This window comes from Mesoplodon bidens (assembly GCF_964165515.1).
Source record: "Mesoplodon bidens genome assembly, chromosome: 9".
NCBI classification, from domain to species: Eukaryota; Metazoa; Chordata; class Mammalia; order Artiodactyla; family Ziphiidae; genus Mesoplodon; species Mesoplodon bidens.
The window spans coordinates 44,725,081-45,013,438 of record NC_138166.1 but is presented as its reverse complement, the minus strand read 5'-3'; the positions used below and the strand labels follow the sequence as shown (position 1 = coordinate 45,013,438).

Sequence of the window (288,358 nt, the reverse complement as noted above, 5' to 3'; positions counted from 1 at the left end):
GTGTGTGTGTGCGCGTGTGTGATTTTATCACGTGTAGATCTGTGTAACCACCAGTATAATCAAGATACAGACCTGTCCTATCACAGATGTCAGGTGCCACTCAGATCTCCCTCGTGCTGCCAGTTGTAGTCACACCACTCCCTCCCCCTACCACCCTGACCCCTGGCAATCACTGATCTGTTCTCCATCTCTATAATTTTGTCATTTTGAGAATGTTAGATAAAAGGAATCATACACTATGTGACCTTTTGAGCTTGCCTCTTTTTTACTCAACATAATGCCCTTGAGATCTATCACAGTTTTCAGAGTATCAATAGTCTGTGTTCCCCTTTATTGCTGAGCAATATTCCACAGTATGGATGTACTACAGTTTCCTTACCCATCACTTATTGGAGGACATTTTGGTTAAGGTTGGGTCTATTACAAATAAAAATGTTAAAAAAATTTGTGTACAGATTAAAAGAAAATTAATTGGTCACCTAATTTGATTATACCTAAGGGCTACACAATATCTGTGTGCATGTGTGTGTGTGTGGTGTGTATGTATGTGTATAAAAGAGAGAATGCTGTAAAGTTCACATTCCTTTCTCAGCAATCACTGGATAATCACTGGCTCCTGATACTTTCTCCATATAGAGTAGAAATTCATGGTCATCTTTTCATAATGCTATAGGTAATTTTAATATACTAAGTGGTAGTGACTTAGGGACTTTACTTATCTCATGTAAGATAAAACCAATGGACATCTAACTAGATGAGAATTCTGAACATCTTCCTTGTGGTTATGGGGAAATTTGCTATTTATAATACAGTTATATTTCCTTCTGGAGGCATGTCTTAAATGCTGAATTCTTTGAAGTATTTACTTAAGGATTATTTGGTAAAAAGTTGTTGGATGGGTTTGGAGAAACAAATTAATCAGTTTACATATAAATTCCCTTTTCTGAATCATCTAACATAATTTAGAATGACAATCCAGTTATCTACAGTTTAATTTTCTTAGTAAGTGTATGATCATTTTCTCTGTGGGAGTTGGCTTTGTGATTTTTGAGCAGAATATTATGTTGGTATTTAAATTCAAAGTTGAAAGAAGTGTTGAAACCTGTCATTATTGCATTTCTACTGACTGGAGTGGGTATTCTTATAGATGGTAACTGTATATAGCAAATTAAAACAGACATAATGCTTACATCCTGCAAGTTTACTTAAACTATCATTATAATTGTCTTTGGATGTCTTGCTCATGCTCTTTACCTTCTTGCTGATCTTGTTACCATCTGTATAAAAAGTTTTAATTTAAAGTATATTCCACCTATGTTTCACGTAGAATAAATCATATTCCCTTACGTAACATGCTTTGAAAAAGTGGCCTAGTGTATTTTTCTATGCTACTAACAGAAAATCAATAATTTATTAATAAGACTTTCAGACCCAGAGCACCATTGGCTTGGGTTCTTAACTTCCTTGCAGCGTAATTATTAACTTTTCCTCCTCCCTCATTTCTCTCATCCTACTGATCACTATATCTTATCCCATCTCCTTAGAATTATGTCCTGAATCTGGTAGCTTCTTTCCATCCCCTCATGGCTCTGTTATTATTTATTGCCTGATTTGTTAGAACTGCTGCCTCTTAAGTGGTTCCCCCGCCATTAGTCTCCCCTCTCTAATTTACCCATTGCACAGTCTTTCTTTATAAACATAGTCTTTATTTAAAAAAAAAATTCTGAAGTTCACAATCCTTTCCTTGACATAAAAGACTCATCTCAGCATCCTCGATTGCGTACCTCAAGTTCTTTGTAAACTGAACTCACTTTGTATTGAATATGCTATTATCTTTCAATAGCTCCATACTTGTTCCTTGTCAGGCAAGGATTCCGTGTCAGTGTAAGGTAATCTACTGATTACTGTAAATTAGATTAAATTAGATCATTCTATTTATGGTGACAATTGTAATAATTTAGCAAGACTTGCTCTAAAATTTGGCTCAAACTATCTCCGAGGTAATTCAGACAAAGGGAGTTAAGCCCTTCTATAGTAGAGACTTCTAAGTATTCACCAAACCCTGTTTTGTCTCCCTCTGGGCCCACATCAAGACTCTTTTTCCTACCCCTCCTTGCAATTAGATAAGGCTTTGTGATATACAACATTTTCATCTGTGTTCAATAAAAAAGCACTAGTTTGATCCTCGTCATTCATTCTCTTCCCTTATCTGCCAGCTGGAAGCAGAGAATCTAGCAGAGGACTCCAACCAAGGCCCTGGGGGAATGGTGGAGCCATAAGATGAAGGAAGTCTGAATCCCTGAATGATCATATAGAAGGCCATCTGTCAGCCAGGAAGATACACATTGGGTTTTTATTGTAATAAGCCACGAATTTTAAAAAATTGTAGCTGTTAGCATTAGCAACTTTACTGCACCTCACACTTTAAAGAAAGGTGGTCTACCAGCTGCTACTACTGGAGCCACTTTGAAAATTCACCTTGGGAGTCTCACTCTTACCTCGTGTGATCCATCACATAGGCAAGTGTGGTTCATTGTTATCAGTGCTTCTGTCAGTATGCAAGAGATACTTCATCAAGTTCGATTGTGTGATCTTGGTGGAATGTATTTAGTTTTATATAATTTGCTATTTACTTTCATTAACTGAAGATGCTATAACTACTCTTTGATTAAAAATTTAAGAGACTATTTTCAAAAAAATTTGGAGACATTTTAAGAATTGATAGCCATGTGGAAATAAATCCATGGTCTCCCAGAGTGCCTGGCAGGACACGAAGTTTAGTGGTCTTATTAAGTGGTCTTGTTATTTTATATAAATATGTTATTTTTCTTGGATATGCACTATATGAAGTTATTTATTAATATGAACCTATCTTAATGACCTGTTTGTGAAATACCTAAGCATGGAAATCATAGGCTTTTATGTAAATGTGGAAAATGGGATGATAGAGATCTGAATTCAAGTTATTTTCATCACTGTCTTGCACTTTATTCACAATGATTTTAGATGAGCCTCACATACAGAATATTAAAAAGAAACGTGGAGCCATTCTATTTGAGGCTCTTCCAGAAAGCCTCCTTTGCTAATGAGTTCCATAATATATGCCAGGTGATTTCTAGTTTTTGAGTATTAATTTCATTAAAAGTAAGGAAAGGATGGATAACTGATATCCACAGGTTCACCAAAACTTGAGTAGTTGTGCTAGGTGTTAGAGAAACAAACAGAAAAAGACAAGAGCTTTACTTTTAGGAAGGAGCCCACCCTCTAGTAGATAAGTCTTACATTTATCATTTAAGTATAAACTAAATAGATTAGTGAATCATATTAGGTTTCACTTTCTTATTTCATCCTTAAAGTAAAATAGCTAAAATATGGGGGGGGGGAAGAGACAGATAAATGAGTGATTTGACATATCCATGAAAAAGAAGTTAACTGTATTATTCATAATGTTTGACTATATATTGTTCGTACTTGTCCTGTCTCAAACACTACATAGAAAGGATTTTAAAAGTTCTGGTCAGAGGTGAAGAAGGAAAGAATGGAGAAAAAAGGTAGACAAAAATCCAGTTGACCCCCCCCTCTTTTCTATAGTGTGGTTTTGTTCTCTGCCCATGTTGAGATGAGTCTTTTTAGTACATCTGGAAGTGTTGTTCAGGTTTTTATTACAAATGCCCTAGCTATTGTAGGTATTGTTAATGATTCAAGCTATATCCAGAAGTGTAGTCTGATATTTGTTCACTCATTTCTTGGGCTCTTGGATTGAACAATGTTTTTTCATCATTTAACGGAAAAAATTAACTTAGATGCTAATAAAAAACTCTGGAACTTTGTGACTTCAGTCCATTTGTAGCTCCTGGGCAGTGCCATTTTGACTGAAGTACAGTTCAATCAGTAATATCAATAGACTATTTTTGACTAAGATTATAATGGCCAGTTCTATGCCTGTTCTGGAGGAATAAAATATGATGCTCTTCTAAAATATTTTATGACACTTTTCCCCTACACTTAGTCATGCCACTAGTAGTTTTATTTTATTTTTTCTGAAGTTGCTCCCAGTCCTTGGCAGTGTTTCCTGGCAACCTTTTATGCACAATATTTGTAGAATTGTTGAGGTGGAAGGTGTCCTGTGTATGCAAACACGGAACTGGTTTTTACCATGTTCTGTTTTACTCCATGGCCTCTACAAAGGTATCATTTGTATAAGACCTTTTCCTTCAGGATGTTTCCTGCAGCTTTGGGCCATATCCAGCTTTAATGAAGCATCCAACTTTGGATAAATTACTGCTTCACAGCTACATATTTGATTCTTTGATGTCAATATTTATGAAAGTAAATGCTAGAATAAACGTCTGTGTTTCCTTATTTCTGAAGCCTTCATTCTGTTGAGCCTATTGATTTTGGGTTTATTCTACAGAAGCGTAGTTATATATTTCCCAGTCAACAACATATTCACCATTGCTGGATTTGGGGACACAATGTGGGGGAAAATGCAGCTAGTCGGCTAGATTGAATTAACTAGATTCTTTTGCATGAAGCAAATCCATGGTATCCAGATGTATTTTCAGTTCAGAGTACTGTTTATCATTTGCCTACCACCAGTAAATTAGCTTGACTAGCAGTCATATCTTATTGAGGTTAAGCAGTTACTCTTTTCCTAAACCTTTCTCCTTAATCTTTTCTACTTAACCATGGAGTTAACTGTTTACCCTATTATTATGCTATTATGAGCTAATCTGTAGGTTTTATTACCTAAACAAAATGTTTATAACTTAGACTTAAATGCTTGAATCTTATTTTCATTATAAATTGTATGTTAAAATGTATTTGGATTTAGAATTCTACAAATTTTCAGTATAGATTTAAGAAGAGATATTTACTTGTCTAGGAGACTGTTGTGCTTTCTCTGCCATATTAAGTCAGTATTCTTTATTCAAATAAGAGATGAGAAAGCTGATAATTTTCAGATTCTTTTTCAGGATCAGAGGAACTATAGTCATCATACAGATTTCATCATAAAGATCTTGTATTACATGGTAAAATTTGGTTGTCCTTTTGTAATAGTGGCAAGACCCTGATTCCATAACGTTAATAGTCAATCAGTTCTTTCTTGGTCTTGAAAATTATTTTAGGACTTTTTGTTCTTTATTGACCTTTCCCATAGATACTGGGATGATGTGGACAGAGGCTGCTTACTTTTGTTCCTTCAAAAAGCAGATCCTTATAGATTTAGCTCCTTGCAAGGTGAAGGTCCTCTTCAAGGCTTCTTTCCATCTTGTTTTCCAAATGACTCTCTTTTCAAGCCCCTCAGCCCATTATTCTACCTTTTCCCATGGTAAACTCCACCTTTCCCCATAAGAGGAATTCCCGTTCCTTGATCCATTCCTGGTTCTTGCTGCAGGCTTCTGTAGGACTGACTTTCAAACTTTACTCTGTAATTGCCAGCTCTAGAGGAAGGGGATGGGCAAAAATTCTATTAATGGGGTGACTATGGATGCTCCATTTCAATTAGTTTCTTCACTAGGTTGGGCAGGAGCTAATTTCTCTACTAGGTTACCTCTCTAAGACTAACATTAATTTTTCTCAGAGTCAACACAATAAAATATTGGAGGAATATTAAAATGTTTAAAAATATATGTATATATATCTGGTTCTATAAGAAATTTAATAACTACATTTGGTTATCAGATATTCTGGAAATTCTTAGTCTTACAGATGTGCTGAGTGAATAACTATATGAATTTCCAATCCTTCTCTGGTCATTTCTTTCATGTAATGATGGAAGACTTACCTTAGAGATACTGAGCATTCTGCTACTCTCTTCCCCTTTGAAAGTTACTACCTGAATGGCTCACACATTCCAGGAGCCCTTATGTTAATTCCTTTCCAAGCTGTTGGTTGTTTGAAGCTTATTCTCTGGTAGATTCTTCAGGACAGACTTATGGGAACAATATTCCTTGAGTTCTCATGTATTGTGTAGCAAGAATATACAAGACTATAAGAAGTTTTAATCTATGGGTTTTTATACTTGAAGGTCACTTTAGCTTCATTAAAATGTGTTTGGGGCTTCCCTGGTGGTGCAGTGGTTGAGAGTCTACCTGCCGACGCAGGGAACATGGGTTCGTGCCCCGGTCCGGGAAGATCCCAAATGCCGCGGAGCAGCTGGGCCAGTGAGCCATGGCCGCTGAGCCTGCGTGTCCGGAGCCTGTTCTCGTCAACGGGAGAGGCCACAACAGTGAGAGGCCCGCGTACTGTAAAAAAAAAAAAAAAAAAAAAAAAAAAAAGGTGTTCGATTTGGGCTGTATCAGCTGTATCATTTTCTCAGATACATGTATAGTCCTACAATATGTAGTTTGAAGTTATCTTTTATTCCTGGAGAGTTTCATTATAGTTTTTAGTATGCTTTGTTGCTTTGGTCTTCTTCAGGGACTCCTACTAAACATATGTTGGACAATCTTGCTTATGTTACATATTAATTATTGTCTCTTAAAATCTTTTTATCTCTTCTTTTTTTTTAATTCTAAAATTTGTCTTATGTTCCATTTTCTACTTTTGGTAAGGCATTAACCCACTGTGCTTCTTGTTAACTTAGTCTTCATTTCTGAAATAAGTTTTTCTTTTATTTCTAAATCTTTCCTGAGTTTTATCACCTCTCTTTTCATATCTTCCTTGCTCTCAAACACATCATTTTTCAGTTTTTCTAATTCTGAGGTTTTTCATTTCTTCTGTCATTTAAAGAAGATTTTTAGCTTGTTTTGAACTATTAGATCAAAGTTTTCCCTACTTTAAAAATCAAGGAGTTTGGGGCTTCCCTGGTGGTGCAGTGGTTGGGAGTCCGCCTGCCGATGCAGGGGACACGGGTTCGTGCCCCGGTCCGGGAAGATCCCACGTGCCGTGGAGCGGCTGGGCCCATGAGCCATGGCTGCTGGGCCTGCGCATCCGGAGCCTGTGCTCCTCAACCGGGGAGGCCACAACAGTGAGAGGCCCGCATACCGCAAAAAAAAAAAAAAAAATCAAGGAGTTTGATCAGTAATATTGGTTGTCATACTGTGGTAAAGATATAGCCCATTCTGCAGCCTTTATTATAGTCTTTTTTGTTAGTTTTTTTTTTTAATTGGGATATAAAAGTGGATCTGTCTCATTTGGTTAAAAATTTTCTAAGCTCTACCATTGCTTTAACTGGAAGTTAAGTGCTTTGAAACAAAATTTTGTTAAACATTTTGTCTTCTGGTTAAGGAATATTTGCTTTCCTTTCACTTACTATATTAATATCCATTTTTGGTCATCTTATTTTGGTTGTTTTATAGTTGCTAATACTTTGTGATTATTTCTTTAACATTTGAGACCATTAGTTATATAAGATTTTAGATGTTTGGAAGCTCTATTAATCAAATTCATTGGAAGTTCATAAAGTTTATAGAATGTTCTTCTACTAATTATGAATTTGCCAGGGTTCCTTAAAGAAATACCATTTTCCACCAGAAAAAAAATGAACTTAAAAATCTTTAGCATCTCTGCTGCCATGTATGTAATTTCTTTATAGATATATTCCAGATGTCAGAACTCCATCTTAATTTGTTGTGTATTTCCAGTGCTTGTCACCAGCCTTCATGGCCATCTTGGTGAAGTTTTCTTTTACAACCTTGATACAAGAAGATACTCTCTTGGGTTTTCTTTGAAAACAGGCTGAAGGCCTTCCTCCAAATGTCGTATCTCAATTTATGTATCATTTGACACAAATTTGAGTGAGCTATAACCTAGAGAAGAATCATTCCTAAATGGCTGCTTGACTACATTTTTTTGTTTGTTTTTCTTGACAGACCTCAGGTTACAGGCTGTGTCAGGCCTCATTTGGTGAGAAGCATGTTTGTTTCTCTTGTCAGCTTCTTGACTGGTTCCTTTCCAGATTTCTGCAGGGCAGCCATATGGTCATTTCGGCATGTTTTCTAGATTGCTTCTATGGCAGGATTCCAGGTCTTGATTAGTGTTTCAGAATCTACTCACACTGAGAGGGCTTTAGTTTTTGCCCTTTAGTTTTATTTCAGATAGCATATTCAGATCTGGTGTCCTTCCTGTCTCATCTGAGGTTCATTTTATTTTGACGATTTTATTTTATGTGGCCCATGTATTTGGCTAACTTTTTATCTTATATTTTAAGCAAGAAAGGCCTGTAAAGGCTGTTGGTGAGGTGCCTAGACTGTGCTGATTTTGGAAAACTGAATCTAACAATAATTCTATTAGATGATCAGTATTAATGTGCATTAGATTGGGTAGAGAGGTATACCAGTCTCCTCCTTTCTACTTTTTTTTTTTTTTTTGCAGTACGCGGGCCTCTCACTGTTGTGGCCTCTCCCGTTGCGGAGCACAGGCTCCGGACGCGCAGGCTCAGCAGCCATGGCTCACGGGCCCAGCCGCTCCGCGGCATGTGGGATCTTCCCAGACCGGGGCACAAACCCGTGTCCCCTGCATCAGCAGGCGGACTCTCAACCACTGCGCCACCAGGGAAGCCCTCTACTTTTTTTTTTCTTAGTTACATAGTTATTTAAATTTGTTTTTTTCTTGGTGTGGGGGGGAGAGATTTATTTTGAAAATTTCTCTCTGTAACCATGAGGCAAGGAGAAAATTACTCATAATATTGGTAGTGATGTTTAAGAAAAAATTGTTCATGACACTTATAAAGATTAGTAAAGCAGACTTTATTCAGGGAGGCTATCACGATAGTTGTAGGGACCACTGCAATGTGATTTTGTAGTGGGGGAGAGAGATTGGGCTCAAACTTGGAATACAACTAGGAAAACTGGGGATGTATAGCCAAGCAGAAGGGTGGGGTAAGTAGATAAAAAATTACTAAGAGGAAAGAAACATCAAAGTAAGGGGGATTCTGGCTAAACAGACCTAAACAGGATTGTTGATGAAGGCAGGCCAGGTGGTCAGATATTACATGGGGGATGGTGGAGATGAGGAACCTAATCAGATATCCAGCGTGATCAATATTGAGGGTGGGGGATTCTGGTTAAACTGACATAGTAGGATTCTTGCTAAAATTGGACAATACAGAGATGAACACAGAAGCCCAAAAGTTAGGGTCTAATTGGAAAGAGTTCAGAGGAGCCTGACTAAAGTTTGGTCAAGGAGAGACTCTTCAACAGTGATAATACATTTAAAACTATAACTTTCAAGGAAGTAGCTCTCAATACAGAAATACTGAAGCAAATTTCTATTAACAAAACAGACCTTTAGGGCCTCCCTGGTGGCGCAGTGGTTGAGAGTCCGCCTGCCGATGCAGGGGACGCGGGTTCGTGCCCCGGTCTGGGAGGATCCCACATGCCGCGGAGCGGCTGGGCCCGTGAGCCATGGCCGCTGGGCCTGCGCGTCCGGAGCCTGTGCTCCGCAACGGGAGAGGCCACAGCAGTGAGAGGCCCACATACCGCAAAAAGAAAAAAAAAAAAAAAAAAAAAAAAAACAGACCTTTAGGAGCTTCCCTGGTGGCACAGTGGTTAAGAATCTGCCTGCCAATGCAGGGGACATGAGTTCGAGCCCTGGCCCGGGAAGATCCCACATGCTGCGGAGCAACTAAGCCCGTGCGCCACAACTACTGAGCCTGTGCTCTAGAGCCCGTGAGCCACAACTACTGAGCCCACATGCCACAACTACTGAAGCCCACACACCTGGAGCACGTGCTCCTCAACAAGAGAAGACACTGCAGTGAGAGGCCCGTGCACTGCAATGAAGAGTAGTCCCCGCTCACTGCAACCAGAGAAAGCCCACACACAGCAACAAAGACCCAACACAGCCAAAATAAAAATAAAAAATAGATTTATAAAAAACAAAACAAAACAGACCTTTAGTTAAGTTCATGCTTAACCTCAGTGAACCAATAGCAAGATATTCTCTACCCATATTTACTTTTGGTTATTTTTGATCACTACATTAGGAACTATATCATTTCAGGTTTTTTTTTTTTTTTTTTTTTTTTTTTTCTTTTTGCGGTATGCGGGCCTCTCACTGTTGTGGCCTCTCCCGTTGCGGAGCACAGGCTCCGGACGCGCAGGCCCAGCGGCCATGGCTCACGGGCCCAGCCGCTCCGCGGCATATGGGATCCTCCCAGACCGGGGCACGAACCCGTATCCCCTGCATCGGCAGGCGGACTCTCAACCACTGCGCCACCAGGGAGGCCCAGGTTTTTTTGAAGTTGAAGAAAAGCAACTTAATGTCTTATATTCAGTCTCTGCTCCATGAATTTGTTATTTTGATTTCAGTGATAAGGATTGAAATTATAATATGAAGGAGCAAATTCAGACATCATGAAACACTTATTTTCTCTTAAAAGATAAAGGTTTTAAATAAACAGTCTATAAAATACTGTAATATTTGGAGACTCAGGCTTAAATTCTTTAATCAAATTAATTATTAAAATCTAAATTTTACTTTGCTTATATATTTTATTTAATCTTTCTTTGACACTTTGATTTTATAAAAAGGAGCCTACTTAATGTATTTTTTCAGCATTTCTTGTATTTTTTAGGAAGGAAATTTTATTGTAGTTAACTTTTGTGTGCAAAATGCCCTGTTTGGGTGGGAGGGAATCTTTCCAAAGAAGCTGTATTGAACTTTTTGTCTGTTATCTTTCTAAGAAAGCATTCCTAAGCATTCTGTCTAGAGTGCTTTGTATTTAGGTTTGAAGGTTCTTATTGTCATGGCTGGCACTCAGTTTAGAAAGTGACCTTTTTGAAGGAGATGACTAGAAGTTTAAATTTACTAGATTCTAGAAGGTTAGCTGCTAAGTGCAGATTTCGAAGAATTGTTTGACTTTTTTGCAGCAGGATATTTTCTTGGATTTATATTCAAACTTTCAGTGCCTCTAAATGGAGTAGATTATAATCAACAAAATGATTTTATTTTTGAGCACCTGCAACTCTAAAGGATCTAGTCCCAATCCTTTAGACATAGGTTCTTAAGCTTTTAGTACCATTAGATTCACTTGAGATAACGTATTTAAAATTCACAGTTTGGTCACACTAGCAGAGAGTCTCACATTGTTGATGAGAAATTGGGCCCAGTATTGAGCATATTTAACAAATGTCTAACATTTGTCTAACAAATGTCTAAAGCAACATTGAGAAACGTTGCTTTAGGACCTCAGTGGTTCCCAAGGCTGATGATGCATCTGAATCAATTTGGTCTGTTTTAAAAAATATGTTGAGGGCTTCCCTGGTGGTACAGTGGTTGGGAATCCGCCTGCCAGTGCAGGGGACACGGGTTCGAGCCCTGATCCAGGAGGATCCCACATGACGTGGAGCAACTAAGCCCGTGCACCACAACTGCTGAGCCTGTGCTCTAGAGCCTGCAAGCCACAACTCCTGAAGCCCGTGCGCCTAGAGCCCCGTGCTCCCGAACAAGAGAAGCCACCGCAATGAGAAGCCCGCGCGCTGCAACGAAGACCCAACACAGCCAAAAATAAATTAATTTAAAAGAAAAATTAAAAAAAATATGTTGATACCTGGTTCCACCCTATAGCTACTAAATTAGAATCTCTGGGAGTGTGGCCCAGTAATGTGCATTTTTAACAAGCTGCCTGGTGATGCTTATACAGAGAGCCACATCTCAGGATCCCATCTTTGAGATCCATTGCTTAGTTCTACCTATGCCTGAGGGCCTTGAACCTTTTTGTTCTAGGATTTCCCAAGATCTAATTTCTAGGTGACACACTGTATTAGAAAGCTTTTGCTACTACTTCTCAGACATGCCCAGATGTTGACACTGTACTGACTAAAAAGTATTGCCTTTTTTTTTTTTTTTACCATTCTTTAACATTTTTCTAATCAATACTAGGTGATTTAAGGCACACACACACACACACACGTACACATTATGGGATTTAATGGCTGCTTCTTTTTGAACATAATTGTTAAAACATAAAAAGATTTTACACACTTTAGGAACTTAAATTCAAGACAAAATATTATTATATATGTGTGTTTTGATACTACTGACTAACATTGTTAATGTGATATTTTTATGTAAAACTAGTTATTTAACTTGAGTTCTATGTAGAAAGGTCTGGAAAAATTGGTATTTGTTACTTAGTTATCTTAAGCGTTTTGCTGAATTGTATGGCTTGAGGATTCTTTAGAGTTGTAATAAATGTATGGCTTGAGGATTATTTAGAGTGGTAAATAAACTTTGAATAAAGTAAGAAGCAGTTCATTCTTGGTGGTGTTACAATGGCTAAGTTTCATGCAGTTATAGTCTTTACACAGTAGTTGAAGGAATAATAGCTCTTTTTCAAAAGGTTTAAATGCTTTCTTAAGTTCAGATGTGCTTTGCTTGTAATAATCAGTGTTTAATGGAAAGCTTTGATGAATAATCTTTCTTGAGAGCTAGACACAGAGAATCAACAATTTTTATTTTTTAGTTACTTATGCACACTGAACCTATGAAAAAGGTTGAAGTGTGTTAAAGCCCAAGAAAAGAATGTGAGCACTTTTTATTATGTGTGTTAGTTTACATTCTGTATGGCTACATTATGTCACTCAAAAATATTGCATCCTCTTTACCACCTGGTAAGGTTGGTTTAGAAGGTGTAGTGGCTTGTTTCATATTTCTCTGTAGCTAAAGTTCTTAAAGTTTCTAATAATAACTTTTTTTTTTAATTTGCAGAAATTCCACTTAACTTTGTTACAATTTTCTCCTTCAGGTTAGCTTCTTCATACATCAGATTTCCAAACTCACTAACCAAGTCAATCTTCATTCACTGCTACTAAAGTAAAAATTGTTGGGAACAATTAGTTTAACGTCATATTACAGTGCTCTGGCAGTTAGATATTAAGCAGTTTTGCCTATTTAGAGTAATGCCTTGTATGCTATTCAGATGCAGAGTTATCTAATACAGCCCCTTGTTTTTAAACCTATTATACTATTATCACTTTAAAGTTAAATTTCCAATTGGCTGTTAGAAAGCAATAATTATTTTGTATAGTCCTCAGTACCCAGAAGAACCCCAGGCCTACCACTGCTCCCTCATCAGGGAGGGGAATTGGAGGGGGAAAGTACAACCTGTAGATGGATATAATGAGCAAGTCTTTTTACAGAATGCTACATGAGGAGTCATTTTCTGGTCCTAACAGTGATGATAGTACTGGAAATAGATGTGATTTTTTTCTAACCATCATATTTTATTGCTGAATTTAGTTATTCTCTATTTTATCCTCAAATATTTAAGTAGGCGATGTTAGCAACAGGATTATAAGTGGCATGGTAAGAGTCTTACTACTTGAAAGTTTCCCTTGATGTAGTTAGAGTACATCATTCTAGCTATCTGCTGCCTAATTTATTTTTTGCATTGTTTGCTTCCTGTCCTTCATTGGTGTGCATGTGCCATAATATACCACTTTATATTGTAGTTTAATTATACATATTGTATCTCCCTCAACCAGAATGTAAATTCCTTGAGGAGAGTCTGAAACTTATTTTGTAATTCCTCTTGGTACACAGAACAGTGCTTTTCTTTTTTTTTTTTTCTTAAATATTATTTTTTTTTATTAGTTTCTGCTTTATAACAAAAGTGCTTTTCATATATAGTAGTAGACATTCAGCAAGTTTTATTTAGTGGTAGTGATTACCTGGTTTCACTACATATGAAATTACTATTTTCCTGATGCCTGTTTAGCTTAAGTAATGATAATAAGTATTTATTTAATTGATTTTCTTTCATACTTTAGAATATTTATTGTAGCAATTTTATTGCTAATATTAATTTTTTATTAAATTTTATTGTTATTTAAACTCTTGTAAATTCAAAGACTGTTTGAGTATACTAATGTATGTTTCTAATTGATAAGGTATCCTCTTGTTTGATCTACTTGAATTGAGGTAATTTTGTAATAATTAGTAGAGAAATACTGTGATCAGTTAAAAACTAAATACATATTCTAATCACAACTGTAATCATGAAATAAGAAACAATTTATTGTGTTGAATATATAAATAGTGTAGACCTCCCTTATCCACAGGGGATATGTTTCAAGACCTCCAGTTGAATGCCTAAACCTGCAGATAGTATTATACCCTGTATATCCTATGATTTTCTTATACATACATACTTATGATAAAGTTTATTTTATAAATTAGGCACATTAGGGGTTAACAACAATTAATAATAAAATAAAAGTTATGTGAACATGGTCTCTTTCAAAATATCTTATACAAATATAATGCCTTTTCCATTTTAACTAAGTACTTATCACACACTGTGGCCCTAACTTTTGCAGTTTGAGGTGCAACAGCAAAGCAAGCCAAATTTCTTTTTCCTTCTTCACAATTTCACAGATAAAAGATTTGTTCTGGGCTTCCCTGGTGGCGCAGTGGTTGAGAGTCCGCCTGCCGATGCAGGGGACACGGGTTCGTGCCCCTATCCCGGAGGATCCCACATGCCGCGCAGCGGCTGGGCCCGCGAGCCATGGCCGCGGAGCCTGTGTGTCCGGAGCCTGTGCTCCGCAACGGGAGAGGCCACAGCAGTGAGAGGCCCGCGTACAGCAAAAAAAAATAAATAAATTAAAAAAAAAAAAAAAAAAGATTTGTTCTTACCATAGATCTTAGCAACCAGAGCATTTAATTTTTTTCTTCATTTTTTTTTTTTTTCCCCCACTACGTGGGCCTCTCACTGTTGTGGCCTCTCTTGTTGCGGAGCACAGGCTCCGGACGCGCCGACTCAGCGGCCATGGCTCACGGGCCCAGCCGCTCCGCAGCATGTGGGATCCTCCCGGACTGGGGCACGAACCCGTGTCCCCTGCATCGGCAGGCGGACTCTCAACCACTGCGCCACCAGGGAAGCCCCTCTTCCTTTATTAAGTTGAGAACTTTGACATTTTCACTTCAAGGGAACGCTTTTACAGCTTCGCTTTGGCATATCCAGATTGCCAGCATCACTGGTGCTTTGGGCCATTATTAAGTAAAATAGTTGTTATTTACACACAAACACTATGATACCAAGACAGTCAATTTAATAACTGAGACAGCTAGTTAAGTGACTTAACATGTGGGATATGCTGGACAAAGGGATGATTCACGTCCCAGGCTGGATGGAGCAGGATGGTTCTCATCACGCTACTCAGAATGGTGCACAATTTAAAACTTATTATTATTATTATTATTATTATTTTTTGCTGTACGTGGGCCTCTCACTGTTGTGGCCTCTCCTGTTGCGGAGCACAGGCTCCGGACATGCAGGCTCAGCGGCCATGGCTCATGGGCACAGCCGCTCCACGGCATGTGGGATCTTCCCGGACCGGGGCACGAACCCGTGTCCCCTGCATCAGCAGGCGGACTCTCAACCACTGCGCCACCAGGGAAGCCCCTTGGTTGGAGCATTTAATCCATTTACATTCAAGGTGATTATCAATATGTATGTTCCTATTACCATTTTCTTAATTGATTTGGGTTTCTTTTTGTGGGTCTTTTTCTTCTCTTGTGTTTCCCACTTAGAGAAGTTCCTTTAGCATTTGTTGTAAAGCTGGTTTGGTGGTGCTGAATTCTCTTAGCTTTTGCTTGTCTGTAAAGCTTTTGATTTCTCCATTGAATCTGAATGAGATCCTTGCTGGGTAGAGTAATCTTGGTTGTAGGTTTTTTCCCCTTCATCACTTTAAATATGTCCTGCCACTCCCTTCTGGCTTGCAGAGTTTCTGCTGAAAGATCAGCTGTTAACCTTATGGGGATACCCTTTTATGTTATTTGTTGCCTTTCCCTTGCTGCTTTTAATATTTTTTCTTTGTATTTAATTTTTGATAGTTTGATTAATATGTGTCTCGGCATGTTTCTCTTTGGGTTTATCCTGTATGGGACTCTCTGCGCTTCCTGGACTTGATTGACTATTTCCTTTCCCATGTTAGGGAAGTTTTCGAGTATAATCTCTTCAAATATTTTCTCAAACCCTTTTTCTCTTCTTCTCCTGGGACCCCTATAATTCAAATATTGGTGCGTTTAATATTGTCGCAGGGGTCTCTGAGACTGTCCTCAATTCTTTCATTCTTTTTTTTCTGCTCCCTGGCATTTATTTCCACCATTTTATCTTCCAGCTCACTTATCCGTTCTTCTGCCTTAGTTTTTCTGCTATTGATTTCTTCTAGAGTATTTTAAATTTCAGTTATTGTATTGTTCATCACTGTTTGCTTGCTCTTTAGTTCTTCTAGATCCTTGTTAAATGTTTCTTTTATTTTCTCCATTCTGTTTCCGACATTTTGGATCGTCTTTACTATCATTACTCTGAATTCTTTTTCAGGTAGGTTGCCTATTTCATCTTCATTTATTTGGTCTTGTACGTTTTTTTACCTTGCTTCTTCATTTGTAATATAGTTTTTAGTCATTTCATTTTTTTTTTGATGGGTGGGGCTGTATTCCTGTCTTAATGATTGTTTGGCCTGAGGCATCCAGCACTGGAGTTTGCAGGCAGTTGGATAAAGCTGGGTCTTGGTGCTGAGATGAGGACCTCTGGGAGGCCTCACTCCGATGAATATTCCCTGGGGTCTGAGGTTCTCTGTTAGTCCAGCGGTTTGGACTCGGAGCTGCCACCACAGGAGCTCGGGCCAAACCTGTGGCCTTGGAACCAGATCCCATAAGGCTGTGGCATGGCAAAAAAAAAAAAAAAAAGAGAAGAAGAAAAGGAGCAATACAATAACAAAGAATAAAAAACAATAAAATTAGAAAGATAAAAAATATATTAGGAAAAATAATATAATTGAAACAACTGCAACAAGGTAAAATAAAACTGTAACAGAAAAAAGAAAAAGAAAAAAGGGGTGTGGGGGAGCAGAACAAGCCAAAAGGAGCAGAACAATAACAAAGTATAAAGAATAAAATAAAATTAGAAAAGTAAAAGATTTATTAGAAAAAACTAAACATAAATGAATGAAGAACAATTAATCAACAAGGTAAAACAGAACCCCAATCTAAAAGAGGAAAAGAAGGGAAAAAAAAGCATTGGCTATGCGGGGAGGAGTTTAGGCAGGGGTGGAACTTAGGCAGGGGCAGGGGTTACGGTGGGGCGGGACCTAGGCTGGTGGCGGGGGTGGCTTGTTTGAGCATGGGGCAGGGCCTAGGCTCAGGACCCATGCAGCCAGAAAAGGCTTTGGGGGTGGGGCCTGGGCGGGTAATGTTCAAGCATCGGGCAGAGCCTCTACTTAGGACCTACAGAAGGGGAGAGGCAGCACCTCCAAAGGAGGGCCTTCAGAGTGTGGAGTTCTGGGGTTTGGAGGCAAGGCCGTGGGTGAGGGTGTGTGGGTGTGGTTTAGGTCCAGCTCATTGGAGGGGTTCTCTGAGTGTAGAGGTAGGGCCCTGGGTGGGGGTGTGGGGGTGGGGCTTGGGCCCTGTGCAGCAGGAGGGAGGCTCTGAGGGCAGAGAATTAGGCTCGGGAGCCCAACAGGCTCTCTGGTGCCTAAGTGGACAGGGAAAGCACTGGCCGCGTTCCCTTCCATTCCTCCACGCCCCCACTCCCCATGTCCCCCGGGGTCTCCCCAGTCCCCGCTGGACCCCTAACCATGGGTGTGTCCCACTGGGTGTAGGAACTCTTCCCCCAGCCACCCCTCAGGGGTTCCAGTCCCATAGGTCTGGCCTTTACTTTTGCTGTCCCTTCCCTCCCTCAGGACCCATGCAGCTGGAGGGGACCTTCGTGGGCAGAGGATCAGGACCGGGATCTCAGCAGGCTCCCGGAGGCCCAAGTGGGCAGGGGAGACCTGGCCATGCTCCCTTTTGATCCTCTGCCCTCCCAATGGTCCCCCAATTTCCCCCTTTGGGGGTGGGATCCCTTCCCCTCCCCCAGCTACCTCTCAGGGGCACCAGTCCCATCCCACCTCCACTTCTTCTCCCCCTCACTCCTCTCATGCCCCACGTTCTACCTGGTCACTGGAGGTTTCTCCCGTCCCCTTAGGTGTCTGTGGTCCCTTACCGGTGCCTGGTATGTGCCCTAGTTGTGCGGAGACGTGAATTCTATGTCCTCCTAGTCTGCCATCTTGACTCTGCCCCCCAATCTTAAACTTATGAATTATTTCTGGAATTTTCCATTTAATATTTTCAGACCATGGTTGACTGTGGAAAGTGAAACTGAGGATAAGAGGGGACTACTATAATGCAAAACCAGTGTTGATTTTTATTGTTGCACTAAATTGTAAAACCTGAATTGGTAGGTGATAATACCACAAATTAAATAAATAAAAATTTGGGAGAATCAAGGCTTAGATGTTGAGGCAGTTAAAATCTAACTCATTGCCGTGATAGTTTGGATAATAGGAATAACTCATCTTGTTAAAATAGAATCGCACTGCTTATGATGAATCTGTTGGTAAATAAGGCCCTACTGATATTTGGTTAAGTGGGGTTATTATGGCTTATCATATCTTGGAAGAGTACTATCCTTTCCAATTTTTAAACTTATTTTGAATTTTTACCCTTCAAATAATTTACGTGGAAATTATTAACAAGTACATATCTTTGAAATTTTCCTTGTATGAGCAATGGTGAGAATCTTTTAAAGCATATGTTTGAAATATAACCTTTCAAGTATATTTACTTCATATACTATAATTTTTTAAAAAATCATGACTGGTAGAGCGAATTTTATAACAGGATATCGATACCATGTTGTCCTACCTTATTCTTTCTATTTAAGGCAGACCGTTTTTGTTTTATTGGTATTGGTAATGTGTGATGCTTGTTTACACATTCTTAACACAATTAAGCAATAGCATTATATCACAGAATTAGAGCTAACTGGCCAATCTGTAGATTGAATTTAGCACCCAATTCATATTTTTCCCTTTTATTACATTATGTTTATGGTAACCGCATGGAGATATAAATTTCAGGAAGTTTCCAGTTCAAAAACCTCAGGCTCTCACCCAATATAACACATTTATACAACATTTAAAAGTACAAAAGCTCCTTTTGGTTAAGGGACAATACAAGAAAACTCATGAATTTAATGACACCAGAAATGCCAGTCCGTGCTGTCCCAGAAAATGGTTGCCAAATCTGTTTCTTGGCTCTCTCATTGGTAAGAATGCCCCCCTCTGATACTCAGCACAAGGTGAGTGTTTCTACACCAAATGTTGGAGCCTAGGTTTTCAGAGTCCAAGTTGATGGCTGCCACTGGTCCTTGGGACTTGGGAGCACCCAATTTAAAGTCCCTTATCCCAGTGGTCTTCACACTGAAGTAAGGCCACTCACTTATGAGATACAGGAAGAAAATGTAACTTCCATTTTTTTCATACATATTTTTATTTTTTATATCATGTGTAAATTTCTACTTAGGTTTACACTATATATAACATATTAGTAATATAATATATACCTCATTTATAAATAAATAACTGCACATATTGCTGCATACTTAGATATTTACTATTAGGAGTACTCAGTCAAAATAACTTGAAGACCACAGTTCTGACAGTAGCTAATCAGAGAGAATGGACACTAAGGGGAGAAATGGGATCCTTTGAAAGTGATGGACAAAGGTCCAGTGATGAACAATATAATAAAAAAGTATAGACTAGAATATTATATGTATCAAGGGATTTGTTTATAGATTCTTTATATACTTATTATAAAACATAAAAATGATCCCTATTGTTCACCAAGTTAACGGGTTTTAATAACTATAAGTAGACTACATACAACTTTCATAATAGTTTGGAGCAGTTTAAAGTTCAGGCACAAGTTTTTCGCATATAGTGGCTTTTCATTTTCTGGTTGTGGCTGACCTTTATGTAGGCCTTTTTTTACTGCTATAAATGTTCTTTTTCAAGGGATAAACTGTTTTTGTCTTTTTTTTCTTGGTGCAGGGAATGTAAAGTAACTTATAAAAGTTTTAAACAAATTATTATAAATCAGATTATGAGAGACATGTTAATTTTTCGTGTTTCCTAAAGTTGCTAAAATTTGTGCATATTGCTTTTATAGCCAGAAAAAATATTTAAAAGAATTAATAGAAGTAACTTCGGTGGAGCCCCCGGGTGGCCGGAGCTTGGAGAGGAGAGATTGGGAGTGCCACGTGGAGGGGAAAGAGGCAGTTTGTGAAAGGGGCTTTTTTGAAAAGCTGCACGCGACCAACTTTCCAATGATGCAAAACAGCTGATGTGGAATCACAAGAGCATGGGTCAACTTTTGCAAAAACAATGAGGTTCTTCAGAACCTTTTTTTTAAGATTCCATCTATCGACTTCCGGGTAAGATGGCGGAAGAGTAAGACGCGGAGATCACCTTCCTCCCCACGGATACACCAGAAATACAGCTACACGTGGAACAACTCCTACAGAACACCTACTGAATGCTGGCAGAAGACCCCAGACCTCCCAAAAGGCAAGAAACTCCCCACATACCTGGGTAGGGTCAAAGCGGAGAGATTCCCGCACAGAGGATCGGTGCCGAGCGGCACTCACCCGCCCGAGAGGCTTGTCTGCTCGCCCGCCAGGGCGGGCGGCGCTGGAAGCTGAGGCTCGGGCTTCGGTCAGAGCGCAGGGAAAGGACTGGGGCTGGCGGCGAGAACTCAGCCTGAAGGGGGATAATGTGCCACAGCTAGCCGGCAGGGAGTCCGGGAAAACTCTGGAGCTGCCGAAGAGGCAAGAGACTTTTTCTTCCCTCTTGGTTTCCTGGTGCGCGAGGAGAGGGGATTAAGAGCGCTGCTTAAAGGGGCTCCACAGACGGGCGCGAGTCACGACTGAAAGCGCGGAGCCCAGTGACGGGCGTGGGACGCTGGGGCTGCTGCTGCCGCCGCCAAGAAGCCTGTGTGCGAGCGCAGGTCACTGTCCACACCGCCCTTCCGGGAGCCTGTGCAGCCCACCACTGCCGGGGTCCCGGGATCCAGGGGCGGCTTCCCTGGGAGAACGCACGGCGCGCCTCGGGCTGGTGCAACGTCACGCCGAACTCTGCCACTGCAGGCTCGTCCCGCACTCCGTGCCCCTCCCTCCCGCCCGGCCTGAGTGAGCCAGAGTCCCGGAAGAGGCTGCTCCTTTAACCCTGTCCTGTCTGAGCGAAGAACAGACGCCCTCCGGCGACCTACACGCAGAGGCGGGACCAAATCCAAAGCTGAGACCCAGGCGCTGTGAGAACAAAGAAGAGAAAGGGAAACCTCTCCCAGCAGCCTCAGAAGCAGCGGATTAAAGCTCCACAATCAACTTGATGTACCCTGCATCTGTGGAATACATGAATAGACAACAAATCATCCGAAATTGAGGAGCCAGGAGTCAGTGCTGTGCCTCTGAGGTGGGAGAGCCAACTTCAGGACACTGGTCCACAAGAGACCTCCCAGCTCCACATAATATCAAACGGCGAAAATCTTCCAGAGATCTCCATCTCAACACCAGCACCCAGCTTCACTCAACGACCAGCAAGCTACAGTGCTGGACACCCTATGCCAAACAACTAGCAAGACAGAAACACAACGCCACCCATTAGCAGAGAGGTGGCCTAAAATCATAAAAAGTCCGCAGACACCCCAAAACACACCACCAGACGTGGACCTGCCCACCAGAAAGACAAGATCCAGCCTCATTCACCAGAACACAGGCACTAGTACCTTCCACCAGGAAGCCTACACAACCCACTAAACCAACCTTAGCCACTGGGGACAGACACCAAAAACAACGGGAACTACGAACCTGCAGCCTGCAAAAAGGAGACCCCAAACACAGTAACATAAGCAAAATGAGAAGACAGAAAAACACACAGCAGGAGAAGGAACAAGATAAAAACCCACCAGACCTAACAAATGAAGACGTAATAGGCAGTCTACCTGAAAAAGAATTCAGAATAATGATGGTAAAGATGATCCAAGATTCTATTTCCCAGATCCAAAATCTTGGAAATAGAATAGACAAAATGCAAGAAACAGTTAACAAGGACCTAGAAGAACTAAAGATGAATCAAGCATCGATTAAAAACACAATACATGAAATAAAAAATACTCTAGATGGGATCAATAGCAGAATAACTGAGGCAGAAGAACGGATAAGTGAGGTGGAAGATAAAATAGTGGAAATAACTGCTGCAGAGCAAAATAAAGAAAAAAGAATGAAAAGAACAGAGGACAGTCTCAGAGACCTCTGGGACAACATTAAACGCACCAACATTCGAATTATAGGGGTTCCAGAAGAAGAAGAGAAAAAGAAAGGGACTGAGAAAATATTTGAAGAGATTATAGTTGAAAACTTCCCTAATATGGGAAAGGAAATAGTTAATCAAGTCCAGGAAGCACAGAGAGTCCCATACAGAATAAATCCAAGGAGAAATACGCCAAGACACATATTAATCAAACTGTCAAAAATTAAACACAAAGAAATCATATTAAAAGCAGCAAGGCAAAAACAACAAATAACACACAAGGGAATCCCCATCAGGATAACAGCTGATCTATCAGCAGAAACTCTACAAGCCAGAAGGGAGTGGCAGGACATAATTAAAGTGATGAAGGAGAAAAACCTGCAACCAAGATTACTCTACCCAGCAAGGATCTCATTCAGATTTGATGGAGAAATTAAAACGTTTACAGACAAGCAAAAGCTGAGAGAGTTCAGCACCACCAAACCAGCTTTACAACAAATGCTAAAGGAACTTCTCTAGGCAAGAAACACAACAGAAGGAATATACCTACAATAACGAACCCAAAACAATTAAGAAAATGGGAATAGGAACATACATATCGATAATTACCTTAAATGTAAATGGACTAAATGCTCCCACCAAAAGACACAGATTGGCTGAATGGATACAAAAACAAGACCCATATATATGCTGTCTACAAGAGACCCACTTCAGACCTAGAGACACATACAGATTGAAAGTAAGGGGATGGAAAAAGATATTCCATGCAAATGGAAACCAAAAGAAAGCTGGAGTAGCAATTCTCATATCAGACAAAATAGACTTTAAAATAAAGACTACTAGAAGAGACAAAGAAGGACACTACATAATGATCAAGGGATCGATCCAAGAAGAAGATATAACAATTGTAAATATTTATGCACCAAACATAGGAGCACCTCAATACATAAGGCAAATACTAACAGCCATAAAAGGAGAAATCGACAGTAACACAATCATAGTAGGGGACTTTAACACCCCACTTTCACCAATGGACAGATCTTCCAAAATGAAAATAAATAAGGAAACACAAGCTTTAAATGATACATTAAACAAGATGGACTTAGTTGATATTTATAGGACATTCCATCCAAAAACAACAGAATACACATTTTTCTCAAGTGCTCATGGAACATTCTCCAGGATAGATCATATCTTGGGTCACAAATCAAGCCTTGGTAAATTTAAAAAAATTGAAATTGTATCAAGTGTCTTTTCTGACCACAATGCTATGAGACTAGATATCAATTACAGGAAAAGAGCTGTAAAAAATACAAACACATGGAGGCTAAACAATACACTACTTAATAACGAAGTGATCACTGAAGAAATCAAAGAGGAAATTAAAAAATACCTAGAAACAAATGACAATGGAGACACGACGACCCAAAACCTATGGGATGCAGCAAAAGCAGTTCTAAGAGGGAAGTTTATAGCAATACAATCCCACCTTAAGAAACAGGAAATATCTCGAATAAACAACCTAACCTTGCACCTAAAGCAATTAGAGAAAGAAGAACAAAAACACCCCAAAGTTAGCAGAAGGAAAGAAATCATAAAAATCAGATCAGAAATAAATGAAAAAGAAATGAAGGAAACGATAGCAAAGATCAATAAAACTAAAAGCTGGTTCTTTGAGAAGATAAACAAAATTGATAAACCATTAGCCAGACTCATCAAGAAAAGAAGGGAGAAGACTCAAATCAATAGAATTAGAAATGAAAAAGGAGAAGTAACAACTGACACTGCAGAAATACAAAAGATCATGAGAGATTACTACAAGCAACTCTATGCCCATAAAATGGACAACCTGGAAGAGATGGACAAATTCTTAGAAATGCACAACCTGCCAAGACTGACTCAGGAAGAAATAGAAAATATGAATAGACCAATCACAAGCACTGAAATTGAAACTGTGATTAAAAATCTTCCATCAAACAAAAGCCCAGGACCAGATGGCTTCACAGGCGAATTCTATCAAACATTTAGAGAAGAGCTAACACCCATCCTTCTCAAACTCTTCCAAACAATATCAGAGGAAGGAACACTCCCAAACTCATTCTACGAGGCCACCATCACCTTGATACCAAAACCAGGCAAGGATGTCACAAAGAAAGAAAACTACAGGCCAATATCACTGATGAACATAGATGCAAAAATCCTCAACAAAATACTAGCAAACAGAATCCAACAGCACATTAAAAGGATCATACACCATGATCAAGTGGGGTTTATTCCAGGAATGCAAGGATTCTTCAATATACGCAAATCAATCAATGTGATACACCATATTAACAAGTTGAAGGAGAAAAACCATATGATCATCTCAATAGATGCAGAGAAAGCTTTCGACAAAATTCAACACCCATTTATGATAAAAACCCTGCAGAAAGTAGGCATAGAGGGAACTTTCCTCAACATCATAAAGGCCATATATGACAAACCCACAGCCAACATTGTTCTCAATGGTGAAAAACTGAAATCATTTCCACTAAGATCAGGAACAAGACAAGGCTGCCCACTCTCACCACTCTTATTCAACATAGTTTTGGAAGTTTTAGCCACAGCAATCAGAGAAGAAAAGGAAATAAAAGGAATCCAAATTGGAAAAGAAGAAGTAAAGCTGTCACTGTTTGCAGATGACATGATACTATACATAGAGAATCCTAAAGATGCTACCGAAAAACTACTAGAACTAATCAATGAATTTGGTAAAGTAGCAGGATACAAAATTAATGTACAGAAATCTCTGGCATTCCTGTACACTAATGATGAAAAATCTGAAAATGAAATCAAGAAAACACTCCCATTTACCATTGCAACAAAAAGAATAAAATATCTAGGAATAAACCTACCTAAGGAGACAAAAGACCTGTATGCAGAAAATTATAAGACACTGATGAAAGAAATTAAAGATGATACAAATAGATGGAGAGATATACCATGCTCCTGGATTGGAAGAATCAATATTGTGAAAATGACTCTACTACCCAAAGCAATCTACAGATTCAATGCAATCCCTATCAAACTACCACTGGCATTTTTCACAGAACTAGAACAAAAAATTGCAAAATTTGTTTGGAAAAACAAAAGACCCCGAATAGCCAAAGCAATCTTGAGAACGAAAAACGGAGCAGGAGGAATCAGGCTCCCTGACTTCAGACTATACTACAAAGCTACAGTAATCAAGACAGTGTGGTACTGGCATAAAAACAGAAAGATAGATCAGTGGATCAGAATAGAAAGCTCAGAGATAAACCCACGCACATATGGCCAACTTATCTTTGATAAAGGAGGCAGGAATGTACAGTGGAGAAAGGACAGCCTCTTCAATAAGTGGTGCTGGGAAAACTGGACAGGGACATGTAAAAGTTTGAGATTAGATCATTCCCTAACACCATACACAAAAATAAGCTCAAAATGGATTAAAGACTTAAATGTAAGGCCAGAAACTATCAAACTCTTAGAGGAAAACATAGGTAGAACACTCTATGACATAAATCACAGCAAGATCCTTTTGGACCCACCTCCTAGAGAAATGGAAATAAAAACAAAGATAAACAAATGGGACCTAATGAAACTTCAAAGCTTTTGCACAGCAAAGGAAACCATAAACAAGACCAAAAGACAACCCTCAGAATGGGAGAAAATATTTGCAAATGAAGCAACTGACAAAGGATTAATCTCCAAAATTTATAAACAGCTCATGCAGCTCAATAGCAAAAAAACAAACAACCCAATCCAAAAATGGGCAGAAGACTTAAATAGGCATTTCTCCAAAGAAGATATACAGACTGCCAACAAACACATGAAAGAATGCTCAACATCATTAATCATTAGAGAAATGCAAATCAAAACTACAATGAGATATCATCTCACACCAGTCAGAATGGCCATCATCAAGAAATCTAGAAACAATAAATGCTGGAGAGGGTGTGGAAAAAAGGGAACACTCTTGCACTGCTGGTGGGAATGTGAATTGGTACAGCCACTATGGAGAACAGTATGGAGGTTCCTTAAAAAACTAAAAATAGAACTACCATATGACCCAGCAATCCCACTACTAGGCATATACCCTGAGAAAACCATAATTCCAAAAGAGACATGTACCAAAATGTTCATTGCAGCTCTATTCACAATAGCCCGGAGCTGGAAACAACCTAAGTGTCCATCATCGGATGAATGGATAAAGAAGATGTGGCACATATATACAATGGAATATTACTCAGCCATAAAAAGAAACGAAACTGAGCTATTTGTAATGAGGTGGATAGACCTAGAGTCTGTCATACAGAGTGAAGTTAGTCAGAAAGAGAAAGACAAATACCGTATGCTAACACATATATACGGAATTTAAAAAAAAAAAAAAAGTCATGAAGGACCTAGGGGTAAAACGGGAATAAAGACACAGACCTACTTGAGAATGGACTTGAGGATATGGGGAGGGGGAAGGGTAAGCTGTGACAAAGCGAGAGAGAGGCATGGACATATATACACTACCAAACGTAAGGTAGATAGATAGTGGGAAGCAGCCGCAGAGCACAGGGAGATCAGCTCGGTGCTTTGTGACCGCCTGGAGGGGTGGGATGGGGAGGGTGGGAGGGAGGGAGATGCATGAGGGAAGGGATGTGGGAACAGATGTATATGTATGACTGATTCACTTTGTTATAAAGCAGAAACTAATTAAAAAATTAAAAAAAAAAAAAAAAAAAAAAAAAAAAAAAGAAGTAACTTCTAGTAATAGAACTAAAAACAATCTGCATATCTTCTAAATTACCTATGGTAGGGGAAAAGGTAAGAAGGAGAAAAAGAAGTAAACAGTAAAACATAGAAAACAAGTAGCAAGGAAGAATTATAAGAGGAAGAAAAAAGTTATGTGACAGGTTTAATCAAGTTTGTTATAACAAATATAAGTGGGATGAACATACCTTTTATAAGGAGAAGACATACTCTAAAGTTTTTTCAAAAAGCCTAATTGCATACAGTATACAAGAGTGACACCTAAATAGCATGATTGAAAGAAATTGAAAATAAAAGAATAGGCAAACCAGATGCATTATAATAGAAAGAAAGCATAAAGGGGTGATAATGTTCAATTTGACAGAGCTTAAAAGTAATAGATGGAACAGACTACAATGGTGAAGCATATAAGCCATAATGATGATGTCATGAATCAATATGTAACCAAATTATACAGAACTAAATTTCTATAAACTTTTTTTTGTTTGTTTCTTGTTTTTGGCCACACGGCACAGCTTGCGGGATCTTAGTTCCCCCGATGACCAGGGATTGAACCCATGCCCCCTGTAGTCGAAGTGCAGAATCCTAACCACTGGACTGCCAGGGAATTCCCCAGAACTAAATTTAAATGATAAAAATTGCAAGAGATAAAGAGAATTGTTATATCTTAAGAGTAGTTTAGAAATTTTAGAGTAGTTCTCTAAGTCTGTGACAGATAAAGCTAATAATTTTATTATTACTATATTCCATATTTTTATTTCAGCTGATGTACAAGAAAAATAACTATTCTGAAAACAGAAAATATATGTTCTCCATGACTCATGAAATATTTATAAAAACTGACCATGATTTTTGGTTACAAATAAAATTTCAGGTGATTCCAAAGAGTAGAAATAGATTGTCCTGACTCTCTGCCTATGGCAAAATAAAATTAGAGCTAATAAAGATAGGGAGGAAATTTTGTAATTCTCAGATCTTCTCTAACACTCTTGGGTCAAAGAAGAAATCAGAACTGCAGTTGTAAGATAAAATTGGCCCTCCAGCCCTCTGTGTCCAAGGATGTGGAACCTGGAGAGGTGAATGGCCAAATGTAAGGGACTTGAGCTTCTTCAGATTCTGGTATCCGTGAGGGTCCTAGAACCAGTCCCGCACAGAACTGAGGACGACTGTATGTAAATAACATGATAGTTCACAGTATGCTGCATTTTCTTTTGTTTTCCGATTAAAAAAACCCAATTTTGTATTTTGGTTTCAGAAGGTTAAAGGACAGTATTCAATAACAAATGTTTCTTGGCCCTCTGTAATGTGCAAGACATTTTGTTTGATGTGAGATATAACTCTGAGTAAGACTGAGCCTTGGTGCTTGTAATCCACTGGATTTTATTATTCAGTGCACATTAGTAGTAACTTATTTGAGATGCGTATATGAAAAATCCTTTGTAGTTTCTTTGTAAAGAAACTATAGAGTTCAGTATGATCATTTTAATTTTCAGCAGAGGTACCTATGGTACCTACATGGAGAGGAGAAGTAGATTATTATAGTAGGTTGATTGAACTGTGTAGAATGTCTGGAGATCTTGGTTCCTTTTTACTTCTATCACCTGTTAGCAGTTCTGTTTCATTGGACAATTTAATTTTATCCCCCTGGGCTTCAAATTCTTCATCCATAAATGAGGAAGCTGAATTAAAATGTAAGATTCTTAATACATGTTATTTTTGTGTAGCTGTGAATAAATTCATTCATAAGTATTGAGCATCAACTTCTTTTCAATCTGTAGGGACCAAACTTATGCTCTAGTTGGGGAAGAAAGACAAATTTAGGGCTCCACGCAAGCAGAGAGTGCATATATCTTTAAAAAGGACAGAGATGGAGAAAAGAAGGGCATTGGGAAAGGTTTCACAGAGGCAGTGTGACACCTGAGCTGATCTTGAAGATAAGTTTTTGTCAAGTGAACAGGGAAGGAGAACATTTTAGGTGCAGGAGATAATAGAAAGTATAGAGGCAGAGAAGTGAGTGTTTTACATTTGGGAAATTGCAGTTAGTTTGTATGGCATTTAGTAGTTAACATGGGTTTATGGAGGAGTAACAAGACATCAAGTATTGATGTATATGGGAGCTGAATTGTGAAAAATAATGGGCTTTAAGTTAAAGACAGTGAATAACCATGGAAATGTTTTTAAGCAGTGGAGGGAGGTGGCACTGTAAGATTTAGTTAGGGTGGATGCAGAGATAGCATTTAGTTACTGGCAGTTGAGACATGATGAAGTCTTAATTAAAGTAATAGCAGTGGAGATGATATACAGGTTTTAGAATAGGTCTCTAAAATGGATGGGCTTTGTAGGGTGTGACAGCCCTGGAAGTGTATGCAAAATTTAATATGTGAATGTATTTTCCTTTGGGAGAGGGTCTATAAATTTCATCACATCATGCAGGAGGGCTATTAGGGTAAATATATATTGTAGGAAAAATTGACAGAGTGATATTTTACAAACTATGAAGGTTAAATAATTTTAAGTTTTACTTTATTCATTAGTGACTAATCTTTTTTCACTTTTTTATAGTGGACAGGCCAAAATCTCATCAAGTTCGAACCTCTGGTACAATAAGGCGAACCTCTTCTTTGGATACGATAACAGGACCTTATCTCACAGGACAGTGGCCACGAGATCCTCATGTTCATTACCCTTCATGCATGAAAGATAAAGCTACTCAGGTAAAATAAGCAAATCAAAATCAGTTTTATTATCCTGCAGTTCTCTTTTGATCACAGTAAAGAAAATTAATTTAATCAAATTTTCCCAGTTATTAAATACATTCAACCAAAGAAGAAAGCCATTTCTTTTTTTGCGGTACGCGGGCCTCTCACTGCTGTGGCCTCTCCCGTTGCGGAGCACAGGCTCCGGACGCGCAGGCTCAGCGGCCATGGCTCGCGGGCCCAGCTGCTCCGCGGCATGTGGGATCCTCCCGGACCAGGGCACGAACCCGTGTCCCCTGCATCGGCAGGCGGACTCTCAACCACTGTGCCACCAGGGAAGCCCGAAAGCCATTTCTTTTAATAAACTTTAGACTAAGTATTTTTATCATCTCGGTTTTGAAAGTTTTAAAATTATTTAATATTTAATAAATAGCATATCAGTCTACATTGTGTGGTTTTTGAGACTTATAGTTTTAGGAATTATTTTCCTACAGAAATTAATGACTAGTAACTGTATGAGAAAATACAGGCATGACTCGTTTTACTGTGCTTTGCTTTACTATGCTTCTCAGATATTGTTTTTTTTACAAATTGAAGGTTTTTGGCAATCTTGCATGGAGCAAGGCTATCGGCGTCTTTTTTCCAACAGCATTTGCTCACTTTATGTCTCTGTCACATTCTGGCAATTCTTTAAATATTTCAAACTTTTTCATTCTTATTATATTTGTTATAGGGATCCGTCATCAGTGATCTTCGTGTTACTATTATAAAAAGATTATGACTTGCTGAAGGCTCAGGTGATGATTAGCATTTTTTAGCAATAAAGTATTTTTAATTAAGGTATGTATATTGTTTTTTTAGGATGTAATGCCATTGAACACTTTAATAGAATACAGTAATAGTATAAACATAAATTTTATATGCACTGGGAAACCAAAAATTTGTGTGACTCTTTATTGTGATATTTGCTTTATTGTGGTGGTCTGGAACCGAACCTGCAGTATCTCCAAGGTATGCTGGTATAAGTAATTTTTGAAGAAAAGCTTGCACAGTTCCTGGAAATAATTTATAAAGTATTAACACATGGCTAAGGAAATATATGTTAAAGGATTTTTTTTTCTGTTTAAAGCCAAAACTAAAATCCTTGAGAGAGAAATAGAAAATTTCCTGTTTTTCACACCTTCTCTATTTGTGGATCAGAGCTTTTGACTTGAAAAGTCTTCCTTCCATGTCAGAAAAAGATCTGAAAGCATCTCAATTTATAATTTCTGAATTCTTGACCATATCTGTATAGCAGTAGTTGATTAGCATTATGAAGAATACTAAAAGTATAAGAGATGGTTATTGGCCTTACAGCACAGTTAGGAAGATAAGATGTAAATGTAAGAAAATTGGTAATAGAAGATAGAGTATTATTAGGTGTTAGATGAATGGAGCATTTAAATGTAAGGGAATTCAATGGAATGAGAACATTTTTGGCTTTGTGGGTTAGGGAAATAGAAGGATTAGAGTTTCATGTCTGAAGAACGAGGAAAAGGGGAGAAAATTTTGGACATGATCTATGAGAATCTTCTCCAGTTTTGTAATTTTCTCAGGCAAGCTTGAAACCATAAAACTAGCTTCTTTATCATGCATCCTATCAGTTTTGTCTGTGTAATATTTTATGTCACTCACTCCTAGTCTTTTGCTTTCCATTCTTTGTGAGGGAAAGGAGCAGTTTGATATGGTAGGCAGTGGGATTCTCAAGTAGAAAGAACTAGCAAAACTTAGAGATGTGGGCCTGCACACTTAGAAATGGTCACAGATAATTCAAAACTATCTTTCTGGAGGAGTTGGACTCACAAGTGTGAAGAGTGTAAGGTACAGAGTATAAAGAAAGAAGGTCAAGAGATCAAGGACTTAGTTTTTAGAAATGCACACAAGGGAAGGATAAAAAATTAATGTATTCACCTGGTAGCAACAAGAAGAGAAAGGAGTTTAACATTTACTGACTGTGTACCATGTACTTTGTGTTTTTATATCCTGTGTTTTCATTTAATTCTCACAAGAACATTATAAAATTACACGATGGAGAAGCAGAAGCTCAGGGAAGTTAAGTGACTTAGTATCATAAACCTAGGAATTGTTGGAGCCAGGTTTCTAATACAGGTTAATTTGTCAGCCAATCTGAACTTCAATTTTATGGTGCTTTTAGGATAAATGGAATAGTGTGTGTGCATGTGTGTGTATCACCTAGTAGAGTAATTGACATCATTCTTAAAAATGGTAGCTATTCTTTTTAGGTTAAAAAGAAACCCTACCTTTTATTGAATATATGCTTTATGCTGACACTCTCCAAAAACATCATCTTATTCATTCTTCACCAAAACTCTAACAAGAGGAGACAGAAAAAGAGCAAAAGCTAAGAGAAGAAATAGTCTAGCCTTAGAAACCAAAGGGAAAGTTGTTTTAAGAAAGGAAAAATTATTAACAGTATCAGGTGCTACCAAGAGGTCATAGAAAATAGGGACTAGATTTAGGGATTAGGGGCATATTGTCTTGGAGAGTAAAATATTGATAATATGTTAGAGGAGAAAGCTCAGATATTTGGGAGTTAAGAAGAGAGTGATATAGTGATAGAAGATAAGGGCGCTGGGTAGGTTTCTTAACCACATCTGTTTCTTTATCTGCACAATGGGATTAATGAAACCTAACTCATGATAATGTTGTATGACTAAATAGGGTAATATTTGAAGTGAATATGGCAATACACATGTTAGATTATTAGTAGTAGATACAGACAGGCCCATTTGTAACATCTGCAGGATCTGGAGCAAATATAAATGTAGATCTACATACCATATACATACTAAGTTAAATTAACAAACTGTTGCATAAAATTCCCCCAAAAGCCTGAAGTCCAGGGTAGGGGCTTCTCTTGCCTGGGTCTGCTCATAGATCGTCTATTTGAGAAACCTGACATTGATAGGAAGGCCAAATATAGGCCTCATTTTACATATGATATACTGAGGCTTAGAGAAGTTTAACTTGTACGTGGTTATATAGCTAAATAAATATGAAGAGATCTGAATCCAGATTTGGCTGATTCCAAAGGTTTTGTGTTTTCTCCAGTTCCTCACTGCCTCTCATAGTAATCACTAAAGTGTATTGCACTTGACCTAGTACTTGCCTTACAAGCCTAAGAAATGGTCTTGCCCGGAAGCATTATTAGTTTAATTGAAGGTATAAGAGATGAACATATGTAATGGTTGTTATTGTCATGTCCATACCTACTTGACTAATTCTTTAACTCTTGGGGAAGGAAGTAGATATTTTTATTTATTCAGTGGAAATTAGTAAACAGAAAGTGGTACCGTCATTGTGCTACAGATATTAAATACCTAGGCTGTCTGGCTTTAGTGGAGGGAATCTCTAGTATTTTCTACCTTTCATATTTCCATATTTCAGCTACCTTAATTATTGAGGGTTAGAAATAGAATTCTTATTGTTTAATGTATTTATACATTGGGCCTTTTTAAAAGAAGTAGCATAGTGTTGTGGGAAAGACTATGGACTTTAGAGACAGATCTTGTGTTCAAATCAAGGCCCAATGTGAGGGAACTTCCTGGGATAATGGAATTGTTGTATATCTTGATAGAGATTTTGGCTACATGGGTGGATGTATTTATTAGAACTTACGCAAGTATACAGTTGTGCATTCTAATATATAACTTAACTTTTAAAATATAGAATATAAATACTGAAATCTAATTAAGATGTTTAGAGGTGAAGGATACTGCTATCTGCAACTTACTTTGAAATGAGTAAAAAATGAGATCAATAGATGATAGATAGATGAATATATATGTGATGAAGCAAACGTAGCAAAATGTTAAATATAGATTCTAAGTGTTGGCTTTCTGAGTATGCACTGAGAAGTTTTTTCAACTCTTCTATCTGTTTGAATTTTTTTTTTTTTTTTTTTTTTGCTTCATAACAAATTAAATCAGTTATACATATACCTATGTTCCCATATCCCTTCCCTTTTGCGTCTCCCTCCCACCCTCCCTATCCCACCCCTCCAGGCGGTCACAAAGCACCGGTCACAAAGCACCGAGCTGATCTCCCTGTGCTATGCGGCTGCTTCCCACTAGCTATCTACCTTACGTTTGGTAGTGTATATATGTCCATGCCGCTCTTTCACTTTGTCACAGCTTACCCTTCCCTATCTGTTTGAATTTTTAAAATAAAATGTTGGGGGCAAAATCATGGCCCATTGAATTAACTGCTATGTGTCTCACACTTCAGTTTCCTTTTTTACAAATTGCAGTTAATAGTACCCAGGTTGCACATACACATATTTATTCTGAGGACTAAAAGAGACAGCTTCACATTTTTGAGGCCAATGGGGAGATGGATAATTGCCAGTTTATTAGACTAATCTGTGTAGCTTAATAGAAAAACTAAAAACCATTTGTAGAATTTGATGTTACTTTATTACATTAACCCTGCTGATACAACCTTTTTAAACAAGTTTATTACTGACACTTAAAACTGAACTTGTAGTTAAGGTTACTATAATCAGACAGTAGCATTTCCTCAGTTTTCACCCCACAGTCCAAAGTATAAATCTTCATCTATGGACAGATACGAAATCTACATGTGAATGTGTTTTTAAATGATAAAGTAACATATGCTCTTTGTAAAGTGGTCAAACAATAAAAGTAATATAGAGTAATAATCAGAGGTGTTTCCTCTGACTTCGCAGGTATAGTAATGATTAGAGCTGTTAACAAATATTCTCATCCTCTCTCCTTGACATATGATAACGTTATACTTCTCTGCCCACTTGAAGTTAAGTGTAGCCATGAGACTTGCTTTGGGAAGAAGCTTTAAAGAGCTGGTGCACCAAAACTAGACAAGTAACACCACAAGAAAGAAAATTACAGGCCAGTATCCCTGATGTGAACATCAATGTAAAAATCCTCAGTGTAATATTAGCAAATCAAATTCAACAATACATTAAAAGGATCATACACCATGATCAAGTGGGATTTATTCCAGGGATGCAAGGATGGTCCAACATCTGCAAATCAGTCATTATGGTACACTACATTAACAAAATGAAGGATAAAAATTATACAATCATCTCAATAGACGCAGAAAAAGCATTTGACAAAATTCAACATCTCTCAACAAAGTGTGTATAAAGAGAACATACCTCAACATAATATAGGCCATATATGATAAGACCACAGCTAACATCATACTCAATGATGAAAAATTGAAAGCATTTCCTCTAAGATCAGGAACAAGACAGGGATGCTGAATCTTGCCACTTTATTTGACATAGTATTGGAAGTCTCACCCAGAGCAATTAGGGAAGAAAAATAAAGGCATCCAAATTGGAAAGGAAGAATTAAAACTGTCACTATTTGCAAATGATAATATACTATATATAGAAAACCCTAAAGACTCCACCAGAAAACTGTTAGAATTAATAAATGAATTTGGTAAATTTGCAGGATACAAAATCAAGATACAGAAATCTGTTGCATTTCTATACGCTAATATCAAACTATCAGAGAAATTAAGAAAACAATTCATTTACAGTTGCATCAAAAATAATAAAATATCTATGAATAAATTTAACCAAGAAGGTGAAAGACCTGTATGCTGAAAACTATAAGACATTGATGAAATAAATTGAAACAAATAAGTGGAAAGATATTTCATGCTAATGGATTGGAAGTATTAATACTGTTAAAATGTCCATACTATTCAAAGCAATCTACAGATTCAGTGCAATACCTATCAAAATTCCAGTGGCATTTTCACAGAACTCACCAAGTCTGAAATTTGTATGGAACCACAGAAGATCCATAGCCAAAGCAATCTTGAGAAAGAACAAAGCTGGAGGCATCGTACTCCCTGATCTGAAATTATGTTACAAAGCTGTAGTAATCAAAACCGTATAGGCATAAAAACAGACACATAGATCAATGGAACAGAATAGAGAGCCCAGAAATAAACCCACATATACATGGTCAATTAATTTATGACAAAGGAGCCAAGAATATACAGTGGGAAAAGGATAGTCTCTTCAGTAAATGGTGTTGGGAAAACTGGACAACCACATGCAAAAGAATGAAACTGAGCCACTGTCTTACACCATACACAAAAATTAACTCAGAACGGATTAAGGATGTTCAACATACGCAAATCATTGTGGTAACACCACAGCAACAAGAGAGAAGACAGAAATCATGTTCATCTCAATGGATGCCGAAAAAGCATTTGATAAAATTCAACATTCATTCATGGTAAAAAGAAACTCACCAAAGAGGGTATAGGGGGAGTATATCTCAACATAATAAAAGCCATTTATGACAAACCCACAGCCAATATAATACTCAACAGTGAAAAGCTGAAAGCCTTCCCTCTAAAATCTGACACAAGACAAGGATGCCCACTGCCACCACTTCTATTCAATGCAGTATCGGAAGTCCTGGCCACACCAGTCAGACAAGAAAAAGAAATAAAAGGTATCCAAATTGGAAGGGAAGAGGTAAAATTGTCATTATATGCAAATGACATGATACTTTATGTAGAAAACCCTAAAGACTCTACACAAAAACAATTAGAACTGATAAACCAAATAAGCAGGGTAGCAGGGTACAAGATTAACATACAGAAATCCGTTGCATTCCTTTACATTAACAGTGAAATATCAGAAAGGGAAAGTAAAAGAAAAATCCCATTTAAGATCGCGTCCAAAAAAGAAAAAAAATACCTAGGAATAAACCTGACCAAGGAGGTGAAAGACTTATGTGCTGAGAACTATAAAACATTGATTAAGGAAACTGAAGGTGATTCAAAGAAATGGAAAGGTATCCCAGGCTCTTGGATTGGAAGAATTAATATCATTAAAATGTCCATACTACCCAGAGCAATCTACAGATTGTATGTGATCCCTGTCATATTACCCATGACATTTTTCACAGAATTATAACAAATAATACTAAAATTTATATGGAACCACAAAGGACCCAGAATTGCCAAAGCAATCCTGAGGAAAAAGAACAAAGGTATAGGCATAACCCTCCCAGACGTCACACAATACTGCAGTGCTACAGTAATCAAAAAAGTTTGGTACTGGCACACAAACAGGCATATGAATCAATAGAGAGCAGAATAGAGAGCCCAGAAATAAACCCACACACCTACGGTCAATTATATCTTTGACAAAGGAGGCAAGAATATACAATGGAGAAAAGACAGTCTCTTCAGCAAGTGGTATTGGGAAACTTGGACAGCCACATGTAAATCAATGAAGTTAGAACACTCCCTCACACCATACACAAAAATAAATTTGAAATGGCTTAAAGACTTAAATATAAGATGTGATGCCATAAAACTCATAGAAGAGAATATAGGCAAAACATTCTCTGACATAAATCATACCAATGTTTTCTTAGGTCAGTCTCTCTCAAGGCAAAAGAAATAAAAGCAAAAATAAACAAATGAGACCTAATGAAACTTAAAAGCTTTGCACAGCAAAAGAAACAATAAAGAAAATGAAAAGACAACCTATGGAATGGGAGAAAATATTTGCAAATGATGTGACCAACAGAGGCTTAATTTCCAAAATATACAGACACTCATACAACTCAATAACAAAAAAACAAACAACCCAATCAAAAAATGGGCAGAAGACCTAAATAGACATTTCTCCAAAGAAGACATACAGATGGCCAACAGGCACATGAAAAGATGCTCAACATGCCTAATTATTAGAGAAATGCAAATCAAAATTACGATGAGGTATCACCTCACACCAGTCAGAATGGCCATCATCAAAAAGTCTACAAATAATAAATGCTGGAGAGGGTGTGGAGAAAAGGGAACCCTCCTACACTGTTGGTGGGAATGTAAATTGGTACAGCAATTATGGAGAATAGTATGGAGGTTCCTTAAAAAACTAAAAATAGAGCTACCATATGATCCAGCAATCCCACTCCTGGGTGTATATCCAGAAAAGACAAAAACGCTAATTCGAAAAGATACATGTATCCCAATGTTCATAGCAGCACTATTTACAATAGTCAAGACATGGAAGCAACCTAAGTGTACATCAACAGATGAATGGATGAAGAAGATGTGGTATATATTATATAATGGAATATTACTTAGCCATAAGGAAGAATGAAATATTGCCATTTGCAGCAACGTGGATATACGTAGAAATTATCATACTAAGTAAAGTAAGCCTGACAGTGAAAGACAAATATTATGATATCACTTATGTGGAATCTAAAAAATTATACAAATGAACTTATTTACAAAACAGAAACTGACTCAAAGACACTGAAAGCAAACTTATGATTACAAAAGAGGAAAGGGGGGAGGGATAAATTAGGAGTTTGGGATTAGCAGATACAAACTACTATATATATATATATATATATATATATATAAAAACAACAAAGTCTTACTGTATAGCACAGGGAACTATATTCAGTATCTTGTAATAACCTATAATGGAAAAGAATCTGAAAAAATATATATGTATTTATGAATCACTTTGCTGTACACCTGAAAATAATGCAATATTATAAATCAACTATACTTCAGTTTAAAAAAAAAAACAATGGGGCTTCCCTGGTGGCGCAGTGGTTGGGAGTCCGCCTGCCGATGCAGGGGACACGGGTTCGTGCCCCGGTCTGGAAAGATCCCACATGCCGCAGAGCGGCTGGGCCTGTGAGCCATGGCCGCTGAGCCTGCACGTCCGGAGCCTGTGCTCCGCAACGGGAGAGGCCACAGCAGTGAGAGGCCCACGTACCGCAAAAAAAAAAAAAAAAACAACACAACAATGTAAGACCCATTTTTCAAAAGCATGGCTTGGCGTTTTTTTCCCTCTATGTATCAGATTCAACATCAAGTAGTTCAAGAAAATAAAAGAACCAATAATTGGTGATATTCCAAAAGGGCAAAAAAAAAAAAAAAAAGGACTTGAATGTAAGATCTGAAGCCATTGAAATCCTAAAAGAAAACATAGGCAGTAAGACTCCTTGACATGAGTCTGGGTGATGATTTTTTGATTTGAACCTTAAAGCAAAGACAACAAGAGAAAAAATAAACAGGTGGAACTACATCAAACTAAAAAGCTTCTGCACATGAAAGGAAACCATTGACAAAATGTAAGGCAACCTACTAAATGTCGAAAAAATACTTGCAGATTATATATCCTATAAGGGGTTTATATACAAGATACATAAAGAACTCATAGAACTCAACAGCAAAAAAACCAAACAATCTAATTAAAAAACAGGCAGAGGATCTGAACAGACATTCTTCCAAAGATGTACAGATGGCTAACAGACACATGAAAATGTGTTCAACATCACCAATCATCAGGGAAACTCAAATCAAAACCACAATGAGCTATCACCTCATACCTGTAGAAAGGCTGTTATCAAAAGCACGAGAGGTAAAAGTATTGGTGAGGATGTGCACTGTTTGTGGGAATGGAAATTGGTGCAGCTACCACAGAAAACAGTATGGCGGTTCCTCAAAAAGTTAGAACTACCATATTATTTAGCAGTTCCACTTCTGAGCATCTATCCAAAAGAAATGAAAACAGTAGCTCAAAAAGATATACATACCCTCATGTTCATTGTGGAATTTAAAATAACCAAGATAGGGGTACAACCTAAGTGTCCACTAATGCATGAATGGATCAAAAAAATGAATAGATAAAAAATATTATTCAACCATAAAAAAGGAGGAAGTCTTGCCATCTGTGACAACATGGATGGACCCTGAGGGTATTATGCTAAGTGAAATAAGTCAGATAAAAAATATGGTATTATATCACTTACATGTGGAATCTAAAACAAAACAACAAACCCACCGTCTCATAGATGCAGAGAACAGATTGGTGGTTTCCAGGGATGGAGGGGGGTTGAGAGTAGTTGATATGGGTGAAGGGAGTCAAAAAGTACAAACTTCCAGTACTAAAGTCATGGGGATGTAATGTACAGCATGGCACCTATACTTGATAATATTGTATTGCATATTCGAAAGTTGCTAAGAAAGAAAATCTTAAAAGTTCTCATCACAAGGAAAAAACTTTATGTAAGTATGTATGGTGACAGATGTTCACTAGACTTACTGTGGTGATCATTTAGCAGTATATACAAATATTGAATTATGTTGTACACCCAAAACTAATATAATGTTGTATGTCAGTTATACCTCAATTTATAAAAAGGTAGTGTGTTCACTCTGACAAGGGTAGCATCAAGCATACGTGCATATTTTACCAATTGTTTTTCTTTTTTTTTAAATGAAGAGTGATTCATTATGTTTGAAATGCCATTTCATCTTTGAAATGAAGGTTGTTTTGACTCATAACCTATAATTTGGTGAATTTTTTAATAGATTACTTAATAATTGGTCATAATTACATTTCTGGAATGAATACTATTCATTTATGGAGTTCTTTTGTAAAATATACAGTGGCAGTTGAAGTGTTCAAAATTTATTATATTTGTTTCAATATTCAGAAATGAGGTCTGAAATTTTTTCTTTCTCATATTGTAATCCTTAGATTTCTGTGTTATATTTGCTTCATAAAAAGATTTTGCAAGATTTCCTTCCTCTGCTCTGGCATGGTGTAAATATCATCTCTATTATCTGTTACTTTGGTCTGAAAGAATTTTCCCTGTGAAGCTGACTAGTATGATTTTGGCTTATAGCTCTTTAGTAAATCTGTTTATTCCATGGCTCTTGGTCTTTTTTGATTTCTATTTCTTTTGTTCAGTTTTTTGTTTCCTAGAATATAATCCACTTCATCCAAATTTTCAAGTGTATTTTCATAGTTTCACAAAGTACTCTTCTATAATTCTTTTAATTTTTTGTATATCTGCAGTTGTTTTTCTATTCTCATATTTATTTATTTATTTCAATTTATTTATTTTTGGCTGTATTGGGTCTTCCTTGCTGTGTGTGGGCTTTCTCTAGTTGTGGTGAGTGGGGGCGACTCTTCATTGTGGTGCGTGGGCTTCTCATTGTGGTGGCTTCTCTTGTTGCGGAGGATGGGATCTAGGCACGCGGGCTTCATTAGTTGTGGGACACGGGCTTAGTAGTTGTGGCTCACGGGCTCTAGAGCGCAGGCTCAGTAGTTGTGGCACACGGGCTTAGTTGTTCCATGGCATGTGGGATCTTCCCGGACCAGTGCTTGAACCTATGTCCCCTGCGTTGGCAGGAGGATTCTTAACCACTGTGCCACCAGGGAAGCCCTCTATTCTTATTTTTAATATTGTATATTTGTGTTTGATTAAATTTATTAGGTTATATACTATATTAAAATTTTTTAAGGTGTTGAATTAATTTTACTGTGGTTTTTTTTTTTTTTCTAGTTCATTGCCCTCTGATTTTGCTCTGTTTTTGCCTTTCTTCTGCCTTCCTGGCATGTGTATTGTTCTTTTTCTGGACTCTGAAGATGAATGCTTAATTTTGTATTTGTGATATTTACTGTTTAGTGTTTTATGCCAAGATTTATCTTCTGAGCTTAGCTTTGGCTAGTATATGTTTCCATTATTTGTATTTTCAAGATATTCAGTTTCAGTTTTGATATCCTGTTTAGCATATGAGAGCATTTTGTTTTGTTTTTAACTTCTAAATGGTTAAAGTTTCTTTTCCTAGTAAAACTTTAATTTCTAGTTTTATTGCATTATAGTATAGACTAATAGGTTTTTGGAAACTTCATTTAAATTTTTGTTGTCGCCTTTGATTTGTTTTTTTCTTAATTCTCTGTATTTGAAAATGAGGTACAGTCTTTACTTTTAGATAAAGAATTCATTATGTATTAATTCAGCCTTATTAATTATATTATTCAGTTTCCATATAGACCACTTTATTTATGTTCATTATGTCTTTTTTTTTTTTTTGCGGTATGCGGGCCTCTCACTGTTGTGGCCTCTCCCGTTGTGGAGCACAGGCTCCGGACGTGCAGGCTCAGCGGCCATGGCTCACAGGCCGAGCCGCTCCGTGGTATGTGGGATCTTCCCGGACCGGGGCACGAACCCGTGTCCCCTGCATCGGCAGGCAGACTCTCAACCACTGCGCCACCAGGGAAGCCCCATTATGTCTTTCTTATGGTTGATATTGTTACAGAATGCTCAATGTCTTGATTAATATTTTTTTCCCTGACCGAACCTTTTCATGATATAAATTAATATTGTAAACTCTCTTTTCTTTTCATTGGCCAAGAGCTCTGGTTTTGAATCAGATGGCTTGGTTTTGAATCTTGGCTCCACCATTTTTTAGCTTTGTAATTTTGGGCACATTACCTCTTTGCCTCAGTTTCCTCATTTGTTAATGGGATATTATACCTCATAGGATTGTTGTAAGGGTTAAATTGGGGTAATGCATTTGAAATGCTAAGAATAATGACTGAAACACTGTCAATAAGTAATTACTATTAATTATTTACATTTACTAGCAGAGGGTTAAAGATAGGTGGACATCTGGTTATTGGCCATGGCACTCTTAATTCACAGCTGAGAAGGGGAACTTCAAATAGAAATTTCTTCCTTCTTTCTTCCCACCTGTTTCCCATGGTTTTTACTTCTTAGTGTTTTTGTCTTTTGTCTTTCTGTTCTGATAAATCTTACTTATTGCTGGAATTAATTAGCTTTAAGCCATTTATATGTATTTTTGAGTCATCTGCCATACTTCTCCTTGTTAGGGAAAAATGACATGGTAAACCTGACAGTTTTTTTAAAATGTCTGATGGCCAGTTGAGGTGAGAGTAGCTTTTACTCTATATGAGTCCTTCCACTTTGACTGCTTGTCTATCCCCCTCATTCATCTTCTCTGAAAAGTTGGTATCAGAGAAAGATTTCAGAACTTTTCATTTACCTCTTGTATTTTTTGAAGGGTAAGAAATGGAATAGTTAGATTTTTAAATGAAATTCTGTATACTTCTGCTTTCTTTTCTCCAGGTGATATTTTTTCTTTGATATTTTATTGTTTTTAATTAATTTTCAAATTTTACAGTATGAAACATTTAAACATGCCAAAAAGTACATAAAGTAACTTTTTATTTTTCTTCATTTCATTAAGTTTGAGTGTATGGAGTTTTGTGATCCTATCTCTATGCCAGCATTTTTCCCTAGAAATCTTTTTTATATTTAAGAAACAGATCTGGAATAAGTACTTAGCATTTGACCTTAGCCAACATTCGATAAAATTAACAACTCCTGGGCTTCCCTGGTGGCACGGTGGTTGAGGGTCCGCCTGCCGATGCAGGCGACGCGGGTTCGTGCCCCAGTCTGGGAGGATCCCGCGTGCCGCGGAGCGGCTGGGCCCGTGGGCCGTGGGCCGCTGGGGCTGCGTGCCCGGGGCCTGTGCTCCGCAGTGGGAGAGACCACGGCGGTGAGAGGCCTGCATACCGCAAAAAAAAAAAAAAAAAAAAATTTAACAACTCCTAACTAAAATCTATAAATTCTTTGCTATTGAAATTAACACATTTAAATACTCTATTCTTTTCTTCCCTTCATGAAAGGAGCTTGGTTGGGGAGGACTTTCATCAAAGGAGTAAATAGTATATCTCAAATTAGTAATAGGTATAAAAAAGAACTTTCAGTTTACCACTCTGATCAGAAACTCATTTCCTGACCAAAAGTCATTCTTGATACAGCTGTTTGGGTTTCCTGTGCCCTTGTTGAAGAGCTTGCTGTTAAAGTTTAAGAAGTGGTAGTTGCTGGAACAATTTTGGACGGTGGTGGGAAGCTTTTCTTGAAATGAAAGCAAGTCTAAAGATTTGGCCATCTTGGCCTCCTATATTGTATTCCAGGGACCTAAATTGTTATTTTTATGGAGCTGGTCTCCAACTGGCTCTTGAGTAAGTTTATAAAGATTCTATCTTGTACAGGATCGCCTTTACTTTTTTTTTCAGCCATTAGCTAATTAAAAGACAGGATTGTATAATTCTAGAGTTGAACAGTCCACATGATAGTAGTCATGTTCCTAGTTTAGGGAGTAATATTTTTGGTTGCCAAAGGAATATACTCAGCGGTACTGATGAAAAATTTAAATCCATAGCTTAAATATTTACTGTTTTACTCATCAGTTTCAAATACTGTCTTTAAAACTAGCAGAAACTCAAAATTCTACATATTAATTTTTAATTGTTAATGTATTGATTTAAATCAAAAGTATATGGTAAATAGCAAAGAGGCTTCCCATACTCCTGTTGCCCATATACCTAGTTTTCTTCCCATTACCAGAAATATTTTACAGGTAACAAAAGCAGCCTGTTTTCCTTTATCTCCTCCCTCACCTTTACCCCTAAACTAGCTCTAGGTAAAGTTGTGAAATAGGTTGTATTTATTTGGAACAACCCTCTCACTCTATCTTCTTGACCTTTGTTGTCTGGTACATCGGTTCTCAACCTTTTATATCTTAAAATCCATCAATTTTCTATCAAAAATCCTGTGATATAATAAACAGCACTTATTTAGAAAGACATTTATTAGAGACATTAGCTTTAAGAATTTAAGAGTCAGAATCAGATCATAGTTAAGGGTGGGTGCAGTATGAGAAAGCAGTATGCCTTTCAAGTTGTCAATAACTTGGTATAAATTTTTTAATAAATGATTGTCATAGAATACATCATATTGGTAGGAAACATTAGAATAAACCAAGTGAAAACAGCTTTTTTGTGCTGTTGAAATTCTTAAAGCTTTTGGGAGATAACACTAGTACCTATTAAAATGAGGATCACATAGTAAGCTTCTAGCACAGTAAATAGGACACAATAGATGTTGAAAAATGTTACCTGCTTTGTATTGGAGTCTATAGTATTTTACAGTCAGCAGGTTTAAATATAATAATACTGAATTGAGTGGACAGTATTACTGGTATCAATAATTGATTATGCAATTATGAACATTAAATCTGGATTGGTAAGAAATGGCATAGAAATGATGCAGCTAACTCCAGGGCATGATAGGGCTCTGAAACATGGTTAAACATTTTCTGGTGGGTTAGGGTTCATTCAGTCAGAAGTAGCTATTGTTTTCCACTGTACATTCTTACAAGTAAGGTACTTTAGATTTATAGGTCCAAGTATGGGACAGTGGACTTATATTGCTACAGAAACTCCTACTCCCTTCTCATTACTTAGGTATCCCATTGATGATATTTATGCTATCATCAGTTGAACGCTACTGGTTTTTATGACTTCAGAATGGTACAGAAACATTTTTGGCAGATATCTAGTAGTCACCTATGTTGCTGATTTTCTGTCAGGTGTGAGAGATTAAAGAAACATTAAAAGCTATTAAGAGACAATAAAAAGTAATTTCTTGGATAATACTGAGGCAGCTATAATCCAGTGCAATTGTTAAATGTATTTTTTTAAAGTGTTTGGAAATATCACTTTTGAAAAAGTAAAATTACTCTCATTTTTTTTTACTAGTGGAATCAGTTTTCTGAAACACAGCCACCAAAGCAAATTGTAATTTAAAAAATTATAGCACAAAAGAATGAATATGTTTTAATGCTCTCTAAAAACTGAAAATTAGATCTCATCATTTGGTTTTAATTTTATCCATAATAATAGTGAGAGAACTTGTCAGAATGGGTATTATTAAGTGTAAATACTGAATAATAAATGTAAATATTGTTTATACTTTTAATTCCTCATAGTACCATCTCCTTTTGGTTAAAGCAGAAACTGTCAAGAGTCAATTTAATAACTGTTTCTGTAAGAAGCCAGAGAATAGTATTTCTGATATACAGTTTTATTTTATGTTACATTAGTTCCTTTGTTATCTCACAGTGACTTGAGAAACCTGACTGGGTAGATTATTAATGTACAGTGCCTCCTACTCTTTTCTGTTATATTACTCGACTAGTGCCGCTCTGTGATTTGAAACTTGGCAAGAAAAGCATGACAGAAAATATCAATTATTTTTGAGAAAATGCAAACAATGCTTGGGACTTTCAGGTTCAGCAATACATGGCTTTTTTTAAATTGAAAAATGAGATTGATTTGTAATTTCCTCTTTGGCATAAATATTTTTAATAACAGTTTTATTGAGATATAATTTATATAGCATACAGTTCATCTATTTAGAGTGTACAATTCATGGTTCTTAATATATTCATAATTGTGCAACCATTGCCATAATCAATTTTAGAATATTTCTGTTTTTACGAAAAGAAACCATTAGCAGTCACTCACTATTTCCCCCCAGTCTTCTTTTCCTCAGCCATAGGCACCCAGTAGTCTACCTTCTGCCAGTCTACATTTGCATTTTCTGAACATTTCATATCAATGGACTCATACAATTTGTAACCTTTGGTTTCTGCCTTTTTTCATTTAGTATTTTTAAGTTTCATCCATGTGGTAGCATGGTATCAGTACTTCATTCCTTTGTAATGCCAAATAATATTTCATGGTATGGACATACTACAGTTTATTTGTACATTCATGAGTTGGTGAACTGCTATGAACCTTTGCACACAAGTTTTTGTGTTTACATATGTTTTCATTTCTCTAGGAATTGCTGGATCATATGGTAGCTCTATGTTTAACTTTTTCAGGAAAACATTTTTATAGATATTTTTTCCTCCATAGAATTAAAGTACAACATGAAAGACATATCCAAACTGAATTATAATTTCCTGTCAATATTCTCATCAATAACTTTCCACTAATATTTCTAGGTGTTGGACAGTTCAGTTACCTTCAGTTTTCAGTTACTCTAAACACTTAAATATTTCAGCTTTTCTAAAGTCTCCAATTCCATTCCCATAGCCAGTGATAAACTACATACAGGCACTTGCAGCTGTGAGAGAACCCCAACCCCTAGTCAAAGGAAATGCTGACTAGGGAAAAATATTTTATGTGATGTATACTAACATCTTAGCTTACATGTAACCTGTCTTCCAAGATAGATTTGAGGTTTGCATCTAAAGTTAGAATTTTTGTAATTCTATGTTGGGCTTTCTCAGAGTAGATATACAACCCCACTTACTGATTCTATTACATAGCTATCTTTCTCATTTTTAAAAAATCCTGCTTCTAAATTTGAAACAGGAGTCACTGCAGAAGATTTGGAAAATACCAAAAATCTCAAGATAAATTGTTTATAATTCTAATATCCAGACAGCTATTTTTAACATTTTGATGCATATCCTCTTATATTTTGATTATCTGCCTTTAAAAAATAAAAATTTAAAAATTACAGACCATTTTAAAAATAGAGTTCAGATGATACTGCAGGTAGTAAATATGATTTTATTATTTATTTTTTATGATTTTAATAAATCATAACATTTACTCATGCCATTAAGTATTCCTAAACATGACTTTAAGTCTTTTTTTTAATCTTGATTTTTCTCAGCTGGAAAAAAAAAAAGGGTTTACTGTAGAATTATCTAGAATTCTTACCACCATTTATATTTTGAAATAGCTCTTTAAAGTCTTTTTCTCTTTGTGTGTACTTGCTTACTAAAGTGGGATTACAGTCCATGTACTGTGGTTTTTTGTATTATAAGAATGTGCCACAATTTTTCTTTTCTCTATTGACAGACATTTATTTCCAATGCTTCTCTTGGTGTACATCTTAGGTTAATTCTTAGAAATAGATTTACTATGAATATTCTTAAGATTTGGGACACATTTATGATTGCTTTTTCTCAAATTAACATTTCTTATAGAGTAAGGCAAATACTTTTATCATGTCTAGCACAGATGCAATAGTTGATTTCTGTGGTATTTCTTATTTTTAAAAATTGCAATCCAGAGATTTACCACCAACACCCTCCCTCCCCCTCACCTTGAGATCTGGAAACAGAAATACAGCTTCTTAACTCTTCTGAATAAGCTCCCTCATTCATAATCTAGAAAATCACAAACCATTACTTCATAGACTTCCATTCAGTTGTGTGTTGAACACTTTTAAGGCCTAAATAGACATGGATTTTATAAATTTTACTTAAATATTCAGGCATATCTTAGTCCTTGCTGGAGACTACTGTTTAATGTTCCTTGGTAAACAGAAATTTCTCTCTAGCAATATAACTTTCTACATGGCTCCAAACAATATTCACATTAGTTTATGTTAATTTCCAAAGATGTAATTATATGCAAATTGATATTATACTTGTAAATGGTTATTAGCCTATAAGAAAAATGAGTGAGTATATGGTCAGCTTCTTAGAACACAGATTGCTGGGCTTTATCTAAGAATTCCAGATTTGGTAATTCTGCTATTGAGCCTGAGAATTTGCATTTCTAACTTGTTCTCAGATGATGCTGATGCTGCTCATCCAGGGACTGCACTTTCAAAGTGATCTAACAAAATGAGCACACAAGTTAGTATATAGCTGGAGCATGATGAAAAACTTTGAGTGTGTAACTGCTATCACTGAATTCCTAAAGCTTTTTTCAGCTGAACTCTTCCTTTTCTTTACTCCTTGTTAACTAGTGAAGAGGCTATTTATGCTTATATCTGGTTATAAAACTGTATATACTTATATACTGTTACCAGAAAAGCAAAGCATAATATTAGAATCACAGGGAGTTCCCTGGCAGTCCAGTGGTTAAGACTTTGCCTTCCAATGCAGGGGGTGTCGGTTTGATCCCTGGTTGGGGAGCTAAGATCCCACATGCCTCAGGGCCAAAAAACCAAAACATAAAACAGGAGCAATACTGTAACAAATTCAATAAAGACTTTAAAAAAAAAATGGTCCACATCAAAGTCTTAAAAAAAAAAAAAAGAATCTCAGTTTTTTGTGCTCCTTTTTAATCAGGATAGTCTTTTCAAGACGATCTTTTAAGTTAAAAAGTTTTTAAAAAGTTAAAAAAAATTTATTAGTCAAAAGAAAATCAAATCTCTAAAAGACAGTTGTAAACTCTAAAAGACATAGTTGTAAACAATGAAGGGTTTGTCATCTATTTTTAAAACTTTTCTGTAACTTAAAATCAGACTCTAATCTTAATTATTAATTTAATTATCATTGGTTTTTCAAGTAATTCTGTTTCATTTATTGCCAGCTTTATCAGTACCTTAATATTAAGGATCATCTATGTAAGTACAATAAAATAATTAGCAGTCAGTAATCATATTTCCGTAATAGATTATAAACTATAATAAATTTCAAGGCTAAGGGTGAACCATACAAAAAATACATTTTAAAGTTTTACATAGGATTTAAGTAAGTTTTAAATAAGATTAAGAGAATTTTATGATGATTAGTTTTTTTGTTTTGTGGGGTTTTTTGGAACTGACTCTAAGCTCTTGCATGTTGAAAAAGAATATTTTCTTGCTAGGGGTTAGTTTGACCTGTTCTGAAATTGATAAAGCAAGAAAGCATATTTGCCCTTGCTAGTCTGTGAATAAAGATATAAATAACAAAAGCACCCACTGTTCACATCTGATAAAGGACTCGTATCCAAAATATGTAAACAACTCTTAAAACTCAACAATAAGAAAACAAACAACCTGATTAAAAAATGGGCCAAAGACCTCCTAACAGGCACCTCACTAAAGACAATATACGCATTGCAAACAAGCATATGAAAAGATGTTCCACGTTATATTCATCAGGGAAATGCCAGTTAAAACGAGATACCTCTGTACATCTGTTAGAATGGCCAAAATCGAGTACACTGGCAATACCAGATGCTGACCAGAATGCAGAGCAACAAGAACTGTTGTATGTTGCTGGTGGGAATAGGAAGTGGTACCGCCACTTTGGAAGATGGTTTGGCAGTTTCTTACAAAACTAAACATACTCGTACCTTACAGTCCAGCATTCATGTTCCTTGGTACTTACCCAAAGGAGTTGAAAACTTATATTCACACAAAAACCTGCATACAAATATGTATAGCAGCTTTATTCATAATTGCCAAACTTGCAAGCAACCAAGATGTCCTTCAGTAGGTGAATGGATGAATAAAGTGTGGTACATCCAGACAGCAGTATATTATTTGCACTAAGAAGACATGGAGGGACCTTAAATGTATATTACTAAGTGAAAGAAGTGACTCTGAAAAGGCAACCTACTGTATGGTTCCAACTACCTGACATTCTGGAAAAGGCAAAACTATGGAAAGAGTAAAAAGATCAGTGCTTGTCAGGGGTTTGGAGATGGTGAGGAATGAATAGGCAGAGCACAGACTATTTTTAGGGCAGTGAATATACTATGTATGGTACTATAATGATGGATATATGTCATTATACATTTGTCTAAACCCATAGAATGCACAACACCAAAAGTGAACCCTAATGTAAACTATGGACTCTGGGGATAATGATGTGTCAGTGTAGGTTCATCAGTTGTAACAAACGTACCACTCTGGTGGGGGATGGCTGTGCATGTGTCGGGGTGAGGGATATATGGGAAATCTCTGTAATGTCCTCTCAGTTTGGCTATGAACCAAAAATTGCTCTATTTAAAAACAGTCGTAAAAACAAGTGTGTAGTCCTGTGCAGTAGGACTGTTTTCTGTTTATTTCACTCAGAGAAGAAGCATTTGTCACCCAGGAAACCAGAGCTAGGAGGATGGGCCTGGGGGTTGGAGAAGAAGCTTCACGGGCTGGACTTTGGATGATTTTGAGAGGTGAAAATTAAAAAATGGCTTCTTCCACCTGTAGGTATCCTTTCCATATAGAGGGGACTTTTTTTAGCCAAACACCTTTCTGTCAGCAGTCTTAGAGATAGACTTTGGTTCTGCATTACTCAAGTGTATGAAAGGTTCATTTTCTCTTCCCTGGTAGTTTAAATGGAGGCAGCTAGAAAGGAAGAATCCCCTTAAGTATGGTGGCTGAAGAGCAAGCTATTTTATACAATACCAATTACTGAAGATTACAGTGCTTTCCAAGCTGTCTGTGGAGGATGTTAATACACATAAAATGAGTGTTCTGGGGTCATATCAGTAAGAAAAAGAAAAGCAGGTTTTTAAAAAAGTATTTGTGTGTGTATTTGTATATTTTTATTTTGAAATGCTAATTGCATTGAGTAAAGGAGTACAGAATGTAATATTTTCCAAATTTATTTGACCATGGAATTCTTCTTCATATATTTTTCACTAATACCCAGTGTTATAAGTAGCACCACTCATAAAATTCTACTCTAGATTAATGGACAGAATAACAGGCCAGTTGGAAGGAATCACTTGCTGATATGAAAGCAAAGAACTTTTGCTACTTTGTGGTGGTGTTTTCCTAATTTAAATGGTAAAACATTTCTCAAATACTCAGATTTAACAAACTGGATACAAATTAATTCATCCTCTGTAACTTTACAAGCTTGAGCTTTAAATAGATTTGAAGACCAAGTAGCCATCTTTGGTTTTGCTTTGACTAAAATAATTTGTTTAAAATCAATGATTAGATCAAGCCTCTTAGATAGCCTCATCAACCAGAGGGCAGAGAGCAGAAGCAAGAAGAACTACAATCCTGCAGCCTGTGGAACAAAAACCATATTCACAGAAAGACAGACAAGATGAAAAGGCAGAGGACTATGTACCAGATAAGGGAACAAGATAAAACCCCAGAAAAACAACTAAATGAAGTGGAGATAGGCAACCTTCCAGAAAAAGAATTCAGAATAATGATAGTGAAGGTGATCCAGGACCTCGGAAAAAGAATGGAGGCAAAGATCGAGAAGATGCAAGAAATGTTTAACAAAGACCTAGAAGAATTAAAGAACAAACAGAGATGAACAATAAAATAACTGAAATGAAAGCTAAACTAGAAGGAATCAATAGCAGAATAACTGAGGCAGAAGAATGGATAAGTGACCTGGAATACAGAATGGTGGAATTCACTGCTGCAGAACAGAATAAAAAAAAAGAATGAAAAGAAATGAAGACAGCCTAAGAGACCTCTAGGACAACATTAAACACAACAACATTTGCATTATAGGGGTCCCAGAAAGAAAACAGAGAGAGAAAGGACCAGAGAAAATATTTGTAGAGATTGTAGTCAAAAATTTCCCTAACATGGGAAAGGAAATAGCCACCTAAGTCCAGGAAGCTCAGAGAGTCCCATACAGGATAAGCCCAAGGAGAAACGTGCTGACACACATAGTAATCAAATTGACGAAAATTAAAGACAAACAAAAATTATTGAAAGCAGCAAGGGAAAATGACAAATAATGTACAAGGGAACTCCCATAAGGTTAACAGCTGATTTCTAAGCAGAAACTCTACAAACCAGAAGGGAGTGGCATGATATACTTAAAGTGATGGCAGGGAAGAACCTACAATGAAGATTACTCTACCCGGCAAGGATCTCATTCAGATTCGATGGAGACATCAAAAGCTTTACAGACAAGCAAAAGCTAAGAGAATTCAGCACCACCAAACCAGCTCTAAAACAAATGCTAAAGGAACTTCTCTAAGTGGGAAACACAAGAGAAGAAAAGGACCTACAAAAACAAACCCAAAACAATTAAGAAAGTGGTAATAGGAACATACATATCGATAATTACCTTAAACGTGAATGGATTAAATGCCCCAACCAAAACACACAGGCTTGCTGAATAGATACAAAAACAAGACCCATCTATATGCTGTCTACAAGAGACCCACTTCAGACCTAGGGACACATACAGACTGAAAGTGAGGGGATGGAAAAAGATATTCCATGCAAATGGAAATCAAAAGAAACCTGGAGTAGCTATACTCATATCAGATAAAATAGACTTTAAAATAAAGAATGTTACAAGAGACAAGGAAGGACACTACATAATGATCAAGGGATCAATCCAAAAAGAGAACATAACAATTATAAATATATATGCACCCAGCATAGGAGCACCTCAATACATAAGGCAACTGCTAACAGCTATAAAAGGGGAAATCGACAGTAACACAATAATAGTTGGGGACTTTAACACCTCACTTACACCAATGGACAGATCATCCAAAATGAAAATAAATAAGGAAACAGAAGCTTTAAATGGCACAACAGACCAGATAGATTTAATCGATATTTATAGGACATTCCATCCAAAAACAGCAGATTACACTTTCCTCTCAAGTGTGCATGAAACATTCTCCAGGATAGATCACATCTTGGGTCACAAATCAAGCCTCAGTAAATTTAAGAAAATTGAAATCATATCAAGCATCTTTTCTGACCACAACACTATGAGATTAGAAATGAATTACAGGGGAAAAAACGTAAAAAACAAACACATGGAGGCTAAACAATATGTTACTAAATAACCAAGAGATCACTGAAGAAGTCAAGGAGGAAATCAAAAAATACCTAGAGACAAATGACAATGAAAACACGACGATCCAAAACCTATGGGATGCAGCAAAAGCAGTTCTAAGAGGGAAGTTTATAGCTATACAAGCCTACCTCAAGACACAAGAAAAATCTCAAGTAAACAATCTAACCTTACACCTAAAGGAACTAGAGAAAGAAGAACAAACAAAACCCAAAGTTAGCAGAAGGAAAGAAATCATAAAGATCAGAGCAGAATTCAATGCAATAGAAACAAAGAAAACAGTAGCAAAGATCAATAAAACTAAAAGCTGGTTCTCTGATAACCAAAATTGATAAACCATTAGCCAGACTCATCAAGAAAAAGAGGGAGATGACTCAAATCAATCAAATTAGAAATGAAAAAGGAGAAGTTACAACAGACACCACAGAAATACAAAGCATCCTAAGAGACTACTACAAGCAACTCTATGCCAATAAAATGGACGACCTGGAAGAAATGGATAAATCCTTAGAAAGGTATAACCTTCCAAGACTGAACCAGGAAGAAACAAAATATGAACAGGCCAATAACAAGTAATGAGATTGAAACTGTGATTAAAAATCTTCCAACAAACAAAAGTCCAGGACCAGATGGCTTCACAGGTGAATTCTGTCAAACATTTAGAGAAGAGCTAACAACCATCCTTCTCAAACTCTTCCAAAATATTACAGAGGAAGGAACACTCCCAAACTCATTCTATGAGGCCACCATCACCCTGATACCAAAACCAGACGAAGACACTACAAAAAAAAGAAAATTACAGAACAATATCACTGATGAATATAGATGGAAAAACCCTCAACAAAATACTAGCAAACAGAATCCAAGAACACATTAAAAGGATCATACGTGGGCCTCCCTGGTGGCGCAGTGGTTGAGAGTCCGCCTGCCGATGCAGGGGATACGGGTTCGTGCCCCAGTCTGGGAGGATCCCATATGCCGCGGAGCGGCTGGGCCCGTGAGCCATGGCCTCTGGGCCTGCGCGTCCGGAGCCTGTGCTCCGCAACGGGAGAGGCCACAACAGTGAGAGGCCCGCGTACCGCAAAAAGAAAAAAAAAAAAAAAAAGGATCATACACCATGATTAAGGGGATTTATCCCAGGGATGAAAGGATTCTTCAATATAGGCAAATCAATCAATGTGATAAACCATATTAACAAATTGAAGATTAAAAACCATATGATCATCTCAATAGATGCAGAAAAAGCTTTTGACACAATTCAACACCCATGTATGATAAAAACTCCAGAAACTGGGCATAGAGGGAACCTATCTCAACATAATAAAGGCCATATACAACAAACCCACAGCAAACATCATTCTCAATGGTGAAAAACTGAAAGCATTTCCTCTAACATCAGGAACGAGACAAGGATGTCCACTCTCACCACTATTATTCAACATAGTTTTGAAAGTCCTATCCACGGCAATCAGGGAAGAAAAAGAAATAAAAGGAATACAAATTGGAAAAGAAAAAACTGTCACTGTTTGTAGATGACATGATACTATACACAGAGGATCCTAAAAATGCCACCAGGAAATTGCTAGAGCTAATCAATGAATTTGGTAAAGTTGCAGGATACAAAATTAATGCACAGAAGTCTCTTGCATTCCTATACACTAATGATGAAAAATCTGAAAGAGAAATTATTGAAACACTCCCATTTACCATTGCAACAAAAAGAATAAAATACCTAGGAATAAACCTACCTAGGGAAACAAAAGACCTATATGCAGAAAACTATAAGACACTGATGAAAGAAATTAAAGATGATAACAACAGATGGAGAGATATACCACGTTCTTGGATTGGAAGAATCAATATTGTGAAAATGACTCTACTACCCAAAGCAATCTACAGATTCAATGCAATCCCTATCAAACTACCAATGGTATTTTTTACAGAACTAGAACAAATTGTCTTAAAATTTGTATGGAGACACAAAAGACCCCAAACAGCCAAAGCAGTCTTGAGGGGAAAAAAACGGAGCTGGAGGAATCAGACTTCCTGACTTCAGACTATACTACAAAGCTACAGTAATCAAGACAATATGGTACTGGCACAGAAACAGAAACATAGATCAATGGAAGAAGATAGAAAGCCCAGAGATAAACCCACGCACCTATGGTCAACTAATCTATGACAAAGGAGGCAAGGATATACAATGGAGAAGGGACAGTCTCTTCAATAAGTGGTGCTGGGAAAACTGGACAGCTACATATAGAAGAATGAAATTAGAACACTCCCTAACACCATACACAAAAATAAACTCAAAATGGATTAGAGACATAAATGTAAGGCCGGACACTATAAAACTCTTAGAGGAAAACATAGGCAGAACACTCTTTGACATAAATCACAGGAAGGTCTTTTTTGATCCATCTCCTAGAATAATGGAAATAAAAACAAAATAAACAAATGGGACCTAATGAAACTCCAAAGCTTTTTCACAGCAAAGGAAACCATGAACAAACGAAAAGACAACCCTCAGAATGTGAGAAAATATTTGCAAACGAATCAATGGACAAAGGATTAATCTCCAAAATATATAAACGGGTCATGCAGCTCAATATTAAAGAAACAAACAACCCAATCCAAAAATGGGCAGAAGACCTAAATAGACATTTCTCCAAAGAAGACATACAGATGTCCAAGAAGCACATGAAAAGCTGCTCAACATCACTAATTATTAGAGAAATGCAAATCAAAACTACAATGAGGTATCACTTCACAGCAGTTAGAATGGGCATCATCAGAAAATCTACAAACAACAAGTGCTGGATAGGGTGTGGAGAAAAGGGAACCCTCATGCACTGTTGGTCGGAATGTAAATTGATACAGCCACTATGGAGAAAAGTATGGAGGTTCCTTAAAAAACTAAAAATAGAGCTACCATATGATCCAGCAATCCCACTCCTGGGCATATACCCAGAGAAAACCATAATTCAAAAAGACACATGCACCCCAATGTTCATTGCAGCACTATTTACAATAGCCAGGTCATGGAAGCAACCTAAATGCCCATTGACAGACGAATGGGTAAAGAAGTTGTGGCACATATATACAATGGAATATTACTTAGCCATAAAAAAGAAAGAAATTGAGTCATTTGTTGAGATGTGGATGGATCTAGAGACTGTCGTACAGAGTGAAGTAAGTCAGAAAGAGAAAAACAAACATCGTATATTAACGCATGTATGTGGAACCTAGAAAAATGGTACAGATGAACCGGATGTAGAGAACAAGCGTATGGACACCAAGGGGGGAAAACCACGGTGGGGTGGGGATGGTGGTGTGCTGAATTGGACAATTAGGATTGACATGTATACATTGATGTGTATAAAATTGATGACTAATAAAAAATTAAAATCAATGATTAAATGTATAAAACACTATTCTCAATAGAACTTTATGCAGTGGTGGAAATGTGCTGTATCTGTGCTGTTCTATATGGCAGCCCATAGCCTCTAGCCACATGTGGTTACTGAGTATTTGAAACGTGCTAATGAGATTAAAGAACCGAATTTTTTGTTTTATTTTATTTTCATTAATTTAAATTATTACATGTGGCTAATAGCTTTTGTTTTGGACAATGCAGTCTTTAGAATATAATTATATATATGTGCAATTAAAATGAAATTTTCCTTTGGGGAGTATTTTTTGGAAAAGTTGAAACTATGATGAATATACTTAAACAATTTATATGCATGTAATTTTATAGCCACAAGACTGAGAGGATTCTTCCAGTGGTTTTGTACTTTAAAAAAAACTATATTTTACTAGATAGATTTCAGGAACATAAATATTCTTTTGTAGTTAGTTTTTATGTATTTCTTTTGTATAACCAATACTACATTCTGAAATAATCAAATAGGTTTTCACATTCAATTTTAAAAAAAGAATGACAATAGGAAGAAAGAAGATACTCTGAGATGAGAGACCTCAGATTTAGTTTCATTTGCCATTGGTGTGCTTGGCAGTATTAAGGCATTTGCAGAATTTTTGTGGCTACTGATTTAACTCTAAGTTGGAGATACAGTTTATGTAAATTTCCTTTGAAAAAGTTAGAGCCATACAAAATGAAAATAGTGTTATAAATGTTTTTGTTAATTATGGAACATGCCAGAAATTTTATTCATTTTCTGTGAATATGCTTTTGAGTTTTAAACATTGTGATCCTTAATCATTTGATTTTTGATGAGAGCAATGCCTCTGCTTGGTAGAAAGGTAAAAGTATTAAGGGATATAAATTCTCGAAATAAAAGTTTGACTAAAACAAAGTCATAATTGAATAATTTTAGCATAAATTATTAAAGATATGACTACTTGGGGGATTATTTTCAGAGTAGTTTTTCTTATCTAGGACTGAGATTAGGAAAATTTAATAACTAAATAATTATTTGCAAGCAGTTTATTTAATATATTAATACCTCTTATCTTTGCAATTACTAGCTGAATAAAATATTTTACTCAGTATTATGACTAGTTTCACTTTAGTATTTGAACTGTTTAAGCAGTTTATGTGTATTTTTATTCAACTAGCATTCAATTGTTATTGGTTTTATTTTGCAGCATCATTACTTTTAAGAGGTGGTAATTATTTAAAACTTTGTCCACAAGCATTTTGAATTGTATAGAACTGATGGCTTCTTCATAAGTTGTGTATTATGTAAAGTCACAGGTGCAGCCTCAATATGAATGATGAACTTTTCTGTATGTAATAAAAATAATTTTTGAAGCAATATATATTTATATTGGGTTGGCCAAAAAGTTCGTTTGGGTTTTTTCCCTAAGATGTTACAGAAAAACCCCAATGAACTTTTTGGCTAACCCAATATTTATATATGATAATCATTACCCTATATCTGTCTTAAAATAGTGGTTTTAACTTTCCCTAAGTTGCATTACACTAAGAGTCTTCTCATATATTAAGGATGGTAGTTCAATATTTAAAAATTTTTAATACAACTACTAAATGATCTTACTATTTGGCATTTAGTGTTTTGTGTTATGTTTGGATGTAGTGTCTTTTATAGGTTAAATCACTGAAAATGAAGTTTTAGGTAAAAGCAATTCTGTTTTATGCCATGTAGCTCAGGTTTTCTTTAAGATGCATTGTTTTAAATTATAGTCAGTTTAGCTTAATCTTGTTTATCTTTATAATAACTTTTTCTATTTTTATAGTAACTTTATATTTTTATATAAAGATGCTTGATGTTTTTCAAAAAAGGATACTATTATTAACACACTCTTTCCTGAGTATAGAAAGAGTAGTACATTCAACCCTTTACCTAACTAAATATTTGACATGTAGGTCATCTGTAACCCCACTGCTTCTAAACATGTTCTGTTAATCTTACTTCTCTTTAGTAAACATAACATTTCATAATTAGTTTGCCTATTCTCTTTAAAAACACCAATATGCATATTTCACAATTCTCTTTGAATTTGATAAATTTAATGTTGATGTAAACAACCAAATGTTTTGAGTAACATTACTCAGAGACATCTTAGATTGATCATATCTAATTCAGAATAATAAACATTTCACAGCATCATGAAAATCTTAGCTTTTAAGGCATTCTAGTATTCAGTATAACCCTTTAATTGGTATGTGCTAAGATTTTGAAATATGTTTGATTTGCTGTGAAATTAAGGATAGAGGCAAAATTCTTTATTTTTTATTTTACTTATTTTTTTAAAGACACCTAGCTGTTGGGTAGAAGAAGGCACAGAAAAGAGATCACATCAGCGTTCTGCATCATGGGGGAGTGCTGATCAACTAAAAGAGGTAAGTCACTTCTGTTTTCAGTCTATGTCCTGCTTTGGTCCTAGCAAATTATCTTAACTATTTCCTGAATATAATGATACTTCCTATATTTGTGATAAACTTACCTCTCTCAGAGTTTTAAGGGTTGCCTTCCACATTTTGGTGAACAATTCTGAGTTTACATTATTTGTGCCTTTCATATTCTTTATAAATATTTCTTATGTACCCACTCAGCTTTTGCCTTTCCAGAATGAAGTCTGATTTTATGTAATTTTGTCTTGTTTATTTGTTATATTTTGTTCCCACTTCAGCTTTCTTATTCTTGAGTTACCGCAACTAGAACTATAGATCACAATTTTTACAAAGGTAGGATAGTGTTTTCTGCTTCTTATAATTTTTTAATGATATGCAGCATATTGTCGCCCTTTGAGACCCGATAGTACAGTGGAATCCATGTCTTTGAGAAACAGTTATTATAACCTATTTCCTTATTATGAATAACCCAAATTATGATACTTTTATGTATTAATATATTTTTTGATTATTTTTCTGTAGTGTTATCTTTTATCCATCTAAATTCTTATTTACTTGCTTTTATAAAATTACAGAAACTTAGAGTTGGAAGGTCATCTAGTCCATCTCCTATATAAACACTCCTTAGAAAACATTCATCTAGTCTATTACAGTCATTCTCAGTGAGAAAAGCTTATCACTTTGCAAGAAAACCAAACCAGTTCTGTTTGTTGCCACTTAAGTTGTTAGTTTATTTTGTACTATATTGAACTCAAAATTATACCCCTAAGTTTTGACTCTGCCCTCTGTATCAATATTGAATAAGTCTAATTTAAATATTTGAAAGGCTTGCGATATGTCATTTTCCTCCAGGGTAAACACTGACATTTCTCTCAAATATATTTCATATGCCATAGTATCCATACCTCTTAGTATCCTTTTCATATACTATAGGTTGTCAGTATTTCTCATATACTGTGGTGTCTGGACTGAATAGATATAGTAGTCTATTAGCATGATTTTGCCTGTGATTGTATTACAGTTTTAGGAACTTCTTTATATTATTGATGTACAGAACTCTTCAGCTCCTATCTACGCACACAAACACATACGCACAAAATCAGTTTTTCCCAACAGCAACAAAAAACAAAGGAAGCTGGGTCTAATATATCTAGTCTAAAATAGGGGGCCTCCCTGGTGGTGCAGTGGTTGAGAGTCCGCCTGCCGATGCAGGGGATATGGGTTCGTGCCCCGGTCCGGGAGGATCCCATGTGCCGCGGAGCGGCTGGGCCCGTGAGCCATGGCCGCTGAGCCTGCGCGTCCGGAGCCTGTGCTCCGCAACGGGAGAGGCCACAACAGTGAGAGGCCCGCATACCGCAAAAAAAAAAAAATAAATAAAAAAAAAATAAAAAAAAAATAAAATAGGTACATATCTATGCATAGAATATTGAGTAATATTGAATAAAAAGTAAATTTGCTCTTTTATCTTAGAGGTAAATACAATCTCAAAGTTATAGCCAAGATTAGGTATAGTTGAACTTTGGACTACAGCAATACATGATATACGCTATTAAAAAAGGAATGGCTGACATGACTGAGTGAGAGATTTAATTACTTTCCTCACAAAGCAATCATAAAGCTGGACAAAACTGTCAAAATAAATTCATCACTCTGGAAATCAACCAAATAAATTGAGAAACTTTATTCATGAAAAGTACTGAACTCAGGGTAAGAATCTTAGTTGCAAACAAATAGGGAGGACCAATGGCTCTGCTAGTCTGAGATTGTGGTCTAATTTGTGACAAGCAACAGACTCATGGAGTAGCAGGATTTTATAGAGAGTTCTAGGAGGTAAGACAATCTTGGGGGCTTGATAAGTTCACCACATATCACAGGTTGATTGGAGGCTGTAGATAGGCACAGCAGAATATCAAGTGGGCCCACTCACCCACGTATCACTGGTTAGTGGAGCCTAAGAATATCTGGAAAGGAGATCAAACAGGCCTAGTGGTAATAAAATCTGAGGCCAACTTTTAAAAGGCCCAAACTTTGAATGCACTCCTCATTTCACACACAAATCCTCATTCAAATACACACAGATCCTGAGAGTGGAAGCTTTACTGGATTGAGATGTTTGAGTAAAATCTCTGAATAGTTTTTGGCTAAACACTAAGGTGACACTGGAGACCAGCTTAAAAAGGTCTTAAAAAGCCAGTCGTAGAAAGAAAAATGAGGGGGGGAAAATGGAGTAGAGATATCAGCAACCACACATGGTGGGGAAAACAGACTTTCAGTCCATCAGCCACCCTCAGAGAAAATCAGAATCTAGAGTTGCTCCAATATATTATCTAAAATGTCCAACATTCAACAAAAAATTTAGAGATATGCAAAGAAACAAGAAAGGATGACCCACAGTTAAGGAAAAAAAAAACAACCAGTCAATAGAAACTGTATCTAAGTGTCTCCATATGTTGGATTTAGCAGACTAAAACATCAAAGCAGCTATTATAAGTGTGTTCAGAGAACTAAAGAAAACCATGTTTAAAGCATCAAAGGGAAGTAGGACCACAGTGACACAATGAATAAAGAATTTCCACATAGATGTAATTATTATAAAAAAATATACAAACAAAAACTGTAGCGTTAAAAAGTATAGTAATTAAAAAAAATACACTAGATGAGCTTGATAGAAGATTTAAAATGGCAGAAGGATCAGTGAATTTGAATATAGGTCAGGAGAATTTATATACTCTGAAAGAGCAAAGGGAAAAAGATTGAAGGAAAGTCAAGCCTCAGAGGCCTGTGGGGAAACATTACATTCATACATATACATATAATGGGAGACTGAGGGGAGGAGAGGGGAGTTAAAAAATATTTGAAGAGATAATGGCAGAAAACTTTCCAGATATGATGAAACACAATCTATATAGATTCAAGAAGCTCAACAAACCCCAAGTAGGAAAACACACAGAGCTGCACATAGACACATCATAGTTAAACTGTTGAAAGCTAAAGGAAAAGAGAAAATCTTGAAGCTGGAAGAAGAAAATGACTCATTACACATAGGGGACCAATAATACCTTTAACAACTGGTATTTTTCATCAGAAACAGTGGAAACCATAAAGCATGACATATTCAAAATGCTAAAAGAAAAATATCAACCAAGGATTCTATATTCAGAAAACCCAGTCTTTTAAAATAAAGGTGAAATAAAGTATTCCTGGATAAACAAAGATTGAGAGACTTTCCGGCTGCTAGACTGTCTTACAAGAAATACTGAAGGTATTCACTCCATTTTAATTCAAATCAATAGGAAGAATTGAAGAGTGTTGGCAAATATGTGGGTAAATATAAAACAGTCTATAGATAGATTTTTCTCATTTTTCTAAGATTATATAAAACAATAATTCTAACACTGTTGTGTTGGGTTTATAACATATACATTTAATATATATGAAAATAATAACACAAAAGAGAACAAGGGAAAAGACATTTTGGAATATAGTTTCTCTTTTACTAGAATTAAATATTATTTTGAAGTAGATTATAATAAATTAGAATTCATGTTATAATCCCTACAGCAGTTGCTAGCAAAATAACTATAAGAATAGAAAATAAAAAGTATCAGAAATGGGTTAAAAAGATACAATAAAAAATATTTATCACAAAAGAAAGCAGTATAGGAGGAAGAGAGAAATAAAAAAGGTGTGACAAATAGAAAAATAGGAAAATGGCAGGAATAAATACAACTATTTAAATAATTACATTAAATGTGAATCGAGTGAACATTCTATTCAAAAGGCAGAGATTGTCAAACTGGATAAAAAAGCAACACTCAGCTATATGTTGTCTATAAGAAACACATGTTAGATTCAAAGACACAAATAGGCTGAAAGTAAAAAGATGGGGAAAGATACACAATGAAAACAGTAATGATAAGGAAACATCAAGACAAAATAGACTTTAAGACAAGAAGTATTACTGAAGACAAATAGAGACATTTCATAATGATTAAAAGGTCAATACATTCAGGAAGATATAGCAGTCAAAAATTGTATGTACATCTAACAACAGTCTCAAAATGCATGAAGCAAAACTGTGGAAGGAGAAATTCAGTTTCTCTCATTGGGGATTTCAATACCTTACTCTTAATACTTGAAAGAACTACTAAGTAGGTAGAAATCAGAAAGGAGATAGAGGAGTTCAACAGTATCATCAGTCCGTTTGACCTAACTGACATACATAGAAAACTCTACCCACTGACTGCAGAATACACATTCTTTTCAAACACGTGTGAAACATTTTCTGGGTGAGACTATATACTGGGCCATAAAACAACTCTCAGTAGGTTACACAGGATTGAAGTCATATAACACAAAGAAATCTTTAACAAACCCAAATATTTGTCAATTAAAGAACACTTACCTAATACCACAAGGGAAATTTTAAATATTTAAATAAATGAAAGCAAAAAGACAACTTAGAATTTATGTGTACAGGTAAAGCAATACTTCAAGGAAAACTTATACCTTAAGTGCGTATATAAGAAAAAGAGAAAATTCTCAGATCAGTACTTTAAGCTTCCATCTTAAGAAACCAGACAAAGTAGAGCAAAGCAGAGCAAAAGCAAGCAGAGGAAGGAAATGATAAAGAATATAGCAAAAAACAATGAAACAAAAATGCTGGAAAAAAGCCAATGAAACTAAAAGTTGGTTCCTTGAAAAGATCAACAAGGTGGACAAACCTTTAGCTAGACTGACCAAGAAAAAAAAAGACACAAATTATTAAAATCAGCAGTGAAAGGGGTGACATTACTACCAACCTTACCTAACTTAAAAGTCTTATAATGGAATATTATCATCAAATTTATGTCATCAATTTAGAAAATAAGACAAAATGGATAAAATTCCTGCAAGACACAAATAACTAGAAACAAATTACCAAGACTGATTTAAGAACAAATAGAAAATATGAGGAGACTTGTAACAAGTAAATAAATTGAATGAGGAATTTTAAAATCTTCCCACAAAGAAAATCCCAGGATTGGATTTGGTGAATTCTATCAAATATTCAAAGAAGAAACAATGTTAATTGTTCACAAACTCTTTCAGAAAATAGAAGGGAGCGTTTACCAATTCATTTTATAAGTCCAGAGTTATCTGATTTCAAAGGCAGGCAAAGACATTAACATTTCAGATCAATATCTCTCTTGAACGTAGATGCAAAAATCCTTAACAAAATATTAGCAAACCAAATCCAGCAACTTATATTATAAAGGATTATACACCAAAAGCAAATGCGACTTGTTCCAGAAATGCAAAGTTCTTTTAAGATCCAGAATTCAATTAATGTAATAAACACTGTATTAATAAAATAAACAAAACTGCATAATTATCTCAGTAGAGTCACAGAAAGCATTTGCCAAAGTGCAGCATCCATTCATGATAAAAATCTCTAAACAAACCAGGAATAAAAAAGAATTTTCTCTGCCTGTTAAAGAGCATTTATGAAAAACGTAAAGAGAATATCATATTCAATGGTGAAAGCAAGAATGATTTCCTCTAAGATAAGAAATAAGGTAGTGATGTCCACTGTCACCTTGTCACCACTTCTATTCACTTGCACAGGAGGTTCTAGTCAGGCAAGAAAAATGAATAAAAGACATCCAGATTGTTAAGGAAGTGGTAAAACTGCCTTCATTCACAGATACATGATCCTATATGTAGAAATTATAGGGAACATACAAATATATTACTAGAACAAATACAAGTTCAGCAAGGTTGCAGAAAAAAAGATCAACATACAGAAATCAAGTGTTTGGTTGTTTGGCCCGAGGCAACCCACCACTGGAGCTTACAGGCACTTTGGTGGGGTCAATGGCGGACTCTGGGGGGGTTCACACCAAGGAGTACTCCCCAGAACTTCTGCTGCCAGTGTCCTTGTCCCCGCGGTGAGCCACAGCCACCCCTTGCCTCTGCAGCCGACCTTCCAGCGCTAGCAGGAGAACCTAATGTGCTGTCACAGTTGTGAAAACTGATTAAAGGTAGAGTCTGTGTGACCAGAGGGCAGACAGGAGAAGCAAAAAGAACTAAAATCCTACAGCCTGTGGAACAAAAACCACATTCACAGAAAGATCGACAAAAGGAAAAGGCAGAGAACTATGTACCAGATGAAGGAACAAGATAAAACACCAGAAAACCAACTAAATGCAGTGGAGATAGGCAACCTTCCAGAAAAATAACTCAGAATGATGATACTGAAGATGATACAGGACCTCGGAAAAAGACTGAAGGCAAAGATCAAGCAGATGCAAGAAATGTTTAACAAAGACCTAGAAGAATTAAAGAACAAACAAACAGATGAACAATACAATAACTGAAATGAAAAATACACTAGAAGGAATCAATAGCAGAATAACTCAGGCAGAAGAACAGATAACTGACTTGGAAGACAGAATGGTGAAAATCACTTCCGTGGAACAGAATAAAGAAAAAAGAATGAAAAGAAATGAAGACAGCCTAAGAGACCTCTGGGACAACATTAAATGCAACAACATTCGCATTATAGGGGCCCCAGAGGAGAAGAGAGAGAGAAAGAGCCTGAGAAAATATTTGAAGAGATTATAGTCAAAAACGTCCCTAACAGGGGAAAAGAAATAGCCACCCAAGTTCAGGAAGCACAGAGACTCCCAGGCAAGATAAACCCATGGAGAAACACACCGACACACATAGTAGTAATCAAATTGACAAAAATTAAAGACAAACAAAAATTATTAAAAGCAACAAGGGAAAAACAACAAATAACATAAAAGGGAACTCCCATAAGGTTAATAACTAATTTCTCAGCAGAAACTCTACAAACCAGAAGGGACTGGCATGATATATTTAAAGTGGTGAAAGGGAAGAATCTACAACCAAGATTACTCTACCCGGCAAGGATCTCATTCAGATTCGACGGAAAAATCAAGAACTTTACAGACAAGCAAAAGGAAAGAGAATTCCACACCACCAAACCAGCTCTACAACAAATGCTAAAGGAACTTCTCTTAGTGGGAAACACAAGAGAAGAAAAGGACCTACAAAAACAAACCCAAAATAATTAAGAAAAAGGTAACAGGAACATACATATCAATAATTGCCTTAAATGTGAATGGATTAAATGCTCCAACCAAAAGACACAGTCTCGCTGAATGGATACAAAAACAAGACCCATATACATGCCATCTACAAGGGACCCACTTCAGACCTAGGGACACATACAGACTGAAAGTGAGGGGATGGAAAAAGATATTCCATGCAAATGGAAATCAAAAGAAACCTGGAGTAGCAATACTCATATCAGATAAAATAGACTTTAAAAGAAAGAATGTAACAAGAGGCAAGGAAGGACACTACATAATGATCAAGGGATTGATCCAAGAAGAAGATATAACAATTATATATGCACCCAGCATAGGAGCACCTCAATACATAAGGCAAATGCTAACAGCTATAAAAGAGGAAATCGACAGTAACACAATAATAGTGGGGGACTTTAACACCTCACTTACACCAATGGACAGATCATCCAAAATGAAAATAAATAAGGAAACAGAAGCTTTAAATGACACAATAGACCAGATAGATTTAATTGATATTTATAGGACATTCCATCCAAAGACAGCAGATTACACTTTCCTCTCAAGTGCGCACAGAACATTCTCCAGGATAGATCACATCTTGGGTCACAAATCAAGCCTCAGTAAATTTAAGAAAATTGAAATCATATCAAGCATCTTTTTTGACCACAACACTATGAGATTAGAAATGAATTACACGGAAAAAAACGTAAAAAACACAGACACATGGAGGCTAAAGAATATGTTACTAAATAACCAAGAGATCACTGAAGAAATCAAAGAGGAAATCAAAAAATACCTAGAGACAAATGACAACGAAAACACGACGATGCAAAACCTATGGGATGCAGCAAAAGCAGTTCTAAGAGGGAAGTTTATAGCTATACAAGCCTACCTCAAGAAACAAGAAAAATCTCAAGTAAACAATCTAACCTTACACCTAAAGGAACTAGAGAAAGAAGAACAAACAAAACCCAAAGTTAGCAGAAGGAAAGAAATCATAAAGATCAGAGCAGAAATGAATGAAATAGTAACAAAGAAAACAATAGCAAGGATCAATAAAACTAAAAGCTGGTTCTTTGAGATAAACAAAATTGATAAACCATTAGCCAGACTCATCAAGAAAAAGAGGAAGAGGACTCAAATCAATCAAATTAGAAATGAAAAAGGAGAAGTTACAACAGACACTGCAGAAATACAAAGCATCCTAAGAAACTACTACAAGCAACTCTATACCAGTAAAATGGACAACCTGGAAGAAATGGACAAATCCTTAAAAAGGTATAACCTTCCAAGGCTGAACCCAGAAGAAACAGAAAATATGAACAGACCAATCACAAGTAATGAAATTGAAACTGTGATTAAAAATCTTCCAACAAACAAAAGTCCAGGACCAGATGGCTTCACAGTTGAATTCTATCAAACATTTAGAGAAGAGCTAACAACCATCCTTCTCAAACTCTTCCAAAAAATTGCAGAGGAAGAACACTCCCAACTCATTCTATGAGGCCACCATCACCCTGATACCAAAACCAGACAAAGATACTACAAAAAAAAAAAGAAAATTACAGACCATTAGCACTGATGAATATAGATGGAAAAACCCTCAACAAAATACTAGCAAACAGAATCCAACAACACATTAAAAGGATCATACACCATGATCAAGTGGCAGTTATCCCAGGGATGCAAAGATTCTTCAATATACGCAAATCAATCAGTGTGATACACCACATTAACAAGCTGAAGAATAAAAGCCATATGATCATCTCAATACATGCAGAAAAAGCTTTTGACAAAGTTCAACAGCCATTTATGATAAAAAGTCTCCAGAAAGTGGGCATAGAGGGAACCTACCTCAACACAATAAAGGCCATATCCAAGAAACCCACAGCAAACATCATTCTCAATGGTGAAAAACTGAAAGCATTTCCTCTAAGCTCAGGAACAAAACAAGGATGTCCACTCTCGCCACTATTATTCAACATAGTTTTGGAAGTCCTATCCATGGCAATCAGGGAAGAAAAAGAAATAAAAGGAATAGAAATTGGAAAAGAAGAAGTTAAACTGTCACTGTTTGCAGATGACATGACACTATACATAGAGAATCCTAAAGATGCCACCAGAAAACTACTAGAGCTAATCAATGAATTTGATAAAGTTGCAGGTTACAAAATTAATGCACAGAAATCTCTTGCATTCCTATACACTAACAATGAAAGATCAGAAAGAGAAATTAGGGAAACAGTCCCATTCACCATTGCAGCAAAAAGAATAAAACACCTAGGAATAAACCTGCCTAAGGAGGTAAAAGATGTGTACTCAGAAAACTGTAAGACACTGATAAAAGAAATCAAAGGTGACACAAATGGAGAGATATACCATCTTCTTGGATTGGAAGAATCGATATTGTGAAAATGACTATACTACACAAAGCAATCTATAGATTCAGTGCATTACCTATCAAATTGCCAGTGGCATTTTTTACAGAAGTAGAAGAAAAAATCTTCAATTTGTATGGAGACACAAAAGACCCCGAAATAGCCAAAGCAATCTTGAGGGGGAGAAAACGGAACTGGAGGAATCACGCTCCCTGACTTCAAACTATACTACAATGCTACAGTAATCAAGATACTATGGTACTGGCACAAAAACAGAAATATAGATAAATAGAATAAGATTAAAAGCCCAGAGATAAACCCATGCACATATGGTTACCTTATCTTTGACAAAGGAGGCAAGAATATACAATGGAGAAAAGACAGGCTTTTCAATAAGTGGTGCTAGGAAAACTGGGCAGCTACGTGTAAAAGAATGAGATTAGAACACTCCCTAACACCATACACAAGAATAAACTCAAGGGCTTCTCTGGTGGCACAGTGGTTATCTGCCTGCCAATGCAGGGGACACAGGTTCAAGCCCTGGTCCGGGAAGATCCCACATGCCGTGGATCAGCTAAGCCGGTGTGCCACAACTACTGAGCCTGCGCTTTAGAGCCCGCGAGCCACAACTACTGAAGGCCACATGCCTAGAACCCATGCTCTGCAACAAGAGAAGCCACCGCAATGAGAAGCATGTGCACCACAATGAAGAGTAGCCCCACTCCCTGCAACTAGAGAAAGCCCGCATGCAGCAATGAAGGGCCAATGCAGCCAAAAATAAATAAATTAAATAAATTAATAAATTTAAAAAATACCCAAATCTCAAAATGGATTAAAGACCTAAATGTAAGACCAGACACTATAAAACTCTTGGAGGAAAACATAGGAAGAACACTCTTTGACATAAATCACAGCAGGATCTTTTTTGACCCACCTCATAGCATAATGGAAATAAAAACAGAAATAAACAAATGGGACCTAATGAAACTTAAAAGCTTTTGCACAGCAAAGGAAAACATAAACAAGACGAAAAGACAACCCTCACAATGGGAAAAAACACTTGCAAAGGAATCAGCGGACAAAGGATTAATCTCCACAATATATAAACAGCTCGTGCAGCTCAATATTAATAAACAGCCCAATTAAAACATGGGCAGAAGACCTAAATAGACATTTCTCCAAAGAAGACATACAGATGGCCAAGAAGTACATGAAAAGCTGCTCAGCTTCACTAATTATTAGAGAAATGCAAATCAAAACTACAATGAAGGTATCATGTCACACTGTTTAGAATGGGCATCATCAGAAAATCTACAAACAATAAGTGCTGGAGAGGGTGTGCAGAAAGGGAACCCTCTTGCACTGTTTTTTTTCTTTTTCAAACACATAGACTTTTAAAAATTTATATTTTTATACAGCAGGTTCTTATTAGTTATCCATTTTATACATATTAGTGTATATATGTCAATCCCAATTGCCCAATTCATCACACTACCACTGCCCCCCACCACTTTCCCCCCTTGGTGTCCATACGTTTTTTGTTCTTTCTCTAATTGCTTTAGGTATAAGGTTAGGTTGTTTATTTGAGATTTTTCTTGATTCTTGAGGTAGGATTGTATTTTTGATTTTCCTTTGATTTCTTCAGTGATCTCTTGGTTATTTAGTAATGTATTGTTTAGCCTCCATGTGTTTGTGTTTTTTACGTTTTCTTCCCTGTGATTCATTTCTAATCTCATAGTGTTGTGGTCAGAAAAGATGCTGGATATGATTTCAATTTTCTTAAATTTACTGTGGCTTGCTTTGTGACCCAAGATGTAATCTATGCTGGAGAATTTTCCATGTGCACTTGAGAAGAAAGTGTTATCTGCTGTTTTCAGATGGAATGCCCTATAAATATGAATTACAGCTATCTGGTCTGTTGTGTCATTTAAAGCTTGTGTTTCCTTGTTAATTTTCTGTCTGGATGATCTTTCCACTGGTGTAAGTGAGGTGTCAAAGTCCCCCACTATTATTGTATTACTGTCGATTTCCTCTTTTATAGCTGTTAGCATTTGCCTTATGTATTGAGGTGCTCCTATGCTGGGTGCATATATAATTGTTATATCTTCTTCTTGGATCAATCCCTTGATCATTATGTAGTGTCCTTCCTTGCCTCTTGTTACATTCTTTCTTTTAAAGTCTATTTTATCTGATATGAGTATTGCTACTCCAGGTTTCTTTTGATTTCCATTTGCATGGAATATCTTTTTCCATCCCCTCACTTTCAGTCTGTATGTGTCCCGGGAGGTCTGAGGTGGGTCTACTGTAGATTGCATATATATGGGTCTTGTTTTTGTGTCCATTCAGTGACCCTGTGTCTTTTGGTTGGAGCATTTAATCCATTCATGTTTAAGGGAATTATCGATATATATGTTCCTATTACCATTTTCTTAATTGTTATGGGTTTGTTTTTGTAGGTCCTTTTCTTCTGTTGTGTTTCCCATTTAGAGAAGTTCCTATAGCCTTTGTTGTAGAACTGGTTTGGTGGTGCTGAATTCTCTTAGCTTTTGCTTGTCTGTGAAGCTTTTGATTTCTCCATGGAATCTGAATGAGTTCCTTGCCGGGTAGAATAATCTTGGTTGTAGGTTCCTTCCTTTCATCACTTTAAATATATCATGCCAGTCCCTTATGGCTTGTAGAGTTTCTGCTGAGAAATCAGTGGTTAATGTTATGGGAGTTCCCTTGTATGTTATTTCTCATTTTTCCCTTGTTGCTTTCAGTAATTTTTCTTTGTCTTTAATTGTTGTCAATTTGATTACTATGTGTCTTGGTGTGTTTCTCCTTGGGTTTATCCTGCCTGGGACTCTCTGCGCTTTCTGCACTTGGGTGGCTATTTCCTCTCCCATGTTAGAAAAGTTTTCGACTGTAATCTCTTCAAATATTTTCTCTGGTCCTTCCTCTCTCTCTTCGCCTTCTGGGACCGCTGTAATGGGAATGTTGTTGCATTTAATGTTGTCCCAGAGGTCTCTTAGGCTGTCTTCATTTCTTTTAATTCTTTTTTCTTTATCCTGTTCTGCAGCAGTGAATTCCACCATTCTGTCTTTCAGGTCACTTATCCGTTTTGCTGCCTCAGTTATTCTGCTCTTGATTCCTTCTAGTGTATTTCCATTTCAGTTATTGTATTGTTCATCTCTGTTTGTTTGTTCTTTAATTCTTGTAGGTGTTTGTTGTTTAATTCTTGTAGGTCTGTGTTAAACATGTCTTGCATCGTCTTGATCTTTGCCTCCATTCTTTTTCCAAGGTCCTGGATCACCTTCACTATCATTATTCTGAATTCTTTTTCTGGAAGGTTGCCTATCTCCACTTTATTTAGTTGTTTTTCTGGGGTTTTATCTTGTTCCTTTATCTGGTACATAGCTCTCTGCCTTTTCATCTTGTCTGTCTTTCTGTGAATGTGGTTTTTGTTCCACAGGCTGCAGGACTGTATTTCTTCTTGCTTCTGCTGTCTGCCCTCTGGTGGATGAGGCTAAGAGGCTTGTGCAAGTTTCCTGATGGGAAGGGTGGATACAGCTGGGTGTTGCTCTGGTGGGCAGAGCTCAGTAAAACTTTAATCCACTTGTCTGATGATTGGTGGGGCTGGGTTCCTTACCTGTTGGTTGTTTGGTCTGAGGCGACCCAACACTGGAGCCTACCTGGCTCTTTGGTTGGGCTAATGGTGGACTCTGGGAGGGCTCACGCCAAGGAGTACTTCCCAGAACTTCCTCTGTCAGTGTCCGTGTTCCCACGGTGAGCTACAGCCACCCCCCGCCTCTGCAGGAGACCCTCCATCACTAGCAGGTAGGTCTGATTCAGTCTACTCTGGGATCACTGCTCCTTCCCTTGGGTCCCGATGCACACACTCCTTTGTGTGTGCCCTCCAAGAGTGGAGTCTCTGTTTCCCCCAGTCCTGTTGAAGTCCTGCAGTCAAATCCCGCTAGCCTTCAAAGTGTGATTCTCTAGGAACTCCTCCTCCTTTGCCAGACCCCCAGGTTGGGAAGCCTGACATGAGGCTCAGAACCTTCACTCCAGTGGGTGGACTTCTGTGGTATAAGTGTTTTCCAGTTTGTGAGTCAGCCACCCAGCAGTTATGGGAATTGATTTTATTGTGATTGCACCCCTCCTACAATCTCATTGTGGTTTCTTGTTTGTCTTGTGGATGTGGGGTATCTTTTTTGCTGAGTTCCAGTGTCTTCCTGTCGATGACCGTTCAGCAGTTACTTGTGATTCTGGTGCTCTCGCAAGAGGGAGTGAGCGCACGTCCTTCTACTCCACTATCTTCTCCTCTTGCACTGTTGGTGGGAATGTAAATTGATACAGCCACTATGGAGAACAGTATGGAGGTTCCTTAAAAAACTAAAAATAGAGCTACCATATGATCCAGCAATCCCACTCCTGGGCATATACCCAGAGAAAACCATAATTCAAAAAGACACATGCACCCCAATGTTCATTGCAGCACTGTTTACAATAGCTAGGTCATGGAAGCAACCTAAATGCCCATCGACAGATGAATGGATAAAGCAGAGGTGGTACATATATACAATGGAATATTACTCAGTCATAAAAAGGAATGAAATTGGGTCATTTGTAGAGATGGGGATGGACCGAGAGACTGTCATACAGAATGAAGTAAGTCAGAAAAACAAATATTGTATATTAATACATATATGTGGAATCTAGAAAAATGGTACAGGTGAACCGCTGTGCAAGGCCCAAATAGAGACACAGATGTAGAGAACAAGCATATGGACATCAAGGTGGGTAAGCGGGGAAGGCCTGGTTTGGGAGATTGGGATTGATATACATACACTAATATGTGTAAAATAGATAATAAAAAAAGAAATAAATCAAGTGTTTGTCTAGATATTAGATATGGACAATCCCCTAAATCAGAAAACAATTATAGTTGCATCAAAAATATTATAATATTTAGGAATAAATTAAACAACAGCAGTTCAAGATTTATACACAGAACAAAACACTGCTGGACAAAATTTTTAAAGATTTAAATAAATGGACAGACAGTTTGTCCATGGATTGGAAGACTCAGTATTATTATTAAAATGGTAATTCTCCCCAAATTGATTCAGTATAATCCCTGTTTTCTTCCCAGGGTTTTTGTTTTTGGTAAAAATTGACAAGCTAATACTAAAATTTATGTGGAAATGTGAAGGGCCTAGATTGGCCAAAAGTAATTTTGAAAAGAAGGAAAAATTTGGAGGACTTGTGTGGTACAATTTCAATACTTTCTTATAAATCTGTATTAATAAATTTGGCAAAATATTAGCATAAAGAAGAAAGAAATATAGATAAATGATTCAAAATTGTGAATCAATGAATAAACCCTTATATTTTATGGTCAGTTAATGTTCAACAAAGCTGCCAGTGCAATTCAGTTGAAAAGTGTTTCTGATAACTGGTACTGGAATAATTATATATTCATATATAGGAAAAATAGTTAGGTCCTTGATGCTCACTGTAGAGATAAATGAACTCAAAATGGATCATAGTCCTAAATATAAGCTCTAAAATTTTAGATCTTCTAGAAGACCTTGGATTAAGCAAGGCATTTTTAGATTCAACACCAGGAGTAAGTCCATAAAAGAAAAAAAAACTGAACTTCATTTAAATGAACGTTTACATTACATGACTAAAGGAATGATAAGACAAGCCCCAGACAGAAATATTAGCAAATCATATCTGATATAGGACTTACATCTGGAATATATAAAGAGCTCTTAAAAATCATAAGAAGACAATGAACTTAAAAGGGGAAGACTTTGATATAAGTATTTCATCAAAGATGTATGGATGGAAAATGACCACATGAAAAGGTGTTCAACCTCATTAGACATTAGGCAAATGCAGATTTAAACCATGAGATACAACTACACACCTACTACAATGACTGTGATTTAAATGACAGAAAATGCCGAGTGTTAGCAAGAATGAAGAGCATCTGGAACCCTCAGACATTGTTGGGAATATAAAATGATACAGCCAACTTTGGGAAACAGTTTGACAGTTTCTTTAAAAGTTAATCAGAAACTTTGCATATAACCTAGCAATTCTATTCCTAGGACTCTGTATAAGAAAAATGAAAACACATGTTTACATTGAATCATATACACAAACATTTATAGCAGAATTACTCATAATAGCTAAAAACTAAAAAATATTGAAATATCCACTGTTTGGTAAATGGATAAACAAAATGTCATGTGTTCATGCAATAGCATACTGTTCAGTAATGAAAAGGAACACTGTACTGAATACTGATACATGCTACAATGGGAATGAACTTCAAAAACATTTTACTAAGTCAAGGGTCAGCAAATTTTTTTCTCTAAAAAGCCAGATAGTAAATATTTTATGGTTTGTGGGCCACAGAGCCTCTGTTGCAACTACTCAACTCCACTATTGTAGTGTGAAAGCAACCACAGACAATATGGAGTGGACATGGTTATGTTCCAATCAATTTTATTTACAAAAACATGTGGCCTGCTAGATTTGGCTTGCAGACTGTAGCTTGCCAATTCCTGCTAAGTGAAAGAAGCCAGATGAATAAGATTACATATTGTATGGTTTCATTTATATTGAAATGCCAGAAAAGGCAAATCTATAGAGGGGAAAAAAAGCCCATTAGTGGTTGCATGTGGCTGGAATGGGGTGGGGGTAGGGGTGATTGGCTACAAATAGACTCAAAGCAAATTTGGGGGGTGATGAAAAAGTCCTAAAACTGAATTGTGATTATTTTGTACAACGCTACAAAGTGATTACAACTTATTGAATTTTACCCTTACAATGGATGAAGTTAAGGGAATGTAAATTACATTTCAATAAAGATGAAAAAAAAGGAATAAACATAAAAGACTAGTAGGTTTTCCATGTTATGTCCATGGTAGATATTAAATTTTAAGTGATATATAACTGAGGCTGGAAAAATGAGTACATGGGTAAAGACTAAAAGTAAAAATAAGAATAGTTATAAAAGATGACAGAATTGGAATCTGAGGAAATTATGAAAGCCAAAACTATTATTGAAATAGTAATATATTTTTTCAGTTATATGCTACTAAAGTTCAGTGTTTTTTTTAACAAACAACTTTTTTTTTTATTTTTTTTTTTTTTATTTATTTTTTTTTTTGCGGTACGCGGGCCTCTCACTGCTGTGGCCTCTCCCGTTGCGGAGCGCAGGCTCCGGACGCGCAGGCCCAGCAGCCATGGCTCACGGGCCCAGCCGCTCCGCGGCATGTGGGATCTTCCCAGACCGGGGCACGAACCCGTATCCCCTGCATCGGCAGGCGGACTCTCAACCACTGCGCCACCAGGGAAGCCCTTAACAAACAACTTTTGACCTGCTTCCTTGTCTCGGCACCAAATTCAGCTGTATCACATCCGTTCTTCCTGAGTCACATACATGCTTTTCCCCTCAGATAGTTTGCATCTGGATTTCTGATTTAAATGTCAGTGAAGCACCTGAATAGTCTGCTTCCACTCTTTTCCAAGCTTTTAAGACTACAATGTGAAAATTTTTCAAAGAAATACGTAAGTAAATATATTTTAGCTACATTTAAGACAAGGAAAACCCCTGCAGACCATGAATAGAAGGGAAATCCTTAGTGATGAGTGGATGTTGATGTTATCTGACTCAGAAATCTGGATCGTGTTGGCCAGGTTTCTGTGAGTTAAGCCAAATTTAAGAGACTACACATTTTAAGAGAGTCAAATATATCTTGCAAATGGGAGATTGGAACTGGGCTGTCTGTATAAAGCAGGGAACTGGGACCATGTTTCCAGGCAGTAAAACTAGACCTGAAAAAACTCCACCTGACACTGTTGGTGTTCTTGTGGGCCAGACAAGCCTCTATACAAAAATGGAAATAGTAACCAAATATGTTGTGTGTAGATATGGCATCTGGAATAGAGCTCTACCCATGCAGGAGCAAAGCCCCAATCTTCCTGACTTAAGACTTTTGCTCTGAAGCTATGCAACTCTGAAGCACTAGTCTAAGCAACCATGAAACAATATGGCAGTAAAGAGTTCACAAAATATAAAACTCCCACATACAGAGAACTTGCAAGTAAGTATTTTAGGGTATGTAAGGAAATCTATTGCCATAAGAGACAGCAGGTACATTAGAGTCATATCTGAGAAAATAAGAATAAGAACACAATCTCAAAAAAGAATTTAGAAATAAGAATGTAAAGAATTTCAAAGGAAACAGCTCACAATGAGAACAGAAGTAAATAAGAACAGGCAGAAAGAGAAAGGATCCTAAGTCTTATATGTAATAAAAGTTGGTGAAATTAAAAATAAACTGTTTGATGGCTTAAATTGACACAGCAGAAGAGAGAATTAGTGAATCAAAAGTCTCAACTGAGAAAGTCTGGATGAGCAAATCATCTAGAATATAGAATAAAAAAATAGAGGTTGACAGAATGGCCAGCATTAAAAACTCTACAAACAGGGCTTCCCTGGTGGCGCAGTGGTTGAGAGTCCGCCTGCCGATGCAGGGGATATGGGTTCGTGCCCCGGTCCGGGAAGATCCCACGTGCCGTGGAGCAGCTGGGCCCGTAAGCCATGGCCACTGAGCCTGCGCATCCAGAGCCTGTGCTCCGCAACGGGAAAGGCCACAACAGTGAGAGGCCCGCGTACCAAAAAAAAAAAAAAAAAAAGTCTACAAACAATAAATGCTGGAGAAGGTGTGGAGAAAAGGGAACCCTCCTGCACTGTTGGTGGGATTGTAAATTGGTGCAGCCACTATGGAAAACAGTATGGAGGTTCCTTAAAAAACTAAACATAGAACTACCATATGATCCAGCAATCCCACTCCTGGGCATATATCCAGAGAAAACTCTGATGCGAAAAGATACACGCACCCCAGTGTTCATAGCAGCACTATTTACGATAGCCAAAACATGGAAGCAACCTAAATGTCCATCAACAGATGAGTGGATAAAGATGTTGTATACATATATACAATGGAATACTACTCAATCATAAAAAAGAATGAAATAATGCCATTTACAGCAACATGGATGGACCTAGGGATATCATACTAAGTGAAGTAAGTCAGACAAATATCATATGATATCACTTATATGTGGCATCTAAAATATGATACAGATGAACTTATTTACAAAACAGAAACAGACTCACAGACATAGAAAACAAACTTATGGTTACCAAAGGAGAAAGAGAGCAGGGGAAGATAAACTAGGAGTTTGGGCTTAGCAGATACAAACTATTATACATAAAGTAGATAAGCAACAAGGACCTACTGTATAGTACAGGGAACTATATTCGATATCCTGTAATAAACCATAATGGAAAAGAATATGAAAAAGAATATATAGATATATAACTGAATCACTTTGCTATACACCAGAAACTAACACATTATAAATCAACTGTACTTCAATTTAAAAAATTAAAAATAATTTTTAAAAAGGTAGAGGTTGGGGGCTTCCCTGGTGGCACAGTGGTTGAGAGTCCGCCTGCCGATGCAGGGGACACGGGTTCGTGCCCTGGTCCGGGAGGATCCCGCGTGCCGCGGAGCAGCTGGGCCCGTGAGCCATGGCCGCTGGGCCTGCGCGTCTGGAGCCTGTGCTCCACGGCGGGAGAGGCCACAGCAGTGAGAGGCCCGCGTACCGCAAAAAAAAAAAAAAAAAAAAAAGATAGAGGTTGAAAATATGAAAGAGGAGTTAAGAAACAGGAAAATAGACTGAGTAAGGAGTTCCAAAAGGTAAGAATAGTAGGCATCAGGGAAGAGATATTTCTTAAAGGTTGAAAATATGCTAGATTTGGAGAGTGACGTGTCTTCATATTGAAAAAGCCCATCAATTCCATGAAGGATAAACAGGACAAAGAAAAAATTTCCACCCTAGGTAAACTGAGTTGTAGATCAAGGACACACACACACACACTTACTCATTCTTGCAATTAGAAGAAAGATTACCTACAAAAAAATGGGAAACAGATTATCAACACATTTGTCAGAAACTAACTGATACCAATATACAGTGAAGTTATGGGTTGTGTCCATGTTAAGGAAATGAATCCAAGTGAGACATCATTTTCTTTTATGAAAAGATTATTTTTCCTCCTTTGAATTATGTTTACTGGAGGGATGTTAACCCAACATTTATTTAGATTTAACAAACCAAACAAATGTTTAAGTGTACTTTTCCATTGGTTAGATATGTGGTTCCCTGTTTACATAACACAATTTAAAATTAATTTATAAAGCATAACTACAGTTTAAGAAGTCTGCTAAGCAAATGATAAGGATTTAATTAGTACTTATCATTTTTTTATTGTTGATGGTGCTTTTATTTTTAATTTTTATTGGAGTATACTTGATTTTACAATGTTGTGTTAGTTTCTGCTGTACAGCAAAGTGAATTAGTTATACATATGCATATATTCACTCTTTTTCAGATTCTTTTCCCATAAGTCATTACAGAGTATTTATCTATTTTATATAGTAGAGTGTATATGTCAATCCCAGTCTCCCCATTTATCTCTCCCTCCACCCTTCCCCCCTGCCACTGCTTTCTCCCCTGGTAACCATAAGTTTGTTTTCTACATCTGACTCTATTTCTGTTTTTATGGTACTTGATTTGTATACATTTAATAGAGGTAAAAGAGAAGACAGGTAAATTTTAACTATATATTTTAGCATACATCGTCAGCCTGTAGTGGCACTGCATTTGTTCATGGAATAGCATCAAATGCATAAGTCTGTATGCTCAATATTGTGTAAAAGCATCTAGAATTTCAAAAGAAAGAGTAGATACAATCTACTTTTTAAACAGCTTAATTACATATTAGGAAAATCAAGATAAGACTTTAAGGGATATTCACAAAAGGACTTTATATTAACTCCCACTATCCTTATTCAGTGAGAGAAGTTCATCTCTTGTGTATGGTGCAAAACCAGAAGCTCTTACACACCTATGATTCCTCCAAGTGAACGTGCTTTCCAATCTCTCATAACAGTTAAAGCTTCCTACTTATTTCATGGTTGCAGCTACTCCTCTTCTAGCTAGGGCCTACTGCAGATGAATGACTTCATGGGTGAAGGGATCCCGGAGGCTCCTTTTGTCTTTCTTGCTTACCTCTTTCCTAACTCCATAGCTACGATTTCTGACCCCTCTGGAGTTGGAGCTTGGGGGAGAGAGGGGAGAGGTAAGGGGAATAGAAATGTTCCTACTTGACTGGTACTGTTATCAGATGCCTGTCAATTAGCTGGGCTTGACAGATTTTTAAAACTGACCTTTTGTAGAGTAATTTCATGGGTTCTTTGGACATCCCTTGTTGCTGCACATCTCTTACCTACACTTCTATCTTACTCTCTCCTTAGCCTCTAGAATTCTAGAAATAACATTCAGTTTCTCAGGTGCTGAGCTCTGTTTACCCTTCCAGGTGGTCCTCTTAAGTAGGACCTAAGACAACCCTCCACTATGACTCTCACTTTCAAATTTCCCAAATGGTTACTGGGAAGCTTGCACATTAAAAAAATCTGGTTAATATCTGGGAGTTTAGGCTGATTCTAAAGCAAAAGTAAATCTCCATCATCCTAGCTCAACATTTTCAGTATCTGGGGTGGAGTCAGATTCCAGTCCATCCGGTCTTCTTATCTGTGAGGAACAATCAGTCCTTCCAAGTTGTTCCATTAAAACTCCTTTCTCTTCATTTGAGGCAAAAGAGGAAGTATACCCTCCGCATCTTGGATTTGATTTTTTCCTACTTATAACCTAATAAGTTAGCTTTTTACTATTCCATGGGTGCTGTCAGAAGTCATGAGGCTCGTGGTTTAGAGACAATGGACTTTATTATTCACTGCACAGCAGGTATCAAGACTATCGAGTTTGCATTAGTTCCCCTGAACCCCAAGTCCAGTGGGGGTGATGGGGAGGGCCTAAATGGATGCCTACACATATAGTAGATCACGTTATAGAAGAGAAATAGAACTTGGAGAATCCACTGTTTTTATAGTAAGCAGTAAGTAAACCTACTCTTTATCCCAGAGGGTGACGTTCCCAGAGAGAATATAAATGATATTACTGTATTGTTGTTTTGACTTTATACTCTTTCTGATTTTGATAAAGATAAGTTGCAAAAGGTGAGTTTTATTCTTAAGTCCTTCAGTGGATAAAAGGAAGAATCATGGATTGCTTCTTTATCTCACCAATAAGCCCTCTTCTCATTACTGGGATAGTTTTTCTCTAAGTGAAATAATTAGGGAAGTTCCTTGCTTCTGATCAAATAGTGATTAATAAATATTGTTGTGGTCTTCCTTTTTTAAGTAAGAAAAATAAAAGTTTCCTTATAGTTTTAGTAAGAGTATACATTCTGCCCTAATGAAAAAAAATTGTTTTATCATACTATACTAGGGGAAAATTGCAATAATATTTTCTCTGGACCTAAAAAACAACAGTCTGAAGAATTTTATTTAGTTATGTGGTAAAGTCTTTTAAAAATACAAATATTTATCCAATAAATTCTGAGTCCATATTAAATTGAATTGTAAAGATGTTTTATAATATTTTCATTGTTTAAAACTGGATCCAATATGAACAATATTTAAGGTTATTAAACTGCTTATCAAAAAAGAAATATATCATTAAGTTAGTATGTAGTCAGTTAATTGCTTCATCAAGTTTTTGTTCACCTTTATTGCAGTTTCACATCTTGCAATATCTCCAGCATTAAGAAAGGAAGTTACTTGGCGAAGTGGTTGAGATTATGAGCCAATACATAGTGACTGGTAGTTATTTGCGAACATTAACACAGTATTACTTTCAGCAGCCCTGTAGGTAATAGGAAGGGGTTACGAACTAAAGGCTAAAGGACTGGGTCTGCCATTTATTAGCTGTGTTACCCTGGGAAAGGTACTTTATTTTTCAAAGTGTTTCCTCATCTGTAAAACAGTTACAATATATCTGTGGAATCTAGTGAGTTTATGGACCAAGTGTTCTTTAAATGTTAGTCTGATATTGTTGTCAACATTCCTCTGTTGACAAATATGCCTTATTGGTAAATACATGTCTATATTAAAAACTATTTTATGTGTATAACAATTGTCCCAAAGCTAGCTATATTTGTGGGGATGGATCTGTGTAAATCTCTCTGTTACTGGGGTGGGGGCTTCTGTGAGTCTGCATGTGGGCAAGCATGTCTGTCCATGGGCATGTGTAAAGGTGATGTGCATGCAGGTGACAACTCCCTGTGCATGTGTATGTGCTTACATATCTGTGTTCTTTATATATGCACGTTTGTGCATATGTATGCCTATGTTTGTGCATTTGGATATCAGAGGGCTGAATAAACAGCATTTATTTCATTAGGGTTTCATTAGAAAAACAGGAAAACAGCATGAATTATTCATATTTATATTAAACAAAAAGAAGTTTTAAATTTTTATTTTTACTATTAGAGTAGGTAATGTTGCATTTTAAATTCCTTTGAACACTGTGAAAGGATATAATATGTAAAATTTGTTTTTAGACTGCAGAACCTTTCTTTTGACACACTGATCTTTACAAGCACTAAAGTTTGTCACATATTCTCTTTTTTTCATATAAAAGAGAATAACAGCTTGAGATTCATAACCTCTGAAACTAGATTTTCAGAAAAATTTGTTGGGTTAATATCTTTAGTAATTGTTTGGGGGACTTTTTTCTTAACAGTTCAACTGTTGTCATTTGTATGTTGTTCCCATTTGTATGTCTGTCTTCACTTTTTGTAAGATTTCTTTATCTCCTTACGAGTTATTAACTTGATCCTTTAGGCAATACAGAATAGTGATTAAGAGAGCAGACTCTGGAATTCCACTTCCTAAGTTCATATACTTGTTTTACCACTTAACTGTGTGGCTTTCAACAAGCTAACCTTCCTACCTCTCAGTTTCCTCACCTATAAAGTGGGGATAATAGTAGTACCTATCTCATATGTTTTAACTGAGAAATGAATGAGAGAATTCATATAAACGCAAGTGACAAAGTGCCATTCCTGGCGTTAATCGAGCTCTCTTCTCACTTTTTTTTTTTCCTCTTTCAAAAGCCCCAGGATCCTGCTTCCCTTCCTACTGCAGCCACTTAGTCTGTTTAAGATGTTTCAGTTCCTTGGCCTACTATAGAATTCATTCTGAGAAATGTTACCCTCCCTCCCTTTCACTACCTGAGGCAAAACTACTCAACCAGTCTTTTGAGGCTCGGATTTTAGGTTTTTTCTGTTTTTATTATTATTATTATTATTTATTTATTCATTCATTCATTCATTCATTCATTTATAGCTGTGTTTGGTCTTTGTTGCTGCGCTCAGGCTTTCTCTAGTTGCGACGAGCAGCGGCTACTCTTCGTTGCGGTGCACGGGCTTCTCATTGCGGTGGCTTCTCCTGTTGCGGAGCATGGGCTCTAGGTGCACGGGCTTCAGTGGTTGCGGCACACGGGCTTCAGTAGTTGTGGTTCGTGGGCTCTAGAGCACAGGCTCAGTACTTGTGGTGCACGGGCTTAGTTGCTCCACGGCATGTGGGATCTTCCTGGACCAGGGCTCGAACCCGTGTCCCCTGCATTGGCAGGCAGATTCTTAACCACTGCCCTACCAGGGAAGCCCTTTTTTCCTGTTTTTAAATGTTAACAATAGTGGGGGAAACTAACAGGACAAAAATAGCAAATAAACAAGGGTGATGTTATCACATTTCCAAAAATTTACAGTGAAATGTGTTCCTAGTTCTCAGCTTTTCAGTGGGGCCAGTCTCTGATTTTACTTCATCTAATTCCACAAATATTTTAGTCATTTTTTTGTATTTATGCTAATTCTTCTCTCTACAATATTATTTCTTCTTTGTGACCCAGGCTTACTTAGTCCCTAACTTTTTCAAACTTTGGAGCCCATGTGCCTAGGACCCCTTTCATGTTTAAAGAATGCTCCTATCTCCTTCCCTCTTAATTTTTTTTCTTTAAGCTTCATTGAGATATAATTGACATATAGCAGTATATAAGTTTAAGGTATATACAACATAATGATTTGATATATGTATATATTATAAAGTTATTACTACGAGAAGGTTAGTTAACACATCCATCACCTCAACATTTTTATAATTTTTGTGTATGAGGAGTGAGAACTTTTAAGATCTGTTTTCATAGCAACTGTCAAATATACTATGCTTTACATTACATCCCCAGAATTTACTCATCTTATAACCAGACGCTTGTACCCTTTTAACCACCCTCACCCATTTTCTGCCCCCCACCAGACCCTGTTCTCTGGTTCTGTGAGTTGGTTTTGGTTTTTTCAGATTCTATATATGAGTGAGATCATACAGTATTTGGCTTTCTTTGTCTGACTTATTTCACTTAGTATAATACCCTCAAGGTCCATTCTTAATTTTTTCCTTAAGGCCACGGCATTGCTAATGAATATTTAGAAACACAAGTAAGATTCATCTATAGTTTAAGAAATCCAGTCAGTATAACTTAGGGTTCCCTTTGTAAAGGAAGGTTGTATGGGCATTTCACTGTAGTAACTAGGGTGGGTAGGCCCACTGAAGTGAGGACCAAGAGCTTTGTGTGATGCATTGGAACATAGGATTGATTAGAGAGGTTGTCTTAGGCAGAGGTTTGGAACTACGGCTGAGATGGGAGGGGTGTGTGAGTGTAGGGTGGAAATTACAACCCCCTCTGCCCCTTCCTCCCAGAGATACCTTTGTGTCTACTGTCTACTGGTACTGAACTTAGGGAGAAGAGACGGCTTTGGATGACCATGGGCTCTTGAGCATCAAAGGGAAAAGAGAAGGGAAATTCTAAGTAAAAGCTGTGGGAGGTGAGAATATTTGCAGTTGTTATATAGGTCAGCCCCTCTCCTGAATGTGGTATAAATAACACAGGAACCTCCTATATTCTGAAGCAAAGGAGGATTTATTATATCTTTTTTTTTTTTTTTTTTTTTTTTGTGGCACACGGGCCTCTCACTGTTTTGGCCTCTCCTGTTGCGGAGCACAGGCTCCGGACACGCAGGCTCAGCGGCCATGGCTCACGGGCCCAGCTGCTCCATGGCATGTGGGATCTTCCCGGACCGGGGCACGAACCCGTGTCCCCCGCATCGGCAGGCGAACTCTCAACCACTGCGCCACCAGGGAAGCCCTATATCTTGTTTTCATTTTACATGGTTCTTGAGTAAGAGTTGTAATGTTTTTAGTATATATATTTAGTAAGATGGGCTTCCTTTTTACTCTGATCTCTTCTAAGTTGTAAACAAAAGCAGAACTATGTTATAATCCAAAGATAAACAGTAATGTGTGGAAACTATAAGGTTGCATAGTTTAAGTTGATATTCCAAGCAAAGTAAGGTGTGTACCATTATGTATGCTTTTTGTTTTCAGGGGTTTGGTAAAGCTATTTAGAACAAAAACTTTTCCGGCTTAATATGATATCTCAAAGGCCTTTAAAAAGAGTGATTAGGATTGATTAATTTTCAGATTATTTTTGTCTGTTTATTTTTAAAGATTATTTTTAAAAATTAAAAAGTACAAATTGCTTTGATTAATCTGTAAGCATTATGGGCTCTTCTCTGTAAGCTCTTGCCAGTTTTGAAAACCACTGAAACATCATTAATATTCAGAAAACACTTAATTTTATACCCCTACCCTAATTAAATAACTTGTACAATTTGAAATTCTATTTATTTTTATCATAGAGTATAACGTCTTGATTTATAATGATTACCTACTAATTTTGATTCCTTTTCTCATGAAAATTAATGTTCTCTAGAAGAAAACAATGTCATTTCAACAGAGAGCAAGGAACACAAATATTAACATAGATAATCTTATTTATATATCTTTGCAAGGAAATTGTATGGGATGTCCATAAGCTACAAAGAGTTTCAAAAACTAGAGGATCTTATTTAAAAGAAAGGGTATAGATTATTCTTTTAGGTGCTTTATTTTCTTCCATGCTGCTTCTCTTCTGTTTGTAAGTTTTCCCAGCAACCTATATACATTTCCCCTCGACCATTAACATGCTTTAATAGCAACTATTTTGCTTTTCATTGCCATGGTTATTCCAAATAAGCATTTTGTTAACATCTCTTTGAGGAAATCAATATATTTTACACAGTTTACTTTGTATTTGCACTTTGCTTAGTAGGTAACATAAAACTGAGCTCACTGTATATGTTCAAGGAGTACCTATTAATTGATTAATGTCATCTTTTCTACAAGGAAAGTAATACCAATATTAAGTAACTTCCCCCAAATTGCTACTGATTCCCTTTGAAAATGCTCAGGTATATTTTACTTCAGGTCTAGCACAGTTTAAGAAGATTATACAGCACCTAAAATATGTTAATAGTTTAATGAATTCCAAGCCATATTGTAGAAATGACTTTTCTCTTAAGCCTTAAGTCTGGGAGTTTTACTGTTCCATTTAGGAGAATACACTCCTAAGTTATATTTGTCTTGAAAAGTTGTGTCACTGTAGCCAAGTATCTGTCAATGGAGAAGTGGATAAAGAAGATGTGGTGCATACATTCAGCAATGAGGAAGAAGGAAATCCTGCCATTTGTAAACAACATTGATGAACCTTGAGGGCATTATGCTAAGTGAAATAAGTCAGACAAAGAAAGACAAATACTGTATGGTATCACTTGTTTGTGGGATTTAAGAAAAGCTAAACTCATAGAAACTGAGAGTAGAGTGGTGGTTGCTAGACTGGAGGGTAAAGGGGAGTGGTCAAAGGGTACATACTTCCAATTATAAGATGAGTAATTTCTGGGGATCTGATGTACAGAATTTTGATTATAGTTAATAATACTGTATTATATATACTTGAAAGTTGCTAAGAGAGTAAATCTCAAATGTTCTCACCCCCAAAAAGAAATGGTAATTATGTAATGAGATGGAGGTATTAACTTACGCTACAGTGGCGTCATTTTGCAATATATAATAGCATCAAATCAACATGTTGTATAGGGACTTACCCGGTGGTGCAGTGGTTAAGAATCCGCCTGCCAGTGCAGGGGAACACAGGTTCAATCCCTGGTCTGCGAAGATCCCACATGCAGCAGAGCAACTAAGCCTGTGCGCCACAACTACTGAGCCTGCGCTCTAAAGCCTGTGAGCCGCAACTACTGAGCCCACATGCCACAACTACTGAAGCCTGTGCACCCTAGAGCCCATATGCGGCAACAAGGGAAGCCACCGCAATGAAAGCCTGCGTGCACTGCAATGAAGAGTAGCCCCCGCTCGCTGCAGCTAGAGAAAGCCCGCCTGCAGCAATGAAGACCCAGTGCAGCCAAAAATAAATAAATAAGTTAATTTTTTTAAAAAATTGTACACCTTAAACTTACATGATGTTATATGTCATTTATGTTTCAGTAAAGCTGGAAAATAAAGATTTTGTGACTAAGAGTAATATATTAGTAAGATATTAAATACTAACAAGTAACTAATGCTAAATGCCATACGATTTACACCATGGGATTTACAATTTTAAAGTGTTTAGTAATTGGTCTACCAGATCCATTTTGTTTATATAAGATGGGAACTTAAAAACATAATGAGGTCCCTATATTAAGAGATTGGGTTTGACTTTAATAGGTATGTGAAATACTAGTTTTTCATCTTAGAAAAAGTGTTTAAAGGGGAAGATGTTTCTGGTGTTACAAAGGTAAAATATGAAATAATCTGGGGAAATTTAGTCTATGTATTTACCAACAATATTTAAATCGTATAAGTGAAGCATTTGTAGCATATATTTCTTATTTTCAACAGTTTTAATTATTAAAACTTGGAGAATAAATCATTGTAGTGAAATATTGTCTCTTCTTGAAATCTTTGATAAAAATTTTATTCTTTAACATCTAAAATTAAAGAAATAAATACTTAAAGCTTGGTATTCACTTCTGTTTTCTTCTTGCTTCTCCTCCCTTCTCCCCAAAGCAGATTGCCAAACTGAGGCAGCAACTACAACGTAGTAAGCAGAGCAGTCGGCACAGTAAGGAGAAGGATCGTCAGTCACCTCTCCATGGCAACCATATAGCAATCAATCACACTCAGGTAGGCTAACTTCTTGTCCAGATTGGAATAATTCCTTTTAAAGGGTTCATTATAAAGGAGAAACCATCATTTTAGGATTAAAACAAATTAATGTAAATCTCTAGCTCTGTTACAATGTTTGTTTTAAGAAGTTTTTGTTTTTGTTTTAGCCATATGTGTAATCTTTTAATAACAGACATAACAGAGTGTAGTGGTAACAAGGATGACTGTTACTGGCCTGGGCTGAAATCCTAGCTCATTCACGCTACTAAGCAACTCTGGGCATTATCTTATTTAATCTTCCTCATAGTACCTTAACCCATCTCTCTCTGTGTCTCTTGATGTATTTTACCCCTATCTGACTTAGGAAGAAATTGACAATTCATTTTTTTGTCCTCCCACCCCCACCCCAAACATGTACTCACATACCCCATGGAACAAACTTCGGGAAATGCTATTCTAGACCAAATTTACTTACAAATGTTAATGTAAATTTTAGTAAATCAAATATAGTCATATAGCAGGAGAAACCCAAGTAGTGTATCAAAAAAATCTCATTAGGGATTGTTTCACAAATGTAAGGATAATTCAACATTAGGAAATGTATTAGGTTAGTTCATTGCATCAGAAAGTCAAAGTAGATGCTGAATAACATAATAACACTTGATAAAAACTCAGTATCCATATGTGATAAAAACTTATCCTAAAATAGGACACTTCCTAATGGGACTAACTGCAAATGTAGTTAGATCCTAACAATAAAATACTGGAAGTATTTCTGTTAAAATAAAAATGAAGTCATAGATGTCTGTAATTATTGATGTTATTTGCTAGTAGTTTAGAGGTTCTAGACAGAGCAGTAAGAAATGTTATCACTATGTGCCTACGATATTGTTGTATATTTAGAAAATCAAAGTGAATTTACTAGACTATTAAAAAACTAATGATAGGATGGCTAAAATGGAAGATATTGACAATACCAAGTGTTGATAAGGATGTGAAGCAACCAGAACAGCCACACATTGCTGGTGGCAACACAAAATGGTACAGCTACTTTGGAAAGAAGTTTGGCATTTTCTTAAGAAGTTAAACATACACTGATCATATAGCCCAGGAATTCCACTCTTTGGTATCTGTCCACAAGAAATAAAAACATATGTCCAGACAGTGACTTCTATATCATTGTTCACGGCAGCAGTATCTATAAGAGTCAAAAAATGGAAACCAACAAATATCCATGAACTGGTGAATGGATAAACAACCCTTCATACATCCATATAGTGTAATACTATTCAGCAGTAAAAAGGAAGGAACTACTGGTACTTATAACAACATGGTTGAATCTCAAAAACATCATGGCAAGTAAAAGAAGTCAGAAGCAAAAGGCTACATACTATATGATTCATTACATTAAATCCTCAAAAAAGCAAAATGATGCAAAGTATTAGGGGTGGGAATTGACTGTAGAAAAGCCCTAGAGAAATTTTTTGGATGATAGAAGTTTCTAAAATGTGATTATACTGATAATTGGATGACTATATATTTACAAAGCTCAATGAGCTACATACTTAAAATGGGAGGATTTTATTGTATGTCAGTTATACCTCATCAAAGCTGTAAAACAAACATGTAGTTGGCAAGCAAGCCTCAGACATTTCAAGAGAAAATTCACATATGCCTTACTTTTTCTTCTTAATCTGGTAGAATTATTATTCATATTCTGTTTCTTTCAAGCACCTTTTCTATAAGAGCCCAATGCATTTATAATATATCTATTGACATATTGATTTAACAGAAAAAATTTATACACTTGTTCCCAATTTACATTGAATTTTTTGGCATTGTAGTTATGTTTAAAAATAATTATCTTTTGCTATACCTACTGAAATAGTTGTAGATGAAATATGAAGTCTAGAATGTGCTTTAATATACTCCAAGAACAAAAACAAGTGGATGTTTAGATAATATAAAGTTAGAAAATGTTGATAAGTTTTGGAACTGGATGACGTGCACCTGAGTGTTCCTTATACTATTCTGTTTAATTATGATTATAATTTTTCACAATAAAAAGGAGAAAAACTGAGAACTTAATGATCAGATAAAATGTAAACATAAAAATCAGTTGTTTCCTCCTATACTAGTAAAGGTAAACTACTGTTTCCCTCTGCTTAGAACATTCCTGACACCAAATGTGTGAGATTTTTTTCCCATACCAACCAATTCTCTGACTCGCCAGACACCAACCAAGTGTCCTACAATTCAGTTATAACACTAACTACGTGGAGTTAGCACAGACCTCACAGGTGAAGGACCCCGCCCACAAAACTGCCCCTCTTCAGATGCCAGTTGAAAGGTCCAGATTGTCATTGTACTTTTGACCTACTGGCTATAAAGAAGGGATTCCCACAGCCCCTTCTTCAGGTTCAGTAACTTGCTGTAACGGCTCAAAGAACTCAGGGAAACACATTTCCTTGTTTATTACAAAGGATATAATAAAGGATATATACAGATGAACAGCAGGATGAAGAGGTGCACAGGGCAAGGTCTGTAAGTAACTCACGTGCAAGAGCTTCTGCTCGCATGGAGTTGGGGTGTGCCACCCTTCTGGTACATGGATATGTGTTCACCAACCTGGAAGCTCTCTGAACCTGTAGCGTAGGGATGTTTGGGGAGGCTTCATCACATAGGCATGATTAATTATTAACTCAGTCTCCAGCCCCTCTGCTCACCAGAGGATGAGGGGGATGGGGGTTGGACTGGAAGTTCCAAGCTTCTAATCATGGCTTCTTTCTAGTGACCAGCCCCCCCATTTGGAACCTATTCAGGAACCCACCAAGAGTCGCCTCATTAGAACAAAAAACTCTTGGTCCTATCTCCCAGGAAATTCCAAGGGATTTAGGAGCTATGTGTCAGGACTGGTGTCAAAAACCAAATATTGGAACAAAAGATGCTGCTAGTGCCTCTGTCCCTCAGGAAATTACAAGATTTTAGGAACTCTGTGTCAGGAACCAGGGGTAGAAACTAAGTACATATTTCTTATTATGTTACAACTAGCAATAACTTGTTAGTATATATATAATGAAAAATATAAAATGCCTAGGCTTAAAAGAAATATGGAAACTATAAGACTTTATTGAGGATATGAAATATAAAATAGAGACAAATGGGAAGTCATTCATGCATGGGAAGACTCAATAATTTTCAAATAGTAATTTGACCAAAATTAACATACAAATTGAGTTCCAATGGAAATGTAAAAGGAATTGTTTTATTACTTTAAAAGTTATTTTCAAAGGTAATATGGAAAAGTAATGCCAGTTAAAAAGAAAATTTGAAAAGGCTTTCCCTATAGGATACCAAAATGCAAAATGTAACTGCTATAAAGTTAGAGCAGTTAAAGTGGAGCTCTGTATAGGGATTATCAAGTAACAACTCAAGGAAATCAAATACAGAATCCATAAAGAAATGTTGGGGCAGTTTGATTACTATGTGGGAAAAAATACTACTTCATAACATACACAAAAATAAATCATGGTAGGTTAAATATTTAAATATGAAAAACCATAAAAGTACTGAAAGATATTTCATACTAAAGTAAACAGTAAATGTATGACAAAGAGTTACAACTTTAGTATGAAAAAAGCTCATGCATTAATAATGAGACAAAGGACATTCGTGGGCAGCAGTTTACAGATGGCAGGAGCACAGCACTGAGTGTGGGAAATATATTATTCATTTAATCAATGACTAGCTGTCTACCTCATTATGAATCATATATATCAACTTTAATCATTCAGAATAAGGTAGAGATCATATACTGTTCTTTTTTACCTTGTTCATCTTTATTTTTCTTATTTCCTTTCTGTTCTTTAAGTTCCTTGAGCATCAAAAGGCTTGTCTTACACTTTGTGGTACCTCCTGCAGGACAGCTATGAGAGGTGGTTAATTTTTGACAACTCCTCCAAAGGACTTTTGAAAGCAACCTTATAGTTGTTAAGTGAGTGTTACTGAACTTAACATGATATTGTTGCCACACTACTTAGTAATCCAAAAGCCTTTCTTAAATGGTTGATAAAATGGAAATGAAAAATACTATAAGGTAATTGTCACAGTGCAGGGAACAAATGTTTTAAACACATACACAAGCACAGAGCAGAGCTGAAGTGTCACGTGATACACTCAACTTACATGATTTCAACTATGCTTTTCCAGTAAAAAGAAAAAAAATTAAACAGTGTAGAGGACACTCGATTTCTGCCATTCTACTGGAAAAGTGTGTACAGTTTACAATCATACCTTTATACTTACATTACTTTGACTCTGTAATTTTTACCTTACTTCCTTACTTTGGAACCTAAACTGCTGTATGTGTATCTGAATTTATATTGTATTTGAAATTTCAAAATAACTCTGCTCATTGAGTTTCTCTTTTAAGATTTACCATGCTCTTTAGTTCTTGATTTCTTTGGCCACAAATAATTTGATAACACCTATCTTCTGTTTTGTAGGCTACTGGATCAAGATCAGTCCCTATGCCACTGTCAAATGTATCAGTGCCAAAATCATCTGTTTCACGTGTGCCCTGCAATGTAGAAGGAATAAGTCCCGAATTAGAAAAGGTATTCATTAAAGAAAATAACGGGAAAGAGGAAGTGTCCAAGGTAAGGTTACATGGGATGTTTGAATCACTTTTTTCTTTAATATTGTGGACTGTCTCAAAAGTCTTTTTTTGGGGGGGTTACAGCTTTATTAGATATAATTCACATACCATACATTTTACCCATTTAAAGTGTACAAGTCAGTGGTTTTTACCATATTCACAGAGTTGTGCCATCAATGCTGCAGTCAACTTTACAGCTTTTTCATCACCCCAAAAAGAAACTCCATACCCTTTAGCAGTCATCTCTTATTTTCCTCCAATGAGGCAAGAACTAATCTACTTTCTCCGTCTATGAATTGGCCTGTTCTAGACATTTCATATAAATGCAGTCATGCAATATATGGCCTTTGTAACAGGTGTTTTTCACTGAGCATAATGGTTTTAAGGTTCACCTACAGTGTAATATGTATCAGTACTTCATTCCTTTTTATTGCCAAATAATATTCAATCATACAGATTTTATTATCCAGTCATTAATTGATAAACATTTCCATTGTTTCTACTTTTTGGCTATTATGAGTAATGCTGCTATGAAGTTTATATACAAGTTTTTGTGTGAACATGATGTTTTCATTTCTGTTGAGTATATACCCATGAGTGGAATTGCTTGTATGGTAACTCTTTGTTTAACCTTTTGAGAACCTGCCAGACTACTTTCCAAAGTGGATGCACTGCACCATTTTACATCCCCACTGGCTGTGTATGAAGGTTCCAATTTCTCCATCTTGAGCAACACTTGTAATTATGTGTCTTTTTTATTGTAGCCATTCTAGTGAATGTGAAGTGGTATCTCATCATGGTGTTGACCATTTGTATATCTTCTTTGGAAAACTGTCTATTTAGATCCTTTGCCCATTTCAAAATTAGGTTGTCTTTTTACTGTTGATTGGTAAAATGTCTCTATAAAGTTCTTACCTTCTAGATAAAAATCCCTTATTAGATATATGATTTGAAAATATCTCCCATTCTGTGGGTTGTCTTTTCACTTTTCATTTTCTTTTCGGTCGTATCTAAAAGATTGCCTAATCTAAGGTCACAATGATTTATTCTTGTGTTTTCTTCTAAGAGTTTTATGGTTTTAGCTTTCTCTTATATTTAGGTCTCTGATCCATTTGAATTAATCAAAAATACTTTATAAATTACCTCTGTCCCAGAAAAGAAATCTGGACACTCCTGCATATGAACCTATATTTGACCACATTTTAAAGATATACTCAACAAAAGAAAACATCAAGTAGCATTTGGCTTAATTATCTATCTGATGGTTTTTTAGAACTAAAATATGATTTAACTTATGTCAAATGTGTATCTAATTCCTTCAAATAATGTGTAGATTTTAAAACTGATTTACAGTTCATCTCAAAATTCACACAGTTCAATTCTATATTTATAAAATTGAAAAAGAAACTTTTTCCAATTCTGAATATTGCTTAGCAGATATAAGCATTAATCACAGTTTATTGTATATGCTTCCAAATATGTGTATGTATGCTAATATATATTGAATCACTGTATGAAAGTACCATAATTTAAAAGTCCCCTACTGATGGGCATTTAGATTGTTTTCAGTTTTTGTCATCATAAGCAGTGCTTTAGAAAACATAGTGTACTCTTGGCAGACAATTCCCTGGCTGTGAAACTGCTGGGTCAAAGCATTTGCACGTTTTAAATTTTGATGAATATTGCTAAAATTACCATCCCAAAAGGTTGTGCCATTTCACTCTCCCTAGAGTTATATATATATATATATTTTTTTTTTTTTTTTTTGCGGTACGCGGGCCTCTCACTGTTGTGGCCTCTCCCGTTGCGGAGCACAGGCTCCGGACGCGCAGGCTCAGCGGCCATGGCTCACGGGCCCAGCCGCTCCGCGGCATGTGGGATCTTCCCGGACCGGGGCACGAACCCGTGTCCCCTGCATCGGCAGGCGGACTCTCAACCACTGCGCCACCAGGGAAGCCCTAGAGTTATATTTTTATGTTATATTTATTAGGCCAAAAAGGAATCCTTTGGAAACTGTTCTGTCTCTTAGCTTAGCTGTGTATACCATTAAAATGTTTCCTTTATACATTAAGTAACATTTAAGAACAGTAATGTAAGGAAGTAAAATTGGTCCAATTTTTTGAGGATGATATAATCAGACACATATTTGCTAATTCTTAAGAACTGCTAAGCAAAACTGTACTAGAAGATGAAACTTAGTAACATAGTTCTGCTTGAATACACTTTCTTCTCATGTGCACACAGAACATTCTCCAGGATAGATCACTTCTTGGGTCACAAGCCTCAGAAAATTTAAGAAAATTGAAATCATATCAAGCATCTTTTATGACTACAACACTATGAGACTGGAAATCAGTTACAGGAAAAAAACTGTAAAAAACACAAATACATGGAGGCTAAACAGTACGCTACTAAATAACCAAGAGATCACTGAAGAAATCAAAGAAGAAATTAAAAAATACATAGAAACAAATGACAATGAAAACACAGTGATCCAAAATCTATGGGATGCAACAAAAGCACTTCTAAGAGGCAAGTTTATAGCAATTCAATCTCACCTCAAGAACCAAGAAAAATCTCAAAAAAACAATCTAACCTTACACCTAAAGCAACTGGAGAAACAAGAACAAAGAAAACCCAGTCAGTAGAAGAAATCATAAAGATCAGAGAAGAAATAAATGAAATAGAAAAGAAGAAAATAATAGCAAAGATCAATGAAACTAAAAGTTAGTTCTTTGAGAAGATAACCAAAATTGATAAACCTTTAGCCAAGACTCACCAAGAAAAAAAGGGAGAGGACACAGATCAATAAAATTAGAAATGAAAAAGGAGAAATCACAACTGACACTGCAGAAATACAAAGGATTATAAGAGACTACTACAAACAATTATATGCCAATAAAATGGACAACCTGGAAGAAATGGACAATTTTTGGAAAGGTACAATTTTCCAAGACTGAACCAGGAAGAATTAGAAAATATAAACAAGTAATGAAATTGAAACTGTAATTAAAAATCTTCCAACAAACCAAAGTCCAGGACCAGATGGCTTCTTAGGCAAATTCTATAAAGCATGTAGAGAAGAGCTAACGCTGATCCTTCTCAAACTCTTCCAAAAAATTGCAGAGGGAGGACACTCCCAAATTCATTCTACAAAGCCACCATCACCCTGATACCAAAACCAGACAAAGATGTCACAAAGAAAGAAAACTACAGGCCAATATCACTGATGAACATAGATGCAAAAATCTTCAAAAAATCACTAGCAAACAGAACCCAACAGCACATTAAAAGGATCATACACCATGATCAAGTGATCAAGTGGGATTTATCCCAGGAATGCAAGGATTCTTCAGTATATGCAAATCAATCATTGTGATAAACCATATTAACAAATCGAAGGAGAAAAACCATATGATCATCTCAACAGACTCAGAAAAAACTTTTGACAAAATTCAATACCATTTATGATAAAAAACTCTCCAGAAAATGGGCATAGAGGGAACCTACGTCAACATAATAAAGGCCATATATGATAAACCCACAGCAAATATCATACTCAATGGTAAAAAATTGAAAGCATTTCCACTAAGATCAGGAACAAGACAAGGATGTCTACTCTTGCCACCCTTATTCAACATAGTTTTGAAGTCCTAGCCACGACAATCAGAGAAGAAAAATAAAAGGAATACAAATTGGAAAAGAAGAAGTAAAACTGTCACTGTTTGCAGATGATATGATACTATACATAGAAAGTCTAATGATGCCATCAGAAAACTACTAGAACTAATCAATGAATTTGGTAAAGTTGCAGGATACAAAATTAATGCACAGAAATCTCTTGCATTCCTATACACTAACAAGGAAAACTCAGAAAGAGAAATTAAGGAAACAATCCCATTTACCATTGCAACAAAAAGAACAAAATACCTAGGAATAAACCTACCCAAGGAGGCAGAAAACTTTTACTCAGAAAACTATAAAACACTGATGAAAGAAATTAAAAATGACATAAACAGATGGAGAAATGTACCATGTTCTTGGATTGGAAGAATCAGTATTGTGAAATGACTATACTACCCAAAGTAATCTACAGATTCAGTGCAATCCCTATCAAACTACCAATGGCATTCTTCACAGAATTAGAATAAAAAATTTTACAATTTATGTGGAAACACAAAAGACCCCGAATAGCCAAAGCATCTTGAGAAAGAAAAACGGAGCTGGAGGAATCCCTGACTTCAAACCCTACTACAAAGCTACAGTAATCAAGACAGTATGGTACTGGCACAAAAACAGAAATGTAGATCGATGGTGCAGGATAGAAAGCCCAGAGATAAACCACACACATATGGTCACCTAATTTATGACAAAGGAGGCAAGAACATACAATGGAGAAAAGACAGCCTCTTCAATAAGTGGTGATGAAAAAACTGGACAGCTACATGTAAAAGAATGAAATTAGAACATTCCCTAACACCATACACAAAAATAAACTCCAAAAGGATTAAAGACCTAAACTAAATGTAGGACCAGACACTATAAAACTCTTAGACGAAAACATAGGAAAAACACATCTTTTTTGACCCCCCACCTAGAGTAATGAAAATAAAACCAAAAATAAACAAATGGGACCTAATGAAACTTAAAAGCTTTTGCACAGCAAAGGAAACCATAAATAAGAGAAAGAAACAGCTCTCAGAATGGGAGAAAATATTTGTGAATGAAGCAACGGTCAAAGGATTAATCTGTAAAATATACAAACAGCTCATGGAGCTCAATATTAAAAAAACAACCCAATTAAAAAATGGGCAGAAGACCTAAGTAGTCATTTCACCAAAGAAGACATACAGATGGCTAAGAAGCACGTGAAAAGATGCTCAACATCACTAATTATTAGAGAAATGCAAATCAAAACTGCAGTGAGGTATCATCTCACACTGGTCAGAATGGCCATCAAAAAAATCTATGAACAGTAAATGCTGGAGAGGGTGTGGAGAAAAGGGAACCCTCCTACACTGTTGGTAGGAATGTATATTGATACAGCCACTAGGGAGAACAGTATGGAGGTTCCTTAAAAAACTAAAAATAGAACTACCATATGACCCAGCACTCCCACTACTGGGAATATACCCTGAGAAAACCATAATTCAAAAGGACACATAATACCCTAATGTTCATTGCAGCACTATTTACAATAGCCAGGACATGGAAACAATCTAAATGTCCAATGATAGATGAATGGATAAAGATGTGGTACATATATACAATGGAATATTACTCAGCCATAAAAAGGAACAAAACTGGGTCACTTGCAGAGATGTGGATGGACCTAGAGTCTGTCATACAGAGTGAAGTAAGCCAGAAAGAGAAAAACAAATATAGTATATTAAGACATATCTGTGCAATCTAGAAAAATGTTACAGATGAACCTATTTGTAGGGTAGGAATAGAGACGCAGATATAGAGAATGGACATGTGAACACGGGGGGAAAGGGAAGGTGGGACAAATTGGGAGATTAGGTTTGACATAAATACACTACCATGTATAAAATAGATAGCTAGTGGGAACCTGCTGTATAGCACAGGGAGCTCAGCTCGGTGCTCTGTGATGACCTAGACGGATGGGATGGGGTGGGGGGGCGGGAGGGAGGTTCAAGAGGTAGGAGATATAGGTATACATATAGCTGATTCACTTCATTGTACAGCAGAAACACAACACTGTAAAGCAATTTTACTCCAATTAAAAAAAATAATAACATAGTTCTGCTTTTAAGTAAGTCATATTCTAATTTCACAGTAGCCACTTCAGAATTACTCTGGGATAACCTACACAGTTCTAAAATACTAATTTTAAGAATTTTTAGATTTATGATTAAGTGTGCCTCAAAGTTTTAATAAATCAAAATGTCACCATCAGTGAACCTGTCAGTAGCTTCCTAAGCCTTTATATTTCCCATCATTATTTTGTGTAAATGTGTAAACTTCTGAAATCTTTTTTGTTATTCTAATTCTTCTGAACCCCCTCCCCAAGAAAACAGAAGTTGGTTAAGGAAATATATTATCCAGTTAAAGATTCAGAAATAGGAATACAAAGTGATTGTATCAGATAGGACATGAATAAAAGATAACTCAAATTCTTAAACTTTTTTTAGTTATAAATTGATACATTATTCTTTTACTAATTACCAATATTGACATTTTATTAAAGCAGCATTTTCCTTGACTTAAATATCTAAGTTTTAAGAAAGACCTCTGTCATGAAACCCTCATATATATTCCGAAATGATCTTCCTTTATGGGTGGTTCTGAAAACCTCACACACCTATCACATAATTTTGTCCAAAAAAACCCCCAAAAACCTGCACCAATGATTTATTCTTAGAATTGTTCATTCTAAAATTTAGTGCAGTGTTGTAAAAATCTAAATTTAGTTAAGTAAAAGAAAAATTTTAAATAATAAATAATTTTCTTAGCGTTTGACCAAGTAACTTAATATTCCTTTGGGAATCTTTCTTTCCTAAATTGGAAATTTTTACTCTTTTCGTTTGTTGACAAAATTAACTAATATTCCATAATTGAATATTCTCTTTACAATAGCATGGTCATTGTCAGGTTGTGAAAATGGTATAGTTTTGGTTTAGCAACTCTGCATAGATAGATGAAGTTTTTATTTTAGGTTTTGACCTTCACTTAATTTGTTGTAGAAAAACATTGATATATTTTGAGTCTTGCCTAATTTTTATCTTACTTCATTTTCCCTCTGGCAGTGTTTCTAAAATCTCTGAAATGACAAAGCTCAGAGTAATAGCAGTAAACAGTGAAAATAAGTTGTAAATAAACTAAGAATATATTGGTTCTTTTTTCCTAGCATTTCAATCTTGTCTATGTAATGACAAAAATACTGTAAACATATACAATTGTATTTGTTCACCTCACTTTGTTAGCATGCTGATGAGCAAGATATATCTTTACAGCAGAAGCAGAGTAGAAAGAGTCCACTGCAACTGAAGCTCTGATGCCATTTAATTGACCATGTCACCAGGAGCTCTAAACTTTAAGTTCTTGGGGTTTCCCTGGCGGTGCAGTGGTTAAGAATCTGCCTGCTAATGCAGGGGACACGGGTTCGAGCCCTGGTCTGGGAAGATCCCACATGCTGCAGATCAACTAAGCCCGTGCGCCACAACTACTGAGTCTGCACTCTAGAGCCTGTGCTCCGCAACAAGAGAAGCCACTGCAACGAAGAGTAGTCCTCGCTCGCCGCAACTAGAGAAAGCCCGCGCTCAGCAAAGATGACCCAACGCTGCCAAAAATAAATAAAATAAATAAATTTATTAAAAAAATAAAATAAACTGTAGGTTCTTTTTTTTTTTTTTTTTTTTTGCTGTACGCGGGCCTCTCACTGCTGTGGCCTCTCCCGTTGCGGAGCACAGGCTCCGGACACACAGGCTCCACGGCCATGGCTCGCGGGCCCAGCCGCTGCGCGGCATGTGGGATCTTCCGGGATAGGGGCACGAACCCGTGTCCCCTGCATCGGCAGGCGGACTCTCAACCACTGCGCCACCAGGGAAGCCCATCTGTAGGTTCTTTATTGGTAAAAACATTGTGCTAATGAGGTCTAGGGTCTTCTCGGGTCAAAAATACATGATTCATATATGATTCTATGATTATAATTTCATTTCTGTTTTTTATTTTTGCCACTCAGAACAATGCATTAGAACTAAGCAAAATTCATTAGTAGTCCTACTCAGTTGGATACCAAATTAGAAGAAATGTTCTCAGTTATCTTAATATCCTCCCTTGAGTACTAATAGAATAAACCTTTTATTATAAATTTTGGGTAAACTGCAAAATCTGTTCCTGGCTTGTAAAAAAATAATAATAAGAAGAAAGAATGAACAAATGGAAATCCATACCTGTGAATATGAGATTTCTCTTGTTTTATTATCAAGTCAAAGTGACTTCTTGTGCAGTTTGACTAATTCTTAAAGCAAATGTTTATTGAATGTCTGCTGTGTGCCAGACACAGTGCTAGGGATACAGTGTTAAAAGAAACCCCTGTCCTTGAAGAGTATTACTGGGAGTGCTGACCTAAAAGTGACTGGCAGAAATTAAGACACAATATTGGTATCTTTATTCTCTGAAGAATCAACTGTGGTGGCGATAATACTGCAAAATGAAATCAAAAGAAACACCAGTGCTTTCTATGTGGATGGAGTATATGAACTGTCACTGACGGTGATGGTTGTTGCTTTTCCAGCCTTTGGATATCCCGGATGGTCGGAGAGCCCCCCTCCCTGCTCACTACCGGAGCAGCAGCACTCGCAGCATCGACACGCAGACCCCCTCTGTGCAGGAGCGCAGCAGTAGTTGCAGCAGTCACTCCCCCTGTGTCTCCCCCTTCTGTCCCCCGGAATCCCAGGATGGTAGCCCTTGCTCAACAGAAGATTTACTCTATGATCGTGATAAAGGTGAGAATGAAATCATCCATTTAGAGGGTTTGTTATAAGGCCTTGGTCATTCTACTTTCTTTGTCTTAGACCATTACATCACCTTTTTTCTTTCATTAAATGGTGGGATTGTAAAGGATTGGTTGATCTAGGTTGGTTTGTTCATTGGTTTCATGTACCCCCTTCTTTGTGACTTTCGCAAACATCTTCCATAAATGTGTCAGAGGAGCACAGCGCATGGTTATAACAGCTAATGAAAGCTATAAAATGAATGTGTACAGCTTCACATCATATAACACAGTTTTTTCCTTGGTATTGTCCAGAGTTAAGGATGGTTATGGTAAAGTTTATGTTCCTCGTGCCTGAGGTTAGATTTCGTATTCAGATTAATTTGGGAGGAAATAATTTCTAAAAAAATCTGTTGGAAGAATGAGTATATTTTTAACCAAGTGGGATAAAGTTTAAAAAGTACCTGCAGCACATCAGGGAATATATATTATGGTATGTAGATGAATTATTAACTAACACCAATAAGAGTGCAGAACCCGTGGGGTTTCTTATTGCCTGTCAAGCCCTGTCTGCCCATTTCCTCCTGTCTTCGTGCCAGGCACTTGGCTACCACTGTTCACTCTCTTCTTTCAGTTTCTTGGCCCCTCAGACTCAGACACCGAAGGTACCGCAGACTGCCCAGCTTCCACCTTCCTAGCTACTTACAAAGAAACACTGAACTTCCTTTGTAACACATTTATTGCTTTTCACCACAAGAAGATCATAGGCAACACAAATTTTAAAACATGAAAAAATTAAAGTTTATAGAATCTTACAGGATTTTTTTAGGGCCTTGTCCTGACTTGACCCCCAACCCCCTCAATTTGTTTTATTTTGAGGTATTAATACATTTAAAGTACCCAAATATTAAGTGCTAAGCCCCCTGAATTTTTACACACATATGCACTCATGAAACCACTACCTGGATCAAGATACAGAACATTTTTCGCATCCCAGAAGGATCCCTAGCCCCCTTCACAGACAGTATCCTTCTCCTCTCCACCTAGAAGTAACCACCGTAGACTTCCATCATCATAGTCTAATTTTTCCCTGTTACTGGATTTCATAGAAGTGGATTGATGCAGTGTGTATTCTTTTGGTCTGGCTTCTTTAAGTCATCATTACGCCTAACTCTCTGCTGAGATGTTAGATGGAAGCTACTTTGGACTTTGTCCTCTGCTTTTATTTCTGTGGGTGGATCTTAACAGTTCTCCCCTTTTCACCTTTTCCTTATTGGAAGCCTTGTGAACTCTCTTCCTCCATTAAGGATGTACTGAAAGCAGTACCTTAGTTAGGCATCTCTCTGCTTCAAGTGGAATGTCGATTTTGTAGAATGCAGACTAGGAAACTTTCATTTCACTGAGGCATCCTACGACAGCAGTCACTGCCTCGCATCTTTAGTTTGGATGTTACATAGTAAAACAAACAAGAAAACACCTTGCTTCTAGTAAAAGTATTTGTTTTGAAGGTAAATGGAAATGTTAAATAATCATAATTTATTGTAGGCTGCAGAGGTGGTATATGGTGAAACAGATCTTGTAAAACCCGTATTTTTTTAATTATACCACTACAAAAGATAAGTGCAGACCACTTTTGCTACTTATTAGCACTTACAGTTGGGTTAAAGTTAAAAGTAAAAATAACAGTGATAATAAGGCTAGGCAGTTAATTCAGAAGTTTTATTTTCTTCTAAGTTTAATACTGTGGATAGTTGAGAGATGCTGAACCAAAAGGGAGATGTATTAGGAAGTTGATAGATGAATTCCATTTTGGTTAGCTGGTTGTGAGATGGTCTTCTTGGCCTCTATGGGACTATATTCTATGAGGCAATCTCACAACCAGTTAGAACCACATTCTCTTTATCTACTCATCTGTCCATGGACACTTAGGTTGTTCCCATGTTTTGGCTATTGTGAATAATACTGCAATGAACATGGGAGTGCAGGTATCTCTTTGAGATCGTACAATATTCTGAATTCTGGCTGTTTCTTAGAGAAGTTAGACTTTTTCCTAAGACTGCTTTTGGTTGTATATTTTTCTCTTTGCCCTTTTATTCTTTTATACCAGATATCTGCCTGCATGACACAAGTGTCTTATCTTTCTTCTGTTCCTCTTGTTTATTTAATGTAAAATGAGAATGTTGGTCCACATCATCTCTAAGGCCAACAGTTTTTCCCCTAATAGTTAAAACAAATTTTTTTCTTAGTAAAACAAGGTGATAATACTTGTTTTCATACCTCATACCATTATTGGGGTTAAATGAGATATTGGAACAAAGTGCTTAGCACAACTCTTGGTATGTAGTAAACACTCAATAAATGGTGTTGGGTATGACTAATAGTGATTTTTTTTAATTTCTTTAGAAACTAAGAAGACTACAGAATCATTTAAGACACTTTTCTGTTTTCTACAAAACTACCTCAGTTTGGGAATTAAGACCTCATGACATAAGTTTCTTAATATATCTACACTACTATACAAATATGTTCAGAAAACTAAAGGTACAAAGGAGAGGGAGTTGTCAGTTTTGCAATTTCTGAAACTTACATATTTAAATCATTCAAACTATAGAATAATCTCTGACTCATTACTTCAGAGTGGACAGTCCAAATTTTTTTAAGATACTAATTCTAGCTTACAATTTGTATTTTTCCACAGTGAAGCTTAAATTGGTCTTTTGTTTCTTTACATTTATTTCCAGTAAAGAGAAAAAAAAGGAAGCTATAGATTTCTAATAGGTGTGCATCATTAACTCTGAAAACAGAATTGATACTGTAATTTTGTAGTCAACTAGAATTGATTTGGAGTACCTACCTATTCTGTAGTTGCTGTTGTAGACTAGCTAGTTTAGACATCCTTAGGTGCCTGGATTGGCATGCACAGGTGGGGAGAGGGATAGGCATTGTGAGTATATAGCTCTACTGAGAGATGTGCTAGTTAGCTGATTATTTTTCTAGTACTCATCTGTTATATCCTTATCCTTTTCCTGACTTTATTATTTCTGCTTATTCTTAACATCTGTTTTGCTCCATGACACATATATAATTTGAGACCTATAAAATAATTTTAGTTGATTAGCATAGTGGTTCTTTGGCTGTTTCAATTGCAATGCCAGGACAAAAACACTCTCATTATTGAGAAAAGTCCAGCCTTTAAGAGACTATTTTCAGGTTTTAGTTTTTTGGGTTTGGTGGGTTTTTGACAGATTTTTCCAGTGACCTAAAGACTGAAGGCAGCCTGGTAACATGTGTAAAGTTGCTAGGCTTACTAACCTAGTAACAGCCACAGTTCCTACATTATGATCTGTGTGGAGAATTCAGGGATCCAGAATAAGAGCTCTTATTATCTTGACATCTTCAGAATATATCCTAAGAGTTAGCCTAAATTCTTCTACGTTATCATGCCCAAAATGCAAGGGAGAAAAACAGTCATTTATATAATGTAAATGGCAGTGTCAAATATTAGTTCTTTTAGCAGCTCTGCCAGCTTTCTTTAATAAGGTAGCAAGCCACAAAATCTAGACTTCAGTCTGCCACTTATAGTTGATCTTTGGCACAATTCACTTAGGCAGCTTGTTATAAAATTCTGCAGTTTTGCAAGATATTGTGGAAACGTTGATTATTCTAATCATGACGTCAACTGAGCCATTCTACTCAGGTCAACTACCAAGAGTTGTATTCCAAGAGTCCATAAATTGATTACTCGGAACTTAAACTATGTTTTCCCACAGGAACAGTGTATATCATGTAGATGGAGTTTCCAGGGCACAACGCATATAAGCCTATTTAACTCATACTATGATTTAACTTGTAAATATTAATATTTCTAAACTTTGGGTATTAGGACTGAGCAGCCCATAGTTGCAGAAAAGAAAAAAAAGTATTATCTTTTCAGGGTCTAGGGCTGACCCCAGGCAGACTTTTAAAAGAGACTCTTTTTGATATCTTATTCCTTTCTGTATACATTTTAAACCCTATTTGCATTCATCTTTAGGGCTCTATTTCTTAACATTGTTTGACCTTTGCCCTTACCATACTTTAACTCTCCACCTTCTAGATATCCTAATCAGCCAAGATTTTGTGGTACTTTTCTTTTTGTGGTTTATATTGTGAAAATAGATATGTTGGATATACTTCTTTTAGCTACCACACCTTGCAAATTGCTGCTTTTGAACCTGAATCTGTTTCTCAATCAAAAGATTCTCCCCACATAATTCTAGGATGCTTATTATCCTAGAAGAACCTCTTGCTGGTAAAATTACAAAGAGTGTAGAAATCTTATTCCAACAAAGGAATTATTCCATAGGTTAAAAAGTGAACTTTTCTAGAATTACATCCCTAAGGTCATCTTCCCTGTTTTGCTTTTTCAAGAGTACATCTAAAATTACATATACTCCCATTATCTGATGCGTATAAGAAGCATCCAGTAAATGCCTTTTCCCCCTCTTTTGGAAAATGTCTACAATTTCACTAACAGCAGTTGCTGTGCTAGCTCTCTATGGATGAGTTACTATTCTTAATTCAAAATTATTAGTAAGTATACAACTCAGTTCTAGCAGTTACAACTCAGAGTCTAAAACAAAAGCAAACCAAAATTTATTAATATATCCACATATATAATTTCAGTTAATCTTCTATTATCTATTTACTAGACTATACGCTCCATCAAGAGCAGGTAACTTTATTTTGCTCATTACTTTATCCTCAGCAGCTAGAGTGGCGCCTAGCATTAGCATGGAGTAGTGCTTAGTCAAGATTTTTTGCGTATTCCTTCTTCATGGTATGTCCTTTTTTTTAAGAATATGTTTTTATAGCTTTGTTGAAAACATTAGCGTCTTTTTCCTTACGTGGTTAACTTATATATGTTAGGCTTTTGAATGTTCAGGAAGAGTATGATAATCCTCCCCGCTACCACCAACCAAAAAAAGATAATAAACAGTCACCACTCTAAGATTATGCTAACTTAGTGATCATAGGCCTTTGGTGAGAAAGAAGCCATAAAGTTCAAATTTCCTGTTGAAATTAGGGGAAGGGAAGTAACTTTGCTAAAATCCATCTCATCTTCTACTCTGATCATGACTGGGGGAAAAATAGGGTATGGGCTAGAGGAAAGGGGATCTGTTGAATTTTTTTCTCCCTGTTATCTTTTATGTTCCTCTGAGAAGAAATATGGACACACTGAAGCCACTCCTTGCACTGTCTCCTTGTGAGACTAACAGAAGGCAGACCCAATGAAGCTGTTGCCTACACTCTAAGACTCTACTGAGGAGAGACATGGAATGTTAGATTGGAACTCGATTGTCTAGTCTAATGAGGACACTAGAGTTAAGACAGATCAAAACAGTGAGGCAGATAGCATGATGGTGACGAACTCCGACTCTGGTGCAGCCAGGCTGAACTCTGCTCTGCCACTTACTAATCATGTGTCCTTGGGCAAGTTACTCAACCTCTCTGTATCTGTTTTCTCACCTGTAAATTAAGGAAAATGATGGCACCTGCCTCACAGGATTGTTATGATGATTAAATTTGCCCAGGTGACTTTACCTTTGTTATCCCCTGTAATAGTATCACAATCCGATGAGGAGGGACATTGTCATTATTTCAAGAATGGGGAGCCTAAGGCTTAGAGAAATGAAGTTAACTTTCCTAAATCTTGTGAAGTCCAGATGCCAATAGAGATCTTCTGTAGGAACTTCACACTACTACTTGCTGCCTTTGCAGGAGGAATAGCCATTACACAGTCCTTCAGCTATGAAAGAGGCTGGTGTGTAGAGAACAGTTTAAAAAAAAATTGTGTGGCTAGAGCATAGGGGTAAAATGGTAAGGAGTAGAAAGCAGTGAGAGTGGAGAGGTAGGTAGAAAGGCCACTATTTCATAAGGGCCTTGTAGCCTTGCTGAAAGAAATGAAGAAGCAAGCAAAGATCTTTTGTCAGCTAAAGCAGGGGTCCCCAACCCCCCGGGCTGCGGACCCGTAGGGGTCTGCAGCCTGTTAGGAACCCAGTGGCACAGCCGGCAGTGAGCGGCAGGCGAGCAAACAAACAAACAAAGCTTCATCTGCCGCTCCCCGTCACTCGCACTGCCACCTGAGCCATCACACCCCTCACCACCCCACCGCCCGTCTGTGGAAAAACTGTCTTCCATGAAACTGGCCCCTGGTGCCAAAAAGACTGGGGACTGCTGAGCTAAAGGACATGACCAGCTTTAAGGATAAAGCTACAGAAGTAGGGCTTCCCTGGTGGTGCAGTGGTTGAGAGTCCGCCTGCCGATGCAGGGGACATGGGTTCGTGCCCCGGTCCAGGAAGATCCCACATGCCGCGGAGCGGCTGGGCCCGTGAGCCATGGCCGCTGAGGCTGCGCGTCCGGAGCCTGTGCTCCGCAACGGGAGAGGCCACAACAGTGAGAGGCCCGCGTACCGCAAAAAAAAACAAAAGCTACAGAAGTGGAGAGAGACAGCAAGAGGGGAAGATAAGATGCTATTTTAATAGCCTAGTCCCGTCTCTCCAAACTTGAATTATTACATACCTTTTTCCAGTAATTTTTAATTTGTACCCGTAATATAAATTTATATATTTCTAAGTTATGTAAGTACATAATTCAATCCATATACGAAATATTTGCTGGTAAAGCTTAGTTTCTTATTTTTAGAGATAAAAAGTAAATATGTATAAATGTTCTATTTTCTTCCTGCATATCAGCAGATTGTTTAGTGCACCTTAATTGGGAGACCACAGGTGTAGGGCAAAGGAATTGGAGGAAATAGACTGAAGAAGAATCAGCAGCATTTGGTGGTTGATTAGATGTACAAGGTGAGGGATTAGAAAAATGAGGATAAAGGCAAAGTTCTAACAAAGTTCTGGCTTGGGACATAAGAAGACGATTACCACTATTAATAAGGCAGTGAATGTCAGAGAAGGAACAGGCTTGAAGATGACTATTATATAAGTTTAAGATTACATTTGGTTATCTGCCGAAAAGATGTTATAATACCATTTCCCTTTAGCAAGAATTAGGAAAAAAAAAAAAAAGAGAGAGAAATACTGAGTTTTACCTGATACATAGCATTTTGTTTTATCTTCTGTTTTGTACATAATTAAGTGCTCGGTAAATATATATAAGTGTACATTTAAAATTATATTGAAATTTTATTAGAAGTTTTCATTTTTCCCCCTGTAGGATACTTTAGGAGCACTTTAATATGAACAGTGTGTTTCAGTGTTTTGAAAACTGATGTCCCTAGAAATTTTTTCACTTAAAAACCTCAAGAATATTAAAAAAACTAAGATTGCATCAGACTGATTTTGATTTTGCTGAGAACCTTAATTACATTACTTTTCAAGATATAAAATATTCTGGGTAATCTGAAATTTATTTTCAGTTTAGTTTTAGCATTATGATTTATAAGAGACAAGATTTTAGTCTGTAAATCGGTTTGCAGACTGTCTTCGACAGAGTGATTTGCTTTCATTTTTTAACTGCCACATCGGATAGTCAGATTCAGAGTGATTTGTTCGCGTTCATGTAAGATTCCGAGTGAGTAGTTAGCATATCAACGATGCCAAGTCAGATTTGGAGACAATAATAAGCAATGTTGTTCTGCGTATCGGGATTATGTTTGCAGAAGAAGCATTGTACTTACTGTGAGTACACAAAAACAAAGGCACAACTATGATTTGTTTGCTTAATTTGTAAATTAATATCAATTCAGTGAATACAGAATAAATGATTAAAATATAAAACACCTTCCACATATGACAAATATTTAATTAATGGGTCTAACATTTGGAATGTAAGTCCCATTAATTCAAAACACAGTCTTATTTGAGACAAAGTTCAAAAATATAAGTAACAAGGATTATGTTACATTTTCTCTCCTTACCCTTTGCTGAATGCTGATGTAAGGGAGATCTTAGCTATAGCTGATGTGTTGTTTTATTAAAATTTTGTAACCTTCTCATAAAAGGTTGACTTTGAAATTGTAGAGGAACATTAGAGACTATTTGTAAAAGTCAAATGTTCTCCTTACTCTTCCACAGTTTTTTTTTTCCACTGAAAATGCAGGTTTTCAATACAATCAGTAATGCCAACTGGTTCCAAAAGTTTGTTGTCAAGAAACGCTAGACAGTTGTTTCTCCTGATTTCATTAGACCATCAAGTTACACTATAGTTGATAATTTCATTTCCTGATGCAAAAAAGTAATTTTTTAAATTGAAACATAGTTACTCTACACTATTATATAAGTTACAGGAGTACAATACAGTGATACACAATTATTAAAGGTTATACTCCATTTATACTTATTATAAAATATTGACTATATTCCCCCTGTTGTACAGTATATCCTTGTAGCTTATATCTAATAGTCTGTACCTCTTATTTCCCTATCTCTGTATTGCCCCTACCCACTTCCCTCTCCACTGGTAACCACTAGTAGTTTGTTCTCTATATCTGTGAATCTGCTTTTTTGTTATATTCAGTAGTTTGTTGTATTTTTTAAATTCCACATGTAAGTGATATCCTACAGTATTTGTCTTTCTCTGTCTGACTTATTTCACTTAGCATAATGCCCTCCTAGTCCATCCATGTTGCTGCAAATAGCAAAATTTCGTTCTTTTTTATGGCTGAGTGGTATTCCATTGTGTATACATACCACATTTTCTGGAAAAGAAGTAATTTTAATACTAGAATAGCAATTCTGTTTAGATCCCATTTAGTTCATATTTATAAACTTATTCTAAATTGGTTAACTTTGTCACTAAGTTTAGTGTTGGTTGAACTCTATGCTCGTTTTCTCAGCCTGTTATTCTAGCTTTGAAAGAGAGAATAATAATTACATTCTACTGGCTCTTGCTACACATGTAATAAAAAATATTTTTTATGTAGAGGAATCTATAGAATCTGTATACTTTAGGCATTAGTTTTAAAATTTCGGAATGATAGATCTCCATATGCTAAAAGATGCCATCATGAACTGGCAGAGCTCCTACTAGGCAGTCATAAACTGGAGAATCTGGTACTCCAAATGTTACTCGGCTTCCCCACCAGACACAAAATCTTACCTTTATATACCTTAATAAAGTTAGTGTGCAGACCTATTAAAAATGACATTTCTGTTACTCTCTTCTACCAAGAAAGTAGAATAGGCATTTAATTTCTGAATGGTTCACCTTTGTTAATTTGTGAATTAGGAATGATGTGTTCTTTCTACTATTGTAGCAGTATTTATTGAGAGCTTATTCTGTTTCAGGTACACATTTTTCACAGCCATCATATCAGTAGTTATTCCCATTTTATAGATCAAAACACAAGGGGATCACATTTTTCCTAGGCCATGCAGTTAGGCCTAGACAGAAGTCAGGTGGCTTGACTCCATACCAGTGTTTTAATGTTTTCATGATTGGTTATCAACTTTGGCTGTACTTCAAAAGCATTTGGGAGCTTTACTAAAAAAAACAGCCAGCACATGCCTGGGAATGGGCCCTAGACTAATTAAATCAGAACCTCTTGAGGGGTGAGGTTTCAACATTGGCATTTAATAGTATTGTTAAAACATCTTTGATGAGTCTAATGTGAAACCAGGGTTAAGAACCACCACCCTGTAATTATTATTACTTATTTTAGAATTAATTTTACTTAATCTGATAAAGTAATCTGATAGTAGGAGATAAAGCACGTATAAAGACTTAGGGCTAGAAAAGAACCATGGCAGAGATTTTACATACCTTCCTACATAAATGAAGCAACTTAATATATATGATTTTTTTATACTAGAATTATTGGCCATACAACTTAACATACCAGAAGTAATGGAGGCCATTTATAAGGAGAAATTCAGAAAACTCTAAAACTGTAAAAGTACACATAGTTTAATGAATCTTGTTTCTATATGGAATTTCAGACTTCAGTAATATCTCTAACTTTTCCAAGCTTTAGTTCATTATGATGTGTTTTAAAATGTTTATCACTACTTATATTTTAATCGTAAATATGGTACACATGCATAAGTATAATCTTTTATAATAAAATAGTCAATAAAATTTTTCCATACTCTTTCTTTTGAGATCTGGGTGATTCTGTTATAAATATAGATGAAACTGTTATGAATGCAGACAGATATGTAAATAATTATATTCATCACATCTAATTTCATTGGTTATGATGTTATAAGAACATAAAGTAACATTTAACTTAATCTCAATTACATGTCTAGTTATTATCCTATTGTGGGATAACAGAATGAGAAAATGTATCATGCTTGTGAACAGGAGGGATTAAATTAAGATTACCATGAGACTTCATCCTGAATCTCCTGAGCAAGCATGCTTACCTCACATTTATAATGTTCTGTTAATGAAATGTGGTTATTAAACTCAACACAGAGTTCTAAATGCAGGAGTTAGACAACCAAGCTTGGAATGGGTAGAATAGTTTGTTCATGGGAGTTGTTTTTAAAGCATGCCATTTGTAAAGCAAAAAAAAATATTTTGGTACACTGTTCCTTTTTTGCAGGTTAGAACCTTTTTTAAAAATCACAGAATTTCAGAGTTAGGAATGGCAATTCCTTTAGTTATATAGAAACTTAGAGAGGCAGCTGTGTTGAAGGTTATACAACTATACAGCTAGTGACACAGCTAAAACCCCAGAAACTCCATTCCCTGTTCCTCTTTGCACTCTATCAGATTGCATATTTACCTGAAGAAAAAACCCCAGATTTAAGAAATCTGTTTACGGCTCCAAATTTTTTTCTTTCAAGCTTTGTCTTTCCAGACCACCAAACATTAAATGTAATATATATATATATATATATACACACACACACACACACACACACACACACACATATGTATATATATATTCTCAACAAACAGTTTTTATTGAAAAGTCAAGGCAGTATAACAGCACTGAATACTATCTTTCTGGGATAGCAATATATTGTGTTTGTTTGTTTAAACATTTGTCACCCTCCTCCCCGCCCCCAATAAAAGAATGTTTAAGTGGGTAAAACTCTGTAAAAATATAAGCCTCGGAAATTAGAAAAATTTCAAGGAGAAAAACCATTGAACATTTAATTCATTGTAGACTGTTTATAGGAAGACAGTTTTGCTGATTATCCAACTCACATCTAGCTTTCAATTCTGGGAAGGTCCCTTGAAACCATCAGTAATGTTATGAGAGAAATCATGTGGTAGGTCTGATGGTGTAATAAGAAATAGAACACAGGAGACCGTAAGAGTGGCCAAGATGACTTTTCTTACATGATAATAGGGTGGATTCTTAACTACTGACATGGTCACACCCCTGCTGATGGCAGAAAAGGCTTGTTAAAGGCATGGAGCCCATGGTTTTAGGCCCATCCTGCGTGCAGTAGGGCTGTGTTGTTACCACCAGTCCTCTCCATGGAGGCACTACACACCATAGCTACTTTTTCATGTATATCCTTGGCATGGCTGGTCGTTACTTGGATAATAAAGCAAGGTCAACCTGTATTTTTGGTATTATACCGAATTCAAGACCTCATTCCCACCAGTTTTTGATTGTAGACCAGTCGTTTTGGTTTAGCCTAGCTCAAATAGCAGCAAACTCAGACTCTAGTCAAGTTAATGATGTTTTGCATCTACCTAAGAGAAAAAATAATATTCCTTCTCCTCCCTCCCATTTGTTTAAGCAATATAGGATAAATGTTGAGTCTAAGAAAATCCTCAAGTCTGAAGAAACCCAACGTAACTATAAGACTTAATTCCTTCCAAGAGACTATGCATAATCTGTATGGACATGTGTAACAGTAGTGATGGAGAAACTATGAGGTTTTCTAGGTTTCCCAGTAATGTGGCCTTGTTATTTTGCAGGCAATGATTTCCCAGCCAGAGATACAGCCATATTCAAATATAAGCACACATCTGCATGCCCAAGACTTACATAGGTGCTCTCTGAATCATTCACCAAATACACTCTAAGTGTGCCTCAAGGGTCTACTTTCTAAGTGTGTATTATACTTCATTAATGATGATTAAAAAAAACCCTCCCTGTTACTCAGATTCTGAATGTTGGACCATGTACTGTATCCTAAACTGAAGCAACTTATCAAAATTGTGACACCTGAAATTTATGGTACTAATGCCATCTTTCAAAATACATAAGAAAGGGCTTCCCTGGTGGCGCAGTGGTTGAGAGTCCGCCTGCCGATGCAGGGGACACGGGTTCGTGCCCCGGTCTGGGAAGATCCCACATGCCGCGGAGCGGCTGGGCCCGTGAGCCATGGCTGCTGAGCCTGCGCATCCGGAGCCTGTGCTTTGCAACGGGAGAGGCCACAACAATGAGAGGCCCACATACCGCAAAAAAAAAAAAATACATACGAAAATACTACATCTCAATAGGTCATGTGCTTAGTATTTTAGCATGGGGGATTGGTTTGCATTAAGTCAGAATTTGTTTAAATAGGACTATTGTATTTATAAAGGTATGTTACTGACTTTACAACTTGGCATCTTAAAAAGATAATGACATATTTTGGTGGATATGAATTTCCAAAATCCTTTGCCAGGTAGGAAAGGGAGAAACTGCATATAGGTTTTATGGCTTTTCATGAATAGACCATTTCTTTTTGGTCAAAAATACGAAGAAAACATGTTAGATAGAGATGCTTTTAGATTCCTCGTGCTTCCAGCAGCGAAAATACAAATAGTGCTCAAAAAATTCTTTTATATAGACATTTTAAAGGCAAAATTCTGAACATTATCTTTTTCATTGTGGGCCAAGGAAAAGTATATTGTGTTATAAGCCTATTTTTTCCTGCATACATGTTATTCACAGTGTTTAGTAAAACTAACATTTCTGCTAAGAACTTTTATAATGAAGATTATTCCACATATTAAAATTTTCAATTAAATTGGTTGAACAGTGAGAAAATATAGAGAATGCTGTATTTAATCTCTTAAAATTCTGCATGGCTATACATATTACCCCATTTATTTACCTTTTTGAAATACATAACGATGTATTTATTTTCAGGATTACAGCTCTACTTTACTCAAAATGCAGTTGTCTGGACCAAAATATCTGCTTTTTATGTTCTGTGGTATGGCAGATTACTATTGCATTGAAGCTTTTATTCATAAGATATGTACTACACAAGGATGTTAGAAACAGCTTTGCAGTAAAGGAAGCTCTGTGGTGGAAGCCAAGGGGCAATAGTGGATAAATTGTGCAAGAGGCTGCTTGTTTGGAAATCAAATTTAATTTAAAAGAGCTTTCAATCACTAGTTAATATAACTGCTTTAAATTTACAGACAGTGGGAGTAGCTCACCGTTACCCAAGTATGCTTCATCTCCCAAACCAAACAACAGCTACATGTTCAAACGGGAGCCCCCAGAGGGATGTGAGCGAGTGAAGGTCTTTGAGGAAATGGCGTAAGTAATGTCTTTTCTGTCAGCTGGGATCTGCAAAGCTGTAAAGCTTTTTACTGAGACCAGTTGATTACAGATGAATCAACTACTCCATCCAGCTGATAATGTGTCTCAAAAGCAAATTATGAAAAGAGAGTTGAATAGGCAAAAGAGATCTTATTGAAGAAGAATTAGAGTCTGTGTGCTGGAAATATGCTAATACAAAGAAACTTGGAAATTCATCCTTACTACCTAAAAGATTTATTGTTAATCATTAAGAATTTTCCTTTCAAAAGTTCTATTAATTTAGATGGCTAAAAAGAAAAAGACATTTAGCAGCAAAGTGAATATCCATGTGTGGCTAGCCTTAACGACAGTGATACCACAAGCCAGAGGGAACTCACCAACTCGTCTCCTTCCCTGTAGACACATCTAGCATGTGTATTCATTGAAGTTAGACTTTCTGTTCACAGATTTTTTTTTCTTTTTGAAAGTTCGGTACGTATAAAATAGAACTTAAAGGTAAAAGAGGTTCATGCTGTAAATACTTGGCAGAATAACTCATAAAAAGAGCGTGTGGCTCTTGGACTCACTCATCTCTTTGTCCCAGTGCAGGTGCCCTAGTGGAGGCTGCTGTACTCTTGTAACCTAGAAGGGGACAGAGACGGGTCCTGCAGGAGTTGATGGCTTAGTTCCCGGGCAGGGGAGGAGAGGAAGGGCTTGTGGACGCTGTTCTGTTGGGCTGACTCATCAAGAAACTACTGAAACTATTTTTCCTGATCTGTGTTAGTAGAAGTATGTATAGAGATACAGAAAAAGGAGGAAATGCTTAAAACCAAATATATGATTGGGTAATCCCTCTCCCAATATACTTAACGGAAAAGGTCATTTTAACATCACATAATCCATGTTCTAAATGAATGAAAGCAAACTAATCTCTGAAAAATTCTGTCTGCCCAGTCCTTTTGAAAATCCTTTTGTTTTAAATGTCTCCTCAGTGCTGTGTACATCAGTAGTATGCCAGCTGACTTGTGCTATGGAAGATGTTTACCCCTCTGTGTACACTTAATTCATTCCCTGCCATCCACATTTTAGCTGTTTTAGAGAATTCCAATTAATTCAGAAAGTGCCTAACTTTTTAGTGATTGTAAACCTAATTTTGTTTTATGGTTTTAGGTCTCGCCAGCCTATCGCAGCCCCTCTCTTTTCATGTCCTGACAAAAACAAGGTTAATTTCATCCCAACCGGATCAGCTTTCTGTCCTGTAAAACTTCTAGGCCCTCTCCTACCTGCCTCTGACCTGATGCTCAAGAACTCTCCTAACTCTGGCCAGAGCTCAGCTCTGGCCACCCTGACCGTGGAGCAGCTCTCCTCCCGGGTTTCCTTTACGTCTCTTTCTGATGACACCAGCGTGACGGGCTCCACAGAGGCCTCTGTCCAACAGCCATCCCAGCAGCCGCAGCAGCTCCTGCAGGAACTGCAGGGTGAGGAGCACATCTCCGCTCAGAACTACGTGATCATCTAAAGCAGAGGGGGAGCTGGTCTCTACCCTGTGTTCCCTGGATTAGGAACTAGATCTCAGACATCTATCTGCATGGAGTGACAAACTTCCTGACACCACCACCAACAGAATACTTATCAGCATCATAAAGTATCTCTTAACACTGATCTTGGCAGGGACGGAACTCCTATTCAGCAGTTTTTGTGGAAAGCAGTAATGCTTGCAAAAATGTGTGTATCATTCAGCATTTTAAGTGGAGACTATGCATTTCATAGTATGTTTGACAGATTAGTACTGTGTCCTGTGTTTTGTTCCAAACTCTTCAGTATAAATAAGCTCTATATCAGAAAGTTGCCTGTCTAAATAGAAAATGTCTTGCTGTGTTTTGTCCTATGGAAAAATACTGTACTTCAGAATTATGTTTACAATTGATCCAGGTGTTTGTTTCTAACTTCTGTAATACATACAATGCAAAAAAATAAATAAATAAATGGCCACAACAGTTGCACAGTGCCCACCCTATGGCCTAGCTTCAGGTACTTCAGTTGAAGTCTAAACTCAGGTAACTTGGAATGTATATCATATTGGGATATTAACTATTTCACAGCTAAAAAGCTAAAGAGGGAACATCACTCTTTTGCCTTTTCTTATTTTATGCATTTCCCTTTCCTCATTACATTCCACGTTCTTAGAATAAGAAGTGCATTCAACCCTAGGAGAACAGAAATCCTGGACATGGGTGAACATGAGGAGAACCAGCAAATCTGTGGTGTCTGACATCACTTTTGTCATGTGGTTACACGTAAAACAATTGTTGCATTCACTGTTTCAACATGTGTAAATGTGGCTTTTTTTTTTTTTTTTTACAAGTTCAGGTGTTGCTCGGTTAATGACTGATACAATGTTGCAAATAAAGTATCCAGTACTAGGCTGTACAAAAACATTCCACCTTGTGTGTGTGGAATTTAAAGACAAGAATGTCTAGGTCTAATTTCAGGACCAGGGCAGTTTCACAGGGGGATGGCTGAAGTTTTTTGGTTTATATTGGCCATCAGGGTCATGAAATACTACTGTTCTATCAAAAGGCATATTAATGTTTAGTTTCTCTTTTGGAAATTTTCAGGTTAGGAAATGACACACTTTTGGTTATTGTTTTCCTCAAGCAGTTCAGGTGCGTGAGCTGCATTCACACAGAGAGAGCATATGTGAGTCTCAGAATTCAACATAAGTAAGCAGGGTATGTGGTGACTTACAAATGCAGTAGTTTGAAGCTGTCTCGTTCAAGCCTCTCATAATAATACCATGAACAGTTCTGTTCACATTTTGGATGCACGAAGTAGAGCATAAACCCAAGTAGAGCCCTGAACTTGCAGACTCAACCTAACTTCTCTAAGTGTGAAGAGAGCCCTAGATATTCCTGATTGGTCAGAGGAAGAGCCCAACTTCAGACATTGTTTTCTGCAGCACAAAGAGAGTATTCAAAAGCAAAGGGAAGTTTCTGTATTTTTATTCCATTGCTTTCAGTTCAATAAAACTGTTTCATCTGCACCTGAAGTGTATGGCACAGTTTTCTTAAGAATTAGGGGAACAAGGTGCTTACAGTTACAGGAACGTTTCAGTTCCTTTCAGTCATTCCTGGGTTTTTCTTTGTTTTATTTTCTAAGGTTGAAGAAGGAAGAGTTGATAAAGAAGAAAGCAACACCATTGATTTTTTTTAAAACAAATGATATATATATGTGTGTGTATGTTTGTGTGTGTATGTGTTCTGTGTATTATTTTGTCATGATCCCAATTATCTTCTTTCCACCAAAGTTTGCAGTAATATTCTCTCCTGAAGGTGCATTCTGGCTCCTTTAAATTAGTCAGTGTTATATTGTAGGAGACTGTCATGGGAAAGGACTCAGTTTACTTTCGCCATTTTCACAGGGGAACCTTTTAAAACAATCTATTCAGCAGAAGACACCTTTAACCCTAATAATCTCAGGCCTTGATGAAAATACTATATTTTGTAGATTATGGTTAAAGGGAGAAAATATTAGTTCTGTAAGATAAATATGAGCTCCATTAACTTCTGATATCTGGTTTAGCATTACATAATGTGTTGATCTTATGCTCTGCTTTTGTCCAAATAAGATGCAATAGTATCAATATTAGTTTCTGAACGATGGACTGAATATGCTTTTTTTGGTAATGAAATCTGATGTACGATATTTATAGTGACATGTGCTTTTATTTTCTCATGAGAAAACTAAATATTGTGTTGTACATTTGTTCTTAGCATATATTAAAGTTTTGAACCAAATGTGTTAAAGCTTATGCTTTGCCATGTAAATTTCCCAGAAGTTGTTGAGCTCAAATGTATCCTACATCCAGCTGTAGAAATTTGTCAGAAATTGTTTAAATTTTGTATATAGTTGTACTGTTTAATTCTAGCCACTGCGCTGAACAGTATTCGAGTTACCATACAATATGGCTTTACACAAGGAAATGTGTGGCTTTTGTTTTGTATTTTTTCAGTATAGAAGTTCCTGTGTCTTCTTATTTAAATAAAGTTATTAGTAAAACTGGAATAGTTCACATATGTTTTTGGAAAGACTGAACTTTTTAGCATCTTACCTGACAGGGATGAATTCAGCTCAGGGAAGTGGCAGTATTCAGTACTCACTCAGTTCCTGACCTGCATCTCTGGGTTGTAGGTAGTCTGACTGGATCCTCTTGACATTTAATTTACACACTTTCCATCACAAGTTAAGAAGCTAGATGTCTGAAGTTCCAAGTCTTTGTACTGCTCCCAGCTATGAGCACCTTAAAAAGAGAAAACATTGTCCCCATGTTGTTATTTTATGCTTAAGAATTATTTATGAAAATAAGTTTTTTAAGTTCAGTGAAATCATCACAAAGGAAGTTGCAGCAAAATTAAAAAATTTTTCACTCTTTTTATATATGTTTTCAGGATAACAAGGAGAAAAGCTTTACGGAACAAAGGAGTGTTGATGTTCTTCCCAGTTACCCAAATAGGGTCATCATAGGCCACGTGCTGGCTTGAAAGCAAAAACAAACCACTTTGAGAAATAATTTACCAGCAGAGTATTCTTCATTTCCGAAGCACATCTCACTAAAGAGATTGATAAGATTTGACTTTTAAATTGAACTTTAAAATAACGACTTAGTAGCTGTGTTTCAGGCCTTAAAAAAATAAATATAACTTTTTAATAGTTTGATCTTCTTCAGGACAATATATGATTTAGGCAGGAAATTATCTACCTTATACAAGTTAAAAACTCCATTGCAAATGAACATGAAGGAAAACTGGAATTCTCAGCCCCATCTCTGCTTGACTTGATCAGATAATAAGCTTAATATTAAATGGCCCTGAGAAACAAGTCAGTATTTGCAAAATCAAACCTAAGGAACAAGGAAGAGGAAATCAGTTGTAAGAATTTACATGTTTAACCCTATGTTAGCTAGAAATAATCACTTAAAGTTTATTTACGAATATCGCAAAAAATAAATATTCACCCCCACCCCACAGTGTGAGGTGAGGTCCCTTCTAGCTCTCAAGTTCAGTTATCCCTGACATACTCCCTCCTGCTCTCTATAAGCAGCTTCCATCTTCTCCCCCATCTTTGGTACTCGCAAGTCTTTCTTCCCCTGTAAAATCACTCCTTTGGGGACCTCAGGGCTCCATAGAGCTGCAGGAGCTTTGTAAAGATAGATCCTGTAACTCACACCTTGAGTCTAGCCCCATGGTTCCAGTTGTCTGAAAAGCATCTCCTCTCAGACTTATTCCTCATTTCAACTGCAGTGATTAAATGCAATGAAGACACTCTCTTGTCCCTGTCACACCGAATCAGCTCTTCTCCTTTACACTCCTATTCCTCCTATTTCCCAAAAGACAAGGACTGGAATTCTTTGTGCTGAAGTGTTCTCCACCTAAATCAGAGTTGCCTTTCTGTCTTCCTATTATCTCACCACTAAATATCAAGCTGCAGAGACATGATGGTGGGAGATTAGACAGCCATGCCATGTGGATGAAATTTCTTTTGAAATAGGATTCTAATGGCAAGGAAACAAGTTTGCTGTACTTCCAATAACCTCTATAGCTGTAGACTAGGGATCAACCAACTACAGCCCATGGGCCAAATGCACCCCAATGCCTATTTTTATAAATGTTACTAGAACAGAGCCATGCTCATTTGCTTATGTACTGCCTATGGCTATTTTGCTGTACAATGGCAGAATTAAGTAGTTACCACAGAGACAGTCTGGCCCACAATGCCTAAAATATTTACCATCTGGTCCTTTACAGAAAACATTTACTGACCTCTGACATAGACTAAAGACTAAACTAGATTAGGTAACATGTCATAAACATAAAGACTAAACTAGATTAGGTAACTTGTGTCATAAATGTGGTGGTTTTAAAAATATGGCCACAGTCTCTTCAGCAAGTGGTGTTGGTAAAGCTAGACAGCCACATGTAAATCAATGAAGTTAGAATATTCCCTCATACCATACACAAAAGTAAACTCAAACTGGATTAAAAACTTAAAATATAAGACATGACATCATAAACTCCTAGAAGAGAAGGTAAGCAAAACATTCTCTGACATAAGTCATAGCAACGTTTTCTTAGGTCAGTCTCCCAAGGAAATAGAAATAAAAGCAAAAATAAACAAATGGGACTTAAAACTTATAAGCTTTTGCACAAAATAAACAAAACAAAATGAAAAGACAGCCTACGGAATGGGAGAAAACATTTGCAAACGATGAGACCAAGAAGGGCTTAATTTCCAAAATATACAAATGCTCATACAGCTCAATAACAGAGAAACAAACAACCCAATGAAAAAATGGGCAGAAGACCTAGACATTTCTCCAAAGAAGACAAACAGATGGCCAACGGGCATATGAAAAGATACTCGACATCGCTAATTATTAGAGAAATGCAAATCAAAACTACAATGAGGTATCACCTCACACCAGTCAGAATGGCCATCATCAAAAAGTCTACAAACAATAAATGCTGGAGAGGGTGTGGAGAAAAGGGAACCCTCCCACAATGTTGGTGGGAATGTAAATTAGTGCAGCCACTATGGAGAATAGTATGGAGGTTCCTTAAAAAACTAAAAATAGAGCTACCATATGATCCAGCAATCCCACTCCTGGGTATATATCCAGAAAAGACAAAAGCTCTAATTTGAAAAGATACATGCATCCCAGTGTTCATAGCAGCACTGTTTACAATAGCCAAGACATGGAAGCAACCTAAGTGTCCATCAACAGATGAATGGATAAAGATGTGGTGTGTGTATGTATATATCCATTGTATGTATATGTATTAGCCATTAAAAAGAATGAAATAATGCCATTTGCAGCAACATGGATGGACCTAGAGATTATCATACTAAATGAGGTCAGTCAGAGAAAGACAAATATCATAGGATATCATATTATATGTGGAATCTAAAAAAAATGATACAAATGAACTTATTTACAAAACAGACTCGCAGATATAGAAAACAAACTTATGATCACCAAAGGGGAAAGAGGAAGGAGGGATAAATTGGGAGTTTGAGATTAATAGAAAGACACATATAGAAAATAGATAAACAACAAGGTCTTACTATATAGCACAGGGAACTATATTCAATATCTTGTAATAAACTATAATGGAAAAGAATCTGGTATATATATATATATCACTTTGCTGTACACCAGAAATTTATACACTGTAAATCAACTATATATATATATATATATCCACAAACTTTTTTTATATTCCTCCCTTCCAAAGGTAGAGCTTTATTTTCCTCCCCTTAAGTGTGGGCTGGACTTGCTTTAGAATAGAATACAGCAGAAGTCACTTTTGAGCTTAGGTTATAGAAAGACAGGTTGCTGTCTTGCATGTGCACTCTCCTGGACCACTTCCTATGGGGAAGCTAATTGAGAGGATACTCAGGAAGTCTATGGAGAGACCCACATGGCAAGCCACAGAGTCCTCTGGCCGCCAGCTAGCAGGGAATTGAGGTCTCCTGCCAGCAACCATGTGAGTGAGCTTGGAAGCAGCTCCTCCAGCCCCAGTCAAGCCCTGAGATACCTGCAGCCCCAGCCCACAGCTTGACTGCTGAATCTCATGAGAGGCCTCAAACCAGACCAGCTAAATCACTCCTGGGTTCCTGACCCTCAGAAACTGTGAGAGAATGTTTTTTTTGCTTTAAGGTGCTAAGTTTGGGGATAATTTGTCACATAGGGTTAGAGAACTGATACAATACAGCAGCTGCCCTCTGTACCTGTACCTACACACATAAACCCATTACTGCCACCAATACCACCTAGAGCAGGGGTCCCCAACCCCCGGGCCATGGACCGGTACCAGTCTGCGGCCTGTAAGGAGCACAGCAGGAGATGAGTGGTGGGTGAGTGAGCGGAGCTTCATCTGCTGCTCCCCGTCACTCACATTACTACCTGGACCATCCCCCCCATCGCTTGAATTACCACCTGGACCACCACCACCCCAACCTGCCCCGGCTTCTGTGGAAAAATTGTCTTCCATGAAACTGGTCCCTGGTGCCAAAAAGGTTGGGGACCAGTGACCTAGAGTCTTACTGTATTACTCTGTCCTCTGGGTCCAGAAATGGAGGCTTGCCTTTTTGGAATGGACACTTCTTGAATGAAGCCCATTTGGACTAGGTCCAAGACAAAGCTTTCTCATATAAAATTTTGTTATTTGAACAACTCACATGATAGTAAGTCTACTAGATGTGCCTAAAAGTTGTCTAACACTATACCATCTTACCTAAGACAATCCAATGGAGGGAAAAATTAAACCCTTACAGGAAAGGATTCCCCATGGGAAACAATGCAAAAAGAGGGAGGACAGGTGATCAGTTTTAAAAGCTGGAAAAGAAGAAAAAGCAGAATCTCTAAAGAAAATGAGAAATATTTCCATCTCAAATATCTTTTTTTTCCTTTAGTGAACAGGAGGCTGGTGACCCATTGATTCTAACGGCCTATTCCATTCCAGAGGCATTTGCATCTCTCAGGAGAGGAAAATTTTTTCAAAGGTTCCAGATCAGTTGGGTGATGACCCCTCTCATTCAAAAAAGCCATTTTCTTAAAAATGACTAAGAATTTGAATAATTAGATCATTTTCCCTCCAAAAGATTTTCTGATAATAAGAAATGGGTCCCCTTTCACACTATAGATTCTACTCAAGTTTTGGCATCAGTTTTAAGCAGGACTTTGATGACATCCCTTGAGCCAGATCTGGGTGTGGGCCTGCAGGCAATGGATGTTATTTCAAACCACTGTCGGGAAGCAGACTGGATAAAAGGTGGTTGGAGGGCTCCACAAGGACCTGCCAGACGGAGAGAAGGATTCATGTGGGAAAGGCAAACCATTTCTCAGGTTTTCTATTCCACTTTGTAAAGGAAAAGGGTTATACTCAAGGGATAGAAGTTAACAAAGGCCACTGCTCATGTGTTGCAATCAACAGCCTGCCATTTTTCATATGGACTGAAATCCAGGCAAACAGGGTAATCTTAACTCACTCTCCATTCACCTGCCCGTTTGATTACAGACAAACACCTGGTGTGGTCTCCCTTGCTTCCCTTCCCAATTGACCCCCCATAGAGCTTTGTATGAAGAACTTATTTCGTTTTGAACCCCTGACCCTTTCTCCTGATCACTCTGCTAAATTCAGGTCCTGCAGGAAGACAATAAAGAGTTAGGAAGAGGAGGCCAAAGATGGTTACACGTGGGGAACAGGATCTGTGGGTGGGGCAAGGAGAGGGCTGAGGTGAGCTTTCACAATATTCATATGCCCTATTGAAATATTTGATTCTTTTCTTACAATGAGCATGTATTCCTTTAGTAGTGTTTTCTAAAAGAAGACAAGGAAGCAGCAAGACCTTCATTTTTGCAGAATTGTTGGCAGTCCTCTTCCCTCTACCTGCAACTGCCTTCTTACTATCCATTCAGGGCTTCCCTGGTGGCGCAGTGGTTGAGAGTCCACCTGCCAGTGCAGGCGACACGGGTTCGTGCCCTGATCCGGGAAGATCCCACATGCCGCGGAGTGGCTGGGCCCATGAGCCATGGCCGCTGAGCCTGCGCGTCAGGAGCCTGTGCTCCGTGACGGGAGAGGCCACAACAGTAAGAGGACTGCGTACCGCAAAAAAAACAAACAAACAAACAAAACTATCCATTCATCATTCCTGCAGCAGAAAGTGCATATGACTGGACTGCTTCACATACTCCTGATACAATGACAAGGTGAAATTCAAGGGGAGTGATCAACATGAAAATAAATGTTTAGCCTCACTAATGATCAAAGCAATGCAAATTGAAACAATTTGTTTCCTTTAAACTAGCAAAGATTAATAAGAAGGATAATATTCAGTGCTTAAGGGGGCGGCGGGGATATGGTCACCCTCCTGTATGCCATTAGAAGAATAAATTGGTATAGCTTTCTGAATAAGAACATGGCAGCACTTAAACAAACCAGTGTGACCCCGTAGTTTTGTAAAAACACATATATATGTGAGTTGAAAAAAGACATGAAGAAGGTACAAAAATTAATAGCAGTTGTGTCTAGGTGGTAGATAATTTGTATTTAACATTTGCATTTCTGTCTTTCTATGTTTTCTTTAGTAGCAACTATTAGCCTTATGACTTGAGAGAAAATACATGTTAATTTGTAAATATTAAGGGAGGGAAAAAAGTATGGAGGAAAGGAAGGAAATGCTAGCAAAAGATTTAGTTTTAACGGAAATGAGCTGCAGATCTCTTAAAATCAAGGTGGATTGAGAGAAGGTTTGGTACAGTGAATTTTACCCCAGCAGGAGAATCCGAAAATGACATACAGTTTCAGATGTTTTCCTCTTAGAAAAAAATGACCTCAACAGCCTCATACTGGGGTAAAGAAGATTAAATGATTTAAGCCTGGGTATAAATTGGGAGTTTGGGATTAACATATACACACTACTGTATACAAAATAGATAATCAACAAGGACCTACTGTATAGCACAGGGAACTACACTCAATATACTGTAATAACCTAAATGGGAAAAGAAACTGAGAAAGATTTTATATATATATATATATATATATCACTGAATCACTTGGCTGTACACCTGAAACTAACGCAACATTGTAAATCAACTATACTCCAATAGAAAATAAAAATTTTTAATGATTTAAGCCTGGATTGGAGTCGGAGGTGCATTTGGGAAAGGCTGCAGCTTTAGTTCTGAAGACAGAGCATTCCCTGGAGTGTGGAGCACACTAAGAGCCCTCCACTCAGCTGAGATGGATTTGTGAAGTGGGCACCCAGGGGTCCAGCAGTCTGTCCTGTTGTTTACATTTCTTGAACTGCCTCATCTAGAAAACTGAAAAGGACCCCCTGCCCCAAACAAACTATAAAAACCTGAAAATGGCCAAGAGATTGTTCTTGAATGTGATTCCTGTTTCTTAGTACACTCTTTATTGAGGGTTGTTTAGTCTAGTTTTACAGATTGCCTAAAGTGGATACATGTGAGATGGACTCTGACCAGGATTTGGATTAGAGGAGATTGGGAATCAAAGCACTAGACAAGCTGCAGTGAAGTCCTTGGCTTGAGAATCACCACTGTAGGAGGACTCGGCCCCACCTATTTGTCTTTGAATCTGTAGCTGGCATAAGCCAATTGGGTGGAAAGCAACTTGGGACGTTTCCTTATTTCTCCTTTTTGGCAAGTTTCTGCCCCTTATTCACCAAACTGAGTCTCTGAACTTTGCCATCTGTGATTTTGGTCAGCTGGCAGGCCACACCTGGTAGAAAACCATGTCTCTCCCACATCCTGGGACCCAGAGGCAGTGTGGCATAGGGGCATATGGTCTAGGTTTGGCATCACACAAGAGTGAGTGATGACCCTGTGACCCTAAGAGTCTTGGTTTGTAAAACAGGGATAATAATTCTTAATCTGCTTGGGCTGCCATAACAGAAGACCACAGGATAGGTGGATTAAACAACAGAAATTTACTTCTCACAGTTGTGGAGACTGGAAGTCCTGGATCAAGGTCCAGCAAGGTTCAGTTTCTAGTAAAAGACTCTTTCTGGCTTGCAGATGTCTAGTTTGTCCTCACATGGCCTTTGCTCTGCACCAGTGTCTCTTCCTATCAGGTCAAGGCCCTGCCCTTCCTTATGATCTCATTTACCTTAATTACCTCCCAAGGCTGAATTTCCAATATAGTCACATTGTGGGGTTTAGGCCTTCAAAATATGAATCTTTGGGGAGACACAATTCAGGGCAAGCAAATACCTACTTCCATTAGGAAAATGCAGATTAGAACCATGAGATACCTCTTTATACCTACTAGGATGGCCATAACCAAAAAGACAAATAATTACAAGTCTTGGTGAGGATGTAGAGAAACTGGAACTCTGATACACTACTGGTGGGAATGTAAAATAACACAGCCACTTTGGAAAACAGCCTAACAGTTCCTCAAAAGATTAAGCATAGAGTTGCCGTATGACCCAGAAATTCCACTGCTCGGTATATACCCAAGACAATAAAAATATGTCTGCCCAAAAACTTGCACACAAATGTTCACAGTGGCATTATTCATAATAGCCAAAAAGTAGAAACCATTCAAATATCCATCAATTGATGACTGGAAAAATAAATTGTGTCATATCCATACAACTACTAATTCAGCAATAAAAAGGAATGAAGTACTGGTATATGATACAAAATGGATGAACTTTAAAAATATGCAAAGTGAAAGTGTAACCAAGCAGAAGCCTATGGGACCTTCCTGGGACAGACTTTAAATGATCTGCATTTGCTCTTAAAATATTTTGTCACTTTGGTTAAGTGAAAACTATTGTTTCACAGTGAATTATGATCTTATGTGACCAAATGTTTTGAAAACTTTTTGATATTTTTGACAAACTTTCCAAATATCAAGTTCTAATTAAAGTTCTTTTGACCTCCAGCTAACTCTGGGATACTTCACAGGGCCCCTAAGGCAGCTGAGAGAGAAATATTAAACCAACTAGGATTATTTGGTATGTTAAATTACATGGGAAGCATTATCACACAAGGGATAAACCTTCTTAGGTTATACTATATGGATGTCATTAATATAAATGTTCTAGAAATTATAGGAAGTTCCTAAAATTTGAATATGCCTTGATATAATGTTATCAGTCATAATTCTAGTTATTACCTTAAAATGTATGTCACAGCGACTTGGCTAAGTCCGTTTGTCAACTGCATTGCAATCAGATCTTTCACCACGCCTCCTTATGTCTTTTGTCATTCATAAACAGTTACTGTTTCACTCTGATGCTTTTGAAAAAAGGCTTCGTCATCATGAAGATTCAAAGAAAGGACTTTCTGAAAAGTACAGGTTTCTGATAACTTTCAGATAATACTGCTGAACTAAGTAAAAAATTAAAGAATCGTAATGGAAACCCTGATGGTTTCATAAAACGGTTAACAAAAAGGATTAGTTACATAGGACTGAATGAACTGATAAATATGGTTATAATTTTATGGTTTTTGTCCAAAATATTATTGGCTTTTAATCTGTTTTCCAGATATAAGGAAACCTTTCCCCTTAAGCTAATTATAATTTATAACAACTTGGTAAATTACGCTTTTGTAAGTAAAACTGAAACACTTACCTTTTCCCTCTACCTGATCCTTCCAGAAATTGGAAATTCTTGGGTTTCCAGCAGCCTTATCAGGTGAATAAGAGAGGTCACCTTCTGACAGGTGCAGGAATCTCAAGATATTTGGGGGACTTCAAGAAGAGAGAAATTCACCCAAATCTATAGATATTGCAGGTACAATCTGACGACAAGCCCATGGTGTGGCTTTCCTGGTCTTGAGAGGCCTCTTTAAAGTTCAATCTGAGGTTCCTTATGAAAAGTTCCAGCAAAACCAATTTAAAAGAGCCTATGTGATCAATTAACCAGACTTACTCTGCAAACAAATTAGTTTTAGTTTGGCTATATTTGGTAAAAATGAGGGCAATTTTAGAAAGAAAAAGATTATGTTTCAATGATATTAAATTCTAGTTTTGTTAATTCAGGTCAATATTTACTGCTTAAGACTCACTTCCCAAGTAGCTTCTTGTTGCTATGGTACATTATTGTAAAGTCTGAGTTATTAGGAGGATATTCTAAGCTTGTTTCTGAAGTCAATCACAGTACTGTATTTTTGGATGAAGATCAGATGCCCCATGACCTGCAACCAGGAGATTATGCATACTGGAAAAGGCATTATTTAAAGAACCCTTATCAAGTATTCTTAAATACCTCATGCACAATGAAACTGAAGGGAGTTAACTCTTTAATTCATATTTCCCACTTAGGAAAGACCTCTGCATTGTACTGGTCTATAGAAAGGTCTATTGGTCCCAAATAATATCCACACCAGGACAAAAAGAGGATGACAGCAATGGTAGGCAGCTAACCCAAGAATCCAGACCAGGTCTATAAGCCCTATCATACTTAATTGAACTCTTTACCAAAACTTTGTCTCCCTATCAACACTGAAAGTTATTGTTTTACTTCTAACCATATTTTGCCCCCAGTGTTTAAGATGGAGAGAAAATTCTCTAATGAAGTTGTCACAGAGTATAACTACTCATGACACGTATCACTCCTTGCTTTAGGTCTACTGCTTGAAGCACATGTACAATGTTTTGCATGACAATTAAGTGTAATTGATTAAAATGTATAGCCTACAAAGTGTTTCCCCATCAGCATACCTCTGTGCTTATTTATTTTGTCTGATTATTTTCTCCCAATGTGGATAAGTAGGCAAATTATACACACACACACACACACACACACACACACACACACACAAAGTAGGCCTAACACCAAGGGACATCATGGACCCAGGACAGGCAGCAACCATCCTGGCAACAAGGGACAATTATTTTGATTATTAATTATTAATTAATAATTAACTATTAATGCTTTCTATCAAAAGTGGGAAATGTGGAGGAAATTTTCATATATTGAGGTCTGGGAAAGTAATTCTGGCTTATACATGACTTAAATTGAACTTTAGGCTAACCAAAACAGCCCGTTTGTGGCCTACAAAACATATATTGTACATGTGCTTTAACCACTGAAGAAAAGATTACTTTTTTAAAAAATGGAATAACTGTGGTTCAGGCATCCAAAATAGAGCTGGATGGCCATTATGGACGTGGTTTCAGACTATTTTACTATATTACTGAGAACTTGAGTTTTCTAAACAGTATCAGACTCAAGGACACCACCAGATGTTCTCAAAATATTGGCTAGCAGCTGCCAACTGCAACCTTACAGTCTCAAGGTCTCCTCTCATAACTGTGAAACCTTTCTCTTACTTCAGGAATAGTAGTGGCAAACAAGGCAGCTCATGCTATAGCCTCCCAGCTAGGCCCTAGATTCTTTAGCCAGAATAGTATTAGATAATAAAATTGCTTTATATTATATTTTGGCAAAAAAGGAGACATATGTGTATTGACCAATAGCTCCTGTAATGTATAATTTGTATCTCTGGACTGGACAGCTGCATGTAAATCAATGAAGTTAGAACACTCCGTCATACCATACACAAAAATAAACTCAAAACGGCTTAAAGACTTAAATATAAGATGTGACACCATAAAACTCCTAGAAGAGAACACAGGCAAAACATTCTCTGACATAAATCATAGCAATATTTTCTTAGGTCAGTCTCCCAAGGCAATAAAAATAAAGGCAAAAATAAACAAATGGGACTTAATCAAACTTATAAGCTTTTGCACAGCAAAGGAAACCATAAACAAAATAAAAAGACAACCTAGGGAATGGGAGAAAATATTTGCAAATGATGCGACCAACGAGGGCTTAATTTCCAAAATATACACTCATACAACTCAATAACAAAAAAACAACCCAATCAAAAAATGGCAGGAGAGTTAGACATTTCTCTAAAGAAGACATACAGATGGCCAAGAGGCACATCAAAAGATGCTCAACATCACTAATTATTAGAGAAATGTAAATCAAAACTACAATGAGGTATCACCTCACACGAGTCAGTATCTCTGTCACCAAAAAGTCTACAAATAATAAATGCTGGAGAGGGTGTGGAGAAAAGGGAACCCTCCTACACTGTTGGTGGGAATGTAAATTAGTGCAGCCACTATGGAGAACATATGGAGGTTCCTTAAAAAACTAAAAATAGAGCTACCATATGATCCAGCAATCCTACTCCTGGGCATATATCCAGAAAAGACAAAAAGTCTAATTCAAAACAATGCATGCATCCCAATGTTCATAGTAGCACTATTTACAATAGTCGAGACATGGAAGCAACCTAAGTGTCCATCAACAGATGAATGGATGAAGAAGATGTGGTATATATGTACAATGGAATACTACTCAGCCATAAAAAAGAATGAAATAATGCTATGTGAAGCAACATGGATGGACCTAGAAATTATCATAGTAAGTGAAGTAAGTCAGACAGAGAAAGACAAATTATCATACGATATCACTTATACGTGGAATCTAAAATATGATACAAATGAGCTTACAAAACAGAAACAGACTCAAAGGCATAGAAAACAAACTATGGTTACCAAAGGGGAAAGAGGGAGAGAAGAGATAAATTAGGAGTTTGGGATTAGCAGATACAAACTGCTATATATAAAATAGATAAACAACAAGGTCCTACTGTATAGTACAGGGAGCTATATTCAATATCTTATAATAAACTATAATGGAAAAGAATATGAAAAAGAATATATATGTGTGTATACATATATACATATATATGCGTATGTATATATATTATATATGTATAACTGAATCACTTTGCTATATACCAGAAACTAACACAACTATAAATTACTATAGTTTAACACAACTGTAAATTAACTATACTTCAATTAAAAAGAAAACCTGGAAAAGTTGAAACACAAATATGGAATAATTCAAAAGGCTACTTGTTTACTTGATGTGTGTAAAGAGGACCCACTCCAAAACTTATTTTCCTGTTTGCCATCTAAAACAGGAGGACTATTTTGGGGAATACTACAAGGTGCATTTTAATCATTATCCTCATTGCAATGTGTCTACTAATTTTCCAACCTTTGTACAGGTATTATGACAAAACAATCAAAGAAAGAGGTAATGTTTTCATAATACGAAATGCTGATGCTAAGCTTGGAACTGGGGAGTATATCCAACTCTGTGTCCATTCCCCAGATTGAGGCAGGACTACGCCCCATTTCAGCAGGAAGTATCCAGAGCCCCATTCCCTCAAAGATTTGGGGAAAGTTGAAACAGAGTAGGGGCTAAAACCAAGTCCTCCTAAAAATGAGTTTCTCTGCCGAGTTAATGATTAACTTCTCTAACCAAAACTTTATTCCCTTTCTTGTCCTGCACCAGTTCCCCCTCAAGCTTGAGGAATATCAAAGAAAAGAAGGGACTGTAATCAAGTAGAACGCTATGGGGCCTTCCCTGGACAGACCCCTCCATATCCTCCGTCTACCTCTTGTTTATAGAAAAACTTTAGCCTCGTAGGCTTTCCCCGAGTTCCAAAGAACAAATTTAATTAGAGATGCAAGGAAATGCAGAAACAAAGGAAAACAGTCAAGCAAGACAAAATATTAATAGTTTAGCCATTAAACAAAGTCAAGGACCTTTAGCTCCTCCTCAAGGGCTACAGGTAATATTCTGAGACAGATCCATGAGCTGTTTTGCAGCTACTGAAACCCCCACCAGGTGGAAGAAGTTAACTGAAGGCTGACCACAAGCAGGTAGACCCCAGACTGATTAGAACCAGGAGGTTGACGATGTTGGCTCCTGATTACCTCACCACCAACCAGTCAGAAGAATGTGCACGAGCTGATCACGTACTCCACAACCTTCTCCCTCACCCTGCTTTATAAACCGTTCCCTGAAAGCCATCAGGGAGTTTGGGCCTTTTCCTTTGGACGTTAGCTTCTGGTACTACTTGCTTGGTGCCCTGCAATAAACGCTGCACTTTCTTTCACCGCAACCCAGTGTCAATAGATTGGCTTTGCTGCACGTGGGCGAGTCAACACAAGTTGGGCTGAGTAACAAAAGAAGCCAGTTACAAAAGACTACAGTATCCCATTCTGTCCATTATAGGTAAATTCATAGAGATAGAAAGCAGATTAGTGGTTGCCAGGGTCTGGGGTAGGGTGGAACAGGGAGTCACTGATAACAGGTTACAGAGTTTCCTTTGGGGGTAATAAAACATGCTCTGGAATTAGATAATGGTGATGGTTGCATAACCTTGTGAGTATACTAAAAAGCACTGAATCATACACTTTAAAAGGGTGAATTCTATGGTATGTGAATTGTAACTCAATTAAAAATTTTTTTTTTAAATTCACACACACACACACCAAAAAAAATCGTACCACATAGGATAGTTAAGACGATGAGTGGGCTTGTGTGCACATGGCACAGTGCCCAGCATAGAGTTCCTCATGGATAACAGCTGTTTTTATTTTCCACAATCTATGTAGGGTCAGAAAGAGTGAAGGTAGTACAGCCATAACCATGGTTACATTAGCCTAACATCTCTGCCTCTGATGTCCTCTGGGGCATTCACTGCAGGGCCCTACCTCCTTCTCTGCCGTCCACCGCCTGGCGTTTGCTCCGTTCCTCGCTCTCAGCTGGGCAGTCTGTCTGGCTCCCACCACCCAGGCTACTCAGGCAAGAGGCCCCGGGGTGCGCCTCCGACCCTGTCCTCTCGCAGACCCCCTAGTCCTCCCTGCTCAGGCCTCTACAAGCAGCCCGGCTCTGCTCACCCCGCCCACCCCCGGAAACCAGGCCAGGAGAGCAGGACACTTCCGGCTTCTCCCTGGACCCACCCCTCTCTCCTCTCCAGGTGCTTCATCTTTAACCATAGACCTGGTTTCTAGGGCAGAAAAACCTGCTTGGCCCTGGGCTGCTCTCACCACAGGCTCCCCCATTGAAGCCCAAGATAAAGAGGCAAGGGCTCCCCCAGGGCTGGTTCTGAGGGCAGCTAACAGATGGGTGGCAGACTGCAGGTAACAAGAGCTCAGGCTAGTATGTTGTCAGGATTTGTTCTCTCCTGCCAGCTTCTTCCTTCAAGCTGGAGCCAAAGTCACAGCTCACCCAGGATGGCAGCTCCTACTAGCAGGATAAAAATACCCCTCCGTTTGACTACTGAGCCCACCCCACGTGTGGCCAATTCAGCCATTAACGGCAGGGAGAGAGGAAACAGGACAGAATGGCTGTGACTTCCCTGCAGGGGAAGGCAGTCCAAGGAGCCTCCTGCTTGCTGACACACAGACGATGCGGGATTTCAGGGCTCATAGGAACCTCCAATCACATCGGTTGCCCTCAGCATCAGCATGAAACCTCTGATGATTGGCATGAATGTTTCTGACTTTTATGGTTCATCGACCCCTTTGAGGATTTATGGGAGCTCTAGACCATTTCCTCAGGAAAAAAAATCCACAGAGGTGCCTTTTCACAAAAAATTACATATGACCTCAGAGGATGTACAGAACTCTTGATGCTAAGAGGTCCATAAATCCCTGGGCGAGAATAGACTCTATAGTAAGGCAGAAAGAATTTAGAACCCAGCCATCAGAAATAGCAATGAGGTGCTGGAAAAGGAGGGAAGCAAGGATGCTGATCCGTCCACCGCTGCGTCCTAAGAACGCCTTCTGTCTGTGCTGGGGACAGGGGCACGGTGGGGGATGCTCTAAGTGTGAGACAGACACTTGGGCGCCCACAGTTCAGGGCCAGAAACAGCAAGGAGACACCTCGGATCAAAATCAATAAAAGAGCTCCCTGGGAAGTAGCTGGAGAAGGAAGCCCCAGAGAGCTGATATATAATCCAGCCTCTACTGATGAGGCATTTCTAAAATTGATTGCCTCATCCCTCACTGGCAGAGGCGGCCTCTGTCGGGTTTTAGAGGTTTCCTGGGCACTTCCAATCAGCTCTCTGCTGGCCCACATCATGAAATCACCACCCTAATGCCAAAGCCAGCAGTTATCCAACGCTGAGATTGTTGTCCCCACCGGGGGGTGGGGAGGTAGGTGGGGCAGGGTTCTTAGCAGTGGAAGGAGGACATCTCAGTGCCCTTGAACATACTGGAAGTGCCACCAGAGTGTCAGGCCATTGGGCCAGCGGGGAAAGGAAGAGACTTGATAGAGAGCCTTGAGGGGCCCCAGAATTCCATTAAGAATAATCATGTTTTTCTCTAGGAGGACACAATGACTGTGGCTCCTCTTGAGAACTCTAGAGCTAGCATTTGGGCCTGTTGAGAGCAATAGAGTCCTCAGGTCAGTCTCTTACCGATTAATTATCAGAAGGCAGGACATAGGTGTATATTTTGTATTAAGGCCAAAGATCCTATTTTCAAAGAGGTTCGTCATTTGATCAAAGAAGTCTAACTGAGAGCACTGGAGCAGCCTGGGCTGTCTCCAAGGTCTGGCCACCACCTGCCCTCTCCCCCGCTCCACCCCCTGTCTGGTCTATACCTCTCTGCTTCTGCTGGCTTGGTGTTTCTGGTTACAAGCCTCCCATTGCTTTAGAGTAACTGTGCATTGTTTCTGTTAATTTTGGTATCTACAGATTTGTCCAGCTTCAGAACCCAAACTCTAATGACTGCCCTATATTACTGTGCTAGATTCTATCTCCAAAAGGTGTATTTAATGACTGGTCTAAAACCTCAGCTCTCAGTTTCTAGCAAACCCCTTGAAGTAAAAGAAGGCTTGGCCCAGGAGTCAGGCAATGTGGGCTCTAGTCTTGGTTTTCCACTAACTTACAGGTTTTTTATGTCCCCTGGGTCCCTCAGTCTCGTCACCTGGATATGAGCGGATTGGATACAAAGAGCTCTGTGATCCCTTTTGACTTTCCTGAAGTCAGCTGCAGCTGAGGTCAGCTGCAAGGTAGGGATCCTCCATGGGCCACTGAGAGCACCAAGCCTTCCAGCCCCAGTGCTGGGAATGACCTCAAAAGGGACCCCAGTGGGGTTGCTGGAAAACATTCCAGTTCTTTACCACAGCTCACTCCATATCCCTCTGGAAAGACTACACAGTGTCTCGTCAAAGTCCTTCCAGTGGAAACTAGCGTGGATCGCTATTGCATTCTCCTTCCCAAGGTCCATTCCCTCTTCCTCTAGTAATGGCACCCTAGCTTTCCCTTAAGGAACTATCTTCTCTCTATTGCCAGTCCTTGAGGGTTGAGCTGCAGGGATAGGCTCATGAAAAGCTGGGCAAATAGCCTATTTTTCACCCCAGTGGTTACTGATGATTGGACCAAGGACAAAAGACAGACTCAAATCAAGACTTTGGCTGGAGATGCTGGTGGCCTTTTGGCCTCCTTATGAGAAGAGTCTGTTGGAATGAAGCAACACAGAGGGAATCAGAGCTGGGAGCTGAAGAGGGGATAATTGTTGAGAACATCATCTGAGCCCCTAGATCCAGCTATGCATGAAAGCCTACACCTGGACTTTATAGTTACCTGAGTGAATAAATCCACCCCCACTTTTTGTTGTTGTTGTTTAAGTGAGTTTGAGTTGAATTAGGTGTCAGTAATGTGTTCTTTGAACTTTCTGCTTTTCTCATTCATGCATGCCCCTCTGCCAATGTTGCCAAATCCTAGCCTTTTAAATTTTTTTATTTTTTTGCGGTACGCGGGCCTCTCACTGTTGTGGCCTCTCCCATTGCGGAGCACAGGCTCCGGACGTGCAGGCTCAGCGGCCATGGCTCACGGGCCCAGCCGCTCCGCAGCATGTGGGATCCTCCCGGATCGGGGCACGAACCCGTGTCCCCTGCATCAGCAGGCGGACTCTCAACCACTGCACCACCAGGGAAGCCCCTAGCCTTTTTTTTTTCTTTTTTTTTTTTTTTTTTTGCAGTACGCGGGCCTCTCACTGCTGTGGCCTCTCCTGTTGCGGAGCACAGGCTCCGGACGCGCAGGCTCAGAGGCCATGGCTCACGGGCCCAGCTGCTCCGCGGCATGTGGGATCCTCCCGGATCAGGGCACGAACCCACGTCCCCTGCATTGGCAGGCGGACTCTCAACCACTGTGCCACCAGGGAAGCCCCCTAGCCATTTTTGGTTAAAAGAAGAAGAAGGGGAGGAAGAGGAGAAAGAAGAAGAAGAAAAGGAGAAAGAAGGAGAAGGATAAGAAGTTGTTAAATCTAAAAGCTGCATGAAAGGCAAGGTCTAATGTAGTGCTGGTAATTATATAGCATTGTTGCCACCACTCCCTGCCCTGTACCCATCACAAATATCACTCATTTATAAGAATTCTTCTCAATGCAGAATTTTGGCAGCCATTGCCAATCATTTGGAGTTGCCTCCAACCTGAAATCTATTTTCCAACAAAGCTAAAGAGACCTACATTATTACACTGGGACTGGGAGATGGTTTAAACCAAAGCAAAGGATTAACTACCATGGCCTGTCTGGAGGACACTAGTTGATCACAAAGACAGAAGCAACTTTGATATACTGGCAAAATCCAACAGTGCTAATAGTTAGCCCTGAGCCACTGCCAGGGTCAGCCCTTGGGGAGGGGTCTCAGAGAGAAAAGCATAAGAGTTTGGTTAATTGGCCCCTGGAGCTGAAGCATGGGCAGGAGAGGTCTGGTGGGTGCCATCTTAACCCAGAGAGCTAGGCAGCCTCACATGGCAGCCTTGGGGGGGCCTCCGCCCTGGCCCACACCCAGTGTCAACACTGGCCACAACATGATGGTGAGCCCCACCTACACGCCAACTGGCAACTCAGGGCTCCCAAGGCTGCCAGTTCTGAGCAGGTAACATTTTCTTGGGCATAAACCTCTGATAACAACAAGTGCTGGTTCTCTCTAAGTTGGCACATTTCTAATTCTGAAGCTGACGGATGCTTTTCTCACTCTCCCAGAACTCAAAATCAACTTGACATTTCTAAAATTACATTTTGAAGGCAATGAATCTACAAAGTGCAAATAGAAACATTCTGGCTCCCTCCATAAATGTGAATATTCTTTCTATATTAGCTGGGACAGGGGGAGTGGGGAAGACAGACTTGCACCTCCAAAGGATGCAAGTGTTCAAGGAGCACGTGCTCTCTGAATGTCCCTGAGAGTTCAGAGCAGCCTCACGACATGGGATGAAAATTAAGCAGAAGCAAGACTGGGCACGAAGAGGTGAGGCACCTTCGACTTCTAGACGAAGACAGCCCGGCCGCGAGGTGGGTCACAGAGGAAGCCCCCTGGCTGGGCCGGCACACAGGACACGTAAAAGAAAATCAGGCAGGGCTTCCCTGGTGGCGCACTGGTTTAGAGTCCAATGCAGGGGACACGGGTTCGTGCCCCGGTCCGAGAAGATCCCACATGCCGTGGAGCGGATGGGCCCGTGAGCCATGACCGCTGAGCCTGCGCGTCCGGAGCCTGTGCTCCACAACGGGAGAGGCCACAACAGTGAAAGGCCCACGTACCGCAAAAAAAAAAAAAAAAAATCAGGCAACAGCTGCTTCTCCTTAAACTGGAGAGGTGTTCGAAGGGGCTTTGTGTGAGCTACGATCGAAATACACCTATCAAGAGGGATCAAGAGCCTGGCCGAGAGGACTGCAGATGGGACAGGGAATTGAATCTTTGTTTTTGTTGTTGTTGTTGTTGTTGTTTTTGCCAAACGCGGGCCTCTCACTGTGTGGCCTCTCCTGTTGCGGAGCACAGGCTCCGGACGCGCAGGCTCAGCGGCCATGGCTCACGGGCCCGGCCGCTCCGCGGCATGTGAGATCTTCCCGGACCGGGGCACGAACCCGTGTCCCCTGCATCGGCAGGTGGACTCTCAACCACTGCGCCACCAGGGAAGCCCGAACCTTTTTTTTAAAACAAAAATGTAAAAATCCAGGGAGAAAATGCCTTTTTTTTTTAATTGTAGCAAAGGCTGTCCAATGACCACAATCCTCTTCTCCCCTTCACCCACAGATCAACCATAAAATGCAACCTGTTAGTATTTAAAGTGATCCACTCAACAGAAAAGAACCCCACACGCCTTGCCCTCCGCCAACCAAGCTCCCTGGGCCTCCAGCCTGGACAGAGGGAATCAGGCCCTCCTGCTTCAACGCCTTACAGTGGCTGCTGTGGGTTTTTACAGCTGCAAACAAATGTGACCCAGGTTGAAACCATGAGGCCTTAATCAACATTCCACACAGGGCAGCTCCATTCAGCAATCATTAATCCAGGGCTTACAAGGTGCCTCCAGGGTGCTCATTAGTGGGGAGACAGAGAAGATTTGGGGAAATAGAGGCCTTGTTTTCTGGGATTGCAACACCCGGTGGTAGAGGCACATGCAGACAGCACAGGCCTTCTGAGGAGATGGGAGGACGTGGAGGGAGCTGAGAAGCAGTTCTCCAACGGAAAACTGCGGGCTCCACTTTGAGAGGTCCCTGTGGGGGAGATGGGGTCTGAGAAAGCTCCTGAGTAGCATCGTGAAGGTGGCTGAGGGCACGGAGCCGGGCCATCCAGGGTGGAGTGCGCAGCAAACGTACAGGCCGAGAGATGAGACGGAGGCTTAGGGGCACAGCAAGCCCTCCTGTGGTGCGGGGGCAGGGTAGTGAACTGGGGCCCTGGGGCTGTACACTGATCTCCTCTAAGACCACGAATGCCAGGCTGAGGAATCCGCTAAATGAGATTCTAACGAAAAAGACCCCTGTGGAGGGCCGTGCTGCTCCGGCCCGGAAGTGAGCTGAGCTGAACAAGCCACCTACGCACCGCCGAGTCCCCGGCGCCATCTTACCTGTGTTTCCTCCCGCGCAGAGGAAGGAGCGCCTTCCGCAGGCCGGACGCCAGGCTGGGCCTCCCCTGAGCTGGGCAGGCCCAGCGTCTCTGTGCACGTGCAGAAGTGGCCCCAGGAGACCCTTTAGGGGCTGGGGACTGAGGCTGCAGGAGCGCGGCAAACACCTCTCGGCCCAGCTGAGCTCGTAGAACCAAGGCCTGGCTAGTCCGTCATAGACTCCGCCCCGACTCAGTGAAAGGCGTGGAACACGGGCTTCTGCGGACATGTGTGGCCCATCAGCCCATCACCGGTGACACGGGCGGGAAGGAGAGGCACCAGCCCTGGGGTCTCTGACAAAGGTGGATTATCTGAGTCGCTTATGTGCCCGCACGCAGAACTGCCGCCCTCACCCCTGCCCGCGCTGGCAGGAGTCCCCGCCCCTCCCCCACGGCCGGACCTGGGGGATGCATGGGTCACATCCGCAGCTTCATGCAGGTGGGACCCGCCCTTCTCCCCCGTCCCTCTCCAGCATCTACTCCCACAGCACCTCCCCACTGAGTCCACACGACAGACTCATTTATTAACTTGACTTTGCATGTCAAATATCTTTTCCGTTTAATTAAAAAAAACAAAACAGTTAATATCACAAGGGGCTCCAGAAGTACATGCTTTTGAATTCCAGCCATGGAGAGGACTAAAGGAGAGCTGGGATCTGCAGATGTGGCTGCTTTCCGCAGAGGGATTTGTGCAGCCCCGACAAGCTCACTGCCCGTGAGAGAACCCACCGCACAGCAGGCAGGGGCCGTGGGACAGAGTCATTGGTCAGCGGGAGCTTCGCCCAGAGCTCTCCGGAAGGTGGCTCGGCAGGAAGAGGGTTTCTCCCTTCAGCCCCCCTCTATGGGGGGGGGGACACGGCCAAGGGGGTACAAGAGGAGGCATTTAAGACTCCCTAGCCTCCCGCTGCCTCTGAGGCTGTAGGCCACCTTACTTAAACCTAACAAAACGTAGGTTTATGATTTGAACTTGGACCTCGTAGCAGCCCAGTGACACATCGGCAGCCACGATGCAGTTGTGGGCAGGAAAACGGTGGGCCTGGAAACTGCTCCTAGACCGCCCTGTATCGTCAGGTCCACATAGAGAACACACGGGAACCCTTTAGACCAAATAAAAGTAAATAATTATACCAATATAAACAGGGCCTTTGACCCTTTCATTTTATTAAAATGACATGTAAATATTAAAACAGCATACTGATCACTTCCTACATCTGCAAGCCCCCGGGTGTGCTGATTTGGAGCCGCCTGTGGGCTCCTTCCTGGAGGCTGCAGACTCATGCATTCAGCAATTCATGTTCTTTGTCGGTTTTCCCAACAGCATCAGGATTTGATAATGGGTCGAGATCGGCGAAAAGGCTGAACCAGGCAGTCAGGTCCGAGGAGGGCTTGGCAGGCTCTGGGGAGAGAAGAGCAAACATAAGCACACCTACCTTCCTAACTCCCACCTCTGCCAGGCTGCAGGCAGGTGGGTCCAGATGCACCTTGAAGAGGGAGGACGCTCAATCCGACAAACCCCATTGCTCTTTGTTGCTAAGCCTTGTTAGGGTATTCCATGCCCCCCTGTTGGCCGGTTGGCTGAGTAACATTTTTAAACCATGGTCTTTATACAGTTCAATGCACAGTGATCCTTTGTGTTAACGCACACCTGCACCTCCACCCAGCAATGGTCACAACCCGCAGAGCTGCCTGAAACCCCAGGCCCCATGCTTCACCACCACCAGGAAATATCAGTCATTTCAGAAATCAGACTGAATGTCTCAAGAAGCAAGGTGCTTCCTGGAGGAATCTTTTCAAATCTGCTGGGTTAAGAGAAACACCGTGGTTACTCTTTTCAGCCTTCAAAGCAACAGGTCCAGAAGGGGGAAGGGGGGGATGGCACCTAGGCCTGACTGCCCCTCTTCTCTTAAGGTCACTGCCTTCTTTAACCCTCTCCCATCAGAGGAAGGGGGCCTGTGACAGGCCTCCCCTTCCCCACTGGGCTCTAAATTGCCCCCATACCCCTTACACTCCAGCCTCAGTGGAACAGCCTTCAGCTGTCCTTTCACCGAACCACCTGCCCTAAATTCTTGAGTGCCACGATTACAGAGCCTAATTATTTTCCAGATGAGGAGAACATTTTCAAAAGAGCGCCTGATGCAAGTGATTTACAAATAAGTTGGGGGCTCCTCTCTATGTAAATCATTCCACATGAGAATCTAAGTTCATTGGCTTGGATGACCCATGCTTTTTTTTTCTTTCTCCAACGGGTGGCGTATCAAAAGCATGAAGTAAATGTCTCTCTGACAGGTGCTCCTTCTAGCTGAGAGCAGCTAGGAATATGCTTGCCATCTGGTTGAAAAGAGTCTCAAAAAATATTGGTAGCACAAGTTGCTACCAAGTTATATGAGAGTGATAGAGAATATTGATGGGATTATACCAACATACACAGGGCTTTTGATCTTTTCACTAAAAAGCACTTAAACATTAAGACAGTATACTGATCACTTTATACTTCTGATTCTCCTCCCTTTGTTTTTCAAAGTCTCTTGGGGATATATTATTTTATAATGAGATAACAATGCATCTATTACAGAGATAAGCTATTGCAAGCAAGACTAGTTAGTAACTGTGCACGTTACTATGTAACATTAATTTCACATTGTGTGCAGTTAGCCCCCAAAACACTTGGTTTATTTTGATATGATAAACTGAGACTTCAGAGATCCCAATACAGCTTGGTGGGAGCGGGGGAGACATCATTTTTTTTTTTAAAAAAGGGAGTAATTTCTCTTTCTTTAGTCATGTAGGAGGTCACACAAGGAAACTGTATGGGGCTTGATTGACTTAGGAGGATTAGTGTGTTCTTGATAGAGAATATCAAGGTATCTTAGAGACAGCACCGGTGAAAACACCCTCCATGCTCACCTCCCCTTCCCAGCACCTTCGGATGGTGGGTGTGGCCCTGCTGTGAAGAGCCAGGTAACTATACCTCAGGGGCTTGGGGGTCCTCATATTCCCCAGACCTCCACTGTGGGAGGGAAAACCAGGTGCAACTATTTGCACAACACCTAAAAAACATCAAGGGAATGCTTTCTGATGATAATAAAATTGACACTTCCTTTAACTTCCTGTGGTCAACACAGGGAAAGTGGGTGATGACCAAAGAAAGAGAGAGAGCTGCAAATACAGATGAGATCTTCCTCAGGCAGATGTTTTGTCTCAGAAGAACAGATTTCACAAGCTCGAAAGGCCCTCTTTTGACAACTAAGACACCTGGCTCTTCATGAAAAGCACTAACTAAATGCCTTGTCTGGTGGAAGCAATGGTATATCCCCAACCTCAGTGGCCTTTTCTCCCTTACTGTTGTCACCCAATCTTGGGGAGCACCCGGTCACATGGAGACAGATGTTTGAGTCTTCCTCATTAGATTTGATAGAGGGAGTTATGAATTAGGACATTAAGCCGGGAAAAAAGTTAGAATGTTAGTTCCTAGGATCATGCTGAACTCTCCACCCATGCAGCCCCTCCTTTGAACCCAAGGTGCTCACATGGAAATTAGTAAAGAAATAAAGAAAAGGGTGTTAGGCCAGTGAACATGAAGGCAACTGTCATTTAAGGGCGACAGAACACTGTATTACCTTTCACTGCAGGGCTACTGCCATTTGGACTGCTTGCCTTTGGTGCTGGCCGTGGAGGAGAAGTAGGATTGACATTGCTCTCTGACCAGCCTAATGTTCAAAACCAGAGGTTGTTAGATCTAGGGAAGGCAGTTACACTGCCCCATCAGTTCCTGGGGCACACACATGGCTCTCAACTCCGATAGCCTTCAAAGAGAGAGAGGAGGGTGGTGTGCAAAGACCCTTCTCCCATGTTCCTCATACCCGGAATATGTTTTAGGGGAGAGTGGATATGTATAATCATGCCCACCTTAAAAGTGTGGGAAACTAGGGAAGAGACTGCATTTTGAAAAGCAAATGAGAAATTGCTAAGGTTAAAGCATTTTTGCTTTCAGTTTTATACCCATTTTTCTTACCAAGTGACATTTCATGGTCACACCAAAGATTATCAATAGTGTTGCAAGGAAATCAAGTGCTTTGTTCTCCTGTCACAAATGGGGAAAGCTTAAAAAAGTGAACACCATTAAATGTAGCAACAGAACTAGGGAATGGCTAGTCTTCTCTACTTCCAATATGATCCAGTTCATTTATTTTCCATACAGCTAATTTAAATTGGGAAGTTTAGTTAATACAGAGAAATAAATGGCAGTCCAGTCCAAATATATGAGGGGAAAGAACATCCCCTTAACTTGATGTCATACCCTTACAAATGACATTGATCTTGTCTAACCCACTGTTCTGAAAGGCCGCCCTGTGCTCTGCCTGCCCCTAATGATTAAGAGGCATTCAGCAGTCCTGCTTTGGGGGAAGCAAGCCTTGTTTCCCCCCAGTATTTACTGTCTGTGCTGGATGTTTCAGCATGACTCATTTAATTTAGAACTTTACCATATACTTCTTTGCATGTCTGCTTTAATTCTTCATGTGTAAGTCCTGTCTTCTCAATGAGACAGAGAACTGTTTCTTCAATGTGCTCAGTAACACCTAATGTGGTACAGGTAGGTGTGTGTGGGTTAAGTCTATTGTTGATTCTCACTGTGAAATGTAGATCATCAGATGAGGCACCACTGTTGGGTCCAAATGGTTAAAACTGTATCCTTTCACTGGGATGCTCTGGTCGCAGTGTTTTCTACAGAAAAGGTTTTGTCTCTGATAAGGCCCCCATGAGACATCACGTTTAGATGGCAGAGTTCAGCTGGGGCAGTGAAACCAATTTCTGGAGCAAGCAAGCCACTCAGTATATGCCACAAAAATGATAAGAGGTAATGCTGTTTGTTTACCCTACCATTCTAAGATTTGTGATAAGGGACCTAATTATAGAATCATACTATATTGATTAGCTTGTGCTTTTGTTTCATCTCCTAGAGTTTTGAGCCCCTTGAAGGCAGGGACCATGTATTATTCATCTTTACATCCTTTAGTGCACTACCTGGCACACGATGGGTATTGAAATTAAGATAAACTATTGAAGAACTCTTTTAAATCATGAGAAGTACACTTATGAAGCTTTATTTTAAGAGATGGCAAAGCAATGCTTGGCACAGTAGATGCTATAATATTCACTGGTTGATTATTTCATTTTAGGCAAGTAAACACAAACGTCTCTATGAAGACTAACCAATGACAAGTGAAACAGGTGGCCTCTGACCTATTTATTGGGTCTAAAATAATGAAAACACAGAGGGTTTAAAAAGTATTGTTATCCATTGGAAAGGTACTTGAACATGTTGTTAACATAATTCACAAACAACAAAAAGCACCAGATTTTAAAGGAACTTTCTGGGAAGATGGAAATGTTCTAACACTAGACTGTGGTGATGGCTGCACAATATAAATTTACCAGAAATCCTTGAACTGTTCTCTTACAATGGGTGAATTTCATGGTATGTAAATTATAGTTCAATAAAGCAGTTTTTAAAAGTGATCAGTATTTGGTATAATCCAGGAGTAACATAACCTCCCTGTTTCCTAGAAAATTGGCCCATGGGCATTTTCCTTCTAAACCCAAATCACATAAACAGTGGTAAATGTAGAAAGTTAAAATTGCAGTTTCATCGTGTGCCAAATAAAGCTCAAAGAGGTAGCATCTAACTGGGTCAATTTTACTTTTTTCCCTACAATCCTCTTCTGGACACCAAATGTCAAGACCCACCTATGCTCTGCAGAGCCTGTGTAACTTTTCGTCAACGCCTGCGGCCTGGCCTCCATCTCTTAGGGCAGTTGTTCTCAAAGTATGGTGCCCGTGCCACTGGCAGGGGCATCACCCACTGAGTCAGAATTTCTGGGGGTGGAGCCCAGGGAAGCATAAACCCTTGGCAGCTGTCAGGCGGTGTAATGTGAAAGGCCCTGCCACAGATGGTCCCCAAGGAGCTGCCACGGTCACCATCTCTGTCAGGATCAGGGTCATCTTGGTTGAAGCCAGAGCCGGGACAAGGAGAGAGGCCCTCCTTGGAAACAGAGAGGTCTGCTTTCAGGACTCCACCTCCCAGGTCCTGGAGCTTTAAGCTCCTTGACCTTGTCAAGCTCTCTGAGTTCAGGGAGGCCCACACTTCCAGAAAGATCCTGAACAGATGGAGAGAAAAGGCAGGTGAGGGGTATGGAAGTCCACCACTCCCGGATCTCTGAATGCTATTTGAAACAGTGGGAACATGACAAAATTCTTCCCATTTCAAAAATATGCACAACATTTACTTTTAAAATGGCGGCAGAGAATGCTGGAAAAGAGGTGGTTCAACCATTGTGTTTTTCAGAGTATAAAGTGGAACACTTTCCTACAGGAGGCAGAAATAAAGCCACATACCAAAATGGAGCTCCCCTCACTTTATGTGATGGGCATGTTCCCAAATGGCTATAAACAAATAAAATGACTGTATATCAAGTCATATTTTTAAAGTACCAGAAATACAAGTTGTATTTTTAAGCCTATAATTTAAAGGATTATAATGGCAGACTCCTTTATAAAGACAATGTCTTCTAATTGGATTCCTTTGTAACTATGGATTTTTGAATATTGCTCATCTAAACACTCATGAACATGTGGAAGTGATATGTGGAGTGTGACATGTGGAATCTATGGGTTTGGGGGCTTCTCTGCAGCAGAGGACGTGGTGAAGGATGAGCATAAAGACATCCCCCTTTGGGGACTAAGATGATGCGGAAAGTATACCTCAAACTTTCCCATCACTATTCCCTTGTCCCATAATGTGAAGCAGAAACAGCAGCCAGTTTGCCAAATCACAATCTCTCCTCAGAACAGCTATTAAGCATAAGTCTAACCATCCAACTATATGCACATGAGGGGAGAAAATGGTACAGTTGTGACACCAGCTATATACATATATTTTAAGCAAATAGTAAACTGAGCTGCAGTTTCACCCTCACTCATAACACTTTGGGAATTATTTAGGCGAGGGGTGCAACTAGGGTAATTATGGATGGAACGCCAAGCCAGACTTCAAATGTCTTGGCTTCTATCAGGAAAAAAAATGCTATTTAACGAGAACTTACTGTTGCTAATATTCCTGTAATTGCCATCAACTGTTGTCTGGTTGGTACTAATTAGTTGGCTGAGGCGTTTTTAACAGGAAGGTGTGGCTGGAAAGATGTCTCCCCACCTCAGAGAAATTGTGTCAGGAGATGGGTGGTGAAGAGTAGAGGCAGGAGAAGCTGAGAGCTCTGTGAGCAAGATGACCAGCCTAGCTGTCGGTTCCTGTGATATGTCAACTGTGCTACCCGTTTGCAGGAAACACATATAAAATTTTATTGGAGCAATCCTGGCCCCTTTTACTTACATAAGGGAAAATATAAATCAGCCAGAAATAACACCGGCCAGCTAGAGCAGCAAGTAAAGCCAAAACAATACCACCCAGAGCAGCACTTCACCATGAATGTAATATTTCACTAACTGGGAAAGCAAAAGCCCAGGCTGGGTTGATGAGCACAGCCCAGGGCGCTCTGGGGTGGGGTTGGCCATGAAGGGGAAAGTGGGAAGACCACGGTCTTGGTGGCCAAGCACCAGCCTGCTGTCCACACCTTCTCTGAGCCCCAGTTTCCATACCTGCAAAGGGTGGATAAAAATTCCTGCCTCATTAGGTTGTTGTATGGATAAAATGGGATCTTGGTGGTGAAACGAGGGAACACAGAGGCTGTAAAGAGCAGGCCCTCAGTAAATCTAAGTTGAATCTCAATTTCTGTATAAGTCAGCAGACATGAGAACCAACCCCCGAGATTGTCTTAGGACTGTTTTCTTTCCTATTAGTGATTCAATGTCAGTTGATCTCTCCCTTCCTTCTTGCCTGCCATCCATCCATCCATCTACCCATCCATCCAGATGTCTCTGTCGAACATCTTTTCTAGGCACTGAGCTATGATCGGGAAATATGATGGTAAGCAACACACACATGGGCCCTGCCCATGACAACCTAAAGCAGACAAAAAATTAAATCAATTTTATAATGAGGTGAAATAAGAGGAATGATTAAGTACTGGGTGTAAAGGGAATGGAGAGCAGAAACACCTAACACTGACTGCTGGGGGAGTCCCTGGATGAAATGACACTGAACAGGAGAACCTGAAGGATGAGAAGTTAGCCAAGCAGAACAAGCATCATGAGCATGCAGGTGGGTGGAGTGCTCTGAGAGGAGGGTAGGGTCAGACTCCCTGGAGTCCAGCTTACAGACATAATAAATACATGGTTCTCCAGCTGAACAAGGTCATTGGGTCACGCTAAGTAAAGGCGTGGGGGGTATGGGCAGTGACGAGAACGGGGCAGGCCTTAAAGGACTCTGTAAGCCAAGCTGAGGAGTTTAGACCTTATGTGAATGGTGGATAAAACCACAACGCTTGGCAAGTCAAGAGACCTTTCTGGGGTCCCTTGATTTCCTCATCTATAAAGTGAGGGTAGAGTAGATGGTCACCAAGGTTCCTTCTGTGGACTAACGGAGGCACTTAAATTCTGCAGATACCCAAGACCTGGGGATGTGCCCAGCAGGCTTAGAAAGTGCTGCTTCTTTAATGGAACAAACAACGCCAATGGCTCACGCTCTGTGTTCAGGTTATCTTTAAATGCAGCCCGCAGCCTTTTCTTTCACATTATTCCATTTGAGTTCTGGAAATATGTTAGCTTGGAGCAAGGCTAAGCCAGAAACAGCAAGAGGAGAGCTCTGGTTGAGGAAAGGTAAATCTAAGAGAATGATCACGCTGAGCTTTCCATTACATTGGCTTTAAATGGAAACCCACCCAGATGGCAATAGCACCTCGGAATTAGGTAAAAACAAAAGAATATCCAGAAGGAACAAAGGGCTGTATGTTTGTGAGAATCTGGAACAAGACTCCTAACTTTGGTTTGCAGAATCCTAAATTAAAAGATGTCCTGGTGCACTTATTTTGAGGAGATGGTTATCTTTTCAGTATCAGCGTCTGTTTCTAAATTAAATTTTGGATGTTGGTGGGGAATTAAGAAGAATGTTTAATGAGGCCCATCAGCCTTGCCGGGTCTCTACCTCAGGCAGCCCCCCTCTGGCTGGCCCTCTTCCTACTCACTTTAAGAGGCCTCAGGAAGGTACAATTTTCTCATCACTGTATGACACAGAAAACCCCAGCCCCATCATGCTGGCAACTTCAGAAACCCTTAGAAAGTCTAGCTAAAATTGACTCCTTAAAAATTTTAAGCACAACTTGATCCTAAATGCAAGTTCCTTGTTTTGCTCTCCTAGAGGTTGAAGTAGGTGGGGGAAGGAAGATGTCACTGTTCTCTTACTAAATCCCCCTTCCTTTCTACTTCCCCAGAGCAAAGGAGAAGAGTGAGGACAAAGGCCAGAGAGGAGAGGAAGGCGGAGGAGAACAGAGAGATGAGGAGGCGAGAAGACTGAAGAGGTGGAGGAGGGAGGGGTAGGGAGGGGTAGGGGGGTGGTTGGAGTGCGGAAAGGCACTGAGGTATCTGCGGCTGTGGCCTGGAGCCACCCACCTCTGTCCTCTGAACACTGCCCCTGAGGATACAGCTCTGCCTGGACCTTACAAAGAGCTACAAAGGCGGTGGGGAGACTGAGCTAGACAGCGCTACAGTGAATGAGGGGGCGATGGCTAGCACAGGCGAAGATTTTTGTAGACAATCTCGATTTCATATATTCTATTCTGGAATGTCACCCAACTTCTGTGGTTGACACAACCCTGCCTTCCCACACCCACATGCCTCCTCCACGACTGCATGGTTTCCCCCCCACCCCCATCCCTGTGCACACCCAGGATGCCCAGAGCCAGGATAACAGTCTTTACAAGTCCTGCTCCTCCAGAAGCACCCAAGGCAAGGCCTGAGGGAGCCCGTCCGGGAATCGCGTTTGTCCTCAGAGACATGGTACTTGGAGGCAACAGAACAGAATGGGGAAAGGCATGGATTCCGGAGTCTGGCGGCTCAGGCCCACAGTCCGGCCTGCCTCCTACCAGAGGTATGATCTCGGGCAAATTACTTACTGCCCTGTTCCTCAGTTTCCCAGGCTGTAAGTTGGAGATGATGCCAGTACCTGCCTGGGAAGGGCGTGGTGAGGATGAAGTAAGTTAACACACGTAAAGCACATGGGAGTGCTTAGCCCACAGCGCATGCCATAGGGAGTGCTGGTTCTTATTATTTTACCACGATAAAGGGCAAAGTCACAGAAGCAAACAGTTTTAGACTTCAGCATCTCTGAAGTAGGGGTTAACCCAGGGATAAGAAGATGACATTTGTGGAAAAGCAGAAAGCTCCTTCAGATGACTTGGGTCTCTCCTGATAGATTAGTGAGTCTAATACCTCGTATTACAGATGAGAAGGCAAAGGCCCAGAGAATGAGTAGCCTGACCAATTGCTGCAAAGTGAGTGCAGGGAAGGGAGTTTACAGAATAAAACCCGGGCTCTAAACTCCCTACCACCATTTGCCTCGCTGAGCCAATATGCCAATGAGCCTTTCTACTCCACGTTTAGTTTGACTACTTACTTATTTCAGTGGTTTATTTGATTTAGTTTTTGAGATGATCTGGATAATCAGGGGAAGTAGTTTCAATATGAGGTGCCAAAAGTTTAATAATTATTTAGATTCTTTTGCAATTCATGTGTATAGATGGATTTTCTAGACCATGGATGCAATGGAAAAAAAGCTAGAGCCAACATCCACCTTTTGCTCTTTTTTTAGGAGGTTGGAGGGAGTCCTGACAAAAGCACAGAATATGGTTAGAACTGGATTACATGATCAATCATCAAAGCAGGGAGCCCACTCTTTATCTGTACATGTGTTTTGAAGGTTTCCTGAATCAGAGGGCAGCACTGGGGCAGAACTGTTGGGGGTGCCTGCTGGTAACCTGTAGGTGTATAGAAGCTGAATGGGCTGCCTCTTTAAAACACTGAAGTTCACTTTTCTTTCTGTCATTTTGAGCTCCACAGCCATTCAATTTGTGGCTGTTGGCATGCAAAGGAAACAGGATAACTCAGAGGTTACAAAATAACTCCTTTAACATTGATCTTAGTACAACCCCAGCAGAGGAAAGGAAACTTCTGGCAGCCAGAATGGTCCCTTTATGGTAAATCAGATCATGTCCATCCTTGGTCCAAGATGCTGTGATGGTTCCGAGTTCTTCCAAAGGCTATGAGGCCCTATGTGGCCCTACCCGTCTCCTCTCCAAGTGCCTCTCTCTCTCACTCCAACCCCGGTGCTCCTCCTGCAGACCCTCGACCATACCTGATCTACCCTGTCGTTCCCCCAACACTATCTCTGGCTCTACTTCTTCCTTTTCTCCATATCATTGGTCACTTTCTAAGCTACAATGTAATTTTATTATGTTTACTGTTCATTATCTCCTCTTCATTAGAATGTGAGTTCCAGGAAGGCAGAAGCCTTGTCTGTTTTGTTCTCAGGTGAATCACCAGTGCCTGGCGCCCAGAGGACTCAATAAATATTTGTTGGACAAATGAGAAACTTGCGGAAGTGCTACTGGGGTGGTAACCTCCACTGAGACTCTGTTTGCCTGAGAAATAAATGGCCTCCCTTTGAAGTACCTCTTTCTCTTTCCATAGCGCGAGCTTGCGTCTCTCTTGCCGTCAGATCACTCCCTCCTTAGACCCAAGTGTGGTCGTGTGCATTTCTTCTGGCCATGGGGCAAGGCTGAAGTGCAAAGCCCACAGCCACCACACTTGTCCTAGCTCTCAGGCGGAGTTCTGGGGACAGCGCCCTGGGCCTGAGCTGAGATCTTCTTGCTCTACCTGCTCAGGAAGAGGGCGTGTGGCTCTGACTTCTCAGTGTCAGCCTGGGGTGCTCACAATAGAGTGACACTTGGCCACACCAGCGAGGGAGGAGCACTGCCACCACTGCTCCTGGGCAGCAGCAGGGGCCCTGGTGTCTCCAAAGCTGGGGGTGCCAGGGGGATTCATCCTCCAGCAGCCCCCAGCTCTGAGCTGTGGATCCCGCTCCGGCCCCTGCCTCTCCCGACTCTCCCACGCCTTGTTAGTGCCTCTGCCACAGGTGGGTGGTGGTGAAACCCAGTCTTTGTCAGCCTTGCTCATCTGAGGTCCCAGCAAAAGAGGTGGTGAAACCCAGGGGTGAAACTCGGGGCAGAGATGTAGTTTTGGATTGCAGTTATCCCTCCTATCTCTAACTCCATTACTGAGAATAAATGAGATGGCTCCAAAATAGGACTCAAAAAGGAAGATGAAAGGAATCATGTATTTCATAAAAAAGAGTGAAGACTTTTCTTTTGGTCTTGCCTACCAACTCTTGTCATGTCCATGATCTCATCTCCAAAGACATGAGATGTTTTTTTTTTTAATTTAATAGCCCATAATTACTTAATCATTCCAGCTCTGCCACTTGTTCTCAGCTTTAAGTGCCAGATAAACACGTTGTTTATTAAGGAGATAGCCTAAATTCATGGAAAAACCAAAACAATTTGAGAATTTCTTAACAGTGATTCCTGTCTTACAATTAAAGCATGAAAGGAGGGGAAAAAGTGTTGAAATACTAAAATGGTTTCCTTCTCAAGGTTTGTTTGTTTAGAAACTCAAACTTCAAAATTTAAATTTCAACCTGAGTGTTAGTTTTTGCACTCGAAATCAATGTGCTCCCCACATCAGCAATTCTTAACCAGCATGTGGGCTGCTGGTGAGCCTCGGAGTACCTTAAACCCTTACCAATGCTGCCGATCACCTTTGAGCAGTGTGAAAACTCTACTTCTGCCGTGGTCGGGCTTCTGGGGACTGTTGGGCCATGTGTTTCACGCAGAACAGGAACAGCTGAGCTGAGGGCATACTCAGGGTACTGGTAAGCCCGGATGGAGAGGAAAAAAGCACCCAGAAAGCTCCATGTCTATGGGAACGTGGAGAATGTTGCCTCATGAGTATGTGGGAGAACTCAGCTAGGGTGATGGCCAGGAAGAGATGGCGAAGTCAACAAGCCACAACTGTGAAGGCAATCTGATCCCTCAAGTGTGCCATGAAAAAGTCTAAAGTCAAAGTAAGACAGTAAGACTGAGAACCACCCCTCTAGCCTTTGATTAATAGGAAATGTTAACAGGAGGAGAAAACTATGAGAAGAAATAGATTTTAAACCCTAATATGTATCTTAAAGCTGGAATGTGATTCTGAAATTTGAGCTAAAGAGTCACTGAATATAAAAGGAAAATTTAAAAACAAAAACAACAAAAAAGGACACTGGCTATAAGATAAAACCCAGAAAACATTAAAAAAAAGATAAGGAAAAATAGGCCACTGGATTTCAAAAAACAAAAAATGAACCAACAAAAAACCCATTTCAATCCCTGTGGTACATACCTTCCAGTGAGGCCTGTAAGTCTTTCATATTTTGATCTAGAAGCTGTGAAGGAAGGAATCCTGAGCCTGTCTGGGGCTTGGGGTCTGGCTCTCCTGGGGCCGCAGTGGGTGCTGGCTCCTTCACCCGACCGTCTCCAAACACAGCAGCCCACTCTTTGCTGAACTCGCCCTCTTCCAGGGAAGAAGCGTTGAAGATTTCACTCAACAGCAGCAGGTCATCTTTGTCAGCACCTTCAGGTTCCAGGGTCCCTGCCATTGGGCCCAGGCAAGCTGATCAAAGCAACAGAACACGAAACATATCACCACCAAGGGCCCAGGTCCTAGGGAATAAATGTAGTGGGGGTTGGGATGGGACAGGCCAGGTGATGGCTAGATTTTTTAAAAAGTTAATCAAAATATAAATTAATTCCCTTATAGTCTCTCAAGAAATTTTGGAATTAAATTTCTAGTCCCACTGAAACCAAGCAATGCCCTGTGAGGACTTCCTGGGGACAGCCCCACCCCCCATGTCCCCTGCCTCTTGTTCGTATAAAAGCTTTAGTCTCCTAGGCCTTCCCAGAGTTTGAAAGAGCAAATTTAATCAGAGAAGTGAAAAAACAACAACAAGAACAAAGGAACACAGTCAAACAAGACAAAATAATAATAGCTGAGCCATAAAACAAAGTCAAAGACCTTTAGTTTCTCCTTAAGGGTTATAGATAATATCCTAAGCCATATCCTTGAGTTGTTTTACAGATACTAAAACCCCCACCCAGTGGAGGAAGTTAACTGCATGCCGACCACCAGCGTGTAGATGGGTTGGAACCAGAAAGTTGATGACTGAGATTCCTGTAACATCACCTTGTTACCTTACCATCAACCAATCAGAGAACTGTGTATGAGTTGATCAGACACCCTGCAAGCCACACCACTAAGCTTGCCTTTAAAACCCTTCCACTAAAAGCCATCGTGGAGTTCTGGTCTTTTGAGCATGAGCTGCCCGTCCTCCTTGCTTGGCTCTACAATAAATGCTGTACTCTCCTTCACCACAACCTGGTGTCAGTAAAATGGCTTTGCTGCTAGTTGGGCAAGTGGACCCTTGTTTAGTTCTCACTCATTCTCTTTCCTTCAAAGCAAGCCCAGTTTCTGAGCATCATTAGAATTGCATTGAAATAGTTTCCACAAAATTCTAGTGTGTTGGTTTCTCCTTAATATAAAAGCACATTTACCACCAATACATTTCTCAGATATGAAACAAAGCCAGGATTGAAGGCATGTTGGAGATCTTAGTTCCTTGTTTGTATAGCTTCCTAAATCTTCCCACACAAGCCCAAAATTCACAACCAACGCACCATGTGGCAGCCTGCCCTGCCATCCAGGATGAGAAAGGGAGACTCACCATGCCCAGACTGACCCAGGGAGATGGGAGAAGAGGTATCAGGAAGTCTAACAATGACCAAGAAAGACATCCTTGCTTCCTATCTCATTTGCGGCACCCCAACTGCATAAGGCAAAGGAAAAGCGGGTCTGGTTTGCCTGAGGGCAGCGGTGAAAGAATGACAGGAAAACAGGGCAAATCACACACGGAACCACTAGAGGATGAGCTTCACAGACCAAAGACACAGCCCTGGAGGGTTGGAGTGAGCACTGGACCAAAGGAGGAGCCCCTGGACCATCCTTTACTTGCTGTGTGACTTTGGCAAGACCCTTAACCCCTCTGGGCCTCTGTTTTATCATCTATAAAATTTTATTAATAATGCCCACTTGAATATCATCAGGAAGATCAAAAGAAATACAACTGAAGCCTCATTGCCAGTCCAGAAGGAAGACTTTAGAGATTCATTCTTAGAATATGAACACTGGCAAACTACTAAATAGTGAGTACAAGTAGAATGGGAGCATTACTATCACAAATCGTATAACCTTTCATTGAGTTTTCTACGTATTTTGAAAACCAAGAATTGATGATTTTTTTAAACTCTGGCTTTGTTATGGTATCTAACTGCCACTTGGAAACTACAAACATTTTTGTTGTTAAGTCATGAAGAGAGGTAACAATCACGATTTACATTTTCTCTGAGCTAGATGGTAATGCTGACACTGTCATATTAAGTGAGATGAACAGGTTTCCCTCAAATATATGAGATAATTTTTAAAAAGCCTTCACATGAATTAAATAAAGCTCTTATATCTCTGTCGGCTTTACTGGATCTATTTTCAACAACACTTTATAGAAAGATCTATGACAGAGGGGATTTTGGATGTGCTGTACAGACTGGCTATCCATCAGGGAGGGGAGGGGGCCAGGCATGCTCATATCACTGTGGTTTAAAAATAGTGGCGAAATACCACCTTAATTGGACAGCTGTCTAATTTAAGCATTCTTCTTGTTTGTGTTATCACAGAGGTTTGCACTAAGATATAGCCTGTAGGTGTGGTGGTGAGAAGATTGGGAAAATGGCATTTTACTAAACAAGCTTCTGAGACAGTTCTGTAGTGACAGAGTAGTGCAGGAACCACTTAGGCCTGCGCGTGGTAGGGAAGGCAGGGCAGGAAAGGTGAGGCAGCTCACTGCTGTGAACAAAGGAAGGAACCTGGGCTGTGACAGGGTGTGTCCATCAACATGCATTTGGGTGTCCTTCCTCCCTCTCCCTCAGTCTCTCTCAGCATCACCCTTTTCACATCTATTAACTTCACAAACCTCTGTACTTCCTACTTTCAGTTGGGACCTGAGTGCCCAAATCTTTTCTCATGGTTTACTTTCTGGCCTGACTGAAACCAGATGACTGCTGAACCAAACTCTTTTTATTGGAACCAATTCAAGTCGATGTACAGACCCTAGAGAAACAGATGACTTTAAAGGAACATTGAAAATTATGTGCATTCCTCCCAAAGTCACTTTACGGCTCTCCACTGAGTCAAAGCCTGGGGGAGCCTTCGTTGCTTTCATCTAGATGTCACTCCAGGGAAAATCACAACCAACATTAGCAACTACAAATAATAAACCTTGAGAGCCTTTCAAAAATAACCACAGACTGGAAGAGCTCTTTGTGTTTACTGTTTAGGTTTTGTGCAATGGTATTTAGAGTAGACCTCTTTGGGTTTTTCTAACTTAGCATCCCTTTCTTCCTCCTCTTTAGTTTCCCTTCGGGGAGACACCTTCTCCTCTGATCCTGGTGAGATACCACTTAAGATGCCTCACCACCTTATCCCAGGTGGATGTGTGACCTAGGCTGGCCAGAGTCTTTCATTTCTCAGGGCATGGTGACTGGCTCAGGGATGGCCTTCCCTGAGTTTGGAATATGGAAGCTGGAAGGAAGCGGGGCTCTCTTCTTTGGGATTTTAAGTTCTAAAGATGCAGAGTTGAGGCTCCCAGTGATGATGGAGCCAAACAGGGAGGGAAGAGTCAGAAACAGAATCCTGACAACACTGTTTAAGCCCCTGGATACAGCCTTGCTTAAAGTCAATCCACCTAAGTTACATGCACCGATATCCATACATTCTTTTATTTTCTTTTAATTTTAAAGCTAAACTATTTAGAGAAGGGCTTCTATTACTTCCAACCAAATGATTTCCAACTAATAATCTATCCTATCCAACTCAAATTTAGTGACTGAAATAAGAAAAGGACCCACGGGGAGGATGATACTGTCCAGAGCTAGATCTGAATTGAGATTTAGTCTAAGGTCTACCATTGAACGTGGCCTATTACTTAGTGTCCTGGTTATTTAACAGTTAAAGCAGGCTGCACTGTGGATATTTTCTCTTTTAAGAAAACTTGATAGCTGAAAGCATTGAAACTGACACTGACTTGAACCTGAAAACAGGGAAACCTCCTAATTATTGCCCTGATAATTAAGATGCTTGAAATTACTGTACATAACTTGTAAGAAGATCACAAGTAAAAAAGGACAGGTTTAGATCTGTAACCAAACAAGTCAAGACTTGAAAAATAACACTAGTCAGTTGGCTCTTAAGAATCATGCTATCATTTTCTCTGGAAATAATTCAACTCAACTGTGAGAAAATGAGGACACACAGAGATACGATAAGCTCTTTGAGAGAAGCCTGGTGAGAGTTACAACTGGAGTCACAGCCTCCACCATGTAGATGAGCAAGCGTTGCTCCTGGGTTACGGAGCCCCACCCTGCCTTTGTCTTAAAGAATGAACAAAGAGATTGCAGGTTCATTGCCTTGCAATGAACCTACAAGACTACCTGAAGAGACAAGACTTATTATTATTCTCTTAAATGCGTACACCAGGAAGAGGGGAAACAAAAGGAATCTCACAAATATATTTTCTATTTTATAGTCTCACATTGTTAGGCATTAAGTTTAAGTATTAAGCTAAGATAAAGCCAAGTGTTTACATCTGAAGAATTTATGGAAGGTGCCCAGGCTATGATGAGCTGGGGGCTGGGGGCAGGGGCAAGTCACCAAAAGGTCATCTAGCCAAATCCACAGATACTCCTCCCAGCCGCCTTCATGCCCTTGCTGGCTCTCAAGTCTCCATGTTTACTTTCCCATCAGTAACCCCACCACAGATATTACTACAAAAATAAAGGGCAACACATGTGACATACTCAAATTCTCATTGCTTGGCCTCCAGCTCTATGACCCTTCATGCTCTCCCTCCTCCTTTGCAAGGTTAGCCCTCCCTATGCTCTCCCCATGCTTGTGGGAGCCTGCTCCGCTCCCAGTATTATTCCAACATCAGCATCTGTAATCGTTCATTCTCCAAGGCTTCCTCTCCCTGACCTCAGGTGTGTGCACAGCCAACAATGTCAATCTTCACTTGATATCGCCGTCTCTCCCCACACACCCCCTGTCAACTTACTGTCCTAGTTTCTTCTTTCTTCTACAGCCACACACTCACTCTACTTTGTCACCACTCCTTTTGGGGCTGTCTGTCATCAAGATCCTGCCCCCACCTACACTGAAGTGGCCCTCTTGAAGGTTAACAGAGAGATCCTCATGGCAGATTCCAAGCCCCTTTTCTCAGGCTTTGACCTCTGTAGCCCTTTGCACTAATGCCCGCTCTGGAAATGCTGTCATCTCCTGTGAGTCCCCATCAAGTGGCTCTCTTGGATGTCCTCCTGTCTCCTTGACAATACTTCCTCTGCTGCCTCTTCCTATTCTGGTCGCCCTTAAGATTTCCTCCTAAGCCATCATCTCTCTTTTCCCTACATTCTCTACATAGAAGATCTCAGTTGTTCTCATGGGTCCAGTGTTGCTTGGGAACATTCTCAAATCTCCATCTCCAACTCCAACTTCTTTCTTGAACTTGGATGACAAATTCCTACCTGGGGGCCCTTAGGGGATTGCCCATTGGCGAGCCTGCTGGCGCTCCATAAAAGGCACCCTCATGTTGTATACTTTTGCTTAATTCAGCTGTGAGGTTATTACTCCCTTCCTCAAAAACCTTCAGTGGCCCCCTCTGACTCCTGAGTGAAGTAACACTCCTTATGGTGGGTTCAGGACCACTACAGTCAAGCTTTAAGGCAGCCCTTTCAGCAGCTCGCCAACACTGCCTTCAGGGAAGCCTATGATTCAGCAAAACTCCTCCGCCTGCCATTCCTCAAACATGCTTTCCTGCCTTCCTGTCTGGGAACCTGCTGTTTTCTACCAATGAGATGCCCAAAGAGAAGAGTCATACTCAACTGAAAGGGATCGTATAAATCGTCTCCTCTAACTCATTTTACAGATGAGGAAAAATACACCCTGGCTAGGTGACCTCAAGGTCATATACTTTATTAGTTATAAATTATCTGGCTGGAGACCCCTGGCTTACAGGTCAAGTTGTTTTTTTCAGTGCACCACACTGTTTTCACTTCAGAGCCTATTAAGGATCTCATATATAAACAAATATTTAAGTTTTGTAAAGTTTGTAGGGTTTCTAAGGTCATATGGCTCCACTGGTAGCTAGGCAAAGCTCACAGCTGCAGGCACCATGGCAGAATGGTCGAGATGACAGACCCACTCAGCACGTTTACCCTGCCCTGCCCTGCCCAAGGATTCAAAAATAAAAACCCTATGCCTCTGGGAAAACATTCCCTAGGAACAGTGATTCTGACCCAGTGAGTTTTCAATGAGTGAAAACTGACCTTCAGAGGAAGCTCTCAAGTTCAGACTGAGTGTGGGTGACAGAAAGCTAATGTAGGAGCCAGGTGACAGCCCACTCGGGTGATATTTTTGAAATCATACCGAGGTTCATGACCTCAGCAGAAATTAGGAACACAGAAGATGGAAACATAACTACACAGAGCCAAAATGAGAGCACAGGAAAACAAGCAGATAAATGTCACAGAAGTTCCCTTCATCTGTGTGTGAAACAGGAAGACACTCTGGTTTGCTCCCTGGTCCCCACTCTCAACATTATGACTAATTGTAAAGGCCACACGCTTGAAACACACATGAAAAACCCCAAACACCAACACTATCCTCACACTTGGGTAGGAAACCACCTTACGAAGCTGTCTAACAAGAAAAATAGTCTTCATTATAAAAGGCTCTGGTAACAAATTGTACTTGTTTGGAATTCAAGAATACTGCTTCTGAAAACTCCCTTCTGGTGAAAAAAGACATGGATAGTAATAGCAGATGGAGGAAAACCCACCCTGCCCACTCTCTGGGACACACACACACACACACACACACACACACACACACACACCAAACAAAAAACAAAACAAAAAAACCCCTCCCCCATCAGAGAAAAAAAAAAACCCAACAATGCTAGACCCTGAGTAGGCACTCAAAAAATACTTTTTGATGAGCCTGCTCCTCCATTGTAGCATTAGAGCTTAACAAGCAAGCAATATTACTGGACAACTTGATACCTGGAGCAGGGGTAAAGCTACGTAAAACACTACAGACTATAAGGTGATCAAATAAGAACAGTATTTGGTTTTAAAGTACACCATTATCTCATGAAAGGAACCAAGCCAGCAGTTTTCTCCCTAGGAGACTGAGGGAGACAGGGAGAAGGGAAAGTTTATGAGAAAAGATAATGAGCTTAGTGTTTGACACATGGCTGTGAGGAAGCAATGGGATCCCTAGTTAGCTATATATATATATATATATATATATATATATATATAGGTAAGTACAGGAGACAGCTCTGAATGACTGGGCGGGACCTGGGTGCAGGGACAGAAATGCATATTACTGCTACAGGCTAAAGCTTCTCACCCAGACATATGGGAGCTAGTGAGTGAGTGTCTGTCTCAGTCATTTGCTAATTGGCCAGAATTTAGAATCACAAGTCTGGAGATAGAAACTAAGGAAGCAGCCAAAGACAAACATTTTCATTGTAATATGAACAATTAAACCATTTTAAAAATGGTCCAGTTAGTCCTAGAGAGGGATATTTTGGATAAGGCCGAGTTAGGAGATTTAGGTGACCTGAATTCATGTAACTCTCTTCTGCTTTATCCCACCACTTTCTGTTCAGTTATCTGAGAGTTATTTTTCTTGGCCCAACTTTGAGGAATACAAGACTTTACATGTTATAACTCGTGAACTGAGACTAAGGACTGTCACATGTGGTCACAAGGTGATTTCAGAGCCACTTTCAAGTATCTCAAAATGTCACTCAGTTTCTTTTTCATTTAAAATGTTTGTATAAACTGGCCAAATATTGGTTTTCCATTACATTATCTATTCAGTAGGAGAAAACACATTTCATTAGGACACTGAGTCGGAGTGATTCGGCTCCTGAAGAATTGTGTCCTTGCCGTAGACAGAAGCGGTCTACTCTCTGATAACACTGTACCAGGGCTTAGCCATGACTTGTCCAACAGAATCACCACTGGGAGTGAACCAGCCTCCAAGCAGCAGGGTGCTAGAGCTTACAGCTCCCCCAGTCCTATAAAGTCAGCCATCCCTGGATTAGGCTCTTTTTATTTCTTGATTATTTAATGTCTTACATATTATAATCAGTATTTTAATTCAGGATTTGGGCCTTCTGGCAGTTTTCCGAAGGGCACACATTTGGAAGTCAACTAATTAAGAGTATTCTTTTCTTCCATCACCGCAAGTTCTCTGTACACTGAGAGAATATTTTTATACTTGTGGCCATGTTAATTTTTAAGCTGATGCTACCCCTGGGGCTGCGGATACAGAAGAGGCAGATAGAGGGAAAGCACGGCTGGTGACTCAAGGGGGGCTTTGTGGGTTGGCAGAGATAAAGGGAAAGGAGAAATTATGTGACACTGCATTTAACCAAGAAAATTTGTAAATCAATTTTTCTGCCTGAGAACGAGTACACATTTTGAGGAAGAGCACATTCATCTCTTCATTTTCAGAATTAAACTGAGTGCTCAAAAAAAAAAAAAAGTATATGAGCCGCAATTCTACGAAACAAAGATTGTAACTATAAACCAATGAGGTGTGGAAGTTGTTTTAAATAAGTAGAAAGATATCAATCTTATTCCAACATGTCTTGGCATATGCATTAGAAGAAGCTCATGAAAGTAGGACTGTATCTTGGGCAGTTAGCATTTCTGACTTAATTCTGTGAAGAAAGGCATGGCTACTGGGTTAGTGTTGTACCACTATAACCAAGTTTAAAAAAGTCCAAATCCAAAACCAAGAAACTTTTTTTGAAGAAGCAGGGAAACACGAGACTATAGACTCAAGTGTGCTTGTGTCTGTGTAAAGAAACACTACAGGGATGCACTAAGGGATGGAATAGAGAGGAGAGTGGGCAGCAGCAATGGGAGTGAAAGGTTTGCTCTTGTTTTTTTTACTGTATACATTTATATCATTTTGATTTTTGCACCAATGTGAATATACCACCTAATTCAAAAATTATGTTTATTAAAATAATGAAATTAAATAGGAGATAATAAAAGCAAAGAGCAAACTATATAAACAAGAGGTTGGGAATAGGATAAATCATATTCCTATCAAAATAAATTGAAGCTTATGTATAATTATAAATAATTTGTTAAAGGTTAAGACTTGCTAAAACTAGGTGGTGGGTACCTATTACTTGTTACATTATTATCCTTCTCTCACCTTTGTAAGACTGAAATATTTCCCCCTCCAAAAAATAATTTGTTTAAAAGCACTTTTATTTCACCAAAATATTCTATCCTTAAGCCAAGGGAGAAACATTTTTATGAAAATATAGGCCATGTAATGGCAATCTGCATTAATTATTTGCTTTTTTACTTTCATAACCTGGTGTGATTTCAGTATTTACAAATAAGTAGACATTCTGATAAATACGCATGAACATTCATGAAATACTGCACAGTGTGTTGCCTAGAATGAAAAATTAATAAGGAAAGTGGGTTTCTGCCCTCAAGTTTATATGCCTTAGCCTTGGAAACTTTTTTTTTTTTTTTTTTTTTTAAAGCCTTGGAAACTTAGTGCTAGAGTTGTGATGCCTTTCCAATTTTGAAAAAACTTTAACCAATGTCCTCTGTTTTCCAGACTTTCTCCTCTCACACTCTGGGAATTAAATCCAAATCAAGCAAAGAGTGAGTAGAGAAAATCATCAGCCCTAGGTAACTGGGGCCAGCAGGATGATCTTGGCCCACTTCTAGTCCTGTAAGAAACCTGTAAGACCAGGGCAGACGGTATGCCAGCCACCCAGGGCAAGGGATGCTCTAGAATTTAGCTGAGAATCTCAGGGGTAGGATGGAAAGCAAAGGCTATGACCAAGCTGAACACACTCAATTTCTTGGGATCGCTTAAGACTAGGCATGTCTCATCCAAATCCATAGTTCTGGAATCTCTTGTGGGGGGTTATTTAGTAAATGATTTTAGGTCTGGTGAACTTGGGTGTGGGACCTGGCCAGGCAAGCTTTCCCTGTGCATTTAACTAAGGTTCAATGAAGATAAGCACAGTACATCAGCAGGGCAAAATTTCTTTCTTTCTTTTTTTTTTAATTAGATTTTTCTGTTTTTGAAGATTGCCTAAATTAATAATTTATAATCTATTTATTTATTTTTTAAAATTTACCTATTTTTGGCCACACTATGCACGGCACGTGGGATCTTAGTTCCCCAACCAGGGATCAAACCCACGACCCCTGTAGTGGAAGCGCAGAGTCTTAACCACTGGACTGTCAGGGAAGTCCCAGCAGGGCAACATTTCTAGTCCTACCATCTCTGCTTACCGTTTGGAGAGTGTCCCTGTGTCAGAGACGATGAAAGACCCTTTGCATACTTGATCTCCAATCTTGGCAATAACCCAGCAAGACTGTTGCTACTGGCTCCAATTTACAAATGAGAACAACTGAGGCTAAAAGAGCTTAAGTATGAAGCAAGTTACTTAAGGCCATAGAGATCATTTATAGGAGAACAATATTTAAATTCAGGTCTGTCTGATTCTGAAAGCCATGGTATTTTTCTACTCCAGCATTCAACCTCTGACATAATAGCTTTTAGTTTTAGTAGTTTGAACATTATGTAATTACACTAAAGATGACAGATCTACACATACTATTTGTGCTTGAGCATATTTGAAATCACTTATAAAGACAAATGACAGTCACCTAAAAACAACTGCTTGGGAATGCCAAGCTATTCAAAAGATAAAAATTATACTTTCCTGCATGAAACAACAGTATTTAAAATATTAAACAAATTATAACCCCAAAGAAATACATAAATCTTACCACCTTCCTCGAGTTTCATGTCTAATAGTTCATCTATAGGTTCATTAGAGGAGAAGAAAGAAAAGAAAATTGAGTCATTTTCATTTTGTAAGGAGTTTGAGTCAAATTACTAAAATTGAGTTGTTTTCCTTAATCTAGATTACCTGAGCATGCATTATGTATAGAGCTTTTGCCTAAGGCAGATAAAACACTTTTTTCATCTTCAGCTGTAAATATAATACATGCATTTGGTTATCACCAATTCAGAAAGGTGTGTGTGTTCATATACTAACGCTAAGGTAAATACATGGCTTCAGGAAGAAATGGTATCCACAAACTCACTCACGCAGAAGCAGGGGTCCTCAGATGATAATTTACTCAAGCTGCTGGCTCTCAAGGAATGCTGAGTTAACAGCCCTGAATCCTTGTTTTGTTTGGTAGAAAACTATATGACACTGATCAACAATTCTCCTTCTACGGACAAATGTGTGACTTAAGTACTGGAAGATCGGGTGACGGTGCGCTAAGGAACCTCAGCCACGTGGGCCTGGCTAAAATAAAAGGGCAGATTACAGGTGAAAGAAGCCAACCTGTAAAGGCTACATTCAGCGTGATTCCAGCTATATGACATTCTGGAAAAAGCAAAACTATGGAGACAATAAAAAGATCAGTGGTTGCTAGGAGTTTGGGGGAGGGAAAGTTGAATAGGTGAAGCAACGGGGGATTTTTAGGACAGTGAAACTACTCTGCATGTGGTGGATACATGGCATTAAACATTTGTGAAAACCTACAGACTGTACAACATCTAATGGAAACTATGGAATTTGAGTGATAATGATATGTCAGTGTTGGTTCATTGATTGTTTACCCTGGCGGGGGATGTTGCTAGTGGGGGTGGCTATGCATGTGCGGGGGCAGGGCATATATGGGAACTCTTTGTACCTTCTGCCTGATGAAGTGTGTGTGTGTGTGCGTGTGCGTGTGCGTGTGCGTGTGTACGCACAATATAACAGCCTTAAAACTTGGTTTGCTCATAGGTACATTAGACTTTCTACAGGTCCCAGAATAAAAGACAGATGGCACTTCATTATAATGGATTCCATTCTGTGTATATATAAAATAAGGAAATCAACATTTACGATCTCAAAATATTATGCAGCTACCACAAGCAAGTGAACATACAGCACAAAGAGAAAATTTGATCCCCCTGTACTGTCGCATGTTGTATAAATATATGATCTATATTGATAATTTGAATAGAAATAGAATCAACTGGAGTTTACATTTTTCCCACAAAACTAAAATTTTTCTATTCAATTACTTAGATTCCCACAGGATTCGTGCTGTCGGTCCTGCATGATCCTGAGGCTGGAGGGTGTGGATCAATACAGTCAGAGACTCTTACATGGCCAGCCTGCCTCTCTGGCTTCTTCTACCACTTACTCCCTCTGTCAACCTCTAGGACATTGTTCCTCTGACCTTCCCCTGGTATTCCCTGGCTCATAGTCTTTGCCCAGGCTGTTTCCTTTGCTTTGATAGGTCTTGCAGTAGTCTTGACTTAGCCAGTTCCCCGATGCCCTCAAACAGATGAAGTCACCCTAACACACAGGCCCATCGCCCTTGCAGCCCTCACCTAAGTTGGAGCTGCCCAGTTACTTGTGTAATTGTTAGGTTACCACCTGCTTCCCCTTTTGTCTGTAAGTCCCATCCTGGAAGGGTCTACCACCACGGGCCCAGAGCCCTGTGCTGTGTCTGCCACAGAGGTGGCTCTCAATTAACATCTGCTGAACAAATGAACAAGTACATGAGTAAGTGAAGGCATACAAGCATGAAGGGATGACAGGAAGCCAAGCTGTAGAGGCAAAAGGTGACAGTTTTTTTTTTTTTTTTTCCTGTTGAAAGACAGATGGGGGAAAAGCAAAGGAAGCAGTAAATGGGAGAAGAATAAAGTAGGTGATGTGGTTGGAAAAGTAGGAAGGAAGATGGAAGGAAGACAGAGTGTGAAGGGAAGAGATGGAAGAAAGGGGGAGTTCCAGGGTGTAATCTGCCACCTCCTGTCTCCTGGAAAGGCTGCCCCAGCAAAGGGCAGAGGCAGATACATTCCGAGAGGGCCAGGCTGAACAGGCGGTTGGGGTAGTTTGAGTTCTCTTCCTATCACCTATAAAACTTTCCCCTGCATCTCCAAGAATTTGAGTCCCAGTGAAAGGCTCAGCTTTCCATCCTGAGTTCTGTCACACTTTACCCTACCCCGTGCTCCTCATGCGAGAACCACCAGTGAACGAATGGGCTGTAATAGCAGAAGGCAGGAATAGCTGACAAGCCCTTCACAGCACACTGTCTGGTCCACCAGTGCTCTGATTCCTCTTCCGACCACACGAGGGTCAGTACGCCAGAGGGATCTGCTGTCACTCAGTACTGAGCAGGCCCAGGAACCACTTGGAAGAGCAGTGTCTGAGCTCTCCCATCTGTTCCCAACCATGACCAATACACACCCCATGACACAGCCAAAATCGAATTCCCCTGATGTCATCATGTAATCTCTTTACAACCATCTCTACAGCCCAAATGGCAGTTACAACTCATAAAGGTAATAGCAGAAATGTTATCACCTGTTGTAAAAGAAATAGTATCAATTGTGATGCTCCCCTGACAGGCTGCTGCTGAAATGACTAATGATGCTGTTTTCTAGTTCAAAATATATAACCTCTCTCAATAACGCTACAGGGTCAACAGCACTGATATTTGAAAATTTAAAACTTAAATGATGGGGAGGGTGGGAGGGAGGGAGGTGCATGAGGGAAGGGATGTGGAAACAGATGTATATGTATGACTGATTCACTTTGTTATAAGAGGGAAGGGATGTGGGAACAGATGTATATGTATGACTGATTCACTTTGTTATAAAGCAGAAACTAATAAAAAAAAAGAAAAAAAACCTTAAATGATAGGAAGCAAATTAATATAGAATTTTCTCAAAAGGTCTAGAAGAAGTTTACCAAAAAAGAAAATGAGCTGGCTGTTGTGCAGCAGTATTTCAGAAGCAGTTCTAAATAAAAATCGAAACTTACTCTTAAAACTAGAGGATTCCTTGTGCTGGTTTTCATCCTCTAATGAAATTAACCTTAAAATTAAAAAACAAAGTTTAGTAATGTTGTTCTGAAAATGTTATACTTATGATAGAGCCAGATTTTCTGTACAATATCTATTACTGTACATACACACACACACAATATGAACATACAGTCATTTACATGCTATATATTTTTGGAAGAAGAAATAAATTTGCTGGCTTTCTTCTGTCCCTGTACTAAAACTGGTTAGTAGTATCTTAACATCTGAATTTAGTTTCATGCCAAGGCACATATTCTGTAAATATCTAGGTGGGCAGTTATGTATAACAAAGATACATACTTACAGTTATCACTTTAAAAACATAGTTAAAAAACTGATAGACAAGCAGGTGTTTATTCTGATTCCTGGTGTTACAGGAGAGGATACCTCAGCAGGTTAGCTAAATTACATAAGGCTGAAAGCAGGATCATTCTCAAATCCACAAGACTGTCGCCTACTGGACTCTCACTATTCATGGGTAAGATCATGGCGCAGATACATCACCACCCTGAGATTCAGCTGGTGCCTCTGAATCCCCCTCCTAGCAAAGTAGTTCACTTTATCTGCCATTTATGAACAAAATTCTTATTAAATTTCATTGTCATTTAAACTAGTTACTAGGTTATACTTTTTGAGCTTTAAAAAAGGAAGTACTAAAAATAATGAAGAAATATGAAATTAATTAAAACTAACCACCCAGAACTAATCTTCGGTGGTTCCTCTCTAAAAAGTTAATGCTTTATTTTGATTGCAGTAACATATATGGGCGAAAAGAAGGCACCAGAACTCACTCCAGGCCCTGCCTCTTACTATACTAGGGGCCACAGGCAGTCCCTTAACCTCTCTGAGCCTCACTTCCATCATTAACACAACAGGGAAATGCCTACATTAATCACATGGAGGGTCATCATGAGAATGAGTTGAGATAACATGAATAAAGCACCTGGCATTGTGTTTCATACACAGTACGTGCTCACCATTGCTACCAGGAATAGGTTAAATTGCTTCCCCCTAAAATAGTCACTTGTACTAGATTCAGAGCACATTCTATAGCTGTTCCTACAGTGAAAAATTGTCTCTGTTCTGCACTAAAGAAATTTTCTAGTATTTGCTTTAAAATTAAAGAAGGTGGGCTTCCCTGGTGGCTCAGTGGTTGAGAGTCCGCCTGCCGATGCAGGGGACGCGGGTTCGTGCCCCGGTCCGGGAAGATCCCACATGCCGCGGAGTGGCTAGGCCCGTGAGCCATGGCCGCTGAGCCTGCACATCCGGAGCCTGTGCTCCGCAACAGGAGAGGTCATAAAAGTGAGAGGCCCGTGTACCGCAAAAAAAAAAAAATAATAATAATAAAATAAAAAAATAAAATTAAAGAAGGCTACTCTTGGTGGTAAATACCTCCGTCAGACAAAAAAGATATATTTAAAACCTGATTTAGAAACAGTAAAAATGTAAACCTGTTGTAGCACAAGATCATCATCTAAACTTTTTTGTGTGGAAGAGGAAGAGCAAATGGAGGTAAGGTAATCTACTAGGTTAGCCAGCTCAAGATTAACCCCATTCCCACGGGCTATGACATCTCAACAGAAAAAGACATAAGTTCACATGTAAACCTCCTCCTTGCTGTATGAGATGAGGAATCATGCAGCATAGATGTTGAAAAGTTCATCTCAGTGTTTAAAAATGACTGGAGGAGCCTTCTCTGTAAAGAGGCAAGAAATGATGATGGAGAGTCACTTCCTGCGCTCAGAGCTGCTCTCCGCTTCACAGAGGAGGAAACAGAAAGTCTGCATGTAGAAACAAAATGTCAAGACCCAACGCTTGTGTATCATAACACCCGAGTACTACATGTGTTGTGAGGTAAGCTAATAAGTTATTTCCTTCTATGAGAGAAAAGCTGGGGATTTCCTATCTAGGACAGCATCTTGTAACTAATGGTGACAAAAGGAATAGATGGGGTGCAGAACTCCCAGAGAGCAGGAAGCTGGGGCTGAGGCCAGGGAGCACTGGGGACCTTTGCCCTCTCTTGCCCCAGTCAACTCCTCACAAGTTGCCCTTCCTAAGACCCCAGAAAGGGGTCTCTTCTTGGGATAAGTGAGTCCTGGCCTAGCAGGAATATGTGAGGGAAGGAGTTTGGCCTAAATTTTAGTACATCTACTCAGAGAAGTGAAGAAGTAAAGCAATCACCCCGTGTCAGAAACCCCGGCAGACTCGGTCAGCGAGGATGGCGGTGGCCTTACCTGTGGGAAGAAAGGTTTGCCAAGAGAAGGGGCTGTGACTTACTGACTTGGTTCCTCCACTGAGGCCTCTGCACTTTCCTGCTGGGCAATCCTCTTCCTTTCTTCTTTCTCAACCAGCTTTTTCATAGGGTCTTGTAAGCTCTTGATCAGGATAATAGGAAAGAAAACAAAAGAAAATGAAAGATCAATTAAAATCTCAACTGCCACTGGTCCCAGTAATCAAACCCTGAATTAGAGGTTTGGGGAGGTAATCCTGAACCAAACAAGTTGACAGAAATGAAATTTTAGATGTTCTCAGGCCTATCCAAGAAATACTAGCTTATAAAGGAGAGTTGTTTTGCCACTAGATTTATGTTTTTCCCTTTTGTGATAAGCTATTCAAAAGAAGGCATTTTGGCTATTGCTAACTTTATGTTCCATCTTTAACATGCAGCTAAGATAAACATTCTGTTCTGCTTGCAGCCCACACACTGACAGAGTAGAAGCTTTCTCTCCCCCAAAGATGAGACAATTTTATTTTTAATTTTGTTTGCTATTTTGCAATATAAAACAGCTTATTTTTAAAAACAAGAGGAAACAAACCCTTTTTTTTTCCAACCCAAAATAGTGGCTTAACATATTCTGACAAGTTAACTCCCACGAGTGGACAGAGCAGGTGCATCCAAATCTTTGTAGGTTAAAAACGGGTGAGAGTCTTTTTTTGACACATAATTTCTTTGAGCGACTGTTCTTAAAGTTTATTAAATATTTAAGGAACGGTTTTTTTTTTTTTTTTAAAAAGCAAGTGCCAAGGAACTGTACACCAGTGACAAAGCCTGAAGAAGCAAAACATGCCTGTAACAGCTGAATAATGAGTTATACAAAAAGATCTCTATTTCTGGCCTAATTATAATACAAACAAAAAAGAAGTATCTCAAGATACTTATCCTGCTTATATTCTCAGAACTATTAAAATCCAAGTCCTCATCCTTTGGGTCTTCACCTCTCTGTTCTTGTCTCCCTCCTTCCCATTCTTCACTTTTCTAGTATGACACACACACAGAGGAGGCAATAACTTTTCATATGCCAACTCGGACTGATTACTGATGGCTGACCAGAGGGCTGGGTGAAGATGGTCTGAAGGCTGAGTCTTGGCGGAGTGGAGCTGTGATTGGTTTTGGTGTCTGCCATGGACACCAGATGGACACTGGTGTCACTCCTCCTGCTAGAATAATTTTCCTATAACACCCAGGCCATCACGTTACCCTTTTTCTCAAGAACCCATTGTAGTTTCTTATTTCCTTCCATTTCTAGTCTAAACTTCTCTGACCAATTTAAAAGATCTTCTAAAATGTGACCCTATCCTACTCTTCCAGAGTGCATTCCCACTAACCTCACATATCCTTCCGTTCAATTAGGCTTCTCTCCTCATGGTCTCCTGTGTGCTAGTTGCTCCCTTCCTATCTTTGCTCATTCTGCTGCTTTAACCTAAAAAGCTCTCTCTACCTATCTGTCTATCCTCAAAGTCCTATCAGTCTCTGCAAAGTCCAGACCAGTTACTACCATTTTCCATAAAGTGTCATTCACTGAGCATGCCAAATTCAAGAACGTCCTTCCATCTCCAAACTGCACTTACAGTTTTATTAGTATTTCATTATACATATCCAGTATTATGTTTTGTCTTTTAAAAATATTTTTTAAATTAGAAAAGTAATAAAACCACATGTAGAATGTTTGGGAAGTACAAAAGGAAAAATTACTCATAATTCCATTTCCCTAAAATAGTTACTATTTTTATAATATTTCCTTTCTGTTTTTTTTCTTACTCATATGACTTATACAATTGGAATCCTTGTTTGTATAGTCGATATTTTTATAGAGCATAGATGCCCTCTTAACCAATTTAATTTATGTAGGTATTTCATAATCAAAACAATTTGAGTGCAGAGTATAAAAAAGATTTTATATATCTTAAACATTTAATATTGAATTTAAAAAATATAAATGTTTAATTTATATTGCCAATATTCTAAGGTAGGGCTAAATGTTCTCTTTGAATATATGTCCCCTGATTAGGATTCTGAAGCATTTTCTTGCTTAAACCACATCCATAAGGCATTGCCATCGTTTTTAATGATTCTCTATTTCTGGACATTTAGATTAGTACACTCAGTCAGTGAATAGTGTTTGAGCACATACGAAGGCCAGGGGCTGTGTTGGGTGCTGGGGATACATGGTGCACAAGACAGACAAAATTATCAGCTAGTGATGGATCCAGGCAGAGAACTGATATAGGGGGATAGAAAGTGATTGGGTCATAGGTAGCAGGTAGCAGGAATGTCCTCTCTTAGAAGTGATATTTCAACTAAGAGCTAAATGGCAGGAAGGAGCCATCCACATGCAGCTCAGGAGAACCACGGGCCCCAGGTGCAAAGGCCTAGCGGTAGGAACAGCTTGGCTTGTTTCGGCTGTAGAGTAGTGGGTAACAGGACAAGTCTCATGAGACTGGGATAAAGAGGTCAACAGGGGTCACACAGGGAGAATGTTCCTTTACCCACATTCCTCAATACTTAACATTTTGCCCCCATTAGTTTCCTTATACTCTTTTGCTCTTTCTGTCTCTCTACTGCATGACAACTAAATGGACTCTATGATCCTTGGCTGGAGGGGGAAATGCTATGAAGGACAGCATTGGAACAAATGAAGCAATTGGAATATGGACCATAGTCTTGGTGTTCATATATATATATATATATATATATATATATATATATATATATATATATATATATATATATAATGTGTGTGTGTGTGTGTGCATGTGTGTACACCCAAAGGCATCTGGTAAAAGCTGGGCACGTGTGTGTGTGTGTGTGTGTGTGTGTGTGTGCATTTTGGAAATGTGCAACCACAAGGAGTAGTTGAACAGATGTCAAGGACTTACTCTTTTCAACTGAGCTGCCAGTCACGGCACTGTATTCACCCACACACTCATACACACCCCACTTCCAGCAGTTTTATTCTCTAAAGAGTGGTCCAGCCCTGGTCAAAGTGAATCCAGGAGAATTTCCAGAGAAGGCTCCGTTGGCTCCAAGTCTTGCTTTTAGATTCTGTGACGCTTTGCTCAGGCCTCCTGGTTTGCTCAGTTATCTTCTCTCTGCATTTCCTTTGTATCAATCAGCACTGGCAGGGCCAGGACAGCTGCTCTCAGCCGGCCATGTCTAGCTGCCACAGTGCTCGCCTAAGCCCCTGAGATGCCCTTGACAGCTCCATGGTTATCATCCCTTCTGTCTCTAGCCTGACCTCCCCTCAGAACCACACTCCAGCAGTTCTCAGACAACCCCTTTGTCATGTAAACCACTTATTCCTTCTTTTCAACCCCTGCCCCTGTTGGGCCATTAGCAGGCACTCAGTTGTTGGCCCCCTGTCACCACCATCACGGTTAAGTCACTATTGTGCTTCACCAACAGAATGGCTGCAGTTCCAATTGCTACTTTATTATTAATAATTCCTGTGACAATCACTCCTTCCTTCCTACTATTACCATTGTCCTTAAAACAATTTTGTTGTTGCCACTCAAGAGAGGTGCTGTGTATGCACCTGTTGGTTGATAAATTAATGTACCTAAGGTTAAACTGCAAAAATTAGAGCTCTTTAGCTAGGAAATTCAAAGGCTAGGGGAATAATATGAAAAGCCTTATAAAATCATAAGCAAAATTAATACTGAGCACATGGGCTCATTTATTAAATATTAGAATTTTGAACTATGGGGACTCGTGTGTGTGTGTGTGTGGGTGTGGGTGTGTGTATCTTTACTGAGATATAATTCACATACCGCAGAATTCACTCATTTAAAATGTACAATTCAATGGTTTTCAATATAGTCACAGTTGTGTGATCATTACCACAATCAATTTTAGAACATTTTCAGAAGGCGTCTCTTGAAGCAAGAGAGAGTTTTAGATCAAACTAAGCTATATGTTCCTCTACAGAGCAAGGGAAAAAACCCTGCAACACCACATATGGAACTTGTTTCTTACAAAAGATGGTACACATTGAAGATATAAAGAGGCTTAGAGGAACTCTGAAACATTATGGAGGACAAATCATGTCTGCTTTCCTCCTTCAAAATCAGTTCCCGGGTGTGACTGTCAGATACAGGATATTCTACATGGTGAATCACGAGGTTTTCCAAGGTTTGATTATAAAGGCCCAACTGGGGGCAGGGGGGTAGAGGTGAATTCTTCAGATTAAAGTCCAAAACTCAGCTGAAAACACTTAACCCTACAGCATCCTTAAAAGTCAGAGGTGACAGCGTCTTCTGTGTGACGTGAACATCTGCTCAGGCAAAATGAATCTAAGAGGCCTGGCTGACTGTGCAGACAAGGCAGCCATCAGATGGAAGTAGTTTGAATCACTGGCTGATGGAAGCCATGTTCAAATCCATGTCCAGAAATAAAACGTCAAAGCATTCTGTTTCTAAACCCCAAACCTTCTAGGCCCTTCATTGTGAAAATCACTATGAATTAGAAGCAATACAACATCATATAAGACTGAAAGGTTCTCTGTGAAGGAGGGAATGTTTTTAGACCAAGTAACCTTTCTCTGTTAAGGCTGCACTGACATGCTAATAGTTTCCATCAATGCTTAAATGGTTTCAGGAAGCACACACACAATATGTAAGATCAGCGTGACAGAGGAAACTTACAGACCGAGCTTGCAAAAGTGTCTTAGAAAGGAAACAGCTTAATATAATAAAGGGAGTTACTACTTCCTGTATTAGGAAAATAAAAGCAACAGCAACATTCATCTGAATGAAAGCAAAACTACTCAGCAAAACAAATTTCACAGGCAAAAGGACAGCAATCAGCCCTCATCTAACGACCTAAATTTAATGTTTAACTTTGACAACTGGGTAACGTTTCCTCTAATCTTTATTACTTTTAATTTTCTTAGGCTACTTCCCATTAATTACACGATATGTATATAAAGGTGCCAAATAATTGTTTATAAAAGGAAATAAAAGTGCTCAAAATAGCACGGCATGGTTAAAAGTTGCTGAACTCAGTTGGGTTTGTGTATATTTGTGATTGTATAATTAGTAGCACATGAGGAATAAAAAGCAGAGGCCATGATGATGTGTATGAGCCACATAATTTATGGACATTTAGCTCACATGTCCTCCCCACCCATGCAGCTATAAATTTGTAAAGGCACTGTACAAGGAACACAAATTAATCTAGGACCAGAAGGTACTCCTGAATTCTACTGTAGAACAAAAAAGTTAAACAGTAAAACTAGAGAAAAATAAACACAATCTATTCTTTAAAATAAGATGGGGACTTCCCTGGTGGCACAGTGGTTAAGAATTCGACTCCCAATGCAGGGGATGCGGCTTTGATTCCTGGTCAGGGAACTAGATCCTATGTGCATGCCGCAACTATGAATTCTCATGCCACAACTAAGACCCGGCACAACCAAAAAAAAAAAAAAAGATGGAAAATTAGTACTGGGAAGGCATCATAGTGTACTAGAAAGAGATGGACTTCGGAAATAGTTCACGTAGTGCTGTGCCATGGAAAAGGGTCTTCACCCTGAGGAGCCTCTGTTTACCCATCAGAACAAAGGAGACAAGTAAACCATTCTTGGGACATTGTGAGGATTAGCTGAGATAATGCCTTTGCAGAGTACCAAGCTCATAGTAAGCACTCAAAAAGTGCTTTCTTATCAATGACTTTTAAAGATCTAAAAGGAATTAGATGTCTTAAGGGCTTTTTTGTGTTAGGTACCGCATTCCATGTTTCATACATCTCTCAAAACCCAGATAAACACTGTCTTTCTGATTTCCTGACATGGACATGGAGATCAGGGGAGGTGAAGTAATTTGCTTAAGGCCATTCAACCATTAACAAGTAGAAGCAATATTTAAATCCAGGTCTTTACAATTCTACAACTAGTTAAGAAACTGTATTGAATAGCCAGGCCAAGAATATTTACTGAATTCCCCTTTCATATGAAGTGCCAAGGAGATGGAGAGGACTTCATTTCAAATTCTAAAGGAAGGCTCATGGTATCCGAGGACTGACATATAAAAGATACTTTTCACCTTCAAGCAAATACTTTAAAGTGCTATTTTTAATTGAAAATTTATAGCTGTACTTTTTAAAGGTGGCGATTCTGCTTTCTCTACCCTCCTGCCTCACGGCCAGAATGCCACCTGAAAGAAGTGCCACAAGGCAGAGTGAAAGAAGCATAGGCATCCCTGTTTCCAGATCTACCACATACTGGGCATGTGGCCTTGGGCAAATTACTAGACCTTTCTGAGCTTCAGTTTCCTCAGTTGAAACATGGAAACAAGAACAAATATGCCCACTTCCCCAAGGCTACTTTGAGGATTAACTAAAATATATGCACTTTCTATATGTCAATGCTGAACCTAACGTATTATTCATTATAAGACCCAACCTTGGTACACTAGAGTCACACGTACCATGACAAATTCTTCTAGACATTATTGCACTTCACCCTTAGCAGAGCGCCTGGCATAAATAACTACACATACAATGATAATATTTTTTCCTTTTCCCTCAAGGAAGAGGTAGAAAATAAGAAGAGGTGGTGAGGAGAGAAGCATCTTACTGTTGTGAACAGGGCCTGGGCTACCAGCTGCCCTGAAGAACCAATGTCAGTCATCAAGGATGAATGGATGACCAGCCACACTTGGGTTTGTCCCCATCCAATCTGAAATACCTCAGATTTCAGTGGTAGCCACGGTCAGTCTCTCTACCGCTCCTCTCCCAGTGACCTGGATGCATCCCAATTTGCTGTTGGCAATGATCTGGCTTGGAGCAGCTTGGGGAAAAACATCATTCTGCTAAATGCTGTGTAAAGTAAAGACACTGAGAAAAAACTTGAAAGTCTAAAAGGATATTCTGGATGTTCACCATGAGTAATTGCCATGTTGGGACTGGCAACTAAAATTGCATTGCAGGGATATTTACCCAATTTTCATAAAAACTATTATGGCTTTATTTTCAAAGTAAGTAACTACAGAGCCATGTGGCTTGTCGGTAAATGTTCAAGTGATTAACTGAGAAATGGGGTGGGTGGAAGAAGGCTGTGAGGCATACGAATTTGAGAAAAACAAAATTTAGAAAAAGATGTTTTTTGAACTGTGAGAGCTAAAAGCATTTGAGTCTGTAGAACGATGTTCCATATAACAGTGCTAAGTCCTAGACCCCAGGAGAGAGAGGAGGGAACATTGGCACATCCATCTCAATGGTTATTTTTGAACATGCACAGTTAGGTTTTCAAATTCAGGTTTCCTTAGAGTTAAAATCTTGGCATAGACCAAGAGCCAGTTGCAAAGCCAAAGCGCATTTTTTAGAATTAGCCCTGTTACAGGGGTAGGACACCCTCCTGCTTTTCTGGGGTGCAGGCTGGCCCTGCCCTCTCCTATTCCTGGTGGGAATGACCTGAGCCCAGACCAGGGTCTGCAGGGCAGAAGGGCTGCCAGAGCGTCTGGGGGAGTAGGGTGGGAGGAGCTTGGGTTTCCCTGGGCAAGGTTAGTGAGACCTCCTATTGCACTGCCATAAAGCCTTGCCTGTGCAAAACTAATAACCTAGTGTGAAAATGGTGCATAAGAAAGTAACTGAAGCTGGGCTCCAGAACCTGACAACCACAACAAACCCTTCTGTATCGATACCGCCAATGGCTGTCTTCTGGACCCACTACGGATTGTTTAATAAGTCCATCCCTACCCTACCCTCACCCCCGCCCATGGAGCTCCTGGTGCCACCACCAAGGCTGCCACACTCACAACCACCACCACCACACGGCTGGGCAGAGCTAGACTTAGAGCCAGATCTGGCTGGCTCCAGGCCTTGTGCTCCCACATGCTTTGATTTATCCCATAACTAGAGTCAAAAACCAGCTTTCCTCCCCAAAACACTGCAGTGGGGCACATCACAGGACTACACTCTGCTACTGACCATTGCCATTCAATATAGGTCCTCATTTCTTCACAAATACCAGTGCAGAAGGACATGCCTTCCCTTCAACCAGCCCCCAGGAGCGTGTCCACGTCTTCAAAGGGCCCAATGCTCACTTTTCCATAAAGACATCCAACTCAGCGCATGTGCCAGCACGCCAGATAGGGGAGAAAAGGCTACTGGTACAAACAGAATTTTAGATTTTCCAATGAAAAGCCACTTGACTCCTGAGGGCTATTTTTTTTTTTTTCTTAAAAAATGTTTTTTTTTCCTGATGCCTGTTCTGGATATGTGGGGAAATGTGTAAGTAAGTGACATCCTGAAAGGATGAAGCAAACATGACCACATCTGAAGGCTGGTAATTTAAGACAGGTACTGCTTTCCTATAGAAAGCATTTCTTTTAGTTTTTTTCCAAAAAAAAAAAAACTGTTTTAAACTCTTAGTCTAAATTACTTTCTCTAAAACAGCTTTCAAGATAGGGCTAGTCACATTCCATTCCTATCCCCATGACTTGATAATTTCTACCATGTAAAAGACATTCCCGAATGATGTGGAATCAGTATAAAATTAACACACTAATGATAATTCATGCAAAATATATATGTTAGTAGCATTGTAATGAACCAATACATATTTATTGCTTGAAAATATGAGATTAGGGAATTGCTTCTTTTATGGGAAACCACTCAAAAGATAGTCTTTCAACTTTCAACTCAGCTGTTACAATTATTAGATTAAAAATTTTTTTGTTAACTTTAAATTTCAAGGCTAAATTTTCCATAAAGTTAAAATGCTACAAAAATGTATTTATCACGAAATTAGAATGATGAAGGAATATCAATAAATGTAGAATCAATATAGTCAGGCCTGAATAAAAATGTAATAGCTGTTGTCACATAAAATAGTACAACAAAATATTCCTAAAATGTCAAAATAGTCACGTGGAAAAATTTCAAGTTGTGTGAGGTGAAGACTCATTCACTTTTATAATAAAAATATTATACAAGAAAGAATTACACATATTTTCTAGAGAAAGGCTCATTAGAAATAAAACGAACTTCTGGAACACGAATTACATCTCTGTAATTCTGCAGCAAAAGACTCTTCCCTCCAAACAGGATGCACTGAGTGTTTAACACATTAATTATCATCCTTCATCAAGCATAAAACTAACAGTCAGGAAATACAGCTGCAATAGCACAATTATCAACACACTCAGACTACGCCCCGCAGCAAAGAAAGCAAATGGGTTGCTTTTCATTAACAGAGCTTGGCACACCTCCCCAAAGACAATGTTTTCTTTCCAGCCAGCATCCCAAAAGGCATTTAAGGGGCTATTTGCTTAGGTAAATCCAAAGAACAAGTAAATCATGAAAATATTTAATTAAATTTCAAAATATTCATTATTGATATACAGTGCCATTCATATATATACATATGTGTGTACACATATGTATAACTATATGTATTGAAAGATGATTTGATCAAGCCAAAATCTTTTATATAAAAGACTTGTATTTTTAAAACATTATTAGTGCAAAAGGGTTGGTAAGTAAGGTTATAGTCCATGCTTGACTGTGATACATAAGGTATTCATGGTTTTCATTCTCATAGTTTGTGGCATACAATATGATATGCAACGTGCCTCCATCTGTGCAGTAATGGGCTGGGTAATAACAGTGTTCTATGACACGGGTTTGAGTCCATATAAAGAAAGTAATTAGCTACTAGCTTCAGATTCTAATATAACATGTCATCATTGAAAGCCTAGATGAATAGCATTCTAAAGAGATAGTAAAAGCATAGTTTATTTGGTTGACTTCTGGACACTTAACATTCTTAACATTATTATAATCTTATTACACCTTAACAGATGTATTATTACTCCTACCGAATTTATATTACAATGGAACTATAAACTGTTACTTAAACCATAATTTAAGGAAGGCTTGGGGGATGTAAAAGGCAATGGGTAGGGGCTTCCCTGGTGGCGCAGTGGTTGAGAGTCCGCCTGCCGATGCAGGGGACACGGGTTCATGCCCCGGTCCGGGAAGATCCCACATGCCGTGGAGCGGCTGGGCCCGTGAGCCATGGCCGCTGAGCCTGCGCGTCCGGAGCCTGTGCTCCGCAATGAGAGAGGCCACAACAGTGAGAGGCCCGCGTACCGCAAAAAAAAAAAAAAAAAAAAAGGCAATGGGTAATCATCTGCCCAAAATATTTGGAATTATATCTGAAGCACTGCCATCAAACTTTCACTAAATTCTCTGCCCAGAAAGCCTCTAGCATAATCAGCTTGGTCCTCTCTGCAGGAAAAATATCACAGCAAAATTTAAGGAGTCATATTTTCCTCAGCACAGAAGGCCAGGGATACACATAGGATTCTTCTATGCTTGTGGCACAACTTCAGTTTCATGATTTTATACTGTACTTTATATGCAATTAACTCAAATCTGAACCTCTTTAAAACTGTATCTGAGATAGGCATTATCTCATCTTCCATCTGGCCAACTTGTGTTATGTACAGTTGTCTTTCAAATGACTGATAACCTTTGTATTTATTATAATATAAACTCTGACACACATTTATGCCCTAAAACCTGACACTTGCTGCCTTACCAAAGATTAATCCATGGGATTCTGCTCAGGCCTGTGTAAGAAATGTGAGTAGTGTGAGTTATAATAACTTTAATCAATCTGCCTTTGTCGGGATAGCTGCTTCCTAAGGCACCGAAAGCAGCAGTAAATCACAGAGAAGGCACGCAGTCCTTACCAACAGCTGTAACATAGCCAGTGTGATAAGGAAGGCTGCGGGTTTGCTGTGTGCAGAACATCTGGCTGGACCAAGGACGATGCACAAGAAATAAAAGGTCCGTCCCCTCAAGTGCTTATAGTTTAACTGTTTACACTATGCGGCATGTCAGCAAGCACCAATGAAAGAGTAAGTGACCAACTGACAAGGGGATCAGAAAAAACAAACTCGATGGCCGGGGGATCTGTCTGGGGTCAGGTCAGGTACATAACAAGGTGAGGGGACTGTCTTGCGTTCCTCTTGGGACCTCCAATTAAAGGGCCATGGTCTTAAAGTGTTTCTGTCTTAGTACTTTTGTAGATGCAGTGACATTATAAGCATCTCAAAATCAAAGAGGTGTTTTAAGGCAAAAGAAAAAAGAAAAATCTTCTTAATGTTTTGTCAAGCAAAGTGATGAGACCTACTTACAAACTGCCTGAAAAATTAAAAGCAAGGTAATTTCAAGGTGAAGTTTAACTAGTTCTTTCCTGGTCTTTTCCTTTCAGAGATATGACCTTGCAACAAAGCACCCTGTGTTCTGTCACCATTCTGAAAATCCTTTTAGAACCCAAATCACTTCCATATCTCGATATGTATTCACCCTCAGCAACCATTACAGAGCAAAATGATTCCACCTTCAGTTGTAATACTGAGAACCTGACATTTTGCATGTATTCCTTTTGAGTTGAGAAATCATTGAGTTTAATGTTGCTTCTTCAATTAGAAAATATGACTGTAGTGTTAGGAAAAAATCATATTCTATATTGGATGGTACTCACAGAATAAAATGATATTTGTTAGAAGGAAGGGAAGAAAGGAAAATGCCTTCTTAAGTGAGTATATTTTAATTTAATAAGTAAAAAGTAATAAAGTGTACTAGACTTGCACAACTTTCTCTTTAGCAATGTCAAACAAGTATTTTAAAGGAGCAGGGCCAATCATTAGGCTCAAGTTCACCACAATTCATCTCCCAGTAACAAGTACCAAGGTTCAACCTGTGTTTTTGGATGGCTGTGGCTTATCATTGCATTGAATACTGATGTGGTAAAAAAGACCCTACTAGGGGGCATAATTGTCTCTGACATTTAGAGTCTGTTATAATAATGATGCTTGCTTCAATAGACATTGCTGGTGATAGAAACAAATCTTTACTTTTTATAAGATTTTCTAACGGCCTCTCTAGCTCTCATACCTTTAACGTAGTGAATTCATATGGCTGATAACCTTTGAAGCTCTCATGGATGGCTGCCATAGTGTGAGAAGTTTTCTCCCAAAAATGCAGCAGAGTGGTCTGTAAAGAAAGACAGTGAAGCTATTAGCATTTTAAATGCCCAGATCTAATCAGGGGTCCTAGAGAAGTGTGCCCGTCTGTGGCTTTCAAAGTTTTTTTTTTTTTCTAAATATTTATTTATTTATTTGGTTGCACTGGGTCTTAGTTGCAGCATGCGAATTCTTAGTTGCAGCATGTGGGATCTCATTCCCTCACCAGGGATCGAACCTGGGTCCCCTGCATTGGGAGCACGGAGCCTTAACCACTGGACCACCAGGGAAGTCCCTCTGAAGGTTTTCTAAAACACGATTTTGACTTATCTCTGCAGCCTTGTTTCCTACTATGCCCCTACTTACACCCTGTATTTCAGCCAAACTTAATGGCTCCCTGTCCCCCTACAGCTCATGCTGCTCCACCACCTGGGACATTCTCCTCTCCATTCTCTTTGTACTTGTCCCATCTGATCCATCCTCCAAAACCCAGGGCTACTCATTAACAATGGACTTTTGTGATTCCCTCAGTTGATTCCATTTCTCCCTCTTCAAGTCTCCATTGGATTTTGTAGATCTCATTTCACTTAGCACACCCTGTTCTGCCCCTGAGGTGGAGAAAATATAGTCAGACGTTACTGTCTCTGACTTCCTTTCTAAATTTTAAGTTCCTTGAGGACAGGAAGTCTGGTTTTATCCACTGTATATTCTCTACAACACCCAGAGTTTGCCTCCCACCCTCAGTTGGTGCTCCGTAGTACTGTTGATGGATGCCGAGGGCTATTCTGAAGGAACTGACAGGCAACGAGGAGACAAAAGCAAGTTCATTAAATTATGGCAACCTGGTGAGGAAGTGACCATGCCATGAGAATTACAGCAACAATGCTAAGGGAGTTCAGCGGAGGCTTACTGAAGGAGGGGACACTCTGTCTGGTACCTCAGAGTGGAATTTGGAAAGGCACAAGTGGAGAGGGAGAGCACGCAGGCAGAGGGAACCACCTAAATAAATGCAGGGAAGTGGGGAATTACAGTGTATATACAGGGAATAGCTAACATTTGGTTTGATTAACTGTAGGATGCTAAAAAAGAGAGATGTGGGAAGTAAATTATGAGAAAGGCAATCTGAACTTCATTATGCCCAAACCATACTTTGGGCTCAAACACCATTTTTCTGTTATCTAAACCTTGTAACATTCTTGGTCTGCTGCATCAAACATCACTTGGTTACCTGGTATGTTGCTAGCATGTGAGACAAGAGATTGCATCTGCTCGCTCCCAGAAGATCCACTTTTTGACACACATCCATCTTCAATTTGTCAAAGCTTTTTTTGGCAAGGCGAACTTGTGTTTGCACCTATGAAAGTAAAAGAGAATCTCTGAACCACTCAAACTATTTGGTTAAAATTTGTCAGTGAGAAAACACCAATAGCGGGATTATCTCTTTCACGTAAGAAAACACCTTTGAAAATTCCAGGCAAGTGAGAAGACGCTACAATATCCATTCTTTACTTCCAAAGGACCTAAACGACAGTACTGTATATCATGATTTTACAGCAGACTTACCATCCTAGTATTTTTCTCAGTCGAATGGTAGAACTCCTCTCCTCTCAAGGCATTCACAAACTGACCATAGTGGGAAGAAGTCTGGAAACACGCAGGGTGGAAAGGGGATAATATTTGCCTTACTGTTTTCCTATGGTCCTTTGAAGCTGACTTCCCCATATACTCTACACTCTCCTTCCCCTAATGCTAACATCTTACATAATATGATACGTTTGTTAAAAATATGAAATTAACACTGATACAATCCTATTAACTAAACAACAGATGTTATTCAGATTTCACCAGCTTTTCCACTAATGTCCTTTTTTTCTGTTCCGAGATCCAATCTAGGAAATTGTGACACAGCCTAAACAACTATCCCCACTGACAACCTTTCAACTTTTTATTATTGCATATGTACACCAGCAATCCTCCATCCATCCCTAAGCCGTGCAGTAATTCAGGGATGGAGGGAAGGTCAGGAAGATTCAGAAATGTTATTCTACATATTAGTTGATAATAATACAGAAAGTTTTAAAATTTAATACAGCTACATTAAAAATAGTGGAATCAAAATTTCCCCTTCCTCTAACCTGAAGCATCACTATATCCTATTTTAACCAGGGAAAGGTATTCACATATTAATTTATCTCAGATAATTCATGCAGTTGTAGTTACCAGGTAGGTAACTGGGAGTTGGGAATAATGCTGACTCATTAATGGTAGCTCTTTCATCACAGGATACCTCAGGTGGGTATCTCTGGGGACTCGAGGACAATGTCTACATTGATCACCATTATATGATAGGCACCTGGTGACCTGGTACAAAGCAGGTGCTGAATATATATTTGGTGACTGAATCAAGAAACTTTCCAGACCATTTCTAAAGGTAAAGTACCTGAGTACCATTTTAAAGTAGAACCTTTAAAGTAGTCTTAAAAGTGATAGTTTTATTTTTTAATAAAAATAAACATGAAGATTATTTGATTTAAAATATATTAATTTTACCACTAATAATTTATATTCACAGCTTTTAAAATTATAGGGTATTATACAGTAATAGTAGCAATTGACACAATTGTTATCATTTGTAACAATTTAACAATCAAAACAATTCAACAAGATATAATTCAAAATTAATATTATACAATCGACACAAGTGAACAATTAATACAATTCACTCATCACATGTCAGCTTTATTCTCTGTTAGCCTCTGTTATTGCACTCTGAGGGCTGAGGGTAAGAGGCTTCATCAGGGGAAGTAACTGACAGGCAGGGCTGGCATTCTAGATTAGCCTGCCTGACTCCAAAGCCACGCTCTTCTGCTGCCCCAAACGACTTCCACTAACCATTGCAAAATCAAAAACTCAAAATTATGATTCTACCCAGAAGCACAAGTTTTCCTGTAGGCTTCTATGGAATTGGAAAATAATCAGGCAGTACATTTAATACCATATTGAATAGGGTCTTGTTTCTGTAGCTGTGTAAAGCATTTCTTAAGAATTCCTCTGTATTCCTAAGTCTACAGAGCTTGGAAAACCAGCAAATGAAGCCATCCAGCTCCTCTCAAAGCACCCCATGAGCTTAAATAAATCCCAGAACTCGATCATTCCTCACTGTGGAGTGGAGAGACTCTAGGGAAAGCTACTGGGGCGTGCGGACTATAAAAAGAGTTAGGATGTGTTAAGTATCAGTGATTTTCTGCCCTCCTTTGAGAGGAATAGGGATGATACAAAAGAGAAAACCCAAGTTCCTGAAGGGAGAAGTGGAAGAGTGTGGAGGGCAAGAAGTTTAAGCAGCTGAGAGTTTCACTGCAGGTCCCCACTGGTTCACCCGTTGTTCTAGCCAGGAAGAACACCGCAACTGGGATCCTGAGAGGCATCTGTCTTTACCCTTTCTTTCTGAAGGGGGAGGAGATAAATACACGTGTGAGCTTTCATGTATGCATTCATTCAACACATGCTTAGTGAGCGTGAGCGCCTATTATGTGTCAGGACCAGTGCTCGGCGTTGGGAGGTCTGTAAAGGAATGAGACACATAGCAGGCGGTCAATAAATACTTAAGAATGAATGCACAGAGGCACAAGGACCCCTTAGTCTTTTAGAAAAGACAGGCAAGTTAGCAACTATATTATAGTACAATGGGAAAAGTAAAACAACAGAACTAAGAGTGAAGACAGAGGTAGCACAGACAAGGGAATGATTAATGCTGGGGGTGGCATGGGCAGGGGTGTTGATCAATGACATTAAAACCCCAGCTACAGGCTTTCTAGTATCCACACTCTTAGCCCTGTAACTTTGTAGTCTCCTCCCACTCTGACACTGGGCTTGGTATGTGACTTGCTTTGGTCAATGCGCCAAATGTGATAAAACTGGAAGCTTGGGGAAAAAAATGCTAGCATGCTTACACTTTCTCCCTCCCTTCTCTGAGACTGCCGCAAGAACATGCCCAGGTCAACCTGAGAATGTGCCTGGGCTGGCCAGTTGGAGAGGTGCTGAGGCTTGTGCATGCAAGAGACACGAGGAGGAGAGCCCAGTGGTCCCAGCAGATCAGCCTTTGGCAAGCTGATGCCCAGACATGTGAAGGAGGCCAGCCACGGTCAGCAGAGCTTCTCCCCTCCCCACAGCTCACGGGTGAGCCCAGCAGAGACCAGAATTGCTGTGCGAACCCACAGACCTGTGAGCAATAAGAAATGCTTATTGTTTTAAGCCATTGAGTGTTACAGTTGCTTATTTCATAGCATTATTGGGGCCATATACATAACTGATATAAACGGTAAGTAAGGGGCAATGAAGGCTTCTGAGATGGCGAGATATCTGAGGTGAGTCTTAAGGCATGAATAGGAGTACATAGTAAATACAAGGTAGCCATAAGGCTGCCCTGCTTATGCCGAGGTTCTAGATTTTTCTAATTAAATACAAATTACTTTTCTGTGGGGATGTGAATTTTGCTTTTTCCTTTACATTAACATAATCAGTTACACATAGATATTCTTTTATCTTAGAAGAAAGCTTAATTCTTTTATAGATATTCTTTTATCCTAGAAGAAAACTTAATTCCCTTGCTTATAACACAAAGCTCATGAATTAACATACATTGAAATGTGCCCTAATTTAATTTTGTTTGAATTTTGTAAAGTAATTTTAGAAACCTAGAAGACGACTTCAGCACTTGACCCAGTGAGTTCTGAAAGGCCATATGCTTTGTGTGTCAACAATGATTATTAAAATACTTAATGCACTGCTGAGTTGCCAAATGTTGAGCCCTTTCCCTGCCAAACAAGGAGGATGTTACACTGTTGGGCATTTTGAATACGGCAAAGTTCATTTAATATTTTGTGCTCCATGTCTGTTCTCTAAAACACATTTCCAGTCTGCAGCCCGAGGACAAAACACCAAGGACACAGGCGAGCATAGGCCACCATCAAGAGTCTAATTTCATATGCTTCCAGATGTACTTAAGTAAAAAATGTTTTGATTATTATTCCTTTCAATCCCAAATAAATTATATTCAATTACAGAAACATCTTGAGGAGCTCCTGTAGTTTTCAAGGTTCTTTAAAAAAAATCTTCAAATAAATGTATCTTTTTTTATTTCTTAATTGTACTCCTGTTGCCCCAGCTTTGTTCTTTTATTCTCCAAGCTCTAGGAAATGATTACATATATTTGACCCACTTTAGCATGGGTCCTGCCTTCCCAAGGCTGCAGAAATTCAATTCACCAGAGAAAGGAGTAATGTCCTGTGTGCCAAAACTACAGGGCACTTCTCTGTACTTACTCGTCCTAACCTGAAACTCTACCTCTTAGCCCCAACTTGAACTACATATGATGAAGCCGAAGCTATTTGGACTCAGTACAATCTGGCCTCTCCATTCAGTGGGAAAAGTCTTCATATTACTACACAACCAAATAATTTGAGAGTAGCTTTGCATTTTTTTCCTAGTCTTTTCTTTCCTTTAAAAGTAAAATAAAGCCACACCCCCCATCTTACTCTTACTTTTACATTGTCTTCTAGAAGATGGATTTGCCTCTGTCCCTCTATCCACTCACTTAGTAAATATGTACTGAGTGTCTTCCACGTGCCAATAACAGCAAGCAAAATAGAGGCCTCATGATGACAGTCCAGTGGGCATTTTCATAGCAGTGAGGAAATAACTACAAACTGAGTGAGGTGATCAGAAGGAAAGCCACGCAGTTCCATAAGAATGATTTACCAAGAAATCTGAACAAGAGTATGTTCTGGGAAGTGGTGCTCAAGCTCTCTTCTGAAGGACTGAGCATGGTTAATTGTGCAAGGACAGAGAGCTCCAGCAGGGGGAGGAGGATGTGCAAAGGCCCTGGGGTAGAGGGCAATAAGACAGGCCCCAGAAAACTAGTGCAGCTGGATTGCTGAGAGCAAACAGAAAGGTGGTATGAGATGAGGCAAGAGAGGTGGGCTGGGGCATATCTCAGGGCCTTGGAGGTGTGCTCAGGATTTTAGTTTTTATCCTAGAAGCAGTGGAAAAACATTGGAGTCTTTGAAGCAAGGAAGAGATAGAACCCTATTTTCAGTTAGAAAAGATCACTCATTGCAGTGTGTGGATGGATTGGAGGGAGATGAGAATAGATGAGGATAGATCTAGAGTCAAGGGGAGAGATGATGGTAGCTTTAAACTTGGGTAGTGATGCTAGATATGGAAAAGAATGCTCTGATTGGAGAGATATTTAGTAGGTAAAACAGACTGGACCTGGTGAGGGGTTAGATGTTGGGGGTATAGAGGATGACTCCTATGTATCTGACCACCCCAAGCCCAGTATCACTGTCTAATTTTCCTTTTCCACCAGGTGATTCTACTCATGTCAGTTCTTGTAGACACCTCAGACCACATCAGGATTCTTGGCTTGCTTTCTCAACCAGTTCTCAATACTCCTCCCTAATTAACTTGATCTATTCACCCCTATCTATGCATCCTGCATTCAGAGAAAAATTTTAAGATCAGAGAATAGACGAATTACTTCTTTTGACTTTTAGGAAGGTGCCACAAGAGAAAGTCTAGCCTATCTGAAGTCACTTGGAAAACAGAAGGTCAGATATTTGGCTTCATTAAAAGAAGACTGTTTTTCTGAGGCCAACATACTAAGATCTCTAGAAGGTCAGATGATCAAACATCTTGCTGAGTCATTTTACTGGACCTGATTTATCCTATACTTATCCATTGATGGTAGGAGCAATTCTGACATTGTATTACGCACAGAAGTATGTATAAGTGACTGGGTGTGCACCATGCATGTGTGTGGGCAGCCACGTGTAGACTTTAGGAGCTATCTATTTTTGGTCTTCCCTTAACAAAACCCTCACCCTGCTTTCAAAAATGTTCCTTTTCTTTATTCTAATAATTCAGCTTAAATGGGGGTTGTTGGTATGCTCTTTTATAGACCACCCCTCCACTCCTACTGACTGGCCCAGGGATGAGCACCTTAACCCAAGTTGAGTCAGTCACAAGGCACCATGGATGCCTGATTCAGGGAAAGGCACTTGGTTCAAGCTGGACGAATCAGAGCCCTTCCTCAGGATTTTTTAACTTGGAACTAGAGAAAATAAGTCTCAATCCTTTTCTAGGGACTTCCTGCACTAAGGGCAGGAAGTCGTGGCATTTGAATTTCCTGTGGTATGATGAAAATTGGTCTGAGAGAATAAAGGCAACATATAGAGAAAAGCATAGAAGAGACAGAGTCCTAGTGGCATTCAAATTCCTGGGTCCCGCTGTCCTTCCTATGGTCACATGAGATTTCTCCCTTTGCCTCTATTAATTCAAGTTTCTGCTATGCGGAACCAAGCACTAATACAGGCTGCTCACTTTTGCCTTCTTGGAAATTCATATGAAATGTTCTATGATAAGGATCTTTTTTTAACTTTGATTATTCCAGGGTTTCTAAAATTTTCTTTAAACAGAGAACCCTTCCCATATTTCATATACCACCTATTACATGCAATACATTTTTTAGGGGGGAAATCCCTGTTTTACAGAAGAAGAAATCACGACTTAGATACTTAACTGATATATAAAAATTAGAATCAAACTCAGGTGTGTTTGGTTCTCTAATTGATGCTCTTTACATTAATCCATGGGACACAGGGTAATTGATCTACCATTGACCACGTAACTCACAGTGTTCCAAGTCTATGACATGCACAATAGGTGCAGGTACCATTTCAGGAATCGACTATGCTGGACTTATCAATTTAGATGTAGGCATCGGGAGACTCCCAAGCCACATAGCCTGAATAGCACTTCTATCAGAAATCTAAGGCTGTTTAGCTCAGACTCCTCAACAAAGTGGAAAGAAACCCGTGCATCAAATTCCCTTAGGTGCACAGTGGTCAGTGGATTCCCTGATTTCTAGAGGAAAAATATGCAGAGAGGTTATCTGTTTCATTCTGTGCCTAGAAGCTGATGCCAGCACTGTTACCACCACTAGCATCACCACCACCACCATCATCATCATTATTTCTTTTTTAAGGTTTAATTAAGTTTTTAATAGGGTAAACATTAATCTTTTTTTTAAACATTTTATTGGAGTATAATTGCTTTACAATGGTGTGTTAGTTTCTGCTTTATAACAAAGTGAATCAGCATACATATACATATATCCCCATATCTCCTACCTCTAGTTTCTGCTTTATAACAAAGTGAATCAGCTATACATATACATATATCCCCATATCTCCTCCCTCTTGCGTCTCCCTCCCACCCTCCTTATCCCACCCCTCTAGGTGGTCACAAAGCACCAAGCTGATCTCCCTGTGCTACGCAGCTGCTTCCCACTAGCTATCTATTTTGCATTTGGTAGTATATATTAGTCCATGCCACTCTCTCACTTCGCCCCAGCTTACCCTTCAGTACTTTTTTTTTTGCAGTACGCGGGCCTCTCACTGTTGTGGCCTCTCCCGTTGCGGAGCACAGGCTCCAGACGCGCAGGCTCAGCGGCCATGGCTCACGGGCCCAGCCGCTCCGTGGCATGTGGGATCTTCCCGGACCGGGGCACGAACCCGTGTCCCCTGCATCGGCAGGCGGACTCTCAACCACTGCGCCACCAGGGAAGCCCAACCCTTCATTACTTTTAATCAGCTTTATTTATGAGGCAAGATTTAATTTTAGGTGTACAACTCGATGAGTTCTTGGACAAACGTATACAATCATGCAACTACCATCAGAATTATGATATGGAACATTTCTATCACTCCTTAAAGTTCCCACTGCAGTCAATCCCTTCCCTCAAGTCCCAACCCCTGCCAACTATGAATCTGCTTTCTGTCACTACAGATTAGTCTTTTCTAGAGTTTCATATCAATGTAGTCTAGTTTTTTTTTTTATGACTGGATTCTTTCACTCAGCTCAACCCCTTGGAGATCACTGTTGTTACGTGTATTTACAGTGTGTGCTTTCTTATTTCTGAGTAGCATTTAATGGTATGGATACAGCGCAATTTGTATACTCATTTGGGTTGTTTCCAATTTTAGACTATTTTGAATAAAACATCTGAGCATAAGGTTTTGTGTAGACATGCTTTTAATTCCTCTTGGGCAAATATCAAGGAATAGGATTCCTAGATCATACAGTAACTGTAACTTCACTTTTATAAGAAACTGCTAAACTGTTATCCAAAGTAACTATATCATTTTGCATTCCTACCAACAATGAATCCAAATTCCATTGGCTCCATATCCTCTTTAACACTCGGTATTTTCTGTCTTTTAAGTTCTATCCATTCTAGTGGATGTGTAGTTATAGTTATTATAATTTTAATTTGCATTTCTCTAATGACTAAAGATGTTGAAGTTCTTTTTATGTCTTATTTGCCACTTATATATCTTTAGTAATGTGCTTATTCAAATCTTTTGCCTATTTTTAAAAATTAGGTTTGTCTTTTTATTACTGAGTTATGAATTCTCTATATGGATAATATAAATCCATTATCAGACATAAGTTTGAAAACATTTCCTTTAAGCCTGAAACTTGCCTTTATTTTTCTTAAAAGTGCCTTTTGAAGATAAAACATTTAAAATTTTGATGACATCTAATTTACCAAATTTTTCTTTTACCTAATTTCTCTTTTTGTGCCTTTTTTTTACCAAAACATTCCCTAACTCAAGGTCACAAAGACTTTTTCCTGTGCTTTTTCTTCCAGAAATTTTGTATTTTCAGCTATTACATTTAGATCTATAATCCATTTCAAGTTAATTTTTGTATGGTATGAGGTATGGGTATAGGTTGATTTTGTTTTCCCCACATGTGGATATCCAACTGTTCCATGTGTTTAAAAACTGTCCAACTGCCCATTGTATTGCCTTGGTTGGCACTTTTGGCAAAAAACAACAAGCCATTATATGTGTGGGTCTATTTCTGTACTCCCTATTCTATAATTTTGATGTATATGTTTATCCTTATACTAATACCATGCTGTCTTGATTACTGTAGCATTATAATGAGTCTTTAAGTCAGGTAGTATAAGTCCTACAATTTTTTTCAGAATTGTTTTAGTTATTCTAGGTTCTTCATACTCCTACACATATCTTAGGGCTAGCTTGACAATTTCTTCAAAAAAGCCTTCAGGATGTTGATTAGCACTGCACTGAAGCTACAGATCTACTGGGAATTGACATCTTAACAATATCTTCAGACCAATGAACACAGTATATCTTTTCATTTATTGGATCTTTAACATTCTTTTAACATTTTGTTTTTCAGATGTTAGTGCACAGATTTTGCACGTTTTGTTAAATTTATTGCAAAGTATTTCATATTTTTGATGCTATTCTAATTTTTATAAATTTCAAGTACTAATTGTTCATTACTAGAAATATGGATTAATTTTTGTAAGTTGATCTTATATCCTGTGACCTTATTAAATTCAATGATTAGTTTTAAAAGCTTTTTCTGAAAGATTTTTCAGGATTTTCCCTCTCTACAATATATCTATGTAGACAGATCTATGTATATATATCATGTTGTCTGAGAATATAGACAGTTTAACTTCTTCCTTTCCATTTGTATGTCTTTATTTACTTTTCTTGCCTTATTGAACTGGACAGGATAATGTTGACTAGAAGTTGATGTGAGCAAACATACTTGCCTTATTCCTTATCTCAGGGGAGAAATGTTTAGTCTTTCATAATTAAGTATGATGTTAGCTGTATGTTTTCCATATATGCCCATTATCAGTTGAAGATATTCTCTTCTACTCCTATTTTGCTGAGAATTTTTATCAGGAATGGATATTGAATTTTATCAAATGCTTTTTCTGGATCCATTGAGATGATCATATGGTTTGTTTTGGTCTATTCACCTAGTAAATTACATTGACTGATTTTAAATTGACCTCCATTCCTCAGGTAACCACATTTAGTCAAGATTATATTTATTTCTGTTAATAGTCCTTGTCTATTTTGTCTAATGTTAATGTGGCCACTTCAGATTTCTTTTGATCAGGATTTATAGGCCATATATTAATGCATCCATTTACTTTTAATCTAGCTATATCTTTATATTTAAAGTGAGTACTGAGACTATTCTCAGCTCTGTCTTGCTTTTTTAAAAATCCAATCTCTAACTCACTTTTCTCCATTTTATCTATAGAGAACTATATGAAACTTAAAAAACATTACCAGTAAGAGGAATTGGAGTTAGTCTGGCGTTAAAGTGAATCCTCTCTGCTTCAGGATAATCCCAATTTTTCCCCAAGTTCCTTAAAAACCACCTATATAGTAATCAGTTCTGGATTTGATTAAGAATCAAAGTATATTAAATTTTTGAGTTTTAAAAATTCTCTTTTAAAATAGGACAATATTTGCTTGTTATATTATTTCTGGCATCTCTGATTTCTCAAACCTTACTGGCAGTATTTCTGTGCTTGGATACATGAGTACTTTGTGGGACATAATTTATCTAAGTCTGGTGACTAAGTTATTTAAATACAACTAATACACATTAGCCCCTTTCATGGACTGAGCCTCAAGTTTTCCTCAAGAGGTCCTTTCTATCCTTTCCAGTTTTAATACCACCTCCCTTAATGGAGGAGAAAGTATAATAGGAGTTTAATAGTTCTGCTTTCTTTGCTTTTGCTATTAAAATTAAATCATCCAAAATTATTTTCTAGCTCTGTCCACAGTAAAGGTCTAAATATAATGGCTAACTCAGAGCAATGAGCACCCCTAGCACCCAGATCATGGTGTCTAACTATCATATCTCTCTTAAAGGAATCAGGGTTCCTTGTTGAAATGGCTGATTCCAGGGTTAGGGCAGGAAACATATAAGACGACCCTGAAATATTATGCTGTATAAGAAAGCAAAGAAGACTACTATCCGGGTCATGTCAAAAGGATTCAGGAGTCAACCTGAAGAAGCTCTCACTAGCTGAAGATGAGACAATTTGAACATCAATAAAGTATTATCAGCAACAATTAAAACACATCCAATATATTTAAATCTCTGAGTTCATAATGATACTTAAAAACAAGGAAATGAACAAATTAACTGAACACCAAAAAACCTCATTGGGCACCTGTAGAGAATGCCAGTGAACCAACTCAATATTTTGACAAAGAACCAAACATTTACCCTGACTTTCCTATCAAACTGTACTGATCTGGTAGTCGATGAGGGAAAGTTACTCATTACTGAACCATTCAAATTTATTAATGAAGAAGAAATACATAATATATCAAACCATCTGTTCCTAATAGTGGGCCTATCTTCACACTCACAACAGTTTTGTTGTTATCAGGATGTTTCATGAACCTCAATCATTCCAAGTTTTAGCCTTACTGATATCACTCTTACTTCTAAGTTCCTTCTTTCCTCCCAAGAAATATTACCGAGCACCTATGGTTCTAGGTGCTGAGCATAAGCAGGAAATAAAGTCTCTGCTTTCATGATGGTTACATTCTACTGGGTAAAACTGGACAATAAACAACAAAAGTAAATCTATTGTTTGTTAGATGGTGAAAATAAAGCAGCAAAGGAAAGATACATTTGCAGGGTTGGGAGGGGTGATAGAGGAGTCTCTTTTAAATGGAATAATCTGGGAAAAGCTTCCTGAGAGGTGATTTTGGACCAGAGATTTGGAGGAAGTGAGGAAGCAAACCATGCTGATATGGGGTTGGGGGTGGGGCGGGAGTGGAGTACTCTGAGCAGAAACAATGGTGAACACAAAGGCACCAAGGCTGCTGTGTGCTTGGCTTCTTCAAGGAACTGTGGTCATAAGTTATATGCTTTAGTTACGTTTAAGGTAGGCTAGGCTAACCTATGATGTTTGGTAGGTTAGGTGTATCAAATGCATTTTCAACTTATGATATTTACGACTTATGATGATTTTATTCGGACATAATACCAATGTACGTTGAGGAAGATCTGTACATGTTTAATGCTGCAGCTGTGATGGTTAATAAGCAGTATTTTGCCAAAAACAAGGAAGATGTGGTTATCATCTTACTTCATTTCCTCTTAAGCATGCAGTTTGAACTTCAACAATTCAGGATGATAAATAAGCAGTGATAATTTTAAGGTTTTTCATTAATGCTGAAATTACAGATAAAATTGAATCTTTTGGCTAGCATTCCCTTTACATGAATTAATAAAACTTAATTCAAGACAACAATTTTGGATCCACCTGTGTAATTAGGACAGGCACACATGTGGCTGACATAATCTCAACTCATTTATACACTTTCATTCAGATACTCATTTTCAGATACTAATAGGAAAAAAAAGCCAATTTCTTCCCTACTCTGCTCTTCACAAGTTCAAGTTTATAACATGTTCTGATCATGAGTATAAAAGTTACCTAGGAGAGTGGAGCACACCAATGCCTCAGGGTGATGTATAAAATATTGTATAAAATATTGTACTAGGAATGTATAAAGTACTGGATGAATGCTTTCATCAAGTAGTTATCTCAGTGAAGATTCAGGAGAAGTAGAGATACATACCACAGTCTACACTCTTCCAGGGAAGAGAGTTTTAACTCTCCTTTTTTTTATTTCACCTAATCATGTGTTCCAAGTTGGGTGAGGAGAAGAAAAAGGAGTGAACACATCTGGAGGGCAGTGTTTTACAAATGCTTCATACTGCAGTTCTTCAAAGTAGGCAAAATTATCCTCATTTGCATAGAAGGAAAAAATGAGGTCCAAAGTAATTTGCCTGAAACCAAGCAGCCAGTAAGAGAAAGGTAAGGACGTGGCCTCGGTTGGATGCTGTCTCATTTTGTATAAAATACAGACTCCACACCCAGACTCTGCCTGCCAGGCTGCAGCCCATCTGCCTCCTCTCTCACATCACCTCCCAGGCACCATGTGATCTGGGCATACAGAGCTGCCGGTCTCCAGCTACACCAAGACAAGCCCACCCCCACCTTCTGCAAGATTCCTCTGCCTGGAAAGCCCTCTTCTCCTTGTTGTGCACATGGCAACTCATGCTCACATTTATGGTTTCCACTCAAAGGTTTTCTCCTTTGAGAATCTTTTCCTGTAATTCTCCTCAGCTGAGTTAACAGCTTCTTCCTCTCTATAATCAAGGCACTTTGCAAACTGGCTTAGGACCCAAAACTATGATAATTGCTACCTGCTCCCATGTAGGCCCAGCTACCCTCTGGACTGTAAGCTGTATGAGGGTAGAATTAAACTATTCAGTTTTATAAGGCTAAGTCTACATGCCTCCAGGTAGCAGGTAAACAAAACAACGAATGAATAAAGAGAGGACACCAGAAGGAGGGAACCATCAGGCCTTGTCCTCCCACTATATGTAATATGTATAACATGTTCTGTTTGCTCAATTACCGTTAGACTTTCCCAGACACCATCCCTCTTCCTCAACCACTATCAACCACCACTCACTGATTAGGTATAATACACATGCACATATTCTCATTTGATTCTCACAACACGCCTACACCATAATTTTGTTTCTATTTCACAGAGAAGGAAGCTGGTTTTCAGAACCATTAAGTAACTCACCCAAGCTTACTTGATGAGCAGGGGAGGGGCAGGATGTGAAAGCCCATGCTCATTTCACCAAATCACTTTGCTTTCCTAATTGTAGCAAATCTCAAACCAGTGAGGTTAACTGTATATTACCCAAAATGGGATGTCAGCACTTAACCTACTACTCTATTTTCCTTGTCAGCTTGTCAACTCATTACATCAAAATAATCTAACATGTTAAAAGTTTGCAATTCTGGCTTCTTGTTTTAAAATACAAACCATGACTCACTATACAATACATTCATTCACATAGGAATCAAAGAGGAAAAGGTTTTCTATTCTCAAGCGCTTGGCAAGTTGAAATAAATATGTTTAAATTGATTCACAACTATGTTATTTGTGATTTGCAGATATAGTTCAGATTAGTTAGCTATCACACTGCCCCAAGTGTCTTTTTGTTTGTTTGTTTTTAACATCTTTATTGGAGTATAACTGCTTTACAATGGTGTGTCCTTTCTGCTGTATAATCCCAAGTGTATTCATGTTTGCTCAGCTGGTGATTTCTTTTTTTCTGTTTTCTGTTTTTAACTTAAGAAAGCAATTCTGTCATCAGAAAATTTAACCGACTGGCTTCACTTCCTCTTTCAGGTCATTAGTGGAAGTATTAACTCAGGTCACAAGACAGAACCCAGGACACCCGCCTTATCAATTTCTCTCTAATCTGAGAAGCACACACTTCAGGAGACAGTAAAAGGCTATATTCCTGTCTCTTTATCCCACTGATATTTTTGTATTTTATTGAGGTTTTAAACATATGTCATTATTCCTTTTCTTTTCACTACTATTTTATGGATCATTTATTCATGTCTATGTGCCACGTGAAGGCTGGCAAGTTTGCCTGTGTCTCTTGTCTGCCTAAGCTAACCTGCTTGTACTTCATATGACAGTATATTTTTATTATACTTATTGATGATTCTGTAAGTAATCATAACTCAGAAACACAAATCAACTCCTAAATCAATAGGTGAACTGATGTGCTAAGAACTACCTTGCTTGAGGGGTTGTGTTAATTCACTCTGTTGTAGGTCCTGGATAAAGTGAAAAGGGAAAAAGATCAATCCTCTCCCTTTGTAGACATTTTGCTGCCCTTGAGTTCCAAAGTGTGGTGGACCTGGGAGTTCAGGGCAACCTGGAAAGACCTTCTCAAGAACAATACTGTCACTGGTTCCCCAGAACGTCGAGGGTGAACCCAGGCTCTGTAACCGGCATACATATCCTTTGTGATCTGCCTCAGATCCTTGCCTCTCTCTTTCATTCTTTTTTTTTTTTTTTTGCAGTACGCGGGCCTCTCACTGTTGTGGCCTCTCCCATTGTGGAGCACAGGCTCCGGACACACAGGCTCAGCGGCCATGGTTCACGGGCCCAGCCACTCCGTGGCATGTGGGATCTTCCCGGACCGGGGCACGAACCCGTGTCCCCTGCATCGGCAGGCGGACTCTCAACCACTGCACCACCAGGGAAGCCCTCTCTTTCTCATTCTTTTCTCCAGCAAATCTTCCAACTTGTTCATTTCTCCCAGTGTGATCTCTCAGCTCATAAAGTGGTTTCATCCTCTTCCTCTTCACATGTTGTTCCCATTGATGTCATATTTCTTCTCCCTTCTTGGCCCTTCACAATCCAGCTTGTGCCACATCTTCTAGAAAGCACAGTTGGATCCCCAAGTCTGACTGCAGATGCTCCTCTTTTTGGGCCCCAATGGCACCTTATTATACACCTCTACTATCTCACAGGACACATCACATTGCATGGTCATTGTCTTTTTTTTGTTTGTTTGTTTTGCGGTACGTGGGCCTCTCACTGTTGTGGCCTCTCCCGTTGAGGAGCACAGGCTCCGGACGCGCAGGCTCAGCGGCCATGGCTCACGGGCCCAGCTGCTCTGCGGCACGTGGGATCCTCCCAGACCGGGGCACGAACCCGTGTCCCCTGCATCGGCAGGCGGATTCTCAACCACTGCGCCACCAGGGAAGCCCGGTCATTGTCATTTTAATTGACTACATTCTTCTATATTCTGCAGTGAGATTGTGGCAGGGACCATATCTTGATTATGTTACCCTGGTACCGATAGTAGGAGCTAAAAATGCTAGTCAAATAAATTGTTTTTAACCTGGTGCATAGTAATATATACCATCACACGCTTTGGGTCTGTAGCTTCTACTTTTATAGTCTGATGACTGACATTCTCTCACTTTGTGTGTGTGTGTGTGTGTGTGTGTGTGTGTATTTAAGAAGAAGACATTGTCACAGTAATTGTATGCCAAGAAGGGAGCTGGTCCAGCTCCTTCAATTTCCCATCAGTCTAAATCTTTAAAACATTTTCTGTGTTGAGATTTGACATATTTCTGTAGCATTTCTTTGCTCCTTCCTGCTGGAAATCACCTCATTCCAATTTTTTCTAGGTCAGCTCTTCTGGAAAACTTGGGTTTTGTGTTCTTTGTACACACCTAATTCATTAGCATTTTGTGTCATTTGGTGATTCCTTTTGTTATAGGCCTGAGAACATCTCAGATTTTCAGTTGATGGGCAAGTGCTCTTGTGGCTGAGGCTGCCAGATGTCCATCAGTATGCATGTGCCCTTCTACAGTTTCCAGTCTCCCCTCAAAATAGGTGTGGCCATGGGACAAAGTTCTCTCCAGCAGCATGTGAGCACAGGTAACACGCACCATCTCCAGGCTTGGCCTAAAGCCTTTCTACATGTGCTCCTGCAGGCTCTATCTCCTTTTGGGATGACTGGGATCTGGGATGTCCACATCTAGGGGACACTGGAGACATACCTAAGGACTGCAAAGCTGCTGTCATCCTGGTCCCTAAACGACTTGGAGGAAGAGCCATTCCAAAAACCTGGACACCTGCCCAGTACTATTTGGTGAGCAAAAACAAAACCAAAAAACACTTCTATTGGCTTAAGCCATGGAATAATGGAATTTGGGGTGTTTATTTGTACCACAGCCTAGCCTAGGCTATTCTACCTAATATAGGCACGACTTTAAGAAAGGTTCGTTAAATGCCAAGATGCTAGAAACAATGTTGGAAGCAGGTTAAAGTCTATTAGTCCCATAGACAACTGTCAGCTATCCAAAGATATGTTATTTCCATTACTATTTTGATCATCAACAAGAATGTCATCAGTAATATCAGGTAATTACTAAAGTGTTCAAAAATTCATTTTAGTGCCACTGAATTTTTAAAGAAATGTTTTAAAGCAACCATGGTGGGGCTGGGGGGAGTGTGCTAAGTGTTGGGGGGGTGAATTTGAAAACACTGAAATTGCTGGAAAATTCTTCAGTGCTTTTTGGTCATTAGAACTGAGAAGCCTTAGATGATGCTCTGGTGAACTTCTGATGCTCTTAGCCCAAGTTACCCAAACTAGCTCCCAAATGCTTAATATATGTTCCTTGGAATGGGAGAAAGTCATTTTTCATATTTTTGTATAAAAGAGGTCTCTTGATATTTAGGGCTGGAAGATATTTGCCTGAAATGGTGAGGAAATTGGAAAGTGGGATATGTAAACAAAAAAGACATCCCTCATTAAAATGGTCCTTTTCTTTTTAAAGTGCCTATAAATAATTGTCGCTAAAATTCATTTCAGTCTGTGCTTTCTTTCAGGTATGCTCTGTGCTTCTATTCTTCCCTTCCTCTCCCCAAACTCCTTAATTTCAGCTTTTTTTTTTTTTTACTATTTTACTGAGGTATAGCTGAGAGTGCAAAATATGAAGCTAATAGCTCCATATACTTTTAAATATGTATATACCCACATGAGTACCACTCAGAACAATATATAGAACATTTTCAGCGCTCCAATAGGCTCCTTTGTGTTCCACTTTGGGCAATACCTCCTCAAAAATAGAATATTTTGACCTCTATCACCATGGATTAGTTTTGCCTGATTTTGAACTTCACATAAAGGAAAGCATATACTACACATTCTGTGATGTCTAGTTTCTTTCACTCAACATCATGCTCAGGAGATACATCCATATATTGCAATCTAGTAATAGTTAATTCTTTTTCATTGCTCTGTAGTATCCTAGTGAATGAATAACACCACAATTTATCCATCTTACTGTTTATGGACATTTGGTTTGTTTTCACTTTGGGGCTATTATGAATAACACTGCTATGAACATTCTTGTATATGCATTTTACATGAACACTCATTTTCCTTGGGTGTTTGCCCAGAAGTATACTATTTTTAGTAGGTAACGCCAAATAGTTTTCCAAAGTGCTTCTATCAGTTAACACTTCCACCACCATGTATAATAGTTCCAGTTGCTCCCTATCCTCATTAATATTTGTGACTGTCAGTTCTTCTAATTTTAGCCACTTGGGGTTTTAAATTTTTTATTTATTTATTTAATTTATTTGTTTCTGGCTGCGTTGGGTTTTTGTTGCTGCACGCGGGGCTTTCTCTAGTTGCAGCAAGCGGGGGCTACTCTTCCTTCCGGTGCGTGGGCTTCTCATTGGGTGGCTTCTCTTGTTGTGGAGCACGGGCTCTAGGCGCGCGAGCTTCAGTAGTTGTGGCACTCGGGCTCAGTAGTTGTGGCTCACGGGCTCTAGAGTGCAGGCTCAGTAGTTGTGGCGCACGGGCTTAGTTGCTCCGCGGCATGTGGGATCTTCCCAGACCAGGGCTCGAACCCATGTCCCCTGCATTGGCAGGGGGATTCTTAACCACTGCGCCACCAGGGAAGCCCCATTTGGTGGGTTTTTAGTTTCACTTCCCTGATGGTTAATAAGGTAAGTACCTTTGCATATTTGTATTGGCAATTTTGATAACTTCAAGTGCCTTTTCAGATTTTTTGCCCATTTTCAACTAGGTAGTTAGTATTTTTCTTTTTGACTTATATAACTTCTTTATATAACTTCTTTAAGTCCTTTTTTGGATATATGTATTGCAAATATCTTCTTCAGTCTTTATTTTTTCTCAGTGGTATCTTTTAATGCATAGACTTTTTAAATTTTGATGAGGTGCAATTTATTATTTTCTTTTGTGGTTAAGTGCTTTCTGCCTCCTGTTTCAAAACTCTTTGCCTCCCCCAAGGTCATTCAGATATTTACCTAGGTTTTGTTCTGAAATATTTGTTTTATTTTTGGACTTTAAGTCTATGATCTATCTCTCATTAATTTTTTTTTTTTTTTTTTTTTTTTTTGCGGTAGGCGGGCCTCTCACTGTTGTGGCCTCTCCCCTTGCAGAGCACAGGCTCCGGATGCGCAGGCTCAGCAGCCATGGCTCACGGGCCTAGCCGCTCCGCGGCATGTGGGATCTTCCCAGACCGGGGCACGAACCCGTGTCCCCTGCATCGGCAGGCGGACTCTCAACCACTGCGCCACCAGGGAAGCCCAATCTCTCATTAATTTTTGTGATATGATATGAAGTAGGGGTCAGGTTTATTGTTTTCTATATGGATAGCTAACTGTCTCCGCACCATTTATTTAAAAGCCCATTATTTCCTCTAATTAATTGCAGTAATGCTTTTGACATAAATCAGGTGACCATATATGTGTGCATTTTTTATGGACTATTTAGTCTGTTCCATTGGTCTACTGAATTATTCTTTAGTCAAAACCATACTGCCTAATTACTTTAGCTTTATAATAAGTCTTAATATCTAGAAATGTAAGTCTTCCAGCTTTGTTCTTGTTTTTTAAGATCACCTTGGCTATTCTATGTCTTTTGTATTTCTATGTGAGTTTATAATCATTCTGTGAATTTCCTATTGGGATTGTGATTGGTGTTGCAATTAAGATCAGTTTGGAGAGTTAATGACATCCTAACAATGTAGAGTCTTCTGATCCATAAACATGGCATATCCCTCCCTTAATTTAAGTCTGCTTTAACTTTTCTAAGCAATGTGTTTTGTTTTTTTTTTTGCGGTACGCGGGACTCTCACCGCTGCGGTCTCTCCCGTTGCGGAGCACAGGCTCCAGACACGCAGGCCCAGCAGCCATGGCTCACGGGCCCAGCCGCTCCGCGGCACGCGGGATCCTCCCGGACCGGGGCACGAACCCATGTCCCCTGCATCGGCAGGCGGACTCCCAACCACTGCACCACCAGGGAAGCCCCTCTAAGCAATGTTTTATAGTTTTAGTAAGGTAGTCTTGAATATCTTTGGTTAGATGTGTTCTTAGGAATTTGTCATTTTCAGTTTTTAAATGTGGCTAAGAAAATAAGACAGTGCTTAATCAAGAAATGTGAGGCATTACTAGTATTCACATCACCTTGCATAAGAGGTAAAAAGAGCACAACTCAAAGGCAAAATAAATATATAATATAAGTATAGTGAAAACTACCTAGAAGGTTAAATGTTAAAGTCTCATTTTCTAAAAGTTGAACATATCTGAGCATAGTTATTACTGAAGCAATGTTCTTTGAACCTACTTCTCTATGATCTAGTTAAAGTTACCACTAGCTACTTGCATAGCTTATGTTAGAAAAATTTAACGCTCCAGTCAAATGTCTTTCATTTGTTTTGCTGTGTTATTCCCTTCTTCACCCCCTTCTGGGCTTTCACACAGCTTACAACTCTGCCAGGAAAATCCTTGCTCTCTCCTTCCCCTTTTCACCTGGCTACCAACTATACTAACAGTCTTCAGCTTGAATCATAATATCTCTAAGAAGCCTATCCTGACCCACCAGACAAAATTAGGCATCCCTGCTATGTGCCTCAACAAAATCCTTCAGATCCTCTATCCTAGCACTAGACTCTGCATTTTGACTGTTTGATTATTGTCTGTCTCCCCTACTACACTATGAATTGTATGAAGACAAGGGTAGCAACAGCCTTATTCACATTTTATCTTCAGAGCCTTGAAGATAAAAGTACCTGGCATATATTAATTGCTTGATAAATACTTAAAGGAATTACCATGAAATCTGGGCAGAGCAGAAGAATTGACTCTTCTCTTTTCCTCCTTGAAAACTGGAATAAATAGAGACCAACCACTAGGCTATCCCAAAGTGAAATCATTAACAAAATTCTCATTGCCCCTGAAATTTTGGTATGGGTATTATACTTCTTCCTAATTTTTATTGTTGGTAAAACATAAAGTAATGAAAAAATGAACTAAAGGATTACCTTGAAAGAAGACCATTCTTCCAGAATAACCAGCAGATCTAGTATTCAGGATTTATCCTATTTTTAGAAATGTTTTATCTTTAAAAATATAATTTTTGTTTGGTGTGTTATGACTCAATTTTTTACTTTGTGTTACATAGCTCCTTTTGAAAGAAACCCACTGTCACTACAAGGTTGGCAAGGTAAATGAGAATTCCTACAAGGGAGATCGTATCCCTGGATGGTTTATCCCTGCCTGCATCACCACTCATGTCTTCAAGAAATAGCCCCCCAAATAACAACAGTGGCATGTACAGGGACTTGCAGTGACATTTCCCTAATTTTCCAATGCGCAATGAAGATAGACTAGACCCTCTAACCATAGCTTTCCTAAAACCTTGAAAGGGGAAACAGAGAAAAGAAGCTACAACTGAACAGACTGATTTACAAGATTGAGTTTGTTTTTTTTTCAGCTCTTGGTCTCCTATGGGGAGTTAAGGAAGATCAGTTTAGCAGCCATCAAACAGAGACTGAATAAAGGAGGCAAGAATATACAGTGGAGAAAAGACAGCCTCTTCAATAAGTGGTGCTGGGAAAACTGGACAGCTACATGTAAAAGAATGAAATTAGAACACTCCCTGATACCATACACAAAAATAAACTCAAAATGGATTAAAGACCTAAATGTAAGGCCAGACACTATCAAATTCTTAGAGGAAAACATAGGCAGAACACTCTATGACATAAATCACAGCAAGATCCTTTTTGACCCACCTCCTAGAGAAATGGAAATAAAAACAAAAATAAACAAATGGGACCTAATGAAACTTAACAGCTTTTGCACAGCAAAGGAAACCATAAACAAGATGAAAAGACAACCCTCAGAATGGGAGAAAATATTTGCAAATGAAGCAACTGAAAAGGATTAATGTCCAAAATTTACAAGCAGCTCATGCAGCTCAATATCAAAAAAACAAATAACCCAATCCCAAAATAGGCAGAAGACCTAAAAAGACATTTCTCCAAAGAAGATATATAGATTGCCAACAAACACATGAAAGAATGCTCAACATCACTAATCATTAGAGAAATGCAAATCAAAACTACAATGAGGGCTTCCCTGGTGGCACAGTGGTTGAGAGTTCGCCTGCCGATGCAGGGGACACGGGTTCGTGCCCCGGTCCGGGAGGATCCCACATGCCGCGGAGCGGCTGGGCCCGTGAGCCATGGCCGCTGAGCCTGCGCGTCCGGAGCCTGTGCTCCGCAACGGGAGAGGCCACAACAGTGAGAGGCCCGCATAACGCAAAAAAAAAAAAAAAAAAAAAAAAAAAACTACAATGAGATATCATCTCACACCGGGCAGAATGGCCATCATCAAAAAATCTAGAAACAATAAATGCTGGAGAGGGTGTGGAGAAAAGGGAACACTCTTGCACTGTTGGTGGGAATGTAAATTGATACAGCCACTATGGAAGACAGTATGGAGCTTCCTTAAAAATCTACAAAGAGAACTACCATATGACCCAGCAATCCCACTACTGGGCATATACCCTGAGAAAACCATAATTCAAAAAGAGTCATGTACCACAATGTTCATTGCAGCTCTATTTAAAATAGTGAGGACATGCAAAGAAACTAAGTGTTCATAGACAGATGAATGGATAAAGATGTGGCCCATATATATAATGGAATATTACTCAGCCATAAAAAGAAATGAAATTGAGTTATTTGTAGTGAGGTGGATGGACCTAGAGTCTGTCATACAGAGTGAGGTAAGTCAGAAAGAGAAAAACAAATACCGTATGCTAACACATATATATGGAATCTAAGAAAAAAAAATGTCATGAAGAACCTAGGGGTAAGACGGGAATAAAGACACAGACCTACTCAAGAATGGACTTGAGGATATGGGGAGGGGGAAGGGTAAGCTGTGACAAAGTGAAAGAGAGGCATGGACATATATACACTACCAAACGTAAAATAGATAGCTAGTGGGAAGCAGCCGCATAGCACAGGGAGATCAGCTCGGTGGTTTGTGACCACCTAGAGGGGTGGGATAGGGAGGGTGGGAGGGAGGGAGACGCAAGAGGGAAGAGATATGGGAACATATGTATATGTATATCTGATTCACTTTGTTATAAAGCAGAAACTAACACACCATTGTAAAGCAATTATACTCCAGTAAAGATGTTAAAAAAAAAATCTACAAACAGTAAATGCTGGAGAGGGTGTGGAGAAAAGGGAACCCTCTTGCACTGTTGGTGGGAATGTAAATTGATACACCCACTATGGAGAACAGTATGGAGGTTCCTTAAAAAACTAAAAATAGAACTACCATACGATTCAGCAATGCCACTACTGGGCATATACCCTGAGAAAACCATAATTCAAAAAGAGTCATGTACCAAAATGTTCATTGCAGCTCTATTTACAATAGCCAGGACATGGAAGCAACCTAAGTGTCCATCGACAGATGAATGGATAAAGAAGATGTGGCACATATAGACAATGGAATATTACCCAGCCATAAAAAGAAATGAAATTGAGTTATTTGTAGTGAGGTGGATGGACCTAGAGTCTGTCATACAGAGTGAAGTAAGTCTGAAAGAGAAAAACAAATACTGTATGCTAACACATATATATATGGAATCTAAAAAAAAAAAAGAAATGGTCATGAAGAACCTAGGGACAAGGTGGGAATAAAGACACAGACATGGACTTGAGGACACAGGGAGGGGGAAGGGTAAGCTGGGACGAAGTTAGAGAGTGGCATGGACTTATATATAATACCAAATGTAAAATAGATAGCTAGTGGGAAGCAGCTGTATAGCACAGGGAGGTCAGCTTGGTGCTTTGTGACCACCTAGAGGGGTGGGATAGGGAGGGTGGGAGGGAGCCGCAAGAGGGAGGAGATATGGGGATACATGTATACGTATAGCTGATTCACTTTGTTATAAAGCAGAAACTAACACACCATTGTAAAGCAATTATACTCCAATAAAGATGTTAAAAAAACAAAACAAAACAGAGACTGAATCTAAATTTCCCTGTGCTCCTTAAAGTCCTTACCCAAGAAAGTGAAGATTATATCTTGACTGTTTAGCATCATTCTGAAAACCCTCTTCCCTGTATATTTGTTCCCTTAAAGGCTATTCTACCCTCCTCTTCCCTCCCTTCCCCCTCATTTATCGCATCTACAGCTGTGGTTCTACCCTGCAGCTTGAACAGCACAGCTGTATCAGAATACAGCCCAACGAAAGATACACACATACTGATGTGTGTGTTGGGGGGTGGAGTTTGTAGAGGGGGGTAGCTTTGGTACAATTCTATGTATTCAGTTAACAAATAGTTATTAAAACCCCTGGCAGTGTGGTGAAGTGGAAAGGGCATCTGATAGGCCTGAATTCTATGCATGGATCAGAAACTTCCTAGCTTTATAACACTGGGCAAGTTATTTAACATTTCTGAGATCCTGCTATTAGAGGTAAAGAATAATGAGATAAATAACAGAGAGAATGGATATCAGATCTTTCTTTAAAACTGTGACACATAATGCTGTTGTTAGGAGTTACGTGTAAGGTCCTGTGTTTAGCACAGTGCAGGTCCACTATGTATCTGCTCACTTTGTGTCTCTGTGTCACATTTTGGTAATTCTCACAATATTTCAAACTTTTTGATTGTTATTGTATTTGTTATGGTGATCTGTGATCAGTGATCTTTGACGTTACTACTACGATTTGCTGAAAGCTCAGATGATAGTAAGCATTTTTTAACAATAAAGTATTTTTTAGTTAAGATATGCACATTGTTTCTTTAGACATCATGCTATTGCACACTTAACAGACTACAGTATGGCAGAAACATAACTTTTATATGCACTGGGAAACCAAAAAAATGCATGCAACTCACTTTACTGCAATATTCGCTTTATTGCTGTGGTCTGGAACTGAACTCGCAATATCTCTGAGGTCTGCCTGTACATTAAGGCCTGGTGCCATTTCTAGGCTCCAAGAGGACTAGAGCTCCAGCTGTACCTTTTATCGGTAAGATGCAATGTGCTCAATGGTGAAAGGGCTCCACTCTACTTTGAAATAATAGCTGAATTTATATCATGGTTTGTTTGGTTAAGAGGTGAAATAGAGCAGAAAAAAGGAAATTTGCTTTAATCATGCTCCTTGGGGAATATATCACAATATAAAACTCACATGATAGCTTTCTCTCTTCCCAGGCTACTGATAAATAATGCCTTTAGAATACATTTAGGTTTGGAGAAATAAATCATACTTGAATATATTTAAAACCTAATGGCCTACTGTGGATTAAATACCTATTGTGTGTTAAACATACAGCCAGGAGTACAAAGAAGATAAAGTTACCTCGGAGGCAGAGGAGAGAGACCTACAAACCATCTGTAACATTATTTTAAACTAAATATGTTTAACATTTGGAAGAAAATGAAAAGAAAAAGAGATAAATGAAAATAGTTCTATCCTTCTTCGGTTAAAAAAATAGAAAAAGCTCAAATTCAAACAATACTACGAGACAGTTAAAACTGGTATTTTAAATAAAACTCAATTTTAACCCTAATCTTTTAAAAATTATAACTGAATATATGCATGTACCTAATGTCAAAAATACAGAGCAGACTTATGAAACTTTGAATCAAATGATTTATCATGCATCCATCTATTCATTGATGAATGATTATGCTCATGTAATGGTTCTCAAATGTACTTTCTGCAGCAGCAACATCAGGACCACCTGCGAGCTTATTAGAAATGTAATTCTTGGGCTCGATTAGTGGACATTTGGTCCTGTCCAAAATGTGCATTGAGACATTTGGTCAACACCAAAAGGTCCTTGACACTTGGTCCTCCCCAGAATCCATGAGCTTATTTGGTCCATGCCAAATGGTCCTTGATATTTGTTCCTTTCAAAATTGTTCATGCTTAGAAAATGTCCTGGGGTTCAAATAGCCCATAATGTTTGTTTATACTTTTGATGTATAGGATTAATACATAAAAAATACTATCGCATGTTTTATTGGTCCAGTAATTGTGCTGTGGCTGTATTAACAGTAATAACCCTTCTTGCCTCAGTAGCCTAGCTGGTAATAGAACATGGAATTAGATAGATGGGTCAAGGTTCAAATTTTGCAGAAGAGTGGGATTTATATTAACTATGCCTACTGAGGAAGAGTCCTACAGTTAGAGAAACACAGAGGACAAGTGGAGGGTGAGATCTCATGACGCATGGTGCATTAATATGTCACTGGGCATTTGGCTGAATGTGGCTGGGTTGTTCTATAAGTGTGAAGTTTGAAAGGAGGAGCTTGGTTAAGCCACTATGTAAAATGGGGATCGAATGTGGTGATGTAAACACTTTACAGAGTATCTTGCTTGTTTGGAAGGAATGAGAATAGATGTGGCTCTCCTACCACATAGTGGTCAGGTGTAAAAGCCACCATGAGGGGGATACCAGGCATTTAATTAACCCCCCTACAACTATCCCATTGCCCAGGATTAATGGGCAATGTTTCCCTTGAATCAAGGTCATATAGAGGTACGATCTCGGTAGACAGCAAGAAGCATCTGCCACTATTTGGAGAGATTTTAGTGGGTGTGACTCTCCCACTTACCTGCCAATCAGCATGGAGCACCACACCCTGGGCTGATGCCTGTCTACTGGCTAACCCAGCCAGGCTGAACTGAGTGTTGAATCCATAAGACATTAGTAAGGTTTCCCCTATCATTAAACCAGTGACCACTGCTCAGAAGTCTACAAAAGAAAAAAAAAAAAAAAAAAAAAAAACTTCTTCTGTTGCTTGGCAATGTGACATCTTTATTTGAAAATTCTCAGCAGAATATTATACTCACAAAAAGAAAAGCCAATGCTACATAATAATGGCTTTTGTTACCATTTCCATTCCTTTAACAGAGATAGGAGTAAAAGGTACTGGTGCTGTGAAGAGAGGAGAATCTGCATGGACAAGTGGTCAGGATTTGGATAATATAATCATTCAAGATGGGACAGGAAAACATCAACACCACTTTGGTGATGTTGAAGGGGAAGTAAGGAAAACCCTGAATAGGTTAAAATGACACACAGGGAAGAACCAAATGCAACACCATCACAGCTACTTTGAAGAATTCTCTATGGTATTCATGATAAAGAAGTCTTGTTAATGCTACCAGTAAGAAACTCATTAACGAGGCAAGTAAATAAACAGAACTCAAAACAGACATCGGCCTCCAAACCCAACTTCACTGCATGTAAATGAAATTCCAGAGGAGTATAAAGTGATCAGATGTGGAGAATCAGTTCTTATGCACAATTCCATTGCTCGAGATGATGACAGAATCCTATTTACACAACTCATGATAATATTTGATATTTAAGTGCCAGTACCACAATATTCAGTGATAGCACCTTCAAGATGGCACCAACATTGTTCAATTGTCTACTGTGCACAGTGTAGTATTGGGTTATATTATGCTGCTGATTTATGTACTAACGATGAAAAGGCAAGAGACACTTACAGATATACATGAGAAAGTACTTGCATTTGCACGAAAAAGAAATCCTGACATTAACCCTTCGCTGTGCATGATAGATTTCGAGTTTGCAAATATGAATGCAATTTGACTACTACTATCAAATGCACGAATAAAACGATGCTTATTTCACTTTTCACAATCTTGAAAAATACCTTCTCTGAGTCTAACGTGCGATATGCGACAATGAAAAGTAACATCTGTCTAAGTGTGCACCATTTGGGCCTTTGAAAAACTTAAATGAAACTTTTGAGTACATTGTGGAGAATGCAAAGAAAATTCAGATGACCTAATGGATTAGGCTGGGAGAGAGTACGTCTGTGGAAGGCTTTGCAGAGGCAGAGTAAGACCAGACGCTCCAAGATTTCTACCAGAAACTTGGAATGTTTACACATCAGTATTGAACGGTGATCACAGGACAAACAATGCAGCGGAAGGCTAGCACTGTAAATCTCAAAAGCTGACAGTAGTATATTGTCCTTCAATTTGGAGCCTCATTCAAGTGTTAAAAGACAGACAGGAAAGCAATGAACAAGCTATCACCCAGGTTTCTGGTGATCACACTCAAATATGGCCACCAACTTCACCATGATACCAACAAAACCAAATGCATGTAACTGAAATTGTTAACAGATAAGGTCAATAATCAGGTTCACATATACTTGAGAGCAATTGCTCATCAACTTAAGAGTAACCCTGCCAAACATCACAACGAGAAAGAATAAGAATAAATGTGAATTTATTACACATTTCGTCATGAATTACAATAAAAATAATGTAAATACAATTTTAACAAAATTGAGTATTTGTATTATTTAATGAATCACGGCTCAAATGTCTCCCTGGATGTTTTGGACAGGAACAAATACCAAGGACCTTTTGGCATGGACCAAATGTCTCAATGGACGTTTTGGATGGGACCAAATGTCCTGCAAGGCTCCGGTCCCACCCAGACCTACTGAATCAGAAAACACGATGGGATTTGGCTATCCGTTTTAACAAGTCTTCCAGGTGATTGATTGTGCTGCATGTTAATGTTTGAGAACCAGCCTCCTGGAGTGAAAAGGTTAACAGCATGCTCTTTGAAGTCAGAGAAATTTAGGTTCAACTATTGCACTTAGACTTACTGTCTCTGTGACTTGGAACAAGTCATTTCACCCAAGCATCAATTTCTGAGTTAGTAAACACTGTAGCAAAGTAGAGACATGGTACTTTTCAGGGCTATTGTTAGGATTAAACGAGGAAATATATACAGATGAGATCTACAGTGTATGTACATCAAATACACAGTGCTTGATGCAGAGTAAGCGCTCAGCAACTTATGTCTGTTATTTTTCCAGGCATGGAAGACCTTGTGTTCAATATTGCAGGAAACACTGTGCTAATCAGACACGGCTTCTTTCTTCAGTCTGGAAGAGGAGCTACACTAGCTTACAAATAATCATGATACAAAGTATAAAGTGTTATGTGGCAGTTGAGTGGGTCCCTCACCATGGTGCCAGGCAGTTTCTTATATTAAAGACACCCTAATGGACCTTGATGGAATTGGGATTCAAAAACTAATATCTAAAACGTTCCAGGGATGTTTTGTTATTTACATGAAAAGAAAACTTTTTGAGGCATCGTTTCCTCTTATAATTATCAAACTGCTTTCATAAGTACAAAATAAATAGAATACCTAATTCCTATAATACTTTAGAGGAACAGGTATTCATATATAAGAGAGTATAAAAAAGACTGACAGGGCTTCCCTGGTGGCGCAGTGGTTGAGAGTCCGCCTGCCGATGCAGGGGACACGGGTTCGTGCCCCGGTCTGGGAAGATCCCACATGCCGCGGAGCGGCTAGGCCCGTGAGCCATGGCCGCTGAGCCTGTGCGTCCGGAGCCTGTGCTCCGCAAGGGGAGAGGCCACAACAGTGAGAGGCCCACGTAACAAAAAAAAAAAAAAAAAAAAGACTGACAATTTCATAACACATAATGACATGTTTATTTGGTTTCTAAGTCTCATCATTTCTACCCTGGAACTCTCTCATCTATTTCCTCCTTTCCACTCTTGTAGCAACACAGAGCTACCAAAATAATCTCCCCCCAAAAGTACTTTACCGCAATCATCTCCTTGCTTAGGAACCTTCATAATGACATCATTTTCATGATGTCAGGTACAAAGTTACAGAGTCAAGATGCAAACCTGAACAACTATATCTTATCACCTTTTGGAATCACCACCACTGATACTATTTTTAATAGCGAGTGTGGGGTAAGGGTGGTAGCCTGGCAGTGATTTTTGGTAGAAGTAGTTCAGGGATTATAAATATAGGAGGGCAGGAGGTGGCTGGGCCTTAAGAACCATTTTGGGGGTGAAGAAGTTTTTTTAAATGTGGAAATATCACAGTTACTGGCAACCCAAGAGGTCAGGGCAGGAAAGTCTCCGGGGAGAGGAAGAGAGAGCCTTTTAGGCTGTGGCTCACCAGGGCCGGGAAGAAGGCAGCATTCAGGGCAGCACTTATGGGAAGCAAGTCTATGGTTTTGACAGGAACATCACCTGTGTTCCATCTCTCAGTTGTACAAGGAGGAGGCAAAGACCCCCCCGGAAAGGCCAAGGGACTAAGCCGAACTTTTAGAACAGCAGATGCAGAAGCCATGCTTCCCAGTGAACCAGCCTTGATAACCGGGGAGAGGAGAGAGTTAAAGAAGAAACCAAGGTAGGAACAAACCAGGGTGGCAGCCCTCTTTGAGGAAGTCTTCATCGATTCAGATGCCACCCTCCTGTGGGCCTTCAAGTGAAACAGGATCCTCCTGAGCTTTCATAATATCCAGTGATCATCTCATATAGCACTTATGTTGCAAGCATTTGCTTAGACATTTGTCTCCCCCACTAAACACTAAACTCCTCGAGAGCTAGGATCTGTATTATTTGACTGTATCCCTAACACTTAGCCCAGAGCCTGGCATAAAGCAGGTGCCCTGAGTAAAATGCCAGTGAGTGCATGAATGAATGAATGAATGAAACGAGGGTAGAGCTCTGGAAGGACGCTTATAACTCATGTAGTCCAATCCTATTGTTTTGCAGAGAGGTTAAAGGGCTTGCAAGGCCCTTTAGTGCTAGAGTTGTTCCCGGAACCCAGAACATGCAGCCACCCTTCCTCCTCCTTGCCCTGCTGGGATCATGGAGACAGCTCCCACAGACGTTCTCATGTTTTCTGGCTCCTTGTTGGGAATGCACAGTACATTTTCCCATGGAGACAGGTTTTTTCTTTTTCTTCTTCTTCTTTTTTTTTTAATGGTGGTTCGGTTCCCAGGCCAGGCCACAAAAGCCTATTTGCCCTGTAGCTGAGCTCAACTATAAAACCAGCGGTAGCTCTGAGGCCTCACTGAACCCCCAGCTCCGAGCCCACAGTCTGGGGGGCAGGTGGGCAGCTGGCTCTGTAGAGGGGGAAGGCAGAGCTCCCTTGAGCAGACCAGGAGCCTGGGGTGGGGGCTAGGCACGGGGGCTGGGCAGGGGGCCCGGGCAGCAGCTGCATTAGGCTAGGCAGCCTCTGAATGCCTTGGTGGTTCTTAAGTGGATTGTTTGTAAGTTGGGAACTGTCTGTACTTAGAAAGGCGGATTTCAAGAGGTAGGGGATCCTGTTTCACTTGAAGGCCCACAGTAATGAGGGTTCTTTATTCGTAATGAAGTAGCCACTAATTGGAGGGACAGGCTCAGGAGGCCTGCCGGAATTTTGTACTCCTGGACCAGAACTGAGTAATATTATGCAGTAGCCTGGCAACCTCTCACTTCTGCATAAAATTCATATAAAATCTACCATGAAGTGCCTATTTGACATTCACTGTGTTTATTATTAATCATAATAATAACAGGGTGGTTTATATACAGCATTAAGTTGAGAAAGTGAATGAATTCTCACTTTCCTCAAGTTTTCCCCCTCCGGCCAGATTAGGAACATTTGGAAAATCCTTACACTCAGAGTGGGCTGAAAACTTTCATAGTTACCCTGAGGAGACATGGCTCCAGTTTCTAAGGGCTCATCCAAGAGATGATCTCTTTCCTTCCTTCGACTCCTCAGAGGCAGAAACCTTCCATAAACTCATGAATGTTGTAAAAGCAAATGTACAAAAAAAAGCAAATGTACAAAAAAAAAATAGTGTCAATGGAACTGAAAAAGTTACAGTAGGTGAATCAATTATAACAAGGTAATAGTGTTAGCCTTTCTGGACTTAATGAAATGTGATCAACTACATTGGAATGTTCTGGTGCCCCCTGGAGGATCCTAAAACCTACCAAAACTGGTTATTTAGTACCTTTCTTCAGATGCCTTAGAAAATCCTACAGAGGCAATGTGTTTCTTCTCCCAGGCTCAGATCAACTTAACCTGACTCAATCACACACAGGGGGACAGAGCAGGAACTAAACCTAACATTTAAAAGGTTTTACCCATCGTAAGTTTATCATTAGACTGCAGGTTTTTGGATCAATGACAGAATCTATTTTTGGTTTGTAAAGTTTATAAATCTGACAATGCAAAGTTCACAGCTACATGAGCAATCTCTCAGTTCTTCTGGGCTGACTGTTTAGTGAACAAGGAAGTTTGCTTCTGTGAACCTTGCTTTGTTTTGCACAGGCATTCTGGAAAGTTACACATTTAGCTTCTAAAATTTTACTGCACTGGCGTTTCTCAAGGACATGACTCCAGTATGATGATGACAAAATGGCCATCAGAGTTGTTTATTCCATAGCCACAGAGCAGTCAGCAGATGTGAGGAACCATTGTCTGACTTCAGTAAGCTCCAATAATAATAAGCTCCAATAATCTAACAGGATTATAGCTGCCCATCTGCCCTCCCCACATCCAATTTATATGAGAGTGACTGAAGTTACTATCTTGGTGCATAATGTGACTGATACCGCCAGCCTTAGATCATTACATCTGAAAGACACAGACCAGGTTTCACTAAATTTGCAAAGACTCATGCTGGCACTTTATTGTGACTAATGCAATAATGGTTACAATAAAAATACAATATTATATGTAGAATTAATATGAACTTCTGCTGTCACTTTTTCAGTGCCATTCCATCATACTATACTGAATGCTTAATTTCTTAATTTGAATATTATAAAGGAGTGTACCAAAGTTCAAACCATGAAATCATCAAATGTAATTTCAGACTTTCAGAAAAGCTGCAAGAATTCTTTGTATTCCTAGATACACTTCACCTAGATTCTCATAATGCCAACATTTACTACAGTCTTTTCTTTTTCTAAATGCACGTAAGCACACATATTTTTTTCCAAACTGTTTAAGTTGTGAATATAATGTTCTTTTATTCCTAAATATTTCAATGTGTATGTCCTAAAAATAAGGAATCCTCTTATGTCAACAGTATAATTATCAAAATCAGGAAACTAACATTGAAATAATGTTATCTAATCTACAAAACCTCATTGAGATTTTATCAACTGTCCCAATAATATTTCTTATAGCAAAAGAAAATCTAAAATTACACACTGCATTCAGTTGTCATGATATTTCAGTCTCCTTTAATCTGACGGTTCCTGAGTTTGCTCTTGTACAGGCCAGGTATTTTACACAACGTCCCACATTTTGGATTGTCCTTTGTGTCCTCATGGTTAGATTAACTTTACATGCTTCTGGCAGCATAATATAAATGTGATTCTGGCTTTTTCTCTACAAAACATACTTGGAAACACATGCTATTGATCGGTCCCATTAATAGTAGTGTTAACTTTAATCTTTTGTTTCAGGTGCTGTTGGCAGGTTTCTCCACTTAGAGTTACCATTTTACCTTTTGTAAATAAAAAGCAGCTTGCAGGGATATACTTGGAGACAATGTAAATATTCTTTTCTCAAACTTTCATCTATTAGTTTTAGCATTCATGGATGCTTCTCTCCTGCATCAATTGTATTTATGACGGCTTGGCAAAAGGTGATTTTCTAATTCCATCAGTCCTTCTACATTTATTAGTGCATTTTCTACTAAAGTTTTCCCTTCTTCCTTATTTATTTATTTACTTGTTTGTTTATATCAGTGTAGCTCATGGATCCTTACTTTATTCAATAGCATTAAATTTACTATTATTATTTATTTAAATTAGTTTAATGATTACATCATCCCAGATTTGGCCAATGGGAGTCCCTTAAAGCTGGTTCCTCTGTCATTCTGACATGTCCCTATCATTCTTCAGAATTGCTAACCTACGCTTCTGCAGAAAGAGAGGTCTGCTAACCAGAGTTCAACATTTACTTAGAGTTATTATGTTTTTAGCCTGAGAGCATGTTGTCATAATACTGCATTCAAAGCTACTTGGGTTTGCTTCCCCCCACCCTTCTTCAGTGTGATTATATTATTTATTTGAAATATAATTTTTTTCTTATCCTCTGTTTGATCAAATCTATTTTTATCTTTCAGAGATGTTTTACAGTTCTCCTTATAAAGACGTTACATATTTCATGTTAAATTTATTCTTAAATATTTTATCTTCTTTATTGCTATTGTAAATACACTTTTCTCTACCTTTGTATATTCTTTTATAGCTTGCTGATTTCTGAAATCTCTTATTTATTTATTTTTAAATATAAATTTATTTATTTATTTTTGGCTGCATTGGGTCTTTGTTGCTGCGGGCTTTCTCTAGTTGCGGCGAGCCGGGGCTACTCTTCATTGCGGTGCGCAGGCTTCTTATTGCGGTGGCTTCTCTTGTTGCAGAGCACAGGCTCTAGGCATGCAGGCTTGAGTAGTTGTGGCATGCGGGCTTCAGTAGTGTGGGTCGTGGGCTCTAGAACTCAGGCTCAGTAGTTGTGGCGCACGGGCTTAGTTGCTCCATGGCATGTGGCATCTTCCTGGACCAGGGCTCAAACCCATGTCCCCTGCATTAGCAGGCAGATTCTTAACCACTGCGCCACCAGGGAAGCCCACGAAATCTCTTATTATTTTGTTTGGTTTTACCATTGATGTTTTAGGGCTTCCTAGGTCCATAATTATATCATCTGCAAATAGAGATAGTTTCACATTTCCAATTCTTATGTCGCTAATTGGTTTCTCATGCCTACTTGTACCGGCTAATATTTCTAGTACATTGTTGAATGGTAGTGAGACAATTGGTAACCTTGCTTTGCATCCAATCTTAGTGGAAATAGTGCTAGTGTTTCTGCATTAAGCTGGCTTTAAGACTAATGCATGTTTGTACTTGATCATAAAACTATATGTTTTCAGAAAATATCCATCAATTCCTTTTCCTTGAGTGACTTTATCAGTAATGAGTGTTGAATATTGTAAAAGATTTTCAGCATCTATAATTATATGATTTTCTTCTTCAGATCTATTAACAGAGCTATTAAATTAATTGATTTCCTCATATTGAGCCATCCTTGTATTCCTGGGATAAATCCCACCTGGTCATGGTGTATTATTTTATTCATGTAGTATCAGATTCTATTCTCTAATATTTTATTTAGAAATTTTACATTAATATTCATAAGTGATACTGATCTATAATTTTTTGTACTGTTTCTATCAGGTTTAGTTATTGAAATTATACTTGCATAGTAAAAACAATTCAGAAAATTTCCTTCATTTACAATACTCTTGAACAATTTATGGAGCACTTATGGACTATTTGGTCTTTGAAGGTTTGGCATAATTTCCCTGTAAAATCTTCTGGTCCTGGTGCTTTTCTTGTGGGGTAGTTCCTTGATAACTTTTTCTATTTCTTCTAAGGAATTTTTCTGTATAAGCTATATCAAATGAGATCAATTTTGGTAAACTAATTTCCTAGGAAATTATCCATTTCACTTAGGTTTTCAACTTTGCAGAAAGGTCTGAAATTCAGTTCTTACATTTCTAAATTCTTCATATCCCAATAATTATCTCCCTTTGTGTATGTGTGCATTCTCCCTTTTTTCTTGACTTAGCTAGTGGCTTATCTAATTAATTTATTCATTAGATTTACTGTTTTTCTGTTCTCTACCTCAATTTCTATGTTATCTTTATGATTTCCTTCCTTTTGCTTTATTCTAGTTTACTTCTTATTCCTTTTCTAGCTTTTTAAATTGAGAATTTATTTATTGCCATCTTTAACTTTTATTTAGTGTTTAAGGCTTTGAATATTCCTTTGATCATTGCTTTATATGTATCCCACAGATTCTGGTATGTGGTATTTTTCATTATAATTTTCCAGAAATTCTATTTACATAGGATCTTTTTTGGGTGAGTGTTTCCTGTGCACTTAAGAAGAAGGTGTATTTTCTATTGTCTGAGTATAAAGTGTAATATATATCCTTATTGATTATGCTGTTTAAATATTCAGTATCTTTACTTTTTTTTTTTTTACTTGATTTGTCTTACACTGAGAGTACTATGTTAAATTATTTTATTAGTAGGTGTTTTTTATTCTGTGTATCCCTTCCATCTCTTGTAAATTTCACTTTATAAAAGTGGCTGCTGAATAATTTAGTACATAATCTAAATGACATAAATGTTTTATCTCCATTGTGAATTGTGGCTTTTAGCATTAAAAAGTGGGGTTTTTTTTACACATAAAAGGCTTTTAAAAATTATACTTATATCAATATTGCTATATCTGCTTTCTTACTATTTCCACTTGCTTGGTATATCTTTGCTTATCCCTTTATTTTTAACCTTTCTTAATAATTTTATTTTGGATACAGCATATAGTCGAGTCTTTCTTGGTGTGTCCCATGGAAAATCTTTTCTTTTATTAGGTGAGTTAAGCCCATTTACATTTATTGATAAGGCTGATATGTTTGGCCTCAATTCTGTCATATTTTGGTTCATGATTAGCATGGGAAATACATTCTATGTTTTATTTCTCTATTGTTTTATTAGTCCTTTAATTTGATTTTTTTTTTTGAGTTTAGTGGCACTATTCTGTATGCTTCTGTAATGGTGAATACATGACATTAAACATTTGTTAAAGCCCACATAATCTGTAACACAAAGGGTTAACTCTAATGTAAACTATAGATTTTGGTTGATAATGTGTCAATGTTGGTTCATTGATTATAACAACTATATCACACTGATATGGGATATTGATGGTGAGGGAGGGGTATGTGAAAACTATGTATTTTTGGTTCAATTTTGCTGTGAACGTACACATGGGCATTTAAAAAAGTACGTACCTGGGACTTCCCTGGTGGTGCAGTGGTTAAGAATCTGCCTGCCAACGCAGGGGACACAGGTTCAAGTCCTGGTCCAGGAAGATCCCACATGCCGCAGTGCAACTAAGCCTGTGTGCCACAACTACTGAGCCTGCATTCTAGAGCCTATGAGCCACAACTACTGAGCCTGAGTGCCACAACTACTAAGCCCACATGCCTAGAGCTGATGCTCCACAACAAGAGAAGCCACCGCAATGAGAAGCCTGCACACCATAACAAAGAGTAGCCCCTGCTCACCGCAACTAGAGAAAGCCCGTGTGCAGCAACGAAGACCCAACGCAGCCAAAAATAGGTAAATTAATTAACTAATCAATTAATCAATTAAAAAGTATGTACCTGTGGGAAGGGTGAAAACAACAAAGATGGTAAAGATGAAAAAATGATAAAAACTATGTTTCAGATTCCTTAAAAAATTATATGTCTACCATTTTCTAACCACATTAAAAGAAAAGAAGAACAAAAACAAAGTCTTCCTATTCGAATTGAGCATGAACCAACACTGTAGAGAGATTTATACCTGAAGATCACTGTCAGTTCACCAGCCAACTGAGTGGCATTTCACACTGAAAAGCCAGAGAGCTGTGTCCACTTGGCACATGGTGGCAAGTATATTCCAATCCAGTCTTTCTCTACATTGGGCTCTAAAAAACATTCCTTTACAGTCTATTGCAGTATTTAAATATGGTTTTAAGTTGTGCCAAACTATGTATCATCAACTGTGTTCTCCATTAGGTGCTGGGAAACAGTAGAGTCATGATAATAAAGGCATTTGAACCATTGTTCATGCTTCTTGAGTAAACCCAGTCCCTACTTTATCAGCTCAGAACTGAGAAGCTGTGCTCTTTTTTTTTTTTTTTTTTTAATTTATTTATTTATTTATTTATTTATTTTTTTTGTTTGTTTTTTTTTTTTTTAAGTTTATTTATTTATTTTTTTAATTAGTTTCTGCTTTATAACAAAGTGAATCAGTCATACATATACATCTGTTCCCACATCCCTTCCCTCATGCATCTCCCTCCCTCCCACCCTCCCCATCCCACCCCTCCAGGCGGTCACAAAGCACCGAGCTGATCTCCCTGTGCTCTGCGGCTGCTTCCCACTATCTATCTACCTTACGTTTGGTAGTGTATATATGTCCATGCCTCTCTTTCGCTTTGTCACAGCTTACCCTTCCCCCTCCCCATATCCTCAAGTCCATTCTCAAGTAGGTCTGTGTCTTTATTCCCGTTTTGCCCCTAGGTTCTTCATGACATTTTTTTTTTTTAATTCCGTATATATGTGTTAGCATACGGTATTTGTCTTTCTCTTTCTGACTAACTTCACTCTGTATGACAGACTCTAGGTCTATCCACCTCATTACAAATAGCTCAGTTTCGTTTCTTTTTATGGCTGAGTAATATTCCATTGTATATATGTGCCACATCTTCTTTATCCATTCATCCGATGATGGACACTTAGGTTGTTTCCAGCTCCGGGCTATTGTGAATAGAGCTGCAATGAACATTTTGGTACATGTCTCTTTTTGAATTATGGTTTTCTCAGGGTATATGCCCAGTAGTGGGATTGCTGGGTCATATGGTAGTTCTATTTGTAGTTTTTTAAGGAACCTCCATACCGTTCTCCATAGTGGCTGTACCAATTCACATTCCCACCAGCAGTGCAAGAGTGTTCCCTTTTCTCCACACCCTCTCCAGCATTTATTGTTTCTAGATTTCTTGATGATGGCCATTCTGACTGGTGTGAGATGATATCTCATTGTAGTTTTGATTTGCATTTCTCTAATGATTAATGATGTTGAGCATTCTTTCATGTGTTTGTTGGCAGTCTGTATATCTTCTTTGGAGGAAGCTGTGCTCTTTAAGGAATCAATGTGAGAAGTGCAACTCTCAATGCCACGTCTCTCATTTTTTCCTCTTCTTGGCTTTGTGCTACTAAAATCAATTAACTTTACACTAGAAAGAAAGCATCATTTTGTCTTATTCCGGGGGAATCCCCCCCCCCGCTCCCCAGTTAGTTTAATAGATATGCCTTTGAACATTACAGAGAAAATGTCATGAAAAAAACACAACTGTTCTTGCCCCCATTTGACAAAGCTTCATCTCAGATGATTTACTAATGAGTCAGTTAAATCCAGCTTTTCAATAGTGCCATACTTCCTTTCAGAACTTTTCCTTTTTGGTTGCTTGTGTGAAACCCAGGCCCAGCAAATATTCATCACAATCCCCTTCTACCCACCCGGCATGGGTGGGTAGTGCCCTGAGCACTAGTCACTATTATTTACAAAGTTAGTTCTTCTGAGTTAATACATCAATATTTTTGTCTCAAATTTTACTTTACCAGGAATTTTTTTGGAGCTATTGATCCATGTGTGTGAAGAGGCAGATATAGTGCAATACAATGGTAACAACGAATGCAAATTCAATAAATATAAACTGCAACATATAAAGACCCTGAAGATACAGTTCAGTCGAGATAAACTGCTACCATCTTTTCCTTGATGTACAATGCAATTATGTCCTGATATACTCAATGTAAGTTGAAAATATCCTAAATCGACAATGCATTCAATACCCTTAACCTAGCCTACCTTAACAGCTTAGTCTAGTCTACCTTAAACATGCTCAGAACACATACATTAGGCTACCATTGGGCAAACTCATCTAACACAAAGCCTATTTTATAATAAAGTGTAAAATATCTCATGTAATTTATTGAATACTGTACTGCAAGTGAAAAGCAGAATGGTTATATGGGTCCAGAATGGTTGTAAGTGTCTCGGTTGCTTACCCTCGTGATTCTGTGGCTGTCTGGGAGCTGTGGCCGCTGCCCTGCCCAGCATCACGAGGGAGGATCATACTGCCCATTGCTAGCCCAGCAAATATCAAAATTCAAAATCTGAATATGGTTTCTACTGAATCCCTATTGCTTTTGCAGCATTGTAAAGCTGAAAAATCCTAAGTTGAACTATTGTAAGCTGGAGACAGTAGTGAGAAAGTAAAGGGATTTCTGTAAAAACCATGTTAATTAGTTTCAATGTCATAATAATACTACATTTCAAATTCGTGAAATGTTAGTGGACCAAATTTTTTACCCTCTCAAATGACTAAATTGCCTATAGTCAATTTAAGGGACTGTTAGGGGGAACACACTGTTCTTTGGGTACGAAGCAGAAGACCAGCCTGTGGGTGGTTCCTCAGAAAGGCCTCTGCAGTGAGCACAAGAGGTAGGCAGGGTTTTCCCTGGTGGTGCAGTGGTTGAGAGTCCACCTGCCGATGCAGGGGACACGGGTTCGTGCCCCGGTCCGGGAAGATCCCACATGACGTGGAGTGGCTGGGCCCGTGAGCCATGGCCGCTGAGCCTGCACGCCTGGAGCCTGTGCTCCGCAATGGGAGAGGCCACAACAGTGAGAGGCCCACGTATCGCAAAAAAAAAAAAAAAAGAGGTAGGCAGGATTCAGAACAATGACCAAAAAGAAACCACAGAATTTAAGGATAGAAGCAGACATGGATTTATATGAAACTAAGCAAGCTTGAGTGAGTGTCCATTTGAAGACCTTACACTTAATTTTGTGGGTTTTTTTCCTAAAGAGAATTCCAAATACTATATAAGCCTGGGCTTGTAAAACCTGGACCTGCCCTGAGTGGAAGGTCCTTAGAAATCACTAAGATGGACTGTCTGATTTTGCAGATGAAGAAACTGAGGGTCAGAAAGGAAAACTTGATGAGGTCAAAAAGTGGATGTCAATCATTAATTAAAAGTCAGCCTTCTTTGCACAGGGAACTCTACCTAATGCACTGTCATAACCTAAATGGGAGGGAAGTCCAGAAGGGAGGGTATATCTGTAAGTGTAAGGCTGATTCATTTTGTTGTGCAGTAGAGGCTAACACAACATTGTAAAGCAACCATAATCCAATAAAAAATAAAAAAAAAAAGAAAAGTCAGCCTTCCTGTGTTCCCTGTAGAAAGGACTGCATTGTACTACTCACACTGCAATAACTACCCCGGCCAGGCCCACAGGCTCCTTCCCAGGGAAACTGCCCCACTCACAGCCTCTGCTGAAGGAGCAACCCCAGCCTGTTTCCTGAGGAGGAGTAGCTTTGTGGTTTACCCTGTGACCCTGCCCCTCACCCCCACCTCCATGCCATCAACACAGGTGATTGGCCCTGGGGTTGACACCTGACCCAAGGGAGTCATTCCATGTGGGTCAATAACCTGGGAGGTCATCTGGTATAAAAAGCTCTGCTCAAACACAAAAGACTTTGATGAACTAGCCCAGTCAAATTCTCTCTCCTGGAAATCTGAAGTGGGGAATATGGAAAGAGACAGACAATTAGCAGTAGACCCAGAGAGTGGCTGTGCAGTCAGCTAGGAAGCTGTGAGTTCTGTCTGCTGAGGGAGAGATGAGATAAGCCAGTTTTCAAACCCCGAGGAACCCTCTGGTTCTAGAGTCTTTGAGGTGTAGTTGCATTGCTCTCCCTGAAAGCCCTGTCATGGTGGCTCCGGTGGCTGCTTTCTTCCCAGCTTGGTCCTCATAACCCCTAACCCCATGCTGACCACCACCCCTGGGAGAGCACCAGATCCTTGAGAAAAGTGCTGGTTCAGCAAAAACTCAACTCCCATGTTTTTGAAAACCTTGATAGCAAAAAGTGGGAAATGACATTCAAAGTGAGGTCTGAATTCATCTTTGAGGAGAAATTGCTCCTTTGTCCTCGAGGAAAGCACTTTAGTAGGTCTTTGATTATTCAGAAGCAAGAATATATTCTGGAAAGGAGGCAGAAGGCAGAGAGAAGGAGCTAAAGTACTCCGCATTATAAAGTAAGTGCTAATCTTCCTGGTGGGTGGATTACGTCTCTAACACAGCTTCCCCTTAGGCAAGTAAGACTTTACTCTTCTCTGAGAACCTCAGCAGGAGGCAAGATGGGGCCCTGGCGCTCCCAAGTGGGAGAGTGAAGCTGTCTCTGTGACATGGGGACCTGCTGGGTCTGGAGGAGAGGCATCCTCCTGAAGTAGACTCTGAAGGTACCTGGTGGATGAATTCCATCAGGAGTCACACATCTGCATTATAATTCTCTTCTGTTACAGGATGACAAGGGATGACCTGCAGAAAGTGCCTGGCAGACTAGAGGCTGACAGCTGACTAAGGACACAAGTGTCAGCCACAGCAGATTGGAGGAACACAGCATTCCTATGGAATTCCCGAGGATGCTTGGGCTGGGACTCCTGGGAAAGTCCTGTACCTCCAGGAAAAAGGGGAAAAGGGTTTAGAGCACCATTATTGGACTGTTAAAGTGAAGCATGACCACTATATTTGGGAAGTGAATGAGACATCTGGGTTTCACATGGTTTCAAAGAACCTCATGAACATGGTAAGTAATTAAAACCACCATTTAGTGTCACCTATAAAAACAAAGGAAGAGTTTTTAGGTATGAATAAATGCATGTATATATAAAGAATAAGTATATGCATCCTTGTTTTTTTTAACAAGCATCAGAGAATTGATTCAAACAGAATTAAACAATTAGGAAACATTAAGTCACACCCTAGAGGTAGGATAGCCTCCAAAATTGGCTCTGGAAGTCCTAAAGGACTGAAATTCTTTCCAATTTCCTGTGTTACCATTCTCAGCCTATTGCCTTTGCCATTAGCTGGCACCCTTCATGGTCCCAAGAAGGCTGAGGCAGTTCCAGGGGTCACATCCAGACATGATAATATCTAGGTAAGCACAAGGAGTGGTCTTTTATTTTTTGGCCGCACCACGCAGCTTGAGGGATTTTAGTTGCCCAGCCAGGGATTGAACCTTGGCCTTCGACAATGAAAGCACAGAGTCCTAACCACTGGACCTCCAGGGAATTCCCAGGAGTGATCTTCTGAGTATCCTTCTTAGGAGCAAGGATATTTTTCACAGAAGGCTTCTTACCAACCTGATCAACTTCCTCTCACTAGCCAGAATTGGGTAAGCTACAAATTCTTAAAAACCATTTAGTGCCTGGGCTTCCCTGGTGGCGCAGTGGTTGAGAGTCCGCCTGCCGATGCAGGGGACACGGGTTCGTGCCCTGGTCTGGGAGGATCCCACATGCCGCAGAGCGGCTGGGCCTGTGAGCCATGGTCGCTGAGCCTGCGCATCCAGAGCCTGTGCTCCGCAACGGGAGAGGCCACAACAGTGAGAGGCCTGCGTATCACAAAAAACAAACAAACAAACAAACAAAAAACCATTTAGTGTCAAAGAGAGTGAAATTATCAAGACTGTCTTTGACCAGTGGTTCCCAAGCTTGTGCATACATCAGAATCACCTGGAGGAGCTTATTAAAACACAGGTTGCTGGGCCCCACCCCCAGAATTTCTGATTCAACAGGTCAGAAGTAGGGCTCAAGAATTTGCATTTTTAACAAGTTCCTAGGTGATGCTGATACAGCTGGTTGGGGACCACACTTTGAGAACTACTGTCTTAGGAGGAGTAAAATGGATGTTGGGGCATCAACCAAAAATGTCTGCCAAAAGAGATAACTTTGTCCGAAGAATAGTTTGTATATTCTGGAATGAAATATTTCTAAGAATTTTTTTTTGAAAACTAAAGTTTCCGTAAGTTATGTATGTGACAAACAATACTGATTGTGGTCTACCACAAGCCAAAATATGGAAGTAGAACACAAGCTAATGGCCTATGGCAGAAAATGTGGTTTGAGCAAATGTCACCCATTGCCACAAACATCGCCCCATCCTGCTCTGCACACTGTGCTACCCCACACCCCTTACCTTGCATACTTCTATTCTCTTTTCCAAGGCTGAGGCTGTAGCAGTATCAACCGCCTACTTGCTGAATTGACATTGACCTCAGTTTTTCTCTTGTCAGAGGAGACAATACGAGCAAAGGAATGAGAATAAGAAACAGCTCATTGTTTGGAGGAAACTAAGCACCTTGATGTTTTTGCAGCATAAAATATGAGGCTGGAATTGGTGTGAGGTAAGGCCTTAGATTTGGACAAGAGCAAAACCACAGTGGGCTTTGTGGGATGTTGAGGAGCTTGAACTCAATACTATGGCCTCAGCAGCCACTGAGCAAAGACGTGATGTGGTTGGATTTTGGTTTTGTTTAGATCACACTGGGTAGTGTGGAAGGCAGACGTGAATCAGGGAGGCATGGTAAAAACTAGTAGTCCAGGAGAGCTTGAAGGAGAGCCAAAATCATAGGCTTACAGAAAACACGGATCTGGGAAATATTTAGAAGGTCAAAATCTACAAATCTGGTGATATGTTAGCCATAGAAAGTACAAGAAAATAAGGCATTCAGATATTCCTTAGGTTTTTAACCTCGGTGAGAATAAAGAAGTGAGCTGTTATGGGTAAGGTGATGGGGTAGTGATACAGGGGAACAAGGAGATGAAATCAGTTTTAGATGCCCTGTATTTATGTTCTGGCCCATCTCCTCATGAAAGTATAGATGCTCAATTTGTAGTTAGGCATATTAGGATGGGTTTGAGAGAGAGGACTAGATGAGAGAGAAAAATATCAGAGTCACCTGTAGTTGAATCAGGAGCACAAATAGATCACCCAGGAAAATCATGAAGGTTAAAAAGAATATTTAGCCAAAAATAGGACCCTGGGAAAGGCCAACATTAACATGGTAGGCAAAGGAGGAGAGAGCAATGAAAGAGAGCAAAGGGAGGAGGAAGACTAGGGTATAGAATTTCAGAAAGTCAAGGTCATAGCGTTTGAGGCAGGAAGGAGTAGTCAACATTGTAAAATACTGTAGAGAAAAGGGTCCTTAAGATAAGGCCTGAAAACTGTTGATAGGATTTGGAATGGGGAAGTCATGAGAGATTTCAGGACAGTAGCTGGGCTGAATTACAAGGCAGTGAAAAGTGGAGACTTTTGTTCTTGCTGTTGAGAGTTTTGACGGGAAGGGCATGGTAAGAAAGCAGATAGTACTCACTGAAGTAGGGGGCATGGTCATAAATTGAGGAGGGTTATGAGGGTTTGGGATAGTCAGGAGAGGAAACTGTTCTTTAGGTGTTCTGGGAGGGTTGGTACTGTACTTGGGGCTCTTTCATTTTTCAGAGCATTTTGGTAACCACAATCCAGGAAATAATATATATCTTGAATGAGTGTGCCACTGGTCTCAGGATTTGTATAATGCTTAAAGGAATAGATATAGGTGCATGGGGCAGAGTGCATTTTGCAAAAATGGCCACAGTACTATTTCCAGTCACACATGGAAGAGGCTTTGTAACTAACTGCCTTAATGAATAGAAGGCAGAAGTGACGCTGTATGACTTCCAAGGCAAAAGGCAATGCAGCTTCCAGCTGGCTCTTTATCTGGGGATGCTACCATGCTGTGAGGAAGCCCAAACCGCCCACTTGTCTGATGCTTGATGCTGGTTGCTGGCTGGGTTCTAAGGGCAAGCATCCTGAGAAAAACAGCCAGTCCAAAGCTGCATTGTCCTTTGCCTTAGAAGTCACAAGGGTCACTTCTGTCCCCTGTCTGAATTCCTGACCCACATAATCTGTGAGCATGATAAATGGATGTTTTATTCTACTAAGTTTTGGAGTAATTTACTCAGCCATAGTAACTGGAACAGCATCCAAATATCCAATCAAGTAAACATGACTATTAGGGAGAAACAAGATATCCTTGTATCCCAGACACAGTCATAAGACATATTGAAAGTTATTGTTCTGTTCTCTCTTGAATACAAGATATTTTTATTCACTTCCCAGACTTCAGCTTAAATGTACCCTAAATGTCTATGTCCAAGCCACAACTTTATCCCTAATGTGGCCTTTATTCAAATACTTTCCTAACTCTAATTTTTAAACTATTTCTATATTTATGATAATTAATATTTTATCACACCTAAATAGCTTCCCAGTGTGCTAGCCTATTTTCAAAAGTAATTTTTTGAGTCTTGATACTACCCTTTTCTACCCTTGAGCAATAATGTAGACACACACACACACACACACACACACCCCACTTATTTTTAAAACAAGCCTTTCCAATATGTCACCAGGCATCAAGAAAGGTACAATATCTCTACCTCTGCCATAGAGGAAATCATTAAAAATACTGTGTTTATTCCAAGAAGCACAATTCTGAAATAATACAGGTCAAACTGTGAGGAATTACCTGTAAAGTTTCTAGAATGATAAATCATAAGTATTCTTCAATGTCTCAGAATCTTAAAAAAATAGATGTTGAAATTGTTTTGCCTAAATAACAGAGCTAAAATATTTTTCAGATCATTAAAGAGTAAAATAATTAAAATCCTCAGTAATTTCTAAGAAATAGTTAAGCAACATCTAAGAAAGCATGTATACATAAAAGTGTATTTTAAAACACTAATCATGGTTTCTGTTTAATTTCTTCCGTATTTTAGAGCTCAAATGCAGAAAATGGAGATAATAATACTCTTTAGTTCTTGGGATATTATTTCTTTTCTGTTTTAGATTTTGAGCACATTGATAATTAAAGGGGGAAAAGTACAAGGTTTCCTTATTATTCCAATGAGTAAATACTAAGTATATCAACAGTGCACTCTTCTCTGCCCCACGCCGACCTTGACATCACCAGAAACTTCCTACCTCCAAAATCACCAATCAAATACCATCCTCTTTGATCACAGCTTCCCATCTTCAAGACTCACTTTCTCTGGAACCCCCCAGGATAACAGCTAATAGCCAGGGCTTCATTCTCATTGATGCTTCAGATCCACTGACCTCTGTCCTCACTTTCCTCTTTGTCTAGCTTGGATTGTATGGGCATCATCTCAAACACTCTTTGGCTACTTTGGCACTTCTTGTTTCTACTCATGTCATAACTTCCTAGAAAACTCCAACCATGGGAGGAACCAACTATGAGTGGAACCAATCTCCTATCTTCTCCATGTCTGTGCCTGCAGCAACATGTGTGCTGCTGAAGAAAAATCAACCACTGGGGCAGAGAGGTATTATCTTGTAACTGCATGAGTAACAATACAAGTATCTCACGTGGTGCCTGAGTGTGAATTAGAACAAGACATCCCTTCCTCAAGACACTTTGCTTCTCTGTCAGAAAGCTGTGGTGGTATCTTGATTTTGCAAGAACAAGGTACTTTACTGCCATCTGCCAGAAACTTGCCATAATAAATATATAAATCTATGATGTTTATGATGTGAACAGTTCCCCTCTGAGGTATGGCAACCTTGTGCAATGCCTGCACAGCTGTACACAGTGGCCCTGATGACTACCCTCATTCAGGCACTCATGCCACTAAACGTTTCTTTAGTCAAATACATCATGCCTTTGCCTGTCTTTTTTTTTTTTTTGCGGTACGTGGGTCTCTCACTGTTGTGGCCTCTCCCGTTGCGGAGCACAGGCTCCGGACGCACAGGCTCAGCGGCCATGGCTCACGGGCCCAGCCGCTCTGCGGCATGTGGGATCCTCCCGGACCGGGGCATGAACCCGCGTCCCCTGCATCGGCAGGCGGACTCTCAACCACTGTGCCACCAGGGAAGCCCCTTGCCTGTCTTCTTAAACCCAACTCTTCTTTTTTCCCTTTATTCTCAGGGGATATCTATTCCTGATACTTCAAGAAAACTGGAGCCACCATATGGGAGCTCCCTAATTTTCCTATTATCATCTCCACAGTCTTTCCATCATTTACACCCACCCTTTCTCTCTTTCATCTTCCTACCAAGACCAGTCCCTTTGTGTGGGCTCTGTATTCCAATCCTGTCGATTCTTTCACGGAATATGTCATGATTTTAAATTCCGTATTCCTCTATATGAAATCGTTAATGCATGCCTATCTCCCTATTAGATCCACCCACCCAGGGCAGGGATCATGTCTGTGTGGCTCAGCACTGGATCCCTAGTGCTGTGTACAGAGTAGGGACTCAAAAGATTTGTCGAATGGGCGAATGCTAACACCTAAAGACACCTGCTAACTGAAGTACTGCTCTTCCTCTTTCATTACAATGGATTGAATGACAGTATTAATGTAAGCTTGTGAAAAGTAACGCAAGTCAGCTTGTCCAATTTATGTAAAATAGTACCATGTCATGAGATGGCCGGATAGCCAGGAAATGCCTTGGGGGAATGTTACATGTTGATATCTACACGTTTATACCTATTACTTACATAAATCTATGATTTGTTTTTCTTGAAATTGCTGTCTCTTATTAAGCTGTGTGCCCTCAAGGTTGCCTAACACCAGTGTGTTCAAATGGGAGGAAAATGACACATGTTTGGAGAATGAGTTACACCAAGTGGAGGATGAAAATTTCTAAAGCAGAGCACAAAGAAACCCGGGGATTATTTTGCAACAATGAAGAAGCTGCTGTAAGGTGCTGACTTGGAGGAGAGCTGCTGGATTAAAGTATCCTGCAGAAGTACAGCGCAAACCTAGCCCATGGCTTCCAACCGAGGTTTAGTTGTGGAAAGACAGGCAGGGAACATCTTAGAAGCAGACACACTGCTGGTTTTGAGCATGCATGTGTTGCGTGTGTGCTCTTACACACAGACACACGACACACAGAGACACACACAAACACACACACCATCTCTCCGAAACATGGCAGTATCTCTAGCTTTCCTGTATGAGGGTAGTCATTATAATGCTTGTTTTTTCTTGTTATCTTCCCTAAAAATAAGCAGAGCCTTAGTATCCAGCAGTAACTTCAAGCTTATTTCCTGCTGTCTTCCGGCCAGAAAACTTGGCTGGTATGACTGGTCTCGAAACCATCTCTCTACTAAGTCAAGCTCAGGATGAAAGGGACACTAGATTTGGAGTCAGCAGGAAGGTAGGTCTATGCCCAGTTGTGTCAGGCTCTCCGATGTGACCACGTGTGAACCAAACTCTGGAAGTCTCTGCTTCCCTCCTTACAATGCCTCTCTCACAGCACACAGGCTGTGACTTAAAAAGTGGAAGATGAAGAAAATGGAATGCTCAGAGTGTGAGTAGTTATTATTAGAGATCCTTCCTGCATCTGGCTTATGCAATTTTAACTATGATAGAAATACATTTAGTTTAGAATAAATCGGCAAGTTCTTCCAAATTAGATAGAACTTCATGTCCCCATGAAGTTCTGGGATGATAGGAATCTAGGGAAATGCCATACATGGACTCTACTACTCATCTGAACACTAAGCCATCACACGTATTTTTTCTCTCTGATGAGTGTATGTCTTATCTCCCCGACTAAACTGTATAACTGTTCCAACAGGGTCACTCAATAATTGGTCAGTGAAATCACTGAAGGAAGATCAAAGAATGAAAAGTAAGCCTAGAGTTTCTGCTGACATATAGTCAGCTGATTTATCTTTGAAGTGAGTGCTTTCTTTGTAAGTGTAACTTTTTGCTCCAGAATCAAAGCAAAATGGTAAAAAAAAAACCCCACAAATATTGCCACAGAGAAGGGAAACATCTAGGCACCCATGCTGAAATGAATCTTAAAACATCTCCTTTTAAAAACCTGATTCCTTCCTTGAATCAACATTCCCATTAATTTTGTAGCTCCTGTTCTTCATAGAATGGTCAGTCTGTCCCTCTGGGAGACTCTTTCTAGGAGATTGGTGGGAAGGGTACCAGAATTCTGACCAGTGTTTCAAGGAAAAACTCTGCCTTTAGAGAGGGAAGGCCATATGATGTGAAAAGGACAAGGTAGGGCTTGCTGGTCTGATTCACAGGAAGACGATGAGTAACAGCAATGTTGTCAAGTGCTTTTGAGAAAAGAATCATTCTCTAAATGACAAGGGATTCTCAACTAATGCACAAACAGGTATATAAAAACGCTTGACAGAACACATGAAAAAGGAACATGATTTCTAATTGAAGCAGAGGTTGGAAAAAAACAATAAAGGGTACCAATTGGAGTCACAAATCTAACACAAGTTCCTCATAGGGTGTACTGGGCCCAATCTAGAGGAAACATGCACATCTCATTATTAAGTAGAAACGATGCAGCCAGATAAGGTTAATGGAGTACTTACCTCTTTGGCTTAAATGTTAAAGGCTTTCCAGATCTCTTCACTAGAAAAACTGCAACTCTCATGTGGACAGATACACACTTAGATCTAAAGGGGACACAGCAAGATCATCCATTGGCTCCCACATCTAAAACATCCAAACATGTCTACCTCTTACTGCTTTAAAATCTACAGAAAGCGGGGGATGCTTCTCAGCTCCCTTAGGACTCTTCCCACATGAATAATTTCTTCAGGATCTTTATCACCAAGTAGTGCTGCAACCTGGTCTGATAATACAGCCTGAAGAGCTTCAGTTTTACTCTGAGGGAGTGTGGGCCAGCACTGGGTAGACAAAGTGGGCACGGTCATGGAGAACACAGAGGGTTGGGAGGCTAATAGATAAGCACAGTAGATCCTTAAGCAGAGACGCAGCATGACAAGACCGCTGTTCAGAGACGCTATAGTTTCGGTTAAGTGTGTGTGTGTGTGTGTGTGAGAGAGAGAGAGAGACAGACAGACAGACAGACAGACAGACAGACACATCTGTTAGGAGATCTTTCATTAAAGCCCCAGGTAATGAAAATCCAAGATTGGGTGGCCACAATGAGAAGCAAGAGGAAGGGACCAATGCAAGGAGAATTTTGAAGGGATTCCAAGCAGGATATGATGGCTGACAGGACAAAGGGGATGATGCTTAGGAATGAGTGAGGCTTTGAGTTTGGGGCCTAGAAGACTGGTAGGGCCAATCAACAAATGTGGTAAGTTGTAAACAAAACAAAACAAAACAAAAAAAGGCCTGTCTGGGAGGACACTGGAAATCGAGAGCCGGCAATGTCATGTTGAGTAGCTGGGACACTGTAGTGTGGCCTGTGAGGAGACCTGAGTGTTTCCCAGAAGTTCTCATATATCTTAAGTGAGAAATCAGGCTTAAACAGAGAGAGATCTTGCAGTCCACACTGAGATTGTCGAATTGAAGTCATGAGAGCTGATTAGGCTGCTTAAAGAATGTGAGGAGGATGAACAGAGGACCTGATGAAGATTGTGAGGAATGCCCTGTTAGTCAGTTCGAGAAAGAAAAGGCACCAGTCAGTGGGATGAGGGAAGGAGAAAGGAAATTTACCAGAAGCAGCAGAATGGTGAATAGCTGAGAAATTAATCATTTCTTCTCTATGTCCGAGACTTTGGGTGTAGTTCCCTGCACTGGTTTGAATCATGTGTGTGTCCACTTTTCTTCCCGACTGTCTGGAAACCTCTTCAGGGTAGGGACCCTGCAACCCTACTCTGTCCCTCCAGTGTCTATCTGATACACCTCCTCGATAGAGAAGTAGCTACAGAGAAAGCCAAGTGTCAGGGGCACAGGTGGAAAGGCAGTAACACTGCTTAGTTTGTGTGTGCTTGATTCCCTGGCAACGAGAAAGCAAACAGCGATGAGCTATTGCTTCACATCTACAAGTCCTGCTCTGGACTTCCTCTCCCCTGACCCAGTCTCCCCGATCCTCCCCCCTTTACAAACCCTTCTACCCTGTCCTCTGCTATTCTAGTCAAGGGAGAAAGAACTCCTTCCCATCTCCGTACCTCTTAATGTTTTAAGGGGAGGCACACAAAAACATCTCATTACAGATTTAAGCTGTATCCTACCCAAAAAGGTAAAGTGGGGTTTTTAATACTGGCCGTTTCACAGAATTGTTGAGAAGCCTAGTAAAGTAATGCATGCAAAATTTCTTGGCCCAGGGCCTGGCCCAGGATGTGTTAACCATCACTCCCCTCACAGCTCATCTTGCATATCTAGCACCGAGCACATAGTCATGGCTCAAAAAACAAGCGAATAGTTTAAGCTCAGTTATATAAAGCCTTCATCACTCATCACAAAGGCTTCATGTTTGGGTGACTGTAAACCAGCCATACACATTCAAAAACAAGCTCCTCCTAACTACAGATTTCTCTTTTATAAAGAAGATACATGCTTCTATTTGCAGTCTGAAACAGATATTCAGTGTTTTGACAAAAATGTTAGAAAACTGGAATGAAGTAGAAATAAGGTTAGAAATATTTTAATCCAATCTGACCCTCCCACCATACACTGTAGATAAAAATAAATTAAGAAAGCAGGGCAAATGAAAAGGATTTGCTAAATATTTGAGATAAAGCACAGTGTCGTGTTTGGAGGGTGACATGGAGGCAAGACTCTTTGAGAGCCTTTAGCATACCTGAAGGAAAGAAAAATACATTAGAACAAGTACAAAATACTACATTAGAACCATTACATAGGAGCATATTAACCTAAAAGTGAACTCCTGGAAGTTCTGGGTTTTAAGCCAGGCTTAGGGAAGGTAGTGGCCATAAATTGACAGGGAGGAAGTCAAGGAAGAGACTTCCTGTTTGGATGATACAACCAGGAAGGGCAGGGAAGTAGGATGCTGCACTTGCCATGTGAAGGTTGATAAATACAAAAGGGGTTTTGAGGAGAATCAGAGAGATGAAACTTGACGAGGTATAATGTAAAAGGTTCTGAAAGAACACATGGATACAGGAAACTGGATTTAATACAGTTGTCTACTTACGGCCATTTTAGATTCTTGGACGTAATGCAAGAGTTTCACGAAGATTTAAGCCACAGTTGGGAATACTGGTTGAGTTTCAGCTGGAGATGCTGGGCCCCTCTGCTATGTATCCAGTTAACCAGTATACCTTCATGGTTTGTCATGCTTTTCTACTTTCTCACTGTTAATTGTTATTTTTCAGGAAATCTGCTGATAGCATTGGCTTCTACTTTTGTAACTGCAGATTTCTTCTGGACTAAAGTGCAGTGTTTCATGTCTGATTTATTTTTATCACTGTTCCTTTCTATCACTGCAAAAAATCACAAATTTCATTCACTTTCATGGTCAATGAGTATAGCGGATGAAAGCCTACATAGCGTATGTTCCAGTTGTGGGAAATTAATCTTTTTTGGAAATAGTCAGTGTGCTTTTCTGTTTGCCTGTCCATGTACCTGACCTTCTCCATTGTCAGCCTGGGGCACAGATCTGCCTGGGATCTGTGGGAGGCTGTTCATTTGGACTGTTACCAGAGAAATACAGAGAGAAAGTGGTACTTTCCAGCTCCTGACAGACCAAATGAGGTTTTCAAGTCTGCAGCAAGATAACAAGCTTGAAATTCACTTTGCTAGGCAATAAAGCACTACACAGTTTTTCTCTCCCACTTTAGTAGGTGGACTGGATCATACTTTTCTTGTGGTTGGAAGGGAGAAAGCCTGCCCATCCTCTCTGGCTGGGCAGTCTATCAGGGAAGGGTGCAGTGACACAGGGGGCCCAACTTTGTTCCAGGGAGGGAAAGTGCTGAGGGAAAAACTAAAGGTAGAATGTGGTCTGCCCCACTACCTGCTTGGGAATTTGCAAGAGGGTTACCTCTCAAGCCTGTCTGTAATCTAAATAAGGTCAGCTGCATCCAAGTAAAGCAATGAATGCAGTTGACAATGGAGGGCTGAATTCAGCTCCCTAGAATCTCCCTGGGCTCTCAGGGTGTGGAAAAGAAGAAATCCAGAGGATCTCACATGCCCTGTGGAAGGAAAAGGAAGGTGGTTAAGGCAGCTGGTTAGTGTTCTTTCCGGGGAGTGTTCTTGGCTCCAACTGGGGCCAAACTGGAGCCTAACGTAGTCTGAGTTGCCATTAGGCTGATTCATCAGGGTAAGGTGGCTAAGGCTCCTAGAATGTTGCCAGAGCAGAGGAAAGAGACCAGGCGTTAACCCAGCCACGGGCTTCAAGGACACCATCTCCCCTGGCCCCTCCAGGACACAGTCAGCCAATGCCCTCCAGGGCAGGATAAGCGGGGGTGAACTTCTAAAAGAGCATCCCAAAAGGGACTATTTCAACCAGTCCTAACAGGAAGCAGAATTTTGAACAGACTCAACATTTAAACTGAAGCAAGAGAGGCTATTTAACCTCATTTAACTGACAAGTCCAGAAGTCCCCACCACACATGCTCAGAAAGAAGCTGCTTTGGGTCTAGAAAATAAGATGTATGGATACATGTGACAACCCCTTCCCACCTGGCCCTGACACATTCTGTGTGACAATGAGGAAGTTACTTAACCTCCTTAAACTTCAAAATCCTCATCCATGAAGAGGGGATCATAGTATCTACCCTCTAGAGAATTCTGATGAGCCTATTCATATAAAATACTTAGAATAGGGCTTCACTGGTGGTGCAGTGGTTGAGTGTCCGCCTGCCGATGCAGGGGACACGGGTTCGTGCCCCGGTCCGGGAAGATCCCACATGCCGCGGAGCGGCTGGGCCCGTGAGCCATGGCCGCTGAGCCTGTGCGTCCGGAGCCTGTGCTCCACAATGGGAGAGGCCACAGCAGTGAGAGGCCCGCGTACCAAAAAAAAAAAAAAAAAAAAAAAAAAATACTTAGAATAGTAGCTGGCACAAGATAAACTTTTAATAATATATTTGCTAATTTTGTCATCATTTCTACTGATACATTCAACTTCAAAGTTTCTGTTGTCCTATTCAAGAGTGTCTGCCCATCTGTCAAGAAATGTCAAAGCACTCTGTTCCTGAAATTCTTCATTTTTGATTTCACAGCCTCTAACGCATCCCCACAAGCACAGGATGTCATTCTGGGACAAATGAGAAATTTTGTTTTCACACCCTCCGTGACTCTTTCTCAACATCTTGGTATTCACTGCAGGAAGTAACTCAAAGCTAGGACATCATTGCTCATGAACAATGCTAGCTGTAACAAACCACAGAGTAAAACGACGGCAGTGTTGCAGGACCTGGTGCTGGAGACTTCTCTGTCTCAGGCTGATCTAGTCCTAAGAGGACAGACCAGCTACAGGCAATAGTCAAGCCACATGAGTGAGGAAGGATGCAGAGGGGGAGGATTTATTTGTGATGCTGCAGGCTTTTTTTTTTTTTTTTTAACATGCATATTGGGACACTAACAGTGCCAGATTGCTCCTGGAAAATTCCCTGTATTTAACATGCGTAAATTAATTCTTGGAACTGTTTGCTACATGCTCACAAAGCAGCATGATCCTGAGTAATCAACTCTAGATATTAACTAACCTGAGGCTCCATCCCAGGTCTTTCAGTTTTCTGAGTCAACCAGAAGAGCATTAAGGAAAGTTTAGTTCAAATGGGAGAAGAGATTTAATTAGCAAGGTTAATATTGATTGTAGATGAGCAAAGTAAGTGTATGTGAGTGTCAGTGATATACAAATCTCTAGGCTCTAGGGTTTAAGCAAACATTTATGATGAGTACCAAAAAGCACCATAATGCTTAGTATAGTAGAATTTGGGGGGTTTCATTTACGTGACTTTTCCATATAATTCAACTTTATTTTTTAAAACAACTTTAAAAATAAGAAATCTTCATACATTCGACACCTGTCTTCAGGGATATCTTGTCTTGTTAAACAGAACAAAATCACCTTTTTTGATGGATCACTCATCATTGGAGCATCAGTTATTCCACAGTGGTGTGCTGGGAAAATATGTCTCAAGGTGTGATCCATGGACCCCAGGCAAGGAAATCACCTTGGAAGCTCATTAAAAATCAGACTCAGGACTTCCCTGGTGGCTCAGTGGTTAAGAGTCTGCCTGCCAATGTACAGGACATGGGTTTGATCCCTGGTCCAGGAAGGTCCCACATGCTGCGGAGCAACTAAGCCCGTGTGCCACAACTACTGAGCCTGAGCTCTAGAGCCTGCAAGCCACAACTACTGAGCCTGTGCTCTAGAGCCCGCAAGCCACAAGTACTGAGCCCGTGTGCCACAACTACTGAAGCCTGTGCGCCAAGAGCCTGTGCTCCGCAACAAGAGAAGCCACTGCAATGAGAAGCCCGTGCACCACAAGGAAGATTAGCCCCCGCTCACTGCAACTAGAGAAAGCCCGCATGCAGCAACGAAGCCCAACGCAGCCAAAAAAAAAAAAAAAAAAAAAAAAAAATCAGACTCTTGGGTCCCACCTCCGGCTTCCTGAATCAGAATCCTTAGGTGGGACCCAGAATTCTCCATGTCCAATTCACTTCTCAGAGGATTCTTATACACAACACAGGCCAGAGAGGCCCTAACTCAGGGTTAGTTGGGTACGTAGGAAAATGTCCTTTACTGAAAATGTGGCAGGAGGCCACCTATCTTTCTGTGCCTATTTGTTGTAGGGTCTCTGTTACTCTTCTCTTATGACTACTAATCTTTCTGCAGTGTACTGGCTTTAAACCTACAAGCTGATACACAGGATCCTTGGCTGGGTGCTGGCCTTTGTGATGTCAACTTTCCATCCTTGAGCCTTATACCATCTGTTCAGGCTTGGGGGCTCTAGAAAGTATGCTGCTGTGGAATTCAGGCACCTGGCCCCAAGGAACCCATGTGGAGACACCAGCCATTTTACTGAAAATTGCACTCACAGGATAAGATGGAACAGGAGAAATGCTAAAAGCCAAACACAGAACATGACTAGATGTTCAGAAGGCAGACAGATTGATGGGCTTGCTTGGTGAGAAGTAAAAAAAATCTGAACAACTCTTTAACGGTACTGGTAAAAATGAGCCCTCGGGATCAGAGAAAATGAGAACAGAAGATGTGGAACGTGCTGGAAGAGGTAGCTGCTACTTTAATGTGAGGCTAGGTCTCTTCCACCACAGAAACATTTTCTCCCACAGCGACTAAGCACTACATAGGGATCCCTTTATCGGATTTGGGGGAACTCAAGGCAGAGGTGGTGGGAAGATCATTGACTGTGGAGTCAGAGGACTTGGGTCGAATACTGACTCACATATGTGGCTATGGGCAAGTCAGTCAGACCCATGGCACCACAGTGGTCTTAGCTGTGAAACAGGACAAAGAATTCATGCCCTCACTGAAGAGTTGTGTAGCTCCAATGAAGTAATGAATATGAAACAGCTTTGTAAACTGAAGACACCTTACAAATATTTAATCAGAAATATCCTGCACTGTATACATATTTAAGTTGCTGCTACATCTTATCTGTAAGACAGAATGCTAAGAAAAACCCTAGGCTGGGAAAAAATTCAAATATGTTAATTATCTTAACATAAATAAACTTATCATATTGTCCAATATGGAGCTTAAATATCTGCTGTGCTTTTGTATCATGAAAAAGATAGCTTTAAACAAAAAATGAACAGTACTTCGAGTTTTGCACAACTGATATTTAACATTCTCTTGAAATTGGTTGTTCTCATTTTCTTGATTGAAGAATAAGTGAAAAAGTCAATCAAGTCTTCATTCCATTTTCAAAACCCTCTTTCCTAACATCAATTTCTTAATGTCTACTTTACTTACATGATTTATTAGCTGAAATTGCAAAATGGTGGGGGAAATGGGAGCATGCCAGGGAGAGAAGAGTGACAAGTAGGTCAATACAGTATCCAAGAGGTTTGCCCAAACCTAAAATACACTACGGATGGGAAAGAGGGAGGTTAACTTAGGAAACTTAACCATTGTCTGGCTTCACTTCACTACTTTTAGTTGTTATCTTTTCATTGTAAAGTGGAAGATGTGCAAACATTTTTTTAAGGCAAAGCTAGTTCTTTCAGCAGAGAATTAAAATTAAAAGCAGACGGAGGCCCAGATAATAAGTAGCAATAAATGCTTTTGCTGACATAGCTTCAATTTACAAATCACTGGCTTTTCCTGGCAGCGCTTGGGGAAGGAGGGTGAGGAAGTATCGCCTACACAGCCTGGATGAGGAAGATATGGAAAGCTTTAAAATTAAAGATGTGTTTCAACTTCTTATTCTAAAACACTTGATTTATGGTGACCATGATAAAATTCCAGTGAAACCTGAGTATGCTCTGCAGCCTCTGGAAACCCTGGGAGTGACTATGTCCTTACGCCTTCCCTGTTGTATCTGATTTTGACCTGTAGACTTTGTGAGTGGAAGCCCAGTCCATAATGTGTGCACAAAAATATGTGTGGTTTAGAATCTGCATGTATTTCCATTTTTTTCTACACTTGAGCAGCAGAAGACCCTTGTGAGAATATGAAAAATAAACTAGTAATAAATAAATACTAGGAAGCTAAAGGGATGTAGATTGATTTATGGCAATTGATATTACTTCTTAAGAAATTTTAATGACAAACATAAATACTCTTGGTTTAGTTTCTAAAACCTGGAAGACTACCAGTAAAAAGGAACTGATAAAATTGCTAGATTTAGAGAAGAGAGTTGAGAGATGCTATAGTGAAAAATTTTCTCTGAGCCTGTTAAGTAGCATGAATGAGAATAAGAAGTGGATGATGAACACAGAACAAGTCATTGAAGGCAGCAGAAAACCCCCAAGGTAAGAGATCAAATATCAACCTATAGATGCTGCAACCCAACTCAAAGGCCCCAGCATGGGTGGAAAATGTGAAGACAATCCCCTCTGAAATAGCGGTCCTCTCCCCCTTTGATTCTTCTTTGGGAAAGGATTTTCTCTAAATTCTCACTTGGTGCAAAACACAGAATTCATTCCTTCTAGGACGCAATTGAGGGGGGATGGAAAAAGTTATTTTTCTACTTCTTCACCTTTTCCCAGTCCCTTGAGGAGAAGCATAACTGCGTATTCCAGTTCTCTTAGAACAGTGAAGGCTTTTAAAGGAAACTTTCTCATCTTTCTTGATTTTGGTGGTTTTCCCTCAGGCGTTGTTTTTGATCCTTTTATTCCTTGGTGACTTGGCCACCTCACATGACTCTCCCTGCTGACGGCTTTCGAAAATGACTTCATCCTCCAACCTCCTCCATCTGGCTGCCTGTATGATATCACCTTTGGAACTCAGCTTCCCATCTTTGCCTCTAACGCCTGTCTTCTCTCTTCCCTTTATTATTATTAAAAACAAACCAAAAAACCCTCCTCATTTTTGTCAGATTAGGAGAGTTTTCTGTCATTATCCCTTTCCTTCTACCAAACCTTATCTGTTCCCACTGTAATCTCATTTATTCTCATTATTTTTTATACGTATTCTTTTAAGGATAACACATGCACATGGCACAAAAAGGAATATAGTAAAACTCCAACCTCATTCTCATTTCTGCTTAACTCCTCTCATCTCCTCTCTAATCTAGTCCCCTGCCCTAGAAGCAATTACTATTGCCAGGTTCTCCTGTATCTTTCTTTCCCTAATTTAAGACAAAAAAAAATTGAAAGGGAACAAGATCCTAAATGTAATATATTTTACTCCACTAACTTCTTTTCAGCTTTCTGTCTATTTGAGAAATTTCTTCATTTATTTCCCATGCATTCATCTATGGGCTTTCCATATGGTTCTTCCTCCCTAGATGTGGGTATTTTTCAAGTCTCTGCCTGGACCTCTCAGAACATGAACTAATACCCATGAACTATTTTTGCTCATAAGAGTGCAGAGTCCCATCTCTAAAGGCCCAGGGGAAAAAAAAAAAGATTTAAAAGAACAAAGCAGAAAAAAAAAAAACCCATCCCTCAATTTGTTTATATAATTAATCTATCTTGAGTAGTATCCCTTATTCCAATGTCAGCAGTCACCAGAAGAACCACAGTAAGGAATCAGCATCTAAATGACAATGGTTGTCTCAGAATCACAGCTGGGGAGTGAATTTAAATAGATGGATGGACAGATAGATGGGTAGTTGGATAGAAAGAGCCAATCAACTGTGAAGTGTTACCAAGCCCTAAAATCATATTTCATTTGATGAGAACAACAGAAGCCTGATTAATGCATGTGGGAATTTCATTTCAAAGTTATACCAATGGCCTTTCAAGGGCCCGCTTCTTCTTAGGGCTCCCTAAGTCCATGTAAAATTGGCCAGTGTAAGATTTTAGGGCTCCTAAATATGAGTTTCATTTATCTTGTATAATGATTAAGCGTGGGATAATTGTTGAATAGGAAACAGAATTTTTTCACTTGGGATAATACTCTTATACCCAGAATTGTCCTGAAAAGTTTATGCTAGAAGGGTAAGCACATACACTTTGATGCTTTCTGTTTAAGGTTTTACTTTTACTAAAAACTCATTAAAGGAGGCAAAGGGAAGCCTTTTGAGAGGAGTGAGCTGAATAATGCATGCTTTAGTGAGCAGAGCTACTATGCCCAGGTCGTATACTGGGTCACATGGGGGCCTCCCTGGCTAATTTCCCTCTGAGATTAAAATTACATCTGTCCCCTAGAAATCAAGGAATCATCAAATACCTTTTTTTTTTTTTTTTAAATCTCAGAACTGTGAATGGAAAATACCAGTTTTCTACTGACTCATTCTTTTGATTGTTCAAACACTGAGGTGTGGATGGACTTGGACTTGAGATGAAGGAGATTCTGAGTTTTACTGACAGACAGGAAAACCTGTGAAACCACTGACAGTCTATGACTCCATTATGGGGCCAATACTGCTCGGATAAATCTTGTCAGGAATGCTTTATTAGGGGTTCACAAAAATAACTCAATCATTTAAAAAGTGGTATTCAAATTCTTTCAATATACCTTGATGACAAACTAACACAGAACCCAGGTGTTTTCCTAAAGCAATTGTGATTCAGAGCTTTCTTTCTGAAATATGAACTCTCCATAGCCAATTTGTAAATCCAGTTAGATGTAAAAGTGACAGTTTAGACAACCATCAAATCATTATTTTTTTCTGTCACTGAAAAGTCTGGTTGGAAAGAAGAATGTATTTGAAGAAAATTCCTCTTAACTCAAATAAAAGTAACTTTCAGTGCTATAAAGCTATTGGCATTCAGGCAATAGTAGATGCATTGCTCCTGTTTGAAATTAAATAAAATCCACATTCTATTTTGTGTGTCTAAGTAAACCACCATTTTGTAAAATAAGAATAATAGCATAGTGGAATAGATCCCTAAAGCATAAATATTTAAAAAGAGGGTGTTAAGTTAACCCACCAGGGTGCAACTGTCTTCTTTTATACTAAATTCTTGAAGATGGTAAAAATTGCAACCAAGTTACCATGAGGGAATAAGAGGACTAGCTGGGAAAGATGATATTTGAGCTGTTAACCGAAAGGAACAGGGTAATCTAGAGGGATATACTGACATGACAGACTTGGAGACAAACTATAGAGACAGTAAGTAGTATATCATACTACTTGAATACAGTAATTTTCCATTAAACCATAATCTAAAATGACATCTTCTACAGGAGCTACCAAAAGGAGACAGAGGCAGATGGAGTAGTCTGTGGTTTCAAGAAGGGGGGAGGGTGTCATGGGCACCAGCCACCCCCCCGAACCTGAAGCCAAAAACACAATGTGATGAAACATGGAAATAATGAATTCATCCGAGAGATTCTAGCTGCTGAGGCACTGAGAAAGCCATGGTTATAAGATTTCGATCTGGAACCTGATGATTCTACTCAGTAAAATCTGTATGTTTTGTATATTATCATCCACGAAATTCTATAGACAAGGCTTGCATATGCCATCCAAGACATGTAAGTCTTAGGAAGAAAAGCCAGACAATCTGGCAAAAGGAAAACTACCTTTGGACTGGATCAGTTCACACTTTGATAATGAACTTTTGCTCAGAGTCCATTCTGAAACTTGAGAGTTAAGCAAGCTTTTCCTTCAAACAGTTAGAGAAATGCCATATGCAAAGATTTTATACCTCTCTCAAGACAGAGGAAAAAAATCTACTTTAAGCTGACACGTTAGCTTTTACGGTATTACATACGTTTATTTTTTTTAAGTCCAAATATTTACCATTCTTATAGAAATTAGACAATATGAATTATGAATTATTTTTTAAAATAAGTGTATTATTATTATTTTTTTGGCTGCACTGGGTCTTTGTTGCTGCGTGAGGGCTTTCTCTAGTTGCGGCGAATGGGGGCTACTCTTCGTTGTGGTGTACGGGCTTCTCATTGCGGTGGCTTCTCTTGTTGCCGAGCACAGGCTCTAGGCGCACAGGCTTCAGTAGTTGTGGCACGGGGGCTCAGTAGTTGTGGCTCACGGGCTTAGTTGCTCCGTGGCATATGGCATCTTCCCAGACCAGGGATCGAACCCATGTCCCCTGCATTGGCAGGAGGATTCTTAACCACTGCGCCACCAAGGAAGTCCCTGAATTATGAATTAGTATGTGTAGATAGTATCTTCCAAGATGATAACATCAAAATCAAATGACTCCTTGCTTGCATAGCCTGAGTCTCAATTTTATTCAATGGCAGGATTAAATAAAACACTAAAGAGAAATTATAATACTAAAAATAAACTATATTTGTTTATTATGTATATGGAATTAAAAGTAGGGTCTTGAAGAGTTATTTGCACACCAACGTTCGTAGCAGCCTTATTTACAATAGCCAAGGGATGGAAGCAACCCAATGTGTCCACTGATAGATAAACAGATAAATAAAATGTGGTGTACACATACAATAGATTATTCAACCTTAAAAAGGAAGGAAATCCTGCGACATGCTACGACATGGATGAACCTTGAGGACATTATGCTAAGTGAAATAAGCCAGTCACAAAAAGAGAAATACTGCATGATTCCACTTATATGAGGTAATCTAAAGTAGTCAAATTCCTAAAAACAGAAAGTAGAATGATAGTTACCAGTGGCTGGGGGAAGGGAAAATGGAGGGTGGTTGTTTAATGGGTATAGAGTTTCAGGTTTTCAAGATGAAAAAGTTCTGGAGATCTGTGTACAACAATATGAATATACTTAACACTACTGAACTGGACACTTAAAAATGGTTAAGATGGTACATTTTATGATAAAAAACCATCTTCAACATGTACTGGAGGTGCTTATAAATTAGAGGACAGCAAACACTTTTCTGTAAAGGGGCAGAACATAAATATTTTGGCTTTGCAGACCACAGTCTCTGTCCTTAACTACTCGACTCGGCCATGGAATTGTGAAAGCCACAGACAATAAGTAAATGAATGGGCATGGTTGTGTTAACGAAAAAAACCTTACAAAATTAGGCAGCTGGCCCATGGGCCACAGGTTTCTGACCCTCGTGAAAGTATGAATATCTAAATAAGAGACAAATATTAACACTTTGTAAACACCAAGGGCTCCTCTACCCAAGAATTAGGAGTGAAACATTCTTGTTTTCCAGAGTCCAAGATTAGTGCAACAGCAATAGGCCCAAGCAAACGCAACAAGACCATAACTTGCTTGTAGTAGGAAAACACTACACAAAAGGACACGTTAGCCCTGCTCAAGTGTATATGCTTCTTTACTGATGAGCTTAATGATTTTAGAGCTTAACGATTTAGAGGAAAACTACAAATATTACAGCTGGAAGAGAGCTTGGTGATCATCTAGTACCTACCCTCTCCTTGAGTGGATGAGAAATTGCAACCGGCTTATCACCCCAATCGGAGCTGCCACAGCTGGTGTAGGCAGGGCTGGGAACAGAGCATACCACCACCCCACTCTGAGGTCATGCTTCTTCCTCCTCTCTATTTCCAGTCACTAGCAGAAGCCAGTCAGCCATCAGCTCTGCAAGAATTAGCTGTTTCATGCATGCATTTCCAAATGGTCTTGGCTTAACCCTGAAACTAATTTTTGCTCTTCACCAAGTTCAGTGGAGAAAATCAATAAAGACATACAAGCCCGCAAAGGCCTCATCTCATGAAATTCAGAAATGAAAGCGAGGGCATAATGATCTGTTCCCCTCCCCATCGTGCCATGTGAAAATAGCATGTTTTTCTTTTGGCGTTTAGGTAGTATAAAGAAACAACAACCCAAGGGTGGAGGCTGGCAGCTAGATTCAATCTTCTTGGGGACCACAAAAAACAGGCACCCTGGTTAAACAACCAAAACAAATAACCAGCACACATCAAATACCAACAAATGAAAATGGAGGGCTGTGAAACAGATACGATAGTGTGTGTTAGTTTTACAAAAGGAACTTACACCTCATCAGAGGACTCAAGCCAGTGCAGAGAATTTTAGAACCAGAAAAGACAGAGAGACAAGGGGTCAAATCCTCCCTCCGTTTTCATGTATGAATTGGGCAAAGCCCTGGGAGTCAAGGTACTGCCTTCACAGATACTTACTGCTGGTCTACTGTATGGACCCAATCCTGACATTTTCCACACTCACTCAACACAACTTGCTGGGTGGATCCCCGCCCCGCCCTTGGCCCTGAACAGAGGCAGAACACTGGGTTAAGCCTGAAAAGCTGGATGGCTCAGGCAAAAAGGAAAGGCCTTTATTGCAGAACAGGGAGATGGCTGAGCAGTGACATGCCTGCGTTACTTGGCATCTCCAGATCCCATGGGACCTGCCCTCAATTGCTAAAAGAGCCCGACCTCTGACAAAGACCAATGATTTCAGCAGTAATTAATGATACTGTCAAATTAATTAACCCAAGTCTTTGTCCACAAGAAGAAAACCCCTCTGATGTCAATACTGCTGTTTACTAGTCCTTGATCAAGCTCCACAGACCCAACCTTCAGTGGGGACACAGGGACACCACTGAAAGATGACTCTAATATGTCCGCACCTATTAAGCCACCAACATTTGTTAACAAACCTTCTCACGGTAACATACCCTTCGATAATATGTCTAGCGGATTCACAGCTCTCCAAAATCTAGCATTCTTTGAAATAGATACAAGCTAGAGAACACCAGTGTATCTTTCACATTCCCTACAATACCTTTTTGATACACTTTTGAATTACGGTGATGAAACACCGTAAGACAAATGCTGTAGGATTTCATTAAGCCACTTAATAAATGGCCCTCATTAAAACGCCAGTTCCCCTGTCCTTGTCTATAAGGACTCCAACTAATCCAAATGCCTACATATACATTTCCATATTACCTCTTTAGAGGATTCAGAACTATTTTCTTACACCTAGCACAGCTGTTATTCCATTTAGAATAATTACCCTCTATCCCATTTCTGACTTTCAGGAAAAACAAGACACTTAACTGACCCCAGGAGGACTCTCTCAAGGGCATCAGGCTGCAGAAGCTCTTCTGTGAGCTCACAACTTAAGCTGATGTAATCTGCTACAAGAAGCTGACTTCTATTTTTAAGTTATACCCTTTTACTCTGCCTTCAAAGGGCACATATATCACACGTTGTAACTGCTCATAAAATACTTTGTGGCCTCCTCTCCCATCCATTTCCCTCCTGGGGTGCATCACACTGTCAGGAGTGTTTCCAATGGCAACAGCAGCCCAGCCCTGCCCATTTAAATGCATCCGCCACTTCCCATTATTTGGTTTTTAGGAGAAGAGCTACACACGGCCCCACTCTCCAGGTGTCTTGTTTACCATGGTAATTTTGACAAGGAACAGATGACTAGCAGGGTCCTTCTTGAGGGCTGAGATCAAGCTTTTCCACCTCTTTGTATTTCCATCCCCAAAGATAGGCACTTAATAAATGCTTAGATTCCATATATATGGAATCTAAGAAAAAAAGTGTCATGAAGAACCTAGGGGTAAGACGGGAATAAAGACGCAGACCTCCTAGAGCATGGACTTGAGGATATTGGGAGGGGTAAGGGTAAGCTGTGACAAAGCAAGAGAGGCATGGACATATATACACTACCAAACGTAAAATAGATAGCTAGTGGGAAGCAGCCACATAGCACAGGGAGATCAGCTTGGTGCTTTGTGACCGCCTGGAGGGGTGGGATAGGGAGGGTGGGAGGGAGGGAGACGCAAGAGGGAAGAGATGTGGGAACATATGTATATGTATAACTGATTCACTTTGTTATAAAGCAGAAACTAACACCATTGTAAAGCAGTTATACTCCAATAAAGGTGTTAAAATAAATGCTTATTAACGTTGCCATCAAGAACTCTGTCATCGGGCCCGTGTGCTCAAAGGGTGCCAGAATGAAAACGGATCATTTGCTTTGTTTAATTTTAAGTTTTTCATTCATCATTTCGGTCATGCTCACTGGGTGTTATTTAAAAAGTTGCTTAGCATCTTGAAAACACTAGGAAAAAAGCCTTGGTTGGAAGTGAAAGTACATTTGATCTCGCTCTTCATTTATTTATACATATTCTGCTCATTTCTAAAAACGAATGAAGAGCTCTGTAATTAACGTGGTGCTGTTACTGAGTCTGGCGGAGGTCAGAACAGGACATTTATTTCTCTCTGGTCCACTTCCCTCTTCATTCCCTGGGTACCCCTGTCTCGTCTGTGGCTCGCCCAGCCTCAAGGCTTGGGCCCTTCCAATCCCTTCTCCCCACTGAAATCTGAGCGAGCTTGTGAGAACACAGATTGGATCATTCCCCTCCCCTTCTCAACACCCTTCACTCCCCTCGGCCCTCAGGGAGATGTCCCTTCAGCTGTGGTCTGCTTATCTGCCCCCAACTCCCTTTGCCTTTCACACTCTGGTTGCAGGGACCTAAAAGGAGCTAACCTCGTCCTGTTTGCCTTCACCTAAAGGCCTCTGTCCACGTTGCTTCCTCAGACTGGCACTCTGCTCTGCTGTCCCTAGTCCCTCCACCCTGCTCCTTCCCTCTCATCCTTCAGGGCATCCTTTAGATGCCACTTCCTCCAGGAAGCCCATCCTGGGTGTTCCTGTGGCACCATGTGCTACCTGAGACAACGGTTCACCTTACCACACCGTGTTTACTTGCTCCGTCTCCAAGTGACTGCCCGGGACAGCAGGGCAGCCTCTGTGTCTGCTCACTCACTACTGTATCCCGCTGCAGGTGGCCTGGCACAAGGTGGGCTTCAATATCATTTGCTGGATGAATGAATAAATGAATAAGTGCACACTAAAGATTGCAACCAGTTGCGGGGTGGGGGGCCACACTTGTGAAGTATGAATTAGAATGTTGTTTCCTCAGAAAGTATGAACCCAAAGAACAGAATTTAGTTCAGGATTCATCAGTTAGAATGTGAGGGAGGCAGCTGGCTCTGAGGAGACTAAATTCCCCCTCCCACGGTGACTCCAAAGGAGCTGGACTCCAAAGGAGCTGGACCACTCTCCCAGAGGACTCAGAAAACACATTTCAGTAACACTTTCCTGAGAGATAAATGGAGACTCTGTTTAAAATGGAATCCCACCGGGACAAAACACTAAAGCTGACTCAAAGTTAAGATTCATGTTATGAACTCCATGCATACAGCAACCTCCACAATTTAAATTCATTCCAAAGAGGGCAGCAAGCCACAAGCTAATAATGCTACTTCTTACCTGCAAAACCGTATATATCAATTTCCAAAACATTATAAGGTCAGTTGCATGTGGTGGGAAAGCTCTACAGGTGTGAGAAGGCATGAATCTGGCACTCAAATGCCTTGGCTTGCTTCTGGCCATCTGATATGGGCGCTAACTTGGACTAGGTGCTGGGCTGGCTCTGGGATTGTGTCAGTAAAGAGAACTAACCGTGTCCCTGTCCTTGTGGAGAGTCTAGTCTAATCAAATATACACTTGAATACAGACTTCTTTTAAAAACATTATTTCCCTAAATTCTAAGTAGGCCATGTTCAGCTATTAAATTAAATCCAGCACACATGGGATTGTGGAGTAAGGCATTGCTTTAGCTACTTCTGCATGGCAAAGGACTTTTTTTTTAAACCCATATTTTCCAAAATCTACAGATTGATGACACTACAGAGTGGGTAATGTTTCAACATTCAAACCAAATGACAAAGGGCTTGGTTTATTTCATCCTTACACAGCTAGTAACCACCCTTCAAAACAAAACCAAATAAACCCAAAAATTTCACGTGAAATTCTCCTGCCTTCCAAAATAATTTTATGTTTACTTTATTACCTAGCACATAGAAAGTGCACAATAAATGTTTGTTGAATGAATAAATCACAGGAGAGTTGTTACTATGATGCCTTTGTCAATTTTAGGTATGTTCTTTAATTCCCTTCCTTTCCTCTCTTAAAGAAAAAATTATGCATATTTTCTAGGATTCTGACTTTCACTTCCCTGTCTGATCTTGTGCTAGTTACTTAGGTATCGTTTTCCTCCTCTGTAAAATAAAATCTGTGTCTTGGTTATTGTGAGGCTTAAAGGAGGTAACAGATAGACAGTGACTGGCATTACACCCTGCAGATAATGTTGGGTTTTTTGTTCCCTTTTTCCTTTTTTAACCTTTCCACTCCTTCCTCCTCCAACCCCCAAATAAAGTGTCAAAGACAAACCAAACTACCGGCCTGATTAAAATGTCAGGAAATTTCAAATGTAGCCTGGGCTTGCCAACATCTAGCTATCAACCTTCAAAAAGTTTTATTTACTATTTTGGGGCCTAGGTTTTCTCTTTTATAGAATGAGTGCGTTTCACTAGCTCATCTTTAAGGAACTTCTCAGTTCCAATTTTCCATGAGCTCAGAAACCTGCCTTACTAAGGAATTGGATATTGCTAACACACTAATGCCATCTACGATCAGAAAGAAAATGGACTCTGAGTCCCTTCATAGAGATGGATTCTAAATTACAAACCAAAGTAAAACTTGTCTTTTAAAAGAATTTGTGTCAATCTAATACCTGGGTCAACAATTGGTGACCCTATTCTTAAGCAACAGAAGGTCCCTCTTTTCCCCCACTCCACACATTCCCCTCATCCTCCCACAGCCCACACATCTAACCTCCTGCACACCAGCAGGGTTCCCATTCACAGCTCTGCAATGATGTACTTAGAAATCTAGGTATTTTAAGCAATACCACAATTACAAATGGATCATTTGAAATGAGTTAGACAATTGACACAATATTATGTCAAACCTAACATTTGCTTGATTTTTTGGTCTTTCATACCCTGAAATATATCCAAGTCGACCAAACAAAGACCTACCAAGGTTATACACACACACACACACACAAATCTCGCTGCATTTTCATAAATATTCAGTGTATGACTGCCACCTAGTGGTGCAATGTATCCTCGCAGGACCAAATCTCCAAACAGCTAAATGGACACGGACACTTAGACAAACAATGAAACACTGTTCCTCTGCTGCTCACCAGTCATTTCAGGGAAATTTAAGAGCATATCCATCTCCTCAGCTATCTATTTTGCCCATACAAATAGCTGAAGGGTCTACTGCACATGGAGTCAATGCCACATTATTTAATCCTACAACTAAACGCAACAAAAGCGCATTATTACTCTATTAATTTTAATATTCATTAGCAATTAAAAACGATTTCCCGGGCTTCCCTGGTGGCGCAGTGGTTGAGAATCTGCCTGCCGATGCAGGGGACACGGGTTCGGGTCCCGGTCTGGGAAGATCCCACATGCCGTGGAGCAGCTGGGCCCGTGAGCCATGGCCGCTGAGCCTGCACGTCCGGAGCCTGTGCTCCGCAAGGGGAGAGGCCACAACAGTGAGAGGCCCGTGTACCGCAAAAAAAAAAAAAAAAAAAAAAAAAAAAAAAAAAAAAACGATTTCCCCAAAAGTCTGTTCTTACCTTCCAGTTTCATTTGGTCTAATCTTGATTTTTAGTTATGCATGAAGAAGCATCTACAAGTGACAGCCTTACAAAAAGTGCACATTACATGAAAATCTGACTTTAATTAAAACCAGTTACTAAATCCCAGCAATTTCCAGCTGTCTCTTCTATCTTATCCTTAGAGAATTATAGATCACATTAATTGGTATTCTGTCACGTAAAGAGGCACCAGCAATGATTAACTGCATCCTTGGTGCCTTTGATTTACATCTTCTTTACTAGAGGGATTCAAATCACATCTCATTACCTTCCAGCAGGTACCCCTTTTGTTAACCCTCATGAAATCTCCTACCTTCCTGAACTTCTCCATTTGCTTGTAGAGGTCTGGATCAAGCTCCTGGGACACATCCTTCATCCATAATAACGCCCCTCTGTATTCAGTCCGGCACTGCTCCATGCGGTTCACAGTCAGCCAAGTGTCCGAGATGGCCCGATGCCGAAAAGTCTCCACTTCTTGGTGAAAGCGACACAAAGGATTTCGCAAGGCCAACCTAGACAAGAGGGTAAAGCCACAATATTGAAACTAAGAGGGCCATCAATTTGAATCCTTGATAGTTTACCAGTATTAAACTCATGAGCCTAGAATAGTGCCTGAAACATAGTCGAGGCTGTAGAAATACTTGCTGAATTATAACTGAAATGTATGAGAACTGATGAGTCAACCAGAGATGATTATCCATGTGCTGATCCCTTAGATTACTGTTACTTAACTGTATCACTGGGGAGTCTCTCCATTAGTATTGTTGGGGGTGGCCTCATGCCTGGGCAGAGTACTTGTTTAAAGCTGGAACCAATCTTGTGTTAACGGAGGAAGGTCAAGGCATGGCTATTTCCCATTTCTGCTCTTGGCCACTCCCTGCCTTCTGCCTCCCTGAAGCCTGGCTCTTTGGGAAGGCATGGATGTGTGCAGGATGAGGTCTCCCTGTCTAGGCCATTCTGGATTACTCTCCAAAGGCCAGGGCATCTGCTGCTTGCTTCAATAGTCACAGAGAATGAAGTACAAACAGAAGCATCTTTAAACGGTCTAGGAAGCGGGAGAAGTACATTTACTGAGGGTCTACTGTGTTAGGCACTTTCAGATAGGTTATGTGATTTGATTCTTATTAAAAAAAAAAAACTTAAGGATACTACACAGAAATGAATGTATATTATACAACGAAGTGGGTATAAAATAATTATAATATTGGTCATAACATTACCATTATTTATTCAGCAAAAATTGTTTGATGCATATCAAACTTTGGCTAAATATTGATTTGGGAGGGGAAGGAGGATACTGCTTCTTTCATCTCCCTCCCCCAAATGAGTAATGTCAGATGAATTATACTCTTAAAATACAGTAGTCTCCATGAAGCTGTGGGGCACAGGTTCAAAAAATTAAAGATTAGTATTTACACCTCAATTTAAGTGCAAACTTGTTAAGGTGAAGGGAAAAATGGTGTCAGTGAGCTGAAGGCAGCTCTTGGCAGTTCCATCCCTGTCCGAAGACCTATGGAGAGCACTCTAAGATCACAGATGGGGCAATAAACTGTGTAAAAGAAAAAATGCCTTTTACTATTTTCTCTGGTTTTCCTCTTATCTGTAAAGCATCATTGTTAAATATTCAGACTTCTCTAAAAATAGCTTGCTCACATCATTCTACTTAGATGTTGCAGGCTGTTTCAAAAACATATTGTTGTGCCATAAAGTAAGCTTGTGTTTTATCACCATTGGATTAAATTTAATACTCACTTTTCATCAGACTGAATGGGCTGTTGTAGCAATGCCTACCAAATAAGTCAGTAAAACAAATGCTGGTATGAAGGTTTATAAAAGTGGAGACTTCTATTTAAAGAAAGAGCCCTCAGCTGTTCCTCTAAGGATCCTGTTCATTTCTGGTCTCCTTTATCTCTTCCTTTAGAGTTTGCCAATTTTCCTAAACTGGCTGAAACAGAGTCTTGTGAATAAAATATTCTTGATTTCTTTGACTGTTATAAAGTTAGAAACCTTTGAAGATATAATGACATGATGATAGGTGTTAAGATCTTGAAGAAAAGAAAAAGGCATACAAAGTCACCTCATTTTTTTATGTAACTTGTTTCATATAAAATCAGAAAGGTGAAAACCCATTCACTTGTGATGTAAGGGACTGAGTCTAGACCAAGAAAAAATCCAATAACTGGAAACATCAAACTTCAGCGAAAGACTGGCCCACGTTTCCATTCATTAAAATCTACCCAATGGGAATAATTAATAAAGCACCTAAAAGTCTAATCCAAAGACGTTTATTCTTTAGTAGGAAAAGGTAGAAGTGGACACTAGCGGACAGAGGGCTTGAGTTAAACGTATCATGGCATGCCTAGATAATGGAATAATATGTTATGGACGGTTTTAAAAAGGTATATATGGACATAAAAATAGTTAGAATTATTTGAACAAAAAATCAATTTGCTAAATAATCAGTATGCAATATATCCAAAAATTGTACGGTATGCTGCTGTTTATATTAAAAATATATTCTGGCAAATCCCAAATTATGTCCATTCGAGGTTTGAGAATTCAACTTTATGGGAGTTTTACGTAATCTTCCTACTTTCCTCATGTGCAGAGAACTAGTTTGGATTTCATGTGCCTGGTGAGCAGTTGAGTACCATGGAATCAGAGTCATCTTGTAGGAGGCCACCTTCTAAATTGCAAGCTGTCCAAGCTACATTAATTTATGGATACAGGGCAGTTTGCTGGTTTACAGTATCATTTACATTGTTTTGGTTGATTTCTTTTACTGTTTTTGTCTGTATCCAAAGGTTAGACTATATAAACTTAAGATACCATATGCTTTGTGAGATAACTTTGTACAAAACTATGAAAGTGTACAACTGGATAGCAACATTATAAAATAATTATATGATCAGTAACAGTAACTCTTGTGGTGACTGTGTCCAAGGATTTGGCTTGTTTCCCATAAATGGATGGCAATCTTGGCATGAAGGTACGTATAAGAATTTTTCCCACTGAAATCAGTGATAATTATATGTATAATTTAAGAAATATATAATGCTTATATATTTATAAATAAATATATAAGAATTTATGGGGCTTCCCTGGTGGCGCAGTGGTTGGGAGTCCGCCTGCCGATGCAGGGGACGCGGGTTCGTGCCCCGGTCCAGGAGGATCCCACGTGCCGCGGAGCGGCTGGGCCCGTGGGCCATGGCCGCTGGGCCTGCACGTCCGGAGCCTGTGCTCCGCAACGGGAGAGGCCACAGCGGTGAGAGGCCCGTGTACCGCAAAAAAAAAAAAAAAAAAAAAGAATTTATGAAAGATTTTTCAAGAATCAATGATCCTTGTAAGACTGGGGCAAGCGTATATGCATTGAAAGTATCTATCAAGGGGTTAAAAGCAAGTCAATCTCTATTAGCAAAATTTGAGTTGTTTTTAATTTTCTCCTTTTGGTTTGTTCCTGTTTTAAAATTTTTCTAGAATGAGTATGTATTATTTTTGCAAGGAAAACAGTTATAAATAAGATTAAAAGGTGCAATCAAAGATTATAAACAAACACTTCTCTTGGAAAACTGGGGTAGAGAACTATTGGAAATTGTTGCATTCAATTATGAAAGTTGGGGTCCAAATGTCATTAGAGAGAACCAGAATGCTCAGGAGGGGGAACCACTGAAAAATGAACACATTTGGTTCTCTTTCTTTCCACCCCACCCTTCTTGGATCTTCATAGTAACACCTGTATAATAGGTGGTGGCCTGCTTTTGGCCCACTGGGAGAGAAAGCAGTAAGGGAAAATTCACAGCAGAAGAAAATGTTGGACAGTTTGGGTGAGTGAAATTTTTGTGGCCCAAATATTTTTGGAGACTACCTACAAGCCTTATTTAGGTATAAAGTCTGCCTAATATTAGTGAGTGACATTTTGGGGGGCTTGTTAGCTACTGGGGAAGGAGGAGGAGAGAAGGAATGTCACCTTCTCAGATACAAAGTGTGACTCTATGCAGTGGTTTCTGTTTATTCTACATGGACCTTGAACGTAAGTTATGGTAGTGTTAAAAAAGAAATCACTGATCTATTACAATTTTCTCTGCACCAGAGCTTCTCAAACTTGAATGTGCATGGAAAACAACTGGGGACCCACTAAAATGCAGATTTGGATTCAGTAATTCTGGGGTGGGGCCTGGATTCTGCATTTCTAACAAACTCTCAGGTGAGGCTTTTGATGTTGCTGATCCAGGGTCTGAGCAGAACCGTGGAGGGCATCTTGAACAGCACCCCTCTCAAGTTAACTGCCCCCAGAGGGCACTCAGGGAACCCTTCTGCCTGGTCTCATTAGGCTCTTGCTTTAGTCAGCAGCTGGAAGGGGACTGGATGGATTGCTGTGAGCAACACTCAAGGTCAAATATAAGCCTAGGATAGCACTCACGGTGACTGGTGTATAATTATAGACCAGAAGAAATATAAAAACATTTTTAAAAAGTTAATACGGAAGGAAAAATATTATACATGTTATCTGAATCAGAGTTAAGTACGAACAGACTAACAACTGTGAACAGAGGAGCTCCTCAATCGCAGGCAAGAGCCTTCTAAAGGCCAGTAGGAGGTTCCCTTCATGAATGAGTGGGTCCCAGGTTCTCAGGAGACCTCCCCCAACAACAGAGCCCCAGTGCAGGCCACACACCTTTGCTGGGAAGAAAAGCAGAGGGCCTTTCCTGTTGCTTGCATCATTTTTCCTGCTCTGGTTTTATCTTGGAAGCCTTGGGATCGGAGAAATTTTCCCAGTTCGTTTTCTTCTTGAGACAAGACTGATGGAGAAAAGACCAAAAGGAGCCATGAACAATGAACATTTTTATTACAGAGAGGAGAGAGACAAATCACAAGGTCCTCTCTCTTCTAGAGGCAAAAACGAGACGAAATTAAATCCAAGTGGCAGGCTACAAGGTAAGCCTCCACCACATTTAACTTTCATGCTGTTCTTCCATTTACGAAACGAGGGATCAAATTCACTTGAGTGCATCTGTCAGTGCGTTTGGTGCTCTGTAATCAGAACCAGAAAATGACCTCTGTACTGAAAAGTGAGCTGATAATGTGCTGCTTCGAGCTGAAATAAAAAAGTTGGGTTTGTTAAGTATGACTGTGGGAATCTTTTGTGGCTGCCTATAATGTAGGGCCAGTTTCCCCCTATTATTCCCTCTTCCTGACTTTTTGATCCCTGCTTTCTGAGTTACATTCCACTTGATTGTAAAGCAATTCAAACACCTTATCCACGGCATAGGTCTTGGCTGGAGCAGGGGGTGGAGGTTGAGGGTATATAGGTAATTATGTTGGTGATTTGGTGGATTTTTTAAATGCAGAGCTGGAACCCAATCTGAATTGCTAATGCCTAATCTTGACCTTACTCTTTGTTCTTATTTTATAAAATTGAGGTATAACTGACATACAACATTGCATTAGTTTCAGGCGTACAACATAATGATTCAATATTTGCATATATTCGGCCTTATTTTTTAAAGACAACCTCAGAGGGCGCTATTGGTGAGAAAGTGACTGTGGTACAAGCTCTGTACAGACTGATTTGGCAGTAAATATTAAAAAGTCAGAATTGTATACATCTTTTGACGTTGTACTTCTGTTAGGAGTAAACTACGTCCTGAGGAAGCAGTAAAATGGGCACAAAGATGTATATACAGATATAATCATAGCATAGTTATTTATAGTAGCAAAACATTCTCTTTCCCTACCTTGGGGACTGATTTGATCAATGCAGTGCATCCACACAATGGATGCGTGGGCTGCTAGGCAGCTACTGGTCCGAATACACATTCACCAACGGCTGAGCCACAGGCAAGCAGTGACACTGAGCTTCCCAGAATGTTTTTTTCTCTGAACACAGACTTTGCTAGGGACATACTTTGAACACGACTCTTATTTCACATTTCTGTATTGACGCATTTACCAATCATTTGTCTCTAAAAATGCTTTCTAAATGCTACCAGGATTCTTGTCTGTTTTCATGAACAATCCAGACTTCTTTCAGAATGCATCCCATTCCTGACACTATCCCCCCAACAACAGCTGTAAAACATTAGCCAGGAACCAGGAATCCAAAAGTGAAGGCTAAAGCTACTACTGCTTCCTTATTAATTAATGTTGAGCTTATACTCAACATTCCACAGAGAAGAGGCTTTAGAATCCATTCTTCCTGATGGTCAGTGACTACCCTCCTTCCTCTTCTGTTTCTCAAAATCAAGTTCATTGGTTAAAGCCTAGCTCAAAAGCTACTTCCCCTGTGAAGTAGGTGATCCCTCCTTCTCTGTGACAGCAGCGCCCTCTCGGCACCTGGTACTGGGGTGTCCGTGGGTGGGCAACGCATCTATCTTTCCCGTGAGAACCTAAGCTTTCTCAGGACAGGGACCTCATCCAAACTATGGATTCCCAAGGCTGAGCATACAGTCTCATTCAGGGCACTAATTAAATGCTTGTGAAATTGAACTAACTATAACTTTTGCCTTGTTATCGCTGTATACTTCACTCTAAATAGTTATCTGATATTTATGTCCTGGTTCTAGGTAATTTTTAAAAATTCCTATAATTATATGAAGTTTTGTTGTTTTTTAATACCTTCCATTCTTCCTCCTCTCCACTTACTAATATGGGACTCAACTGACAATAAGGAAAAATGTCGCACTTTTGTTTATAACAGTATGAGGCTACTGTCACCTTTTTTACCTTGAAACCTCAAGTCACATACAAATGAACGCATGAACTTAAGGCTAGGAAGAAACCAATTCATGGTACCTGAATGACTACAAGGGTGGGGAAATGTACTCTTTGCTAAATAAACCTAAGTAGATTGAAGCACTTGAGAATTCATTTTTGGTTATTTTACACACTTGAGGATTAAACTTGGACTGGAAGACAGTCATTTTAAGAGCTGAAATCTGGTAATAGGCAGTGCTGCTCAGAGGGTGGTGGAAAAGGTTTGAGTGGCATCAGGCTACAGGTTGGATGACTTAGTGATGACTGTGTCATCTTCCAAGAAGGGATGTTCATTCCTTAATTTTAATTTTAAAATTCAAATACTGAAATAAATTTATAGAAGTTTAAAATTCAGGTGCAATACAGGTATCAGATAACTCAAATGTTTCTACTTATAAGGTTTCACTCCACTGGGGCTTAATTCAGAGACAAATAAAAACCTTTTCATGTTTAACTCCTAATTAGATTTTCAGATGTGCCCTGAAAAGGGAACCAAAGAACTACAAAACCAATTAGCTTGGCAGCATTAAGTCACTTAGCACAAATTTATGGATGATCTCATATGTACTAGGCACTGTTCTTGTCACTGGGAGTAAAGAGATGGACAAGACACATGAGGACCCTGCTCTGTGCAGTTTATGTTCAAGCGGGAGCAGACAGAAAATAAAAAATACAAAACTCAAAACAAACTCAAAACACAAAAAGAAAAATACCAGATTGGGGGCGGGAGGGTGGCGAGTAAGAGAGAGTGATTGGTAGCTGCTTTGGGCTGGGTGGTCAGGAAAGGCATCTCTGAGCAGATGACCATTAAGCTGAGCTCTGAAGGATAAGGGGCCACTAGAGACAATGAGGGCAGGGACATCCCAGATGGAGGAAACAGTGAGTGCAAAAGGCCTCAGATCACATCGTGGGTAAGAGCAAAAGTGGCTGGAGAGGTGAACTGGGTCAGATTGTGTAGGAATTTGTAAGCCATGGAGTAGAAGTATACATCTTATTTTAAGTGCTTATTGGAGGCTTTTCAGCAGAGAAGCAATATGATCCAATGTACATTTTTATTTATTTATTTTTAAAAATAAATTTTATTTATTTATTTTTGGCTGCTTTGGGTCTTCCTTGCTGTGCGTGGGCTTTCTCTAGTTGCGGTGAGCGGGGGCTACTCTTCGTTGCGGTGACTTCTCTTGCTGCAGAGCACGGGCTCTAGAGCGCAGGCTCAGTAGTTGTGACACATGGGCTTAGTTGCTCCGTGACATGTGGGATCTTCCTGGACCAGGGCTCGAACCCACGTCCCCTGCATTGGCAGGCAGATTCTTTTTTTTTTATTATTATTTTTATTTATTTTTTTTTTTTCAAACAGCTGGTGAGTGGCAAAACTAGGACTAGAATCCAGGTCTCCTAACTCTAACCAGTACTTCTCCTATGAAACCATCCCACCATCCTAAGAGTTAATTATTTATATTTTCAAAATAGTATTGTATTTTGCACCTGTAAAAACTTACAAGTATATTCCATTAATTTCATTGTATAATGAAGCCAAGCTTTAGAAGAGATATAAATACAGGTAAAGAATAAATATCATGATTCATAGGTTAAATGAATTGTAATCATGTTACATACAGTATTAAATGCTGGAAAATACACTCAGTTTAAAAATGAAATGGTGCTTACTAGGGGGCAAAGTCATTTCTGAGGGATGGAGGATTCCAGGTGAAAATAATGATCTCATCTAATGATTTGTATGCTGCCATTCTTCTGTTGGGATTGTAATGAGACCTTCTAATTGGGACATATGAAAACGTTAATTCTAAAAACTCTTTTAAAAAGAAAAAGGTTGGTAGAGTACAGACACATGTGTTCCTATAAAAGCATGATATATAGTGTATTTCATTCAAGGATTTTGCAGCCATGAAAAGAAAAGAAAAAAAAAAACGAGATAATTCTAGACTAGAAGGAAGTTAGAAGCATGAAAAATTATCAGCATTGATGCTGAAACCTAATTTGAAGGCAGATTTTATTAAAAATACACCTAAAGAGAAGAGAAACTGAAAGCATTGCTTTCGCCTATTGGAGTTATAGTCTTATTATTTCCTACCACTGTTTATAAAAAGGCTTAGGGGTGGAGTCAAGATGGTGGTGTGGGAAGGCTCCGAGTTAGTATCTCCCAACAACTAGAGTGCCTGCCCGCTGGTGGGGGACCCTGACGCCCAAGGAGAAGAGAGGAACCCCCAAGTGAACTGGTAGGACGTGGGGGGACTGAAGAGGGAGGAGAGGTTGAGGCCAGACAGGATCGGTGTCCCTGAGGCCCAGGAGATCAGGAGAGGAAGGCGGGAGGGGCCCTCCAGGAGGAGTGGGAGAGGAGTGGAGGGCGTTTGCCCCACCCACTCGGGCCCAGAGAGCCTGCTGAGCTCTCAGGCCAGTCCCCTGCCCTCCAAGGCTCTCCCCTTCCCCTGGCTGCATTGGTCCTGGGGGCTTAGGAAGGAAGCGGAGGGGAGAACAGGAGAGGCAGGTGGGAGGAGCCCTGCGAGGGGAGCAGGAGAGGAGCAGAGGGCATTTGCCCCACCCACTCGAGCCCAGGAAGCTTGCTGGTCTCCCAAGGGAGGTTCCCTGCCCTCTGAGACCGGCAGGCAGATTCTTAACCACTGTGCCACCAGGGAAGCCCCAATGTACATTTTAAAAAAAACCTTTATTTTGAAATAATTTTAGGCTGATAGAAAAAATTGTAAATAGGATACAGAGTTCCTGTGTACCCTTCTTCCCCTAATGTTACATAACCATGGTAGAATGATCACAATTAGGAAAATAACATTGGTACAATACCACTACCTAAACCACAATCTTATTGAATTTTCCTAGCTTTCCCATTAATGTCCTTTTTCTTTTCCAGGATCCCACATTGAGTAGTCAAGCCTCTTTAGTCTCTTTCAACCTGTGACCGTTCCTCAGGCTTTTTTTGTCTTTTATGACCTTGATGCCCTTTAAGAGTACTGCTCAGGCATTTTGTGGACTGTCCCTCAACTTGGGTTTGTCTGCTTTCCCATGATTAGACTGGGGTTACAGACTTGGGGGAAGGAAACCGCAGAGGTGGAGTGTCCTTCTTAGTGTTTCATAGCAGGGCTCCCGGAGATCAACATACATTATTACTGACGGTGTTAACCTCCATCATTTGGTTCATGTCATGTCTACTGGATTTCCCCACTGTAAAATTATGATTTTTTCCTTTTGTAATTATTAAAAATTTGGGGGGTAAATACAGAAGACTATGTAAAGATCCAGTTTCTCCTCAAACTTTCACTCACTAATTAAAACATCTTTCAGTGAATCTTGCCTGCCACAGTTCTTACTGTGGTGTTTACCTAATGGTGATTTTGTGGTTCCCTCATTCTTTCTAGATTAATTGTAATTATTTTATAAGCAAGAACTGTCTCTTCTCCCCCATTTGTTTTTTTTTTTTTTAGAAATAATAGCAGCATTTAATATGTGAATGGATATAAGCTTAACACAAAAGTCAGATATATTTTTATTCTCCAGCAGCAAAAATATAGAAAACATAATTAAAGAGAGGATTCCACTTAGAACTGTATCAAAGAAATATTACGTGCATTAGAATAAATCCAAAAAGTGATACCCAATACCTGTAAAGGAAAAATTCTAAAACTCTGTGAAGCAGTATTCAAGAGTAACCAACTAAAAAGATATAAACTATGTTTCTGGATAGGAAGACTTAATATCAGGAAAATGTCAGTTTGTTTTTTTGTTTATTTCCATACACACTTAATGGACATTTATCTTACTTCATGGGTTCTAACCTAATACAATCAGTTATTTACTTTGTTGCTCAAAGTGTCCCAGCTTTGACCACTGGGAGCTCTGGGAGATTGCTGACTGCTCTCTGACTGCAGTGCAGATGATGGGCTGGAGAAGGAAAATGTGGAGGCAGGGAGATCAGTTAGGAAGCTGAGGCAGTGAACCAAGTAAGAGTGATGATGGTGGCCTGAACTAAGGCGGTGGCCGTGAAGAGGTACAGGAGGGAGAATCTGAAAGCAAAGTAGGTGACAAAATGGACCAGCATTTGTGACTGACTGGATGTGGGACAGAGGAATGTTGGGGGCAGTGTGTCATGTGTCTGGATTCTTCATACCCAAGACTATGGAGTTCTAGCCCTGGAGAAGTCTTAGCTCAAACACTTAGTAAATAGTAACACAGATAATTTACAAAATTCTGCCTCTAAGTCCTAGGATTTTGTACTTCTGAAAAACAGTCTTCATAAAAGATTACTAATGAAGGAAAATGCCCAACTGTTAATTTGTGATTACTGGAAAGGGGTTTGGCAGTAGTCATAAACAGACAAACTTCTCGGAGTTTAGTCTCAGAAATACAGAAATTGTACTCTTAAATGACCTACAAATGGAAATTTAAAAACACACTAACATACAACTTGATATTTAGTATTTCAGAGACAACTTTGTTGGTAATGATTTTAAGATGGAATGACCATAGGAAAATCTTGTTCCCTAAAAAACCCAATATCTGACATAGAAAATGTTCAGGAAGAAGCGCTGTCAACAAAATATAGTCAATGAATTAACTGTAAGTGCCTTCTCTCTCCATTTGGTCATTTTAAAAGGAACAAAATTGGACATAAGAGAGCCTGGGCAATCAGATAAAAACAACGCCAAATCTCAAGATATAAAACTGAGAAAACTTTTTTATAATTAGGAAAATAAATGGCACGTACTTATCCATGGTAGACTCAATGTAAAATTCTTCTGTTATGGTACTTGCATTGAAAAACAGCCTATGTAAAGAATTTCTGATAAAATGATTAAAGACCCCACCCCACCAATTAAAGAGCAAAGACAGACACTCCTAAACGGTAGTTTCCTTGTCTTGCTTCCTAAACATATCAAATTATATATTAAGGCAAAATATCCAATTTCTTACTGTCTATTTGGTCAATATTCACACTTATGGCATACTTACAACAGATTCTCTTTTGATAGAGTACAATTGCTTTAGACAAGTCCAGACAGGTTCTCTGAATCGAGTGAAACAGCTATAATAAAAATACAAACAAAATGCTAAACAAAACAGACAACAGTGAAATAAAAAATAATTATATTGAATATAACCATAGCGTTTGATTTGCTCACTAAAAACAAGATTGTACGCCTAAATGAGCTTGGTGTTATGTGGTGTACTGAACAGAAAATGTGACCAAAGCTTTTAAATATGCTCCTATTTTTCTATATTTATTAGAATTCATCAGCTCTGCGATCTAAATTGAGATCTGCAGAAGGATGATTTCCTCCAGACATTGAAATAATAGCTGAAAACCAGAAATCCTAAGTGAGGGGCCCAATTAGAGGACTTGGTAAACCAGAGACCCAATATTCCTTCATAATCGAATTTATTTCTTTTACCACTTACTGTCTTTTTTTTTTCAAATGGAAGATCTGTCAATTAAGCATCATATTTAAAACACAACATTAGCTTATTTTGTGATCCTAATGCATTTTACGGCATGCTTAAACAACTCTATAAAAACAAACAAATATCAATCAGCTGAATGTTCTGTCTGCTTTGAAGAGATCTGGTAAAATGGAGTTTAGCTAGCAGCTCCTATCACTCATTATTTTCCCAATTATTTCATAAAATATACAGAGAAGAAACCTAATGTCATGCTATGGCCATAACAGAGAAAATTAAGGGAAAAGCAGGTGGGCTGTATGGAGAAGAATCTAACTAGATTTTAACTTATGGTGGTTCTGGTCTTTGCTTCAGAAATGGAGACAGTTCAAGAGAAGACAGAACAATTGTAAATCAACTATACTCCAATAAAAATTTAAAAAGAAAACCAGAAGACAGAGCAGAGACTTCACACTTTCTCCACCGACTCAGAGACCAGGGCTGCTATCAATTAGAAAACCTGGTAGATGTCTCTGAGGAGCCATGCAGGGAAGCAGGGCAAGGCATTCTTCTCTCTCCCCTGGCTTACTGGCCATGGTGATATAGCAATTATGCCCTAGTATTACAAAGCACTTCACAGTTGAGTCAAAACAGAAGATCGGCTTCATAATATAAATGACCAAATGTTCTAATAAAAATGAATGCATGCATATATACTTAAAAGATTAAAAACCATTCCTATGAATGCTTAATATGATAAATCTTGGTCATGTAGAGTATAAATTTTACTAAATCTCATTTCATTACACTTCATCCTCTACCTATTTAGGGAAATAACAAAAAACCCTTTACCATAAAACAAAACAGAAAATCAGCAGTCTGAGTATGTTCCTTAACAAATGCTTGATAACAGTATTCTGGGTCACAAACTATCAACACATAGTATTTCCTGAACACAGGAGCAAGGACGTTAAAAAAAAGTATGTTCAAGAGCTATTCTGCTGTTACTGTTCACTTTTTTAAAACTGAAGTATAAATTAAATGCAATAAAATGCACACCTCTGGAGAGTTCAGTTCTGTGAGTTTGACAATTGTATACACTCTTGTAATCATACCCAAAGTAAGATAAGAAACATTTCCACTAACTAGTCAGTCTACTTTGCTGTGGCATCCACTAAAAGACTTCTGTCACCACAGGTTAGTTTTGTCAGTTCTTGTACTTAAGAGCTGTTTTTCAGAAAATGATTTCATTAACAAGCAATTCTGACAAATATTTAAACTTAGTGAACATTTCTACATGAGCTTCCCAACAGACTGTAATAGAATCTGACCATCATTACAGCTTGGCATACAAGCTTTCTATGCCAGCAGAATACAAGTTCTTGTTTCATCAGCTAGTCTTCTATGGATAACTTAGTTGAAAAGCACATCAAAATGGCCTGCATATCATTTTCTTATGGTTTATTGGTGGAATCCATTCTCTTTCTCTGTAAACATCAACATCAGTATAAAAACATTCCTGCAACAGAAATCTTTATCATGTGTAAAATTATTAGTCACAGTTAAGTACTTTGGATGCTATGCGCCTAGGACAGCAGGTATTTTGATTAAAGTACAGTTGGTTCAGTGAAAATGCTACTGCAAGAACCTAAATATAAACATAAAATTACTGTATTGTGTTTCATGTACTAGAAAATAACATATTCAATTACTTTTTGAGTAATGCTTGTATTTACTAGGTTGTTAAGAGGAAAAAAAATGAATCTATAAGATGTGAAAAGCATATGCAACTTACAATCATTTCAATTCTATTTAGAATACTAAAATCAGAACAGAGGCTTCCTGGCTCTACTTTTCTCCATTGAAGCAATCTCCGCTAGAACATCTCTGTCAAACCCAGCTTCTGTTAGAACAATTCCACTGACAGGAGAAAGGGTTGGGAACTCATCTTAACTGCATTAACACGTACACTTATACAGTTAATACTTACTGAATGTGTACTGTGTGTCATGGAATCTGACCCCCGGTGGAGGGAAGGCAGGCAAACAAACAGACACTTGAGATAATTCCATGAGAGATGAGTACTATGAATAGTGGCCCTGGGTCTGGTTCTACCGTCAGATGCACAGAATGATTCTTATCCCTCTTCCACATGACAGGCCTTCCCAGAGAACTGACAATTAACATATTTCCCCTCAACCTCTCTGTTCCAGAATAACCACGGCCTGCACCACCTTGGTCACCCTTCTCAGAAAGCTTTATGAAATCTTGAGCTTTTGATTTTTGTCTCATTAAGTGTTCATCTCAGTAACTTTAGCTTATGTATTAAATTTAGATACCATTCTGAATTCTTATCAGACCGCATGACATTATTTCTCTCTGTGCCCTGTCATTCACAGAAGTGTTAAGTATGCTTTTTAAATTTAGGGCTTTTTAAAATTAATTTTTCTTGGAGTATAGTTGATCTACAATGTTGTATTAGTTTCTGTTGTACAGCAAATGCTTTTTAAATTCTGATTTAAAGTACTGGAAGAATGTCCAGCAATCAGGGAATTAGTGGGCCTTTTACCAGTTGTACTAGTATTCAAGGATCATTCAGATATGAATTCAGCTTACTGTATTATTAACTAGTCTAACTAAATATTGGTTAATTCAATTCTAGAATTTTCCAGGATTCAGTACAAGCTTATTAGACTCACTTTCCAGGATCTTTTGCCATCATCCTTTTTTCTTTTTTCTTCTAAATGTAAACATTTGCCTGACCCTAGTGTTGCTATCACTGGCAGTGGCTCTTTGAGTGCATTAATGTTTTTCAACAAACATTTATTCAGAATTTACCACATTCCATGCATTCCAACGAAGTGCTTGAAAAACAAATGAACTGAGGCATACTGGGGGTTACAGGAGAATTTGTGGGTTTTTAAAAAATATGCTGGGATTGAGTTAATCTGATCCTAGATTTTCCTTATGAACTAGCTGTTTGCAGTATGTTTTCAAATACAAAGCACACCTAATGCTTGCCCCCGTGAATACATTCTCAGACTCTGAGCCTAGCAAGGTGGCTGTGCTGGGGCTGAGGGCAATGAAGCGCTCACCTCCAGCTTGGCATCCAGGTCTGCGTCGGAGGCAACAACGTGTTCATCTTCCTTCTTCCCTGTGGCTTTAATAAAGGCCTGCTTCGTTTCCCAGTACTTCTGCTGCATCTTATTTACAACTGATTTATCTTGAGCATATCGATCTTGTAAGTCCCAGGGATAACTGCTAAAAGGCATTCGAAGAGCCATTTTACTCATGACTCTCAAAAAGATTAAGATATTATAGTGAACAAATGTATCCAAACATTTACAACATTAATAAACATATAAGTACTTTCTTACATGGTTATTACACCAAAAGGTTAATCAAGTCTAAGTTATACCGAAACCTTAAAAGTTAGTGAGGAAATTAAGAAACCTTTGCAGGAAATTGAGAAACTAAACCTTAAGGAGTTTAGATATCAAAAGACTGGACACACTCCTTTCAGAAGTAGACAAAGTGAGGCCAAGTCAGGCAAGGTGACTGCCTCAAGCACCCCAGTGAGTCAGAGATAAAGCCAAACACCAATGTTCTCTCCAGCCTAGCATTACGGCCAACAGTGAAGTGATGGCAGAAAAGTCGAGATAAGGGGCTGACAAACAGCATACTTCAAATCTGTCACAGAGGTACCTAACACAGTCAAACTCATAGAATCAGAGAATAGAATGGTGGTTTCCAGAGGTTGAGGAGGAAATGGAAAATTACTAATCGATGGGCATACAGTTTCAACGATGCAAGGTGAATAAGTTCTAGAGATCTGCTGTACAACACTGTGCCTAGAGTTCACAGCACTGTATTCTACACTTAAAAGTTTGTTAAAAGGGTAGATCTCATGTTTAGTATTCTTACTACAGTCAAATAAAATTTTGAAAAATAAAAAAGTATTAAAAAATTTATTATGGGTTTCTCATACTAAAACTTTAAATTCTTAAACATAAATGCTTAAAATACCGATAGGAAGCCATTCTTCAAGAACAGCACAGTGAAGATCATATCAAAAAGTATGTAAGGAAGAAACTGGAAAAAAATTCAATTGAGAATGAAATGGAATTCTGTAAAAGTGACCAGGGTACCCAAATATTGACAGAAAGTTTACCACTGGTGTTCCATCCCTCCTTGCTTTGTCTACACCTCCCTCCTGTCTAGGGTTCCTGTCCAAAAGCTCACACAGGACCCCCAGGCATCTCCCTCTGCAGACATGTAACTTCTTCCACCCCATCCCATTAACACTCAAAATGTGCCAGACTTGTGTCCTAAAACAGAAATTGCTTTATACTACTATACCAAAACATGTATCTCAAAACTCGATGATTTACACTCTCCTGCCAGATAACATTTACAAGTTTCAATTCACACATTTGTTCTTAAAAAATCAGTTTCAGATGACTTCCTTAGCAATGGTTATCTTTGGAAAGAGGAGAAGGATTATGGTTTACTTTGTATCTTTCTGCATCATTTCAAAGTTTGGAATAAGTCCAGATATTTCATGTATAGGCACGATGACTGTACTTAATAATATTGTACCCAACACTGGAAATAGGCTAGGAGAGGAGCATTACTCTTCATGTGCACTCATCACACACAAAAAGTGGTAACTATAAAAGGAGATGATATGTTGGGACTTCCTTGGTGGGGAAGTGGTTGAGACTCTGTGCTCCCAATGCCGGGGGCCCAGATTCGATCCCTGGTAAGGGAACTAGATCCCACATTCATGCCACAACTAAGAGTTCGCATGCCACAACTAAGGAGCCCATGTGCTACCCACCTGCTGCAACTAAAGACTCAGAGCAACCAAATAAATAATAAATAAAATAAATTTAAAAAGATGGTATGTTAACTAGCTTGACTGTAGTAATCATTTTACTATGCATAACAAATTATATTGTACACCTTAAATATATAATTTTTATTTAAAACATATAAATAAAAACCATTTTTTTTTTTTCTTTTTTTTTTTTCTTTTTGCGGTATGCGGGCCTCTCACTGTTGTGGCCTCTCCCGTTGCGGAGCACAGGCTCCGGATGCGCAGGCCCAGCGGCCATGGCTCACGGGCCCAGCCGCTCCGCGGCATATGGGATCCTCCCAGACCGGGGCACGAACCCGTATCCCCTGCATCGGCAGGCGGACTCTCAACCACTGCGCCACCAGGGAGGCCCAATAAAAACCATTTTATTATGAGCTTAAATCAGAGAAAATAAGATGAAAATATGTATAACTTTTATGTAAAAGATAATCCCTCTTCATAGTATGTGCATTAAAAGATGGTAAGAATATACTCCTACAAACTGTGGCTATTTCAGGGGAAAGGAATTTTAAGAGTGGGGACTAGGATGGACTTCTTTCTATTGTGTTTTTTTTTGTTTTTTTGGTCAAAGGTCATGGATTAACAAAAAAAAAAATTCCATTTCAAGGGGAAAAAAAAGGACTTTAGAGGTCATGTTTTTTTTTTTTTTGCAGTACGCAGGCCTCTCACTGCTGTGGCCCCTCCCGTTGCGGAGCACAGGCTCCGGACGCGCAGGCTCAGCGGCCATGGCTCACGGGCCCAGCCGCTCCGCGGCATGTGGGATCCTCCTGGACCGGGGCACGAACCTGCGTCCTCTGCATCGGCAGGCAGACCCCCAAACACTGCGCCACCAGGGAAGCCCTAGAGGTCATTTAGTGAACATGCCTCACCCGTTATTTAACAAATGAGGAATCTTAGGTTTCAAAACGTTAAGAATCTTGTCCAAAATCACACAGGATTAAAATTCAAGGCTCTAAATCCCAGCGTAGTGCACATTTCAATGTTCTCTGCAGCCCTTGTATTTCAGCAGCAAGCAATGAAGTGTCCCAGTAATGGGAGAAGGACTATGGGGAAGGGCTCATCTCCTGGGACTCTCCAATCTCTCCTAGGTGGATGACAACTACCTACTTCCCTGAGCCTGCTGCCAGGATACGACAGCCATTACGAGGGTCACAGGATGAAGCCATCCTTTTGTCTTAATGAGGCAAGATGGAACAATTAAAAAAATAGTCTGACAACTCTTACAGAGCTGTCAAATGGGGATACTCAGGGAAACTAAATCCCTTAGCTATTTATTAATTACCTTTTAAAGCTCATTACATTTTAAGACATGCAAAATACTTTTAAAGTTTGACATTTGATATTACAGAGGACTTGGACCTGATTGCTTCTCTACTGAGAGAGGAGGGATTAAAAAGTATATCCCTTGGGGCTTCCCTGGTAGTGCAGTGGTTAAGAATCTGCCTGCCAATGCAGGGGACACGGGTTCGAGCCCTGATCCAGGAAGATCCCACACGTCACGGAGCAACTAAGCCCGTGCGCCACAACTACTGAGCCTGCGCTCTAGAGCCCGTGAGCCGCAACTACTGAAGCCTGCGCGCCTAGAGTCCGTGCTCGGCAACAAGAGAAGCCACCGCAATGAGAAGCCCACACACCGCAACGAAGAGTAGCCCCCGCTCGCCGCAACTAGAGAAAGCCTGTGCGCAGCAACAAAGACCCAACTTAGCCAGAAATAAATAAGTAAATAAATAAATTTATTTTAAAAAGTATATTCCTTATTATAATCAATTGTACCTTTGAAAGGTGAAAATATGCACTGCACTTTTTCATGATACAAATTAAAGGAGGTAAAAAATGATAAAGATCTGCTTGCCCAGTGGATCAAGGTTTCAGAAGGGTTCAGAAGCACTGCTTGTAACGAACTGGAATTTATAAGTGGTTTAACATGCTGTGAGATGCTTTATAGGCATGTAAAAGGCAGTGACAACATTGTCATGTAATTACCACATCTATTTTATTCAGCATCATCTACTTCCAACTATGACTGGCTCCTGAATGTTCATGAAGGTTGAAGTCATGACTATATATTAATGAGTCTGAGTTATTTTTATTGTTATTAGTTATATTGTTATTTTATAGCTGCCCCATATAAAATTCCCTTATAACCCTAATATTAGAAGTTGTAAATAAGACAGAGTAAAAAATGTATCAACTCATTACACTGAAAAAAATGGTGGTAAGAAAAGTCATTGTTAGATTCCCAGGGGAAAGTTACACATAAATGAATTTCTTAGAGAATATTTTTGGTTATTGGTTTTCATATTACATTTAGTAGGGATACTGAAAACTTGACTATACTCAACATTGGGTGTAGGCTAACAGGTTATTTACTGCTATCGTGACTTGATTTTTCCATTCAGTAGACATTTATTGAGCATATACTATGTGCTTTCCTCTTTCATTAGCCTCTCCCAGTTCAGAAGAGACAACAAATTACTTACCATTTGTGTCCTGACATGTTTCCTTCTTCTTCTTTTTCTACTGTTGATGATTTGGGGAGAAGGGACAGGGAAAAAGCATGAGAGGATAAGTTATATTATAACCTGAAATAAAACAAATATGTTTAACAGTTACACACTATATTATAATTATACATTAATTTGACACATATAAAGTTTTTCAATCTAAGCCATTTCTAGTTGTATCTTGGGGGCCAAACATTATTACACAGTATCACTGTACCCCAATGTCTAGAGTAGTTTAGTTAAGTAACACTGGAAGAAACATCCTCAATGAAGTTTAAGAAGTGAACAGGCAAGTTGAAAGAAAAAAGCAGGTTGCAAAAGACTACATAAAATACGAGACCGTAACATTCCAAACAATACTCTACATTGTTGAAATATACAAACATTATATAGTGAAGGTATAAAGAATTGCATACGAATGACGAACACTAAATTCCAAACAGCAGTTACCACTGTAGTGGGGATGGGGAATATTATTTGAGAGGAGTATACAGGGACTTTGTACCCATAATATTTTCTTTGATAAGCTAGGTGGTGAGTATACTGCATCTGTCTGTCTCTTTACAGATTTTAAATCTTTCATAATCAGTAATTCTAGAAGGTAAACCAACACATTGCAAAAACAAAAACAAACAAAAAGAATTGCTAACCCAGAACAAGATACCAAGAAGGGCACAAAGGAGGAAAATGAGATTATTTCAATTTTGGCCAACCAAGTACTGTATTTTCATCTCATTAGTAAATATGGGAGTCACTTGATGCCTTTGCCTCTCACTCCATTTGCCCCCCTCGTGGAAGCTAGCCAACCCCAGGGAGGGGCAGAGCCAGCCAACCCAGCCACATTTGCCTATCAGTTACTGGAAAGAATGGAGAGCTTGCTACCTAAAGGAATGGCCTCTGACCAGACACAAGACTGCTGGCCGCTGGAGTGAATGCTCAGAGTGTGAATGCTCTGGCTACTTCAACAACATAAACCCAATTGTTCTCCCTCTGCCTCAGAAAGGGTCCTAACAACCAGGACCCCTAAAATGATCGGAGTTTCCAAGGCTTTTTTTTTTTTTTTTTTTTTTTTTGGGTGCACCGGGTCTTAGTTGCAGCACATGGGATCGTCGCTGCCATGTGCGGGATCTTCGCTGCCACGTTCAGGATCTTCATTTGCGTCATGCAGGTTCTTTAGTTGCAGCATGTGGGGTCTAGATCGTTCCCTGACCAGGGATTGAAACCGGGCCCCCTGCATTGGGAGCACAGAGTCTTGGCCACTGGACCACGAGGGAAGTCTCTCCAAGGCTTTTAAAAAATGTTTTGAGGGAACACAATTGAGGTGTTGGTATTCCAGGCTTCAAGTATGGGGGCAGGAAAGAGGAAGGACATTTTCTTAGAGTGTCTGGATGCCTCTGAAATGACAGCATCCCGTAACCAGCATCTCTTTTCTTCCTGGAGAGCATCCATGTGCTTTTGGGCCATTTGCATATCTTCTTTGGAGAAATGTCTATTCAACTCCTTTGCCTATTTTTTTAATTGGTAATTTTTTTGTTATTGCATTATAGGAGTTCTTTATATATTCTGGATATTAACCCCTTCTCTGATATATGGTTTGCAAATATTTCTCCCATTTAGTAGGTTGCCTTTTCACTGTTGATTGTTCTGTTTGCTGCAATTTTTTGATTAATTTTTGATTATTAATATATTTAACAATGAGATCTCTATAGTATAATAGATAATAAAAATCACTAAACAAACTGCCCTTTTCCTGAAGTTTCAGGCTATTCCCAGATTATGATGCCATACAGCAGTGTTCCTCACGGTATTGCTTACAAGTCAATTACGCAGGCATCTTCTGGGGTGTTAACATGCAGATTCCTGGGCCCCATCTCTTACCTACTGAACTAGAATTTCTGGAAATGGGTTTGGGAATCTGCATTTGTAACAGGTTTTGCAAGTGATTCTTAAGCACATTAAAGTCTGAGAACCACAGCTAAATGGCACAAAGGAAACATCCTCTCTAGAAATAGATCATTCTTTTTTTTTTTTTTTTTTTTTTGCTGTATGCGGGCCTCTCACTGCTGTGGCCTCTCCTGTTGCGGAGTACAGGCTCCAGACGCACAGGCCCAGCGGCCATGGCTCACGGGCCCAGCCGCTCCGCGGCATGTGGGATCCTCCCAGACCAGGGCACGAACCTGCGTCCCCTGCATCAGCAGGCGGACTCTCAACCACTGCGCCACCAGGGAAGCCCTAGAAATAGATCATTCTTGAACAAACTTCTGGATTATATATGGCACTTGAACAAAGGAATCATGGGTGGCAAAATCAGGTCAGCCTACAGGGAATATCTGAATGTCTCATGAGATGGCAGTTGCAGCCAGCACTTGCATCTCTTTTAATGTATGTTTCAGTCCCATACACCAGGGACAATTAATAAACATTTTAAGATTTACTGACAAAATCCATCTCATCTGGCCTATCACATTCTAAATCCACAGTGTCAAAAGAACTACTTAAAAAATTATTATAATTCTCATCTGTTCATTCATTTCATTTCAACAATTTGATTTATCAAACATGCATCGAGCATTTAATTAACATGTGGCAGGCTGTGTCCCTGGCCTAAAGGAACCTATAGTCTAGATCAGCTCTGTCCAATAGAAATATACTATGAGCTACATAAGTAATTTTAAATGATCTAATAACCATATTAAAAAAGTAAAAAAGAATAAACCCACACATATATGGTCAATTAATTCACGACAAAGGAGCCAGGAATATACAATGGGGAAAGGACAGTCTCTTCAATAAATAGTGTTGGAAAAACTGGACAGCTACATGTAAAAGAACAAAACTAGACTAGTGTCTCACATCATGCACAAAAATAAATTCAAAATGGATTAAAGAATAAAATGTAAGACCTGAAACCATAAAACTCCTAGAAGAAAACATAGCCAGTAATCTCCTTGACATAGGTCTTGGCAATAACTTTTTGCATCTGACAACAAAAGCAAAAATAAATAAGTGGGACATCATACTAAAAGGTTTCTACTTTCTGCCTAGCAAAGGAAACCATCAACAAAATGTAAGGCAACCTACTGAATGGGAGAAAATATTTGCAAATCATATATCTGATATGGGGTTAATATCCAAAATATATAAAGAACTCATACAACTCAATTAGCAAAAGCAATCTGATTAAAAGATGGGCAGAAGATCTGAAGAGACATTCTTCCCAAGAAGACATACAGATGGACAACAGGTACATGAAAATATGCTTAACATTACTAATCATCAGGGAAATGCAAATCAAAACCACAATGAGATATCACCTCAAACCTTTTAGAATGGCTATTATCAAAAAGACAAGAAATAACAAGCATTGGTGAGGATGTGGAGAAAAGAGAACCCTCGTGCACTGTTGGTGGGAATGTAAATTGGCATAGCAACTATGGAAAACAGTATGGAGGTTCCTCAAAAAATAAAAAATAGAACTACCATGTGATCTAGCAATTCTACTTGTGGTTATTTACCTAAAGAAAATGAAAACGCTAACTCAAAAAGATATTCACACCCCCATGTTCACTGAAGTCTTATTTACAATAGCTAACACATGGAAACAACTTAAGTGTCCACTGATGGATGAATGGATAAAGAAATTGTTGCCTCTGTGTGTGTGTATGTGTGTATACACACACATACACACATACTTATAATGGAATACTATTCAGCCATAAAAAAGGAAACCTTGCCATTTGCAACAACATAAATGTACTTTGAGGGCATTATGCTAAGTGAAATAAGTCAGGTAGAGAAAGACAAATATCTTCTGATCTCTCTTATATGTGGAATCAAAAACAGAGAAACAAAACAAAAAAACAAGCTCATAGATACAGAGAACATATTGGTGGTTACCAGAGGTGGGTGGTGAGTGGCTGGAGAAATGGGTGAAAGGAGTCAAAAGGTTAAAAAACTTGGGCAAGTATACAAATAGACACCTTCCCATACAAGATATACAAATGGGAAAAAAAATCATATACAAAGACCCTGATAATAAGGGGATTATAAGAAAATAACAGATATGAGATATCCTACACATTGATTAGAATGGTTACATTCCAAGCAAACAAACAAAGCTGAAAATACCAGTCCTAGCAGGAATGCAGAATAACAGGAAAACTCATTCATTAAAAAAAAAAGTAAAAAGAAAAAGTAAAAAAATTTAAATATATTTTATTTAACCCAATATATCTAAAATATTATTTCAACAGGCAATCAATTAAAAAATTACTAACTATACTTTGCATTCATGATTTTGTATCAAGTCTGAAAACTGGTATGTATTTTACACTTATAGTACATCTCAATTGAGACCAGCCACATTAAATGCTCAAAGGCTAGATGTGGTTATTGGCTATAATATCGGACAGTGCAGGCTGAGCAGGAAAGACAGATGTATATAAACATAATTTCTAGATCCAAGAGACTCTTGACATTTGCAAGAGACATATAAAAAGATCTTCATGTATCCCCAGATTTGTAAATTCTGCTGTAAAAATATCATTTTCCCTTTAAAATACAATAAAGTCTATGTTTAGCTAATACTTCAATTCACAGTTCTGCAGAGGAAGCTATTTCTCCACTTCTGCCACAAAGCACTTATGAAAGAAGCCCAAAATGAATGGTATCAGGTCTCAAGGTTGTTAATAGCACAGAGAAGACTTCCTAAAGTTCTACTTGTGGTCACCTTACCTTAGGAGACAGGCAAGGAAGAGCAAGTATCAAGTTGCTCACAGACTGTGAGTCCCATGATAAGAAAAAGAAAAGCACCAATATTGTTAAATTCAGCATGACTTGACCACATGAATGTTTGTGTTTCACTAAATTCTGTCTCCCCGGGAAAAAGCAGATGAGCCAATAATATTTAAGACCTACTCAAAGAAGTACAGGCCCAAGAGTTAACAGATCAATGAAAAGTTAGTTCCTAATTTTGATGTAGCAACCCTGAGGGTGGGAGGATGAGTGAGTGAGGAAAAGGTTCTATGTCTAAGACAAGTAATAAAGGGGAAAGATGTCTCCCTACTCAGAGGTGGGACTGCTGCTGAGGCCAGCACCATCTTCTTGGGTGACACTAAGACAACCGACCTAATCCTCTTAGACTTTCCCAGGCTGCACCGTGATGGGATTGTAATACTTCCACCTCAGGATCCAAGGCCAGGCATTAAAACCAGGAGCTGTTCTCTGACACACACATGTGGCTGCGAGACCATCTCGCCATGTGGGGAAAACTGGGAGAAGTGGGAGGAGGGATACTTTGTTCAGATTTTCTACAGGGGTTCTGTGCAGTCATTATGCTTTCTCCTCTATGCTTTTCTTTATGCTTGGTATGTTAAGTCTTCAATTTTATCCACCCATGTGGACAGACCACAACTGTCCCACTTGTTTTTATTTCCAGTAGCCATTGAAAAGCCATTTTGAACACACTGGTTGGCCAATACGTAAGCAAAAGTTTTTTCCAAATACCCCAAGGTTCATAGAACACTAAAGCAAGCCTGGTTTAAACCAAGTTTGATGCATTGCTACAAAGAGGAGTCGGGGCTTCCCTGGTGGCGCAGTGGTTGAGAATCTGCCTGCTAATGCAGGGGACATGGGTTCGAGCCCTGGTCTGGGAGGATCCCACATGCCGCGGAGCAATTAAGCCCGTGAGCCACAACTACTGAGCCTGCGCGTCTGGAGCCTGTGCTCCTCAACAACAGAGTCTGCGATGGTGAGAGGCCCGCGCACTGCGATGAAGACTGGCCCCCGCTTGCCACAACTAGAGAAAGCCCTCGCACAGAAATGAAGACCCAACACAGCCCTAAATAAATAAATAAATAAATTTAAAAATTCTAAGATATCTCTTATTCCATGTCTGGAATAATATTACTGTAACATTTGTGACAGTTATTTAAAAAAAAAAAAAAAGAGGAGTCAGTCTGCCCGTGGCTGCCTCCAACCCTGATACTGGATTTTCCTCCTTGGAAATGTAACATGGCAAAGTATTTTCATTCCATACAGGCTGCCTTCAGCTGCACTGAACATTTGTTCAGCCCAGAACACTTCTCTATGAGTTTATGGAGTTAGCTGATGGCACCTCTGATTACATTTGAATTATGCAAAGAGTCTAACATTCTTGAGCCAACACTTACTCAGAGTAAAGGTAAGATGAGTAGTTATATTTCACCATATCAATGTTCTCAACACACAAAAATATTTCAGTAAGCTTCCTCTTGACTCACATTTCCTAAGTGTGTCCTGTTTCTTATACAGTTTCATGTCTCAAATTAACTACCTTTCCAACTTTAGCAGTAGGTTTTTCTCTTCTCTCAGTGAGCAGGTTTTCTATTAGTTGGAGTACTAGCTGAAACTGAGTCCAGAATCCCTTTTTCCTATATCTATACTGAGCATATGGTGGATTCTCTTGAATTGCAGATCAGAGCCACAGCCAAATTTGTCATTTGTCTAATTTATTCAAAATCTCTATTTTCTAACTAAAAATTGTCACCATCTTAGAGCACTTCAGCTCTGTTGTGCACACCAGCATTTAGCTTTCTTTGGGAACGGGGCCATTTTTCCCCCCAAAAGAAACACACTTTTCAAGAGAACAGAACAGAGTCTTACAGTGATGTGGGTGCGTGAGGGTATGTTTGAATCATCCCATAGTATAATCACTCATTCCCAAACAGCAGCTTCATGGCACCACATGCCATTGAATCCAAGGTGCAAATCTGTTCACATTCCAACCTTCCTGAAACCAGGATGTGTCGTATAATCGATACCTTGTCAACTGTTTGGCAGTCACTTTTCTTTCTTCATGAAACGTAAAATGGTAAAAGAGCTTATAAGCAATGGTTTCTTATATTTGATCAAATACAGAATAATTCTTTAAAACTAAACCTCTATAAAATTACACATCACTATTTGCCATAGACTTTTGGGGCTATTTGTATATAAGTGAACAGGAGAATCTGAAGTCAGGGGATGCCAAGTGCTGCCTGTGATGGGGAGGAAGTGCCACGGATGAGGAAGGTGCCCAGGGTTAGACGAACAAAGAAGTCAGGGCACCGAGCTGGCTTCCTACATAGCCTCTGGGCTGGGATTCTACGAATCAGTAGTTGCTGGTCAAGGGAAGGGTAGGAGTGTGTGTGGATATGTGGGGAGGGTATTATACCAGGCAGAGGGAAAGCAATGAACAAATTGCTTCCACAGTAGAACTGCATGGTGTGTGTGTGCAACCAGCTGTAAGCAGTTGTGCATTCCTGGAACTTGAAGAACAGGAGCTGTGACCGGGAACACATGGGGACAAGTCTCTCCTGGAGAGTAGACATTTGATGCTGTCTATTTCAAATGCAGTGGTCACATTCTATGTCCTGTCTTTGCTAGAGCTCCTAATTGACTTTCCATAACAAATATTGGATGCCTTTGGCAGGTCTCTTGGGTTTAGCTTCCAATTGCAGGATACTAATTTATATAATTCTCTCCTCATTCCATCTTTCCTTTTTCTCAGAGATCAACTTCATCTAGAAATATTACTAGTTTTCAATAGTTGGTTTTGTTTCTCTGATGCATAACCTCAGAACTAATACAAGCTGTATAATTTAAGAGCCTAGAGGGAATTGAGAAAACAATGGAATGAAGCCCCTTCCTTTTAAATTGGGGAACGTGTGATCCAGAGAGAGCAAAGCAAATCAGCTTCAGAGCCAGGGCTCAGATACAGGTTCCTGATGACTTGCCAAATGAAGAAACACACATTTGTCAGAGGTTCTAGGTGCCACATTAAAATATAATTTATGTTTGTACTTTTTATTTTGTTCAATGTATTTTTCATCTTTTTTTTTCCCAGAAGTTTACCTCTAGTCACTTTCTCTTATGTCTACAATGATTTTTATAATTTCCCATGTAGAGAAGGAAAAGTGTTTTAAATATAAATATTTAAATGGTTTCAGTAGAAATGGGGAGGAAAAACTAAAACAATTCCTCCAGGCATAATTAACTATATTTATTACTATTATTTCAATCTTGATTCATCAAACTGTGTTCACACATAGTTGATAAAGAGAGATCCCTGTGGAAGGTAGGAAGTTGAATTATCTTCTATCCTTTCAAAAGCTAAACATTAATTAAAGTAATGTGATTTTGACTAGCTTTTATGGGTGTTTTTCTATGTTTCAGATATCACACAGCCTTCCTTTTCAGATTTTGATAGGGTTATGACTACTTGAGCATTCCATATAACTTTAAATGGATTCTGTTTCTAGCTGAGTTTGGGTCTCCTGCAAATGATTGTTGACATTTCATAAATTCACAAGCAAATGTGAAACACCATCATGATTTAATTTTATGAGTCAAGCTTTAATTTTGTGAGTCAGCAAATCCTACAGGAGGAAAGCAGAATTCTAACCTTATTCAAGGCAGCTAAAAGATAGATGAGTTTTTATTTAAACCCTACACATGCAAGTCACTATTAAAATTTGCATTTTCTGTTAATGAATTGGGGCTTAGGATATTTTTAAATGATCGCTCACATTTTAAAACAGCTCAAGTATTATATACAGGCATTACTTAAGCTTAATAACTCCCTAACTCTATTAAAATCACATCCTGAAGTAAATATTTTTAATGCCAGTATAATTTGTCTCCCAATATGCTGCTCAATATAAAATCCGGTAAACCCACGACCATGCCACAAATCTGTCCCTCCTCCAAGTCACTTCACTATCTGGCCTCACTTGGCTCATCTGTAAAATAGTAGACTAGGCTAGCTGACATCTAGGATGCCCTCAGTCACAAAACCATAAAGCTAATTTTAATTATTTTCAGAGAGAAAGCTTAGAGATAATGAACACAACATCTTCCTTTTTAAAGATAAGGAAATTGGGTTTCTAGAAAGAGAGACTTTTCCAAGATCAGGTTAAAGATCAAGTTTATGAGGAGGAATTCTGGGACTGAAACACTCATCAGCTGATTAGCAACCTGGTGCTTTCCTGAGTCTCTTCCTCTCTTCTAAGAGATGTCTCTCAAAGGAAAATATCAAATATAGTATCCCATATTTGAAGAAACTTAAAAAAAAAGCCAATGTATTCTCTAAAAGGCTTTCATCCTTAACATTAATATTAGTTAAAAATATTATGTCCCCACGAAACAAACTAAAATCAAGATAAACCGCAAACTCAAATTGCTCACAAGGGGCACAACCTAGGTCTTGCTCTTCTTTCTCTTGCTTACAGCCCTGCTTGCAAAGGAGAAGTGAGGGTGAATTTTGTGCTACAACAAAACTCATGATGGTAGTAATGAAGAGGCTGGCACTGAACACAACAAACCTCAAGGAAATCTAAAAGAGCAAATAATACGAAATGGATTAGAAGACTGGAAACAGAAACAGAACAAATAGGGTATCTTTGCTAAAGAAAGGATTTTTAAAAACCCTTGCTGTATAAATTATATTCACCTTTGATTTTATTTAAGTTGGTTTATGTAACTTTCAAATGTCAATTCAAATTTAGCATACATATGGATTTTAATCTCTGGTACTTACAGTGGCTTTTTCTCTCAAAGCTTAATGTCACAAGGTGAAGAATGAAGGAACACCCTAGTCAGACAAAGGTCTCAATCAACTTCTGTCAAGAAATACTAGAGCCTTCAACTGCCAGCATAGAACATTAATAAATGATGGGAATACATGTTTTCCTTAAATTAAATTTTAAAACTGCATTTTAAAATTGGGATAAAAATTTTTTATGAAAGATTAATCTGAGATAAACTAACTTTCTCATCCGAGACTATGGTGTCCAATACATCAGCCACTCGAAATATGGCTAGTTTGAAATATTTCAAACACACATGGCTATTGAGCAACTTGAAATATGGCTAGTTTGAAATCAGATATGCTTTCAAGTAAAACACACACTATAATATGCAGACTTAGTAACCCCCCAAAAGTAAAATGTCTATTAAGAAATTTATATTTTATACTCATTTATATTTTATGTTGATAAAATTATATGTATTTTATATTGATATATATGTATATTTAAATTTTATATAGCTATATCGCTATATTATATATAAATATATATTTACCTATTATATGTTATATTTTATTATGTTCATACTTATTTATATTTTATATATGTATTTTTATATTTTATGTTGAATAATATTTTGGATATATTGGGTTACATAATTATATCATCTAATTCCCCCAGCTTCTTTTCAGTTGTTTCAATATGCCTCCTAGAATGTTTTAAATTACACATGTGGCTGCCCTTATATTTTTATTGGACAGCTTTGGTCTAAGGCATTAAGCAAAGCAGCAAACAGCTAAAAATTAATTCCGTAACTCAGGTCATCAATATTCTGTACAAATATAAATACCTTTAAACAGTTTTCTCCCCAGAATCTCTGACAATTATCCTGTCAGAGATGTCATTACAAAAATAAAATCTTATTTATATACATGTATATGTATATATACAAAGACCATATATGTGTATATATAATCTTTTAAAATGAACTACAAAATGGCTACAATTCACATTTTCATAATAAGTTGCTTCAAAAAGGTCCAACTCTATATGCAAAATATACTGCTTTAAATCAGATTCACAGGAATGATTATGTGAAGTGGATGAACTACCTTTAGGCCATCAAAAGTGAGAATATAAGGACAATCAATCTCTCTCTCTCTCTCTCTCTCTCTCTATATATATATATATACACACACACACACACATATGCACATATATAAATACCTACAAATATAAATGCATACATATATTTATAAATGAAATATACATAATTCATATATAAATATGAATGGTTAATAATATTACAAGTGTGAAGGAAGAAAAAGAATGTGAATGTAGTGACGACACCTATATGAAATTACATATAAGCATAATGTCAACAATCAGAACAATTTGGGAGATACTACTGTCTACAAAGTTCTCTTTCTTTAAGGTTAAATTCATAATTTAAAGCCTCTTAAAGAGATGATCAAGTAATTTCTTTGGCCTCCACAGGATCACTCAGAAATAGGAGAGAACTTACAGATCATTCAGTCCAATCTTCTCCTTTCATAGATGAGCCAGCTGAGGCCCAGGACTGAAGGAAATTTCCCAAGGCACAGAGTAAGCTTTTTTCATTAGTTTTAAATTACTGAAACACACATACACCAGTACATGGTTTATAAAATATCTATGCTGTGCACAGGTCCTGTAAACAAACCCACACAGCTCCTTTCTCTGGAAACGGCACGGATTCAAGGACTTTCCTTGGTAAAGTAGTGGCCCCTAAATCATGTTGGAGTTTGGGCTAGTTTAAGAGCAAGGGATGAAGGCAGCCCAGGCAGGGGAGGGAGATGCAAGAGGAGGACCTTTAAATAAAAGTCAGCAGCAAAGGGAAGCAGGCAGAAAGAGAGAGTTTTGCATTTTCATGTACCCCAATTAACACTGCCACCCTTGGGTCATCCACTTGGTGTTATTTGAGAACTAATAAAAGATCCCTTTTCCAGGTTCTTGCTACTTTCTTAGGGAAGACGTTTACTGGAATAAACGGCAGCAATAGTGCTGTTATTATTAATAGTGAATAAATTATTAACCATTATTAATAGCAAATAAGGCACAAGACCAATTATTTTGGTGGGAATCAGGAAAGACAGGTCCATTGGACATGTACCTGGTAAGACATGTAGAATAACCAGGTAGAACCACCAGGAAGTAGCTCAAAGGCACAGAGCTTCAGGTCAGGAATGCAAAGAAGAGAGAAGCAGGAAACAGAAAGAGGCAAGTGGTTTGGTACCAACACAAAGTTTACCTACTTCACAATGATGCCCATGCTGCCTACGGCAACACAGAGGAAAGAGTATTAGATACAAGGACACTCAACTCCTGGCCTTCAGGGAGCAGCAGGCAGAAGGAAAATCCCCAGGGTGGTGATGACCAGCCTCCCTCCTCATGCTCTATGGGGAATCATGGCCCTGGGCATTGTGCTGGGCCCCTTCTCTCATGGCTTCCACTCTTCATCACCACTACTCACTTCTTTGGAACCATCCAGCACCATGACTATAACCACTGCTGTTCCTTTCTCTTCAGAAGGGACAGGTCTTACCCTTTTGCCCCTTGCCACCTTGGTCCATCTATTATCCCTTCTCTTTCAAGTTAATCAACCTCCCTTTCTGCCGTCAACCCATATTCTCCAACCTGATTCTTCCTCCAGTTACCATCCTCTTCCTTCTCTTCACAAAGTTCTTCTAAGCTGACACAGTCTGGTTCCTTTCTCCACCACACCACAGAAAGGTTTTCATCAGGAAACCAACTCAAGTCCTCCTCTCACTTGACCTTTGACTAAGCTCCCCTCCTTGACTTCTCAGAAAACACTCTCTACACTTTTGTAACTTTTCAGTTTCCTTTGTTAGCTCCTTTCCCTCTGTGTGCAATGATATCTTGAATATCATTGCTCTACAAGGTTCCAACCTTGGCCATCTTCTATTACACTTTACTTGCTCCCTCTAGGTGATTTAATCCACTTCTGTGGCTTCAACCAACAGCCGTATGCCAACGACTTCCAGAATTAAACACCTTTCCAGAGACTACAGTAGGGGGATCAAAATGTGGATTTGGTGCTCTGGAGAGGTATTTAAATCTCCATTTCCCTATGGTCATCTTCACCTGGATGTCCAATAGGTACTTCAAATTCAGCACCTCTAAAACTAAAATTATCTCTCTCCATCTCCACCTCCAAAGGTTTCTTCTTTCTGTGGTCCCTATGTTAATTACCAGCACAAAATCTACTGAGTGGCCCAAGTTGGAAACTTGACTTCTTTCTCATCTTTAGCCGGTGGTCTCCAAGTTCTCTTCATTCTACCTCCTAAAAGGATACTAAATACATCTTCTCCTTTCTAGATTCACAGCCAGGGCTTAGTCTAGGCCTTTAGAGGCAAAACCATCTGTGTATCTGCCCACTCCAATCTTTTACACCATGGTCTGAACTATTTCTATAATACGCAAATATAATCATACCATCCTCCTACTTAAAACGCTTTAATTGACTTCTCTTGTCACTAGAGAAAGTCCAAACTTTGGAGCAAAAAACCCAAGCCCCTTCACATTCTGGCCCCTTTCCAAAAATGTTCACCTCACACAAAACTATTCCTTCCGGTCATTTCAGAATGCTAGAACTTTCCTGAATACACTATCTCATTTCAAGGCTTTGCAAAGTTTCCCTCCATTTGAAGTGACCTCCCCTCCTTTGTCCAGTTGGCCAAACTTAACATCTTATTTCAAGACTCTCAAATGTCACCTCCTCCATGAAGTCTTCCCCAACCCAACACCTGCCCTCCTGCTCCCCAGGGGCCTCCCACTCCTGTCCTCCCCACTGAAGAATTAACTGCCCCACACTGATGCTAGTGGTGCCTTGCACTCCCATTATTCTCCTGCGATGAGCTGATTACATCTGCATGCCCCACACTAGCCTGGAAGTCCCTTGAAGGCAGGGATCCTAACTTTGCCTCCTTACACCAAGCACAGAACCTGAAACACAGTAGGTCTTTAGCAAATATGTGCTGGACAAAGGGCAATAATTTTGTGCTACCATTTACGGGGCACTTTACATGTGTGAAGCACTTAAGAGTTACTGCCCACACCAGAAGGGGATACAATCCCATTTTGCAAGCAAGAAAAAAAGCTTAGAAAGGTGAAATAATTTGCCCAAAGTCAACAGCTAGTAAATTCAAGGCTGCTTTTGACTTCTAAACTCCTGTTTCTAAGCACTCCACTCTACTCCTGGACCAAAGGGACTGGATACTGGGCTTGGTTTCTATAAAAACAATCTCTCCTAATCACAGGCTCAGGCGCTGTGTTAGCCCCAAATCCATTACCACCACGGTGCTTGTGCACAACAAAACCTTGCTGAAGACTCCTGGCGGCTAACAGGGTTCCTACCCATAAGAAGAGGGGGGGCACCATTTATCACAATTAGCTCCTTGGTCCCTGGCTTAGGATGCGCTACCCCAGAAACATGCAGAGAAGGCTGGATTTCTCCCACGTACCATTAGGTTTCCATGCCCTATTCTGGGAACAGAGAAGTGGGTGGGTGTGAGAGATCATGATGATGGATTTTAATGTGTGCTCTGGGAAAATAACTGCAAAACTTTATAGTCACTCGTATAAATACACCACAGGATGAGAGGAACTTCCCACTCTCAAGTCTAGACTCTCAGGGCTAGCAATATACCATTATCTATATATTCATTGGTCCATCACTGAATACATATACCTCGTGTTTCCCACCCACAGTAATGCATTGCATTCAGTTGTCTTTTTCAGTCACCCTCTTTTAATTCTATGTATTTTCTGTTAAATGTATTCTAAAATTGACCTCTTTAATTTCCTCTAATTCTAATGACTTTTTAATGTCAGTCCCTTATTTTCTACTAATACCTCTACCGCCTCTCCATGACTATCCAGCACATAATTGAAATCAGTCCTGTGCTTACCCTGATTAATACATTTAAGCCTCTCAATTCACAGGTGATCAAACTTGCCCAAGGTCACTCAGCTAATAAGGGATACACATGCACACTGGGCTCCAGGCATGAGGACTATTTGCCAGTATTCTTTCCCTCTTTATACCTGGGTACTGTGTGGTGAACTCTCTCTCTCCATTCCCAACCTTTTCTGACCTGACAAATTCCTACTGGCCCTTTAAGGCTTAACTCAAGGGTCACCTCCTCCACAAATCTTCTCAGGTTTTCTTTGCTCTCTCTCCTGTCGGTTGGGTGCCTCTGCCCTGGGCTTCATTCCCTCCCCACTTTCCCTGAAATGTAATTGTCACCTGACCCCTTGATCTCCCTCACTAGGCTGCAGGCTCCTCCAGAGCAGTGTAGAGTCTGGGTCTTGTCTTGGGATTCCCAGTTCTGGAACAATGCATGGCATATAACACACATATAACAAATGCTTGCTGAAAACGGAGTAGTGACCCCACTTCTCTGATTTGGCCAAAAGGCCTGATGAATAACATCATCTGACTTAAGAGGAGAGACTTCCTATCATGAGCAATGCCATTTTCTCAGCTTTCCATGAACTCATTCTCTCACTAGGTTTACACCGGGACAAGTAATTACCATTAGTTGAGGAATTACCACTTCTCAGACACTGATATGAATGCTTTGTGCACAGTATGCTTATTCTGACAACACTGTCCAGTGGACATCATCCTCATTTTATGGATGAAGCTCAAAATCAGTTACTTATCCTAAGTAACTGGCCTACAGTCACAGAGAAGAAAGGCTTTGTTTTAAAGGAATATACAGGTCCGGAGCCTGTGCTCCGCAACGGGAGAGACCACAACAGTGAGAGGCCCGCGTACCGCAAAAAAAAAAAAAAAATGTATAAAATGCGTTATAGTCATCTCTGTCCTGGAGAGATTCATTAGTATTTGAAATTACTTACAGTGCATTAATTTGGATGCTAGAGTAGTGAAAGCTTGGTTAACTGGGATTTATAGAGGTTCAAGGCAGTTCTACCATATGCATTATCCAGGGCAAATCATGCCTGTAGTCCTAATTTTCTTAGCAGATAAATAGGGATTATAATACCTACTTACCTCAAAGGGGGTTGAATATCAAAGATCATGTTTGCCAAAATGCTTTGTTAAAGAAGAGGGCAAAGGCCCATCTTAGGGCACTATGCTGGATAAAGAGCTTGATGCAGTGTTTCGTAAAGAAAGAATAGTGGGAGAACCCTGAGCATCAGGGCCACCTGAGGTGTTAACAGCAGATGGAAGAATCCAGGCTGGGAATCCACATTTAACAAGCCTTCAAATGATGCTATCAGACACAAAAGTTTGATAAATACCAGGTTAGGACAGTGCTTCTCAAACTTCAACGTACACATGAATCACTTGGGGATCTTGTTACGATGTAGATTCTTATTCAGTGGACATGGGTAGGGGGAGGGCGGGCTGAGATTCTGCATGTCTTACAAGCTCCCCAGGGAAGCCAATGTTGCTGGTCTGTGGATCACATTTGAGTGGCAGGGGTTTGGAAGATCTACCCCCACTGGAACAAACTGGCTTTGCTTTATTCCTCGACCACAGATTGCATTCCCCAATTTCAGGGAGGATTTCGTAAAGCCCAAGCTCTCAGTATTGGTACCAATATTACTTGAACTACTCAAAACCAACTGGAATGGATTCTTTATCATGGAGGAAAGGTAGTAGCATTCTTTTCAGATATAGACAGCACATATGTTTAGCATGTGAAAGAATAATTTACTGCTACTACTTGAGTCCTGTTTACTGTGAAAAGCATTTTATATATATTATGTCTAATTCCCACCACAACCCCACAAGATGGATTTTCTTGGTCTATAGATAAGGAAGTAATGACCTAAAAAGCTCAAGTAACTTGCTCAAGGTCACATGGCTAATTAAGTGTTGCAGCTGGGGTTCCAATTCTGCTCTATTGGGATCCAAAACCTGTCTTCTGCCCATCCTCCCTGGCATTAAATATGATAGTGGTATAAAACGTGACAGCTTGAGGAAAAAAATGTTCCTCCTGTATGTATCGGTATTGGAGTTAAAGGCTTTGCTGAGGCAGATTCTGGATGGGGGTGAGGATGGGAATGAGGTTAATTAATTAGTGATCTATGTTGACTCATGGACAAAAACATACAGATAGCATCCTTGTCCATGGTTCCCATAAATCTGATAGTGCAGATGGAATATAAAGGACATGAGTAGCCGGCGCACTGATCCTAAATGTTGCCACCTACCCTCAGGCTTCTAGATGTAGGGCTCAACCAATAAAGAGGAAAAATTCTTCCTGATCCTTGTGGCCTATTAACTTCACCGCCTTCTCCTGTATGAGGTTTCTATAACTTAAAAGTTCACACCAATACAGGTTTACCCTGCCTTGTCATTTCACAGTTGCCACACTTCTCTTCCTCTGATAAAACTGCCTGCACCTGAAAAAAAAAATGTACTGTTTAGTCAAATCCACTGAAAATGCAGCAGTTTTGAAGGTTTTCTTTTGAGTAACAAAATTGTCCATATTTTTCATAAGGTTGATGTGGAGAGAAATGCATGGTAATAAAGATGCTCAGAGAAAGCAGTCAGATAGAGTCTCAGGTGAACCAAATGAAGCAAAGACAGCTATAAAGTAAACTTGCTAGGCATTTACCATCCAGTGTCTTTAGCATGTAATGCCCTATGGATGGAGTGTCCAAGGTCAGTTTTCTTAGCCTTGGGTCTCTCTACTATTATAAGTACTCAGTAGCTTAACTGTCATTTTCTAAAGATTCATCTTTAATAACAGTACAACTCTTTACCTATGTAATGCAAAAAAGATCCAATTAGAAATCTACATCTCCTTAAATTAAATATATACATGGCAGTCTGAAACCAAACAATGAGAATCGAAGTATTAAGGGTTATAAACTGATTTTGCCCCTATGGTATTCTCTACACATGATGTTTCAAAAATAAAGACTGCAACCTAAAACAACAACAACAAAAAATGGTTTGAAAATTCACTTAAAAGTGAAAAATGTGTGTTTTAAACAGAAGGTAAGAAATTGAGTCTGGAGCACTGATTTCAAACTAATAAGCATTTCCTATTTCATTCCCCCACCCCAAGGAACAGTTCAGATCTCAGAAAAACTAAACTAAAGGTCCACAGAAACCAACCTGATATTTTTCTGGCGAGGCTTTACTGAAATGTTTAGACATGAACATGTTTGCAATGAGTCATAATTTATAGGACCTTGATGGCCAATGCCTTATGTGCGTTTCTTCCTACATTCAATAGCATTTTCAAACCAGCTGGTGGTACATTTTCCAGGCCCTGATCATTTTTATAAAGTTACCAGATCTCAGTTACTAAGGCTGCCACCCAGCACCCTTTCTCGTGATAATTTTTATGCTATCTAAAGAGAAGAGAACCTGATTCCCTTTTTGAACTAGAACTCTCCCCCAACCAGCCAGTTAATGCCTTTCGCCAGAGAAAGGGCTCACGCACTATTTTTAAGACCCCCAAAGAGAAGTTGAGGGGCCTTCGGGGCACTCCAAGTAAAAAGGCAATAGGAAACGTTAATGGGAAGCCGCTCTGGGCAAAGGCAGACGCAGTAACAGGATATGTTCCTTTCTAGAGGAAGCAGGAGCTGCGATAGCCGCGAGGCAGGAAAGGCGGTGTCAGCAGCACCCAAAGGAAACGGGCGCGCCAGGGTTTGCAAGGACCTGGCCTGCTTAGGGACTCTCGCTCCAGTCGGGTCCGAGGTTGGTGAGCACTTCGCCCGCGGGAGATCAAGCTCAGGCCTCCCGGTACTAGCGGTTATAAAGAGTACCCATCTGCTCCCTGCCACCTCCGCCAAAGATGGGCAAAAGGAAGAGAAAAAGCAAACACCAGGAGCCGCGGCAGGTAAACTCGTCAACAAGTCAGCCCCGGACGCAAGTCCCTGCCCAGGAGGGACCTCGGGGTCCTAGGGCCGGAGGCGTTGGGAAGGCGAGGCACGGCGTGGGTGGGTGGAGAAGGGGGTGCTGCAAACGCCGAGTCCACAGATGGGGCTGGAGCGCGGAACGTTTCCCTCCGCGCCCCACCGGGGCTGACGCGCGCTCTCGAGGCGCGCGCGCATCATCCAGACCTTCCCAGGCCCCAGGGCGGCGGCGGGGAAGGGGAAGGGGCTGTGGCAGTTCTTGCACAGGGATGGGGGGCAGGAGGGAGCTTGTCACCGGCGCCCGCGGAGGGCTGGCAGCCCCAGGCCCCCGACCGCCCCGGCTGCCGGGCGTCTCCCAATGCAGCCTGCAGCCCGCCCAGCTCACCCTCGCCACGGCCCCGTAGGGCAGGTACCTCGGAGCCCCGGCCCCTAGGAGCCTCCCGGCCGCGATCCGAGCGTCCCTCCAGCTCCCTCATCCGACGTCGGCGTCAGCAGAAGGCGAGGGAAGGGGGCGGAGGGAGCGCAGGAACCGGCCCTTCCTGCGGCGGTCGCCGCCAGACGGAATAGCAGCCGGCGGAACCCGTGAGCGCAGCAGCGCAGCGCAGTGGCCGGGGGGAGCGGGCGCCCTCGCCTCTCCGCGAGCGCCAGGGGCCAGGGCCCCGCCGTCGTCTCCCCTCCCCACTTCTCCCCTCCGAAGAATCTCCGGCGGGCGACCCCTCCCAGCAAGACCCAGGGACCCGGAGGAGGGAGGGGGCGATGGCCTCACCTTGTTTGGGCCGGGTCCGGGATGGGGGGAGTGAGTCTCACTCTCTCTATTCCCTGGGGTCTTTCCTCGACCCCCATCACCTGGGGTACACCCCGCTCGGATCTGCCGCCCGGGGTGGCCCCGCCCCTGCTCTCCCGCAGGTGTTCCACGTGTCCCATTCATTTGCGTCACAATGACCTGGCCTACAGGTGGGAGCCGCAGCGAACGCCCCAGGGTTCCCACTGTGCTGTGCTTAGCGCGTGCTGCTTGCTTCCACTGTAGACTGCCGTGGCTTTAGAGGACAGGAGACTTCATGACTTCAATGCCAAGTTACAGAGCCCTGTACCTGGGAATCAAGTTTGGGCTTAAAGTAAAAAGGCTCTGTGAAAAAAAAACAACTGTATATGTATATATATTTTTCATTCCCATATATTCATATATTTTTTATACTTACTGACGCTTATAATAATTTCATCTTCTCTTATTCTTTGTTATCGGGAAAGAACCAAACCCTTCTTTTTTGAATACCCTGCAGTGATCACATGAAGAAATGGTGTTGGAATAG

The 288,358-nt window shown here is 39.3% G+C and overlaps 2 protein-coding genes across 10 annotated transcripts in view; one reads left to right on the top strand and one right to left on the bottom strand.

Moving 5' to 3' along the window:
* GLCCI1 (glucocorticoid induced 1) overlaps window positions 1–117,800 on the top strand; it is a 130,532-nt gene extending 12,732 nt beyond the window's left edge. Inside the window, exons 2-8 of one of the 2 annotated variants that reach the window (XM_081243390.1) lie at window positions 29,424–29,575; window positions 58,548–58,634; window positions 87,099–87,212; window positions 91,700–91,852; window positions 100,112–100,322; window positions 113,633–113,753; window positions 114,906–117,800. In XM_081243390.1, coding sequence (XP_081099516.1) covers window positions 29,424–29,575; window positions 58,548–58,634; window positions 87,099–87,212; window positions 91,700–91,852; window positions 100,112–100,322; window positions 113,633–113,753; window positions 114,906–115,254 — 1,187 coding nt within the window. In that variant the 3' untranslated portion in view covers window positions 115,255–117,800. Of the gene's footprint in view, window positions 1–29,423; window positions 29,576–58,547; window positions 58,635–87,095; window positions 87,213–91,699; window positions 91,853–100,111; window positions 100,323–113,632; window positions 113,754–114,905 lie in introns of both variants that reach the window. The other variant, XM_081243389.1, reaches the window with a different exon arrangement.
* Window positions 117,801–139,169: 21,369 nt separating this feature from the next.
* On the bottom strand, window positions 139,170–287,915 carry ICA1 (islet cell autoantigen 1). 8 transcript variants are annotated; one of them, XM_081244752.1, is made up of 15 exons: window positions 287,462–287,546; window positions 285,390–285,581; window positions 268,573–268,612; window positions 264,309–264,474; window positions 260,788–260,860; window positions 253,733–253,856; window positions 249,371–249,569; window positions 180,612–180,737; window positions 179,316–179,414; window positions 167,408–167,505; window positions 165,088–165,140; window positions 162,041–162,073; window positions 151,431–151,700; window positions 141,665–141,754; window positions 139,170–139,443 (listed from the first exon to the last, which is right to left on the bottom strand). In XM_081244752.1, exons 3-15 carry the CDS (start codon window positions 268,587–268,589, stop codon window positions 139,322–139,324), a joined length of 1,470 nt encoding a protein of 489 aa, XP_081100878.1. In that variant the 5' UTR covers window positions 268,590–268,612; window positions 285,390–285,581; window positions 287,462–287,546; the 3' UTR covers window positions 139,170–139,321. The 8 variants fall into 8 exon arrangements, with proteins under 8 accessions (XP_081100878.1, XP_081100880.1, XP_081100877.1 ...); XM_081244754.1 differs by lacking the exons at window positions 285,390–285,581; window positions 287,462–287,546 and adding an exon at window positions 287,815–287,915 and having other exon boundaries at window positions 268,573–268,609; XM_081244751.1 differs by lacking the exon at window positions 285,390–285,581 and having other exon boundaries at window positions 287,462–287,536.
* Between the last annotated feature and the right edge of the window lie 443 nt (window positions 287,916–288,358).

Excerpts from the sequence above, each read along its gene's own strand:
- ICA1 (XM_081244754.1), bottom strand. Across the intron at positions 167,506-179,315 it reads ATGAATTCACTACGTTAAAG|AGCTTACAAGACCCTATGAA; the intron begins GTATGAGAGCTA and ends ATCCTGATCAAG. Across the intron at positions 151,701-162,040 it reads CATGAAACTCGAGGAAGGTG|CTTGCCTGGGCCCAATGGCA; the intron begins GTAAGATTTATG and ends TGCTTTGATCAG.